The sequence below is a fragment of the Ambystoma mexicanum genome, unplaced genomic scaffold (genome assembly GCF_040938575.1).
Source record: "Ambystoma mexicanum isolate Mex_15411 unplaced genomic scaffold, UKY_AmexF1_1 Mex_scaf124, whole genome shotgun sequence".
NCBI lineage: Eukaryota > Metazoa > Chordata > Amphibia > Caudata > Ambystomatidae > Ambystoma > Ambystoma mexicanum.
In genome coordinates this window covers 127,573-415,930 of record NW_027182352.1, presented here as the reverse complement: position 1 = coordinate 415,930, position 288,358 = coordinate 127,573, and the positions used below count along the sequence as shown (strand labels likewise).

Below are 288,358 nucleotides of genomic sequence, written 5' to 3'. Positions count from 1 at the left end.
TCTAGACCCAGCACACACTATCTTACGATAGGGTACTGGAGGGGTTACTTAGTATCACCTTTGTGTAGTTTCTCATGTAACATTTTTATGGTACCCTTTCTTCAATGATGGTGGCAGTGGTTTACTTTTCACTACCGAGGTGTGTCTTTACTGTGGACTGCGTTCAAATTTTGGTCAAAATGGTCCGGTATTCTTTTTTTGCCATTTCTCTGTGGAAAGTTCCTTCTTGAGATTTACTCTGCGCGCCAAGCCAAGGTTGGTCCCTTTGTTCGGTTTGTTTTAGGCGGGATTCACGAGTGAAGCCCGCCTCTGGCTCCAGGGTTTCTGGTGGGGGCAGGAAGTGAGGCAGGTGCCCAAAACTCCCTATGCTTATGTTACCCTTTTGACATTTAATGGCTGGTGACAGTGGTTTACTTTTTACTACCGTTGTGTGTTTTTACCGTGAGCTGCAATTGCAGCCTTGGTAAAGCACCCAAGTGCCCATTACCTCAAAATGACCCAGTCTTGTTTTTTCACCATTTCTTGTTGTATAGGTCCTTCTTGAGATTTACTCTGCGTGCCAAATCTGTTTGTTTTGTCTTTGGCGGGGTTCACGAGTGAAGCCCACTTCGGGCTCCAGAGTGTCTGGTGGGGGCAGGACGTGAGGGAGGTGCCTGAAACTCCCTGTGCTTAGTCTCCTAGGAGACCCTAGGATACCCAAATGCACTCTGTGATGATTGGCTGGCTGACTGTCCGGCAAGGACAGCCACCCTGCTGGCTGACTGACAGCTGGGCTGGAATGAATGTGAGAAACCTGCATAAAAAGCAAGGGTTTTTGGCTTGGAAGGCAGAGTCGACCACTGGATGAAGGAATCCGAAGAAGAACTTGGAAGAGATGCCTGCTGCAACTCCTGGACTGTTGGTCTGCTCGGTGAAGCCCTGCTGCAGTGCTGAAGCTCTGAATTTGCCTCGACTAGAGAAGCCCTGCAAGGACGACTTCTCCCCTTGAGTTGGCGGGACCAATCAACTACAAAGTAAGCCAAGTGGACATTATCTCGGAGCTGGTTGAATTTCTACAGAGTTGCTACTGGAAACTGTAAAGCCAGGAGAGGAACACCAGTTTGTGTACGTTGCTTATAAGTTGGCTAGAGAGCTCCAGGAAAATCCTCCGTACTCCCAGGAAGCAGGACTGACCGAGCCTGTGCCACCTCAACAGAGTGCTGGACCCCAGATGCAAGGAAAGTCCACTTAGACAGCTAAGAACCGCGGTGGTGCAATGTGCAGTAGACACTAGGAGCTGAAACACTGAAGTGCCACTTGTTTGAAGATTGCTGTTTGCCTTCCCGTTGCAGTGCAGGAGTCCTCCAGACGTCCTCCCTCTTGTCCCCACAAATGAGGCCCAGGAACACGGGATCTGCAGAGCTGCACAGGAACAGAAGTCATCTGCTGCATTTTTCTTCAAACCTAAGGTACTGTACAGTCTAAGAGAACTTACCTCTTGTTGAGTAACTGCACTTTTTCTCAGTGGAGACTTGCTGTGCTTGCTCCTGTAGAGTTGATTCATCTTTTTCTACAAAAACATTGTGCAAGATTCTTTACCAAGCTGGAGCACAGAAACAATCATAAAGGAGATGCTCAACCCCTACTGTTTAGATCTAGACAATCACAGCCAACCAATCGAGTCCAAGAAGCAGCTCTGGACGTCATGCAGATTGGGGCAGTTAGAAGGCCTCTAACTTAAGGGGAGCAAGAGAAGATAGCATGAGACCGCAGCAGTCATGCCTGTACTGTGGGATTCCAGGGCATTTTATCAGAGAGTGTCCTTCATGACCCAAAGGGCCCATGAACACCCTGGGAGCCACTGAGGATGGAGCACCTTGTCACTGGCAGAAAACAAATGCAGGCAGTGGTTTCGGAAGCCAACACGCCACAAGAAGGGGCACAAGAAACTTCCACATCGATGAAGGTGGTACACACACATGTGACCTGGCAAGTGAGTCTAACCACCTCCATGGAAAAATTGGAAGCGGTAACCATTTATATAAACTGTGGGGATACAGGCAACCATATGGTTCAGACCTATGTGACAAGCCTTGCAGTGCCTGTTGTTCCAAATGACAGATCTGAGGATGTATGTGCTGTGGATAGAACCAGTTTATCATTGGGACCAGTGAGGCATTGTATGGCCTGGTTATTTTTCCAGTGCCGAGATAAACACATGCAGTGGGTGACCGTCAACATGAAAGAGGAACACCATTTGAAATCATTTCCCGCTCCTTGGTCTCTAATCAGGATAGGAGCTTGCTGGCAGGCTGTGTAGGTGAGGTTTCAATGGAGTTGACCTTCACCCTAACCCCATAGCCGCAGGAAGATAGGTGGCCACCCTAAGGTCTAGACACAGTAATCATTTGATCTGTTACCACCTCACTCTTTCCTAGGGTCCTGGTTCTCCAAACAGCTAGTCCAGTCTCTCTCAACCTCTGTCTTGCCCCATGTCTTAATCCATCACGATCCTGCCCTGGACCTCCATTTTGCTCTGAACTTGTCCTGCCACATCTGGGCATCTTGCCACAAGCTTGCTAAGCTTGTTCTTCCATCTGCTCCTAAGGTTTAAGGGTCCACCACCTTCTCTTCCCCGTTACTGTTTTTCTGTCTCTCCACTGATGTGATGTCTCCTTCCTCCTTAGCAATATAGCACTCCGTCTCAAGACTTCTATCACCTCCTCCTGCTTCACCTCATTATTGTTCCTGCCCTTTTTGCTTCACTTCCTTCTACCACCTCCACCTTCACCTCCTCAACATTTCACCACAATTCCCTGTGCCTGTTTCTCTCTATCGCCTACTCCTTCTCCTTCCTTGTTTTTCTCCAATGCTTCCTGCTTTGAACAACTCTTCCACCAGCTCCTAATCTCTTTCCTCTACCTCCTTCTCTTTTCTGGTCTACCTCTCATGGTCTGATAACTCTCCTAGTCCTCTGGGTGTTTCTCTTCTCAGCCCTCTTTGTATTTCTCCTTCCAGCCCTCTGAATCCTTTTACTCGTACTGGGTCTTTCTCCTCTCAGCCCCTGGGCACTTTCTCCTCACTGCCCTTTGATCGTTCTCCTCCCAAACTTCTAGTCCTTTCTCTCCCCATTAGGTCTTAAGTCTCCTAGTATATTGGGTCTCCCTGCAGCTATTTGTTTCCTTCTTACCCCACCCTTCTGGGCCTCTCCCCCAGCCTCCAGCCTCCTATTCTCCCAGGCTCTAGGGGCCCTCCTCCATTGTCTTCCTCTTGCTCCTTCTCCAGCCTCTTGTCTCTTCCCTCTACCTTCTTCTCTTTGATGGTCTACCTCTCGTGGTCTGATAACTCTTTAATGCTCTCTGTATCTTTCTCTTCCCAGCCCACTGGGTAGTTCTCCTCACTTCTCATTGATCATTCCTTCACACTATTCTGCTCCTTTCTCTCCCCATTAGGTCTTTCTTTTCCCAGTAATTTGGGCCTCCCTGCAGCCATTTGTTTCCTTCTTACCTCAGCCTTCTGGGCCTCTCCCCCAGCCTCCTGTCTCCTGCTCTCCCAGGCTCTAGAGGCCCTCCCCCATTGTCTTCCTATTGCTTATTTTCCATCTCCAAGTCTCTTCCCTCTACCTTCTTCTCTTTGATGGTCTACCTCTCGTGGTCTGATAACTCTTTAATGCTCTCTGCATCTTTCTCTTCCCAGCCCTCTGGGTATTTCTCCTCCCTTCACACTCTTGTGCTCCTTTCTCTCCGCATTAGGTCTTTCTTTTCCCAGTAATGTGGGCCTCCCTGCAGCCATTTGTTTCCGTCTTACCCCAGCCTTCTGGGCCTCTCCCCAGCCTCCTACTCTCCCCAGGCTCTGGGGGCTCGCCTCCATTCTCCTCTTGTCGTAGCTCCTTCTCCAGCTCCTCCTGTTCATCTCTCCACCTTGCTCTGGAAGGGAACTCTTCTTTATCTCTGGGGTGAAGCATCTTGCATGTATGTGTGTGGGGGAATCACACTTGTAGCTGATATGTGGCTTTATTTGGTGTCCCTCTGGCTTTCCATCATGCCTAACATTTAGAGAGAGAGCAAAAGTTGAACTATTCTTACACTAAATGGTTGAGAAAACTATGAAGCAAAAAACAAAGAAATTGAGCAAATCCGGGACAACCATTTTAATAATGCTTACCTTGAAACGGAGCATATGAGGTACGTCCAGCATCATGCATAAACCCTACAGACCACTTATCATATTGTGACATAATAATGCCAAACGTTCCCATTGTTATGCAGTGGTCGATCCTCATGTATGCCTGAACGTATGATACAATAATGGTGATTGTTGTTAATGTGGTAACAGAGTTTTTTGTTTTGTTTGTGCTAATGTTTTGCATGTGTGCTTGTTTGTACTTCGCATGTGAATTTTAATTATTGTCTGGAGTGAAATGCAGTATAAAGATGGATAGCAAGAGTATGTTCTGTTCTGAAATAGTCATTCTTTGAATGTGTGGGTGAATGGTTTAATGTTATTTAATTTAAGGTGCACATTTTTGCTATTTAATTTGTAATGCAGGTTTTTGGAATGCATTGCATGTATGCATGTATGATTGTTTTTGTTGAACTATGCTTCTAATGTATACATATGTGCCGATGTTATTTTTGTAACGGTGAGGTACGGTTCCCCCAGTGTTGGCTGTGTTTAATAATAGTTTAAACCTTAATGTTGGCGCTTCAATAATGTTGGGGCTCCCAAATGCTTTTAGACTTTAAAGCAGCATTTCCACTGGTAATATCGCCAAACTCATTTAGTGTTAATGCCTGCAGTCAAATTCCTGTAACCAGTTATTGACCATTTTGGAATCCCAGAGGACTCTGTGCAGACGTTTCATACAGCATGTGGTAATTACAGAGGGAGGTAATGCTTTTGTGTGGAGGTAATTAACACCACACAAAACAGGTGTAAAGAAAGACTTTTAGCAACAAAAGGTGCAGTTTGGCAGAGCAGTAGAATGTCCGGTATTAAAAGAATACTGCACATTTTAACAGTGCCACCAAATTCAAAATCATGGCCCTTTTAATAGTTGTAACCTTAGTACATTTAAAAAAAAACATATTATTTTCAATGAATTCCGAAAAATATTGGTGGGTGTAGACAGAGATCGAAGTGAGCGGGAACGGTCGGGAGCCGAGTTCCACTACTTTTATTTTTTACTGTTGACAGTTCCACTAACCATATTGACCAATCCGGAATTTGATTTTTTGTATATGCATTTATTTCAAGACGAGGGATGTCAATTTCGATCAGAAATGACTCAAATAACACATTTAAAGATAACAGAAGCATTAGCATGAAGGGTGCTTGTACAATAGCATGAAGATGAGAACATGTAGTAAGGCAGTTTATGAAGGTGTAATAAATGAGGACATGTACCAGGAACAAAGCAAACTAAACAGAACCAGAAAGTATATAAGGGCCGGGAGGATAGCTCAGGGGCAACGCATTTCTCTTGGAAGCAAAACAACGCTTAGCAACACAGGTTTGAATCCTGGTCTTGCGCTTAGAAACCTCTCCAGTATTAAGCATGTTATAAAACAACAATTATAATTATAATAATGATATAAGAAGACATGTGAACCAAAGGTAGCATTAACATAAGGAGGCAGGAGCTTCAAATTAAAGAGGAGTACTAATTAAATATCATTCAGCTTCACTGGAGGCAGTAGTGGGGTCAGGTAGGGAGGATGGCTAGCAGGCAGGGGGAACTCCCACTTTAGCAAGTAAGTGAAGATTCAGCCGAGGTTGAGCTCGCTTTGATTGTTATGAGCAGTGGGTTCCGACTCAGTGGTGAGGTGAGGTGCATAGGAGTATTGGAGAGAACAAGATGGTGAGTAAACTTAGATATAATCATGCAGGTACTGAGTAGCAAGACCTGATAGCTGTGTAGACTAGGAGAAGGAACATGAAAAGAGAGCGGTTGTGAACAGAGAGTCAACCAGCATGTTGGCGGTAGGTCGATGTGAGTGAAGAGCTGGGTAGGTTGTAGAGTGTGTGGGTTGCAAAGGTTAAGACTTCTTTGTATAGAGGCAGGAAAGAGTAGAGAGAAAGGCCAAGGAATGTGTTTTTGTGTATTATTATTATTTGTTTGTTTACTATTTATAAAGCGCGATCATACCCTGGGGTAACAGGGTGCAGCCTTTACATGAATTTGCAAAACTTAGTTACAACACCAAAATATATACAAAACACAATGAGGTACACGAGATAATACATATCTACAGGTGGCACACGTGGTTACAATGTGTGCAGGAGGCGCAGGTGGGGCATGCTTGGCATCTGATTGTGTTGGGCCTACGTATTCAGCCATAGAACTACCTTGGAACGGAAGTTATGGTGTGGCATGTCCATTCTGATCATTGGCGGCATGGAGTTCCACAATTTCGCAGCTTTCACAGGGAAGCTGTTACCCCCTATTGTAGAGCGTTTGAACTTCGGGACAGAGAGGCAGTCTTTGTAGGTTGTTCTAGTAGGTCTCAGGGAGGCCTGTCTGTGAAATCTGTCTATCAGATAGATCTGGGCTGCGTTGTTGAGGGATTTATGAGTGAGTGATACTGTTTTTAGGATGATTTTATCTTTGATGGAACACCAGTTGTTCTGTTGGCTGTGTCCTATGATATGCTCTCTTCTGGATATGCCCAGCGTCGCTCTGAGAGTGTTGTTCTGAAGAGTTTGTAATTTACTAGTGGTGGCTTTAGGAGATCCTAGGTAGAGGGTGTTGCAATAGTCCAGATGGGATAGGGCTCTAGCGAGGGTGAGACAGCTAGTGTCGGACAAAAATGGTTTGGCTGTAGGGATCAATTTGCATGTGTATGCCAAGGAGGATGCCAGGGAGCTCACCTGTCTGTTGAAGGAGAATTTGGAATCAGATAGAAGCCTAAGGTTTGGACCTCTTGTGCCACTTTGATGTTGTTACCATCAATCGAGAAGGAGCAGTAGGCAGGGCCCAGTTTCTTTAAGCTGGTAGTCGTGCCCAGGATAATGAGTTCAGTTTTCTCATCATTCAGGCATAGTCCATGTGTGGCCATCCATGCCTGGATGATGATGTACACTCTATTTAGAAAGGCCAAATCCTTTCCATAATCTTCAGAAAGCAGAAGGAGGATCTGGGTATCATCTGCATAGTTAGTGTAGGTCATACCGAGATGATCCAAATCATCGAAAAGGGGCTTGGTAAATATATTGTACAGTGTGGGGGAAACACAGGATCCCTGAGGTACGCCACAAGTGATGGATACGGTGTCTGCTGCTGCTGAGGGTGAGAAGACCTTCATGGTCCTGTCGTTTAGGAACAATCTAATCCAGGTGATGCCTCAGCCGAGAAGTGGGCCGCAGTGTGGAGGTGTGTGCATAGGACAGAGTGATCGACCAGGTCGAATGCTGCAGAGAGGTCGAGGAGGAGAAGTAGGGCAGCTTGGCCATTGTCTCTGAGCGTATCGATCTGTGCTTTTAAGTCAATAAGAGCAGTTTCGGTCCCATGTTGGGGACGAAAACCTGATTGTTTGGAACCCAGAAGGTGGTGTTCGTCAAGGAATTTCTGTATTTGGACGTAGGCAATCTTGTCCAGGATTTTGTGGAGGAATGGTACGGTCGTTATAGGTCTGTAATTTGTGGGTGTGGCTGGGTCGAGCGTGGGTTTTTTTAGTAGTGGAAGTACTCAGGATTGTTTTAAATTAGTGGGGATAGAACCAGTAGAGGAGGAGGCATTAATTAGCTTTGTGATGAACGGGGAGAGGTCGCGGGCTGCATCTTTGATAAGCAGAGCCGGGCATAGATCGCCCTAACAGTTGGAAGGTTTCAATGACAGGATAATTTTTTCTACTTCAAATCTGGTAACTTTGGAGAAATAGAAGCGGGTCATTTCTCTAACAGTGGGTTTCTCTGGTAGATTGTAGGGGGGCGGATCGTTTATGGAGGCTTTTTTCGAGAGATTTTGTTTTGTAAGATATCAATCTTATTCGCAAGGGCGTTTTGAATTTCTGTGCACCAAGTTTTATCCTTAGTACAGGTAGCTAGTGGTACTATGGGAGTTTCTACTTCTTTAAGGATAGAGAATAGTTCCTTCATGTTTGATTTTGCTCGGGAGATGTGGGCGTCAAAGGAAGTTTGTTTAGCCAGGTGGATTTCTTTTTTGTAGAGGGTGGCTAGTTTGGAGAGTTTAAGTTTATTCGCTGCTGAAGGGAATTTATTACAGGTGGCCTCACTATTTCTTTTTTGCTGTCTTTGGTTTTTGAGGAATGGTGTGTACCATTTGTTTAGATGCAGTTTGGGTTTGCTTGGTCTCAGTTTAAGGGGGGCAATTTGGTCCAACGCGGTAGCCATAGTTTTGTTGTATTCTTTGACCATGGTCTCTGGATCCAAGTTATCAGGGAGTGAGTTAAGTGTACGAAGTAGATTAGGGATGAGTCTCTCGACTGAGATACTCGTCTTGTTTCTTGTAAGTATGGGGGGTGCCCTAATGATCGGCAGGGGTGAGGTTGGATGGTGGAGAGCATGAACGATACCAGGTAGTGGTCGGTCCAAGCTAGGGGAGCGATATTGGTGATGTCAGCTAGACAGTTATGGTCGGCCACCCAGTCAAGTATTCTGCCTTTGTCATGAGTAGGTGCCATGTATCTTTGTACAAAGCCTAGTTTGGTAAGGGTATTGACTATGGTGCTAGCTGTTTGGTCTTCCAGGTCATTGTAACCCATGTTAATGTCTCCCAAGGTGAGTACTTGGGTGGTATTTTTAAGGTTGCTGGATAAAATAGTGTTGACATCCTCATCAAAGGTACCTATTGGGCCTGGTGGGCGATAGATCAAGTGGATGTTGAGCGTTTGGGCATTAGTAAGAGGGACTTTGTGAGTAATTCACAGGAGAGGACGTTGAGAGTTGTTACTGGTCTCATGGTGAGGCTGCATTTGTGGATGATACCGACACCTCCTCCTCTGAGGTCGGGCCGATCTTGTCTTATGATAGAGTAACTGTCTGGGACTGCAAACATGAGCACGGGGCCTGCTGCCGGATGAAGCCAGGTCTCAGTAATGGCTTAGAAGTCAAGGTCTTCTTTAAGGTTCAGATCGGCAATTTTCGTTGCATGGGCTACTAGCGATCTGGCGTTGATCAAGGCTCCCTTAATCTGGGGGCTAGCTGTAGTTTTGATGGTGGTGGTATGGCAGTTGTCCTGTGTTAATTCAGGAGTACTCTGATTGGAAGGACTGAGTGGGGGTATGGAGTTGACGTTCTGCGGTGAGTTAGTTTTTCTTGTGAGTAGGCTGGGTCGGGCCGGCAGCGGCTTAGGTTTCTGTCTGGTGGGCAGTGAGTGGACAAGGGGCTCATAGATTTTAGCTAATCTGGATCTAAGTCCTAAATTCCTATCTGTGGTAGAGTGAGGGAGGCTAGTAGGTAGAGGTGGCTGAAGGTCATTTATGTCTAGGTATGCATTACTGGCGGACATGGTGTTAGGGATAGTCGAATACATCGTGGTAGGTGGATTCAGAACCATTGTGATGAGCCATGTTGCAGTGATCACGAGGAGCAGGACACAGGCGAGCAGATTAACGATTAGAGGGCACATGCTGGGTGATATTAGCTAGGGTGTTATATAAACGGGGGTAAGCCTGGTGCTTGGGAGGATGCTGGAGGGCTATTGTCAGGTTGGGCACTCTTTATGCAAAGAATAGCAAGGTAGAAATAGGAAGTGGATGCCATGTTAGTGGCTTGCCACCTGACATTTTTGGCCCTGGCAATGCCTTAGCAGCTGGTTAATTCTGGAAGTGCAAGGGAAATGAATGCTTTCAATGAATTTGCCAGTATGAGCATTGGGAACCACTTGGGACCAACCAAGGAAGAGTCAGGAGTAGTAACACCCAAAGAACAGGTTTTAATTAATGGTTGAAATGGTGAATTTTACAACACAAATTATAAGCAAAGCAAGTAAAAAGCCATATAATTAACAATCAGTTCTGTGGAACACATGAAAAAAACAGTATACGGCAGAAGTGCACAGGAGCATTTTACAATCCTTTTTTATGATGCATGTCCCCACAATGTATGCCTACATTGCTACTGTAAAACTATTTCATTATCCAGGACCCATAAGACATGATGTGTCTTGGTCTGAATGCTGGTCTGAAATGCACATGGCTGGGACTTCCTATACAGATGATATAAGCTGCGAACAGAGCTTGTATCTCAGCGATGCCTGGACGGCAGGAGCTGAAACTTTAGAAACATCGGGTATCCAGGCAGCCTGTTTTAGACCAAATGCAGGCACTGTATCCATTTTAAACCAGCGCAGACTTTCTGAACTCTTCAAGCATATTATTCTTCAAGGTGAAGGGTCATTCTATAGTTCACATTTTGAAACCCGCCATCATAGAAATCTTATAGATAACTCGAGTTTTTAGAGCTTATATAACTAACACCATTTTACAGCATCATTAAAAAAAGTTGTTTTTCAGACCAGTCACTATTAGCATGTTTATAAACAACTCCTTTAGAAGCCCCTGGTGTGTATTTGCGTTGAAAAACATGTTTTCATGTTAAGAGTGCACATATAGGTCAGTGCTGCCCAGTAATAGTCAAGTTTGCTGAGCACAAGGGTGCAAATTAGAGTTTTGTTAGAGTGGCAGGTAAGAAAAGGATTATTTTTGAGGGGGTTAATACGAGCAACAGAGGCAGTGGTAGTGATTATTTTTTGCAGTCGCAGGTCACCACCATAGAGGACACCAAGATTGGGAGCCTTGGGTGAGGGAGCAAGGAGGTCAAGCGAGAAGAAGATAGGAGAGGGGAAGGTATGGTTGGCTTTGGAATCTGCAAGAAAGATGACTTCTGTTTTTGAAGAGTTCAGCATGAGGCAGCGAAGAGCCACCCATTGAGGAATTGCAGTGAGACTGTTCATGATTTCTTCTGAGATGGCTAAGAGGTGAAGGAGGGAAAAGAGAAACATATTTGTGCGTTATCAGCACAAAGGGGACAGTGAAAGGCAAAGCACGAGATAAGTCTTCTGAGGGCAGAGGGATAAAGGGTAAAGAGAAGAGGTCACCGACTGATCCTTCGGGGACGCCAAAAGAGAGACAGGTGGGGTCAGAGGTTTTTAGTTCCAAGACATTTTAAAGAATCAACCTTCCAGGTAGGAGGCGATCCCGGCAAGAGCAGATTTTAGAGAGTAGTGGTTGACAGTGTCAAAAGTGGCAGAAAGGTCAAAAAGGATGTGTACAGAGGAGAGTTTGGAGTGGTGAGCACTAGAGAGAAAGCATGAGTGCACTCTCAGTGGAGAATTTACTATGGATGCCAGATTGAAGTGGATCTCCACGACCATTGTCCTCAAGGTACTTCATGATCTGGTCTTCCCAAGGACTTCTGAATAATGGGGAAGGAGAGAAGCTGGGTTATAGTTTGCTAGGATGTTTGGGTCAGCAGAGGGTTTCTCCAATAGGGGCAAGACAGTACCAGATTTGAAGGAGGCAGAGAAGAGTCCAGTGGAGCAAGATGAGTTAAAGAGCTCAGAGAGATAAGGGCAAGTGATTGAGACTAAGTTGTTGACCATTTGGGGAAAAATGGGAAATAGGAGCACAAGATGGGCAGGCACAAACTACTAATTCAATAGGAGAGGTAGGGGAGAAGTAGTCAATAGTAGAAGAGGTCGGTTAGAGATAGTGGATAGAATGAAGGTTGGGGAGAGATAGGAGTGCTGTGAGAGTGTCGCACATTTTAGAGATTTTAGAGGAAAAAAAGTGTGCAAAGTCAATAGCAGAAAGGAAGGAGGTGATGGATATTGGATGGAGGGTGTGAGCCAAGATTGGGGGTAGATGAAAGTTTGTGGGGTCATTGAGAAAGGAGGAGATTATATTTCTGATGTAGGAAGGGTTAGTAGAGTCCAATAAAGAGGTAATGGCAGCAAGGGAATTGCTGTAGGCTAAGAGTAGGAAAGCGTTCCATAATTTGCACCAGGGTCATAGGTCACAACACATTTTTGTTTTGAGGGTCTGAATTTCAGAGGTGGTCCAAGGCTGAGAATGGGGATGGCAAGGGGTGAATGTGCAAGCAGGTTATTGTTCTTTCGGCATGCCCTGTTATGGTTTACCAGTAAATCCACATATGATTTAGGGTCTCCGTAGACAGTTCTCCCATCTTCTGGGCACCCTGCCCATCAGGACCACCCTAGCTGTCAAGGTGATTTTGAACATCTGAGATACCACAAGCGATTGGCTGGATCGAGAGACAGCATATGAGGCTAAAGGGAAGACTGCAGGATCCTGAGGGAAATGTGATATGTATGACTTAAGTGTGTGCTATCTTTAGCCCCTGTCTTCCGGCACTGGCCGAAGCAAGGGCATCCACCTCCCTTGCCCCGTACCAGGGACAGTTCCCATGGGAGCCACCAATCTCATCCCCCAAGGTCACCCTGTAGGGAGGGGCACTGCACCTCAAAATAACTTTGCTGATAACAGGAGATGGGCTTCACCCTGAGTTCTTAGATCACTAATAGACACAGACACCAGAATACATTGTACATTTTATAAGGATCCCAATGGGGACCTCTCTTTATTTATAAAAACACTTTTGTACTTTTAAACCTTTCCCTTTACCCATCCCTAGGATGCCCCTATCATGAGCACCAACTGACTTGGGCCGTGCTACCTCAGCTCATCCTTACTTTGCGGGGTCACATGGACCCTTAAGGTGAGCCTGACGCTGCAGACCCCATACCTATACTCAGGTACCACCCACATGGAGTGTGAGACCAGAGGATGGCCTCTGTGGGTGGTTCCATCTCGCTAGGCAGCCTCAAGATGGCCACCACACTATCACACTACCCCATGTCAGGGTACCTCCCCTCTACCCCATCTCACTTAATGTCCTCATATATAATGTCCATATATAATGTTCTACTCCTACTTAACTTTTACACCTACATAGCATTCCCATTAAAACTCCTATTCCCTACATAACATCCTACTTTACTATAATTAAATATGTACATGCACGACTACACATAAAACACATGAAAGCTATGCCACAAAGGGGTGACTGCTGCAGCCAGTCACCCCCTTCACAGTACCTTCAGGGGTCTATCCTTGAGCTAGCGGGTTTCAATATTGATTGTAAAGATGGCTGGTGCTAGCTGAGGGCTGGTCCTGTGGCTGGCTATGTGCTGGTGACATGGCTCAGTGCATGACTGTATGGAGGCCTTTCCCCATACTGGCAACTGTGGCCTGACACCTCTTCTTTCTTCAGGGTGGCCCCAGACACTACATGTGGCCACCCACACTCACCGTGCAGCCCATGCTCTTTTCTCTGTCCTGGGCGGCCCACTCTATGAGTGGGGGTTCGCCCATAATCAACACTGTGCCCCCAACCCCATTGTTTGGGGGCCCACCTACATTCACTGCCGCACCAGTGATATTCTATACAATCTTTGGGCTGAACTGTTAGCGTGGGGGACGCGCACGTCACCCCTCGGTCTCTTCACCCTCTTGCCTTCAGGCGGTGGCCCCATGGCATCAGGGAATGCCACCTTCGATCACTGTGGCATGCTGCGGCCTTCTCTTCTTTTGGTCCGCCAATTCAGCAATGCATCATTAGATGCAGGGGTGGGGCCGCGGTCTACACCCGGGCTGCTCCGCTTGCCAGCCTGGGGCTTTCCTTCATCTGAGCCGCTCAACTGAGCAGCGCAGGCCTTCCTCCTCCTCCTTGGCAAGCCCAGGACTTAAATTCACTGCTCCACCTCCCAGTCTGCTCCTGGCATACACAGCCCAAACAGACTTTTATAGCGGCCTTGCCTCGCTAGCGACGAGGACTGCTTTAGGGCTTCGGAAATCACGTCCTCCAACTTTTACGATGGAGTCTGCATTGCTTTGACCAGATCGTGCACTAAACATTCAGAACTGCCAACTCCATTTCCTGCTGGTGTTTCCACGGTAACACATACATGATCAACTTGAATAGGTGTTGCCTTGTTCCCCAGCTCCACACAGATGGTAACAGTACCACTATTTGGACCTAGATCTACATCATCATCAGTTTTATTGGTGGAATGAAGCGACGTGTACTGAAGTCTCCGTCTCCTCCCGGCACTTAGTGCCAAGACTTCAAACAATCCGCGTCTACTTCCGCAGGGGATTGGGGATTCAAATTGGGGATGTGGGGCGAAGGTGAGACACTGAGAGCAAGGTCTAAGGAAAACTGAGACGCTGAGAGCAAGCTCTAAGGTAAGTCAAGACGCTGAGAGCAAGGTCTAAGGTAAGTCGAGACGCTGAGAGCAACCTTTAAGGTAAGGCAAGACACTGAGAGCAAGGTCTAAGGTTAGGCGAGACGCTGAGAGCAAGGTCTAAGGTAAGGCGAGATGGTGAGAGCAAGGTCTAAGGTAAGGCGAGACGCTGAGAGCAAGGTCTAAGGTAAGACGAGACGCTGAGAGGAAGGTCTAAGGTAAGACGAGACGCTGAGAGCAACCTCTAAGGTAAGGCAAGACTCTGAGAGCAAGGTCTAAGGTTAGGTGAGATGCTGAGAGCAAGGTCTAAGGTAAGGCGAGACGCTGAGAGCAAGGTCTAAGGTAAGGCGAGACGCTGAGAGCAAGGTCTAAGGTAAGACGAGACGCTGAGAGCAAGCTCTAAGGTAAGATGGGACGCTGAGAGCAAGGTCTAAGGTAAGACGGGAGGCTGAGAGCAAGGTCTAAGGTAAGGCGAGATGCTGAGAGCAAGGTCTAAGGTAAGGCGAGACGCTGAGAGCAAGGTCTAAGGTAAGGCGAGACGCTGAGTGCAAGGTCTAAGGTAAGTCAAGACGCTGAGAGCAAGGTCTAAGGTAAGACGAGACGCTGAGAGCAACCTCTAAGGTAAGGCAAGACTCTGAGAGCAAGGTCTAAGGTTAGGCGAGATGCTGAGAGCAAGGTCTAAGGTAAGGCGAGACACTGAGAGCAAGGTCTAAGGTAAGGCGAGACGCTGAGAGCAAGGTCTAAGGTAAGACGAGACGCTGAGAGCAAGCTCTAAGGTAAGACGGGATGCTGAGAGCAAGGTATAAGGTAAGACGGGAGGCTGAGAGCAAGGTCTAAGGTAAGGCGAGATGCTGAGAGCAAGGTCTAAGGTAAGGCGAGATGCTGAGAGCAAGCTCTAAGGTAAGACGAGACTCTGAGAGCAAGCTCTAAGGTAAGGCGAGACGCTGAGAGCAAGGTCTAAGGTAAGGCGAGACGCTGAGTGCAAGGTCTAAGGTCAGGCCAATATCTGTACTCTTCTGGCAGCCGCCAACCAAAAACTGTGCCAGAAATGTAGAAAATCCTGCCTGCTGACAAACAGGTTGCATTCCATTTGGGACTCGCAGAGGTGAGACGTTTCTCTCAGAACCTCTTGCAATTGGCAGCTGCCCACGGCAATAGAAAGCCAGTGGTATGTCCACAGAAATGGATAGGAGGAGATGAGCCTGTCTATGAGCAACTGAATTTCTCTGTGACGTTCTTGATAAAATTGTTTATTTCCCGAGGGCACTGACTTTTTCAACTGATCTTCAGACACTGACCATCAGAGGAAGTCAAGCACCCAAACGCCTAACCCCATTTCCGTTTTGGCAAAGCCACTGCAGAAGCTATTTTACTTCCCCCAAAGAACCTGGGAAGGAGAGTAGATTTTGCTCTTTTGGGGGCCTTGAAGGTTTCCCAGAGAGGCAGTTCAGTGTGGAGGATCAGAAGAAGGACGCGGACACTCTGAGGATATTTTTACCAAATAGTTTATTAAAGAAAGAGAAAGCCTATCTTTCCCTATTGCTAGGGGGTCTCCCCTACCTCTTTTACTAAGTGCTCGTCAGTCGGAGTGAATGTCCAGAAGAAGTCTATTTGCTGTCCACATCTAAACTAACTGACCTTACCACTATTACAATTATGCAAGACAGAGGGGGGTCTTGGAAACTCTCTACCAGTACAAACACAGCCCATTCACTTGTTCTTGGGTGGATGGTCCCTCGGAGAGTCTCAACCAAGTTTCTAGCTCACTGTTCTTTTCACAGAGAAGAAATGTCCCTGCATATCACTCCTTGTCCTGCCCCGGGCCAGTCCACTACCAACATGCTAGGCAATTCTCATCTGAACAAGAGTACCACAGCAACCCATCCACTGTTTCAGCCAATTTGGGCATCATCAGTGAGGTGAAGCTGTGCCTCACTAAGAGCAGTGAGCAAGGGGTCCACATCTGGATTACTTTTGTAATTTAGGGTGAGACCCAAAGTTATCTGGGAAACTCTCCACCAGCAGAACACAACCCATTGACTTGTTTTTGGGTGGATGTTCCCTGGCAGAGTTTCAACCAAGTCTTTAGCTCACTGTTCTTTTCACAGAGGAGACATTTCCCTGCATATCAGTCTTTGTCCTGCCCAGGGGCAGTCCAGCATAGAAATGCTAGGCAATTCTCCTCTGAACTCCTTATTCAAGTGGCAACACTGATGAAAGATGCTTATATTATGTTCATAATAATCATCTATTGGGGAAGCTCTCAGTTAACATCTGACCACTTCTTTCAACACATAGAAACAGCTCTTGATAATCTAGCCACGGAACGGAACATTGATTTTATTCTGATTGTAGGTGATTTGCATTTACACTTAATACCAAGTTTGGCTACAAAACTCAAAGTGGAAGTGGTGAGAGGGTATTGTTTGATGGAGGAGAGGCAATATGTCATGTTAAATGGCGTAATTGAGGGTGACATCCCCGCAAATAATACATGGCAGAGAGGCCAACAAAGAGCTACCATTGATTATATTTTCACTAATTGTGAATTCTTAAATGTAGTTCAATCCTTGAGTATAAAACCTAGTGATGTGAGTGATCATTTCCAGCTGTGTTTAACTTGGAATTGGATGCTTTTGCATAACAAGGAAATGAAAGATCATAACAGAGGACGGGTCATAGAAAATAATGGCAGAAATCGTGTTCAAAGGACAGAGACTTCATGAATTCATTAATAATGCATCGAGGTAGAAGTTATGGCTCCACGATGCAAAAATATATTCAAGTTAAATCTACCAACCAAGGTCATAATTATAAACATCTTCATGTTTTTGATTGTGCAATCAAAGATCAAAGTCTATCTTAAGACGACAAATCCGTCAGGTGAATCATCTTTCATTACCAGAGAGACATGTGCCAATAAGGCATTTAAAATCAGCCTTTAAAAACTGGCAGTGTGGTAGGAAAGCCTTATGTTACCAACAGGACAGTGAACAAATGTTGGGTAAAATGGCCTCAAAGTCGTCAGCCGAAATGTGGGGGCTATTAAATTAAGTTACCTTTAAATCACAGATCTCCGTACAAACAAACCCTATCCTAGAAAAATCATGGTGTAATTACTACCACGCTGTTTATCAATCCCCCCGGCCTGATTATCACATTTTGTTTAGTAGTGCCAATTGGAATCACACAGTGATGTTTGATCATGAAGATCTACGTCATTACATCTCCAAACTGAGTGCATCCCGTGCATTGGGACCTGATGGCCTTGGCAATAGCATGCTGAAAAAACACCCTGAGATATGCACATCTATTCTTAATAAATTCTTGAACCAAGTATTAGAATCAGGAGTGATACCGTCGTCATGAAGGATGTCAGTTATAATGCCACTGTTTAATAAAGGTAATAGGATGGACCCAAGTTCATATAGGCCTATAGCTCTATTGGACTGTCCGGGCTCGCCGGATTTTAAGAGACTTTAACCATTGGCTATCAAATAAGAATCTAAGAGACCCACATCAAACAGGCTTTCTTGCTGGTCTTGGCACCAGCATTAACCTACTTACCATAAACACAAGCATAGCCAAGTACCATTAGATAAAGCAACCATCGTATGCAGCATTCCTCGACTTTAGATCTGCGCTCGACTTGGTACCAAGAGAACTACTATTCAGGAAACTAATGAGCCATGATTGTCCATGGCATATACTAAAGTGGCTAATGGAATTCCATAAAGACCCAATGATTCAAGTAAGATTGAATTATGATGGCTTGCCATCAGTCCCAATACCGACATCCAGGGGGCTGAAGCAATGGGCCTCATTACGAGTTTTTAGGTAGCCATGGAGCTATTAGCTTCATGGCTGCCTCCAAACCGGGCTCCATTACCGGGTTCCTGCAATGGGGACTTACCTGTTCATTCCGACATAGGAGGACCCAGTAAGTCCTCCTTGCAGGAACCATTCCCCATTCCCATTTGAGCCCCCATAGGGTTCAATGGGAATGGGGAGGGAGGTAACAATGGGCACATTAAAAGTGTCACGTTGTTATCTCCCTCTTCCCCTTGCTGGACCCGGAAAAGACATCTGGTTTTACCAGATGTCTGATCCGGGTCCCGCAAAGGGAACCTCATAATCAGCCCTGACGGAATGAAGGGGGCCGGTCCCGTACCTTCATTCCGTCAGCGCAAGGGTTGTAATGAGGCCCAATGATTCAAGTAAGATGGAATTATGATGGCTTGCTATCAGACCCAATACCGATATCTAGGGGGCTGAAGCAGGGTTTTATACTTGCTTCAGCCCTCTTCAAATACTTCATATCAGATATGGGTTTAGGGTTTGCAAACATTATAACAGATTACCCTAGCTGTATAGAAGTGACCTTCAAATAAGAAACCTAAGTTTGTCATTGGGGACTTCAAGTCCAAAAATTCTCTAAGTACTGGGACGAGGAAGAGGACTGAAGAGGTGCAGTAATGACTCACACCTGAGGGAGACTGAGAGGCTTAAAAGGCCCCCTCTGGGGCAGGTCAGGAGAAGGAGGAAAGGGGAGAGGAGCAGCAGGAAGCAGAAGTATAGTGGTGTGTGCAGGAAGGGCAAGCAGAAGCTGGAGGAGAGAGAAGACGCCAGAGAGTAACTGCCGATCCTGAGAGCGTATGTGCCTCTCAAATCCTGAAGTGCAGAGGTTGTGCAGTAGAAAGCATTCAAGAGGGAATCTTGCCCTCTGATGACCTAATCTGCAGAGGCTGTGAAGCGGGAAGTGAAGACGAGGGACGTTTTCCCTTCCCGGAGGCCATATCAGATGGCTGACATGCACTACAGGAAGTCTCTGGTGGCTGGCGTGCACCAGAGAACCTCAGGAGCAACAAGGGCTCCAGTTGTAGGTGGCACGGGTGGTGGCGGACTGAAAGAAGAGGTTTGCAGAGGAGCCACAAGAAGGGAAATCCTGCAAGCGGTGAGAGGAAGAGAAGAGGACATCATACCCGGTGAGTTCACAGCTTGTTTGTGACCCTGGAGAGCTCCTTCCCCATTGGAGTATACAAGGCAGGCGTTCGGCGAGTGAGGGACACTCGCGTGTGAATGCAAGTGACTCTAAAAGTACTTTTGAATCTCGTCCTACTGAAATGCAGAAAAAGCATCACTCACAAGCGAGCGAGAGATTCCGAAAGTAATCTTGAATACCAAAGTAATGAAAAGCAGCAAAACCCCTTATAAGAAAGCCAAAAGACTGTACATTTACAGGTGTGAGTCTATGGAAACACCTACAGTCCAAAGGGGCAACAGTTTTAAAAGTGAACACCTAAAAGCATTGCCCGAGCCAAGAGAGAGCCAAACCAAGGCAGTTACAATCTAGTAGGCATTGCCAACAGTGGCAAGGGGCTATTGGAAGATTTATTCGCAGTGAAACCTGTTGTCCATACTTTGCACAACCCGTGGTGTAAGTTGGTAAAAACTCACATTCCCTGGGTCAAGGGGAGAGAAGTAAAAGACCCTTTTCCTGTCCGTAACTGGTTACTGGTGTAATGGGGGAAACAAGAGTGGCCAAAAGGCTGCCCTTCTGGGAAAAGGGATCCAGAAGGAGAAGAGCATTATTCTTCAGAAGTGCGACAAAGAGCAACCATGTAAATCTTGATTTCCCTGAAGAGTTGTTGGGAGTTTTGAAGCTGTAATTTGTTGAATATTATGAAGTTGTGGTGAAGCATTTATAATAATAATAATAATATTATCAAGTGATATTAACCCCAAAAGCACTTATGGTTGTGGAATGGTGTTGGATCAGGAGAGTATACCAGGAAGGCAAACTGTTGGAGAAGTGGACCTGGCATAGGAGTAAACCAGGTGAAAGTTGACGAAGTGCTTAAAAGGGGTACATTGACAAAGACAATGTATGTTCATCCTGACCAAGACGCAATTTGTGTTGATCGTGGTACTGAAGGCATTTGTGACAAATCATCCTGACCAAGACAATGATTGTTGCTATCGATGAACTGAGAACCTGTTCAAGGAAGGGAAAGAACCTTATATTTACAGAGTAGACATTTTCTATTGACAAGTTGAAGCGACACCAAACTGAGTTGGCACTTGTATTGACGAGTTGAAGTGGAAGAGAACTGTGGTTGAGCACTGTTGCAAATCAGGATTCCCTTGTGAAACAGAATCACATTTGAAACTGGGGAAGGGGAATTCTCCCAGGTTACAAAGAGAGACTGTGGTGACATTACACATTCAATCATGATTGTTTGTTTGGAATTGCCATGTATTTCCTTGTTTATTTGTTTCATGTGCGAGGCACAGATGTCCTTTGTTAGAGTGTTTCCTTCAGTTCATTTTAAGCAGTGAAATCAGCATAAGGGTAGGGAGAGTGAGGCGTTCATCCAACCTTATATTATAATAAAATTGTATTTGTTGAGAAATCTTCACAAGGTTGTCCGCCCTAAACATTTCCGGCTCCTCACATGGCACTATAGTGCATCCTATGTGCATGCTAGGACAGCCTCGAGAAAAGTGAAGCAAGAGCAGTAGGTCCACGAGCTTCCAGCTCCTGCTGCCACTGCACTTGTCTAAGCACTTTGCTCACTGCTTGGTGCCGTAGTGCAGCCTATGTGCATTCCAGGACAGCTTCCAGAAAAGTAAAGCAAAATCAGTAGGTCCACGAGCTTCCAGCTCCTGCTGCAACTGCACTTGTCTCAGCACTTTGCTCACTGCTTGGTGCCGTAGTGCAGCCTATGTGCATTCCAGGACAGCCTCCAGAAAAGTAAAGCTAGACCAGTAGGTGCACGAGCTTCCAGCTCCTACTGCAACTGCACTTGTCTAAGCACTTTGCTCAGTGCTTGGCACCATAGTGCAGCCTATGTGCATGCCAGGATAGCCTAAAAAAATGTAAAGCAAGATCAGTAGGTGCACGAAGTTCCAGCTCCTACTGCACCTGCACTTGTCTCAGCACTTTGCTCAGTGCTTGGCACCATAGTGCAGAATATGTGCATGTCAGGATAGCCTCAAAAAATGTAAAGCAAGACCAGTAGGTGCACGAACTTCCAGCTCCTGCTGCAACTGCACTTGTCTCAGCACTTTGCTCACTGCTTGGTGCAGTAGTGCAGCCTATGTGCATGCCAGGACAGCCTCGAGAAAAGTAAAGCTAGACCAGTAGGTCCATGAGTTTCCAGCTCCTGCTGCAACTGTCTCGGCACTGCTCTCATTCACAGAAAGACTCCTCACAGGCAAAGGAGTAAATTGCAGTGCACCACAGTGAGCATCAGTAGCTACACCACATTTTAAGTAATACATGTTAATATTACACAACTAAATGGTATTTCTTTTAAGGACAGCATGAAGATAAAGGAGTTGACCCTTCCAGAATTCGAGGGAATGCAGATTTTCTCTTCTGGTGCAGACAGTAAAATGCTTGCAATGTAACTGAAACTAAGCAGTATTTCCAGCCAAAAGTAGAAATGCAGTAATAAACATAATCCATGTTTCTCACCTCGCATCTCTCCTTCATAAAAACCTACTGTTCTTAAAATATCTCAAAAGAAAGCACAGGTCATATTCTATAAGTGCTCACATTTGTGTTGCCTGCCATTTTGTATTCCTGAACATGTTATAGATGTAAGTCTACATGGACCAGAATGCAACATATAGTGAAGCAAAAAGCCAGAATAGGTTTATTATTTTGCAGCTGACCTCACACAAATCCAGATCTCTGCAAAGCACCCAACATGTGACTGTACTTTTTTAGACTGACACACAACCCAGAAGAGCCTGTTTTATAGTCACCTGTGTGTAGTTATGGTTACACACATGCAAGCAGCATGTTGATACTATGCATAGTATGCATAATGTGTAAATCTGCATTGAAAGTGTTAAATCCCTTACAGTGAGTGGGGCGGAGTATTAAAGTTGTTACTGGCCCTCACTTGTGTTTGCTTCAGCAGTAGAGCCTTTCTGCCAGGCTCAGTGTGCTTTCTTTTATTGTACAGGACTCCATGTGTAAAGAGACATTATTATGGAGCACAGCTCCTGTGCACACTTCTACACTGTAGCATGAAAACCCAACACCCTGCAGCCAGAGAAAGAACCCGCTTACCAACAAGATGTGTGTCTACTCCCGTGCACAGACTCCGTCTGCCCATCAAGATGTGTGTCTACTCCCGTGCACAGACTCCGTCTGCCCATCAAGATGTGTGTCTACTCCCGTGCACAGACTCCGTCTGCCCATCAAGATGTGTGTCTACTCCCGTGCACAGACTCTGTCTGCCCATCAAGATGTTTGCCTACTCCCGGGCACATACTCCGTCTGCCCATCAAGATGTGTGTCTACTCCCGTGCACAGACTCCGTCTGCCCATCAAGATGTGTGTCTACTCCCGTGCACAGACTCCGTCTGCCCATCAAGATGTGTGTCTACTCCCGTGCACAGACTCCGTCTGCCCATCAAGATGTGTGTCTACTCCCGTACACAGACTCCGTCTGCCCATCAAGATGTGTGTCTACTCCCGTGCACAAACTCTGTCTGCCCATCAAGATGGGTGTCTACTCCCGTGCACAGACTCCGTCTGCCCATCAAGATGTGTGTCTACTCCCGTGCACAGACTCCGTCTGCCCATCAAGATGTGTGTCTACTCCCGTGCACAGATGGGTGTCTACTCCTGTGCACAGACTCCGTCTGCCCATCAAGATGTGTGTCTACTCCTGTGCACAGACTCCGTCTGCCCATCAAGATGTGTGTCTACTCCCGTGCACAGACTTCGTCTGCCTATCAAGATGTGTGTCTACTCCCGTGCACAGACTCCGTCTGCCCATCAAGATGTGTGTCTACTCCCGTGCACAGACTGCGTCTGCCCATCAAGATGTGTGTCTACTCCCGTGCACAGACTCCGTCTGCCCATCAAGATGTGTGTCTACTCCCGTGCACAGACTCCGTCTGCATCCACGGAAGGCACAGAAACTAGTGAAATTATTTCATTGTATCCAATGGAGTAAAGAAAGCGACTGCAGACAGAGCCCGGGTGCTGGTTTATTTCTCCCCTTTCTGTCTTCTGTTCCTTGTGGCCTTGTTTCTGACCATTTTAAGTCAAGGCCATCTTAATATATTTTGGTGTCTTCACACAGTTAACTTTGGGGACCCCGAACCCAAAAAATGGAAAAGAGTTTTACAACTGTGCTTTCAAGATGCACAATACAATAAACTAGGTGATACGGGTTAAGCAAATAGATATTAAGTTTGTGATTTATTACTTACCATTCAAAAATGTGAAAGCCCTGCAGTGATGTCTAACATTGGGGCATTTGAAGAGAGATGTGAGAAGACAGCCTCATGCTTCAGAGGCAATCGCTCAGTACATGAAAGCATGGTCTGTCTTCTGTGCCTCTCACAGTTAGGGATGCAAGGGCAATGCCACCTGTACCAAAGGGAAAGCCAGGGGTAGCAAACGCTAACCTTGGATACTCCAAAATGACATCTCTGATGCTTATTCACGTGAGCTACAATACTCCCTGGCAGTACTCACACACAGATCCCTCTCCATACAACAAGGGCCATGCTTTCCCAAAATTACATTATTTCCTTTTACCATATCCCCACCCCACCTTTATACACGATCTACTCATAGACGGAGCCACCCTTGACTCAGGCTTGGCAGTCCCACCCCACCTTTACACGGGATCTACACTTAGACTGAGCCGCTCTTGACTCAGGCTTGGCAGTCCCACCCCACCTTTATACGCAATCTACTCTTAGACTGAGCCACTCTTGACTCAGGCCTGGCAGTCCCACCCCACCTTTATACGCAATCTACTCTTAGACTGAGCCACTCTTGACTCAGGCTTGGCAGTCCCACCCCACCTTTATACGCAATCTACTCTTAGACTGAGCCACTCTTGACTCAGGCTTGGTAGTCCCATCGTTAGTATTCTGGAATTTGAGCCATGGTACAATGTGATACAAATAAGCCACCAAACTTCCAGGATTGCCTGAGCACATTCTGCAGCCACTTGTGAATCCAGCATTATTCCATGTTCTAATTTATAAGCATCCAAATCTGCCTTGATAGCACAATCCAAATATGTCGTATCCTCATTCCTGTAAACCATCTATTTCCCACTGTCTCATCCGCTTATCTTCCCCTGCTTCTTCCTTCTCCTCCAGCAGACTAAGGTCTGGATTACCCAGATGGCTGCACAATACACCAGTCTACGGGCAAGGCGTGGTGCTCTGAAACCACGATGCTGGTGATTTGGCAGAGTGAGAAATCATAGTAACATCACATGTAAATAGATCAAGGGGCAGAGCAACTTGTGTTTCACACGGTGCATTCTCCAGCACTGTTAGGCCCCCAAAAAAAATATTTAAAAAACGTTTTCTAATTGAAAACCTTTAAATAGTGGTAGTGAAAATAGAAAAAGAATAACAAAAGAAACAAACAAGGACCTTTTATATCACTTTATTACTTTCATAGGTAAGAAAATATATTCTTTACTTGTAAAAATATACAAAGTTCCTCTTAGTTTCCATTCAATGTTAAATGCAATGCAGGCTTGGAATTGAAGGGTGCTTTGATCTTATCTACCAAAGGGGGTGAAAGTCCGTTCCCTGAACCTCTTCCATTAAGATCCGTCTGATGTCATTTTTACAGATGTACTCATAGCGGTGTCATCGAGCATTGCTAATTTTAATATTGATGTTTTTAAAAAGACCTCTATTTCGGACTGAATAGTGAAATTACCATTTGCATTTCCACATTAAAGATCACTAGTATTGCATTAATGTACCCAAACACAATGACTATGGAATTATCTCTTCCGTGTGTACACCATACAAGACAACGTTAACGAATAGACTATTTCTGATGAATACTAACTCTTTCCATTTCTTATCATATACAATCACATATTGTGCAAATCAAACAAGCAACACGGACATATTCCTTACATTCTCAAACTACTTCCTGTAAAAGGTGATAAAACTATACTACACTAATATACCATCTACCACCAAAGTGCATCATTTATATATTAATAGACTTCCTCACTGAGCCACACTAGTGAACAAGGAAGTATTGTTTCTATTACGATAATTGTCTAAAGAGAAAAATAAAAATCTCTCAGTTGGGCTTAAACCAATATGGCTGCTGATGGGCCGTGCAGGACTCTGGAGAACACAAATAAGAAACATTCATAAGATTCCGCCATGGACATAGAAGTTGCAGCCCAAATGCCAAAACATCCAAAATAATGCGGTAAGGATTATTAAAAGGAAGTCCAAAAAGGAGCACATAAGAGAGGATAGAAGGAATCTACACTGGTTCGCCGTTGAGGAAAGAATTGCATTTAAGGCTATGACGCTGACACACAGATAAATCCACGGGTCTGCCCCGTCTCACCGGAAAAACAAACTGGTCACGAGCGTACCAAGACGGACACTCAGGTCAGATTCAAAAGGTCAGATTTAAATTGCCCGAATCAAAAAAGGCTTGGTAAAGCCTTCCATATTAAAGGATCCACGATGTGGAACAACCATCTCTTTAAGACTAGAACAAAAATACAAAAGTTTCTGGAAAAAACTCAAGACTCATCTGTTCAAATGATAAACCGGTCCTAAGAAACTGATACCCTTAATTACTTTTTGAGCGCCTTGACACTCCAGGCTATGGATATAAAAGGATTAGTCCAGTCCAGCCCCCACGATCCTGTGCTATTAGTACATAGTACATATGTTTGCTGAAGATTGGCCCCAGTCCATTGTGTGAGGGGACCTTTGATCTCTAAATCAGCCATGTATGAAACTCTACTCACCGAAGGCTGCATAGAAGAGGAGACACAGAGAGAGCAGGGCCATTGCAGCTTCGTGTCTGCACCAGTATGTGCTGGAAAGTAGAGGCTGCAACTTTGAAGGGCACAGGAAGGATGTCAATCTGCCTAGCAGGAAAAGAATATTCTGATAGTAACATGACAGAGGATGTCACGATCTACCCATGCAATGGGCTTTGGCAGTCTATTCACACGAGCCCTAGGCTATGCCAATCTGCATGCACTGGGCTACGGCACTCTATTCACACGAGCCCTAGGCTATGCCAATCTGCATGCACTGGACTATGACACCCTATTAACACGAGCCCCAGGTTATGCCAGTCTGCATGCACTGGGCTATGGCACCCTATTCACACCAGCCCCAGGCTATGCCAGTCTGCATGCAATGGGCTTTGGCAGTCTATTCACACGAGCCCTAGGCTATGCCAATCTGCATGCACTGAACTATGACACCCTATTCACACGAGCCCCAGGTAATGCCAGTCTGCATGCACTGGGCTATGGCACCCTATTCACACCAGCCCCAGGCTATGCCAGTCTGCATGCAATGGGCTTTGGCAGTCTATTCACACGAGCCCTAGGCTATGCCAATCTGCATGCACTGGGCTACGGCACTCTATTTACACGAGCCCTAGGCTATGCCAATCTGCATGCACTGGACTATGACACCCTATTAACACGAGCCCCAGGTTATGCCAGTCTGCATGCACTGGGCTATGGCACCCTATTCACACCAGCCCCAGGCTATGCCCGTCTGCATGCAATGGGCTTTGGCAGTCTATTCACACGAGCCCTAGGCTATGCCAATCTGCATGCACTGAACTATGACACCCTATTCACACGAGCCCCAGGTTATGCCAGTCTGCATGCACTGGGCTATGGCACCCTATTCACACCAGCCCCAGGCTATGCCAGTCTGCATGCAATGGGCTTTGGCAGTCTATTCACACGAGCCCTAGGCTATGCCAATCTGCATGCACTGGACTATGACACCCTATTCACACGAGCCCCAGGTTATGCCAGTCTTCATGCATTGGGCTATTGCAGTCTTTTCCAAGCAATCCCAGGCTATGCCAGTCTGCATGCACTGGGCTATGGCACTCTATTCACACCAGCCCCAGGCTTTGCCAGTCTGCATGCACTGGGCTATTGCAGTCTTTTCAAAGCAATCCCAGGCTATGCCAGTCTGCATGCACTGGGCTATGGCTCTCTATTCACACCAGCCCCAGGCTATTCCAGTCTGCTTGCACTGGACAATGGTACTCTATTCACATGCGCCCCAGGCTGTGCCAGTCTGCATTTACTAGGCTATGGCACTCTAATCACATGAGCCCCAGGCTATGCCAGTCTGCATGCACTGGGCTATGGCAGTCTATTCACACGAGCCCCAGGTTATGCCAGTATGCATGCACTGGGCTATGGCACTCTATTCACACCAGCCCCAGGCTCTGCCAGTCTGCATGCACTGGGCTATGGCGCTCTATTCACACTAGCCCCAGGCTATGCCAGTCTGCATGCACTGTGCTATGGCACTCTATTCACGCCAGCCCCAGGCTATGCCAGTCTGCATGCACTGGGCTAGGGCACTCTATTCTCAATAGCCCCAGGCTATGCCAGTCTGCATGCACTGGGCTATGGCACTCTATTCACACACGCCCCAGGCTATGCCAGTCTGCATGCACTGGGCTATGGCACTCTATTCACACCAGCCCCAGGCTATGCCAGTCTGCATGCACTGGGCTAGGGCACTCTATTCTCAATAGCCCCAGGCTATGCCAGTCTGCATGCACTGGGCTATGGCACTCTATTCACACACGCCCCAGGCTATTCCAGTCTGCATGCACTGGGCTATGGCACTCTATTCACACCAGCCCCAGGCTATGGCAGTCTGCATGCACTCGGCTATGGAACTCTATTCACATGCGCCCCAGGCTATGCCAGTCTGCACTCACTGGGCTATGGCACTCTATTCACACCAGCCCCAGGCTATGCCAGTCTGCATCCACTGGGCTATGGCCCTCTATTCACACCAGCCCCGGGCTATGCCAGTCTGCATGCACTGGGCTATAGCACTCTATTCACAAGTGCCCAAGGCTATGCCCGTCTGCATGCACTGGGCTATGGCACTCAATTTATACCAGCCACAGGCTGTGCCAGTCTACATGCACTGGACTATGGCACTCAATTCACACCAGCCCCAGGCTATGCCAGTCTGCATACAATGGGCTATGGCTCTCTATTCACAGGCGCCCCAGGCTATGCCAGTCTGCATGCAGTGGGCTATGGCGCTCTATTCACACCAGCCCCAGGCTATGCCAGTCTGCATGCACTGGGCTTTGGCGCTCTATTCACACCAGCCCCAGGCTATGCCAGTCTGCATGTACTGGGCTATTGCAGTCTATTCACACCAGCCCCAGGCTATGCCAGTCTGCAAGCACTGGGCTTTGGCGCTCTATTCACACCAGCCCCAGGCTATGCCAGTCTGCATGCACTGGGCTTTGGCGCTCTATTCACACCAGCCCCAGGCTATGCCAGTCTGCATGTACTGGGCTATTGCAGTCTATTCACACCAGCCCCAGGCTATGCCAGTCTGCATGTACTGGGCTTTGGCGCTCTATTCACACCAGCACCAGGCTATGCCAGTCTGCATGTACTGGGCTATTGCAGTCTATTCACACCAGCCCCAGGCTATGCGAGTCTGCATGAACTGGGCTATGGCACTCTATTCACACGAGCCGCAGGCTATGCCAGTCTGCATGCACTGGGCTATGGCACTATATTCACACCTGCCCCAGGCTATGCCAGCCTGCATGCACTGGGCTATAGCACTCTATTCACGTGAGCCCCAGGCTATGCCAGTCTTCCTGCATTGGGCTATGGCACTCTATTCACACGAGCCCCAGACTAGGTCAGTCTGCATGCACTGGGCTATGGCAGTCTATTCACACAAGCCCCAGGTTATGCCAGTCTGCATGCACTGGGCTATGGCACCCTATTCACACCAGCCCCAGGCTATGCCAATCTGCATGCAATGGGCTTTGGCAGTCTATTCACACGAGCCCTAGGCTATGCCAATCTGCAAGCACTGGACTATGACACCCTATTCACACGAGCCCCAGGTTATGCCAGTCTTCATGCATTGGGCTATTGCAGTCTTTTCAAAGCAATCCCAGGCTATGCCAGTCTGCATGCACTGGGCTATGGCACTCTATTCACACCAGCCCTAGGCTATTCCAGTCTGCTTGCACTGGGCAATGGTACTCTATTCACATGCGCCCCAGGCTATGCCAGTCTTCATTTTCTAGGCTATGGCACTCTAATCACATGAGCCCCAGGCTATGCCAGTCTGCATGCACTGGGCTATAGCAGTCTATTCACACGAGCCCCAGGTTATGCCAGTCTGCATGCACTGGGCTATGGCACTCTATTCACACGAGCCCTAGGCTATGCCAATCTGCATGCACTCTATTCACACGAGCCCCAGACTAGGCCAGTCTGCATGCACTGGGCTATGGCACTCTATTCACATGAGCCCCAGGCTATGCCAGTCTGCATGCAATGGGCTATGGCACTCTATTCACACCAGCCCCAGGCTATGCTAGTCTGCATGCACCAGGCTATGGCACTCTATTCACACCAGACCCAGGCTATGCCAGTCTGCATGCACTCGGCTATGGCACTCTATTCACATGAGCCGTAGGCTGTGCCAGTCGGCCTGCATTGGGCTATGGCTCTCTATTCACACGAGCCAGGGTGCAGCAGTGCAGTACTCAGCTGCTGGCCCCACGCTCCCTTTCCCCCTGTCGCCCTTTCCTTGCCACAACCCTCTAAGACTCAGCTAGCTCATGCATTGAGGCTCGTATCAAGAGCTGTCTTGCTGCGAAGTACGTCACCAGAAAGCTCATATCACCTTTGAGCCCTCACTGCCCAATTCCCCGTAATATTATCCTGACAACCTCACCTTGTGAATTCCTCTTCACCCACAAAGTGCTCTCAGTGCACAACCCAGCCTATCCGCTGAACACCTTGCATTGTGAGCCGGGTCCCGCGACTCTTCTTCCACCCTTGTTGTTGCTCCAGTGCAAAGCATAGCCCACATTCTGAACATCCTCTTCGGCGGACTGGGCTGTGCTGGGCTGTGCTGGGCATCTCCTTCTTGCTTCTCCCTTATTGTGCAAATCATCTCAGCTCTCAAGCTGGTTGTGGTTGGATTTTTACAACTTCAGCATGCCAAGTTTCACTCTTAGAACTACCCTCTGCTCACAGTGAGCTTCTAGCAAAAACCACAGACGTCGTTCTTAGCTCTGATCTCACTGAGCTTGATCTTGCCGCCTCGTCGCCTGCCGCCAGGTTCAGCCACAAAGCCTAGTTCTGCGGTCAAATCGTTCTCAGAGAACACGGCTGCAAGAGATTTCTGCCCCGTGCCATTTATTCGCAATTCACAACACAGCCTGGGAACAAGTCTCAAGCCACTGGAAAAGTATATAACTATAAATATTACTCCTCCTTAAACTATTATTTCAAACGCCATTTTTGTGAGTCCAACATGGCAGCCTATCTCCTGACCCCTGGAATGCCGCTCCGCTCTGCGCTCCCCAAAGGAACACCTTTCACAAGTGTAACACACAACACTCCCTTGCTCGAGGTCCCAATGTGGCACGAAGTCCCCCCACAAAAACGGATATCAGATACTTTCTAATGCCCTCTGATGGCAGTGCCGTTACCACAGGTACTAACCCTGCGATCCATGAGCTCCAACCCTTGGATTCAAATGCTTGCGCTCTAACTACACCTTCACACACCACTAGTGATGCTAATCTCATCCTATTAGATAAAACAATGCAGCTATGTGCATCACCTATCGCGTTTCACAGCAATAGAGAATCCTTTCATACTCCAACCTTTATGGCTGAGCCTACAGTACCATCGCGCACTATTGCCACCGTCTACACAATGGACTCCTCAAACATCCCACATTTATATACGCAAGTTGTTCAACAGAACCTGTCTTTATTCTCACCAAAATCCCTAGCAACATGAGCAAGCACTTCATTTCAGCCGCCTGAAGTTACATTTCTAGACTCTGAGTCCCACTACACACAACTGCCTCAACCTAAACAGATGCACTCTAACATTGACAAGTGCCTCCTCAAATGAAATCTCCAACCAGACTCTCCACTTCACCGGTTCTTCAAACACACTCCCAAGTCACAAGAACTCCTCTGCTGACCTGGACTCATCCATGGTGGCTTCCTTCACTAAGCCCACACCACGTCCATCCTTTGGCTTCCCTTCAACTACAAACTCAGCTCTGGACTCCGCTCTTATGGCCATCAACGCAAGCATATTTACGTTGACAAGACTTTTTGAAGTTCTAGACCAGAAAGCTGCATCACAATCTAACTTCTTACGTGCTCTTACCAACACATTGGACTGGCTAGTTTGGAATCTACAATATCTTCTTGAATCTGCATATAGCAATTCTGAACCATACAAATCTGACTCAGTCATTGTTGCTAAGCCGCTTCGGGTGATGCCACAGCCCAGGACGGAGGGTTTGTCCAACGCCTCAGATCCTCCCTCTGACTCTATTGTTGTCATAAATGCTTTGTCTCCACCACCTCCTATACTATTAGGTGATACCATCATCCAGGGTGAAGCCAAAGAAGCCACCAGTTCTGAGAACCCTTTATATGATGTTTTCTGACCTGGTGCATAGTCGAAAAAAAACAAAGGAAAAGAAACAGGAAGTGCACCTCCCAAATTTGTGATAATTCATCTCACAAAAAGAAGAAATCCAAAAACTTGTCCATACAATAAAAAAAAATCTCTAGCTCAAACAAGGAAGAATTTATTGCAAACATTTTGAATCCCTCCAGTGGCTGATGTGTCTACACCTAAAGGTAAGACTCATGATGATGTTGACAATGTTGAATCTGTTATTCCATCTTCAATCATTAATCCCACCGCAAATGCCAATCAAACGATTGAAGATCTTATGAATCTATCTGTATACTCTAACAATGCAATCTCAATAACTGAAATTGCCCATCAAAGTCTGCATGAGCCCCCTTCAACTTCTGATAACTCTATACCATCATTTCGTGTCATGCTGAATGTTGATCCTGTTATGTTCCAAACGCTTGCTCAAAAACGCACAATTTCCATACTTGCTTCTGCTGCACCTAATGAACAACCTCGTCCCCAAGCTCCTACAATAGATCAGGAAAACTCTGGTGATCACTCATGTTCATCGCATAAAGCTGATCCCCCATCAGTCCCTGAGGAAATGCAAATAGAATCACATGCGGTTGAACCATCTCAACTAGACACCGAAATAATATCAATTACTATGCTTGGTAGATTATACTCAGACCCATTTCCAAATAGGTCCACATTACTAACAATCCTCAATACCACCCCTGCCCTTCAAAACATCAGATCCATGGATATAGATCCTGTGAGATATCCAGATTCAGCTAAACAGGATTTAGTAGAAATTAACATCCAGTCCAAAATTGTCAAAAATCTAGTATGGCAACAAAGACAAGCCCTATATCAAAGAGGTCTATTCCTGAAAGTGCAACTCCCGCCATCCCCAACCCCTCCCCCACTACCACGACAACTCCCTCCATTGCCTGGACCCCGATTGACTTCTTACCCAAACTTCAGGTCCTTCGACTCAAACCTTAGAAGCAATACTAATTATCCAGTTCAAATGTACTGCAACTGCGGAAGGGATCCCCAACTAACCTGCCAGCCCATAGCCCTGCGAGCCCCTCCGCAATCTAAATGGATATGGGTCACACGAACAAATTCTGTCTCCAGAAATATATCCTGTCACTAGCTCACTCAATTATCCACAAAGCATGCCTGCTCAATGGGATCCTGGAACACAAATGTGATTCTGAAAGCGCATCCTGAAGCATGGGCCACCACTTTTTAAGCATATTTAAAAAAGTAATACGTACTGGCAAATGTCCATCCTCCTGCAAAAGACACAATCATCATTCCTATATTCAAGAAAGGTGATAAGAATGACCCAATTAACTATAGGCCAATTGCGCTATTAGACCCCCCAAGCAAAACATTAGCTCGTTTAGTACTTCGGGACTTCCTATTATGGTTGACTACCACCAAACAACTCGACATACATTAGGCCGGTTTTGTCCCAGGCATTGGCATGGCGTTAAATTTAACCATCATTTCTGCCTAAAAAAAACAAGCATACAATCTAAGCAACCCATGTTTTTAGCTTTAATTGATTTTAAGCAGGCATTTGATGCTGTCCCACGTGAAATTTTATTGAGAAAACATTTTAAGGCAAACTGTCCAGCTTACATTATATTTTTAATTCACATGTTTTACTCTAATACTTCAATTAAAATTAAACTTACTAACAATGGACTTTTATCAAGCCCCATACAGACAAACACAGGCCTCAAATAAGGTTCTCCACTAGCACCAATCCTTTAAAAAAAAAGGTATTAATGAAATTCATGATATTTTTAAAGCAGTACGTTCATTCCTGCCGCAATTAGGTCTAAAAGAGATACCATACCTCCTCTATGCCGACAATTTAGTGATTCTGGACAGAACCGTCATTGGGCTACAACAAAAATGAATGGCCCTTTCCAATTATGCTGACCTTAATAACCTCACTATAAATACTAATAAGTCCAACATACTAATCTTTCACCACCATCTTCCTAAGACAGGCTTTAAATTTAACTGGCTTCTTTCGAGAGCTTCACTCTGGCAAATTCATCAATACAAATATTAAGGAGCAAATATCAATTCACACCCTAAATATGAACCATACAAATCCGAAATTGCAACTAGAATGAAATTCCTAGCAACACAGGGTAAAGCGTTACATCGGCAGTACGGTCAATTTTCAATATCACCAATAATATTATTCCATAAGCATAAAGTGAATCTGATAATTACCTACGGAAGCCAGACTAAAGCCACTGCTGAAGCAGTAAGATGGGATACTATAGAAGGCATCTTTTGGAAAACGATTTTACCTGCCCCTCCAGAAAACCCCAATATCAATTATTAGGTTTTAATTAGGCCTTGCTGCACTCTCAACAAAGGTCATGTGGCAAATGCTTTCAACATACAGGAAATGTCTTCTAACCTCCAATTTATACCACAATCTATTTCATGTTCTTAAATCCCTTCTGAAATCCACATAGTCCAATCCGCTTAAATCATGGGAAAAGTTTGTCTTGAATCACTACAAAAGGCCGATATTTTGCTAGATTTATTACTTGAACATCCAGTAAAAGCAAAAATTAAACTTAGACAATGGGACGGGATAAACAATTGGGAAAGATGCAACACCTATTTAGCTTTTAAAGTGGGAGCTTTTATAATAAAACCTATGGATGAAATACCACAGTATCTTATCAGATTTCCTGATCGATCCTACGCAGATACAATCCCCTGCTTCCACTTAGACCTCTGTGTGACAAAAGTTAAAATAGCAATTTTTAACAAATCAGAGGACCTTGACTTAAACTGCAGATTTTGCCAAGGCCAAGCAACTAATGAGACAATGGAACACCTAATAACAGAATGCCCTGCTCTGTTAGATATGAGGAAGCAGTACTTTCACACATTTTTCAAGCACTTGATGCTCACAATAAAAACCCAATTATGGCATGCTGTGTTCAATTCAACCAAAACTTCACTGAATATTGCCACGGTCTGATTTCTAAGAGCCATAAATTATGCCTTAATAAACACCCAGCAAGGCAAATCAAGTAATTGCAGTCTCGTGACATTGCAGAAGCGTAACCATTGTCCATTCAGACATTGTAACTTTTACTTCCATTTTTGTGTTACACTGTTTTTGATACCATCTACCAATTGTAAGCACAGTTTTTACTATGATTATTAGTTTACAACAATTGACACAATTTGTTTCTCCCTCATTCTCTGCTTGATTTTCTCGTCTAAGTCGTTTGGAGTAAATATGATCATTACCTTTTTTACATTACATTTTTATATGGTTATTTAGCTTACGAACTAACATTTTAAGCAGAATGCGATCAATGTCATCGAAACTGTGTTTTATGAAAATTCAATAATTTTTTTGAACTAACATAACTTGCACTGTTTTATCATGTTTTCGCATTTTGTTTTTAAGTAAGAAAACCTGCACGTCATCACTGATGACCAATTGATGCTAACAACTGAAACAACTTGCTACTCTTTCATTATCTGTTTGCTAGTCCAAACGTTCAGTTAAATGGTCGTAATATGATATATCGAAGTGAATGTTCCTATTGAAAAAGTTGATAAATTATCTAAACAAGAGAGACAACAGCTTGCAGTGACCCACCGATAAGGATAAAGAGAAGCTCACCAGGCACTGGCACCAGCCTGCCAAGCCCTTCTCCACCATCAGACCCTTCAGGCGCTCGCTGAGAAGATACATGGGAACTTCTGAAAAACAGAAGACTACCTGGACCATATTGGGGGTCTTCACAGGCGCAGCGTTTTACAGTTTCATTTCTCTTGTTCAACAACTTCTTTTTTTAATGTACCTTTTTTCGTAGTTATTTATTTGTGAATAAGCAGTGGGGTGCTATATTTTTTCCTTTTGCTTTTCCTTTTGTTTTAATATGACATAAGAGCCTTTATTTTTTCTTCTGTGATGAAAATGTGTTTGTACCCATTTGAGACATTTGCCATGTTATGTAATGTTGTTCGGCTCACTGGTCCCACTAGACCAGTGCCACCCTGTCTAGACGGATGGTAGCATGATGCATAGGTGAGTTAGCCATCTGGGCAACTGGGCTGTAGTAGTGGTGCGAGTTGGTCACTTCTTTTATAGCTTTTAAAGACTGCAATTTTCTATTTGTGAGGCTAGATATATTATCCAAAAAGGAAAGTATAATACGTGCGCTATGTTTCTATAAGAATAAGTAAATATCTCAAAAAATCAAACACATGGAAAAATTGTTTTTGGGAGGTATTACTTCAAAGGGTTGATTTATAGTGATAATTACATATTTCTAACATTCTTATGTAGTACATACTCTGATCATAAGAAAACATTTGTAATCACAATTATTGTCATATGTCTTTATTTGTTTCAATATATTCAAATCTCCATTCCAATTGATTATGTAACACAATCTCAAAGTTGAGTAATTGAGTTTTTTCACAAATAGCTCTGTGCCAAGTTATTATGATGTTTTCACCTTTTCCGAATGTCAAATCTAGGGGCCTCATTCCAACCTTTGCCGAATGGGTTAACGGGCTCCGCTAATGGAGGCGGACCCGTTAAACCCATTCCGCAAGATTAAGAGGTCCCCTCGCGGAACTGGTAAAACCAGGTGTCATTACCGGGTCCCGCTAACAATGGGAGCTAACAACGGGCCGGTCATAACCGGCACCCATTCCCATTGAGCCCTATGGGGCTTGAATGGGAATGGGGAAGGTCCGGGCCCAGGTTCCCTGAGGGAGGAATTACCGGGCCCTCCAAACTCAGAATGGCCCGGTAATTCCCCATTCAGGGAACCTGGACCCGGTATTGGAGGTAGCCATGCCACCAATAGCGGCATGTCTACCGCCAAAACCTTAATGAGGCCCTAGGTGTTCTTTGAATTGCACTGCAGTGTTCAACTGTTAGTTTTCCTACCCTACCTGAAAGCCAAATCTAGATGTTCTTTGAATTGCACTGCTGTGTTCAAATGTTAGTTTTCCTACCTTACCTGAAAGCCAAATCTAGGTGTTCTTTGAATTGCGCTGTTGTGTTCAAATGTTAGTTTTCCTACCCTACCTGAATGCCAAATCTGGGCTGCACAAGCTCTGTGTGTGTTGTCTCTCTCTCTCTCTCTCTCTCTCTTTCTCTTTGTTGTCACTCCACATTGTCACTCTTTCTTTTGCTGGGTTCTGTCTGTCGCTGTGCTGTCTCTCTCTCTGTGCTGTCTTTCTCTCTGTGCAGTCGCTCTCTTTCCCTGTGCGCTGTCACACTCTCTATATGTGTTGTCATACTCTCTGTCTGTGCTGTCACAGTCTCTGTGTGCGCTATCACACTCCCTCTGCTGTCATATACTCTGCACAGTCACACTCGCTCCTTGTACACTAGCTCTCTCTCTGCACTGTCTGTCTCTCGTGCGCTCCCTTTCTGTGCGCTGTTACACTTGCTGTGTGCTGTCAAACTCTCTGTGCACTGTCTCTTTCTCTGTGTGCTGTCACGCTGTCTCATTGTACACTGTCACTCTCTCACTGTGTGTTGTCACTCTCTCTCCCTGTCTTTCCCTTTGCACCCTTCCTCCTCATACCCTTACTCTCCCTCTCACCCTGGCACCCTTCCTCCTCACGCCCTTACTCTCCCTCTCCCCCTGGCACCCTTCCTCCTCATGCCCTTACTTTCTTTATCCCCCTTTGCACCCTTCTTCCTCATACCCTTACTCTCCCTCTCACCCTGGCACCCTTCTTCGACATGCCCTTACTCTCCCTCTCACCCTGGCACCCTTCTTAATCACGCCCTTACTCTCCCTCCTCACTGGCCACCTTCCTCCTCACGTGCTTACTCTCCCTCTCACCCTGGCACCCTTCTTTCTCATGCCCTTACTCTCCCTCTCCCCCTGGCACCCTTCTTCCCCACGCCCTTACTCTCCCTCTCCCCCTGGCGCCCTTCCTCCTCATGCCCTTACTCTCTCTCTCCCCCTGGCACACTTCCTCCTCACGCCCTTCCTCTCTCTCTCACCCTGGCACCCTTCTTCGCCACGCCCTTACTCTCCCTCTCACCTTGGCACCCTTCCTCCTCATGCCCTTACTCTCCCTCTCCCCCTGGCGCCCTTCTTCCTCATGCCCTTACTCTCTCTCTCCCCCTGGCACACTTCCTCCTCACGCCCTTACTCTCTCTCTCACCTTGGCACCCTTCTTCCTCACGCCCTTACTCTCCCTCTCACCTTGGCACCCTTCCTCCTCACGCCCTTACTCTCCCTCTCCCCCTGGCACCGTTGAAGATATCCCCTCTTGCACTCTTTCAATCTACTGCAATTTTCACCTTTGCCCGCAGCCCTTACTTTTTCTCTTACCCTCCCACTCTCACCATTTCCTCTGGCTCATCATTGATGGCCCCCTCTCTCAATGGCTACCTCCCTTTCTCTATTTCTCTTCTGATTCTCTTGCACACCTGCATCCCTTCTCGCATCCTCCCTTGAAACTTTGCACTCTCCTTCTTGCACCCTGGTGCCTACAAATGCAAAATGCAAAGAACAGCAGTAAACGCCAAAACTATGGGTTTCGCCAATTCCTGTCTTTTCATGTTAGACCCTATCTTGCACATCTTCGTTGGCTGCCGATTCAGCAACGTTTGTTTTGAATATCACTTTCTTCATCTAGTGTTTAAAAGTATTCACGGTCTTGCACCTTCTTATCTATTTTCTCTAATCTCTCTCTATCATCTTTTCCTCTTGACATCCGTTCCTGTTCTTCTCTTGTTCAGTTGAAAAACATCTGAAAAATCATTTACTACGGTCTGTTTTTCCTGGAACCGTTGCATCCTATGCGGGGGCATGGGACCAAATAAAACACGGACACTGAATGCACGTCTGACTGCATTTATTTCTTCACATTAACTCCCTTCCCCACATGCGTTCCCTCTCCTTCCCATCTTCTCCCTTAGTCCCTCCCCCAGTCGCTTGTTCCTTTCCCTGATCTCGGTGTCTTCTGCCAGAGTGTAGTCTTCCAGCTGCAGTAGTCGTATTCGTGGCTTGTATTTGATCATGAGTTCTGCTGTGGTTTTACCGGTTGCCTCATGAGGGCTATTCCTGTAGCTCCTCAGCATCTGGGATATCACATGCGGCATGGACGGCAGGTCTGCGGCAGCCCTCTGGAGCACTCTCTTTATGGTTGCCATGAATCGCTCCACCATGCCATTGGCCTGCGGCCACAGTGGGGGTGATTCTTTGATGTTGGAATCCCAGGTGTGCAGCGAACCTCTTGAATTCTTGTCCTTGAAATGGTGGACTGTTGTCCGTTTTGACAATGTTGGGGACACCCCACTCGCTGAACAGTTCATCCACTACTATCACTACTTGATGGAATGCTGTGGATGAGACGTGTTTCACCAGGGGAAATCGGGACTATTCATCAATGGCCACTAGGAGATGACCCCATTCTTCCAGGGGCCCATAAAAGTCCATGGCCACCCTTTGCCAGGGCCCTTCAGGTAGCTGAACTATTTGGAGCTGGCATGGCGGTGCGATTGCCGCTGTCACTTGACATGGTATGCAGTGTCTCAGCGTGTCCTCGACTATGGTGTCCATGTAGGGGAACCACACTTGATTTCGTAAGATCTTCTTGGTATTGGCTATGCTCCTGTGCCCTTCATGTGTGATGATGACGAGGTGTTTCCTGAGACTCTTAGGGACCACCAGCCGGTTTCCTCTCATGAGTGTCACTTGTTCTGTCGTGGCCATCTCTCTGTGTATCCTTGCCATTCTCTGCAGGTCTCTCCTGTCCAACTGCCCTATTTCAAAGCATTCCGTGAACACGTGGCGCCATCGGTTGGTGTTCGTGAGGTGGATAGCTGCCTGGATGGTAGGGTGTTAGGGAGAATTCTCATTCTATGGCTAATTTCCCTTACCTAGTGAGTACCTCAGCAGCGTTGCTGGATTTCTGGAGTTTATGTTTTCCACTTGGTAAGAGTGTGAGATTTTCCCCCACTCTTACCTGTGTTTTGCCACGTGTATTTCATCTGTTTCTGTGATTGTGGACTCTGGAGTACATCACTTCAGTAGCCCCACTCTTTTGTGTCTTACACAGCACCTTCAGTGCAGTGACACAGGGTTGCCTTTTAGACTTCCCACTGACTCCATTTCTGGGGCAGACTACTGTCGCCCAGAAAAGGGTAAAGATGCCATAGTCATTTAACCACAGATCCAGTACACCCCATTTTACGTGGAGTATTGGAAAGGGTTAATTCTTAGCCCTTTTTATCTGTACCTCCTCGAGCATTGTTTTGCTCCCTTAACATTAAGACTTAGCTTGTGGCAGTGGTGCCTACCCTAATTTTCCTACCGCGATTATATTACATAACGTGCTATTGTTTTAGGCTATTTTAGTAGCCTGAACTTTAAACCCGCTAGCCCAAATATTTTTTATTTCGGCTCCGGTTGGGTTTAATCACCATTTCTTTTTGTTAATATCCTTCTTTGATCTTTCTTTGTGCGGCAAACCAGGTTTGCCTCCTTTGTTCGCCGACCTTTGGCGGGCTTCTGACCAGAACCCTCCTTTGGCGTCTGGGTGTCTAGGTGGGCTGAATGTGAGGGAGGGGTGTAGTCACCCCCTGCACAGGGTCTCCTTGGAGACCCAAGTCGCACTTTGTGTTGATAGGCTGGGGTGGTTGTCCGGGCTGGACAACCCCCCTGCTGAGTGATTGACAGCCAAGCTCTGTGAATAGGGGAATTTGGCATAAAAGGCAGGACTCTTGGGCTAGAAGTTAGAGTCGCCACTGGAACTGCAAGGAACTGAAGAGAAGCGGAGAAAAAGACGGCTGCTGCAACCCCAAGTCCCAGTGAAGCCCTGCTGCAGTCCTGAGCTATCTAGCCTTCAACGACCAGAGAACATTCAGTCCGGAGTCTTCTTCCCTTGAGCCTGGTAGAATCAACCAGCACGTCTTTTCTTCAGTCAGAGAATCCTCTCCTGGGTCGAAATCACTGCTGTGCTGTGATAGCCATCAGAAGAGCCCTCTCCTGATTTAAAGGAGCGCACCTTTTATTCATCGTTGTCTTTTTCGCTGCTGCTGGCCTCATCCCTGGGTAGTGCAGATCACTCCAGATGTCCTCCTTCTTGTCCCCACGACTGAAGCCGCAGGAACCGTGAGTCTGCAGGAACTACCAGGAACAACTGCCGTGGAACCAGCTTTTCTTCAACGGAATAAGGTACTGTGTACTTGGTCGGTCTCTCCGTCTGACCAGCCGGAATCGGGGTGCACCCTTTTCCTCCACAAAGATTTGCTCTTTCTTCTCTCCTTCTTATAACTTTTCCTACCATTTGACAATCTTTGCGAACTCTTGGCATCTCGAATCTCGAAACTGTTCAACGTGTGATCCTCGGCAACTGAGCATCTGCTCCATTGACAATGGTGCAGGCCTATTGACTTTAATCTGTATCTTTGAACACGTCCTCGAGTCTCCTTGCCTTGAAAAAGTATTGCCTTTGATTTTTATCCAATTTTCCCTTGTTTGAAATTCTTAAGTACGAAGTGTGTTTTAACTTCGTGAGCATTTCTATCTGCGGGTACACGTTAGTATCGCAACACCGGTCTGTCAAATCCTAATGTACTTACCTTGAATTTACTGGAACAAGTGGAATTGATGTGTGTGGTGTATTTTACGTGTGGTTTTGAATTTATAGAAGTGAAGTGTTTTCTAACTGATGGTTTAAAAATAAATGTACTTATATTTATTACCAAAAACCTTGAGTCAGTGTTTGCTTGAGTCACAGTAATTGTGGTCATTTGTGTAATCTCTGTCAAATATGGAAAGCTACACTGAAGAGGGTCTCTCAAACTACAATGCTGAGGTTCTGAGAACCATGTGTAGGAAGAGGAGTCTCTCTGGTAAAGGAAAAAAGTCTGAACTGGTTGCTAAGTTATTGGGAAAAAAAGTCTGGAGAGTGGGTCAGAAGGGCCTACCCTCCAGCAAATGTGGATACTGATGTTTCAGATTCTGAGAGTGTTGGAGAAGAAGTAGATAACCCTTTGATAGGAGTTCCTACCAACCACTTGCCTGCTCAGCAACCACAACCTCTGTCCACAGGGACCCCAACAGGCCCTACACTTACTCCTGAGTTTATTGCACTAGATAAAATGAGAGTTGAGTTAGAAGTGAAACGTATTGATGCACAATCTGCCATGAAACATCAAGAGTTAAGGCTCAGAGAAATGGAGCTGAACCATGAACTAGAAATGAAGAAATTTTCTGTAGAAAATGCTTCTCTCTCAGAGTCTTCTAGGTCTTCCAGCCCTAAGAGACCCTGTATGCCAAAGGAAATGATTGCTATGTATGAGACTAAACTTGATGTTTTGGATTGGTTAGCAATGTTAGCAATGTTTGAGTACAATCATGGGATTCAAGGTATCTCAGGGAATCAGTTGATTCCTTGGCTTTTCTCTAGGCTTCCCCCTGTTGCAAGTGATGCTGTAATGGAGTTCGGGGAGGATGATAAACAGGTTTAAGAGTGTGTGAAGCTAGCATTAATAGCTAGATTTGGGAAGACCCCTTCCCAGTACCTTAGGAGGTTTAGGACCCTCAAAAAGCTTGATGGTACCCCTTGGGCTACCTGGGTGTGTGAATGTTTGAAAAACTTAGATGGTTGGGTTAAGGGTTACAAAGTAAACTCTTATGAAGGTTTGAGGAATCTTGCAATGTCAGAGAATATTTTTGATGTCTGCTCCCCTGAGCTTAGACAGCGCTTGGCTGATTCAAAGGAGATTGATCCTAAGAAGTTAGCTAAGGCTGCTGACTTGTGGGTTGCCAACAGGGCTACTGACAAGGATTCGGGGGCAACTCAGAAAAAGTATGAGGGAAAGCAGTCAAAGAAAGACAACAAGGAGAATTCCAATAATTCCAATCCAAAAGAGGGCAACAAACATAACCAGGGTAAGCCACAAGGGAAACCGAATCAGGCTAGTGTACTATCTGGTCCCAAACCAGATGGAGGTCAGAACAAACCTCCATTCAATAAAGCATTTGGTAAATGCTTTGTTTGTGGGTCAACTGACCATGTGAAAGGGGACCCCAGATATAAGGGTAATCCTTCAGGGGTCCACACCGTCTCCTTAGCCTTCTCCCAGGTGGATGAAGTACCTATAGCCAGTGGAAACTTTCAGTTACTAGCTGATGAGCCCATGAGAGTCTCAGCTAGTGTTTCTTTAGTGTCCTTGGGTCTTTAGGAACAACAGAACTTTGATGTCTAGAACTCAATCCCAGATAATACTAAAGAGTATTACAAATATAGTGTTCTTGTGAATGGTCAGGAGACCCCTGCCATCAGAGACACTGGAACCAGCATAATTGTGGTTGATGAATGTTTTTTCAAGGTGGAGGATGTTGCTAAGGCACCCAAACACCTAACCAAGTTAGCTGGAGGCCCTTTGCAAATGGTTCCCCAGTTACCAGCTCTCATCCAGTGTCATGACATGACTGTCAGAATACCGGTTAGTGTGCAAAATAACGTACCTGGGAGGGTCCTGCTGGGTAATGACCTTAAAACTCTTGGAGTTGTGTCTAGTACCCTGGGGCCCCCCACCAGAAGGAAGCAGGAGCTCACAAGGTCTGTAAGGGAGAGAACCTTGAGAGGCTCTCCTCGGGACATGATAGAGGAAACTATCACCCCAAGTCCACAGGACTTACCTACTGCTATTGCAGGACAGAACAAGAGAAAGGGGAAACCCAAGTCTGCAAGCAAGAAACCAGCAAGCACTCCTGTGCCCAGAAGGACATCTCCAAGACTGTCCAAAGTCACATCTGTGACTACTCCACCAGCTGAAGCTGAGTGTGAGGTTGAACCCTGTATGGTTCAACTAGATATGGAGGAATCAGATCTAGAAGAGGATCTTACTCTGGTTGGAGATTATGACCCTGTTGACCATCCTGAGCTGCAATCTTTACTGGCAGAAGGTGGACCCAACAGGGCAGATTTCAGCAGAGGACTAAGAGTGTGTCCTACTCTTGAAGGTCTTCGCCTACAGGCAGCTTCTCAGCTCAATGGGACTGAGCTTGGAAAGTATAGGTTGCACTGGGAAGATGGTCTCTTCTACAGTGAACCAACTGAGTCAACCCCTGGAGACTGCAAACACGTGTAGTACCTCTAGTGAACCAACTCCAGTTTCTGCAGTTAGCCCACGAGATACCTTTGGCTGGTCACCTAAGTTTTAAGAAGACCAAGGAAAGGCTCTCTCTTTACTTCTACTGGCCTAGGATGGGTTCAAAAGTAGATAAATTCTGCAGGAGCTGCCACACTTGCCAAACCTCTGGCAAGAGTGGAGCCAAGAATGTGGCACCACTGGTGCCTCTTCCAGTGGTGGGAGTTCCTTTTGAGGGGGTCGGGATTGACATTGTTGGTCCTCTGATCCTCCCACATCTTCAGGCAACAGGTTTATCCTGGTTGTAGTGGATCATGCCACTAGGTATCCTGAAGCAATACCTATGAGGACTTTTACGGCTCTGGCTGTGGCTAAGGCCCTACTTGGTATTTTTACCAGAGTAGGTTTTCCTAAGGAGGTGATATCTGACAGGGGATCACATTTTATGTCCCACTACATGCAAGCCATGTGGAAAACCTGTGGAGTCACATACAAGTTCTCTACTGCCTACCACCCCCAAACCAATGGACTGGTAGAGAGGTTTAACAGAACTATGAAGAGCATGATAGGTGCTTTAGAAGAACCCCTTAAAAGGAAGTGGGACCTTCTACTGCCATGCCGTCTCTTTGCATGTAGAGAAGTCCCTCAGGAGGGAGTAGGTTACAGCCCCTTTGAACATCTCTATGGCCATCCAGTCAGAGGTCCATTGGCCCTGATTAGGGAGGGGTTGGAGAGTGCTCCTTCCCCCAAGCCAGTCAGAGTGACTGACTATGTGATAGGTCTCCTGAGGAGAATGTCACACATGATGGCAGAGGCAAGTAGTAACTTGAAGGCTGGTCAAGCTCTGGTCAAGCATTGGCATGACCAGAAGGCTAACATGGTTGAGTTCACTCAAGACCAGCTTGTTCTTGTTATGGTCCCCACAAGGAAGAGGGCCTTGCAGGACACATGGATAGGACCTTTCAAAGTTGTGGGTAAACTTGGAGAGGTGAACTATCTGGTGGACTTAGGCAATCCTAAGGAGGCTCCCAGAGTCTTTCACACCAACCGTTTAAAGGCTTATGTCTCTAGACCTGAAATAGGAGCATTGCTCTTAGCTTCAGCTCAGGAGGAGGCGGAGAGTGAACCTCTGCCTGACCTCCTCAGAGGATTACCTTTAGATAAGCAAGTGGAAGGAGTTAATCTCTCTTCCAGTCTAACATCTGACCAGCAGGATGAGTGCAAGTTACTGTTAAATCAGTTTGCCTTCCTGTTCTCACTTTCACCAGGCTTGGCCCCTTGGGGCCAGCATGATATCCGCACTGGTGACTGTTTGCCTGTCAAAAGCAGGGGGTACAGAATGTCAGACAATGTAAGAACCCATATAAGGAATTAGGTCAACAAGATGCTTGATCTCGTGGTCATAGAGCCCTCTTCTAGCCCATGGTCTAGCACAGTTGTGCTTGTACCAAAGGCAGGATCCAAAGAGTTGAGATTCTGCATGGACTATAGAGCTCTGAATGCAGTCACAAAGACTGATGCCCATCCTTTGCCTAGGACAGATGAGCTGGTGGATAGACTAGGTGCAGCCAAGTACCTCAGCACATTTGACCTAACGCCAGGCTATTGGTAAATAGCCCTGACAGACCATGCCAAGGAGAAAACTGCATTTTCCACCCCAGCTGCCTCTACCAATTCAAGGTAATGCCTTTTGGATTAAAGAATGCACCTGCTACATTTCAGAGGATGGTCAATCAAGTTCTGAATGGGATGGAGGACTTCTGCATGGCATACTTGGATGACATTGCAATGTTCAGCCCTACATGGAAAGAACATATTGAGCACCTTGTATATGTATTGCAGACTCTGGAACAGGCCCATCTGACCATAAAGGCAAGTAAATGTCAAATTGGTCAGAGTACAGTGGCCTACCTTGGACATGAGGGAGGAGGAGGTGAAATAAGGCCATTGCCTAGCAAAGTACAAGCTGTACAAAACTCAGCCACCCCTTCTACTAAAACCCAAGTGACAGCCTTCCTAGGTCTCACTGGGTATTACAGGGACTTCATTGAGAACTATGGGACCATAGCTTCTCCCTTGAATGTCATCTCCTCTCCCAAATTTCCTAAAAAGGTCAGGTGGAATGAGGACTGCAATCAAGCCTTTGAAAGTCTAAAGAAAGCCCTTTGTCAAGCTCCAGTGCTAAGAGCTCCTGTCTATCACCAACCCTTCATTGTACAAACTGATGCTTCTAATGTAGGTATAGGTGCAGTCCTTAGTCAACTTGATGAGAAAGGTAGGGAACACCCCATTTGTTTCATCAGCAGGAAGTTAAAGGATCCTGAGACAAGGTGGGCAACAATAGAACGTGAATGTTTTGCTATTGTGTGGTCACTGAAGAGGTTTAGGCCATACTTATATGGTTCTACCTTCATTATTCAGATGGCCCACCAATCCTTGAGATGGCTGATGCAAATGAAAGGGGAAAACCCCAAGTTACTCAGATGGTCAATCTGCCTGCAAGGGTTTGATTTTTCCATTGAGCACAGAGCAGGAAGTCACCACCAAAATGCTGATGGTCTCTCTAGGATGTTTATAGCCGACTAGAGGTATGAGATCCACCCAGGAGTGGATTAAATCCTCCTGTCCCTTAGTCTGGGGGTGGCGAGTCTTAGGGAGAATTCTCATTCTATGGCTAATTTCCCTTACCTAGTGAGTCCCGTTGCAGCTTTGCTGGATTTCTGGAGTTAATTTTTTCCACTTGGTAAGAGTGTGAGCTTTTCCCCCACTCTTTCCTGTGTTTTGCCATGTGTATTTCATCTGTGTTTGTGATTGTGGACTCTGGAGTACACCACTTCAGTAGCCCCACTCTTTCGTGTGTTACACAGCACCTTCAGTGCAGTGACACAGGGTTGTCTTTTAGACTTTCGACGGACTCCATTTCTGGGGCTGACTGCTGTCCCCAAAGGGTAAAGTTGCCATTAACTTTACATAGTCATTTATTCACAGGTCCAGTACACCCAATCTTAAGTGGAGTATTGGGAAGGGTTAATTCTTAGCCCTTTTAATCTGTACCTCCTGGTGCATTGTTTCGCTCCGTTAACATTAAGACTTGGCTAGTGGCAGTTTTACCTACCCTAATTTTCCTACCGCGATTATATTACATAACGTGCTATTGTTTTAGGCTATTTTAGTAGCCTCGAACTTTAAACCCGCTAGCCCAAATACATTTTATTTTGGCTCTGGTTGGGTTTAATCGCCATTTCTTTGAACACGTTCTCGAGTCTCCTTGCCTTGAAAAAGTATTGCCTTTGATTTTTATCCACTTTTCCCTTGTTTGAAATTCTTAAGTACAAAGTGTGTTTTAACTTCGTGAGCATTTCTATCCACGGGTACGCGTTAGTATCCGCAACACCGGTCTGTCAAATCCTAATGTACTTACCTTGAATTTACTGGAACAAGTGGAATTGATTGTGTGTGGTGTATTTTACGTGTGGTTTCGAATTTCTAGAAGTGAAGTGTTTTCTAAATGACGGTTTAAAAATAAATGTACTTACATGTTTTACCAAAAACCCTGAGTCAGTGTTTGCTTTAGTCACAGTAATTGTGGTCATTTGTGTAATCTCTGCTACTGCTACGAATTTAACAGTGTAGTACAGGCTTGTACCAAAGGTGAACTTGTATTACCACTTGTAGTCTTAATTGTGTGTAGTGGTCCCTAAGGGCACTGCACGGGATTCTGCCTAATATAGGGTCAGCCCTGCACTTCTCTGTGTATTGCTCCTTCATAATGGCAGAAGGTAGGGCATTCAGGGACAGATAAGCGATGTATGATTCCGCCTTCAGCTGCATATCAGTGTCCGGGGCACTGACAGGGTGCCTCAATAGGTAGCCTGCCAGGCTGGCTTCACCGCCTGGCTTGTGGACAATGGTGTAGTCCTACTCCTGGAGGCGAACGCTGCACCTCTCTATGCGCAGCAGCATCTTGATTTTAGGATTCCCAAAGAGCGACAGAAGTGCTTGGTGGTCCATTATGAGGACAAATGTTCTCTCGATTATGAAGTTGTGAAACTTTTTGCATGCCCAGACCATGGCCAGGCTCTCTGGTTCAGCTTGGGAGTCGGCCTGCTCAATAGAGGAGAGCGCTTGGCTGGCATGCACCACTATGCACGTCTCTGACTTCTGGTGCATGTTGGTCTGGGCCAGGATGGCGCCCAGTCCGACTGGTCTGGTGTCAACTGTGATTTTCGTATCCCACACCGGGTTGAAATACACAAGCTGTCGGTTGTTCGCCAGTTCCCTTTTGATCGTGTAAAAGGCCTCTTGACACTGTTCATCCAACGTAAAGGGGAGATCTTTCCTGAGGCGCAGCCTGAGTGGGCTCGTCAGGGTTGCATAGTGAAGTAGGTACCGGGCACAGTAGCCTACCATCCCTACGAAGGATCGTAGTTCAGACACATCCTTCTGGGGATCTAGGTCGACAATGGTGCTGATCTTTTCTGGGTCCGCTCTGACATCTTGATCTGAGAAAATGTGCCTGAAGAAGAATAGGCTATGCTTGTTAATGGTGCACTTCGGACCATTGAGGGTGAGGCCTGCCTCATGGAGAATAGTGCACACTTGTCTTCGTGCATCGTCGTGATGTTCTTGAGTGACTCCAAATACCAAGACATCGTCACTATAATTGAAGGTGTCGGTGACTGGTGCAATCAACCTGTGTATTATCTCTTGGAATATCTTGGCTGCAGAGGATATTCCGAAATTGAGACGCTTATAGCGGAATAGGCCTTCGTGTGTTGTGAAGGTAGTTATCAGCCCTTATGCGGGATCGATGACCAGCTGGTGGTAGCCTTGGTTTAGATCCAAATTCAAGAACTGTGTGCTTTGGTTCAGTCTTACCAGCATGTCCTCGATGTTGGGTACAGGATGTCTCTCGCTTTGGATTGCCGTGTTCAGGTTCCTCATGTCAATGCTGAGGCATAGGCGCCTATCTGGTTTGGGAACTACCACCAAGGGGGACACCCACGGGGTAGGTCCTTCCACTCTTTCGATTATGTCATTTTGTAGTAATAGTTGCAGCTCGTGCGTCACTATTACTTGGTGATGGAACCCTATCCTTCGGGGGTGTTGCAGCACGGGCCGTACTGTAGGATCATTGTGAAGGCGGTTGACTGTGTCTTTCAGCATGCCTATGCCCTTAAATAGGTTGGGAAACATCACTTTCTGCTCGTCCATGTCTATTGCTTTTTGGGCTAGGGTTTGTATTGTTTGGGCCTGTGGCGGGAACCCTTGGATTGTCTCGGACTAGTCATACTGGAGGTTGATGAGTTGTAGAGTGGCGACCGTCTTGTAACTGAGGAGACATCTTCCTGTGACTGGGCTCTGAATGACATGAATCGTGATGGGTACTCGTCGCTCCCTGTGTGCTAGACCACAAAGAAAATGTCCTTTGGATTGTAGTGGTAGGGGTGCTCCACACTGTGAAATGCGGGCTTGAGACGGTTGTACTGGGTACGTGCCTGCCATAGTCTCATATGTTTTCTCATTCATCACATTGACGGTGGCTCCTGTGTCAATGAGGAACGGCATGTGGTGTCCTCCTAGGTGTACCATCACCTTCGAGGCTGCTCTATCATCGGAGGTGCAGTATATGATCCGGACGTATTCCTTACTGTACCGGTACTCATAGTATGGTTCTGCGCCTGGTGGTTCTTCTTCAGTCTGTGGGGAATTCTCGTCGTTGGTCTTCCCCTTGGTAGGGTTGTGCACGAAAAGGGTGCTCTGAGGTGTCCAAGGCTCTGTCTGGCATGTCAACTTGTAAGTTCTCGACGGCTCGTATGAATCCGGGGTGCGTTGTATACTCTGCAGTGTTTCTGTTTAAGTCGGTTCTTGCGCTGTCTCTCTCTGGGTATGGCCGCAGGTTGGTCGCCCTCGTCGGGTCGTATCTCCGGGAGGGAGTCAATTGCGGTGGCGGTCAATATGCCGCAGTAGTGGGGCCCTTTCCCGGCACATGATTTGCAAATGGTTCTCCTGGCTACACCTCATACACTTTTGGCCGATGGCGGGCCATTGGCCCTTGTGTGGGAATGCAAACCCGCATCTATAGCATAGTCTTTCGGGTTGGGCCCGGTGGGTAGCGCTCGCTCCAGGTCTCTTGGCAAGATGGTGCACCCATCTGGCGGGCTTGCCCTTGTGGGCTGTTGACTATGGCGGCAACAATGTATGTCTTCTTTGGGGGAGTTAGAAGTAGAGGAGCAAAGGGCTTGAGAGGGGAGGTATTTACGGAGGGATAGTTGAAGGAATTTTGGACCCAAGCCCCAGAAAGCCTTGTGGACAATGCAGAGGGTTTTACATGTAATCCTTGCATCCACTGGGAGCCAATGAAGGGATTTCAAGGCTGGAGAGTTACGATCCCAGGGCTTGAGGTCAAGGACAAGTCTCACAGTCCGGTTCCGAATTGGTTGTAGAGGGCGGAGAGTGGAGGCAGTTAGATTTAGAAAGAGGCTGTTACAGGAATCCAGTCTGGAAAGAACCAGAGCTTGGGAGACAGTGAGCTTTTGAGGGAAGGAGAGGAAAGGCAGAGTACCTCTAAGGAGGTGCAGTAAAAAGTTAGATTTTTTGGAGATATCAGAGATGTGTGCAGAGAAGAAAGTGTAGAGTCAAAGATAACCCCAAGGTTCTTAGCCGCGCAAGTGGGGGTGGGAGGTGGGCCAAGGGAGGCCGGCCAGAGAGTGAGAGGAAAGGGTGGAGATGGTGTACCAATAAGGAGTATCTCAGTCTTGTTGGCATTTAGACATAGATCATTGGCGGCACACCAATTTTGAATGGCGATTAGACAATCAGAAATGAGGGAAGGAGAGGAGGTGGCTGAAGGAAGACTGAAAATGAGTTGGGTGTCGTCAGCATAGCACTAGAAAGTTGAGCAGAACATTGAGATGCAGTAAGCGAGAGTTGCCAGGTATTGGTTGAAAAGCCAGGGCGAGAGGATAGAGGGAGGGTCGATCAGAAAGAAAAGAGGTCAGCCAGGCCAGAGCGTGATCAGTGATACCGAGGTTGTCACGAAGACGATTGAGCAGGTTGGTATGGTTGACCGTGTCGAACTCAGAGGAGAGGTCAAGTAGGATGAGGACATAGGGAATATTAGAATCGAGGTTGGAGAGCAGGTTTTCACAGATGTTCAGGAGAGCAGTTTCCGTACTTCTGGCAGCTCTGAGGCCAGATTGGTGGTCATGGAGGGAGCCAACAGATTCGGAATGGAGATTAATCTGAGAGATGGCCAGCTTTTACAGGAGCTTGCCCAAAAAGGGAATAATGGAAATTGGGCGGTAGTTTGCCGGACATGACAGATCAGCAGTGGATTTCTTGAGGAGAGGATGCACAAGGGAGTATTTAAGAGGGGTGGGGAAAGAGCCAGAGGCAAAGGAAAGGTTGTAGAAATCAGCAAGGGCCGGCGAAAGGGTGTCAATGTGGTCCTTAATGGTTTTAGAGGAACAGGGATGGACCTGTTTTGATGAGGTTTTCATAGATCGGTCTAGATAGCTCATCAGGGGAGAAAAGAGGAAAGGAGGAGAAAGGGAGATGAGGGGTAGCTGAGTGAGGCTCATCAGGCTGAGAAGGAGAGGGAGGAGGAGGGGGAGCGGAGGAGAGGGTGGACAGGATGCCCTGGGTTTTAGAGATAAAGTGAGAGGCAAGGGCATTGCAAAGATCCTGGGAGGATAGAGGAGGGGTGGAGACTGCAGCAGGGTTGGCCAGCTCCTTGCAGATTTTGAAAAGTTCGGCCGAGTTGTTAGATGCCGCAGAGACGCGGGCTTGTATGTGGACTCTCTTCTTAGTGTGGACAGCAAGTCGGTATTGCCTTTGGAGCAGGCGGCAGGCCAGTTTGTCAGAGGATGAGCAAGAAGCCCTCCATTTCCTTTCTGACACCATACACTTCCGTTTAAGTATAGCTAGGTCAGAGTCAAACCAAGAATTGCACTTGGCTTTGGACTTACGGATCCTCATGACAGGGGCACGAGTATCAAGAGTAGCAGAAATAGAGGAGGAAAAAAAGAGAGAGGGCTGTGTCAGGGTGTGAGTCAGCCTGGGGCAGAGGAGGGGGGAGAAGGTTGCAGCGAAGGCCTCGACTGACATATGCTTCATGGGCCGGATATCTGAGAAGGTGGATGGCAATCTAGGAGTGGACTTGGCCTGGGGGGAGGGGATGGAGAGATTAGAGGAGAAGAGGCAGTGATCACTCCAGGAGAGAGGAGTGCTAAGGGGGGTATAGAGGGGGAGACCAGATGAGATCAAGACATCAAGTGTGTGGCCAGCCAAGTGAGTCGGGCCGGAGGGAAGGATGGAGAGGGAGAGTAAATCGCAGAGGTCGCGAAAGAGTGAAGATGAGGGACAGGTAGAATCAAGATGAATGCTGAGGTCACCAAGGACGAGAAGTTGAGTGGTTGAGGCCAAGAGGGAAGAAGAGAGGTCAGCCCACTCAGAGAGAAAAGAGGTGATTTGACCAGGGGGCCAGTAGAGAGTAGCAACAGTAACAGAGTGGCTAGGAGAGAGAGAGAGCCTGCAAACTAGGCATTCAAATGAGGAGTAAGCTTGAGTGGGAATGAGAGAGGCAGGGATCCACTCAGGGAAGATAAGGGCTACACCCCCTCCAGGCCGATTGGATCTGGGAGCTGAGAGGATCTTGTAGCCGTTGGGGAGGAGAGTGTCAAAACTCGTGTCAATTCTTCAAATGTGTCCATTCACTCCTGCCATCTTTGACCTTGATCCTCCTGTGGCTCCAAGGTGAAGGGGTTCGGGCGGCGTAGGAAGGACACCGGGTTGGTGGGAGCTACTGCTGCCACAGGTTCTGCAGCTTGGTCTGCTGGAGCTACCACTGCTTGGGAAATGTTTGCCTCTTCCCGTCAGGTGTTTTGCTTCCCTTTGCGCAGCTATTGGGCGTTTTCAGCTTATTCACCCTTCATGTGTTTCCCTGTGTGCGTGTTGGCGTCGTGAGTAACGCGCAGGGGTTTGTGGTGGCACTGCTTGGGTCGTGCCCTTGTGGTGCTGTGCAGGCTGTGCAGTCCTTGGGGTCACTTGCCATATGGCGTGGCGTAGGCGTTACCTTTGGCTCCCTGTGGTAGGGCCTTGTGGCCTGCGTCTTTAGAACGCTGTGGTCCTCGCTTTCAAGTGGGATTATGCAATGCAGTCCTTGCAATGTTTTCGTTTATTAATCCTCGTGTTCTAGTGGGTTTATGCAGTTCTTGGTAGCGTTTTCGTTTGGTCATCCTCGTGTTGTAGTGGGTTGATGCAGTTTTTGACGTATTTTTCATTTACTAATCCTTGTGTTCTAGTGGGTTCATGCAGTCGTTGACAATGTTTCCATTTACTAAACTAAAAATTGTGGCAAATAGAGAGGTAGAGACCCAAGCGCTTGTACCTGAGTCAATTAGGGGGACGGCTGCAGGTGAGTGTAAGGCGTGGGTAAACTGCCAAATACTCCACAGTTATAGAAAGCTAGTACAACAAATACATTCACACTGCACACAAATCAGAAAAGTCCATGCATTAGTTGCATATAATTTAATCAATTGCGGATCAGCCTGACACGTGTTTCAAGCTGATGCTCCTCTTCTGAGGCTGAAAACATCACATTTGAGTCATTTGCAAAATACATAGAAATATTGTATGAAATAGATACACAAACCAAAGGTGCAAACATCAGGACAGTTAAACGTAAGCCAAATAACATATACCAAAACCATGTACTTGTGGTTAGTAGCACCAAAATGCATTGTGTAAAAGAACCATGGAATTTTCACATTTGTTAAGTAAATGGTGTGAAAGAATATAAAAACATAGAACAACACACATATAGAGAGAGAGAAGGGAGATAAGGAAACCACAATGATTAATATCCATATTAGGGACATCGCAAAGTGGTTCAGTGTACGTGCCAAAAACCAAATCTGGCCCAAACCGCATTCACTTGACAAATTCATAATTGTCACATTCAAAACATTGGTAATGGGTTTATATACTTGCACTTACCAAATAGCGTTTGCCATTAAGATAGCACTTGGTGGGCAGCTAACTGGAGACAGATAATATACAGATCTGATTTAGCTCAAGCACCCATTGTAGTCAAACAAAGAAACTGTTAATATCTAATAATTGCTCATTACCTATATAATAGGGATTATCGCGACAATAGGCTGTACACATATCAACCCAAATATGATGAAGCATGGAAAGAGTTGTTAAAAATGAACAAGTTATTAAGAAAGAAAAAAATGCTGTTTTGGGCCTCCTCCCATTCATTTCCCCATAGAGAAAAAGTCAATAATTCAGCGCAGCGCACAGTAAAAACCGGTGGCCGGAATTGGACCAGGTACGAAACAACTTGGGTACGAAGTGTTGACTCGATTTCCGGGAGGAGCCTGGGATTATTCCATCCAGTAGTTGTTAAGATATTTGATGGGGAAGGGGGTGCCTCCTTCTCCCAAAATGATAGCTCTGCCTCTCATGCTGTTTTGCAGCAGAGAGGCTTTTCAGATATGAAAACATTGCCTTTTTTTGGCTCAATGCGAGATATCCAGAGTTATTTTCGAAATAACCGGGGTTAGCCAAAAATGAAAAGTGAAAAAATCCCATCTGGAGGAGGAAAAAGGATGAAATGGCATCAGGCTAGAGGGGGGAGGGGGAAGAGGACACCATATGAAATTGGAGGTTTGAGGGGGGCTGGGGCTAAGTTCAGAGCTTGAACGTTTTCTCATAACCGGGGTTATAGTAGAAAACGGGAATGGAATGAAAGTGCATTACATGAATAATCCAGGTTTATTTTATAAATAACCAGGGTTATTTGTAGTACATTACTATTATCGGCTGTGTACTAATTGTGATTATGGGAAAAAGTTAAAAAAAGAGAGAGTGAATCAAATGTGATTAATGAAAAATAAAGTGGAATGTTACAGCTACAGCAAGTGGGGGTAATGGGTGTGGCTGTAGAGTATGGCTACTGGGTTACTTTAATGAACCGAATGTTGCAACATGGAAAGTGGACATGGCCCAACGAAACCTATTGGGGCAACATGCCAGTGGATGTGGTAAGTCATGACCGGTGTAACTCGGCGCGTGCCCGTTGCAAAGCCCATGAGCACATACATAATATATTATAAAAGAAGGGATTCTCGGATGCCACAGTGATTACCGCTGGGCTATGTATTCATCACCTAGAGGGATGCTTTGAGTATTGCCTCTCCCTGTGTTTGTGTTATGAAATTATTGATGTGAAGTTTAAAAAATAATAATAATTTCATGTACTTTGCACTTGTGATTACTTACCCCCACATACGTGGTTGTTGTTGCACTGATGTGTGTCGATTCGCCAGAATGTTTTTTAGGTAAATCATTCTTTTTTCTTCTTTTGTGCATTGATATTTAATGATGAATGAAGTGTTTTTATGTTTTGATTACCACTCCTTTGTTCCCATATTTGTTCAGCTTGAAAAGTATTTTTCATGGGTCATCGTGTTGAAGCACATGTACAGGAACGGGTCATCTGCTAATGTTCTTTAGATTTTGCCCCATCATGCTTCACACAGCATTTTCAAAATGTCTTCTCCACCCCTTTCTTCTTGACCACCTAATCTAGAAAAATGGTCTTTCAGTACATTTTCTCACCCTGGAATGACTTCCATGGTGAAAGCATGACTCTGCATTCTTGCTACCCAACTGGCAACCCACCTGGAAACTTTATCCAAACCTTGTGACTCAAATATTGCCTTTAATGGTCTATGATCAGTCCTCAATATGAATTCTGACCCCCACACATAGCCAGCATCTCAGACATGTTTGGTAAAGGGTGCCTTTTGACCACAACACACTTATTAAGTTCACTGAGATCTACACAGAAATGCAGATCTCCATTCTGTTTCTTGACAACAACCAAAGGCAAGATCCACTGAACACTCCTGGCCCTTTCTGTTATCCCCATTTTACACAAATTGCTTAATTCATCCTTCACACTCTCACGTAAGGGCGCAGCTTTGCCGCCACCAGCACGCTTCCCTGCTTCAAAACAATTTGATGCCTCATCCCTTTTATTTTCCCAACTCCCTGCACAAATACACCCAGATAACTCTCCCCATCTCTCGTGATGCCATTCTGTTCCACATGAAGAACTTGTTCACAAGAGTTGGATTAGAAACATATTGATATTTTCTTTTACTCACACCATCCCATTAAGGTCGCTGCCATCATGATCACACAAACCTTTCCCTCGGCTTTCCTCCCTTTAAACTCCAAATTTGCCACAAAATGACCTAATAGCTCTATTTTATCCATTTTATACCGCCTGTTCTGGTGATTGGGCAAATCATTTCTCCACTGTTCCATCCAATACATCTTCATTCACTTTTCTGTACATGAGACAAACCTTATCTCCTGAATCTGCCATCATTAATATTCTTCTCCAATTCACACAAATCTCTGCCTCTGGGCTTTCACACTCATCCTCACCCAGACCATGATCTCCTACAGCATTTACTGTAATCATGCCAATGTTCTCTTTACCATCCTCATCGAAGATTCATGTCCTTCACCAGATATATGAAACACACATTTCTTAAACATTCCCCCTTGAAAGCTTTTGCAATAATTAGCACAATATTCTTCCTGGGAAAATCGGTGCCCCTGACAAATGATTCTTGCTCCCACAGTGGAAACACAACTGCTCTTCCCCCTCAGTTCCCTTCGACCCTGTACGCTCCCCTTTGTCCCATTAGTCTCTTTTTGGCGAGTCACGCTGCCCTAACTCTTCTTTCCTCCTTCCTCATCTGGACCAATCTTTAACACTTCCAGCTCCACCTCTTTGTTTTCAGCTTTTGTCAACTTCGCCAAACAAGCCACTGAATGTTCGACCCTTTCTGCAATGTTTATATTTTCCTCCAAACCTGGGTCATTCTTTAACCACAACTCTTCACAGATCCTATTGTTATTACAATGAATCATAATTTCATCCTAATGTGCTCGTCCAAAGTACATCCAAACTTGCAAGTCAAAGTCAAATGACGCAGAGCCGTGATATACTCTCCAACACTCTCCCCATTCACCTGCAAACGATTGCCAAAATTATACCTCTCTAGGATTGTGCGAGTCTTTGGATTGAAATACACATCTAACTTCAGAATGACGATTTCTAACTCATTAATTGTGTCGTTTTTATCTGAATTTGGCAGGTCTGGCATTTTTCAAATATTTGCTGACCCTTGTACCCCAGAAACTGCATTAAAAGCGACACTTTCCTGTAATTGCCAAATGTTTTCCCACAAGCAGCTCTGACGTAGTGTAGGACATTTTTTTGCCATTGCCCCCATTTTATTCTGCCTGGGACAGGGGAGGCCATAAACATGGGAGGTCCAGGCACATTCTGCAAGGCCATTGCTGCCGTGAATGTGCTACTCCATTCACGGCACAAACCACTCCAATTTCACAAGATTACGGAGAATGCTTGCTAACTTCTCAAGCACTGCACAACTATGCCGTCTGCATCTGATCCAGCATCAATACATTCTCACAATGCTCCCTTTAAAATAAAAACTAATGCCATGGCAACAGCTCTGTGCTGTTTGCTGTTGTTGCGTTGGAGCGTCATTCACTTTCTGCGGGCCGTGATGGTGTCTTTAAAGATAATGGTGACACCGCTCCCTATTTTCTGGATCCTGTCTTAGTGCAAGATGGTGTAGCCATTGGGAATGGCTAGTGAGAGTGCAGGGCCTGAGGAGGGTGTGAGCCAGGTTTCTGTGAGGCAGAGGATGTCAAGATTGTTATTGATGATCAGGTCATGGATGCCGTGTGCATGTGCTACCAATGATCTGGTGTTGAGCAGTGCACACCATAAGGGAGTGTTGCAGAGGTGGGGGGGTCATTGGTCTGCATGAAGAACGTGGGGTGGGATGGAGTGTTATCTGGTGAAATCGTGGTTGGTGCAGTATTTGAGGTAGAGATTGCGTTCTGAATTGGAGAGGGGGTGGAGAGGTAGTTAGGGTGTGCGGTTCGGGAGGTGAGGTGCATTGTGCGGTCATACAGTGAGTGGTCAGCACATTTGATTTCTGTGAGCAGGCCATTGGGGGTTGATGGTGGATGTCTTGGCTGCGAACAGGTTTGGGAAAGGAGTGTGGAGCAGTGGAGTACTGCATAGGCTTGGCTGGTGTGTGTCATTGTGGTGCAGTGGCTGGATGCTGGTTGTGGTAATGTTGGTGGGGGAGTGGATGGATGTAGTTCGGGGGGAAGTTGAAGGTCCCAGTGTGAGGCGAGGTGTGGTGTAGCCAGCGCTGTATGGAGGTTTTGGGGGCTTTTGTTGGTAGAGTGGCTTCCATGGTGTCCGGATGGGAGGGCGAGAAGGGGGGCACCACCGCAGCAGGAGTCAAGGGCGCCTCCCTTCTCTTCCGTCCCCCCGCCGGGGAGCAGCGTGCCTCATTTGGTGTGCCGTGGTACACAGTGTCGCCCTCTCTGACAAAGTGAGTTCAGGAATACAGTCGGGCGATCTGAAGATTCAGATGAGGATGGGGTGATCACTCCCAGCACGTCGTGAGGTCTCTATACGAGTCTATGATCCGTGGGGCTCCACAAGCTCACACTCTCCCAGGGTGTCCAGTGCGAGCCGTCAGCACCATTTTGTGAGAGCAGGGAGGTCTCTGAAAACAGGCTCTGCAGTGACTCGTAGGATCCGATTCACGTCGGAAAACGCACCGTCGGAAAAACACATCCTTAAACTTTATTCCCGGCTTGTGAGTTATTAGGGCTGTCTGTAACATCTGGCAAGTTCAAGTATAGACCTGTAGGGCAGATATGGGCAGTCGTTGCCAAGAAAGAGTTACCTTTGTGTGAAAGTGTCCAAAGGAGCAGTTCTTGGAGTTCCAGTGGAGGGAAGCATACAAGAGTCCAGTGAAGATGAAGAGGCCCAGGGATGAAGCAATCTACAAAGAAAGGATTCACCAGCAGCTCCGGACAGTCAGGAGAGCAGTACCCTGGGGGCGATAAAGCAGCTCTGCAGTCCTCTGTTTACTGATGTGGTTGCTATACACATTGCTCAGTGACCAATGAGGGCTCAGTGACTGCACATCCCTGCAGGAGGGACCCCGAGACGCTTGCGCAAAGCGGTTACTCTCGATCCAGTGATTCCCAGGTCCAGGCTTCGGGCCACGGAGCCAAGAGGTGAGTTGGCTCCAGTTGGTGGTACTCATTGATGTTGGGTTCCCACGTCGTCCTCTGGCACATAATTCAGCTTCTACAGATAAGGCCAGCTCAGAAATACCCCAAGGAGGAGCGAATATTGAAGAAAGGTTGAAGAAGTTGCACCGGAGAGGAGCCCGCCACGGATGAAGGACTGAGAAAGTGACTTTGGCAGGGCAGTTGCAGGAACGGGCAGGACAGGCCACCAGAGCTTCCCAGCTGGGGTAGATGGAACCAGGGCAGGGCAGGCCCCACAGCTTCCCAACTAGGGTCGATGGAACCAGGGCAGAACAGGCCACCAGAGCTTCCCAGCTGGGGTAAATGGAAACAGGGCAGGACAGGCCCAACAGGTTCCCAGTTGGGGTAGATGGAACCGGGCAGTTGCCTAATGACCTGGGTGAATCTTCTCTAGTATTTTTGACACAGAGTCTTCGGAGTCCTTCGCAGTGAAAGGGCTTCTGCTTCTGGGTCTGGCGATACAGGCATAGTGACACAGTCAGGAGCTACAGAGAGTCATGTCCTTTGAATAGGAGATGGGATCCAGTTGTCCCCTTCGGATCAGGGAAAATGGGTGTAACGTCTGCCTCCTGATCCCACTCCCCCTGGTCTGGCTCTCTTCCCTCCAGGCTAACAAATTGCTTCAAACTGTTCAATTATAAAGCCCCATCATCCTCTATTCTCCCAGCCAGGCCAAGCAATCCCAGTGGGGGTTTGTCAGAGTGGTGGTAAATGGTAATGGAGGTCAGGGGGGCTGATGGAAGCTGACTGGGGGGCCCCATCATCCTCTATTCTCCCAGCCAGGCCAAGCAATCCCAGTGGGGGTTTGTCAGAGTGGTGGTAAATGGGAATGGAGGTCGGGGGGGGCTGATGGAAGCTCACTGGGGTGGCCCATCATCCTCTATTCTCCCAGCCAGGCCAAGAAATCCCAGTGGGGGTTTGTCAGAGTGGTGGTAAATGTTAATGGAGGTCAGGGGGGCTGATGGAAGCTGTCTGGGGAGCCCCCATCATCCTCTATTCTTCCCAGCCAGGCCAGGCAATCCCAGTGGGGGTTTGTCAGAGTGGTGGTAAATGGGAATGGAGGTCGGGGGGGGCTGATGGAAGCTCACTGGGGTGGCCCATCATCCTCTATTCTCCCAGCCAGGCCAAGCAATCCCAGTGGGGGTTTGTCAGAGTGGTGGTAAATGGTAATGGAGGTCAGGGGGGCTGATGGAAGCTGACTGGGGGGCCCCATCATCCTCTATTCTCCCCAGCCAGGCCAAGGAATCACAGTGGGGGTTGGTCGGAGTGGTGGTAAATGGGAATGGAGGTCAGGGGGGGGCTGATGGAAGCTCACTGGGGGGGCCCATCATCCTCTATTCTCCCAGCCAGGCCAAGGAATCACAGTGGGGGTTGGTCGGAGTGGTGGTAAATGTGAATGGAGGTCAGGGGGGGCTGATGCAAGCTGATTGGTGGGCCCCATCATCCTCTATTCTCCCCAGCCAGGCCAGGGAATCACAGTGGCGTTTGGTCAGAGTGGTGGTAAATGGGAATGGAGGTCAGGGGGGGCTGATGGAAGCTGACTGTGGGGAGTGGATATAATACAAATAGGATAGCAGATGGGAAGGGAAGAGGGGTAGACTGATGTTGCCACGCTATTCTTCTTGCATCTCTTTTGCCCTGTATTGTGATTTTATTCCACAATTATAGCATTTTGTTAAAAAAGGTACAACACGTTTGTTCTTTGGACATGATTAATTGGGAATCAGGATCTGCAGTATACAGTTTCTGTTATTTTTCATGCTTTGGCGAGAGTTTTCCTTATGGAGAAGGGGAATCTGGTCCTATAAATCCGCACTAAATCCGCACTAAATCAGGTGTGCAAATACTTTTTTCTGAATCTGGGAAGCCATTTTGTGTTGGATCACAGATCAGGGAAGTCCTGCTCAAAGCCAGTACTTTGTTTTGGACACTCCTGCACCCACACCTGATGGAAATTGGGCCCCCGTGATCACAAACGGGGCCCATCTAATAATATGAAAATTACTGGGGTGAGCTTGCACATTATTGAGGGGGAGCTGCACAGCATGCACCCACCACCCTGCAGCAGTGGTGGGCACCCTGTGACCCTTCAGATGTTCTGGCCTACGACTTCTATGATCCTTCACCAGTGACTATGCTGAACATAGCTGATGGTAGTTGTAGGCCAAAACGTCTATGGGACTCTATGGGAATGGGGACTCAGAAGCACCGGCACCTTTGCTAACGGTGCCGGCGCTTCAGTGAAGAGTCTGCCTACCATGGCCGCTGCGCCCGGGTGCAGCAGCACCGTGAGGAAACAAGGGTGCCGGTGAGCTTACCGGTTTTTGGACCGACAAACTTGTAATGAGGCCCAAATCTGAGACAATGGCACATCAGACTTTTGTAGAGTTTGACAAACAGAACACGGCAGAGGAACAGAGCTTCACAACCAAGTTTGTATATTGATAACTACCTTAGCAACCAGAAACAGCACCCACATATGCAATTACTGAAACAGTTCTGGAGAGCACAGCTTGCAAAAATCGTTATGGCCACAAAAAAAAAAAATGTTGCCCAATTACACTGTTTATCCAGGAGCATAAGCCTGTTCAGCTCATAAGTTCATGATACTCAGGTATGATGGCCTATCACAGAGACCTTTTGGCCCCCTTTGGCAGCGGCAGTCTGATGCTCGCAGGAAGGCAGGGCACGGCTGTGCAGGATGAGGAGATGTAGATGCTGGATGCCTGGGAGAGGAGTGGCAGAAGGTCTCCGGAACAGGAACACTGTGGCCTGGGTGCACTTCATCTTCAGACTCAGATATAAAGGAGTCTTTTGCAGACAGATTCATTCAGAAACGCGCTCAGCGCTGCCAGGTTGTGCTGCGTCCCATGCATCAGATGCGACACTGCATGAAATGGATGACATGACACAGCATCAGTCTTTTGCTTTTCTCGAGTGTATTATGCTCGCTCTTCAAGTCAAACTGCAATATTCAGCTACAGTTTTAAATATCTTCACATATGAAAGCAACAACATAATGTCAAGACTTGTGTGATTATTGTATGCATTCTAATGTAAAGGATGCTGCCATCAATAGTGCTGCTAAACCAAACACTCACCAGGGCCTTTGTGATGAAGTTACATTAACTTTCCTTTGCTTCCCTCCACAACCTTCTTGCAAGATTTAGCCGCCTTTTAATATGGAAACACTAAAAACATTCGACTATAACATAGCTTCCTTCATTCTCTTACATATAGTGTCCCTCCCTGTATTCATAAACTATATGAGTTATTTTACTGAATTCCATTCCTGCTCGGTCTGCCCCATTTGAACTCTACCCACTGCTGTTCTTGTGCTTGGGTCATATTATTGTTGGGCAGTAGATGATAGTATTAGCACCTTATCATTAAGCTGTGGCCCTTCACCCATGGGTACACCCAGGGGTACACCCAGGGGACATGAACAAAGCCAGAGATCTCACGCCTGGTCTCAGCAAGAGTCTGACATGCTCTTTATTTATTTATTTACTTCTTAAGCGCCAAAAACTTGCAGGCATTGGGGCGCTACAAAAAACATAGAACAAAACAAACAAAAATAACATAACAACATGGGTTTTCATACTAGCAAGGCCATTTTTAAATCACTTAAAAAGGCAGAAAATCTAATCCACTATAAATTTCAAATTGGAAGAGCCTTTAGGAAATATGGCAAATTACTGGCCCCACATCCTACTATTACACAATCCCTATTTTCCTGGGTGCACCAATTGTCTATATCCAGTCTACGAAGCATCTTCAAGTCAGAGTTTCTAACCACTCCTGGTCCAGTCCTTTGACGGAGCCATGCCAATACTTTATTCACTTTTACATTGTATTTTTGCTTGTTTATTTCTTAAGTTTGGAGACTGAATTAAACCTTTTTTCCTATGTTGCACATATTTTGAATTTACATGGTGGTGGACAGCCAATAGGCACCATGATGCATTTTTGTTAGATTAGCTTCTAACGAGTCTTTGGTGTGTGGAGACACACTGAGCTTTGGTGTGGAATAAGTCTTGGAAAGCACATATAAAACCCTGGCTCTCCTTGCAGTTCCTTAGCCAGGATAAGTGGACCAACATAAAAACCTCAAAACCACTGTGTTCAACAAATACGCCTAACTGTATCCTACTCACCATTACTGCTGCAACCGTATTAATTATGTAACCCAGCAACTGTTCTACTTCAACTGTGTTTTTGTAACCAATGTAACCTAGCACCTCTTCCAGGTTTGGGCGCTATCAACAAATGAAATAAATGAATGAATAAATAAATAAATAACATATGCACTTGTGGATGCAATGGAGGAAACCAACAGGTGGTTTTAAATGGCTTTATCTTTATGTTTAATTAATGGATGTAAATAGTTTTTAGGTAATTACCTTTAAAATCCATTGGCTTTAAATGGAGGTTTTTTTGCCATTTCCATAAAATAGGTTTACAGTGGTTGGGATAATGTCACTTGTCTACTGGCTTGCCAACCCTGACAGCACTACAGTGAATATATCTTTAATTTTACTGGGCTGTTTTCTAGAGGGTTGTGCACATTCTTGATTGGTTGTAGGATTTAGATTCCTCAAAGTGAATAGGAGAATAATACGATGCTAGAACCACATTGCTGCTAATATGGGGACTGCTTATTGTTTTGACCTGGCTATTTTTAACGCTCAGATATTACTTCTATAATATAATAAATATACACACCTTCTAAATAAAAGTGTGAGAGCATTCTTTATGTTTTTCTATTTAAGCAATAAACCTGAGCATGGGGTTTGAGGGGGCATTACCAGGTCATGTAATGCCCCATGTCCTAAATTACAGGCAGCAGCCAACCCTGAGCCTGTAAAATGAGCCCAGGATAATACCAGACCTGGTGATAGACCCCCATCAAGGGGTGTATTGCTATTAGCACTCTGGAATGCTTTCTCGGTTGGCAAAAATATTTTAAAGTTGAGAAATGGCCGGTTGTTCAACTTAACAAAGAAATCTACAAAATAAGATGGCTGTCGTGGACAAGGAAGGAGGGAACTACACATAGTTCTTTTTCCCTTTCTGTTAGGGAGATATATCATTTTCTTTGCTTCATCCCCTCTCCTAGAGAGACCCCCAGGACTTTTTGCTGGACTTCTGGACCTTTCTCTTTAATCCTGAGTGAGTGGGCCCTTTTCCCACTCATCCATTCTTATGGCATCAGTCTTTTTGAACTATGTTCTTTGTATTTGTGCTGTCCTATGGAGTACACCTTTCTCCGTATATCTTAGAGGCATCTATGTTTTACTGTTTGCAGCCCGCAGCTCCTTATGGGCAATGTTGCTGGGGAACCTTAGGATCATCCTTTAAGAATCGTTTACATATTTTTTAGTAACTACTGTTCTAAAACTGCATGACCTAAGAGATTGGCACACAACTTCAGTGGAGTGCCAAAGGGATACTTAGTACCCCCCTTCTCTTTATTTCTGTGACATTTTAGTCATTATCCAGTAAAATTTGCGACATGCCAATATCCCGAAACAAATATGTCAGAAAAAAAAATTCCGAATTTATAACTTTTTTATTTTATATGTTTTATGTTTGTTTCATTAGTAAAAAAAAAAGTCAATAAAAAAAACGGAGGGTTGGGGGGGCGGAACCCCCCATTAAAAAAAGAAATTAAAAAATAAACCATTCAAAAAAAAAAATTCCGGCTTTTTTGTGTCGAAAAAATGGCATTTCGAAAATGTGACGTTCGAAAATGTCACTACAAAACATTTTAGTCACATAGACCAACTCCTAGTTATGGCTGGTGGCAGTGGATGTGTTCTACCAACTATTGTGTTTAATTTCTACCGCAGGCTATGTCCATAGCCTCGGTAGTGCACAATAGGGGCACCTGATTACCAACTCAGGGGCTTCCATCTTTATTCGCCATTTCTAGCATGGTTGTTCTTTTTTAGCCCTTCTTCTACCATTCTGGGGGGAGGAGGCCTGTGTGTGTGATTTGACTTTGGCGGGAACTAGCAGGTATCCCCGTCTAGGCTCCAGAGTGCTGGAACTGAATAAAAGGTGAGGCTCCTGGAGTGGAAAGCAAGTCGACCACTGGAAGCTGAAGTAACTGAAGAAGAAGACGACCAGAGATGCCTGCAGACCCTTTGCAACACTGTGAAGCAACCACTGCTATCCTGAACCCGTTTTTCTATGCAACAGAGGAGCTTGGAAGAGGATGACGCCTTCCCTTTGACTGGTGGAAACAACCAGACCCAAGATGAACTCTGTTTTGAGCCATCTCCCGAGGTCCTAGAAGGTTCCCGAGCCAAGAAACACCAATACAAGACCACCTGCTGCGCATTCAGAGTGCAATATCGTGGAGCGGATAATCTCATCCCAATCTTTTCTGAGCCCTCAAGAACACTCCAGAGATCCGATGCAACTCACCCAGACCCCTCACCAGAGTGAGGGACTGCTAGAAGCTAAGAAGATTGACTGGGGAATCACGTCCTTTGTTGGTGCGGCTGAAAAGGCGCCAAATCCACAGACTGAACTGAGAAGTCATTGAAAGCCATGCCAGAGATCCCCTCTCAAGACTGCTGTCGAGTCCTGCACTGTCCAGTTGTGGAGAATCCAGCCACGATCTTTTCTTCTAACCTGAGGTACTGTGGGGATAAAGATATTGCTTACCTGATTATGTGATGTTGCTCCAGATCTTTGGAGTGCACCTAAAGGTATCCAGGGCACCCCCTCTTACCTCCGAGCCAAGCTGCTGCTTGTGCCACCTTTGCAAGTTCTTTAACAGGGTCTCCACCGTTGGTTCAGACTTCTAACATCTTCCTTCTTAGAGACTAGAAAGTATCCACAGGAACTTTTGATCTTCTGCTGCTTCACAAGACTTTAATCCATTCCAAACTGCCTTTTAGCTAGGGTTGCATTTCGGACTTTAAAAGACTTGCTGTGCGAAGAAACTGCCTCTAAAACCTGAAGCTCTGCTAGTATAACTCTAACCAACTGTTGTCCTTCAAAAAAGTCACTACCTTATATTTGTTTGCAGACTAAATGCTTTTAATGTATGTATGTTGGTGTTCGCGAGTTCGCATTATTACTGATAATACGATAGAACTGTCATTACTGTCAAATCTATGGAACAAATGTTACCGCAAGCAACTACCAACTAGGCAGCGGCCTTTGCAAAGTAACTTAAAGTATTCCAATGTATTTTGGTTATATTTACTAAGTGATTTAAGGTGATTCTAGTGTAAATATAATACATCTATATTTTAATATACATTTATGTGTAAGTGTTTCTTTGGAAGTGTATTGCTAACTAAGATTCAAAGTACTTACCTACAGCTCAAATCTTCCTCTTAAGCTAAGCCTGACTTCTCTGCTACTCTACCAAGGTTCCAGCAGTAGTACAGACTGATACTAAGAGTTGAGGATCTACATACCACTGGGATAGTTGGCTGAAGTGCTGCTACCATGTAGCACCTGTAGAAAACTCCCCTGACACTTTCCATGGCGACATTTGCTGTGGTGGAATACTGAGTGTCCCAGGTGCCGGCCAGGGACCACGCAACATCAGGTAAGTGGGGCATGGGTTGGGATAAGGGCAAAGGGTGCTGGCTTATTTACCTGTTGCCCGTTCTCAGTCAGGGTGCTCAGAACGTGGGAGGTTCCATGAGGTAAAGCCTGCATTCTGAGATCTGTGTTTGACTGGCATCCATCTGAATTCAGAAATTACAAACAACGCAAGCCTCAAAGGAAGAGCTTAGGCTCGAAACACGTGTCAGGCTGATTTCGGATGGAATAAAATATCTATGCAACTTTGCACAAAAACTTTGCGGCAGTGTGATTGTATATGTTCAATAACTGTTGTCTTGTACTCTAGAGTGTTGGGTCAAAGCACCTACATCATACAATCACCCGCTGCCTCCTGCTCAGTTATTGTGAGAGTGCGAGCACCTGGGTGACTTTGTCTTACCTGCCCCCTTTCTGTTTGCTAATTATAAACAGTATACATGTATATTACTATACATATACACTTGAGAATCCTTGTTTTCTTAGTGGTAAAACTATGTAGGGAAGTTAATGATGACATTTACACAAGGATAATAAGAATTGGTTCCAAGATTTTCTGGGGCAGGGTCACAACAGTATTGCTGTCCAATGCTAAACCTGTCAGGTGCTCAGCAGTAGTGACTTCTCTTACAGTAAATACAGAGAGAGAACTCTCTACAGAACCTTGTGCCAGGTACAGCACTATTCTCTGCCTCTAAACTTGCCACAGCCCCACGTGTGTTCTTGACTACCTCTGAGGTGGAGGTTAAGGTCTGGCAATCGCGGTAGGGTGATAATCATGGCAGTTCAACTCCTCCCGCTTGCCCCTTGCATTATTATTCTCATTTATCAACCACCAAGAACCATGCCCTTTTTTATCTCGATCTTCTAATTAACTTTCTTTCTTATGAGTCTTTCATTGTGTCCAGAGGTGAGATGAACCTCCCTACTGTCAAAGGTTTCCCCCCGGCTCACCTGAGTTCTCTTCTTGTGGCGTTCCGTGGAGGACTCCTTCTCCTGGCCGGACCGGGACTTGTATAAGTGCGTGCGAGTCGAGTCTGACTCCAGCGCGAGCGTTCAAAGTTCCAGGAAGTCGCGTGTTCCAGGACGTCCAGGAAGAGGATCGAAGAAAGGTAAGAGATACTGGAAAAAGGGGAAAAGGGAAGAAAAAATAAGGGAGTTGGCCAGGAACTTGGAAGGGTAACGCCGAGCAGCACACACACGTCGAGACACTACCTAGAGATAGCGTTGAGACGCGCGGAGACGCGGGGGCATGGCCCATTTATAGAACATGCCGTGTCCGACGTACAGGCTAGTACGGAACACGGCACTGGGCACGGCCATGTTGGAAGTATCAAGGAGCACACTCTCTGTCTGGACCAGGACCAGGAAGACCAGAAGGGGCTATGTCCATGGTTCATGACAGCATGCCTCCTCCGAAACCCCATCCCACCAGGCTTGCCAGGGTGTATGAGATGGAATCTTCTCAGCAATCGAGGGGTGTTTAGGTTGGATAGTGGTTCCCATGTTCTCTCGCTAGGAGGATAGCCTTTCCACTCGACCAGGTATTGAAGCCGACCCTGTTTGTACCTGGAGTCACATATTCTGGATATTCATATTCCAGCTGACTGTCCACAATCACAGGACTGGGTCTGCCGGTTTTCCGGGTGGAGTGGATGTAGGGTTTGAGTAGAGAAGTGTGAAAAACTGGATGTATTCTCTTCCAGGAGTCTGGTAGCTTGAGCCGATAAGAAACAGGATAGATGATTTCTTTTATGGAAAATGGACCACAATATCGGGGGGATAACTTGTTAGGGCGTAGATGTTGTGGTAATAGTTTCGAGGACAACCAGACCTGGTCACCAATAGAATAGGAGGGTGCTGGTCTTCTTTTGGAATCAGCATATCACTTAGTGCGAATCTGGGCCTTTCCCAATTGTTCCTTGGCTTCCTTGTGGATGTTGAGGAGAGTTTCAATCCAGGAATCAAGTGAAGGTACTGGAGTTGGATGTGGTAGAACTGAAGGTAACACGGAGGGATGAAAACCTTGACTGCAATAGAAGGGGCTAACGTTGATCGCTGAGTGATCTGAATTGTTATAGGCAAATTCGGCCAAGGGTGTAAGGAGGGACCAATCATCCTGTACCTTGGTTGCGAAACAATGAAGATATTGCTCCAGGGTTTGATTAACACGTTTTGTGGCCCCGTTGGTCTGTGGGTGATATCCAGATGAAAGAGCGCGTTGAATCCCTAGAACACGACAGAGATGTTTCCAGAATTGTGAAATATATTGCGGTCCTCGGTCCGATATGATCTTGAAAAGGAGTCCATGAAGATGGAAAATGTGTTCTAGGAAAATTCCTGCGAGCTCTGAAGAGGAAGGAGGTTTATAGAGAGGTGTGAAATGTGCCATATGAGTAAACAAGTCTGTGGTTACCATGATGGTCGTCTAACCCCGGGAAGGTGGTAATTCCACGATGAAGTCTGTAGCTATACATTCCCATGGTCTTGTTGGCAGTGTAGGTTGCAATAGAAGGCCCGCCGGTCTCTTATTGTCGTGCTTATTCTGACTGCAGACAGTACAGGTCTTGATGTACTCTTGTACCTTGCATTTCATTTCTGGCCATCAAAACTGTCTTTGTATAAGACGGAGCGTGTTGGTTACACCACGATGTCCAGAATGAAAAGTATCATGGCAGAGAGTTATTATTTTATGTTGAAGTTTCGGTGTGGGAATGACCAAGGCATTGTCCTTGAATAAGTATCCTTCCTTGATTCTTAAATTCCAGGGATTCTTCCTAGAGACGTCCTTCCAGAGGTCAGAGGACTGGGTTTTGGCTCGAATCTCTTCCAAGAGGTTGATCGCTTGAGCTATAAAGATTGTATTGGGAAACATTGTAGGATAGGTCCTATCTTCAGTGGTTAAATAGTCAGGACGTTGGGACAAGGCGTCCGCAATCACGTTTTGTGATCCAGGAACATGAGTGATTTGGAATTGGTACTGGGCGAAGAAGTAGGCCCAACGCGCCTGACGACTGTTCCTGCACTCCATAGATTGGAGAATTTGTAGATTTCGATGGTCCGTACGGACCTGGACTGGATATCTAGCACCCAGGAGTAAATGTCGCCATTCTGTGAAGGCTTGGCGGATTGCCAACAGCTCCTTTTCCAGGACGGAGTAATGGGTTTCGCTGGTTGTTAGGGTTCTAAAGAGGTAAGCCACTGGGTGGTCCATCTTGTCCTCAAGCACCTGTTTCAAGACTGCTCCTATGGCATGGTTGGAGACATCCGTTTCCACTATGAAAGGGCGATCTAAGTCCGGCTGAGCCAGGACGGGGGCTTGCGTGAATCTTGTCTTCAAGCGTTGAAAAGCCTTCTCTTGCGAGGAAGACTAGATGAAGGGAACATCCTTCTTCAGCAGAGCAACGATCGGTTGGACGAGCTTAGAAAAGGTAGGAATTAACTTTCGATAAAAGTTAGCAAGTCCCAAGAAAGACTGAACCTGTTTCACCGATGTAGGAGCAGGCTAGGCCAGTATGGCCTTTACCTTTGAAGGGTCCATTCCAACTCCTTCTGGGCTGAGGATGAATCCAAGGTAATGAACTGAAGTCACGTGAAAAAAACATTTCTCAGGTTTGACCAAGAGCTTGTTTTCACGGAGCCGTTGTAGTACCGCCATGACATGTTCTTCATGTTTCAAGGGATCCTTGGAATAAATCAAAATGTCGTCTAGATAGACAATGACAAAGAGAAAAAGCATGTCAGAAAACACCCTATCCATGAAACGTTGAAAAACTGTACGGGCATTAGCTAATCCAAAGGGCATGACTAGATATTCAAAGTGACCAAAGGGCGTTCTAAAGGCAGTCTTCCATTCATCCCCTTCCCGGATACGGATTAAGTGATAGGCGCCCCGTAGGTCCAACTTCGTGAATATTACGGCGCCTCTGACAGCTTCCAGGATATCTGAAATCAGAGGCAGAGGGTACCGATCTTTGAGGGTGCATTGATTTAGACCACGGTAGTCGAGGCAGTGTCTGAGTTCCTGGGAATCCTTCTTAGGAACGAAGAACAATGAGGCACCCGCTGGAGATTTTGAGGGTCTTATGGTGCCATTTTACAAATTGATGTCCAGGTATTCTCGGAGGGCCTTTTTACTCAGGTTCTGAAAGGATAAACATTCTGCCAAAGGGAATTACTGCAGAGGGATCTGTCTCAATGGCACAATCTTCGGGTTTGTGAGGGGGTAAAGCCTGGACTATGGCAGTCGAAAAGACATCAGTATATCCTTGGTAGACCTCTGGGACGTGTACAATGTTGGAAACCAAGAGTGCGGTTTTTTGCTCTCCTGAATGTTCAATAGCTGGTGTTAAGGAGAGATCCAGGGATAAACAGTGGGACATACAAAACTCAGAGCCCAGAAACAATGACCCTGCTGTCCAATTAATGTACGGATTATGTCTTTGAAGCCAGGGCATACCCAGAACCATTGGGTAATGGGCTGATTTGATGATGTCGAATGTAATCTGCTCTTGGTGGTGGTTTATGGAGAGACGGACCTCTTTTGTCTGTAGGGTTATGGGTCCTGAAGAGAGAGGTCTCCCATCAATTGCTTCTACTGGCTGTTTAATGTTCCGTGACTCATATGGTATTTTATGTCTGATAACCCAGTCTTGATCAATGAAAATTCCCATAGCTCCACAGTCCACCAGGGCCAGTATGGGATAGGTCTTGTGCTTGGAGGGCAATAGAAAGGCCTGTAGCACCACCAGGTTATTCTGTCCAGGAGAGTTCAAGGATGTGGTTGATGTGGAGCAGACATCTTTCCCCCGAAACCTCGCTCCATCTAGGGCCGGGAGCTGGCGTTTCCTGAACGCCGTGGAGGGGCTAAAGGACATTCTCTAACGAGATGCTTGTCTGAGGCACAATACATACACAGGCCGGTGTGAATTCTTCTCATCCTTTCTTGTGGAGTAATTGGCCCACGAAAGGCGCCTATTTGCATTGGTTCGGAGTCGTTATCAGGGGTTGAGACAGGATCGATTCCGGAGGGGTTCGTTGAAAGGCAATCTTAGCCTTTTTCCTTTCAGCCCTTCTTTCCCGGATACGAAAGTCTATTTGTAAGGCTAGATCTACCAAAGCCTGAAACGAACTGGGGCGAGCCACTCTGGCTAATTCATCCTTGATATCGTCATTTAGACCCCTGCAAAATAAGGTGAAACTCGCTTCAGGGCCCCAATCAGCCTCCTTTACCAGCTGTTTGAAAATGGTAACGAACGTTAGCATATCCTGGGATCCTTGCCGAAAATCAAGTAGGCGTTCCTGGCCGCTGAACACTTGTTTGGCGCGGTCAAACATAGGGCCTCATTACACGGTAGGCGGTGAGCCATGGCGCTATTAGCGCCATGGCTCATGCCGGTAAAATACCAGCACCGCCTTGGTGGAAAGGGGATTTACCGCCCCATTCCAAGGTTGGAGGGGCGGTAAATCCCCCTTCCACCATTGCCCTTCCCCATTCCCATTTCTGCCCCATAGGGCTCTATGGGAATGGGGAAGGCGCTAATTACGGCACCGCAATTTTGCCGTAATTAGCTCCGAGGTCCCTTTGCGGGTTGGATTTTAACGCCTGCAAAAAGCAGGCATTAAATCCCCCAACCCGCAAAGGGACCTCGTAGTAAGGCGGTAAGGATTTACCAGTACTGGTATTTTACCGGTACCGGTAAATCCTTACCGCCATCCGTGTAATGAGGCCCATAGACTTGAGCGCCTGGATAAATGCATCATAATCGTCCAGGAGGACGTCTCCAGAGTTCACTAGGGGAGTGGCCCAAGATAACGTATTCCCTGTAAGATGGGAGATTATGAAGCCCACCTTGGCCCTGGAAGTTGAAAAATAATAGGGCTTGAATGTAAAATGCACCAAGCAGGAATCCAGAAATCCACGTACGGATTTTGGCGAGCCATCGTATTTGTCTACCACTCCACCCAGTATCACGCTTTCCTTATTGGCAGAGTCACGTGACAGCATTAATTGTTTCAAGGCTGCGTTCTCTGCCTTTAAGTTCTGTACCTCGTTTGTTTGCTCCTGCATGCCGCGCATGAGGTCCTGGACCGCTTTCTCCATAGCGGTATCAGTGTTGATCGTTTGGCGTCTCAATCTGTCAAAGGTTTCCCCCCGGCTCACCTGAGTTCTCTTCTTGTGGCGTTCCGCGGAGGACTCCTTCTCCTGACCGGACCGGGGCTTGTATAAGTGCGCACGAGAAGAGTCTGAGTCCAGCGCGAGCGTTGAAAGTTCCAGGAAGTCGCGTGTTCCTGGACGTCCAGGAAGAGGATCGAAGAAAGGTAAGAGATACTGGAAACAGGGAAAAGGGAAGAAAGAATAAGGGAGTTGGCCAGGAACTTTGAAGGGTAACGCCGAGCAGCACACACACGTCGAGACACTACCTAGAGATAGCGTTGAGACGCGCAGAGGCACGGGGGCGTCGCAAATTTATAGAACATGCCGTGTCCGACGTACAGGCTAGTACGGAACACGGCACTGGGCACGGCCATGTTGGAAGTATCAAGGAACACACTCTCCGTCTGGACCAGGACCAGGAAGACCAGAAGGGGCTATGTCCATGGTTCATGACACCTACATTTTGAAACAACCATCATCACCAATTTTAATTCACCCTGTTTGATAACTCCATACTCTCTTTCCAGAGCTTTGAAAAGCATTCACATCCCAACTTCCCTGCCCTGAACTTCTTCTTTGCCTCTGTCAGCCACTATAACCCTTCCATTTTACCATTGCACATCTGATAACTTCCTCCTGTACTTTGCCATCTCTCCCAACCCCATGCAAAATCCTTCCCCTACTTTCCCCAATACCAAATGCATATTCAAATCTGTCTCTCTTGTTCTCTCTCTTGATGAAGTCAGAAATTCTTGCTGGTCCTCTCGCCAACTCGATTGAGAACGCCTTTGCAGAATGTATCTTGGCTCTTGCTATTTCGATTGAGAAGCACTATCCTGATTGATCCTTCACTCTACATCTCATCACTACCATACCAATCACTGGATCAGCAAGCTGATATGACAGCTGATAACCCATACCAATCACTGGATCAGCAAGCTGATATGACAGCTGATAACCCATACCAATCACTGGATCGGCAAGCTGATATGACAGCTGATAACCCATACCAATCACTGGATCAGCAAGCTGATATGACATCTGATAACTACCAGGTGCCTTCATCTCAGTTGCTGGAAGGAGGCAGGGTGTCCCTCTCGCATTGCTTCCTATAAGACATCTTTCCTCAATTTCATCTCTGTTATGTACTCTATTAAATCCATCTACCTCACCAAACCTTTCTCATAACTGCTACAATCCTTGTAAACTATATACTACCATCCAATTCATGGTGCCTCCTCTCTCTAAGTGATGACTTTACCCTCTCTTTCTCATGCAAAATCATCAAGATCAGGGAAACCTCCTATGCTGTCCTGTGTCTTCCCATCCCCCACCCACCATCTGCATCCTCTCACCTTCACCCTTCTTCTCTAGAACAGCCTAAGTAGAACTGCCCCCTCTGCTCCTCTGTGCCCACCAATCCTGTGCTCTTAGTGACCGTAATACTCATCAGACTACGAAGAATGCACCACCCCTTTCTCCAGCATTGGATCTTTCATATATTCACAGATCCAGCATTGGATCTTTCATATATTCGCAGAGCAACGATCGGTTGGACGAGCTTAGAAAAGGTAGGAATGAACTTTCGATAAAAGTTAGCAAGTCCCAAGAAAGACTGAACCTGTTTCACCGATGTAGGAGCAGGCCAGGCCAGTATGGCCTTTACCTTTGAAGGGTCCATTCCAACTCCTTCTGGGCTGAGGATGAATCCAAGGTAATGAACTGAAGTCACGTGAAAAAAACATTTCTCAGGTTTGACCAAGAGCTTGTTTTCACGGAGCCGTTGTAGTACCGCCATGACATGTTCTTCATGTTTCAAGGGATCCTTGGAATAAATCAAAATGTCGTCTAGATAGACAATGACAAAGAGAAAAAGCATGTCAGAAAACACCCTATCCATGAAACGTTGAAAAACTGTACGGGCATTAGCTAATCCAAAGGGCATGACTAGATATTCAAAGTGACCAAAGGGCGTTCTAAAGGCGGTCTTCCATTCATCCCCTTCCCGGATACGGATTAAGTGGTAGGCGCCCCGTAGGTCCAACTTCGTGAATATTACGGCGCCTCTGACAGCTTCCAGGATATCTGAAATCAGAGGCAGAGGGTACCGATCTTTGAGGGTGCATTGATTTAGACCACGGTAGTCGAGGCAGGGTCTGAGTTCCTGGGAATCCTTCTTAGGAACGAAGAACAATGTGGCACCCGCTGGAGATTTTGAGGGTCTTATGGTGCCATTTTACAAATTGATGTCCAGGTATTCTCGGAGGACCTTTTTACTCAGGTTCTGAAAGGATAAACATTCTGCCAAAGGGAATTACTGCAGAGGGATCTGTCTCAATGGCACAATCTTCGGGTTTGTGAGGGGGTAAAGCCTGGACTATGGCAGTCGAAAAGACATCAGTATATCCTTGGTAGACCTCTGGGACGTGTACAATGTTGGAAACCAAGAGTGCGGTTTTTTGCTCTCCTGAATGTTCAATAGCTGGTGTTAAGGAGAGATCCAGGGATAAACAGTGGGACATACAAAACTCAGAGCCCAGAAACAATGACCCTGCTGTCCAATTAATGTACGGATTATGTCTTTGAAGCCAGGGCATACCCAGAACCATTGGGTAATGGGCTGATTTGATGATGTCGAATGTAATCTGCTCTTGGTGGTGGTTTATGGAGAGACGGACCTCTTTTGTCTGTAGGGTTATGGGTCCTGAAGAGAGAGGTCTCCCATCAATTGCTTCTACTGGCTGTTTAATGTTCCGTGACTCATATGGTATTTTATGTCTGATAACCCAGTCTTGATCAATGAAAATTCCCATAGCTCCACAGTCCACCAGGGCCAGTATGGGATAGGTCTTGTGCTTGGAGGGCAATAGAAAGGCCTGTAGCACCACCAGGTTATTCTGTCCAGGAGAGTTCAAGGATGTGGTTGATGTGGAGCAGACATCTTTCTCCCGAAACCTCGCTCCATCTAGGGCCGGGAGCTGGCGTTTCCTGAACGCCGTGGAGGGGCTAAAGGACATTCTCTAACGAGATGCTTGTCTGAGGCACAATACATACACAGGCCGGTGTGAATTCTTCTCATCCTTTCTTGTGGAGTAATTGGCCCACGAAAGGCGCCTATTTGCATTGGTTCGGAGTCGTTATCAGGGGTTGAGACAGGATCGATTCCGGAGGGGTTCGTTGAAAGGCAATCTTAGCCTTTTTCCTTTCAGCCCTTCTTTCCCGGATACGAAAGTCTATTTGTAAGGCTAGATCTACCAAAGCCTGAAACGAACTGGGGCGAGCCACTCTGGCTAATTCATCCTTGATATCGTCATTTAGACCCCTGCAAAATAAGGTGAAACTCGCTTCAGGGCCCCAATCAGCCTCCTTTACCAGCTGTTTGAAAATGGTAACGAACGTTAGCATATCCTGGGATCCTTGCCGAAAATCAAGTAGGCGTTCCTGGCCGCTGAACACTTGTTTGGCGCGGTCAAACATAGGGCCTCATTACACGGTAGGCGGTGAGCCATGGCGCTATTAGCGCCATGGCTCATGCCGGTAAAATACCAGCACCGCCTTGGTGGAAAGGGGATTTACCGCCCCATTCCAAGGTTGGAGGGGCGGTAAATCCCCCTTCCACCATTGCCCTTCCCCATTCCCATTTCTGCCCCATAGGGCTCTATGGGAATGGGGAAGGCGCTAATTACGGCACCGCAATTTTGCCGTAATTAGCTCCGAGGTCCCTTTGCGGGTTGGATTTTAACGCCTGCAAAAAGCAGGCATTAAATCCCCCAACCCGCAAAGGGACCTCGTAGTAAGGCGGTAAGGATTTACCAGTACTGGTATTTTACCGGTACCGGTAAATCCTTACCGCCATCCGTGTAATGAGGCCCATAGACTTGAGCGCCTGGATAAATGCATCATAATCGTCCAGGAGGACGTCTCCAGAGTTCACTAGGGGAGTGGCCCAAGATAACGTATTCCCTGTAAGATGGGAGATTATGAAGCCCACCTTGGCCCTGGAAGTTGAAAAATAATAGGGCTTGAATGTAAAATGCACCAAGCAGGAATCCAGAAATCCACGTACGGATTTTGGCGAGCCATCGTATTTGTCTACCACTCCACCCAGTATCACGCTTTCCTTATTGGCAGAGTCACGTGACAGCACTAATTGTTTCAAGGCTGCGTTCTCTGCCTTTAAGTTATGTACCTCGGTTGTTAGCTCCTGCATGCCGCGCATGAGGTCCTGGACCGCTTTCTCCATAGCGGTATCAGTGTTGATCGTTTGGCGTCTCAATCTGTCAAAGGTTTCCCCCGGCTCACCTGAGTTCTCTTCTTGTGGCGTTCCGCGGAGGACTCCTTCTCCTGACCGGACCGGGGCTTGTATAAGTGCGCACGAGAAGAGTCTGAGTCCAGCGCGAGCGTTGAAAGTTCCAGGAAGTTGCGTGTTCCAGGACGTCCAGGAAGAGGATCGAAGAAAGGTAAGAGATACTGGAAACAGGGAAAAGGGAAGAAAGAATAAGGGAGTTGGCCAGGAACTTTGAAGGGTAACGCCGAGCAGCACACACACGTCGAGACATTACCTAGAGATAGCGTTGAGACGCGCAGAGGCACGGGGGCGTCGCAAATTTATAGAACATGCCGTGTCCGACGTACAGGCTAGTACGGAACACGGCACTGGGCACGGCCATGTTGGAAGTATCAAGGAACACACTCTCCATCTGGACCAGGACCAGGAAGACCAGAAGGGGCTATGTCCATGGTTCATGACACCTACATTTTGAAACAACCATCATCACCAATTTTAATTCACCCTGTTTGATAACTCCATACTCTCTTTCCAGAGATTTGAAAAGCATTCACATCCCAACTTCCCTGCCCTGAACTTCCTCTTTGCCTCTGTCAGCCACTATAACCCTTCCATTTTACCATTGCACATCTGATAACTTCCTCCTGTACTTTGCCATCTCTCCCAACCCCATGCAAAATCCTTCCCCTACTTTCCCCAATACCAAATGCATATTCAAATCTGTCTCTCTTGTTCTCTCTCTTGATGAAGTCAGAAATTCTTGCTGGTCCTCTCGCCAACTCGATTGAGAACGCCTTTGCAGAATGTATCTTGGCTCTTGCTATTTCGATTGAGAAGCACTATCCTGATTGATCCTTCACTCTACATCTCATCACTACCATACCAATCACTGGATCAGCAAGCTGATATGACAGCTGATAACCCATACCAATCACTGGATCAGCAAGCTGATATGACAGCTGATAACCCATACCAATCACTGGATCGGCAAGCTGATATGACAGCTGATAACCCATACCAATCACTGGATCAGCAAGCTGATATGACATCTGATAACTACCAGGTGCCTTCATCTCAGTTGCTGGAAGGAGGCAGGGTGTCCCTCTCGCATTGCTTCCTATAAGACATCTTTCCTCAATTTCATCTCTGCTATGTACTCTATTAAATCCATCTACCTCACCAAACCTTTCTCATAACTGCTACAATCCTTGTAAACTATATACTACCATCCAATTCATGGTGCCTCCTCTCTCTAAGTGATGACTTTGCCCTCTCTTTCTCATGCAAAATCATCAAGATCAGGGAAACCTCCTATGCTGTCCTGTGTGTTCCCATCCCCCACCCACCATCTGCATCCTCTCACCTTCACCCTTCTTCTCTAGAACAGCCTAAGTAGAACTGCCCCCTCTGCTCCTCTGTGCCCACCAATCCTGTGCTCTTAGTGACCGTAATACTCATCAGACTACGAAAAATGCACCACCCCTTTCTCCAGCATTGGATCTTTCATATATTCACATACTTTGAATATTCCCCCCTTATCAGACCGGGAATCCTCGGTTACACACTTTATACTTTTACCTAAAGAAAAAAAACAGGTGTGTTTTGTAGTCAATCCTCCTCTTTATGGGTTCTTTGGTCACAGCCAACGGGATGTCGAGTAGTAAGCTCCTCCCCTGGAGGTCATGTTCAGATTCTAACAGGCGAGTGCTGACCTTTGTCAATACCTGAGAATAGGCCTTTAACCCCTTGGGGAGGAAGGAGGGAGCATGTGAACCTTTAAAAGATACCAATGCTGGAGAAGTGGAGTTACAGGTAAGAAAGGTACTCCTTCTCCAGAATTGGATCTTTCATAGATTCACCTGCTTTGAATAGAATATATAGCAGCACTCTAGACATGTTGGAGGCAAAATGGATAAATGCCTACCTCACTGGAACAGGTGCTGCAGGACGGCTCACCCCATCCTTGCGTCTGCCGCGTGATGCACTTCAAGGCATTCGCTCTAGTGCCTCTAATCTAATCCGTCAGGTGGAACTCCACAACTTTCCCTTTTCCTTGTCCAAATAACGGAACAGAGTGGTAGGGATGTGTACCCTCAAGCCTTCCTGGAGGCTCTTGCACAATCCTCTCACTGCTGGGTTCTCAAAGCCAGGCCTATATGAATCAATCAGTACTTTATCTCGGGAGTGACAGTCCCATACCCTCAATCTTTCCTGGAGGCTCTTGCACAATCCTCTTACTGCTGAGTTCTCAGAGCCAGGCCTATCTGAATCAATCAATACTTTATCTCGGGAGGGACAGTCCCATACCCTCAATCTTTCCTGGAGGCTCTTGAATAATCCTCTCAGAGCCAGGCCTTTCTGAATCAATCAATACTTTATCTCAGGAGTGACAATCCCATACCCTCAATCCTTCCTGGAGGCTCTTGCACAATCCTCTTACTGCTGAGTTCTCAGAGCCAGGCCTATCTGAATCAATCAGTACTTTATCTCGGGAGTGACCATCCCATAACCTCAAGCCTTCCTGGAGGCTCTTGCACAATCCTCTTACTTCTGGGTTCTCAGAGCAAGGACTATCTGAATCAATCAATACTTTATCTCAGGAGTGACAGTCCCATACCCTCAATCCTTCCTGGAGTCTCTTGCACAATCCTCTTACTGCTGAGTTCTCAGAGCCAGGCCTATCTGAATCAATCAGTACTTTATCTCGGGAGTGACCATCCCATACCCTCAAGCCTTCCTGGAGGCTCTTGCACAATCCTCTTACTGCTGGGTTCTCAGAGCAAGGACTATCTGAATCAATCAAAACTTTATCTCGGGAGGGACAGTCCCATACCCTCAATCCTTCCTGGAGGCTCTTGCACAATCCTCTTACTGCTGGGTTCTCAGAGCAAGGACTATCTGAATCAATCAATACTTTATCTCGGGAGTGACCATCCCATACCCTCAATCCTTCCTGGAGGCTCTTGCACAATCCTCTTACTGCTGAGTACTCAGAGCCAGGCCTATCTGAATCAATCAGTACTTTATCTCGGGAGGGACAGTCCCATACCCTCAATCCTTCCTGGAGGCTCTTGCATAATCCTCTCAGAGCCAGGCCTATCTGAATCAATCAGTACTTTATCTCGGGAGGAACAGTCCCTTCAGAGTCTTATATGTAAAAGAAATTAAAGACCATTCATTAACATGGTCCACATTACAAGGCATGCACGCAAGTTAAATCAGTAAAACTGTTCCACTAACTATGACTTTTGAAACAGCAGCAGTAAAATTAGCAACACAAGAGCACAGATACATCAGGAAGGAACAATAAATATAGAAACTCAGGTCTGCATTGACTGAAGCCTCTTTCCCAAAAAGTGGAACTAAAAACGCTTTCCTAAGAAGTGCATATAAAGCCCCAAATAACGCTGCATGGAAAGGAGTTTCCATTCCATCGGTTTCACAAACACAAGACATTTCATTTTCCCTCCAGCGATACCACTTTCCATGTGTGGGTCAAAAAGAGTTTAGCCTTAGGTGACTTAACAGGACAGGGTGGTATATATCTCTGACAACAAGCAAATAGCTTGCTATCCCCGAAACTGGTGCAAGTTTACAGTATTCCTCAATGCTTGATTGAATCTAAGACATACTTTCACTTTTCCTACTAACTATTTTGCAAAAAGTAGATTTTGAACTTGACTTAACATTAACAGGAGTACCCTTCAGGTTACTAAAAGAACTGTGAAGGCCAAATGTATGTGATGAACAAAACTTGTTCCTCAACCATTAAATACGGCTTATACGGCCAGTCTGGACCAAATCGAATGTCCTGGGTTAAGGTTGTCCTTTCATGGCGCTCGTCACATGACACTTGTTGCATTTTGCATTCTAATCATGGCTTATTTATGTGGTTCCACCAGACAACCCTCTACTGCAGAAGCATTTTTACGCTGTAGGTTCTGTGACAATGTCCTGATATTGCTTTCGTGAATAGACATCACAGAATGATGCCTGGCAGCTGTACCATTTTGGGTAAGAACTCCCCGTCCTATCTATGCCACATTTCTTAGTGGACCCAAGTGTTTTGACTCGTAATATGATAGCATCAGCTTCTTTTGCAGGGTCTTCATAACAGCACTTGTGTGCATTGTTGATGACGCAGATTCACTCTAAGTATTGCTCCCAGGATCATGATGTGGCAGTACAACCTGGGCCTTTGATCAATGAACCAAAAAGCTCTATAAAGGTAAGATGTGTTTGTATGTAAGTGCTCCACAGTAACTCCATTGCGGGCTGCAGAGAGTAGAATTATATAACTCAGTTATTCTAGCAGGTGGACATTGGGATTATGAAGCCGCAGTACAACTCTGGTTCATGGTGGAAGAAGTCATACGCTTCTCTGAAGAACGTCAGTATGGCTTCTAAATGTGCTACATTTTAATGTAGGTCTGGAGAGGCACATGTCCCATTAACAATCCTATTTTGTACTGACAGGTTCATGTTGGGAACTGTTTGATCTAATATGGAGATAAATCTAACGCAAGGAGATTTTCCCAATGTCCAAGTTTTGAAGGTACTTTTTGACTCCGGCTCTCCGGCATTGATTATAGTTATAGCCTTGGTTAGGGTGTTTTTATGTGACTTTGTAATCATTATAAAAAAAAATCATTATCATTCATGCTTTTTTCACAGTACTCTACATCGATAAGAATTTGCACCGTAGAACATGGCTCGTATATATGAACAGAAGAACTTAGAAGTCGAAACTCTTCATTAATTAATATTCAGTACCATACGACTCCAGCAAATATAGCTGATAGGATATGCATCATTTTAGTTGTTTGCCTGATGAATGTCAGATTTAATGTATCACATCACAGAAACACGTTCATAAATGTGGAAAAAAGCTTTTGTAAAGCGGCAGAGTCCTAGCTATTGAACCTACATCGTCTGCATATAAAAGCGCTATATGAGATTTGAGAAATATAATATGTGACTTCCTCAAGGGATTGCGTCAGTGAATTAGTATCTAGAATAAAAATCAGGGGTGCAAGAATGCACCCCTGATATACTCCTTTTGTAATCCTAAAGTCATTTGTCAATTCACCCTTAGCCTCAAAATGTAAATCTTGCGTTAGAATTAAAAAGCAAAACCATCACAATAGCTAATAGCTTGTGTTAGCCCAAGTTTTATGAATTTAGACCACAACAATTCCCTATTTACATTGTTTAACGTTTAGCACTGGCCCAACAAACATATTCTGCACAACGCAAATATATATATGTTTAGACATTGTGAATCAGTCCCTAACCCTCTCTAAAACCTCATTATGTTTATACTAGTAAATGGTTTGCTCTGCCCAATCAACAAGGTGGGAAGGAAACAGAAAAACCTTTCCTTTTGCTAAAGTCATCTATTTATCAATTAAATAAGCCTGCAGGAGGACAGGGATCACTTTGACCCATTTTTATACAAAGGAACAATTATGCTAGTTCTACATTCAATTGGGATTGCGTGGCTGTCCAAAATACAACAGAAAATATGTTGGGCTGGGTCATCCCTTGATACAACACTGAAAAATCAAAACACCAAAGACACTGGGCCTCATTTGAAGTTTGGCGGTCTGGAAATAAGGGTGCCGATAGCAATGTGCCAAAACTACGAGTCTGCCGGCAGGGGCACGGTAATCCCAGCAGGCCTGACCTGCCAGGAGTTCAGGCCCCAACCAGCAGGCTTTCCACTGAGCACCGGCACTGTTACTAACGGTGCCGGTGCTTCAGTGTCCCCATTCCCGAATAAGGATTTACCATTCTGCCGCCGGTCATGATATCCCGGTAGCAACTGGATATAGGGCGATGGAAACGGTGATAAGGGGTTGGTGGTAGCCCGCTGCCTACTGGGGGGATTTATCACCAACCTCATAATGAGGCCGTAAGAGTCTGCCAGTAGGGGCATGGAACTCCGGGCAGGCGTGACCTGCCGGGAGTTCAGGCGCCTTCCTGCAGAGTTTCAACTGAAGCACCGGCACCGTTAGCAACGCTGCTGGTGCTTCAGTGTCCCCATTCCCATGGAGTGATTTACCGTTCCGCCGCCGCTCATGATATCCCAGTGGCACCGGGATATCGGGCGGCAGAAACGTTGTTATGGGGTCGGCGGTAGCTCGCCCCCTACCGGCAGGTTTTAACACCAACCTTGTAATGAGTCCCACTAACTACAATTAAGCAGGAATTAGGAAAATGTGATAAACAACACGCATATCCGCTCAACATCATACTGTGTACACACCCACACTTCAGCCTCAGGTTGAACACACGCTGGAACCCCATCCCTGTGCTGTCTGACACCACATCACATCCTATAATCCATTATCCCCTTTATGGAGATTATTGAGTGGTTAATTCAGAGTTTACCATTCATGTAAAATGCCAGCGAACCATGCCTATTCCAGCAACCAGGACGATGGCGGCTAGGACCAGGCGCACAATTCGAATGACCCTTTTCCAGAAGCTCTCTGGCTCTCCTAAAACACAGACAATAAACATACATCAGTCAGTATGAAACATAAGCAGGTCAAAGGCAACACATGATCCTTTGGGGAATGTCTACAAACCAAGTGATAGAAATACAGAACTCTTACACATAAAATAACAAATCATTGAGACTGGAGCATACAACTTCTTTGGCTTGATTATTAAATATATAAATGTAAACACATATTCCATCAATTATGAACATAATCAATATTCAGAGTTAAACCAGATTACATTAGAAGCCTTTTGATGTGTATGACTAGTATACAAATTATGAACCGAACATCATATTAGAAATATAACACATGCACAATTATAAACAGATTCAAATCACACACCTTATTTTATAAGTCTAAATGCATACAATTATCTGCTACATAATATTCCAAATCTACACCCATAAGAATTAGTGTTTGCTTGATGAATTCAATTCTGCAACTGTCTGTCAATTCTCATGAAGGGACAATGTAGGTTTCGGCAAACCCGCAATTAATTGAGCCTTCCTCAGGACCAGATGGCTAATTTAGTTATACCATCCAAGTTTAGGAAGTTGTTCATATAATGTCCCTGGTTATCGCCCTCCAAGTTCAAATTACCTATGAGTTCAGCCTGCAAAGCAGCAATATTTTGATTTAGCACACTCACTATGTGTCCTTGCTTTGACCTGTCAGATAGGGAGCCAACTCGTATTCAATACATTTTCAAGAACATGCCTGGGGTGTATTGACCAGGAGAAGCTACATCTGGAGCAAGATGTATGTGTAAACTGTGTTCGAGACACAGTTCAGCATGCACTAATCATGGCAAGGCCAAACCTTTCTCACATTCGAAAAGCAGGTTGTCATTTCTTAGCTACTCAAGCTGGAAGGCACTGATGAGGTCCAATAAGGCTGAAACATGTCTGTGATTGTTCTCTTTGCATTTGGATTGGGCTGCCCTCTACCAGGTGGTGCACATACTGATTTGTACATAGTTATTTTATTATGAAATGGAAAGATAAACAAATAAACAATGGGAATAAGGGGACAAGATGTTACTTTCCAGTTGTGCTATTGTTGTAAAATAGAAAGCTAGATATCACCCAATGGGGCTAGAACTGCTCGTCAGATCACCCTGTATTGTCTGGGTCCCAGTGCAGGAAAGGCAGGGTCTTTCATGTTGGAGCAGGGTGTTTCCCTTCTCTAAGCACCCACTTTGCTCTGTGCTCTGGGGTACTTTGTACACATTTATTGAAATTGAAAAGTGCTTCTCCAATGGGCATATGGATAGCTCGAGCAGTCCGATTGTGAGGCACTTTACAAACCTGTATGAATTCATGATATAGTAGTTAATGCATTGAGATTGCTTGTGGAGTCTCCAGAAGCTGCGAACCGTAAGTGTGACAAGACAACTTTGATGGTGATGGTGGTTGGGGAGCATGAGATGGTTGACAGCATTCTAAGACTCTGACGTTCCTCCTGGGAGAGAAGGGGATCCAGAATCCAGTCTATATTATAATGCCCTAGATTTCTGGGTGTAGGACATTCTGGGGCTATGACTTTGCAGTGATGGGGAGCCAGGATGGCGAATGAGCGAAGGAAAAGGCACAAATGGGTGGACAAAGGGAGATGTTTAGTTTGAGGAGAGCTCAGGAGCATAAGGTGCAAGGGAGAACCTTGGTATAGATCTGCTAGCCCAAGGATGCATTTAAACTCCAATAGAAAGAATTAAAGTAGGTAGCCATTTTGCATGGATTTTCTCCCCACATGAAGGCAGTGCAGAGAGGTGGCCGAGTCTCATGGGAGACTGTAGAGGGTATGAGTAGCAAAGTTCAAAACCTTGTTGGAAGCAGGAATGGGTGGAGCAGTAAACCAGCATGCTGAGGACCAAAGTGCTTAGATAGAATGAAAGTTGAAACAGGCATGGATTTTATGAATACACAAAAGGTGAACACTGGGCACACATTTAACTTTAGTGACTCGTGTGTAACATGCTGGTTACACACTCCACCCTTCAAAAGATCACCATCCTGGTGATAGGCTGAATTGTGAGGTTTCACGTTGATATTAGAGTTTCTCACTTTTCTGCTAGTAAGACACCTCATGTGCCCAATGCTAACGGCCCAATAAGGGGATCTCATTTTGCAATGACAGAGTTTGTACAGGAATTGACAGGCACAACCCAATTCCAGGCACTTGACTCTGTATCCCAGGGAACTTTTAGCAGGGTTTGGTGTCTGGATTCACCTCTGTGGTGGATCTACAAAGTGATGTAGGTAGATTTTATGGCCCCTTGGATAACTCTGGCACTTAGTACTCATCAGGTTTGTTGCACTTTTGTTAGGCTCTCCCAGGGCTGCATGGCAGAACAGTATCTAGAACTGTTAAGGGCCCTTAAGGTAGAGTTGTCAGATGCATTGATCCATGTAGAATCTCCCATCTCTGCTTAACGTTCAGCTTAGCTGTGCTGAGTCCAGGTTGCTCTTCTTTGTGATGGACTTGAGGAAATTACCACCTGTGTTGGTGGATGGTTTGTTTCTGTGCTGTTGCTACTTAGGGTGGCTCTCAGAGTCTCTTGTGATTTATGTTGTCTCAGAGTTGGAGGCCTTCCTGGATATGCTGCTTTGGCTTGGCCAGTTGGTGCTCTATGGACATATTTCCATTTTGGAAACAGATTATTTCAGAGTCGGGTCTTGTATTTTTTGGCCTGTCCTCTCCCTGGATTCAGTACCCCAGCATATCAAGTTACGGAGGCGGCCTCACTAGTGTTACGAGTGTCAGAGGTGTGGCTTGGCATGTCGATATACGTTGAAAGGTCCTTTGCTCTCCAGCTTCTCTGCCGATAACAGTGCAGTGAGCTGGAAGTGGAGATCAGAGAGTGGAGTTGATGAAATGCGAGTTCCTGAGTGGAGAGCAGAGCTGACGACCACTGCATACATACCTCCTGATACTCTTGGTAGTGAGAGACGCGGAGTGGCCCTGAGCCCGGAGACCGCAACACAGGGTGCTCAACCATAATCCTGTGAATTGCCTAACAAGCTGGAGGTTTTCTGTCAGCAGTGGTGTGGTGAGGATGTTGGGGCTGTGTATGGGTGTGAGGGGTGTTCAGAAAATTAGTTGACTTAGTGGTGGGCTAGTCTCTAGGCACTAGTCACTAGTTTGCAACCTGACCATCCTTGCTTTGCATTGCCTATTAATATCAGGCCCCAGGGCAACCCAAATGACAGAGATGAAAATAAATTGTTTTAATCTTGAAAGCGCGGAGCAGACACCATTAGATGAAGACATGGAAAGCAATGTATTCATTCATAAAGGGGATGAACAGGGGAAGATTAAAGCATTCGTTGCCCCGGCCAAGTGGAGAATATATAGCGAGGCTGTAAAGTTGGCCCATCATATGGCTGATTCATCTGCGGCGGGCTCTGCTACGGATTATGTAGAAGAGATTGAAATATCAGGCCCGGTTCTCCAGGATGTGGAAAGACGAGTGAGTACGTCTTTCAAAGACATATGTATTAGCCTGCAAGACGAGAGATCGGGCCTCGTCCTCCCTGACTGCCAGGTTTAGTGCCTCCAGAGAATGTTTAACTCCCCGGATAGGGAAGAGTCTGATGTAAATTATGCACTAGACGATCCTGACGTTCTCCCCACTACTAATGTGGAGGAGAATGGTTGCAATGGTACCTGCCCGGCTCCACCAGCTCATTGCATGGTGACAAGTAATAAAGAGGTCCTAAGAAGTGGAGAGAATCCATTGGTGGCTCTAAATCTGGTTCCGCGGTCTTTTATACGTTTGTCTGATACTGTAGTGCCGGAAGTAAGAGCAAACTCCACTATTCTCAAGGAGCTAAAAGATCATTTATTGAGAGGAGAGTATATGGGCACTAGCAACAAGGGTCGAACATCTCAGTTAAACGTGGCTCATACGATCCAACACAGGGAGACGTCTGTGAATGCAGAGAACAGTGAGGCCAGCATACGGGTGTTGGTGCAGGAGAACGGAGAGGAGTTGGTGCCATAAGATCGAAGGGAGGGGAGACAATGAAAAAGTCTAAGAACTGCAAAGGCCTGAGGCAAAAGCAGACCTTTTTGAGAAATATTTTTGATGCATCTGCTAAAAGAGATTCCATCAAATTGCAGACTAGGAAAGATAGAGTGGCAAATCAGAACGTAATTGTAACTGATGACACCCAGAAGACGTCGGCATAAGGGACAGGTGGAGGGATTGAGGCTAAAGGCAGGAGACACAATTTGAACTGCATCTCTACCCAGTGGACCCAGTGAATGTAGTAGCTGGGGGAAAAACTGATAATAAATAAGAAGAACGGGGAAAAGGAGGGGTCTGGTGATACCAGAAAACTCTGTAGGGTGGAATACTGGTAGGGTCGCAAATATGCTTTCTACTAATTGTGCCTGCACCTGTAAGGCTTCTGATGTGGGTAACAATAAGAGCACTGATGCTATGATACTGCCTAGAGCAGGAACTGGTAGTCCGGCTACACTGAGGAATGTGAAAGATCAATGGTGGGAGAGGCAACGGGGTAAACGTGGGACACCTAAACATGGAAGAAACGCATACACCCCAGAATCGTCTTCTTCAGCACTGATTCCTGAATCAGTATTAGAAGAGGAGAAGGATATGCCCTTGAATAGAGCCAGAGTACTGCAGCTTTTCTCTACCATCACAGAGCTGAGAGCTGTGGCTGCTTCAGACATTAGGTTTTTCCATCTATTTGATAAAAGGATGGTGGGGAAGTGCGCAGTCCATCTGTACGCAAAGCTTATTGAGAAACTGGTTTATGCCAATCACGAGGAATTGCAGGTAAGAGGGTACGAATGTTTTTATGCACGGAAGAATGATTTGATGGAGGATATTGTGGATAAATGGTGGGGTGGGGAATATAAGAAAAAGAACATAAAATGCTTAGTGACTCAAGATGGACAGAGGCAGGTCCACCCTCATAAGGTCCCAGCAAACTGGGCCTGGCTGGCTTCCACACTCACCATGTCCAAAGGGGGTAGACCTGGATTCCAAAACTCAGGAGTGCAAAGTTGTAAGTGCTAACTCTCGGGGGCATAGCTGCTTTCGGAAAGCGGGTGTGAGGGCAGTCTTTCTAAGATACGATATTGTGTTTGTTCAGGAAACATTGTTAACTACTACCCCTTATAATGGTTGGGTTTAGCATTATAACAAAAAGGCAAAGAAAGGCAGAAAAGGATGCCCATTTGGAGGAATCCTGGCGGCTATTAAAATTAAGCAGGGATGGCTTTCAATTGTATTGCCACAACATAAGAAGCAGTTCTAATCACCTTCTTTACTGAAGTACTACATGGGAAAGACCAGGCGATACTTACTATTAATATCTATTTCACTGCGGTGAGGGTGGGAATAGATTCTGTGCTAAATGACATAGAGAATGTTTTAATAATATGCTTTCACTCAGTTTTGGATGATGTAGGTCCAATCGTTTTAGGAGGGGACCTTAATTGTATTTGTCTTAATCTCGCATCTTCCTTTGATGAATTGGGGGAGCAGAGGGGGCTCGATGTGCCACTGGAATTGAATCACAGTGTATTATCGGTAAGCATGGGCTCATATGGGCAGGCTTCCTGGCGAGATGGGGCTTATTTCAACTGAAAGCATTGTCTCCCTCCGGTTCACCCCCAGTACCCACGTGGCATGGCCACGCCTCACATTCGACTCCAGACTACATCTATCTAGCAAATATCAAACCTGTAACTATTAAATCATTTGAGGTTTAACTGACGGGGGCAGTGACAATGACATGTTCGAGGGCTCCTTAACTATTTTTGCAAAGGGGGTGGGGAGTAATAGAGAAAACAAAGTGTACACACCTGGTAGTAAATGCCTCTACGAATAGGGTACTACAGCTTAGCAAAAATATGGTGAAGGTCAACAATTCTACAGAGAAATTGTAAATGGTGGCGTAATTTGAGTGAACATGAGAAGGCGTGCTGCACTGCTCTTGAGGAGTTTAGTCAAACTTTGACACTGTTGGAGAAATTTAGTTCCTCAGTTAGATGTTGGGAGCAACAGGTCTTTGTCAATAATAAAACCCATTTTGATAGGGCGATTACCCAACAGAAACGGGTCACGTGGTCAGATATTAGGAAACAGAGGAAGGTGAAGGTGATTGAATGGAAGGTGCAGAAGCAAGCTATTCAGTCTCGCAGACAGAAATACAAACAATGGGTAAAAGATTTTAAGCTGCAGATTTGTATAAAGTAGAGCCGTGACTTGTTTGGGCATCTAATAAAAAAGGATGCCAGATGGATATGGTGGCATTTGAATCAGAAGAACTAGATGCAAATGGAATGTCAGCCTCCTGTGTTTCAGAGGGAGCATGGGTAGAGCATTTCACTATGAAATATAAGGGGGAGGTTGGAAGTTCTAGCTTAATAACAAAGGTGGTCAGTTTGTCTGAGATTCCCTGGACATGTGACTTTGGCAGGTATGAAATTGAGATGATAATTGACAGACTGAATGATTCGAGAGCAGCCTGTGGTCCGGATGGTATGTCCAATAGCCTTCTAAACAATAGAAAGGAACTATGGGCAGACATACTTTATAGATTGTTCAATCAGATCATTGAAACAGGCAACGCCCAGATTCGTGGCACTTGTCAATCCTGGTTCCAATTTATTTTAAAAGGACACAGATAGACCCCTACCAGTGGCCAGCCCATCTCGTTATTAGATGTGTCTTCTAACATTCTGGAAACCTTGCTTTTAAAGAATTAACGAGGCGGGCCAAATCAACAAATCGGTTCAACCCTTTACAAACTGGGTTCAGGAAAGGTATCGGGACCACACTCAGCCATATGACGCTTGCCTCATGTATGGCACAGGCCGTTGGATGCACAGCGAGAACCGTGTACATGGCAGGACTGGACCTTTACTCCGCATTTGATCATGTGGATGTTGGTTGGTTGTGAAAGAAACTGAGGTTGTTCTACTCCAACAATGGGCTCAGGGATGATATTGCATCTGCCAGAAGTCGCCAGAGCAGGCAGTAAGCCATTGGTCTGTCGTGAAGTACAGTATTGCAGATGTCAATGCATAGGTCATGGGATTGCTGTTATTGCAGACAGTGAATTTAGCACTGTAGATATATATGTTATATTAATTTCTGAGAATCAAACTGGTCATGTCTCCTTGTCACTCTCCTGGTAGGCCACAGCTCCCAACCCAATGAGACTGGCATTGCCATGCTGGATGCATGAATTTGCATAGTATGTGACAGGTGCTTGACTGAGGCTTTTGATCAGTTTGGTTAAATCTTTGTTTGAAGGGGCAAAGTCCATTTCCTCCAAAAAACAGCCAGACCTCATCTGATTGCAGGAGTTTTCATACCCTTCTTTACGGTTCAGTAGTCTTTGGACAAGGTGGTGGGTGGCCAGCTGATATTTCTAAGGGCTGATATGAATGTCCAGTAATAGTAGAAAAAGCACAGAATGCATCAGAGTTCATGTAGTGAAACTTTGCCCACTGCAGAGTGCTTTTATAATAGCGGGATGTACAGAATGCCATCTGTAGATGCAAGGATACATGTACTTGACTCTGCTCCTGAAGAACTGGCATTTCTCAACTAATGTTTTCAGGAGCCTTTGTTCATGTTCTTTCAAAGATTGGATGAAAACGATGTTGTTATTCAAGTTCACTAGCACCTCCTACAGGCTCATGTCACCTGGCGCTCTCTCCCCATCAGAGACTGGAAAATAATTGGTGTACCTGAAATCCGTTGCGGCATGTGGGTAAACTCATAGAAGGTGGCTGGACAAATAAAGGGCATCTTCTCGTGAACCTGTGGGTATATGGGAATCTAGTATTCCCGGCTTCTCAGACCTAGGCAGGGAACCTGCCACCCCTGGTCATACTCTACCGTAACCAGTGTATTCCATCAGACAAACCAATGCTTCATTCACTCCGGGACTAGTCTGGTGCAGGTGTTCAGTTTGCGGTTGTCAATACACATGTATAGGCCGCGTTCATCCATTTTCCATTCACGATAGTGGGTGATGCGTAGGGGCTTCATTGGTTTAAGATTTATGGATATTTGACTTCTGAATCAATGCCAAAATGGTCTATTTATTTAACTAATTAATCACGCATGTGACAATAGCCTTCCCAAGAGCCAGAGACACGCTAGCTGACACTATCGTAAAAGGTTTCTTTGCCACATAAACACTGTGAAAAAGTAGTGTCACAGATATTCCGAGCACCTATGACACCTGGTTGCGCACGGGGGAATATTTCACATACGGTACAGAGCATGTTGCGAGCTTGCATTTGGACCTTGCACAGAGGATAGCTAGATATGAATATTCCTAAGGATGCTTGCGCTGGTCTTCTGGGACACTGGGGTTTATGTCAATGAGCTGAGGGTCTGTAGAGTAAAGCGATTCATTGAGCCACTTGTTCTGTAACTGAGAGTTAATGAGTGGCAATATCTAACCTGCTTCAGGATATCTCCTGCAGGCTTGTGTGGGTCCTCATCTCCTCCCTTCCACAGCGATGATAATAATTGGATGGCATGTCTTTGGGCACAGAGACGGCGGCATCTATGTTGGTAAGTGATCAGAGATCTAGTAGTATTAAGCAGCCACTTTCAATGAAAGGGCTTATTGGGTTGGGAGTAAGTCTTGCCCATTGAAGAGGTCTGCAGTCAAGGCAGAGGACAGGAGAGCGAGAGGCATGGAGGTAAGTGGTAAAAGGTTGTTACTTACTAGGGTGAAACAAGTGAGATTTGACTAAAACCAGAAGTTTTAGTATGTACCCATATGTTCTTAAGTGTGAACTTAATTTGGGTTTATGAGTTTAATTATTAAACGTATAATTATTTAACATGTTAATTTCACTAAATTACATTATGCAATCTCATTCATAGATATAGCCACATATTACAGAAATGTACTCTCATACTGACTTGCAACTAATCACAAAATAGAAACACACATTCCCACTGTTACAACCACTGCCCCTTCCCCTTCATCGCTATTGTGTCCCCCCAACTAAACTGCTGTGCCCCTGCCTAATCCTCCAATCCTTTCACCCCACCACCCAAACCTCTTCTATCTTATCCACAGACCAAGGTCTGGCAACACCCTTGCAGCGTCACAATACACACCTCGCAGACAAGGTCAGGCGTTGCTAGACCACTACGGTGGTGACGAGCGCATGTTGTCAACCACTATTTGTGATCTGTTAAAGCAGCATTCCGACATGCCATCCGGGGGATCCAGTATTGGGACACTTGACGTTTAATAGAGCATTTCATCTGAGTTCATCTAGTAAGTAGCAGCACAATAGAAATTGATGCAGGGTTATTGTGTACTTACTATTATGCTCTGCTGAAGAAAAAAGGTGTAAAGTTAGCTTTGCAATTTCTGTGGGGTGACCGGGTATGTTTATGGCTACACAGTAATGGATTCACTCCATAGTCCATATTTGCATCCCAGCATGACATTACCAGGGAATAATGTAAGGCATATGTATAATCTGGCATCCAACATGCATATGTTATAGGAGAGTATGTGTTGTTGATCCCTAGGTGCCTCCTTCTACTCTATGCTATAGGAGAATACGTGTTCTTGTTTCCCTAGGTGCCTATTCCTACTCTATGCTATAGGAGAATGTGTGTTTTTGGATCCCTAGGTGCCTCCTGCTCTGCTGACAAGGTACTAAACAGCAGCGCCAAATGTCTCTACTTAGCTGTGGCTTTCAGCCATTTATCCACCTGACTGCGCCTTTCTCTTAAGTGCCGGAACCTCTTACTTGTGATCTTCCCAGAATTACTTGCCACTTATGTCTGTTCTAGTGGCCCTGTGAAGCAGGCCTTCATTTGGCACGTGTGATATCATTGGCCAGCCTCATTGTAATTGCACCATTTTTAACGATGCGTTTCTGGGCAGAAAATAGACCTTCCTCCTATCAAACATGCAGCCCCGCTGCTCTAGCTGCGCCCCATGACCTCTGCCTCCTTACCTGGGCAGGTGACATCAGTGGAGTGACTCTGTTCCTCACTGACGTGGTTCTTCACGGTGCAGGTCACGTTCCTGAGGACAGACTCGTAGCTCATCTCTACTTCCCTGGAAGGGAGCCATGAGGGTGCCCCATTCACACTCCAGGAATAGGATGGGTCTGTGCCGTTCTCCATGAGGCAGGACAGCTGAACAGTGGCGTTCAGAAGGCATGTGTAATTCACCTCAGGTGTGGACACAGGGTCTGAAAGAAAAATGTTTTAAAGTTTGGTCCTGAGACATTTTGACACAGGATTAATAGTCAAACCTCTATCAGGTACAGGGCTGAAAGGTCCACGTGTGGCATCTCATAACATTGTGACCTTTGACATACTATGAGTAGAGCTCAGCACCCTCTTCTATTTCCACCTATTTATATTGTTTTACTTTTAATATCCCCTCTCGTTCCCTTCATGACTATTTTCTTGTTCTTTATTTTCTCTTGTTATATCCTAGTCCTACGATTCTCTATTTCATTCTTAATTTCTGATTGGCTGAAACGTTCCTCTTACCTGCTTATCAAATGTAATCTTTCTTCCCCCTGCCTCGGGTGCAAGCATATCAAATGCCACCCCTAGACTTATGTTAATGGTCATCAAGCGACTTGGAATGACCCAGTAGAGGGTTGGAATTACCTATCTGAGGGCCAGAGGTAGTTGCACCTCACCTGGATCTTCCAGGCACCCCAGCTTTAGCACAGCTGTCTGCATGCCTGGCTACTTCTTCCAGCCTTGATGACTTTGAGTTGAAAGAAGGCCGGCAGGAAATTACAAGACAGGTATGAAGGGCATACGAGAAACCAGGTTCTAGGTTTTATCAAGCATTTCCCTCCAATGTCACTGGGTCCCACCACCACCATCCATGTTATTTTAAGAAGAACGTACAAAGCATGACTAACGCCACAAGTGCCTTCTTGCACTTCAGATCCCTGCCCAGAACCTTGTGCCACTGCGGGTGACGTCCCAGAAACCACTGCTGGAAAAGGCAGGTCTTCATATGTTTTTGGAAGACCTGATTCCGTTCTACAACTTAGAGCATCAAGAGTAGTTGGCTTCAAATGGTGGGAGCATGGCAGGGGAAGGTTTGCCCACCTGCTCTACATCAATTGAACTGCAGTACTTCCAGCTGCAAGGCTGCAGGTGGGAATATGCATCTGTAAGGCAAGTACTTTGTGACCTGTTTATTACTAAAGGTAAACCCAAATTATAATAGGAGTCCACTGCCACTGCTCCATTCTCCTCTACTCCTCTCTTCCTAACATCACGTGCCTTCATACCTTCCTCCTCCACTCTCTCTACCCTGTCTATGGAGCTACTCATATGTGTAACCTTTATTTATTTATTTATCACACACTCCTTCACCAATGGGTGCATCATGGCGCTGCTGGGAGGTTGGAAGGGAAGGAAAGAGAAAAAGAGGGGATCGAAATACAAGGTGAGCTAAAACAAAAAGGTCTACAAGGTGCGGCGAAACAGCAGGTGATCCTGTGTGGCACGCACGGTCACCGGAAGGGAGTTCCACAGCCTGGAGGCTGCAACAGAGAAGGCCCGGCCACCTGATCTAGAGTGGTGAAAGCGGGGAACTTGAACAAGATGAAGAGATGCAGAGCATAGACAACGAGAGGGGACATAAGGGGGAATTTGACCTGCAAGTACTCAGGACCTGAGCCATAAAAGTCCCGGTGCACCATGCAGAGTGCTTGGATCTCCACCCGTTTCCCCACAGGAAGCCACTGCAGTGAGGCCAAAATAGGAGCGATAAAGGCCCGAAAAGGTGCCCCGGTCGGCAGCCTGTAAGAGGTGTTCTGCGGGATCTGCAAACAATGAAACAGATAGAGAGGCTGGGCTTGATAGAGGGTATTATTTATTTAATTTATGTATATACTTATATTGCGCCGGAGCCCGCAGGCAACAGGGCGCAGAAAGAAACCGACTTAAGAAACCAGGATGGTGGCGGTCTAACAACCTTATTGGAACAGGACGCTTTTCAGTTGCTTTCTGAGCAATAATGGGTTACTTTGCATTGTGCCATATATAAGGGTGATTCTCTCTGCATCTTTTTCACAATCTCCACTCAATGCTAAAATAAGCTGTGTATCATCAGCGTAATTACTGAATTGAGCTCCCAAATTATCTAGGAGGTCATAGAAAGGCCTACAGAAGATGTTAAATAACGTTCAGGGGATGAACACGCGCGGGGGCCCCACACTCTAATGATTCCAATCCAGAGTAAGCCTTTTCCCAGACGATTCTTGGCTGCCTGCCACTCAGGAATGAACTGATCCAATGCACTACATCTTCAGAGCAGGTCCCTAGGTATTTTAACCTTTGGAGAAGCTTGCCATGATCCACAAGATCGAAGGCTGCTGATAGATCGAACAACATCAGCAGCCCGGATTGACTTGCATCTATGAATATAAGCATTTCAGTCTGTGGATCCAGCAAAGCACACTCTGTACCATGCAATGATCTGAAGCCTGATTGCTTTGGATGTAGTAAATCGTCACGTTCCAAATGCTGCTGTAATTGCATAGTCACCGCTTTATCAATAATGTTCAGCAGAAAAGGCACATTCGTTATCGGTCTATAGTTAGTATGAAGTGTGTGATCCAATCCTGCATTTTTAATCAATGGAGTTACCGTCACCCTTTATTTCAGTATATCGGGTACTTCATTACTCAGGAATGCAGCATTAACACACAAACCAAGAATGGAGTAAAGGGCTCTCTATTGTCCAGTCTGATTTTAGAAGGGAGATTTTCCCCAAAACATGTGGTAGGTCCCGTTTTCTTCAAAATGTTCTCCATAATTTCATTGGACACTGGTTTAAATGAAAATGCCCCATTAGCCTGCAGGACCATTTCCTCCCTCCGCTGAGCACCACCACTATAATGTGGGTGTTCCATATTCTTCCTGATGTTATCATGCGCTGTTTTGATCTTCACAGTCTGTTGTTTGGGGAATAAATTGATTTAATTGGGCCCTGGGTTTCTCTAAATCTCTAAAAAATGTCAAAGAGCTTTTTTGAATCATTGTTAGAATTTCAATCTGGTTGTCGTCAAAGTTCTTTTTAGCAAGTATAATTTCATTACGGTATAGTTTATCAAGTGACTTCCAGATGGTTTTATTCTCTTGTGTCTGTTCTTTTTCCCACACTCTCTCTGCCCTTCTTTTTTCTTGTTGACGAGCAGCAAGGGCTGGGGTGAACCATTTCTGGTTATTGGTCTTTTCCCTGATAATTTTAGATTTAAGTGGAGCGACCCGATCCAGCAGATTAGTAAAGGTTTCCTCATATGCTGCTGCCAACAATCTTGCCTCAATCTTAGACCCAACCTCATCATTTTACTATTTACTTGCAGAGATTTGCAAACTTTAAGTTTATAGCCTCTAAGTATAACCTAAAATGTATACAAACTGCAGGAACTGTCTACCACTATAAGAAGCTCACAGGATTCTTTCCCTCAAAAGGATACATTTAAGAATTATAATGCAAGCCAAGTGAACTAATTCAATTCAAGACACATATGACAATATCACTACTTCCATAACAAGAGGACAATCACTAAAAGAGTAAGCACTTCTTACTAAAATATGACATTAAGCTGTGTACCACACATATATATATATATTTATATTTTTTGCCAAACTCAAATCATGAAGTTTTCAATGTTTTTTTTCTAAACAGAATGTCTCAATGCTTTTCTTCTCTTAAGAAACATATTTTTTGGTATAAAATGCATTGAAACTTTAAATGCAGCACTCACATATATGCTAAAGAAATCTTGTCTATTAGATATATATTTTGAAAATACTAAACCACAAATATTGGAAATAAGTTTTATTTCTTGTTCACCATTTTTACTTTTCAGCGACTGTACAAATTCACTTTCCGTCCTGATGAACCACTAATGTAAAGTGGGGAAACACGTGTTGAGGGCATTGATGTTAACCTTAAGAAGTTGAGAAAGAAATACAACTAAGCTGTGAAGATAACAGTTACTACTAAATAAATGTATGTTAGGAGCACCTGGCAACAGTGTTTGTATCCTTCATTTGAGTACTTCTATTAGCTCTGTGCAGCCCTTAGAGCAGCAAACCACAAATGTAGGCAGCACCAACAAGTTTAAGAAGAACTAATAACCACTAAAATCCAATCACTCGCCGCAGTTTGCCACACAAAGGCTGCTATATTCTTGCTATTCGTTGTATGGTTTTGTGTTCGCCTCACTGACTGCCCTGTCTTACATTGTAATGCTGGGTGTTTCCGCTGCATTCTTCCTTCCTCCAGGTTCTCATTTTCCAACTACTTTGTCCATCTAGCCAGGGCCGGTCTTACAACAGATTGCACCCAAGGCGGGATGCATTGTTGGCGCCCCCCTCCCCCGACCTGTGATCTCATGCATGTGGCATGGGCTGAGCAGTGGGAGTGGGGACTAAGAGTTAACAAAATTGTCAATGCTGGCATCTGCTGAATTTCATGAACCTCAGAAAACAACAATAAGAGGGTCAAACCCGAACAGGCCTGGTTATGTTAGTCTACTTTTGCTCTTTCATTTTTAGTAACAGTGACCAGTTTGCTGCTGTGACTCAGGTCAGAGAATCGACAATTTCAGATCTAAACTAATGTCATTCGTATGCCCTCAAACATTTAGCCAGTCTTAGCACTTACTTGTATCATTGTCCTTCACATCTGATAATAGCTTGTCTTTCTGCCCCTGTTCCCCTTTGTCTTCTCCATCCTCACCCTCCCCAGCACTACCTTGGTCAGTCGCTGACCCTTACGATAGTCATTTGTTCTGTTACCTCTCCCTTCCCCTCTCCTCCCACCCTCCCCAGCCCTCCTCCCCCTCCTCTTGTCACTCTTGCACTGTAACAATTGTCGCCAGGCATAGTAATACTACTGCTAGTTTTGTCTCCTTTTTTCCTTCCCCGCCTCTCCCTTATTGTTCCATGCACTTGTACTATCTGGTATGACATGATAGCTTTCTCACATTCTGATTTGTTTCAAGGACCTGTAAGAATGTGAATGTTTTTCTTCCTTGTTCCCTTCCTTACTTGAAGCGCTTTGAAACACATTGTGTATAGGCGCTATACAAATAAACAATCATTCATTCATTCAAAAGGTGATGGACTGGTCTTGAACAGTGTTACTCAAACCTCCAAGAACAAGCACCAGCAACATACCCACCGATAGCTGAACAAGCCCGTCTATCTCAGCATTAAAATACATGCATTTATGCAATATGTATTGAATCAAATATTTCAAGGGAAGTTAAACATATTTAGGAGGGACACACGTAAACAATATCACTACTCCATGTGAGTGGTAAAGTCTACTTTAAACATATGCAGAGAGTTAACATGCATGTACAATTCAACATAGCTCCCAATGTTAATGTTGGAGAGGTGGCGTTCTAAAATTAGGACATTACAATGTGGACTTGACATTGAAACACACTGCAGTGCATTACCGCGGCAGAGAAATGGCAGTACGAGTACTGGGCTTTGTTTCGCTCATGCTTGTGAACTCTCAAAATTCTTAAATGCTTCCTTCGTGATCTCTCATTTTAGCTCCCGACAGCACCATGAAACTGTAAAATCGCAAAGAAAAACGATGTCTACAATCCCAACATAAAAACAAAAACAATCAAATTCTTAAAGGGTGGAAGATACCTTTTCTTGGGGCTCGTTAAGTTTACTTTTTGCAAATTACTAGTCGCGTGCTGCTTGAATAACAGCGGCCCTTGCACATTGTGCAGTGTATAGACAAATTTCATTTCAAGGGTCTTGGAGTACTGTGGGTATCAGGGGAAGCATCTCCAGTGTACCCCAAGCATAGTGCGCTTTGCCCTCCACCCTCACCCCCCAGCCATGCAGCCCTGCGCTTTCTCACATTCTCCATTATGGTAAAGAATATTGTCCCGAGCTTGGGAGAGACATGGACTATGCAGAAGGAGCTGCCTCCCAAGGGTGTGTTTAGCTGCTGGTGTATCAAATGCAGAAATGGGTGGCATCAAGAGCCCCACGCTCTGAAACATCTTTTGCGCACTGGTTGGTCGCATGACAGAAAGTGTGAGCAGGTGATTCCCTAACACTTGAACCATTCTTTGGAGACGTGGCTTTGATTAATGTGGCGTTAACTAGTCATGGCCATTTCCCAGCGTTTGTGTTAAAGGAGATTGGAAGCCGTACCGTGCAGGGTATTTTAAAGGCCATGAATTGATGCTACAGCATGTCGCCCCCAATGGAACAAAGAAAGTGAAGCATGCATCCTGCAAGTCTGGGTATTTGCATTATACGGAAGACGGGCCAACCGTCCACAGAGACGTTTCTACTGTAGTTGCTGAGTTGCTTTCCCAAGCCAGCTGCTGTGCAGACTTCGCTCAGCTTTTGGTCCAGCGCCTGCATCCATCCTTCACACCATCATTCACAAGGCGCGTTCGTGTAGGTGTTTGTTTATCTCGTTAGACTAGCGTGATTGCTATTCCAAACAAAAGAAGCACAACAACAAAGTAGAGTATAAGACAAGTCTGAGCGAACAGTGAAATGTATGAAACTCTTGCACTAAAATAAAGTCAGCAGTGCATGCCCAGGGAAGAGGGAACGACGAACAATATGCTCGGGAGAGGGAACTAGGGGGGCGTAGTAACCCCCAAACCGGCCCAAGCGTGGTACGGGCCCACAGGGCCTCGCCCTCAAAGTGATTTTGGCCCGGCCAACGGAACGACCAATCCAACCCTGCAGGAACGTGCAACTGTCTAAGATCTGCTGACGGTGACACTCTGCCCAGGTCTTTCGAGAACCAGCCTTTTGATCTCCTGAGGAGTGTCCACCACCAGTGCTCGCTTCCTTTTTCATGACTACTTGAGCCTTGACAAAAGTGTCTAGCTTTCTGGCCTCCAGAGGCTGTTCTTGGATGGCCCAGTAATCTCTGCAATACCATTTTAAAATAAATAAAATGCCTATGCAGCAATGGGCCTCACCTGCGAGGACGGGAGCAGGAGCAAAGAAGTGTGCTTGCCACGGCAGGCTGTAGTTACTGACGGGTTTCCTGAAACAAGGCCAATCAGCAAGTGCAGGATCCAGCAACTGTTTGTAATTGCTGATTCTGCTGCTGCTTGGCAGTGTGTGCTTGTGATGGGAACAACTTCAGGATTTAGTGACCCACTCACTCCTCTTTGCTGTAATGTCCGGGTCCGACAACACCAGCCAGCCCCAATCGATCGACACTTCAGTGTCAGTGCGCGCCCATAGCCTGGAGGAGGGCACACTGCACGTGCGCCCATGGGCCTGGCTGGCGCCAGCAGCGCCGGCGCAACCTGGGGCCGGGGGAAGGTAATAAAGCAACAAATGTTGCTAATTTATATGCCAATTGCCCTGCCCTGCCTGAGGGCCGAGGCCAAGCCCGATTCTTGGCCCGGACAAGGCGGGCAACTGCCCGGGTCACAATAGCCCCGGATGGCGCAATTGCCCCGGTCCCTGGAGCCTCTGGAGGGGATGGATTTTCCCAGTTTGTCGGGCGGCGCATTGACGTGGGGAAAGTTCCGCAGGTCAGGTGCTGGCGCTGCCCCTTCCAACTGTAATATCACGTAGTACAAAAGTACTACGTGACATTACAGAAGTTAGAGGCTCCCTCTGACCACTTTCGCGCCACTTTGGGTGGGGGGCATAAGCACACCAATAAAAACACTTTAGGTCCCCCTGCAGCTAAGACCAGCCCATTCCATCACAATGCCAGCAGGAAACTGCTAATGGTGGCCCGTTAGTCACTAAATGGTTTCGTGCTGGCATTGAGATGGGAGGAGAGGTGCGGTGGGAGGTGGGCGTGCTTTGCAGGAACGCACCGTGGGCCCTGACACGGTACAAACGGAGACCCGTTTGGGCCCATGGTACGTCCCTGCAAGCCCAGAAAATTGCCAAAATAATAGTTTAAAGCAGTGCTATTTCTTTCATGCCGCTTCTTTTCCAAACTATATATCAATTACACTTTAAACCACTTCCATGGCACTAGTGAGGAGTTATCTGCACTATGCAGATAATAGTTTTGACCAGTGTTGCTGAGTAAATATTCTTTAAGCTGCGAACCGGTTTATTTATTTATTTATGCAATGTTTGTCGGGTACATGGAGATGGATAATTTATTTATTTATGCAATGTTTGTCGGATACCTGTATCCGACACACATTGCATAAATAAATAAATATGCAGGTACCCGGCAAACATTGCATGAATAAATAAATAATCATGGTCCATGTATCCTTACAACAGTCAAGACTTTACTGCATCAAAACATAACCCTTGATTCCCATTCAAAGAATGTTAAAGTGATTGTTTATTGGGTTCAGGTGTCTCCTTGTCATTGCCCTTTTGGCTTATGTTGCCTCCAGACCCCCTTAAGCATCTTGTGTTCTTCGTTGGCTGTATGTACTGCATCCTGTGCCATATTCATGGTCTCCTGGTTGGTGTGCCCAGTCCTCATTATCTGCAGCCTAAGTGGGACTGGGGCATAAAATTGTCTTGGGCTCCAGTGAAAAAGTGGCCCACCGTTGCAAATGGCAATTCATTCCTTGTGTGACAGACTGTTTGACTTTGGGTAGGAGTTCCTTAACGGTGTAATTTGGAAATGGCGTGCAGGGTGCAGTTGGAGAGGTGCGCGGTGTGCGGTGGGAGTGGTGCGCGTGGTGCGGTGGGAGTGGTGCATGGGATGGGATGCGGGGGCGGGTGCATTCCTAGTGTTTCGCCCGGGGCACCAAATGAACTAGAAACTGCCCTAGCCCAGGCCTCAGCCTACAGCAGTGCCAGTGGTAGAATACACGTGCAACACGTTAGTTTCCTAACATTATAAAAATGAACAGGCACATTCATTTTTATAATGTTAGGAAATGTGTTACAAGTGTAATCTAGCACTGTGGACTGCTGGTGCAGCGCCCCCTAGAGGCTGACTGACGTCAGGCAGCCGCCTGGGCTGCCTGACGCAAAGACCGGCCCTGCATCTAGCAAACTGTTCTACTATTGTGTGAGCTTTTGTTGTATTGGTCAGTTGACCACTATTGTCTCATCCCTCTCTGTCTCATCTGCTTGTACCCCTATGTGTGTCCTGCCCTAGTGTTTCCCCCCTTACCTCCACCCTCCCACCCCCCTCTTCATCTCTCCTCTCCCCCACCTACTCTATGGTGCTCTGTGTTTTTCCTATCTTTTCTAACTGCTTCTCTATCGACTATCCTGCTCTCCTTAATAAGTCTGGTAAGAAGAAGTTTAAAAAGGACATCCTGGTCTCAAACCCAAGCCTCCCTATCAATAACAACTATACCAGTGCTTCCTACAGACAGACCCTCACTGACATCCTCTTTGTCATTCCCTCGCCAGACCTATGGACTCTTCATATTGTCTCTGTACTTTCTCATTTCTTTTCTTCTCCCTTTAATGGTGGCACACAGTAGGTCATCATTAATGTTTACCTGAATGTTACCATCTTGGTCCAAGGCCCTCAGGCCAACCTTCTCCTCTTTGATAGATATTTCCCGCACCTCATCAATTTTCTTTCTTCTCCTGCTGTCCCTTATCTCCCTTCCACGGCTACCTTGCCTCCCACCTCTGTCTCCTCTTTAGCTATCTTGTCCTCTCCTTCTTCCTCTTCTACTCCCCCTTGGGCTCCTTCTACACCTCTGCAGGGCATACCTCTGATTTGAACCCCTCCACGGAAGTCTTTCAAGGATGGCAACCTTCTCCTTATTGCCACTCTCAACTCTCGCTCAGCTGTCAAACACTCCTCTGACATCTGCCGCCTCTTCCTCGGTCTCAATGTCCTCGGTCTCACTGAGACATGGTTCACAGCCAGCTCTGTCACAAGCTTTGACATTCTCCTCCCTGATGGCTACAAGATCCTCTCTGTGCCCAGATCCAACCATTCCAGAGGGGGTGTAGCCCTGATCTTCCCAGAGTGGATTCCTGCCTCTGTAATTCCTACGCAGGCCTACTCCTCTTTCGAATTCCTTGTCTGTAGGCTTTCTCTCTCTCCTGGCCACTCTCTTAATCTGGCTACCATCTATCAGCCACCTGGTTAGATCTCCTCCTTCCTCTCTGAGTGGGTGAACCTCTCCTCCTCCCTCCTGGCTTCGACCACTCAACTCCTTCTTCTTGGAGACTTCAACATCCACCTGGATGCTTCCTGTCCTTCCTCTGGACTCTTTCGCAACCTCTGAGACTCTCTGTTTCTATTCTCCCCTCCGGCCTGACTCACTCTGCAGGGCACACTCTGGATGTTCTGATCCCTTCAGACCTTCCCCTATCTATCCCTCTCACCACTCCTTTATCCTGGCATGATCACTTTCTCCTTTCCTCCCATCTCACCCTATCTACCCCTCAGGCCAAGCCAACTCCAGCCACCTACCTTCTTGGTTATCTGACCTATGAAGCGTGTGTATGTGTAACGCTCACCTGGCTCCCACGGAGGTGCTGACCTGGTCTGGATTGCTGTGACCTCTTCAAGCGTGATGCGCAGGATTCGAAACACCGACTGAACTGGACCCCCATATCTGGCTTGTCTGGCCCGTAGAAAAATCTTTCTGTAGGTGGAGAAAGGGGATTTACTGACTGCAGAGTATTGTGATTGCTTCCCACCTCCCCTTTGCTCTTCTCTGACCACCTCCGAAATCCCCAATCAAGGCTCACCTTAATGTTTGAATAGATGAGCTCTCCATCCTGCTTCTGGTGCAGGGGCGCGTATTTGACCAGTTACTTCACTGGTTTCGGAAGGCGAAATGCCGTAAGTATGCAGTTTAAAAAGTTCCAGAGTAGAGTCTTCTCTTTGTTTGCTTTTCTTAACCTGCGATCTGTCCTTATTTTCAGGTGCAGAGTGGAAGTGATGCTTCAAGGGATATTGCCGGAGATAAACTCAGGTGAGTTCGTGATAAAATAATCCCTTTAAATGTCTTTGAATCCCTCTAGTAATGTCTTTCTTTTTTCCCCTTAGGGGCTGGGGTGCGGTACCAGGCCAAGGAGTGGCGCCGACCCGAAATGAGGAGTGGTTCCGTCAAATATGGCCAGGTAAGTCTTGTGACGGAAAAATCAGGCTTTCCTCATTTGTTCCTCCTGCTCACCTTTTGTCTCTTCTTCTCCCCTGCAGGTGCAGAGATGTGGCGGAATGCCCAGAGGGTCGCGGTGGATAGTGAAGAGCCCACGAGGCAGGTGAGTGATGCGCGGCGCTGCTACAAGTAGCGCAATGCTTTTAAAGAATGTCTATCTTCAGGATCGCTGGCGTGATGATTCCGGAGACAGATAGGAAATTAGATGAAGTTCTTGGTTTTCACCTTTTCTCTTCCCTTCCTTCCTTTCAGGTATCCCAAGATCGAGGCGGGCATGGCTGGAGGCAAGATGCAGGAGCAGGCACAGTGAGCATTCAGCTGCTAGATGCAGAGCAACGCGAAGCACGTGTGGCAGTCCGGGCATGGTTTAAATAGCCTTGGAAGAAGTTCCAGGTAAGTATTCTTCCACGGTCCCCATCCAAGTAAAATAGTTCCTTTGATAAAATAGTCCCTCCTAAGCCTCATTTGGCTTGAGGCTTCATGCAGCATGGTCTGCGTCAGGTAAGTGCACCAAACACCCTCTTTTATGAGCCTGGCGCCTATGGCGCCAGGACTGATGTCCAACATGAGCCTGGCGCCAAAGGCGCCAGGACAAAGTCCAAAGAGCCCCTATTAGGGGCCGCTGGGCTTTTACCCCAGGGCATGATGCCTGCTCCCGGGGGTGCTGGGCCTGTCCTGGTGCTCCGGGGGTAGGCATCATGACAGCACTCCCCCCCAAGGCCCCTCCCAAGGTCCTTCCCTCGGGAGGTTTCGGTTTGTTTGGGAAATCCCGATGGAACATTTTTACCAGCCGAGGTGCATGTACGTGGTCGCTGGGTTCCCAAGATCTTTCCTGAGGTCCGTACCCTTTCCAATCAATTAGATAGAAAAGTTTTGATTTTGAAATTTTAGAATCCAAAATGTTCTTCACCTCGAATTCAGGCTCCCCATCTATCTGAATTGGTTCTGGTGGCTTTATTAATCTGGTTCCTGGTTGCACTGGTTTCAAAAGTGACACATGAAAAACGGGATGAATCCGCATGTTAGCTGGCAGATGGTGCTTGACTGCCACTGGATTAATGATAGCTTTGATCGAATAAGGGCCCAAATACCTTGGATTAAAAGTCCGAGGTCCCTTGAGTAATAAATGTTTGGTAGCCAACCATACTTGGTCTCCTATTTGGTATGAAGGCGCCTCCTTCCCATGCAGATCTGCATTTTTCTTGTATTTTTCTTTCGCTTGTTGCAAATGGGCAGTTGCATTCTTGAATGCTTGAGTTATAGTGGAATGCAAATGATCTACTGCGGGCATTTCAAAGCTCAGAGGAGAGTCCAGATCTGAAGTACGAGGGTAATGTCCATATAGGGTGTAAAAGGGGCTTTGTCCAGTTCCAGCGTGCACCGAGTTATTGTATGCATATTCGGCCACCCATAACAAATCCTTCCAATTACCCTCCGATTGGTGCAACATACACCGTAGGTATTGTTCAAGGGTCTGGTTCGTTCTCTCCGTCTGACCATCGGTCTGTGGGTGATGGCTGGTTGAGAGTCTTACGTCGATTTGTGCCAGTTGACAACACCTTTTCCAAAAATGTGAAATAAACTGGCTTCCCCGGTCGGAGACTAATATGGACGGGAATCCATGCAAGCGGATGATATTTTTCGAGGAATTCCTTAGCAAGGACTGAAGCTGAAGGTAATCCTTTCAACGGAATAAAATGAGCCATTTTAGAAAATAGATCCACCACAACCAGAATAGTATTGTATCCATTACAAGGGGGCAGGTCCGTGATAAAATCTAGTGACAAGGTGTGCCAAGGCGCTGGTGGAATGTCTAAAGGATGAAGAAGACCGGCGGGTTTTGTCTTTTGGCCTTTGTTTTGGGCGCAAACTCCACAGGACATCACGAAAGATGTAATATCCTTTCGCCAGGAAGGCCACCAGAATTGTCGTTTAAGTTTTTCCTCTGTTTTGGCAATGCCAGGATGTCCTTCCATCAGGGTATCATGATGACTGGAAATAACCAGTTCTTGTAATTCCTTTTCTGGCAGAAATAAGTGTCCTTGGAAGTAAGGTAGGCCATCGTTGACCGAAAAGTAAGACCCCCTTTGGATCCAATCCTGCAAGGCGGTAGAGTCTAGGAGTTGTTTTACTCGTGCTTGAATGTCTTCAAAGGTTTATAAGGATGTTAATCCCAAAATTCTTTGTTCGGGAATGATCGGCACAGGTTCTGAATTAGTGTCTATTTCTCCCATTCCTATTCTAGATAGTGCGTCTGCTTTGCCATTCTTACAGCCGGGACGGTAAGTGATTACGAAATCAAACTCAGCAAACAACAAAGCCCATCAGAGCTGACGTGATGATTGAGCCTTGGCAGTCTTTAAATATTGTAAATTTCGGTGATCAGTGATCACGGTGATGGTGTGCCTGGCGCCAAGAAGATAATGCCGCCAGGCCTTAAAGGCGGACTTAATGGCTAATAATTCCTTATCGGTAATTGTATAATTTACCTCAGGCTGTGAGAACTTTCTGGACCAAAATGCTACAGGATGCAGTTGGTTGGTTTCAGGGTCTCTCTGAGACAGGACAGCTCCCATGGCTAAACTGGACGCGTCAGTTTCCACTATGTATGGGAGATTGGGACGCGGGTGCTTCAAAATAGGTGCAGATGTGAATTTAGCTTTCAATTCCTGAAAGGCCTGTTCGGCTTCCTTGGTCCATTCGAAACGTTTATTTTTCCGCAAAAGTGCAGTGATGGGTTGTACCTCACGTGAAAATTCCGGAATAAATCTGCGATAAAAATTGGCAAAACCAAGCATGCTTTGGATCCCTTTTACCGAGCTAGAAGATGGCCATTTGAGGATGGCCTCCACTTTCCGTGAGTCCATTCGGACCCCATTAGGTGTCAGGATGAATCCAAGAAACTCCACCTCGGTGGTATGGAAAACACACTTTTCCAGCTTAGCAAACAGTTTGTGCTGGCGCAATTTCTCAAGGACGGCCCGGACATGCTTTCTGTGATCAGATTCCGAAGAGGAGTACACAAGAATGTCATCGATATATACGACAACACAAACATCGATAAATTCCCGAAGGACATCGTTCATGAAGAATTGGAAGGCAGCAGGCGCGTTGCACAACCCAAAAGGCATCACCTGGTATTCGAATAAACCATATTTTGTACGGAAGGCTGTTTTCCATTCGTCGCCTTCTTTTACTCGCACCAGATGATAAGCCCCCCGGAGGTCTAACTTGGTGTATACGCAAGCGTCCTTCACCTGGTCAAGGAGTTCAGGGATCAAAGGCAGAGGGTAACGGTTTTTAACCGTTATCTGGTTCAATGCGCGGTAGTCGATACAAGTTCTAAGGTTGCCTTCTTTTTTGGGCACGAAGAACAAAGCCGAGGATGCCGGGGACTTTGACGGGCGAATGAAACCATTGGCTAGGTATTGATCTAAATATTGTCTGAAATGCCGGTTCTCAGGTTCAGTAAGGGCATAAATCCTGCTACAAGGGGGTTGTGCACCGGGCACCAGATCGATTTGGCAATCGTACGATCTGTGGGGGGGTAACGTGTTGGCCTGTTCCTTTTGGAAGACGTCCTGAAAGTCTTGGTATTCCGGAGGTAGTTGCATGAAGACAGAGGTTACAGATGCTAGACTAATCTTCAGATTTTCTGGGTAACAGGTTTGTGCACAATCCGGGAAGGTTATTCTCTTTGCTCGCCAATCAATTCTAGGATTATGTGTCTCTAACCAAGGAATTCCAAGAATAACCTGAAACTGTGGGGCCTTGATTACGTCAAACACAACTGCCTCCCGATGGCCGTCCGGACCAGTAAGAGTCACCTCAGTAGTGGAATGTGTTACCGGTCCTGAGGCAATTTCAGTTCCATCGACTGTGGTGATGACATCTTTGATGGTTTTTGGACGCAGAGGGAGGTTAATTCTAGAGACCAATTCACGATCCACATAGTTTCCTATAGCCCCACTATCGATGTATGCCTTTATTGCATGCAACCGCTTAGGCTGTTCCGGATCTACGAGAACCATTGGCACAATGAAATGCGAGGTCTGAGAGTTAGTTTTCAAGCTCGGCAAGCGGACCCCTACGCTTGTCGGGCGGAGTCGTTTCCCGAAACAGAGTCTTCATGGTTTTTATCAGCGGCTCCTACCAGCTTCTTGGGCGGTTTTGCCGGGCAATCTCGTAGAAAGTGTCCAGAGTTCCCACAATAAAGACATAATTTTAACTGCCGCCTCCTTTCACGTTCCTTTTGGGTTAAAGGTCCTCTAACCCCTCCAATTTGCATAGGCTCTGAGACATCGGCACCTTTGGGAGTGACGTGGGTCTTGACCAACACCCGGGTTTCAAACTTGGACCGATCCGCTTTTCGGTTTTGGAGCCTGTGATCCAATTGGACCACTAAGTCTATATATTCTGTGCATTCTTGGGGCGGATTTACAACTTGGGCCAAGACATCTTTAAGTTCTGCGCGTACACCCCGATAGAATAATGTGATTCTTTTATCCTCTGGCCACCCAGTTTCCACGATTAGTCTGTTAAAGGTTGCTATGTAGGAGAGGAGGTCTTGGTTGCCCTGTCGCAGGGATAGAAGTTCATCATCCAGAGCTTGTCCCTGAGAATGTATAGCAAATAATCTCTCCATGCTTGCTTGAAATCCTTGGAAATCCCGGAGGATTGGGTCATCTTCAGTAACCAGTGGTACTGACCAATCGGCAGCACAGCCGCTAAGGTATGACAACACAAAAGCTACCTTGGTCTGGTCATTAGGGAAGGCCCTAGGTCTGCATAGGAAATGCAAACGACATTGAATCATGAATACGCGAACCGTTTGGGGTCCCCAGCAAAGCGTTCAGGTGGGGCCAGCGGCATATTTCCAGGTAGATTGATTTGCACAGGGTTACTTGGAGCCACAGGAACAGAATTCCCCCCGGAACCAGGTAGAGGGGTTTGCCCAGCTTGACCTTGCAATACCTGCCTAGCCAGGTCATCAGTTTGCTCCTTAGATACGATTAGTTCCCTCCTGAGGGCATTAGTCTTTTGACAAGCGGCATGTACTTCGGCCCGTAATTCCCCCAGTAATTGGGCCAACATATCAGTCTCAGAAGTTTCCATAGCGCCTGGGTGGGAATTTGTAGGAAGGCTTCGCGTTCTGTAACGCTCACCTGGCTCCCACGGAGGTGCTGACCTGGTCTGGATTGCTGTGACCTCTTCAAGAGTGATGCGCAGGATTCGAAACACCGACTGAACTGGACCCCCAAATCTGGCTTGTCTGGCCCGTAGAAAAATCTTTCTGTAGGTGGAGAAAGGGGATTTACTGACTGCAGAGTATTGTGATTGCTTCCCACCTCCCCTTTGCTCTTCTCTGACCACCTCCGAAATCCCCAATCAAGGCTCACCTTAATGTTTGAATAGATGAGCTCTCCATCCTGCTTCTGGTGCAGGGGCGCGTATTTGACAGGTTACTTCACTGGTTTCGGAAGGCGAAATGCCGTAAGTATGCAGTTTAAAAAGTTCCAGAGTAGAGTCTTCTCTTTGTTTGCTTTTCTTAACCTGCGATCTGTCCTTATTTTCAGGTGCAGAGTGGAAGTGATGCTTCAAGGGATATTGCCGGAGATAAACTCAGGTGAGTTTGTGATAAAATAATCCCTTTAAATGTCTTTGAATCCCTCTAGTAATGTCTTTCTTTTTTCCCCTTAGGGGCTGGGGTGCAGTACCAGGCCAAGGAGTGGCGCCGACCCGAAATGAGGAGTGGTTCCATCAAATATGGCCAGGTAAGACTTGTGACGGAAAAATCAGGCTTTCCTCATTTGTTCCTCCTGCTCACCTTTTGTCTCTTCTTCTCCCCTGCAGGTGCAGAGATGTGGCGGAATGCCCAGAGGGCCGCGGTGGATAGTGAAGAGCCCACGAGGCAGGTGAGTGATGCGCGGCGCTGCTACAAGTAGCGCAATGCTTTTAAAGAATGTCTATCTTCAGGATCGCTGGTGTGATGATTCCGGAGACAGGTAGGAAATTAGATTAAGTTCTTGGTTTTCACCTTTTCTCTTCCCTTCCTTCCTTTCAGGTATCCCAAGATCGAGGCGGGCGTGGCTGGAGGCAAGATGCAGGAGCAGGCACGGTGAGCATTCAGCTGCTAGATGCAGAGCAACGCGAAGCACGTGTGGCAGTCCGGGCATGGTTTAAATAGCCTTGGAAGAAGTTCCAGTTAAGTATTCTTCCACGGTCCCCACCCAAGTAAAATAGTTCCTTTGATAAAATAGTCCCTCCTAAGCCTCATTTGGCTTGAGGCTTCATGCAGCATGGTCTGCGTCAGGTAAGTGCACCAAACACCCTCTATTATGAGCCTGGCGCCTATGGCGCCAGGACAAAGTCCAAAAAGCCCCTATTAAGGGCCGCTGGGCTTTTACCCGAGGGCATGATGCCTGCTCCCGGGGGTGCTGGGTCTGTCCTGGTGCTCCGGGGGTAGGCATCATGACAGCATGTTGATGCTTTCGTCGCCACTTTCTTACCCCTCCTCCTCCTATGGCTGACTCACATCCTGACACAGCCCTTCCCAAGCTCCAATCTGCTATCTCTGATACTATTGATGTTCTTGCCCCTGTCATGAGGATCTGCTTGAAGCCCAAAGCAAAGTGAAACTCCTGGTACGCCTCAGACCTCGTCACCCTTAAACGCAAGTGCAGTGTGGCTGAGAGGAAATGGCTAGCTTCCTGTGCATCCTCTGACAAACTGGCCTGCCGCCTGCTCCAAATGCAATACCGGCTCTCTGTCCGCACCAAGAAGAGAGCCCACATCCAAGCCTGCGTCTCTGCGGCATCCAACAACTCAGCCGAACCCTTTAAAATCTGCAAGGAGCTGGCCAATCCTGCAGCAGTCTCTATCTCTCCTCTCCCCTCCCAAGCCCTCTGCACGGCCCTGGCTTCTCATTTCATCTCTAAAACTCAGGACATCCTGTTCTTTCTATTGTCCTCTCCCCCTCCTCCCTCTACTCTCTGCTCTACCTCTGCCCCCCCTGTGGCCACCTCTCTTCCCTCCTTCGCTGCCTGTCCTCTGTTGTCATCCATCAAGGTTTCTAGACAAGTCCAATCTATGAAAGTCTCATCAAAACAGGTTGTCCCATGTTCTTCTAAAACCATCAAGGACCAGATTGAAACCCTTGCTCCTTCCCTGCCTGACTTCTGCAACTACTCCTTCGCCACAGGAGCCTTCCCTTCCCCCCTGAAGCTCTCTCTTGTGCACCCTCTTCTCAAGAAACTCTCAGCCGACCCCTCCTGCCCGGCTAACTATTGCCCGATCTCCATCACTCTTTTCCTGGGCAAACTCCTGGAAAAGCTGGCCATCTCCCATCTTAATCTTCATACTGAATCTGTTGGTTGTTTCCATGATCATCAGTCTGGCTTCAGAGCAGCCAGAAGCACAGAAACTGCTCTCCTGAACATCCGCAATGACCTGCTCTCCAACCTCGACTCTAATACCCCCTCTGTCCGCATCTTACTCAATCTCTCTTCTGCTTTTGACACGGTCAACCATGCCATCGAGCACAACCAGCTCCATAATAACCTGCGTATCACCAATCAGGCCCTGGCCTGGCTGACCTCTTTCTTCTCCAATCGACCCTCCCGGGTCCAACTAGGGTCCTTTATCTCCTCTATCTCTCTCTCTACCTGTGGTGTTCCACAGGGATCTAACCTCTCTCCATGGCTGTTCAACCAATACCTGGCACCTCTTGCCCACTGCATTGCCGCTCTCTGCCCCAACTTTCAGTGCTATGCAGATGACACTCAGCTCGTTTTCAGGCACCCTTCTGCCACCTCTTCTCTCATCTCTGACTGTCTGTCTTCTATCCCGGAGTGGTGTGCCCCCAACGATCTCTGCCTGAATGCCAGTGAGACAGAGATTCTCCTCATCGGCACACCGTCTCTCTCCTTTCCTGTCAATCTCTGGCCGGCCTCCCTTGGCCAGGGTTGGACTGGGAAAAGAAAAGGGCCGGGACACCTAAAAAAGTGTCCCTCACCTTAAAAAGTGGCCATCAAACCCTAATCCGTGAATCATGTCAATACACAACTTTACAGAAAATGCTACTTATGGAGGGTTAATGGTGTTTGTTGCATGTAATGTTTTATGCAAACACTTGCGAAAACAAGTGATAACATTCCTCTTCTATGGCCTTGCCAGGATTTGAAACTGCTACCTGCAGATCATGAATAGATCGCAGCAGCGCCAGCGAGCGCTCAACCTGCTGGTCTATATTACTGGAGTAAGCTAGGAGGAGCAAGCAGTTCCTTCCTTCTCACCTCCCATCACCCATCACTCCCTTATCATTCCCTCCTTTCCTTACTCTTGATTGTCTTCTTCCTTTTTTCTTTTGTTCCTTCCTTTTATTCTTGCTTCCCGTTCCATTTTCTCCCCTTTCTTTCATGGGCATCTTTCCTCTCCTCCTTTCCTTCCTCTCTCACATTGTTTCCTACCTGTCTCCCTACCACCTTTCCTCTTAACTTTCCCCCCATCCTTCTACCCTCCTTGTTTGTGTCTCTTCTACCATTCCTCCTTATTTCTTTCCCTCCTCACTCTCTGTAATTCCTACCCCATTGTTATATTGGAAAATATCAGTTAAACATAAATTATTGTGCATGGGTCAAAAGGCTAGGGTGCACTTGAGTCGAGTGCAATGATGGCTTCTGCGGCATTCTGAAATCACAGCTGATACCAAAGGGCAGCTGCATCAACAAGCCCTTAGGCGAGACAGCACGAGAGTGTGATAAATCCATGTTCAGACAGGAGCATTTAATCTAAGCATGCATGAACCCCAAATCTGGGTCTGAATAGGTATAGATCTCTCACGGGATTAGCGACCAGGATTTACAATGCTTGTTTGTGTTGTCTAGTCCTGCGGGTAAGGTGCCAGGAAAGGGTGATGTCCTAAAGCATGCAGTTTCAGCTACGACTTAACAATTTCACAATTCACCACCACCATGGTGCCACCACACACCTCATGCCGCTCAGACAATCCCCAATCTAAAGCATTCACACAATATGATTACCACCTCCCCAATTCTACCCAATTCTACAGTGTGAGAACCATCCCTTGTTAAATCAGGGTAATGCATCGAAACTACCGAGGTACGATTGCTGGCAGGAAAATTAGGAAAACCTGTTCTCAGGGCACCATGTGATGCTCATACTAGTATGACACAGCGTGCTGCATAACTGGCACTAGCGATAATCTGGCTTAAAATCACTGTATTTAGACTTTAGTGAAGTGAGAAGCTCTCACTTTCCACAACTTCCTGTTTCCTGTTCAAAACCCTGAGCAAACATGCCCTGCACCAGAAAATACGTACTCAAAGGACACATTGTGCAATAAACCTTATGTCCCTCGTACTCCGTCCCAGGCACACAAATGGCCCAAGAAACAGGACTTGATGCAACTTCAGAAGGGGTCCTCAACACAGCCACTGACTCTGAACCATCCACAGCCTCTGAGACGTCCCTTACTGGGGGGCCTGTAAGAAAACTCCCAATGCACAGGGGAGCAGGAGAACACATGGTTTGATATCATTCTGTGTATTGGGGTTCAGCTGTGCAAGCGCACAGGCAAAATAAAAGGTATGATCTGTACATTCAACCATACACCCAATATATATTAAAGCAGGCTGTTTGGAATAAGGGCCAGCTTTTAGTTGCCAGAGACTGTGACTAATTTCGGAATAAACAACACTGAGCTTTTAAGACAGAATAATGATTGTACGCCTCAGCAAATGCAACCGTCTGCCAGCACAAATAATCTTTTTATTTCACCACCCTTGACCTGCAAAGGTAAGGTGGAAGCAGTGTGCAAGGCATTCTGGGAAATATTTCTTTTTAAGTTAAATTAGTTTTGCTGATTGCCTTAATCCCCATATTCTGGATATATAGTACATTCTGAAATACAATCCTATGTCTTACAGACTGCGACGGCCGTATGCTGCAAAGTTTGTAAGCAAGGTCAAACACTAGGCTCCAAAGACCACATTATGACAAATGATAGTGCACGCTTGTGCCTGCCACACTTTATACCTAATGCAGAAGTACAATTGACTGTCTGTGTCCTATAATTGTACACTGGAAATGAGGAAACAGCTCTTACAAGAAGAACTGTGCATTGGACACTCCTAGTCAATGGGCTTGCACAAAATACAAATACATGCAGCAATATTTACTACAGTTTAAGGGAAATTTATATTTCTGTAAACTTAAAATTATGAAGCTTTGTCGTGGCCTGTAGCAGTTTGTCCATATCAGACATTTTTAGAAGATAAGAGCTTTCGCTCATGGGTTAAAAAGAGACACGTGGCTTGGATGCAGTTTGTTTTCAGTATTAGAAAGCTTTCAGAGAAGCTTGATCATGACCTGATAAGTGTGACATACATACATACAATCTCACTGCATGGAGGATCCAGCAGGTACGATAACATAGACCCAGGGCGGCCCAGGTCGGAACATAGAGCTTCCTGCACATATTTACTGTGACACTGGAGCCACCTAAATACTGTATGGTCACCACTCCCTCCCAGGACCACCCAATTTAAACCTTTACAATTAACCACCTTCACTGTGCTTTATAACACTGACACACTGAGTAGCATCAAATGCCTTTACCACTGGGCAGCACTCAGTGTTTTCACCACAGAACACCATCACATTCACATGCCTTTAACACAAAGCAGCACTGACAGGAGCGTAGCACCTTTGACAGCAGCGTAAACATCTCTTTCGCTGAATAGAATCACAGAGCAGCATTAATGTTTTAAACATTAGGCTACACATCTGGTAACTCTGTCCGGACTTTGCTGCAGCAGATAACAAATTCAGAACCAGTCCCACCTGATTTGCCTAAACTGTACTCGGACCTCCTCCATTTGTGGAGCTCTCCCACTGAGTAGCACCGCAAAGAAGTGAGGGCCCGGCCCGGCCTGGGCAATCTTAAAATGGATAGACAAGCGCAGACTGTCTCGGACCTGCGAGCATCAGTGGGGCTGCCCCCAACAAACCAACTGAGCTGCACCATAAATGCCTTATGCACAGACAGCAACATGAACAGCCAGGTCCCTAACACCCCCTGGGCCCACATTATGAGAAATTGTATTCAATTGAATACTTGGGGCCAGGCTTGACAGAATATGGAGGGTGGAGACAGGAAGATAAAGGTAAAAGGGGAATGGGAATTTGGAGCAGGACAACGCTTCAATTAGTAGAATGAAAGAATGCGCAATGATACTATTTCTGAAAACTTCACATCAACCAGGATACCTACGCCCTGCATGTGCCACCAGGACAGGACCTTTCACCTTGCCCTGCACCGGGTATGTCCAGGGAAGCTCTTCCATGTGGGTCGAGTTCACACTACTTTAAGCGTGTGGTTCTGGAATTCATTAAAATTGGCAATCCTGCATGCGCACCTTTATGTACACACAAACGGGTCGTTTTAGGATTCAGTGTGCCCCTCTCCCATTGTGCACTTTTGTAAGGAGAACTACAAAGGCCGGCCCTCCCCCTCTGTCTAGCCCACACTGAGCCAAGTGTTGCAAGCAATGACCCACGCAGACCACGCCACAGCTGCCTTCCTCACCAGCTCCGGAAACAGTGGCAGGAACAGCATTGAGTTTAAGTCATCTCATGCTCCCACCACCATATGCCATGGATGGGAGAGATGATGCTGCCTGTAACAGGTGTTTGAGAAAACCTGATCTTCATTTAAAAGACACTCATTTAGTCTAATTGGAAATGTGATTTTTTTCATATTTGTTTTTGTCTTTGCCTAAACATCTCCTTGTGGCTTGAGTTGCATGTGTTGTTAGTCATTCTGACACGATAATTGCGCGGCCGTGACACACACTGACTGAGTGGCAGTGCTCTGGCCCTTTCTCGACTAACAGAGATAGTAACAATTAATTACAAACACTTCACTTGTCTGTTCTCGTTCAGAGTGACTGCCTCTTCTCTGACTACCGGCCCCCGCTGGCCCATTCAATTTTATGTTTTTGTCACTGTGTGTTACCCACGTGCACAAATTCTGTCTCCAGAGACTCTCTACGCAGTTTACAGCTGGGTCAGGCAGATCGAATAGGACCCTCATCATTGTCGGGTGTGCTTTGCTTGAGGCCTGCTCCCTCCTGTCATCAACACTTCCTTTCGAACATCTGTGCATTGTGCTGGGTGTGGCACCCAGCAACACACCAATACACATGATGGTCCACGCGTCTTGAGCATGATTGGCTGCCACTGCCAGCCTGCTACATATCAACAAACCCCCTGCCCTGAGAGTGTGAGGCTCAAGAGTCATCACCGGGTCAGCCCCGCCCGGCCCTCCACCCAAGGCAGGCAAAAGCAAACTTGATGTAGAGCTCACCCCACACGACAGGAATTGTTGGTGTTCTCGAAAAGAATGTAAATCTGCCTGCCTGGTGCCAAGCCAGTGGATGGCTGGCCACTGGCAGCCCATGGCACATGCTATTGGTGGACCATCAAAGCAAAGTTTCACTTTTCTTTGATGATGTTCTCCGAGTGACACTGTGTGCATTCTAATCATAAATACATCCACTTGCCGCTGTGTGGAAAGATGGCGGCAGGCTCTGTGTAGCAACATACCAAGTACAACTTCAGTTACAAAAATCCAACCCAGCTCCATTGATATTAATGTGGCTCATAAAATCGTCCCGAGGGTGGCTTATAAAATCAGCCCCGGGGCCATCCAAAGTCCATTTTGATTTGGCCAGTGGCAGAATAGCAGATATACCAGTCCGGACCTGCCCTGGGCCCTCTTCCTGCTCCCACCTTTGAGGCTAAGAACCTTGGGGTCATCTTCGACTACACACTCACCTTTTCTGCTCACATCTCTGATTACTCTAAAAAATCACACTACCAACTGTACCTCCTCAAAGGTATTCTTCCTTTCCTCTCCTTCCCCCAGAAGCTCACTGTCCCCAGAGCTCTGGTTCGCTCTAGGCTGGACTACCACAACAGCCTCTTTCTAAATCTGCCTGCTTCTACTCTCCACCCTCTGCAACACATCCATAACAGGACTGTGAGACTTGTCCTTGGCCTCAAGCCCAGGGATCGTATCCCTCCAGCACTGAAATCTCTGCACTGGCTCCTAGTGGCTGCAAGGATTAAGTTCAAGACCCCCTGCATTGTCCACAAGGCCTTCAGGGGCCTGGGACCTCAATACCTCCAACTCCCTCTTTGTAAATATCTTCCTACTCGAGCTCTTCGCTCCACTGCCTCCAACTCCCTCAGGGTCAGTCACTTCTTCAAGCAACAAGTTGGTGCTAGATCTCTTCCTTCGGCTGGGGCCTCCCTCTGGAACAGCCTCCCTGCCTCTCTGAAACTTGAGGAGAACCATCTCCGGTTTCGGAAGCACCTTAAGACTTTCCTCTTGCACAATCTCAATGTCACCAGGCCTAGTAAGAGTGTTGGCTCTGTCTTCCCTTTGTTCCCCCTCCCTTGTCTCGTCGTGCCTTGAAACACTTGTGTATAGGCTCGTTATAAATGCCATATCATATCATATCAAGTACAAGCAGACGTGCTTAGCCCTGACGCGCCTGCGCTGGCGTGATTGACCAAAGTAATTATCTACATGCAGAATACAATCGCGAAGGGACTTGTAGTTCGAAATATGCATGTAAGGTTACAAACATTACCAAGCTCCAAAAACGGTTTTAGAGATTCGAAATCTGGCAAAAGTGTAATTTATAACAACACACAACTACTAAAATGCTAAAAATCGAATTTAGAAGATAATTTAAAAAATGTATCTAATTTGCCTAAAAACAGACCTTAATAACAATTGTTCACAGGAATGAAGCCTGGATGGATTATGGTGGTGAGGTGCAAATAACAATACAATTATTAGCTATACATTAATCTGTCGAGCCTGCAACCATAGAAGGCATCACTACAGAGTAAAGGTGAGTCAGTAAATAAGGCAAAACTTTACGAAGGACTTTGAGCTGGAAATTTACCGACTGGAAGACTGTGCTGACCTTAGGCTCAAAGGCAAAATATCATGAGGAGGACAATTTTACACCTAGATTCTTCACAAACTGCACAGGCTGCGACAGAGGGCCAACGGAAGAGGGCTAGCGACTGAGCCCACCACCAGCACCTCAGATTTATCGCCAGTCAGGAGGAGCCAATTATTGATCATCCAGATGCTGATCGCTGACAGACAAGCCTGACAGTGAAGCCCTGCGTGTGCTGCTGTAACATATCCAGACGGACCAGTATTTGGGTGTCATCCGCATATAACGAGCACCCAAAACTGAAAGAGTGAATAAGCGAGATCAGAGGCTGCATATAGATATTAAAAAGCAGGGGAGAGAGAGACGACCCCTGTGGAACCCCACAGGAGATATGCGAGGGGGGCAAGCAGAAAGGGGGAAGAAGGCAGGATTTCCAACAGTTAGTTAGAAAGGAGTGAAACCAAGCAAGCACCAGGCCTGAGATGCCCCCGCGAGGCCAGCCTGTCCATCAGTAGAGCATGATCGATGGGGTCGAAGGCAGCTGACAGGTCTAACAGAATCAGTGCCCTGACACCACCATGATCCACCATCCGGGCCAGGTCGTCCAGAACGCACTCCAACACAGACCTGGTGCCTCTGCTGGGATGGAAACCCGGATTGGACCAGATCCAGAAAATCAGAGTTTTCCAAGAAGGAGCGAAGTAAAGGCATCACCAAAGATTCAAGAAGTTTCATGATAAAAGGAAGAGGAGAAATGGGATGGAATTTGGACAGAACCGTGGAATCCAGAGAGGGCTTTTTCAGCAGTTGGATCACTGAAGCGGCTTAAAAGGAGAAGGAATACGACTGCCAGACAAAGAACTATTGACAGCGGATGGCACCCAAGAACTGATCGAGGGAATCCAGAGAGGGCTTTTCCAGCAGATGGATCACCATAGCGGCTTAAAAGGAGAAGGAATAAGACTGTCAGACAAAGAACTATTGACAGTGGATGACACCCAAGAACTGATCCAGGGAATTACCCTCTTCAAGAGGGAAAGGGGAATAGGATCAGCAGGAGAGGCGGACTTGAGGGCATTACGGGCCCTCAAGATGTCCTCCACAATAAGAACTGGGAAATGTACGCAGGAGTGAGAGGGACCCGGGAAGCTGCCGGTGGCTACCTCTACCAATGATCGTGAACTTGAATACTCTATTTATTGGTGGATAACTGCAATTTTGTCCACAAGGAACGCTGCAGAGGAGTCACACAAAACCGAGTTAACAGGGGTAGAAGACGGCAACGATTGCACCAGCCTAAAAGGCTACCCGGGCTTGTTCACAGCAGACATCACCCACCCGTGAGGAACCCTTATATATTCTAGGTGTGCTGCTGTGTAATGTGCATGTGTTATAATGAAGGATGCTGGGAGATCAGGTAAACTGATATGAAGTTATTGAGTTACATTGGTAAGATCTCATGTAAGCTCTGTAAAGACTCATAGCAGACTCACCGGCTCCCACCGCCCAGGCTCTCTCCCTTCAACTGCCTGGCTAAGGAAGCCTCTTCATCCACAAACATTCTAACATTCACCCAACGTTCTCTCATGAGGTCACACATACACACCATGCATCCAGCAACCAGGGGAATGAGATGTGCTACACAATGCACGCCATGCATCCAGAAACCAGGGTAATGAGATGCGATACACAATCCACGCTCTGCATCCAGCAACCAGGGGAGTGAGATGTAATACACAATGCATGCCATGCATCCAGAAACCAGTGGAGTGAGATGTGATACACAATGCACGCCATGCATCCAGCAACCAGGGGAGTGAGATGTAATACACAATATGACACATCTTCCCTTCTTTGTTAAAGAAAATAGGATGTACTTTCACTCACACCAGAAACAACCCACACAAATATAAATCTTCCACACTCAACATCACCCACCCTTCCCTATATGAAAAAGATTATTGTCAAGTCGGGGTTGCTCTACATAGAAAAAAACGGGCAGATGGAAAACACACCACACCAATAAAACCAACTACTCCCACATGGAAAGCAAAACAGAACAACCAGTCCTAAAATGATGGCCAGTCATAATAGGGCATCCAGAAATAAAGCAAAGTCCCAGTAAAAGATGGGTGCAGACACTGTGTTCCATGACTGCATTGCAACTAAACTCCAGAAGGAAATACAGCAGGTGCTCTCTAATAGGAGCATCCTCTACACCAGAAGATACTCTGACATAAACCTAACCATGGAGAGGTAAGAAGGAAATCTCCCTACTTGCAGATGTTCCCATGTATACGGGCATAACCAACATCTTCTATCCTGCTGTTAGGAGTAAACATCACTAAAAAGAAGAAAAAAAAATGCTCTCTGGGCGTGGCTAATGATACTGATGCACGTGCACAAGATCTGAAATAACTTGTTGTCAAACAAGGTGTTCGACCCAGAACCAATAGGTAATTCCTGGTCTCATTTATGGTCTCACTGATGAGGCTCAACAAGGCTGAAACATGTCTGGGGATGCTCGAGGTTTCGTGCAGAAGGGGTGTGACCTAGCAGTTCAGGCTAGACTGCCCCTTTTGGGGTGGGACCAAGCCTGATTTGCATATGGTCTTCTGTAATGGTTTGGAAGGCAAAGAACGATGGTCTGGAGGGTTGCCCAGAGCAATTCCAGAGGTTAAGATTCATTCTAAACCTTCCGGCCATCACCTCTTTCTTTTTGTTCATTTTCCAACACCACCAGTTGGCAAGTCCAAAACAATTCTATGTCACACGTGTGTGACAAAACCTCAACTTGTGCACAACAAATAGACCGACAGGGACCGGTGGGTGTTTCCCTGTCTCATTTTCCTCCACCACTAGCTGGAAAGTCTCAACATAACTTCAGCATTTTGAAGTGAGATGGAGGCCATCCTCAAAATGACAAGCTCAGATGTACCAAAATAGTTAAAGGGGCAAATTGCCAAAAACTACAAATACAGACACACAGATGGTACATCAAACACAATCATTTTTTTATGTTTTCGTTATTCAATTAGACATATAAAAATATAAAGTTAGTTGAAGCAGCAACCGTTAAAGAAACTTCTTCTTCACAGAACATTTGCACAGGATGTCTATTTCGGTAGTTTGCTCATCTATTTCCAGTGATCAAGTATCCATTGTCTCTGTTTCAGTTGGCGCAGTAATATTGTTCCAATACTGAATGACTACGATGGTTAGGCTTCTATTTTTTCCCGATAGTATTTCACTCCATCTGTCTTTAGGGTTTAGATCAGGACTGCATTTCCGTATCATTTCTCTGAATAACAGTCTTTTCTCTGTCAGTGCCGGGCATTCCATGAAAACATGGAATAGAGACTCAGGTATCTGTTGTTGTTCACAGAATAGGCAATAGGCTATGGTCTTTGGGATCTGTCTAGTGATTGCTAATAATGTGCGCGTGGGGAGTTGATTGAGCCGCAATAGCATGAATTGATCTCTGATAGAGAGGTCGGGAAATTGGATCAAGTAGGCTGGGGGCTCGTTAAGAGCATGAATATCTATTTCACATGTGAGGTTCATTTGATAGAAATTTTTCTCAGCATTCGTTTGTATCCAGTCATTCCACTGGATTCTTTTCTTGGTGCATTGAGGGTGACTGATCAGCATCTCCCGAGTTATCTCATTTGTTGTCATGTGATTTGGATTCCAGTTTTCCATGCTGTAAGCGCGGTGTTAGCGACAGGACTTTCTTTTTCGCTAAATATTTTAAAGACAGGGATCACATCATTGCTTATCATTTTTCTAAAGAAGTCGAGTTACTTCCATATAAAGATAGATCGCAAGGATTGGGTAGTGACCTTGTGATGTATTCTCGTCACTGGAAATGATCTCGGAAGTCATAATATTTTCCACCAAAAGAGTACTTCAATCGCAGCCCAGGTAGTTTGATCTAAATGTATCATGGTTTTGCTTCCATCGGTGATAATTGCAATTACTTTCTGTCAATAGAAGGTCAGGATCGGTTTCATAGAGAATTTCCCGAATTGTTGATGTATGCAAACACTCTGTCGTGCCAAGGAGGACATCTTAGATTTTAGTTGTGTGACCCAGTTTGTCTCTACTTCCGATTGGTTAACTAGGATGACTAGGTATTTGATTGATTTTCCTTGGTCAAGTTTTATCATTCATGTACAAGTTGAAGGTCTTAGCTTTTGGTTTTCACACGGTTATCAAGGCCATGATTTTTTACTTGGTCGTGTTTATTTCCAAATCATTTAGTTGCATATATTTTTGTAGGTCTTTTAGACTTCTTTGTAGGCCAATAGGGGTTTTGTCAAGGATGACAATATCGTCTGCATACATAAGATGTTGTACCTGTGTGGAGTTAAGTTTAGGCGGATTTGCCAATAAAAACTGAGGGGCTTTGGGAATATCTGATGTGTATAGGTTGGAAAGAGTTGCAGGAATGGGGCAGCCATGTTTTAAACCATTATCTGACTTTATGGGTGCTGGCAATGCTCCATCTTGCGATAGTTTAATCCAAAATGTTGTATTGCTATAATGTTGTTTAATAGGTTCCAATATCTGTGATGGACAATTCCAGTATTGTAGTCTTGTCCAAAGTCTCTGTATGTTGACCAAGTCGAACGCCATGTGGAGATCAATGAAGGCTGCATATGGTAAAATTGTTGATCAATGCTTTGTGTTTCAATAAATTCAATATCATAAGGTTTACATTGGTGCCTGTGTTTTTAGGAAACCCAGTTTGTCTTATGTTGAATCTCCCGGTCTTTTTTATCCACATGGTCAGACTATTTAGTAGAAGTGTAGCAAAAAAATTCCCGATGGGATCGAGCAACGCGATCGGTTGGTAGTTGGTTGGCATTTTTCGGTCTCCATTCTTGAATATAGAAATCAAGATGGCTGTTCTCCAAGTAGTGGGAATTAGTTTGCACTCCTCAATGTTAGTAAATAGGTGAGTGCATAGAGTGGCCCATTCCGTCTGATTTTTCTTGATGATCGCATTGCACAGACCGTCGGGCCCGGGGGCTTACGATATATTCAATTTCTTTATAGTTGCCAAGATGTTTTCGTAGTCCCATGTGGTCATCGATGGTGTGGGGTCTTGTTGTTCACTAATTCCTGTCTGATCCATGGGATTTTGCTTGTAAATTGCCTCATAGTGGCGTGTCCATATAATTTCTGAGATCACCTGGATCCTTTTGTGTTGAATCTCGCCTTGGGAATTTAGGAGATTCCATAATCCTCTCGTATTGTTTGATTTCATGAGTTTTAGAATAGTTTCTGCATCATTTTGTAACATTTGGGCTTTTGCATTTCTTGAACAGTTTCTGTATTTTTGCTTTGCTTTATCGATCATCCGTTTTTCATATACCAGCTTAATTTTGTCAATTTCTGCCAGTTTTCTCTTTAGATTTCTTCTCTTTTTCACCAGGAGGGGGTTGAATGAATGATTGTGCCTTTTATTGTCTATCCCCTGTGTCTTCAAGGTTTGTAGGAAGGGTGTTAGCATCCATTCGTAATTGATTTTCTTTATGCCAGCCCGATGTGATCCAGTATAGGAGTTTATTAGTTGGTTAATTTTGTTGCCATTAATGCAGATTCTGGACACTGAGTTGTTGGTTTCCATTAAGGGTAGAAGAAGTGTTTCTGTCGGTCTGTTTGAAGCTTCCCATGTTATAATAATTATATGATGGTCACTGTTCTTAGAACTACTATTTTCTGTTGTCAGTATTTTAGAGCTGAGTAGCTGTGACATAGAAATATAGTCAAGGATGGCTGTAGATGTCCCAGATGTCCAGGTTGGTTGAGACCTGCTCAAATTCTGCATTTTTATGAGCTTCAAATTTCTAATGACGAGTTCCTTGTTCCATATTTTCGCTCGTGTTGACAGCTTGTTTTTTGGTAGGAGATCTCAATTTTCATCATATAGGAGGATGTTTAAGTCTCTACATATTATTATTTCAATATTCTCATGTTAGTGAATTAGATTGTCAGTAGCGGAGAAAACCGGTCAATGAAGTCTTCCGTCTGTGTGGCCAAAGGATTCCAATAGAGATTGAGAAGTCCTACCTTTTGGGTATGGGATGTAGGTTGAGAGGCAGATGTTCTTGCGTCAAAACAAGGGTATTCACATGTCGTCAATTGTGCCCAGGGATTCTGGTTGATGGTTTCAATTATGCATATATTTGTTCGATTTTGATAAGTGTAAGGAGGCCTGACGATGGTCTTCCTTTTTTGTGCTGTATTGCAGGATTCATTGCAATCAGGTATCAGTTGCATCCAGGCATAGAGGCCAACCAAGTTTCTTGTAGGCAAATAAAATTGTATTTCCATAGGTTATCTGTATATGTTTGAAAAAGATACACAAAGCCTCTGGTGTTCCATGAGCAGATAGAGAAGGTCTGATTTGGATATGTCATTGGCGGTTATGTTTCTTGATATCTAGTTGAGTTCATGGAAGATCTTGTGCTTTCAAGGTCTCGCCAAAAAGGATTTTCCATACGATTCACCCGTGCGTAATGTCTGTTTTTTTTCATATAGTCTATGGTAGCTGGCGTTACCTCATTTATCACTTGATGGGTGTTGTCCTCCCCATTGTTATTCTTGCTAACTTGTTTTAGTTCAGTTGAAGCATAGGATTTTTCCCCTTTGTTTGATGTCACAAATGAGCACTTGAAGCTAAGTTTTTAGAAGTTATGCTGTTTCCTCTAGAATTCTTTCTAGGGTTTCTGTGGCATTAAATTGTACAAGAACTTTGTCTATTATGTAATAGTTGATGAACTCAACTAACTTGATGTGTCCTGTATTGATCCATTTTAGCGAGGGAATCGCTTGTATCAAACGCAAGATGTCTGTACGATTTAATGTCAGAGACGGTGTATCGCCTTCTATTTGTTAAATTTTAAGTTTCTTCTTTACAAATTGTTCCAACGGATTTGTGAAGTTAGGAAGTCACAATTTGTGTTTATATTTAGTGCGTGTGTGGGATGACCTTGTAGTTGTAACACCAGCATAGGTTTGGTCTGAATGGTAAGTAGAGTGACCTTCATTGTTTGAATTAGCCTCAACTCGAGATGTATTTTCCTGAGTCGAGGTCTCCATGTAAATGTCGGAAATATCTTCACATGTCAGGTCCAGATATGCTGACTGCACGGTGTGTCCTTCTTCATAACTGTCAATAATGATGAGAGAATGATCGATGTTTGGTAAGCTCGGGTTGCTGTTCAATTCCTGATCCTCAATTGGGTAGGTCGACAGATTTAGTAGAATGTCTTTTTGTAGCTGTTATTCCAAAGTGTTTTGTTTTTCATTATCACCTGTGGATTGGTCTCTTTGGTCCGTCAATGGGCTGGAGGTTGAAGCAACGTCAACTTTGTTCTTAGTGTTTAAAGTTGATCTTGCCTCTCAATGAACTTGTTTTGTGGCTTTCGGAGTTGTAAGGTTCCTTAGGAATGCTCTGGACCCATTTGGTTTCTGTTTTTTGTTTTTTTCTTGGAGTTATTTGTGATCTGGGTTGGTTGTGGCGTCTTTATATTTGTCTTGGTGTTGTCGAATATAGCAACATTTCCCATTTCTTTGGAGGTGTACTCCTTTTGGTTTTCATTGTTGCTTTGCCCAGAGGCCCGGGGTTGTGTGTCCACTTCTTCGTGACTATTCAGCGATGTAGCTGTAGCATCCGTAGACAGAATAGGCACATTTAGGCCCATAATGTCTTTAGTCATTTGGATTTTGCATTTGGTATTTGGATTGTGCTTTGCAAGTATTCCCATCATCCTGGCTGTCAAAGTGGCTTTTTTCTCGTGGTTTTTCCTTGTGATCTCAAAAAGTCTAGCTTGCCACTGAGCACTTGTTTCAGCTTCCTGATTTAGCCGGTTATGTAGGGAGTTTATAAAAGCCTCAATATATATCTGTTTTGAGTGAATAAGCGCAAGCAGTGTCGCTTGGTCCTTTTGTGCTTCCCCATTAGTTTCTAATAATTTCATGAAAGGTATCATTGCTTGGGAAGTAACCGCTAGGAGTAGATTTTGTAGATCTATCATCGTGGTTGGAACCATTTCATGTGGTTTATGTGGGGTGATGTTATGTTGACAATTGCATTTGGAGTCAGAGGACTGATCTTTAGATTGTGGTTTGGCACTCCGTGTCTCGTTGGGATGAAACGGAGAAAAGGTTAGATGGGTGTCTGTACAGATATCTGGAGTAGGCGCTCGTGGGGTTGATGTGCCCCGCGCAGACGGTCTGTTGGTTTTATTGGACAACTGGAAGACCTTGTTCCTTTTTTCTTGAGTGTTCATAATGTCTTCTATCTCTGTGATATCCGGTGAGAGTAGGCTATGACGTGTCTCCGTTATGGCCCATTTAAACAGGTGGGCTTCCTCTGGCTTTTTAGCCTGAGAATATTATGTTTACAGGACATCTTAGCAGTGATTGCTTTCTCCTTTTGTGATAGGGACGTATGTGGGGGATTGGGAGTATTCTGTTGTATGTGAGCCGAGGCTAACAATGGCTGTAAAGATTGATGTTCGTGAGGTGGCATTCCGCCTGTTGGGTCGTTCAGTTGAATAGCCTCTTTTTTGCCCGGCATAAGTTAGTCAATGGTATGGAGGGGGGTTGCCCTTCTGCATGTAGTGACCCGTGCTTTCTGTGGATTATGACAGCCTCTATCGCACTTTCTGTTGATAAGTCATGGAGTTTTTCCATTTCGGCGCTGCTATGTCATTAACTACCTGGAATTGTCTGGATGTTGCTCAGTCAGTGTTTTGGGAAGCTGCTTGGCAGGAACACAAAGGTCTTATATCTTGATCTTTTGGCGGATCTAGAGACAGGCGACATATTGTAATTGAGCTGCAGCACTAGCAAAAAACAGTCAGAACACTGGGACCGCACACCTACGATAGATTATGTGTTTAATTAAGGGAGTTTGGAAGTGTTGGAAGTGTGTGCTGCCAGCTCAAAACTGTAGGCCTCCCAGTGGGAGTCAAGGGAGCCGTACAAAAGAGTGGTGAAGAGGTCGGGAAAAGAAAGTTAGATGTGCAGCACGCAGGGGTGAAATATTAATCACCGGAGGACTCGAGGGGCAGAGCCCCGCAGTCTGTCACTATTCGTAGTTGATTGAATATTCACAACAGATGAGTCGGAGTGATTCTGTGTGTAGCAAAGGCGTGTTGGGAACGGGCTCAAGGGGAGAATCCCCACAGTCACCTGCTCGCTCAGTTAGGTCGATGGTGCGCACAGGAGGCACACTGCAGAGATCGATGAACAGAGTGTGTGTACCACAGGCGGGATCAAAGGGACAAGCCCTGCAGTCTCCTGCTCACGTATGTCGCACAAAGGTCATTCTTTCCACACTGAGGAAGGTAGTAGGAGTCTAGAATGGGGCAATCAGCTTACCCGTGTCACACTAAGCAGTGCTTGCGGTCCAAAGTTATGTGCACCATTTTCCATTCCCCCCAGGGTACTGGGGTCTTTGGCGCTCATAGAGCTCCTTGGCAGCAGATCCGGCGAAGGGATGTATACCTTGAGTTGAATCTTGAGTTAAAGCGAGTTAACACACCGGAACGACACATCGCCACAGAGCCAGAGACAAGAGACTCTGCACCCGACTCTGCTGCCTGCTCCGCGGCCATGTCAGGGTTATATTGCAATAGGCAGCAAAAGGGGACTGCAGCTCAACATCAATCCAGGAAGCAGGCAGGCAGATAAGAGATTCTGCACCCGACTCCATCAAACACTAAAGGGACATGCAATGTGCTAACTAAACTGACAAAAGGCTACCCAAAAACTTTTTGGCAAAAAATAAAAACACTTTGAAGTAAAATTCAATGGTGTAATGTCGTAGTGCCATGGCCAAAAACCATGATAAGGCGCGATAAAGCAATACCACTCATTAAATTATCATTCCCCACACAACCATTCTTGCAATATCTTCATTTCTATCCATGTACAGGGATTCATTGAGCATTTAATGCACTGTATGAGTTTTAGTCCCTAAAAGTCCTTGCTGCATTAAGCAGAGCCAGAATCTCAAAATCCTCAAAATGTTATGACTGCATAGAAACATTCCCATGCTAACATGGTACTTGCACTGCAGCCAAACATGCATATAACTATAACATTTAGGGCCTCACCACGAGTTGGCGGTAGCCCTGAAACCCGGCGGTTACAGAATTAGCGCCACCAATACTGTTCCACCAGATTACAAGACAGCGCAAATACTGCCGTACACCAAAATGTACCAGCGCTATTACGGCCGGCGCTATTTCAGCCGGCACTAATAGTGCTGACAACACAAAGCACAATTACAGCAATTATGCAATTAGCTTCCAGCTAGAGACCCAGGTGCCAGAAATGAAGCCACAGATGCACACAGTTCACACCATGGAGCTACATAAGACACACAGAGGCCCCAAAAACAGCATGATGCAATTATTTGCTGCAAACTGGGACAGGCAGCTGCTCATGCTGCGCCTGGGCCTTGTGATGCAGGCCAACCAGGCCAGGGCACAGGGAGTAAAGGGGAGGAAATGAGGAGGAATAGAACGGTCAAAGGTGGCAGCCCTTCTGTGGCCATGAGGCATGGCATGGCACAGCCCACGTTCTGTGCAGTCCTGGCCCGGTTGTTGGATGCCCTCATGCGCCATGTCAACCAACACATTGCAATGCCCACCCAGGTAAACAACATGAAGGCAAGGTTCTATGCCACAGCACAACTGCCTAATGTCATAGCAGCCGTTGACTGAACCCATGTTGTGTTGGTGGCACCCCAGGCCCATGAGACCAGATACTTGAACCGGAAATTCTACCACTACCTCAACCAGCAGGTGACTTGCAGCGCTGACTTATCATCACTCACTGCTGAGTGGGGTACATTTACCAGCCCATCTGAAGTTCCCTGCACCACCAAACTGCATTTTCAGCAGTTACAAGAAGAATGGCTGCGCTGGCTCTGCTGAGTACTTATTCCCTTGCATCAAAACTGCATTTTTAGCATTTACCAAAAATAATGGCTGTGCTGGCTCTGTTGAGCACATATGGGGCGAGATAAAACACAGAACAACCCGAGAACTGCTGCTGTTATTTTCTTTATGTGCACCAAAAAGAAGAATTCAAAAGCAGCCTGGTGCAGCGCTGCTATGCTGAAAGCTCAAGATTTCTAACTGAAAGAGAAAATGTTATGTGTTTAAAATGACTGCTCACTGATGCTATTTCCATCTTTTCAACATTACACAGTTTGGTTGCTGATAAGACACATTCATGCCCATCTATCTTCAGGTTTTACACCAGCAAAGGACAGCATTCCTCAATGAATGGCAAGTGTGTCAAATGAAATAGCAGAGGAATTCACCCAGGCCGAACAAGAGTTTGACTTTTGCAACAAAATAACACTGGCAAACACTTCACAAGAAGCTCTCTCTCTCCCTTTGCTTATGTCAGTTTCAAAGGACCCTTGTTTTTGAACGGATTCCTGTCTATTAGAAATTGACCTGAGCTATGGAAAGGTTCAGAATAAAGAGGCATGGAAAACCGCATTTGTAAAGTGACATCCAAGAAAAATGAACCCGTGTGTAAAGCTGTGCTTTTGTCAAGCAGGAACATGCCTTTTGAAAGTGAAATGTTAAAATGATGGCCTGTGCTTGCACAGAAATGTGATGGAAGATGTGGGGTTTGCTCTAAAATCTACATGATATTTATTCCCAAAAAGATTTGGTTTCTGTTTAAAGGAAAAAAAAAATTACTTTGAGACCAGCAGAACAGGTTTGGCAGGCACTGACTTCAAAAGTGCCCTGCCTCCCAGGGGATCAGAATTACCTTCCCCAAGTGGACCAGCCCCCTGGCCACATGAAAGGGGCCAAGGTGTGGGATGTGGCGACTTCGTCAGACAGAGCAACATTGTTGCAGCATGAGACAATGGACTTCCGTGGCATAGAGGTGTGAAATCCTCTGACACCTCTCCTCAGCTTCAAACTGCCTAGGATCAAAGGGGAGTCATAGCAACCCCATGTGAAAGTTGATAAGGGAAGGACATTTGCCTGGGGGGTTGGAAAGACTGGACATATTTGGAAACAAAGCCAGCTCATTTGACTTCAAAGACTGTTCATATAATGACATTCATTTCAGTAATCTGTCACAACCCTCGCCAAAAACCATCTCTGGCAAATCCATTGGCAAGGTGGAGTCAGGACTCGGGCCTCTAGAGCCAGACATCCTTTTCCAAAGACCTCTTGGGGCCACTCCTGGCGCCTATGGCGCCAGACTCATACACCATGAGAAACATGTGCTTGGGAACTACCTATTGAGTTGCCAGCCAACATGGAGGCATCCACACAGCTTGGTTCCCAGGAACCACGCTATGCGGGCTAGTGTTTTGGGTGTGGTAACCTAGGGACTACTTTACCTGGACTATTTTGTTGGGGCTATTTAAACCACACCCGAGCAAGACAACACGCTTCGCATTACTTTTCAGCTTGCAGCGTGACGCTCACCACGTCCAGCTATTCCCTCGAACCTCGGAGAAGCAGAACCTGCGAGGAGACAAAAGGAACATCATTAGCAGCAGCATCTTACCTGCAGTCTTCATCTGTAACCACTCGCGGCTTCTGAGAACAGCTTCCTTGAATCAGCACACCTCCCGGACAGCATGACCTGAAAGAGGAAGATAGAGGCAACATTAAAGAAAGCACTAGAAACATTTGTAAATCACAAACTGCTCAAAAGACTTACCTGGCTGGTCGGCTCACGGCTGGCACCATTCCGGACATTCTACTCATGCTGAAGAACACAGCGACCTACAAGGATGGAAAACACAGGTTAGCAAAGGCAAAACTTTGCAGCGCTGATCATAGCGCTTGCTTACCGTATCATAGCGCTCTTAATGCGCCATCATTTATCAGCAGTGCTCAACCAAGCCAATTTGCCAAGCTGAAGCTCTGCATACCTAAGGGAGGAAAAAGAGACATTCTAAATAAAGAAAAGCATGCAGGATAGCAACAAAACTAAAGAACAGCAACTAACCTACCTGAACAATATCAAATGGGCCGGCCTCAGTGAAGTAACTGTACCGCACATGCCCAAGAAAGACAACGCGCCCCTGCAAAGAAGTCAGGACGGAGAGCACGCCTAATTCTACTACCAGGTGAGAAGAGGGCCCAGAGGGGCTGAAATCATACAGGGGTTGAGGGAGGTTACTTACCCCAGTCGGTCAGTCTTGAACACAGTCTTCCTGTATTTTCAGGCAGAACCTTCCCCGCAGACCACATCTGGGCAGAGCTGAGAAGCATACCAGCGAGTAACCCGGCTGGGTGGCGTCCCTGTGGATACCAGGTGAGAGTAACATATCTAAAGAAACAGTAATCTGAAATTATGACCGTTTTAAATGTCATTTTTGTGCCATTAAAATAAGACATTGTAGGTTTTTCTGACATGTGGTAGATGCAAACGCCAGTAAAATGTAATTTCTGGGTAAAGCGTACATGGTACAGTTTTCCAACTTAATAAAAATATGCCCAGTGATAATATGTATATATGTTGACAATTGTAGAATTTTAGGTGAAATGTTTTCCATTGAAATTGCGAAAGATTGCCAGAATGACTAAACAGCATCGCACCAACTTGGGATTTGGAACAGCATATTCCTTGTAAAATATGGAGTGTGCCTATCTAATTTTCAGGAGGATAACAATTGTAAATATAGGGGTTTTGTGTCATAACTGATTTTGGTAAAAGTAACTATGGCATAAGAGTGCACCTCATAAAAACACACACACTAGAACTGAGTCACTTCCTTCAGTACAATCTGCTTACCAGGAGGCAGCAACAGTTGCAGGCTGACCAATCCGATTTAGAGGTATTTCTAGCTTAGTTGTGCCCACATAGTAAAAATCCTCTGATGTCATCCGGTCTATATAAGGATGGAGACATACAGACAGACAGGGCATTCAAAAATCCAAGATTCCAAAATCCAACTCAACATCCAGAGATCCAGACATTCAACATTTACCCTGCAAGATTCCAGACTCCAGAGCAAGGCCGGAACCTCTTACCCGGGCTGAACCTCTAATCCAGAATTAAACCCTACAAAAATCCCAATAATTCAGGGGAAAAGTGTGGAAGGCTGCTGAACCGTTTTTGGGATTATCCAGCTACCTGCTTTGCCCAGTTAATGCACCCGCTGTCCATTGAGACCAGACCCCGGTTGCCCTGCTGTGTCCCTAGAGGAGAGCCGCTGCTGCGCTGTGACCAGACCCCTGTTCCACTGTCCAAAGACCCGGCTGGCTGTCCAAACTATTTCATTCAATTGCTTGCTGTAAGTATAACCGTTCGCCAGTAACCAAAAAGCATCCCTTGCTTTGTTACCCGGTATTATGTCCAAACCCATAGGAATCCTATAAATGCCCTAGTAAAATCCTTAAAATTTAGAATCCTCTGTGTACCCTGTCCTTAGAAAAATCAGAGTTAGTCTCTGTGTGTTAGCGCAATTCTTTCCAACTAATTTAAGTCTGTTGTATAAGTCCTTAGTACAATTTGAAATAAATGAATTCCCATATAAAGAGACACATGGCGTAAAGGGGTTAAAATTGCAAATTAACCTTTTTCACGAGCAACGTTACTGTAACGCTCACCTGGCTCCCACGGAGGCGCTGGTCTGGTCTGGGTTGCTGTGGCCTCTTCAATCGTGATGCGCAGAATTCGGACCACCGATTGAACAGGACCCCCAAATCTTGCTTGTCTGGCCCGTAGGAATATCCTTCTGCAGATGAGAAAGGGGATTAACTGTCTGCTGAATAGTGTGCTTGCTCCCCACTCTCCCCCTTCGTTCTTCTCTGACTTCCTCCAAAACCCCCGGTTTAAGCTCACCTTATGGTTTGGAAGGATGAACTCTCCATCCTGCTTCTGGTGCAGGGGCGCGCGTTCGTCCAGTTACTTCACTGGTTTTCAGAATGGCGCTGGCACATCCACTTGACTTTTCTGAGCGATACGCCGTAAGTATGAAGATGCAAAAGTTCAAGTGTGAGCCTCCTTTTATGTTGTTTTTTCTGTCCTTTATTTCAGGTGCAGAACAAAGGCGATGCGTTGAGGGGGTAAATTGCCGGTGGTAAAATCAGGTGAGTTAGTGATGAGGGTGACCCCTCTAAATGTCTTTATAATTCCCCAGTAATGTCTTTTGTCCTTTCCCCATAGGGGCCGGGTGCGGTGCCTGCCAAAGATGCGGTGCCGACCCGAGATGTGGAATGGTTCACCAAGAAAAGCCGGTAAGTAATATGGCTGAAAATTCGGCTTTCCTCTTGTGTTCCCTTGCTCACCTTTTGTCTCTTCTTCTCTCCCCTAGGTGCAGAGATGTGGCGACCGGTGCTGAGAGCTGCGATGGAGCCGGGCGGCGTCTCGGGAACAGGTGAGTGAAGCGTGGCGCTGCAGCGAGCAACGCGGTGCTTTTAAAGGGAAGTCTTCCTTCAGGAATGCTGGCGTGACGATTCCGGATGCAGGTAAGAAGGTTGAATAAGTTCTTGGTTTTCACCTTTCTCTTCTCTTATTCCCTTACAGGTGTTCCAGGTTCGAGACGGGCGTGGCTGGAGTCCAGGTGCAGGAGCAGACACGGTGAGCGTTCAGCTGCTGGGATGCAGAACAACGCGAAGCACGTGTGGCTGTCCGGGCATGGCTTAAATAGCTTTGGAAGAAGTTCCAGGTGAGTATTCTTCCACAGCCCCACCCAAGTAACAAAATAGTTCCTTCAGAAAAATAGTCTCTCCTAAGCATCATTTGGCTTGGTTCTTCATGCAGCATGGTCTGCATCAGGTGAGTGTGCAGCATGGTCTGCTTCAGGTAAGTGCACCAACTACTTCCCCTTATGAGCCTGGCGCCTATGGCGCCAGGACTGATGTCCAACATGAGCATGGCGCCAACGGCGCCAGGACAGAGTCCAAAGAGCCCCTATAAAGGGCCGCTGGGCTTTTACCCGGGGGCGTGATGCCTGCTCCCGGGGGTGCTGGGCCTGGCCTGGTGCTCCGGGGGTAGGCATCATGACAGTTACTCTTTTCTAGTCACTAAAATATAGTCTCAGTAAAACATGTCATTTTCCTTTTTAAACCGAATTTCCCTGTGCAACTGCTTTCATTTTAAAAAGCCTGTTTTTCCTTTCCCTTTACGAATCCCATACTTTCATCCATCCAAAGTCACCCTTGCACTTTCAAATCATACCTGTGATGTGCATTTGTATCTTAGCATTAAAACCGGTTTCCGATTATGTCTGTTTAGCTCAATTTCAAAGCCGTTTTGCTCTTTTAAACCAGTGAAACAAAACAATTTCTATTTTGCCACGTGTGATTCTTGCTGCACTGCTTTTCCTTCTAAAGTCTAGTTCCTTTTTTTATTTACTGTATGCCCGTTATTTAGTACCTTGCCTTGGAGTTTGCAAGTTTTCTTGCTTCTTTGATACAGCCATTTACATTCTTACCTTATCCGTTCAACCACACATGTAAAATCACCATTCAGTAATTCCGAGTGCCATTTTGCAAATTTTTCAAGGGAGCTCAATCTGATTTTTGCCTCCCATTCAGGGGTGGTAGGTCGGATTTGCAATCCGAATTTTGCATAGTATACCTGACTCATTGCTACTCCTCTCCACCCACACAAAATTTGGTTAACAGGGGTTTTAGGGAATGTTGCAGGGGGAATGCTTACCTGTCGTGCCATTTCAAAGCACTACCCAAAAGTAGTCTTGCTTTCTTTCAATTGTGCATTGTGTATCTTATCCTAGAAGGTTAAACTAAGTGTATTATATCATTTCATTTTACTGTGTGATTATCACCATCCTGGTGATTGCTGCCCTATATTGAATGTGTTTGATTTTTATTCATAATTCAAAATAAATAAAAAATCTATTATTACACACCGCCCTGTTTCATGGTCCATTGCGACACGGGGTGTACATTAAGGGGGGTGTAAGATGGGTTGGCTGCCTTCTAAAAAATTGAATCTTAATATAGTAAACTTAAGCGCGTTGTACTTGTACGCCGCATACACGGCCATTATAAAAAGTCCCATGCTTCTTTAAAATCCTGAACACAGTGGGGGCTAGTTGCCGGGATTGAGATAAGTGTTTCCACCCATGACAGCTTAACACAGCAGGCTAACCATAGAGGTAGTGATACTTTTTGTGGCAAGAAAGCTGTGTTACACTGTAAAAGCACCTTCCCAAAACTTAAACCCTAAGTATCAGGCCTGTGTGTAAAAATAAAATAAAATCAACCCTGAACTAGACAAAAAGCTACAGAATACAGGTTTACCCCTATATAGATAATTTAATAAAGAAATAACACTCTTCATAATGACCACAGTAGAGATAAACCGGGCTAGGCAGCACCGTCTGCACAAATTATTTGTCAGAGGGGAAGGGGCACAGCAAGATGAGGAGGCCTGCCTAGGAGAAATGATGCAACAGGTCACCGCCATGAAAATGGATGTGTGGCAGGATGGTGGCCTATTACATCAAGCCTTGAGTGAGTTGTATATGATTCTGAAAAATAAAGAGGAGCAGATTAAAATGGTCAGAATCACAGCCTACAGATGGAATTCATGGAGGAAAAATATGACGAAAATAGAACCCTTGTGAAAAACCAGTATGCAATTCGATCATGTTGTTCTATTTCCATGCAGTCATACTAGGAAAGCTTACATATGGTATAGAATGAATTTATATCATACTAGGCAAGGAACTGCTAACTGAAGTAGTAATGGTGAGCTCAAACAAATTAAATGTTGTTTTCCTGAATGTAACGAGCCCTTGGAAACCATGAAACATCTTATCCTTGAATATCCTAATTTTGAGGCAATGCGAACCAATCGTTTGATGACATTTGTTAACATGAATTTTGAGGACTGTTTGCAATTTTTAGGGGCCCGTATGATGCAAGGTACGCATAAACCCCTGGTTTTTGAATTCGTCAGCCTGTGCAAGTACATTGAAAAAGAGCTTCTTAATTCTACGACTTAGAAGAGTATCATAGCTAGCAATGCTACATTCTCTTTTAATTGTAACATGAATGTAAATGTAAATGTAAACATTTTAATTGTTCTTTTAAGATTTTATACTTTTTGTAAAGGTTCTACATTTTGTAAATGAACCATAAACAAATAAAAAAAATGTTTTTTAAAAAAAGAAAAACCAGTGTGAGCTCTTAACCCAAATCCAGACTAAACTAAAACTAGTAGAGAGAAATTGCAAAAGAGCCAAGATTCTGAGGTAGGATTGGAAAATTACATCAAACTGCTAAAATAGTACTTGGCTCTACAACAACAAAATAATTCAGAGCAAAAGGCCCAATTAGATGCATTAACTGAATCAACAACTAAAATATAACAGAACCTGCTCAGAGCAAATAACCATATTACAAAATCAGATCAAAAAGTTGGAAGAGGAGAATAATCAATTAACCCCTAAGGAACTCCACTTCCAAACAGAATTTAAACAAGAACTCCAGACATGATGTACCATCAAACAACAGCGGGATGACCTGGCTAAAGAGAGGGGCGCCCTGTATCAAGAAAAAGATAAAAGATGCCCTTATGTCAGGAAGTGTGCAACCTAAAAACCAACCTACAGAAAAGAGAGTTAGACCTCCAGAAACTGAACTAACTAAAAGTAGAATATGAAAATGTATTGGGGCACACCAGATGAGTGGAAGGTGCTCTAGAAGAGAACACCCAAGCTAAAAATGTGCAAAATCAGGAAATTCATCTCCAGCAACAGAAATTGTCTCAGTGTTGCCAGGCCATACAATGAGGCCCTTTTTGAGGAGAACAATGGGCTCCACAAGCAGGTGGCAGCTCAAGAGCAGGTAATGGAGGCCAGTCAAGCCTTGATAGCAGAGCAAAAGGTGCAGACCTTTGCCTACTATCTAGAGGTAGGGGCTGAGAAGGAGAAAATAGGGAGGTTAGAAAAAGAGTGTGCTAGATTAAATCAAAACTTGAGGGACCCTGAACAAGTAGAGAGGGACAGGGCCACTCCTGATCACAGTGTGATACCTTCTGTACTATGGGTCTCAAACCCAGTGGCCCCCTTATATACTCAAGACACTGCTCACTTCACGTTTAAAGGTTCACATGAGCCAGGCACCGTGAGGCAGTCAGAATTAAATAGGCCTAGCATGATTGAACAGGCAGGCTACCGCCCATCAGAGATTGATGGACAGGCATCCCTGTACGGATTCAAAAATATTATGGCTGATGCCTCTGACTAGGAAGCCTACTATGAGGAGAAACTCAGGGATTTAGACCTGCAGAAGCATCATCTCCAAAGGGACCATTTGGTTCACTTTGCAGAACAAAAGGAGCGTGAATTGAGGCCCCACAAGAGCATTTTAAGAACCTCCACCCAATTAGGGCAGTGGGGGGGATCCTCCACTAATCCTGGAAGCAGCGAGGAGTCAGATGACTACTCTCCTGTGCACCACAGGGGAGAAGAAACTAGGCCTCACCATTCTGAGAGCTACTTACCAGCTCAAAGAATCAGGGAGCACCTAGAAGATAGTGAGGGGACCTCAGCCAGTAGCAACTGTGAGTCTGAGGGCGAGTGTACTCAGGTGAAGTGGCAAAAGAAGGCCCATGAACAAAAGAGGGCTCTAGTGAAAGACCCTATTAGGCAGATTAAGGATATTAGGAGATTCATGACCCAATATCATAAAAATGCAAAATATTCTGTCTGGGAGCATCTGGAGCTATATGAACAGATGATGGACTCTTAACATCAAAAATAGCCAGAATTGCATAGACTATGCCAAATGGACGTGCTCTCCAGAGTACTCCAGCTTCTTTGCTGGACTGGAAGACCAAAACCATTCAAGATGGTCCACCTATAAGGTGGACATCCTGAAGCACTTTTCCCCCACAGAAACCCCCAAGAGGCTCGCAAAGCGGCCTACAATCTGCAGTGCAGAGAGGATCAGGCCTTAAGAGAATTTGTGCAGGAGCTCAAACACACCTTTGCACAAGTGGGTGCTCACGAATATTAGAGAATTTATAACCACCTATATTCATGCGCTCCCAAAATATATAATAACCCTGCTGGTAAGGGATTTTCAAGACAACAGGACCCTGGACTGGGTAATAGAGCAGGCTACCTGGATCTGATATCCAAAAACCTGCAGAAAGCAAACATCAAACAAAAAACCCAAACCAACCAACATTCCCGCTGCTGCTAAGGTGGCGGAGGTGAAGGTTGCCCCCATTTTGGACCTATAAATAGGGGGCTAAAAACACACCTTCCCAAAACCAGCCAAATCAGAGGCAAAGAAGGCCATCTGATCAATAAGCAGCAGGTGGTAGTCATGGAGGTAACCCCACCAATGTGCCCTCTAACTCTGCAAATTATATTAGTCCTAGATATAAGGGCAATAGACCTATCTTGGGGTACGTGTGGGCTCCCCTGGCCCAAGGGCAGTACTCACCTGGTTGGATCCCCCACCAGGTGAGTATTGCCCCAGGAAACGTCCCTCCCAACTTCCCTCAGGAGGGCAGTAATCCTGCAAATCCTGGGTTAAGTTTCTTCCCTCGGTACCTTCCAAACCCCAACCTGCAGGACAACCTTCCTTTCTCTCCCCGCTTTCAGGAGTCCAGACTACCCTTCCGGGAGAGGGGAGGCCAAGGGTGGAGGCTTACCAAGGAAATCCCCAGTACCCAGGGTACTGCGGGAGAAGGGATAGTTACCCTTCTCGAGAACAACCTAGGTTTGAGCAAAGACCCGTGTACCAGCCGAAACGGTGTCCCAACTGCAGCGCCAGCTCCAGAACCTCACTCAGGATCTGAGTCGCATGTTGAGGGCTCAGCAGAAGCCTCAGATAAACATGACAGTTCAGAACCCCTCAAACCAAGTGTCTGGCACCCTGTAACAATAACGGGGAGAGAACCCGGACAGCCCACCGGTTCCAGAGGAGCAGGCACAAGAGGAAGGGAGGTGCAAAGCCCTAGAGGAAGTTTCCTTCGCCACCCGTGAAAACCCCTGGACACCCTGGAACCGGAACTCAAATCTCTTGCCCCTGAAAATCTGCAACCAGGGAACAGAGGGTGGGTAGGAGAAAACAAGAAATCAATAAGTGTCACGATGCCTGTTCCCAGACATCAGGAGCAGACCAGTTTGCCCAGAGTACTGGCACCCATGGGGTCCTGTAAGGCCCCAAAGGATTGCCTAAGGGCTTCCTGGACTCAGTCCTGGCGCCATTAGAGCCAGGCTCATATTGCCTTTTCAGGCAAGTCAAGTTATCAAGTGGTGAAACCATGTACAGCCCATCTTGAGACTGTTTGAAGGGACTACTTTATTTAAGGGACTATTTCATTGGGTATGGTACAGGGACTACTTTACCTGGGAACTACTTCTGGGAGGCTATTTAAACCACGCCTGGAGAACAGAACAGGCTTCGCGTTATTCTGCACTCCTGCAGCGTAACACTCACCGTACCTGCAGCTCCAGTCCAGTCTTCAGCCACGCCCGTCCTGTTCTTCATGATTCGAACCTGCAAAGGAAGAAGAGGGAACAGATTAGAACAAGAGCCTTATCAGATTCTCCATCGCAATCATCCGGGAGTCTCTGCACCTGCTGGGAAAGGAACACCAGTTACCCGCGCTATACAAGAAAGCATCTTAAGAACAATAGCATAGCGCGGCGTGATACTCACCGATGCTCTGTTCGTCCATACAATCCAGCGAGGCTCTCTAACGTGATCGCCACCCTGAGTAACCGCATCTGCAAAAACAGAGAAAAGACAACAGGTGAGCTGTGCCTCGCTAAAAAACATTCAACCGTGTGCCATAAGATACTTACCCGAAGCAGTATTAATTTGCGGTTTAGCTAATCACCATCACACGATCTTGCTCTGGGAAAGTGCCGCACCTGCAGAATAAAGAGAGGACAACTGATTAATCGCACAAATGAACAATATCGCATGCTAAGACATTTTTTCTTCGCTTCGTGCAAATACGGAAACTTACCTTGGCATTTACTTTGTTCCCTCAGAGAAGAAATATCTGTCTTCGGCAATTCTGCAAGGGAAAAAAACTATAAAGAAATGGTACAGGAGTTGACTGTAAGACAACCAGAACTCTAAAGCAATGCATGCTACTTAGAATTGGCATAAGACTTACCTCTGAGTCATTGTTGTCTGGAACTCTGCCATAAGATTACGGGATTAGTGAAGTTAACTGGATACCCAAGTCTCAACGCACCCCTGCATACAGACGCAGGATGGAGAGGCCATCCTTCTTAACAATAAGGTGAGACACAGTAAAGAGAACACAAGGAGGTCACAGAAGTAGAAAGCAGAAGTTAACCTCCTCTTATCGGTTAGCTAACCTGCCATTTTTACCACTCTAGGAAAATCTTCCTACGTGCCAAACAGACGAAACTAAGTGGGCAAGGGCAGTCGCTGATCACTTCACTACGAGTCACGCTGGTGGAGACCGTTGCAGACCAGCTTTGTTCGGCGCCCCTATGGGATCCAGATGAGCGTAACAGAATGCGAAGCCTCGACACAAACTTCTACCCGGGTGTCATGGAAACCTCAGAGACTGACCAATTAGCCCAGCTCCTGGGGGAGCTTAGAGCTGAAGTACATTCCGCCCGACAAGAAAACAATGCTCTAAGAAGAGAACTGATTGTGGCAAAAGAGCGTACAGATGACCTCACCAGACAACTACTCCAAACTCAAGCTGGCCATACACCATTACCTGGATTGGGGGGAGCATCAGTCCCAACTCAGTCAAGCAGCCCAGTACAAGTGGTACTACCGGGGGCTATAACTTTAGCTCCACCAGAACGCTTTGAGGGTGTAGACCCTAAAGGGTTTGCAGTTTTTATGAACCAGTGCCGCCTACACTTTCTATGTAGGCCTGGAGCGTTTCCAAATGATCAATCGAAAGTGGCCTTCGTATTGTCATACCTCAGCGGCAGTGCAGCAGATTGGTCTATTCCACTAGTTAACCAAGATGACCCTCTTCTCCGGGATTTCCAAGGATTTCAACAAAACATGGAGAAATTGTTCACCCGACATTCTCAAGGTCAAGCGTTAGACAATTAACTTTTGTCCCTACGTCAAGGGAACCAGGACCTATTAACTAACATCGCAACTTTCAATAGGTTCGTGGTAGAAACCGGTTGGCCCAAAGACAAAAGAACTACGCTATACCATTGTGGGTTGAGAGGCGAACTAAAAGACGTTTTAGGGCAGTTGGTAAACCCACCTCAAGACTGTGCTGAATATATAGACCTGGTGGTTCAGTTGGACCACAGACTTCAGAACCGGAAAGCTGATTGAGCTAGATTCGAGAATCGGGTACTGGTGAGACCAAGGGAAAACACCTCCAAAAGTACGGATGTATCTGAACCCTTGCAAATTGGAGGAGTTAGAGGGCCGTTGTCCAAAACAGAAAGAGACAAAAGAAGGCAGCAGCAATTGTGCTTGTATTGCGTAACCGCAGGGCAATTTTTGCAAGTCTGTCTGGTGAAACCAACTAAGAAGGTAGTAGGAGTCGCCGACAAGATCAGTACTGAACCAGAGCTGGAAAACGACCCCACCCGACAAGCGTAGAGGTCCGCTTGTCGAGCGAGAAGAACGACTCCCAGACCTCACACCTAACTTTACCATTGATCCTCATTAGTCACCAGCAACCATCTTGCATGCATGCGGTCAGAGCATACATCGATAGTGGAGCCATAGGTAACCATATGGATCGAGAATTCGCTACACGGATGAATCTTTCTCTTTGCGAAAAGACCACAACTGATTTAGTCACCACCGTCGATGGAACAGAAATTGCTTCTGGCCCAGTAACTCACTCAATGATGGAGATGACACTGTTGGGCCAAGATGGGCATCGAGAAAACATTGTGTTTGATTTAATCAAGGCTCCACAATTCCAAATAATTCTGTGAATGCCATGGTTAGACACGCATAATCCTTGCATAAACTGGCATGAAAAGAGAGTGACCTTCGCGGAATGTGTGCCAACTTGTTATCCGGAAGAACCCCCGACCAAGAAGATTGCCACAGTCATGAGTCCAACAAATCTGCTACCCCAGGCTTACCAGGATTTTCAGGATGTATTCCAGAAAGACCAAGCCAACACCTTACCACATCATAGACCCTATGATTGCAAGATCGATCTCATACCTGGCGTGCAAATATACAATAAATATAATAAAAATATAAATATAATAAAAAATACGTATTTACTGAACCCGAGAATCTTCATTTAAGGCAATACTTAGATCAGTACCTGGCTAACGGCTTCATTCGCCCGTCCAAGTCCTTGGTGGCCTCACCTTTGTTATTTGTCCCTAAAAAGGAAGGAGACCTAAGAACTTGTATCGGCTATCGTGCGTTATACCAAGTAACTGTAAAAATCCGGTACCCCCAGCCCCTAATACCGGAATTATTGGACCAAGTAAAAGATGCTCATATTTACACTAAGTTGGATCTCTGAGGGGCGTGAAAAAGGACGACGAGTGGAAGACCGCCTTCCGTACCAAGTACGGATTATTTGAATACCAGGTGTTGCCCTTTGGGCTTTGTAACGCCCTGGCAGCATTTCAGTATTTTGTGAACGATGTCCTTCGTGAACTAATTGATGTCTGTGTCATTGTGTATTTTGACAATATCTTGGTATACTCATCTTCTGAACAAGACCATGTGAAACATGTTCGTGCTGTACTCGAAAAATTACGTCAACATAAATTATACGCAAAATTGGAAAAATGTTTCTTTCACACTACCGAGGTCGAGTTTCTTGGGTTTGTCCTGACCCCAAATGGAGTTCGAATGGATTCACAGAAAGTAGATGTCATCCTCAAGTGGCCCTCACCCACTTCGATAAAAAGGGTACAGAGCATGCTTGGATTTCCAAACTTCTACCGCAGGTTCATTCCTGACTTTTCACATTTGGTGAACCCCATCACATCACTATTACGGAAGAATAAATGCTTTCAGTGGTCAGAGGAAGCAGAAAAGGCCTTCCAAGACCTAAAACAAAAATTCACTTCAGCTCCAGTTTTGAAGCATCCATGCCCAGAGCTCCCATACGTGGTAGAAACTGATGCATCCAGTCTGGCTATGGGGGCGGTCCTTTCTCAAAAAGAACCTGAGACGGCTCAACTCCATCAAGTGGCCTTTTGGTCACAAAGGTTTTCAGCATCTGAACTAAACGATGCCGTCACCGACAAAGAACTTCTAGCCATCAAGTCAGCATTCAAAGCTTGGTGGCACTACCTCCTCGGAGCCCGACACACCATCACGGTAATTATGAATCATAGAAACGTACAATTCCTAAAGACGGCCAAGGCCCAATCATCTCATCAACTTAGATGGGCTTTATTTTTTGCGGAATACGATTTCTTAATTACTTACCGACCAGGTTGTCGAAACGGCAAGGCAGATGCTCTATCCCGCATAGGAATGGAAGAAGCATATTGAAATCCAGAACCAGTGCCCATAATCCCGGCAGGAGGAATGACATCAATGACAAAATTCAGCATCTTCTCGACTCCACAGCTTTACAAGATTGGTCAAACAAAAGCAAAAATCATTCAGTCACTGATCATTTACCTTACTTCAAAGGACGTCTTTATCTACCTAGTTAAGAACTGCAAAAACAGGTTATTTCCAATTATCATGAGTCCTTGGTAGAAGGCCACCCTGGAATTGCAAAAACCGAAGCTAAAGTCAAGAGACATTTTTGGTGGCCTACTTTGCGGAAAGACATTAAGCAATTTGTGCTATCTTGTGGCATTTTTGCTCAAAACAAGGCCCAGAAGAAGAAACCAGCGGGTTTATTACAACCCTTAGACATTCCACCTACACCCTGGCATACATTATCTCTTGATTTTATCACAGATCTTCCCCCCTGTAATGGATTCAACACTATTTTAGTAATAGTGGACCTATTTTCCAAAATGGCGCACTTCATTCCGTTAAAAGGCTTACTCTCAGCCTCGACCCTGGCCAAAGAATTCCTCGAACACGTCGTCCGAATACACGGATTCCCTTCAGTCCTAGTTTCCGATCGGGGCAGTGAGTTTATCTAACAAACTTTGAGAAAATGTTGCCAATTGGCCTAAATTGATGTAAGACTTCCAACCAGCCACCATCCTCGAACCGATGGTCAAACTGAGAGGACCAACCAAACGTTAGAGCAGGTAAACATTTAGAAATATCAGTGAGAATGGCTGCAGAAAACAAAGCGTACATTTCTAATTTCTTGGCCTCATGAGGGAACCTATGAAAAGAAATGTTGGAAAACCTGTATACCTTCTTAGTCACTAGGCACACAGGATTGAAATTAGCATATCATTTAAATATCTTAACGTTATGGAGGATGTATGAGAAGTCCAGGAGCGCCCACAATGTTAAAGTTGCAGAGGAAGGGCCAAAAAAGGAGGGTGCAGGAATTCCTTCTGCACCGCCCCCAATTGGGTACTATCCTTTAGCACCTGCAGAAGGGTATACCAGCCCAGAGTTCAAACCTCCATTTTCTCCAACGGCCAATCCAGTGGTTGTGTGACAAACATGGGTAGTGCCTCCATCAGCTGTGATTTATGAAAGATGGGATACAGGGGGAAGTGGAAGGGTAACTCCTTCAATGGTCAGGACCATGGAAAGTCTAAGAATACAGAGTGGAAATGGAATAACTCCCCCGAATGCTAGGTTAGCAGAGAGATTAAGGGTGGAGGAGCGAGATGGACAAACGAAAGACTAGATGAAGGGCTGAGAATGGGCTCAAAAGGGAAGACGGTGCCTTTTACCACTAGGATAGAGGATAGGCTGGGAATGGCAGTGGAAAAGCAGGAGTGGAAGAAGTTGGAAGAAGATTGAGGCTAGCAGAGGAAGAGGTAGTGCTGTTATGACAGCAATGAAGTGACGAGCTGATAGAAGTGAAAGGGCTTGTAATGGACTTAGAAGAAGGATGGTGGAGACATGGACAAATTCTTGCTAAACTGGAAAGGTCAGATATCAAGGAGATCAACGTGGACCTTAAGGATGAAAAATGTTGCTACAGGTACAGGACTTGAGCAAGGAGAACGATACTGGGCACACTATGATAGTGTTGAGGATGTTTCCGTGCCCATAGAAATGCCAGGTGATATGGCAACAGGGGCAGGAGACGAGGATGAATGGGAATCGGATGTTGAACAGGGAGAACTGGGTGTAGCAGCCTCAGCTCTTGCTCCAGCACTGGTGGCTACAGAAAACACACCATGGGGTCATAGGACACAAAGAGGTTCTCATATGTCTGTAAAGAGTAGCAAGGGGATGACAGGGAAAGCCCCAGTAAAGGCAAATGAGACTTAATTTTCATTGCTCCAGAACTGTCAGAGAAAGGTGAAGTCTGTCCCATGGTCACAGTTGGACCAGTATAACTTGATAAAGACACTCCCTTCACTCAGTGTAGCAGCGGGTAAGTGTATTTATGCATTAGAGAAGCAAACTGCCAGTGTCATGTTGGTCATAGGGGACATGAAAAGTGTATTCTTTTCTCTAATGAGGAAAGGGTCAGACGAGCTTTGGAGGTGGTAGTGTTACGAATGATTTCCCTTAGGTGCAATTTTCCCTCCATTTGTAAACCCCCCAGTTTGGCTTACCTAACTAGACTTTTTCCAATGGAGCACAACCTTCCGCTGCACTCCTCTGGGCTTTCGCTCATTTGTTATGGGGAAACTGACATGTCCTTCAGCCTCTCAGTACTGGTAAACTATGTTTCCCTTAGTCTTCGACTTTGTTGCCATTTCTTGGTAACTTTTTATCTATGTGCCAAGAACCTTGCAGTACCAGCAATAGGGGTCCTTTTGTTTTATGATCCTAGCCACCCTCTAATGATTTTTTGGTGTTTGTACGAGTGTGCCTAGGACAAACTGGTGGCAGCAGTTTACTTTTAAGCTATTTATACTTCATTTTTATGGACCATACCGCGTTTACCGCGTTTGGCCCAAGACTGAGGCCAGTGCCGAAGAAAGCTATGCCGCAAAGTCTTTTGTTCTGTCTTTTAGCCATGTTGTCTCTTTGCCTTCCCCCAGGTCAAAAGACCTGGGCATTCCTTATTTGGGCATGCAGCCTCCCCTGAAAACGGCATCTTTCACGGGCACCTGCATGTCACGTGTGCTAGTGCCCAGGAAGAGGGTTGGGATTGCTGGTCCCAATCCACACTACTGGTGCCATTATGTCTGGTAGCCATGAATGAATGGAACCACCGTGGGCCGCAATTGCCCCACATCTGGAGTACATGCAAGTGTCATGGTCATGAAGTCAGGGGCAGAGGCATGCAGGGGTCACATGCAGAGGAGACCTGGGTGGACACTGTCCTGGTGCCTTTGGCGCCAGGCTCATGAACAAAAGTAAACAAGAACATCCATTTAACACCAAAAAGCTTTTATTATGGACATAGCACTTCAGATGCATTAACCTTGAACATTCCATCCATTAAGCAGGATGCAATAACCTTGAACATTCCATCCATTAAGCAGCCCCAAGTGTATTCTTGGGTGTGGCTGCTAATGGATTGCCTTTGCACGTGCTCACTCTCTAGGAGTGGCAGGGTGTGGCTGGTAAGCTGGCCCTAATGGGCGTGCCCACGATCTCAGTTATATAAGCTGCCCCGATCCTCAAGACAGACGATTCGCGTTATTCTGCACTTGCAAGCAGCGTAACCCTCACCGTCGCCTGAGGTCAGACTTACCTTTGAAGATCCTGCTTCCTGGACATCTTGCTTCCTGCCAGCATACTTACCAAGTGGGGGAAGCTGTTCTTACCTGTACATCTCTTCGGCAAACCAAGTATTCATCTTTACACTTTCCAGAACGCCGAAATCTTCATCTTGGCACCGCAGCACGACATGCTCCATCGTCGACAGCAGTGCCTCCAAGGAAAAACAGAAGACAAGGTTAGACATCGAAAAAACAGTCAGTTTAAGGTTGCGCTTCACCATACTTCACGCTTTTCCTTAAACCATCACTTACCTGCTGTCGAACATTGCGGTAGCATCCATCTTCCATCCGGCTGCATCTCGCGTCTCACAGCTGCATTGAGGCTAATTTTTTATCTAAGGAAAGAAAACAGAAGAGAGACATTATTGTGGGGATAAATAGGAGCAACATGTAAAGACATTAAACAGAACGAACAGCATCACAAGAGCTCAACAAAGTCTTACCAATCATAAGGAAAAGCATAGTCGCAGAATGGCTGGACTAATTCTTATCAGGGATCAGTGAAGGAACTAGATCCCAATTAAGGCAGCCCTGCCAGAAGTAGCAGGACGGAGAGCTTATCTTCCATAATTCACAGGTGAGCTTTATGGGCTGGTGTTTGCTCACAGAAACCGTACTTTGAGGTGAAGGGTTCAAGAGGTACAACAATCACAGATTGCCGCCCTCACACACTCTTATCTCCACATAGGTGCAGTATCACCACGTACCACCACTCACAGCTTTTCTACTGAGGGAGAGGCCTGAAGGGGGTAACTCAAGTTCAGGTAGGGCTGCAACCATGCCCCAACACCTCCGCAAAGACCAGGTGAGCGTACAGCAAGAGAGCAGATCTTGGCTATCTGAAATTTGAGCGTGAACCGAATCTTGGATTAGAGAAGGGGCTCTGCATTCATTCCAGGTCGATCTATTGAGGTTCACACTGACCCTCATAAGGAGACAAGTATTCTTAACAAGAAAGAATACTTGAGGAACCACTGCTGATGTGATATGACGGTTTGGTACCCTGACCCTGCTGTTCTCCCGTCAGACCTCTGTTTCTTCATCGAACCAAGAAGACCTGCAAGGGCACTCCGCCCCTTTGGAGTATTGGGAACAACTACTCTCGACATCTCCTACTTACCCTTGCAAAGAGCCTCTTCAGAAGTGTTCCTGGGCCATCCAGTGAACTGGCCAACTCAATCCCAGGGTATCACATAGGAACGCTGCCATCCAGAGTTGAGACTCGAGACTGAGAATTGCTAGCTTGTGATCCTGGGCCCTCTCCCGCCAAAACTCATTGTCCTAGCTCCCCTGGCTCGCGATTTATAAGAGTGCCCCATGGTGTGAGCATTTTTGGTGCTTGCATTGTGGGATATATTTACCCACTCAGCAGTACTCCCATCCATAACCAAGCTGCACTTCAGCAGAAGCAGTAAAATGGCTGCACTGGCTACTTGGAGCACCATTGCCCCGCATAAATAACTGCATTTTGCAGCTACAAAAAGATGGCTGCACCATCTTGCCAAGCACATATTGGGCTAGTTGGGGCAGGGAGTACACTGAGAAAGGCCACCAGTATGTATTCTTGTGTGCACCAAAAGAAGCAAATGAAAAAACAGCTCTGCTCTGCTGTTTGCTAAACAAGTTCCCATTGAAAGGGAATGTTTTACATGAAAAAGGTTCTTTCCCTGATGTTATTTTCCTCTGTTCCTCATCACACTACTTTTATCAATGAGGCCCGGTCATGCCCATCTATATTCACATTGTGCTCCAGCAGAAAAGAGCAGTATCCCTGAATGACAAGCTGTCATTCAGATCTGAGGAATCAAAAGAAGCTTTACTTCAGCTACACGGGAAACGCTTTACTTTTGGGCTACAAAATGTCAAAGATCAATGCTTCAAAGAGGCCCTGGCTCCCTGGACCTATTTCAATTTCAGAGCATCAGTGTTTTAAACAAATTGCTGTATAAAAGAAACTGAATATGATTGCAGAACAATGTGGGAAATTCAGGTGGAACCTTTGAAAGGCACATGCCAGCAGGCCTCACACCGTGTTTAAATGTACTCTTGCAAATAAGAAAAATACCTGTTTTAAAAGTGTATGTTGTATAAGGCCCTGTCCTTGTTTAACCATTTAAAGGGGGTTTGTAGCTGGGAACAGAACTGGGATGTTTTTTGCAACAGGCTTGTTTTTGATTCAGGACAAAATAAAAGAAAATAAAGGAATTCAAATGCATTAGCTGAATAGTGCATACTCCAGAACAGGTTTTTCCTGCTGGCTAAGCTAAGGCCTTCCCCCAAAAGGGGCCACCATAAACTTCTTGGACACAAAAGATATAATTGCTAGCTTGAAAATTTTTGAATGGGCCAAGACAAAGAAAGTTCATATGCTCGTCAGACATTCGTCTATGCTCCAGGCTGGGACAATACATTCTGGGACGCATAACTGTGAAGTGAGGAAGTGGCAATAAACATTCAATTAAATTGGGACAATCCATGGCCACACTGGGCTGAACTGACAGTTGGTGGTAGCTGAAGGGAAAATAATGGTCCAAGTGAAGGACAAAGGCTGCCCATTTGTCTCAAAATACTGTTTGTTGAATATACTTTTAAGACTGTTAATTTTGTAACCGGATAGTGCAGCAATGTAAAACTTGGACAGTTTAAATTTGATTTTCATGGCTTCTAGACAAGATGTCGCAGACGTTCATAGCACACTTGGTGGAACATTAAAAATGAACAGAAATATGCCCTGTGATAATATGTACGCACACCTAAAGTTGTGGGATTTTTGGTGAAACAGTTCACACTAAAATGACTAAAATGTATAAGAAAGGTGCAACAATGTCTTACAAACTGGAGAGTTGGACTGTCATGCTCTGCGTAAAATATGTACCCTGCTTATGTATTTTGTTAAGATGCCCCAACTGTAAACATGTGCCAGTTATGTCAAAACTGTGTTGTGGCAAAATTAACTGTGGGAGGTTCTGGACATTGTAAAGCACACATCATAAATCTGACATCATGCCCCTGAATACCAACCAGCTGACAGCAAGGCGGCAACCATTACCCCAGACCAATTCAGTTGTTATGGGTGTGCCTAGATTAAGCCTGCCCCACCACATCATCCTATGATGCCACCAAGCCTTATAAATAAGGGTGGCTGACAGAACTCTAGACAGACGCTTTCTTGAATTTCCTGTGCCTGCGGTCCTGATCTTCTACATTCATCTTGCCAGATTCCAGATTCCACTGAGAGACCAAAGCATTGGTGATCCTATGCCAGCTAGGCCTTAATCCAGAAATCCCACTAAAAATCCCAAAAACCAACGGGAAAAGCTGTGGTACCCTTCTGTGAAGCCTCCTGAGACCAGACCGGCTTTTTGCCCACTAACTGCCCACTAACTGCATTACCGCTGCAGGCCAACTGCACCCCTGCCATCCAGCTGTACTTGTTATCCAGTGACCAGACAGGCCCAGCTGTTGTTCTACTAGGAGTGTCTGCCGCTACCTCGTGGCCCGAGCCCTGGAGTCCAAAACCTGGTTGACTATTCCTAAACCCAAATTTAAGAGCGGACTCTGAGTATTTCCCCATCCCGTAGAAACACATAGCCTACCCCATCTTGACTTTTGTCTTTGTTCCACTCTCTAAGCAACCCTATACATTCCTTGATAGCTTGCCTAGACTGTTTTAATTCTCTGTGCACCCTGTTCTTGTTTTTCTAGTGTTAGGCAATTCTTTAATTTACCTCATTGTGTAACTCCTTAGCAATATTTGGAATAATTTAAATTAATTCCCACATAGATCTGAACGCGGCATGAAAAGGTTGACGTTGCAAATCAATTTTGAATGCACCGTGGCTTTCTTTAACAATATAGTCTAGATAATTTAGTTTAAGTAAAATTTGGCTTTCAATTTAAAACCGATTTTCTCTTTTTAACTGCTCTTTTTTCCTAAAACTGAACTACATTCTACCTTGAAAATCTCATCAAATTCTTCAGCTATTGCTCTCCTTTCACTTCTATATTGTCTCTGTGATGTGCATCTGCCCCCTGCCCAAAACCACACCCCGAATCAGTGTTTTTCATTTAAAAAAAAACATTTTTGACATTTAAAACCGAAAATTAGAAAAATGCAACTTTTCCATGTGTAATTTGGCTGCACTGTGTTTTCAATTTCAACCTGCTTTGTGAACTGTATGCCTTTGTGATACCTTATCTTATAGTTGCTAGTGATATACAATCCCTGAGACTGTGATTAAACATATGTACATCATTATTTAATTACACATATAATTAATTATTTGTTACAATCCGAGTGTCATTTTAGGCCATTGCAAAGGGTTATTTTGTGAGGGAAGGTCGGATTTTGATTCTGTTTGCTGCCTGTTATCCCTGACTGCCTGCTGCTTCTTTCTATCCACTCAGAATTTGATTAATTGTGGGTTGAGGGAACATTGCAGGGGGAAACCTTAACTTGGGTGCTATCTATCCTAATTTAAAAAGTGCTCAATTCAGTTGTGCTTTGGATATGTCCTTGTAGAAGGTTAACCAAGTGTAGTTCAGTGGGTTTCTTTGTACTTATCACCCCATTGGTGATTGCTGCCCAATATAAAAAATGTGTGTGATTTTTAAAATAAATAAATATTGTTTTACCACCCACCGGCCTGGTTCATGGTCCATTGTGACCTGGGGTATTTGTAAAAGTGGGTGTGAGATGGGTTGGGTATCATCTCAATCTGAATTCGTGGAAATTAAAGAAAAAGCATTCCTACTGAGCGCCTCATCCCAGGCTAAAACCAAGTGTCCCGGTCCGGTGTGTGATGCCCGATTGGAATTCTTCACAAATTGGGGGCACGTAGTCTGGTATTGAGTTTGTTTATTCACCTGTGACCGCCTAACACAGCATACTAACCTTCAAGGTAGGGATACCTTGGTTGGCTGGAACACTCTGTTACGCTGTAGATGCATCTCCCCAAAACAAAATTCCTTAGTATCAGGCTTGTGTATAAAATTAAAGTTAAAGCAACCCCAAAAAATAGACAAAAAGCAATAGAATACAGATTACCCTTACATAAACTAATTAATAAACAAAGAAAACTTTCCAAAATGGCCACAGTAGAGATCAATATAGCTACGGAGCTCCTTCTGCACAAATTATTTGTAAGGGGGGAATGGCCAGAACAAGATGAAAAAGTCTGGCGAGAAGAAATGATGCAACAGGTCACCGCCATAGACATGGATACATGGCAGGACCGTGGACTATTACATCAAGCACTGAGCGAGTTATACATGACTCCGAAAATTAAAGAGGAGCAGATTAAAATTGTCAGAATCGCGGCCTACCTTTATCTCCATATGGGAGTGACGTGGGAAAAGCATAAGGAAAATATAACTCTTGCGCAAGATCAATCTGAACTTTTAGCTCAAATCCAGACTGAACTAAAATTAGCAGAACAATTGCAAAAGAGCCATGATTCTGAGGCAGAATCTGGAAATTACATTCAAAGCTAAAAGAGGACTTGGTTCTAAAAAAGCAAAATAATGTAGACCAAGAGGCCCAATTAAATGCCTTAAGAATGGAGTGTCAAGAAAATGTTGACTCTTTGGAAGGGGTCAACAGAAATTAAATCAACAACTAAAATATAATAAAGTTTGTTCAGAACAAATAAGCGTGTTACAGAAGCAGATTGAGAAAGTGGAAGAGGAAAATAATAAATTAATTATGAGAGACCTCCACTCTCAATCAACATTTGATGAAGAGCGCCAAAAACTTAATGCCATTAAGCAACAAAGGGATGACCTGGCTCAACAGAGGGGCACCCTAAATCAGGAGAAAGATGCCCTATGTCAGGAAGTAAGCAATTTAAAAATAGAGTTACAGGAAAGAGAGTTGGGCCTCCAGATACTAAATGAAGTCAAAACAGAATATGGAAATTTACTGGAGCACACCAGATGGGTAGAAGGTGCTCTGGAAGAGAACACCCAAAATAAAAATGCACAAACTCAGGAGGTGAGTCTCCTGACACAAAAACTGGCTCAGTGTTCCCAAACTATACAGGCAGCACAAAGAGATAATGAGGCCCACTGTGAGGAAAAATATGGGCTCCACAAGCGAGTGGCAGCTCAAGAGCGGGTCCGAGAGGCAAGTAAAGCCCTGATAGCTGAGCAAAAGGCCCAGATCTTTGCCTATTATCAAGAGATACGGGCTAAGAACTCAAACCCATGTCATACTTTGCGCACTGCTGACTTCATGGCTACTGGTTCACAAGAGCCAGAAACCATGAGACCATCAGAGTTAAATAGGCCTAGCATGATGGAGCTGACAGGTCAGCGCCTCCCCGAAATTGATAGGTTGGCATCACTGGGTAGATACAAAAATATGATGGCTGATGTCTCTGACCAGGAAACCTCCTATGAGGAGAAAGTCAGGGAATTAGATTTACAGAATCACTACCTCCAAAGGGACCAGTTGGTTCAATTTGCACAGGAACAACAGGAAAAGAGGCCCCAAAAGAGCATCCTGAAGACATCCATCAAATCAGGGCACTCGGGGTCTATTCTGCCAAACCTGGAAGCAGGGAGGAGTCAGAAGACTACTCTACTGAGCGCCACAGGGGAGAAGAAGCTAGGCCCCACCATTCTGCAATCCCCTCTCAAGCTCACAGAATCAGGGAGCGCCTAGATGATCCTGAGGGGACCTCAAACAGCAGCGCCTCTGAGTATGGAGGTAAATGGACTCGTGTGACGCGGCGAAAGAAGGGAGATAAATCAAAAAGAGTTCTGGTGAAAGACCCCATGAGACAGATCAAGGCCATCAGGAATTACATGACATTGTACAATAAAAACGCAAAATATTCTGTGTGGGAGCATTTAGAGCTCTACGAACAAATGATGGACACATTTCACATTAAAGATAGCCAGAACTGTATGGATTATGCCAAATGGACATTCTCTCCAGAATACTCCAGCTTCTTTATTGGACTGGAGTACCAAAAACATTCAAGATGATCCACCTGCAAGGTGGCCATCTTGAAGCACTTTTCCACCTATAGAAACATCCAAGAGGCTCGCAAAGTGGCCTACAATCTACAGTATGGGGAAGACCAGGCCCCACGAGAGTTTGTGCAGGAATGAAAACGCGCCTTTGCCCAAACTACCAGGAGGGTGCACACGGATAGCAGGGAGTTTATTACTACCTACTTTCATGCGCTCCCAAAATACTTTATGACCCAGCTGGTGAGGGATTTCCATGATAAAAGATCTCTGGACTGGGTAATAGAGCAGGCTACCCGGATATATGAAGTCCAAAAAAGCTGCAGAAAATAAAAACTCCAAGCCACCCAACACCCTTGCTGCTGCTAAGGTGGCGGAGGTGAGGGTTGTCCTCATTTTATTTATTTATTTATTTTTTTTTTAACTTTTATTTTTGGCGGCAAAGGTTACGTGGTACATACATCAAGGCAACAAGCACAAGTAAGAAACATTAGGTGGAGCAGTGCATAAGCTGTTGTACATAATCACAATAATGTCAGACAATAGTTATACAAGATACATATGAATACGAGTTTATGTTGTAGTATTGGACACTGAAGGGGTGGGGGACGATCCAGAACCGGGTGTGTCTTCACTACGACTGTTAAGGTACGAATTGAATTCCACCCAGATATTCTTGGGTCGAGAAGTGACGGGGAGCATGGATATAAATTCCTCCTCACAGTTCCGTGCCCAAGTAAGCATATGGAGCCATTTCTGGTGGGCCGGGGGGATGGGACTTTTCCAGTTCTGAAGTATGCATTTTTTGGCTATCATGCACCCAATATTAAGAAACTTAGCCAAACGTCTGGTGTCATCCGTTTTCCAGGCTCCAAAGAGGACGCTAAAGGATCAGGGTCAATCACTGTGTCAGTGATAGCCGTGAGCGTTTCTAGGATGCTTTCCCAGAACCTCAGCAATTTATCACAAGACCAGAACATGTGTAAGTGGTCAGCTGCCGTCGCTCTGCAGCGGGGGCAGGGGTGCGCCGTATCACAGGCGAACCTCGAAGTCCTGTGTGGAGTGTAGTAAAGTCTATTTAAAAGTTTGTACTGCATGGCGCGAAAACGGAAATTGAGGGAGACTTTCCGAGTGTGTAGGCACATATCCCCCCAAACCCTATCGGATATTTTAGATCTAGTTCGCCAGCCCATTCATCACGTGCCCTGAGAGTGGGAGTAGGGGTAGCCTCCTGTAGGACCTTGTAAAGTGATGAGACTACTCCATGGGCACCTCCAGAATTGGCAATATATGCAATGGCTGAGTTGTCTGGGGGCTCATCGGGGAATGTGGGCCATTTGGTGCGAAACGCAGCTCGCAGTCTGTAGTATTGGAGGGTCTCCAAGGCGGACCCGGTGTGCCCCGGTTTCCAAGTTTGGGGGTCGATGAACCTGCCCTCGGGGTAGAAGTCCGTCAGTGCTTGGTATCCCAGCATCCCCCAGTGTCGGGCCAGTGCCGCATCATGAGTGGGTTCCAAGCCGGGAAAGGCCCCTACAGGAAGCCACTTGTAGTATGGAGAGGCTTCAGGTGTCTGAAATAGCAAGCGAGCCCAGGCTTGAAGGGTCGTGCTGATTGGGTCAATGGGAGAGTCTGGTGTGTAGTGCCGATGTAGTATGAGGGACATTAGGTTGATACTAGCAGCTGCCAGTCGTTCCAGTTTGATATGGGGACGCACCGGAGTGGCAGGGTACCAGTGAGTGGCATGTTGGGCCTGGGCCGGGGACCAATAAAGTGACAGATCTGGAGCCGTGAATCCCCCTTGTCTATATGGGAGTGCCATGTCCGTCCACTTTTTGCGTACTGCGCCAGAGTGCCAGAGAAACTGTGCACATAGTGTGTGTAGTCTAGTAAAATATCGCCTCCCGGGCCATACGGGTACGTTGCTAAACGTGTATAACATTTTGGGGAGTCGGATCATTTTAATGAGGGAGAGCTGTCCAGCAATGGATAGTGGGAGGGCACGCCACCGTAGGAGTTTAGTCTCAGGTATTTGTGATATCGCGGAATAGTTGTCGGCGATGAGGGTGGATTTGTCTAGTGATATTTGCACACCCAGATATCTAACACCATTCGGTGACCAGCGGAGGGGGTATTCAGTGGTGGGTTGTCGGGTGGACTTAGTGAGCGGGAAGATCTCTGATTTGGAATAGTTAATAGTGAAACCGGAGTGGGTGCCAATGCGGGTGATGTCCCTTAGTATGGGGTCAAGGTGTGTTGCGGGGTCTCTGATGTATAGTAAAACATCATCCGCATATAAAGATATAATTTCAGGACTGTCTTTCAGTCTTATTCCCTTGCGGGCGTGCTGAGCACGGACAAAGTCTGCCATCGGTTCTATTGCTAGGGCAAACAGAATAGGAGAGAAGGGGCATCCCTGTCGGGTGCCCCTGAAGAGTGTGAAAAGGTCAGATGTCAGTGCATTAGTCCTAACCCGCGCCACAGGAGAAGTGTACAGTAATTTGATGAACCTAATCATGTTTGGGCCTATGCCCAGGGTCTCCAGCACTAGCCATGTGTATTTCCAGGAGACAAATATCGAAGGCCTTCTGGGCATCAAGCATAACCGCCACAGCCTGTACATCTTGATCAATGCGGGACATCACGTTAAACAGTCTCCTGATATTGTGGGAGGTAGACCTACCGGGTACAAAGCCGGCCTGGTCTTCATGGACTAAATACGTCATAATGGGCAGGAATCAGTTGGCTATAATTTTTGCAAAAATCTTTGTGTCGAGATTCATAAGGGAGAGGGGTCTATAGGACCCACATTCATTGTCAGGTTTGCCAGGCTTGAGCATCACTGTAATGGCTGCTTCGCGCATGGAGAGGGGGAGGATAGAGGCACGGAGCGATTCGTCCCAGACCTCAAGCAGCCTGGGGGCGATTATGGCGACGTGCTCTTGGTAGAAATCGGCAGTTAGGCCGTCATGTCCCAGGGCCTTGCCTTTGGGCAGGTCAGAAATGGCTGTTACAATTTCATCTAGTGGGATTGGGGAGTCCAATTCGTCACGAATAGCGGAGGAGATCTCTGTGGTGGGGATCTGGTCGAGGAGTTCACGCATATGTTGTTCTGTGTGTTCAGCGGGTTGAGAGTAGAGGGACCTGTAGAACTCAGCGAACGTGTCTAGGATTTGTTGGTCAGCCCATTGTGCGTTGCCATGTTTATCTTTAATAGAGGTGATCTGCATCCGGCCAGATTCCCATTTTAAAAGCGTTGCTAATGTTCTCCCAGGCCTGTCTCCCTCTCCATATTTCCTGGCTGCTTGCGGGCGGGTAAAGTATTGTGTTTCACTGACGACGAGCTTGTTGTATGCCTGGAGTTCATCGGAGACCTGAGCAAGTATGGCGGGATCAGCCCTAGTGGCACATTGTAGTTCCAATTGCTTCAATTTGGTTTCAGATCGACCCAATGCGGCTCTGATTGATTTCAACACCCCAGCTTCCCGGGAGATAGACATACCCCTAATATACACTTTGAAGGCGTCCCACCTGACAGCAGCCGAGGTGTCCGAAAGAGTGTTGTGGTCAAAGAAAGACAGAATGTCAGCAAGTATTTCAGCCCTAAATACAACATCCCTAAGGGCCTCGGATTTGAAATGCCAGGTGGTGAACGTCGGGACAGGTATCCCCAGCCTCGCCGAGAGTGTAATCGGGGCATGATCAGAGAGTGTGCGAGGTAGAATCTGGGCTTCCACCACCCCACCCATGACTCCTTTTGATACAAGAAATAGGTCTATCCTAGAGGAGCTATCGTGCACTGATGAGTAGTAGGTGTAGTTTCTCCGTTGGGGGTGTAACTTTCTCCAAGCGTCACAGATGTCAAGTGTCATAATGTGGGCTTGCAGTCTGCGTGCAGCACCGGACAAGGAACGAGGAGCAGTTCCAGTTCTGTCCAGGACCATGTCGAGGATAAGATTGAAATCCCCACCCCACAGGATCGGTACGCCCACATATCCCAGCAGTATGGTGGTGATATTGTCGAAAAATTCGGGGGAATCCACATTGGGGCAGTAGGTATTAACAAGTAGATATTCTTTGTTAGCCAGAGTGCAGTGCAGTATTACATAACGTCCTTCGGGGTCAGTGTAGTTTTTGTGCAGTGTAAACTTAATGGATTTGTGGATCATCGTTAGAACACCCCTGGATTGAGTGGAATAGGAGGTGAAGAATCTCGCCGGTCCCCATGCAGGGGCCATAGTTCTTGGTATGGGGCCATTGGAGTGCGTCTCCTGTAGGAGCAGTAACTTGCAGTTGTGTCTGTTAGCATAAGCTATGATTTTACGGGCCTTCGTATGGTTGCTTAGCCCACGGACATTCCAGGACATTATGACGGTAGACATTGCAGTAGTAAATATCCTATCATACTGCACACATTTTTAGTGGACATCCCAGACCCAGCAGTGGTGTGTGCCCCAACGTTTGAAGTCGAACATGCATTCATGGACCTTTAATGCTCGCACCACGCAACCTAGTATGCCTTTTTTAGATAACACCCCGTTCCCACCCACCTCCCTCACCACTAACCCAAATTTAGTAGTGTAAGCGCCAACCCACCCTCCCTGTGCACCGCCGGATCGACCCCAACCTGAGCCAGCTGGTGCAGGAGCCCAACAGGGGCTAACCCATAACAAAAGTATAAAGAACAGTGCAATCGCAATGGGGTGCGCTATTGCCATGCGCTAGCACGCTTGGAGCCCGGTGGGATCCTTGAGAAAACAAGCAGTGTTTGCGGTATAAAAATGCATGTCGCTGCATCTATCCGTGGCCGTGCCGGGCCTGCGTGTGGAACAGAGGAACGTTACACTCAACAACAATAGGAAGTCAACATGGACAAGATGAGTGGTTCAGTATTATGGTAATCTGACAGTGTGTTTTCGAGAGATTAGGTGCTGTGAGTACAGCCAGGGCTACTTAGGAAATGTAAATAGAACAACCAGATACTTGTATAGCCATAAGGACGCCCGGCCATAGGACGATCAGAGGGAGCAAGCCTCGGATGGAGTTCAGTCATTCTGCATCATATCCTCAGCGGGTGGATGAGGGGGAATGTGTGCCTCTATGAATTTCACCGCCTCCGAAGGCACCGTAAAGAAGTAAAGTTTGTTGTTGAATGTGAACCTCAAACGTGCAGGGAATAGGATGGCATAAGGAATGTTTCTCTCCCTGAGCAGTTTCTTAACTCCAAGGAACTGGCGACGTTCCTGTTGGACTCCAGTCGAGAAGTCAGGGAAAATTCGGATCACCTGCGAGTCCATTCTGAGCTCACCTTTCTCACGTGCGAGGCGGAGGATCTGGTCGCGATCTTTAAAACTCAGGATTTTCTCAATGATGGGTCTTGGAAAGTCCCCAGGCCTGGGACGTGGGGCCAGTGCCCTGTGAGCCCTTTCGATCGTGAAGAAGGGGGACAAAACCGGGTTGCCCAATAAATCCTTCAAGAGGTTCTCGACAGCCAGTTCGAGTCGGCCTTTCAGCGCGTTTTCCGGGACCCCAATAATGCGTATATTATTCCTCCTTGATCTGGATTCGAGGTCATCACACTTAGCCTTCACTGACTTCATGTCCGTGACAAGGGTGGCCACTGTGCTCTGCAGTGTGGATACAGTGTCTTCGCTGGCACCTATTCTATTTTCAGCCTCAGTGAGTCTCGTCCCCTGTTGATCCAACTTGGCCCTAAGAGATGCCACATTTGCATTGATGTCGTCCAGCTTTTCATGAAATGCAGCAAAGTTTCTGGCCATAGTTTCCATCATGACCGTCAGGTCCACCTGAGGCCCCTCCGCAGGGAGCGGTGTGTCGGTCTGATCGCATGAAGAATGGGCCGATTCAGATCTCGAGGTGGCTTTTGCAAATTTATCCATAGCCCCAGTCTTGCTGGTATTCCTGGATCTATTGGACATTATGTGGTATGAGTACTTAGGCACTATATATGACCTGGGGCTATGTAGAGTAAAGGCCAAATGGAGGAAACTACTCTCTTCTAGATGGTGTCGCAGTAACTCACAGAGTCATCCGGAGCTATCAGGGGAGGCAGTGTCAGGGGAGATGCCTCAATAGGTCACAGGAGAGCGGGCCGGCATCGCGAGGCCCCAGGGGTGTATAACACAGGTGAGGGCGCGAGGGCCGCAAGTGGAGCCGCGGGATTACAGGGACGCCCGCGCACGGCAGCCACCCCGGCTCCTCACCTCAAGCCAGCGATCAATCCAGATGACAGGGTCCCCAGCGATTCCACTCGTCACCCGCGGGTGTCACACGTGTCTGGTGGCACAGCAGTGCACCGTAGAGTTCCCCGGCCGTAGGCCCAGCGGGGGAGATGTCCTCGGGGGTCTCCGTGGGAGGGAGGGAGCCAGGCAGCAGCGCCACGAGAGCGCAGAGCGGCAGTCGGCCACGGGAGATCCCAGGTGGTGAAGTTCGACGTGGGATCCGCCCACGCGTAGCAGGGCGGTGAAGGCGGCCCTCGCGCTCCAGATCAGCCCCAGCCCCCAGGCGACGGTAGGCCAGCGTCCGAGCGAGGGAGGCGGGTAGTAGGATCACGTGAGCCGCAGGCAGCGGCAAGCCCGGACCGGCGCCACCTCGTACCCCTCTCGGCAGCAGCGCGGCGGCCCAGTCGGCCCAGTACGGGGGGCAGCGTCCAACCCAGGCTCAGAAGGTCCGGTTCGGGTCAAAATTTCACAGGTAGGTAGCTCCAAGTGTCTGGAAGGCAGGAGCCGGGTTTGAAGATGGGGCAAGATGTTAAACCGCAGATGGAAGCAGATATAAAGCGGCAGCACACGGAGCTGGAAAGCTAGGCAGCCATTTTGTCGGCTGCTCAACAGCGCCCCGTTGTCCCCATTTTGGACCTACAAATGGGGGAGCCTAAAAATGCACCAATCCCAAACCAGCAAAACTAGAGGCCAAGAAGGCCTTCAGGCCAATCACAGACAGGTGGTCAGGGAGGCAATCCCCCAAATGCGACCCTTAACTCAACTTATTATGTAAGTCCCAGATAAAAAGGCAACCGGCCTATCATGGGGTATGTATGGACTCCCCCAGCCCAAGGGGAGGGGCGTTCCACCAGGTAAGTACTCCACAAGGAACCTTCCCTCCTAATTTCCCCCAGGAGGGCAGTAATCCCCCAAATCCTGGGTTACGTGTCTTTCCCCAATACCCAAAAAAACTCAACCTGCAGGACAACCCTCCATTCTTTCGCCGGTTTCAGGAACTCAAACAACCCAATCCGGGAGAGGGGAGGCCAAGGGTGGAGGGTTAAAAAAATCCACAATTCCCAGGGCATTCCGGGAGAAGGTATAGTTACCCTTCCCGGGATCCCCCACGATATGAACAGACACCCCCGTACCAGCCTGAACGGGAGTCCCAACTGGAGCGCCAGGTCCAGAACCTCACCCAGGATCTGGGTCGCACGTTGAGGGCTCAACAAAACCCTCAGATGAACATGGCGGCTCAGAACCCCAGAAACCAAGGGTCTGGCTCCCCAGAATAATGACGGAGAGAGAACCCTGACAATTCACCTGTTCCTTCATCAACCGTGAAAAGCCCCCGTACACCCAGGAACCGGAACAAAAATCTTTTGCCCCCAAAAATCTGCCACCCAGGTAATAGAGCGTGAGTAGGAGAAATAAATATGTCAAAAAGGCCCATTTTGGGGAGCAAGTTTGTGTCCTCCAATTTGAAGGGGAAGAATCCTTAGAGGATTCTGGGAAAGAAATCTTCTCCTTCAGGGACGGGGGAATTTCTCTCAATGAAAAATGGGTCCCAAGAGATCTAAATGAAGACTGAATGGGTGTGGGGACTGTTTCAGGGTCATCCATCCCGGAACCCCAGAATTGTCATCCTGAGAAAAAAATAGTAATGGAGGGATACTCCCCACAAATTTTTTGTAGTGACTGCCACCCAATTAGCTGGGGCAGCACAGAGCTAAGGGAAACAGGGGATTCCAAAATCTCCACTATTTCAGGATGTCAAATTATTATTACAGATCCCCAGACGCTGACACAGAAATTATTCTAAAATGACACAGTGTGTAACGCTCACCTGTTATCCACGGGGACGTCACTCAGCCTGTTCTGACCTCTTACAACCTCGAACCCTTCCCTGGAGGCTATTTGCCTGGAGACTGGGCCTGAAACACAGGATGGGCAGAGGTTAACCCCCTATTGATTCAGTGTGCTTGAACCCCTTCTTCCACGGGGTCCAACCCTTCTCTTTGATCCACAGCTCACCTTGTTTTCTTTGATAGTGTGCTCTCAGTCCAGCTTTCAGCGCATGGGCACGTTGATTGATGCGGGCTCGTTGCTGCCTAGTTACTTCACTGGCAAGAGTCCGACAGGTAAGTATAATGAGTTCTCTAACTTTGTTCCTTTCCTTCCTTAGATGATGGCCGGCGTCCGGGGATGGCGGCGTGCTGCTGAGATGAGTAGCGCTGAAGGTGAGTGAGAGCGCGATGCACGGTGCACTCCTTTCGTATTTTCATAGAGCTAAGTTCTTTTTCTGTTTCTTTTAGGTACCGCAACGTTTTCAGCGTAGATGCCCGTTATGAAGAACAAATGCGGTGGTTAAGCACGGTATGCAGTGCCTCTAGATGTTTCCACGCTAACCTGGAGTGTCTTTTCCCTCTTGCAAATGGATGGGAAGACAGAGTTCCCCCAGAGCGGCTGGGATTCAGGTAAGCGTTTGAAGCTCGTACAGTTTAAAATGAAGCGAATAGTTGCAGAATGCTTACTAATGCCTTTTTTCTGTTCTTTTCCCTTTTCCTTATGAAGTGGCATGCCGGGATGGAATGACACCACCGAAGATGCCCGAAGAACAGAAGGAGCGATGAATGATGAGCAGAAGCGCTGAAAGGTAAGGCTGTTCCTAACGGTGTTCTTGTTTTTGCAGGAGCTGAGCGCAGAAGAAAGATGCGGGCCTACCGATCTGAACATGGTGAGTGTCACGCTGCAGGTGCAGAAAACGCAAAGCATGCTTCTGAGCTTGGGTGTGGCTTGAATAGTTTCTGGGTATTCCAGGTGTCTCTGGGCTGAACCACACCCAAAAGACTAGACCGCACATGCAGTTATGGGAACCAAAATATGTGGGGGCATCCATCTTGTCCCCATCAATGCACTACAAGTCCAATCCCCAATGTTATCCTATGGGAGTGAGTCTGGTGCTACAAGCGCCAAGTCTGACTCCAAGTGGGTCTTTGGAGGGATGGAGAGGCCCTTGAGGGCCATGTAGGTGATCGTGGCCTGGCTCCAGCCTTCCAGCCTGACATCTTGGAGGGCTGGGGACATGAGGGGCAGGAATCATGACAGCACTCCCCCCCAAGGCCCCTCCCAAGGTGGCTCTTCTGTCTGGTCCTGGTTTGGTTGGATGGTTTTGATGAAATCGTCTAAGCAAGCGAGGTGCATGGATGTACTCACAAGGCTCCCATGTCCTGTCTTGTGGACCATACCCCTTCCAGTCTACTAAGTAGTATAATTTGGATCTGACATACTTTGAATCTAGGATGTCCTTGACTCGAATTCTGGCTCCCCGGCGACTACTACTGGCTGCGATGGCATTGCTACCCGGGTCCCAGGTTGAACAGGTTTAGGGAGAGACACGTGGAACACAGGATGAATTTGCATGGTTGACTGCAAAGCTAATCTGACCGCCACAGGATTTATCACGGAGGTGACAGTGAATGGACCCAGGTATCTTGGACGGAAAGTTTGGGCTCCTTTAATGGGCATGTGTTTAGACGCCAGCCAGACTGGTAGTTGGGGGCCTTTGCTCTGTGTTGATCAGCAAACTTCTTTTGGCGATTCTTAGCTTGAAGTAGGTGTTCGGCTGCCCTTTTAAAAGTTTGAGAAATGGTTGCGTGCAAGGTTTTGACTGCTGGCATTTCCAGGGTTGTAGGGACGTCCAACTCAGAAGTACGTGAGTGCCTGCCATACATGGTATAAAAGGGTTTCTGCCCAGTGCTGTTGTGTAGGGAATTATTATAAGCGTATTCAGCAATCCATAATAGGTCGAACCAGCTTCCTTCAGCTTGGTGTAACATGCAACGCAGATACTGCTTGCGCGTCTGATTTGTCTTCTCAGTTTGACCATCCGTTTGGGGATGGTGACTGGTGGATAGCCGGATGTCGATCTGGGCCATAGAGCAGCATTTTCTCCAGAAGTTAGATACGAATTGAGTACCTCGGTCTGAGACCAAAACGGAAGGAAACCCATGGAGCCATACGATGCCTTCAAGAAATACCTTTGCCAGAGTGGAAGCATTTGGGAGCCCCTTAAGAGGAATGAAATGTGCCATTTTTTAAAATAGGTCCACGACCACAAGAATAGTGTTAAACCCTTGACTGGGTGGTAAGTCAGTAATAAAATCAAGGGACAACGTGTGCCAGGGTGCTGGTGGGATTTCCCAATGGTTGTAAGAGCCCAGCCGGTTTCTGCTTGCATGACTTGTTTTGAGCACACACTCCACAAGATAGGATGAATTGGATAATGTCTTCACGCCACGTGGGCCACCAATAATTTTGTTTTACCTTGGCTAGGGTTTTAGCAATTCCGGGGTGGCCCTCGATCAAGGAATCATGATAACCAGACATGACTTGTTCTCGTAGTTCTTGGTTTGGTAAGAATAAACGATTCCTGAAGTAGGGCAACGGATCTTTTATCATGTAATGTTCTTCTTGTGCACTCCACGCTTGTAATTGCTCCGGACTCAACAGGTTTTGGATTTCTTCATGTAATTCTTTCTGAGTTATGGTTGCTGTGATTCCTAGGAGCTTGTCACTCGGGATGATTGCTATTGGGTTAGGGGTCCGATACCCTTGCTCTTCCACCCCCATACGGGAAAGGGCATCGGCCTTCCCGTTTTTCACCCCTGGTCGAAATGTAATCACGTAGTCATAGTCAGCAAAAAAAAGAACCTGACGTAGTTGTCGTGAGGATTGGGCCTTTGCCGTTTTTAGGTACTGGAGATTCCCGTGGTCCGTTATTACAGTGATTGTATGTCTGGCGCCCAAGAGGTAGTGCTGCCATGCCTTAAAGGCTGACTTAATGGCCAGGAGTTCTTTGTCTGTGATAGCGTAATTGAGTTCAGGGGGTGTGAATTTACGCAACCAGAAGGCAACCGGGTGTAACTGGCCTGTTTCAGGGTCCTTTTGTGAGAGGACGGCTCCCATAGCCATGCTTGAGCCGTCCGTTTCCACCAGGTATGGGAAATCAGGGCGAGGGTGGCATAAGATTGGGGCAGATGTGAATCTTGCTTTGAGTTCCTGGAAACCCTCCTCAGCTTCTGTTGTCCACTGGAACTTTTTCTTGCTTTCCCTCAGTGATGACGTGATGGTATGCACGATTTGTGAAAATCCTGGGATGAACCGGCGGTAGAAGTTTGCAAAATCCAGCATACTTTGAACCCCTTTGAATGAATTTGGGGATGGCAGTTCAGGATAGCATCTACCTTGTGTACATCCATTCGGATTCATTTCGGGCTGAGAATAAAGCCCAGGAATTCCACCTCGGAGACATGGAATGAACACTTTTCGAGTTTGGCGTAGAGCTGGTGTTGACGGAGTTTCTCCAATATAGATCAGACGTGTTTAACGTGGTCCTGCTTTGATGCTGAATATACTAGAATATCGTCAATGTACACTAGAGCACAGACATCAATCAATTCCCGTAGGACATCGTTCATGAAGTATTGAAATGCAGCAGGCTGCAAAGGCCAAAGGGCATTACTTGATATTCGTACAAGCCGTATTTGGTGCGAAAAGCGGTTTTCCATTCGTCCCCCTGTTTAACGCGAACAAGATGATATGCCCCCCTCAGGTCTAGTTTGGTGTAGATTTGGGCATCTTTGACTTGATCAAGCAATTCAGGGATCAGGAGCAGGGGATAGCGATTTTTTTACGGTAATCTGGTTCAGTGGGCCATAGTCGATGCACGTTCTCAAGTCCCCATCCTTTTTCAGTACGAAGAATAGAGGACTGGCTGCTGGAGACTTCGAGGGACGGATGAACCCGTTGGCCAGGAATTGGTCTTCAGGTGCTGGTTCTCTGGTTGCGTGAGTGCGTCACAAGGGATTTGTGCGCCGGGTATCAGGTCAATTTGGCAATCGTATGGTCTCTGTGGTGGCAGGGTATTAGCCTGTTCTTTCTGAAAGACATCTTCAAAGTCCTGATATTCCCTTGGTAGGGTGCCGATTGCCACAGTTGCAAGCGTGGAGGTTCTGGTGTCTATTGGTTGTTTTTCTTGGCGATAACATGTGTGGGCGCAAGTCTCGGGAAAGGCCAATTCTTTTGCTCGCCAATCGATTCGAGGATTGTGAGCTACCAACCATGGCATTCCCAAAATCAACCAGAACTGTGGTGCCTTAATGAGGTCAAAAACGATTGATTCTTGGTGTCCATCCTGGCACAGAAGGGTTAAAGCTGCAGTGCATTGGGATACTGGACCAGAAGCTATTTCAGTGCCGTCGACATTGGTAACAGTGTCGGTGGTTGGTTTAGGGCGTAACGGAAGCCCCATCTTTGCCGCAAGATCCTGGTCGACGTAATTCCCAATGGCTCCACTGTCTATGTACGCTCTTACTGCGTGCATCCGAGATGGTTGTTGGTGATTGATCAAGACCACAGATAGTGCAAAATGGGAGGTCTGTAGTTCGCTTTCTTCGCTTGACAAGTGGACCCCTACACTTGACGGGCTGGGGAGTTTTCCGATTCCTTGATGGTATCTTCCTTGTCCGTGGCACCAACTGTCCTCCTCGGTGGCTTCACAGGGCACTCTTTAAGGAAATGACCTTACCTTCCACAGTACAGACATAACTGCTGCTGTCTCCTTTCATCCCTTTCCACTTTAGTCAAGGGGGATCTGACCCCCGGATTTGCATTGGTTCTCCCTAACCTTCCATTGTTTGGGCAGTATTGTCCTTTGAACGCACATACATAGGGCGAGGGTCCGGTCTGGTTCGATCTGCTCTTCGGTCCTGCAACCTATATTCTAGTTGAACAACAAGGCCAATGAATTCTGAGCAGTCTTTCGGGGGGTTCACTACTTGTGCGAGAACATCCTTGAGCTCCCCCCGCAAACCCCGATGAAATAACATGGTTCTCTTCTCCATTGGCCATTCTGCTTCAACTACGAGTCTATTGAACGAGGTTATGTATGTTAATAGGTCTTGATTCCCTTGGTGTAGGGACAGAAGCTTGTTGTCTAATGCCTGCCCATGAGTACGACGGGCGAGCAGCTTTTCCATTTCCTGCTGAAAGCCCCTGAAGTCATGCAGCAAAGGATTGTCTTGGGCCACAAAGGGTACAGACCAGTCTGCAGCGCTACCACTCAGGTAGGATAGCACAAAAACGACCCGTGATTGGTCATTCGGAAAAGCCCCTGGCCTACAAAGGAAGTGCAGACGGCACTGGTTCATGAACATTGCAAACCTCTTGGGATCCCCCGTAAATCGTTCGGGCAGGGCCAAGAGAACTGCCCCAGGAAGGGTTATCTGAAGGGGATTGGCTGATGGCGCTGGCATCGTGGGCACGATTCCCGGCAATGGTGCATGCCCTGCTTGTGACTGGAGAAGTTGCCGGCTTAAATCATCAGTGTGTTCTTTGGCTACTATCAGCTCTCTCCTCAGGGTGTTGGTCTCCTGCCTGGCTGCATGTACTTCAGAACGTAGCTGCCCCAACATGTGGGCTAACTGGTCGGTTTCTGATGTTTCCATGACGCCCAGGTGGATTTTGATGTGAGGCTTTGCATTCTGTAACGCTCACCTGGTATCCACGGGGACGTCACTCAGCCTGTTCTGACCTCTTAAAACCTCGAACCCTTCCCTGGAGGCTATTCGACTGGAGACTGGGCCTGAAACACAGGATTGGCAGAGGTTAACCCCCTATTGACTCTGTGTGCTTGAACCCCTTCTTCCCCGGGGTCCAACCCTTCGCTTTGATCCACAGCTCACCTTGTTTTCTTGGATAGTGTTCTCTCTGTCCTGCTTTCAGCGCAGGGGTGCGTTGATTGATGCGGGCTCGTTGCTGCCTAGTTACTTCACTGGCAAGAGTCCTACAGGTAAGTATAATGAGTCATTTGAACAGTTCTCTAGCTTCGTTCCTTTCCTTCCTTAGATGATGGCCGGCGTCCGGGGATAGCGGCTTGCTGCTGAGATGAGTAGCGCTGAAGGTGAGTGAGAGCGCGATGCGCGATGCACCCCCTTTCGTATTTTCATAGAGCTAAGTTATTTTTCTGTGTCTTTTAGGTGTTGCAACGTTTTCAGCGTGGATGCGGGTTATGAAGAACAAATGCGTTGGGTAAGCGCGGTATGCAGCGCCCCTAGATGGTTCCACGCTAACCTGGAGTGTCTTTTCCCTCTTGTAGATGGATGAGAAGTTCTGGAGACAGAGTTCCCCCAGAGCGGCTGGGATTCAGGTAAGCGTTTGAAGCTCGTACAGTTTAAAATGAAGCGAAGAGTTGCAGACTGCTTACGAATGCCTTTCTTCTGTTCTTTTCCCTTTTCCTTAGGAAGCGGCGTGCCAGGATGGAATGACACCACTGAAGATGCCCAAAGAACAGAATGAGCGATGAATGATGGGCAGAAATGCTACAAGGGAAGGCTGTTCCTAACTGTGTTCTTGTTCTTGCAGGAGCTGAGCGCAGAAGAAAGATGCAGGCGTACTGGAGACCGATCCGAACACGGTGAGTGTCACGCTGCAGGTGCAGAAAACGCAAAGCATTCTTCTCAGACTGGGTGTGGCTTAAATAGTCTCTGGGTATTCCAGGTGTCTCTGGGCTGAACCACACCCAAAAGACTAAACCGCACATGGAGTTCTTGAACCGAAATATGTGGGGGCATACATCTTGTCCCCATCAATGCACTACAAGTCCAATCCCCAATGTTATCCTATGGGAGTGAGTGAGTCTGGTACCACAAGTGCCAAGTCTGACTCCAAGTGGGTCTTTGGAGGGATGGAGAGGCCCTTGAGGGCCATGTAGGTGATCGTGGCCTGGTTCCAGCCTGACATCTTGGAGGGCTGGGGACATGAGGGGCAGGAATCATGACACAGTGTCAGAGTCCAAAATAAAGAAATGTACCACCCAGCTTGCCCAAAATACCTTTGCCCACTTGAGGAGAAAGAAGGGAGATTGTATACCCCCGTTCAGGTGCAAGGGCAATATCCAATTTCAGCAATGGTGGACACTGGATCCCAAGCCACTCTTCTGTCAAAAAGGGCCTTTGATCAGATAAATTTGGAAAGGGGGGAGAGACACCAGATCTCTCTCACCCCTCAGCCTGGACAATTCCAGTACTTCGATGTGAATGAAATTCCTGTCGAGGGGACTGTGGATTTGGAAATAAAAATTGGGCGACATGAAATGAAACACCCAGTCATAGCCGTGACTCCAGAGGGGACACCCTGTCTACTAGGGAATGAGATCCTGTGCAGGTTGTCCCACCTAATAAACTGTGTGAACAAGGTCCTCTGGACTCAGACTAAAAGGCCAATAAAATTGAAACAGAGTGTCAGCCATGTTAATTTAAATGGCACATGCCACATGGTTGAACAAAAATCTGATCCAATTAAATTTCATCTTCATAATAATCAAACCCCTGACATTACAGTCATCGCTGTAGGAGAACAAGCTGGTGAAGCAAACTCCTCTCCATTCCTGAAAATCAACCTTCCTTCCAGTTTTAAGTGGCATTCCCCAATAAAAGCAAATACTTAAAAATGTTATCCCAATTCACAATCTGAAAAAAACAATTCTATAGTCGAAATTGATGACAAACCAGCACAAAATGTGGCTGGCATTCAGAAGAAGGGCGAACAGCTCTTCTTTCCAATTCAGATAAATGAGGGAAATGAGTCTATCCTCACCCAAGTTGACTTGAATAGTGAAGAAGGCTTCATCAGCGAAGTATTATTCAGGAAACTCCCAAAAGACCAGACCCTGCCCGCTGTTGACTCAGTTTATCAGTGGGTATGGGGGCCTGGAAATTCCCCATTCCAAACACATTCTGCTTAGCAGTTGTATGCTAAAAATGTCTATAGGTGACAAAAGCATAGAACATAACTGTTGGGTCGTGCAAGGTGTTCCTTCCGCCTTTTACATGGACAGCCATATCCTCAACCGACTGAACATTAATTCTGATCCCAGTTATTCCTAAACCCGGTCCCAACTGGAGGGTAAATCCCAGGGCCCTGCCAGTCCTAAAGAAAGTCTTCTGGTCAGCCCCATTGCTACCATAGACAGTTGAAGTTCAAAAATTGGAAAGGAAGTCACCATCCCAGGCCTAGCCTATAGAATCCGCATCCCCAACGGAGAGCTGACAGAAGAGAAATGGGTCCATATTAATCAGTGAAAGGTTGTCACCCTAGGCACACTTTTTAGCAAATTGAGGATCCCAGAGAAAATCAAATAGAACAGACATCTGGAGAGTAAGAGCAAGAAAAAGAAGAACCAAAAGGGAACAGGCAGGTTTAGAGGTATAATTAGTTAACAAGGAGCATTTTTCTTCATTGTTAGGATGAAAGGAATTCCCCAAAATTCTAGCCAAATCCATAGTTATCTGTGTCTTGCGAGTGATCAATTACATTTATTGTCTAAATATTGAATGTATGTGTGTCCCACTGCTGTCAACATTCCTGGAAAGCAGTCAGTTGGAAAATGTAGTTCTTATTTATTTAATAGATTTGTACTGGTTCTTCCCATTCATCACCAATGAGGACCTCCCCGGGACCATGAAAGGAAAGAGCAAAGGAAAATCTGGGGTGTCCCTCCACGCCACAAAGAAATACCTGTGAGAAAACTGTGGGTGTCACTCCACAATCCAACGTGAAACAAAGGGAGGATCATGCCATAAAACTCCATGATGGAAGAAGGACTCCACCTGATGAACCCTACTTTGCCCCATTGATGAATCCCACTTTGCCCTACTCTCCCTCGACAAGGAATCTCAGAAGAGTCAGGGGGGAGTTTGTGGGATACATTTACCCACTGAGCAGTAAGCCCATCCATAACCAATCTGCACTTCAGCAGAAACAGCGAAATGGCTGCGCTGGCTCCTTGAAGCACCATTGCCACGCATCAAAAACTGTGCTAGTTAGGGCAGGGAGCACACTGAGAAAGGCCGCCAGTATGTGTTCTTGTGTGCACCAAAAGAAGCTAATGGAAAAACTGCTCTGCTCTGCTGTTTGCTAAACAAGTTCCCATTGAAAAGGGAATATGTTACATGAAAAAGGTTGCTGCCCTGATGCTATTTTCCTCTGTTCCTCATCACACTACTTTTATCAATGAGGCCCTGCCATGCCCATCCATATTCACATTGTGCTCAGCAGAAAAGAGCAGTATCCCTGAATGACAGGCTGTTATTCAGATCTGAGGAATCAAAAGAAGCTTTCCTTCAGCTACGCAGGAAACGCTTTACTTTTGGGCTACACAATGTAAAAGATCAATGCTTCAAAGAGGCCCTGGCTCTCTGGGCCTATGTCAATTTCAGTGCATCAGTGTTTTAAACAAATTGCTGTATAAAAGAAACTGAATTTGATTGCAGAACTATGTGGGAAATTCAGATGGAACCTTTGAAAGGCACATGCCAGCAGGCCTCACACCGTGTTTAAATGTACTTTTGCAAATATGAAATACCTGTTTTAAAAGTGTATGTTGGATAAGGCCCTGCCCTTGTTTAACAATGTAAAGGGGGTTTGTTGCTGGGACCATATATGGGATGTTATATTCAACAGGCTTGTTTTTGATTCAGGACAAAATTAAAGAAAACCAAGGAATTAAAATGCATTTGCTGGATTTTGAAAGCCCCAGAACAGGTTTTTCCTGCTGGCTAAGAGAAGGCCTTCCCACAAAAGGGGACACCATAACCTTCTGGGACACAGAAGTGATAATTACTAGTTTGAAAAACTTTGAATGAACCAAGACAAAGAAAGTTCACACGCTCGTCAGAAATTCGTCTTTGCTGCAGGATGGGACAATACATGCTGCAATACCTACCTGTGAAGTGAGAAAGTGGCAATAATTCAATTACATTGGGAAAGGCCCTGGCCACACTGGGCTGAACTGACAGTTGGTGGTAGCGGAAGAGAAAAAAATGGTCCAAGTGAAGGACAAAGGCTGCCCATTTGTTTCAAAATACTATTTGTTGAATAAACTTTTAAGACTGTTAATTTTGTAACCACAGAAATGTAAAAGTTTGACAGTTTAAATGTGATTTTCGTGGCTTCTAAACAAGATGTCACAGACGTTCATAGCATGCCAGGAAAATTTGAATCATGGTAAAAGTACACTTGGTGGAACATTAAAAATTAACAGAAATGCGCCCTATGATAATATGTACACACACCTAAATTTGTGGGATTTTGGGTTAAGCGGTTCTCACTAAAATGCACCTTTTCCATGTGTAATTTGGCTGCACTGTGTTTTCAATTTCAACCTGCTTTGTGAACTGTCTGTCTTTGTGATACCTTACCTTATAGTTGCTAGTGATATACAAACCCTGCAACTGTGATAACACATCTGTACATCATTATTTAATTACACATGTAATTAATTATTTGTTAAAATCCGAGTGTCATTTTAGGCCATTGCAAAGGGTTTTGGCCTCCTATTTTGTATGGGAAGGTCGGATTTTGATTATGTTTGCTGCCTATTCATTTGTGCTTTGGATATGTCCTTGTAGATGGTTAAACAAGTGTAGTTCAGTGGTTTGCATTGTAATTATCACCCCATTGGTGATTTCTGCCCAATATTAAAATGTGTGTGCTTTTTGTGAATTTTAAAATAAATAAATATTATGTTACCACCCACCGGCCTGGATCATGGTCCATTGTGTCCCAGGGTATTTGTAAAAGGTGCTGTGAGGGGGTGTGAGACGGGTCGGGTATAGATTTCAATTCGTTGAAATTAAAGAAAAAACATTCCTATTGAGTTCTACATCCCAGGCTAAGACCAAGTGTCCCGGTCCGGTGTGTGATGCTCGATTGGAATCCTTCACAGCATGGCCCCAGTATGGTGACTGCTGTTCTTGCGTACCGTATCCTGAGATGTGCTGCACCAGAATTATCCTTCTTTCATCGAGAGCGAGTAAAGGCTACTGTCACGCCACAAACGTTCGTCCCATCCCACTGAGATCCGGAGCGTCCTGAAACTGCAGAGTTAACACCTACGAGCGAAGTGGGCTAGACTGCCAAAGTTTGGTCCATACTGTGTCGAGGGTTGGTGAGTACTTTCCTAACTTACCGGTGGACTCCTGGCACATATATCCCTTTTTGCACACAAGTATCCCTCAAAAGATCCTCACATTGGCGGGGATAGCCTGATTTCCCCACCTATTCCCAAACTCCAAAAGTAGATGCTCTTCTAGGAATAGGAACTTATTCTTCATTGTCTCAAGCCCCTTCCTAAGCAGCTACAGCCCCTCGAAGAGAGCCTCCTTGTTCGTTTACGCACAAACGCACGTTGTTAATGCACAACTGTACTTTGAGCGCTAGGTTCCTCACTTCGTAGGGCTGGATTAAACAAGTTAGGGAGTGTTGATGAAGGACTGCCTAAACTGATATATGTGCCGAGCTACCCCCTTCTGTTGCAGGTTGTGGTTATCCCCCCCTATCATCAGCTTTACACTAATCGCAGTATTGTATATATGTTACATAGTGAATACACGTGTGTGGTAATTGTTTTCTGCATAACTGTAGCATAATTATGTTTTTGTTATAAAGGCCTATAATACATTTATTTTTGATATACATCTGTCTGAGGGTAATCTGTGGAGATTTATTGTATGTGCTCATTGTGGGCTTACGATCAATCTCACCCCTCCTGAGACTTGGGGCCTCATTAGGAGTTTGGAGGTAGCCATGCCATTTTTAGCGGCATGGCTACCCCCAAACCGGGTACCGGGTCGGGTCCCAAAAATAGGGAATTACCGGGCCATGCCGACTTTAGCAGGCACAGTAATTCCCATTCTCGGGACCCGCACCTGGTACATCCCCATTCCCATTTGATCCCCCATAGGACTCAATGGGAATGGGGAGGATGCTAACAACGGGCCCGTTAATGACAAGCCCGCTGTTAGCATCCTGGACTACTAGTGGGTCCCGCTCTGCACGTCTGGTCTGGCGTCCAGAGCGGGACCTGCTGCAGACTCGTAATGGGGTGGCCCGGTATGAATGGTGCCGGTCCCTTACCGGAACCGTTCATACCGCGGCTGCCCTCGTTGTAATGAGGCTCTTAGTCTTCACCACCTGCCAAGCTACCATAAATTGGTCTGGTTTGTCCAGAAGGTTCCCCATTTCCACTAAACTAGGGTGGCCTCCTAAACCTCTGCCCACCAGGTCAGAGTTTAGAAATCCATCTTAACAAATTGGTGTACAGCGGTGGGATAAGATCGAGGTACCCAGTGTTGCGCACTGGTGAAATACCCAGCTTGTACTTACACAGAAAACACAGTGGCCTCATTATGGGTCTGGCAGCAACCGTGCCGGTAAAAAGCCTCCGGACCCATAAGCAGTTACCAGTGCCTGACTTGCCGGTAACACCAGGGTATTACAACCCCGGTGGCTGGAAAGGCGAAATAGTGAAAATGTTGTTCCCCATTCCTATAGAGTTCCTTAGGACTCCATGGGAATGGGGACCACGGAAACACTGGCACCAGTAATAACGATGCCGGGGCTTCCGTGAAACTCTGTGGGCGGGTGCCGTTCTGCCCGGCAGGCCACCCTATGTTCCAATACCTAATGGGTCTTCTGTGGCTTGTGGAGTAAGTGATGACATGAAAGGGGACCCCAGATGTGAGGAAGAAACTATCACAGGGGCATCCTTCTCTTCAGATTCCTTCCCCAGTGGGATAGAATCTGAAGTAGTTTTAGTATCCTTGGGTTCCTGGGAGCCTAGAGTCTCAGAGGCTCATGCTAGCATTCCAGACAACACCAAGCACTACTTTAAGGACAGTGTGCTAGTCAATGGAGTTGACACTCCTGCCCTTAGGGATAGTGGGGCCAGCAGAACTGTGGTAGATTCCACATTGGTAAACCAACAAGAGCTTGCCAGAGCGTCCTAGATGCCCACCAGGTTAGCTGATGGCCCCCCTCTCAAGTTCCTAGTAATGCCTGTAAATCTAACCATAAATGGTACAGTAGTAAGGATGCCTGTGAGTGTTCAGAGGCAAGTCTCTTGAAAGGTTCTGCTGGGAAATTACCTCAGAGTTTTAGTTCTTGTGAGGGACACAGCAGAAGGACGATGCACAAAATCACCAACAAAGGCTGCCCTGGCCAAGTCCAAGACTGAGCCAAAGCCAACGTGGAAACCCAAGGCTGAGGGAGTCAAGGAACTCAGAAGAGGGAAAGAGAATATTCCCCCTAACTCACAAACCACTGAGATGGAGGTAGTTGGCCAAGCACCTACACCTGCCTGAAATTCCTATCCAAATGACCATCATTCACTCCAAAGTGTATTGGTTGAAGGTGGTCCTGATAGGGAATAGTTTAGTAAGGGCCAACATCAGTGGCCATCCTTGGAAGGCCTACGGAGACAGGCCTGTTCCCAGCTTGAGGGTGAACCTCCTGGGAAACATAGGATTTATTGGGAAGGCGGGCTCATGTACAGTGAGCCCACAGAGTCTACTGAAGGTGACCATAGCAGGTTGGTGGTCCCCTTCAAGTAAGACCCTTCCTCCTACAACTGGCGCATGAGGTTCGTCTAGCTGGTCACCTTGGGATCAAGAGAACTAAGCAGAGGCTATCCGTGCATATCTATTGGCTCAAGATGGGGGTCCAGGTAGAAGGCCATTGTAGGAGTTGTGCCACTTGTCAGATTTCTGTTAAGAGTGGCTCAACAATCCAGGCTCAATTGGTGCCACTCCCTGTGGTGGGGGTGCCATTAGAAAGGGTAGGGATTGACATTGTTCATCCCCTCAACCCTCAGACATTCTCTGGCAATAGGTTTATCTTAGTGCCGGTCAGCCATGCCACCAGATATCCTGAAACCATCCCATTGAAGACTGTGACAGCCAAGTCAGTTGCAAAACCATTGCTAGGCATCTTTACTCGGGTTGGCTTCCCTAAAGAAGTTGTGTCAAACAGAGGCAGCAACTCTATGTCTAAGTACATGCAAGCCATGTGGAGAGAGTGTCGGGTCACTTATTAGTTATCATCAGCTTATTTACTTATTTTTTATTTTTTATACCGCGCCGTGAGCTCGCAAGCATCAGGGCGACAACAAGAAGACAATTTAGACAAAGGACAATCTGTGGGTCATGGGAAAACATTACTCATATATAAAGTGTCATAGGATCATTCAACTGATTTCAGGAGTATTATTTAAAGAGGTGGGTTTTGAGTTTTTTTGAAAGCTTGTATATTTCTGTTCTAGTCTGATTTATAAGGGGAGATTGTTCCTGAAACGCTCTACTGATCTCCCTTCGTGAACGCGCTGAAGCCTGCCTACCTCCCTGCTCCGGTCCGTGTTCTACTTCAGTGAACTTTCTCCTCAGCCTTCATCTACACCGCTCATGGGCGGAGCGCTGCGCGGTATGCTCGCAGTGTGTCTGGTGTCCAGAGTCCGCGAGGAGCGGAAAGCGGCAACTCCTATTTTTCTTCCATCAAGATTCTCCCACCAGCCAAAAGCCAATCTTGCCGATCTGAACAAGGAAGGAGTACGGAGTAAGGCCCATGTAACCATTCTATTAACGCCCCTTGCTACCCCTGCGGCACAGATTTAGATAACAATGGCCCCACTTTCTCCCACTGAAGCAGAATCTGGGAAATGCCGCCTGAGGAGCTGAAAATCTGCTGCCGAAGCCGGGATGGGGAGGGGCACGATGCCCGCGCATCTTACTGCCACCCCCCCGCCGCCACCGTCTCAGGCTGACACGGCCACTGAAACACCTCCGGCCACGACATCCACACATCACTCACCAGCTCCTCCAGTATCTAACTCAACACGGTCCCTGGCCACACGTGCTCCGTACCCTTCTGTCAAGGGAGCACTGAGCCAAGACGGGGCCCTTCCAGCATCGGTTCCAGAATCAACAAACTCTTCAATTGGACCAGATTCGTCCTCTCTGGCTCAAACTCTGACCCCTGGCCCGCCTGAGTCTGTCGGAGGACGGTCTCTGCGGGAGCCTGACTGGCCGGGGGCTTTTGAGCCATCGGAGGAGACGGTCGAAATAGTGGCTTGCAAGAAAAACCTACAGTCTACTTCCAGCGCTGGTGACCCAGTCAGGCACCCGCAAAATGCCATCACCCCTGCAATACATCTGATCACAGCTCAGATCCCTAGTGGCATGAAGCCATGCACCTGTTTTACGCCACCAAAAACCATCCCATAGCCTCCAATAAGAATTAGCTCCAATGACTCTTCAGACTCAGGTCCAGAAGACGAACCTGCATCACAAGACTCACCAAATCCAGATGACGCCGTCTTTAAGACACATGATGGAAATCAGGACGACCACCGTGATACCACAGTATGCCCGGATAGCGAGGGAGATCCCGCAAAGACTCCCTCAAAGACCACGTCCACTTCCAAACCCAACGAAAAAAGAAAAACAGGCAGCAGCAAAGACAAGGGCACCCCAACCCTAAAGGGAACCAATACGAAAGTAAATTTGAAAGTAATAAAGACTGCAGCTAACAAAATATACACAAACAAACATTGCAAGGGCGGCCTCAAATCACTGGGAGGGACTAAATGCCTCTCAACACCGCTGATCTCATCATCCTTAAAAGTATACTTCTTTAAACAACACAAAAGGAAATTCGATGGAGATACAGAATTATCGGATGCAGAGATCTTGGAGGCAATTCAGGAAACTCTGCCTGTGAATAAAGCACGTAAAACAGATCGAACTGGAATCACATCCTGCCCAAACCAAGTAGTACCACCACCGACTGTACAAGACCAAACAAAGACATTTGAAAAAGTACCCTTAAACGATCAACCTCCAACAGCCTCTGGGAAACCTACACTCGAGCAATCATCCCCAAAGCATAACCAAGATCCCAATACTAAAATGGCAGAAAAAAGAGCACCGCCCCGATTGGGCCCTGGAGCACACACTCAAAGAGGTACCACGGTACAATCAATCCCCCAGTCTGGGACATCCACAGGCCGCGATCCAACTGAAAAGCGACTTGCGTGGAACAGACCACATCTATAGGGGGGCAACTGAGGAAACCCAGTGACACAACCCCCGGCGCCACGGAACCCATGGATAGCTCAGTCCCCGGCGGGATCATTACAAGAAAAAATGACCTGACCGGAAAAGTCACTCCCAGACAGGCACATTCAACACCCGGCTCAAACGGACACACATACTCTGGCTAAAAATAGACGACTCAGTGAAATCCCATCATCTGTTCAAAAGGACTCCCCCACTAAAAAACCAGACCTACTGTCATTAATGTCAGCCGTAACCATTGCACTAGCCCCTTTCGGAAAACTTTATGAGGCAATCAACGACTCTCTAAAAGACAACACCTCAATGATAGCCACGATGACCACCAAATTGACATTTGTTGAAGGATATCTAACAGCCCTCGAAACCAACTCCATCAAGAACTTAACTGTCCTCGAAGCCAAAATGACTAAATTGGAAGAAAAGCTCAAGGAAAAAAATCAAATATCACGAAGCCTGACAACTTTGTCCCCAAAGGCTACAAAAACCTCTGAAGACCTCAGGCAGTGCGACCTGGTACCTATTTTCATCAAAACAACTACACGACTAACAGCGCCAATGCCCGACGCCCCAACAAAGAGGCCGCCAGCTACTGAGCCACAACATAAACAATCATTGAACAGAAAAGAATACCAGAGGAAGGAATTAGAAGTAACTAAAGAAGTGAAACAAATTAGAGAAAATGTGGCCCAAGTATTGCTGGTGCTTAGCAACTGTGTTTCCTCAGATAAAGCAGTACCGATGGACGCAGCCCCTAATGGGACAAGCGCCCCAATGAGAGTTCCTTCAAAACATGGGCAATCGCCAAAAACATAGAAGAATTCCAGTCCAGCAGCAAACTGATGAACCTCTCACAACATTTGGATACATCGGAGGCCAACCTAGATTCACCAAAAAAAACAAGTGCACAATGACAATGTATTTGACTCTCCTTCCCCCATGCAATCCCCTGCTAGGCAAGACTCAAACCCAAACCAAACCGAGGAACCCGAAAAACGTGTACTGAAAAGGCCTGTGTCGAGCACGACTAGAGATTACAACCTTGGGAAAAAAAGGAACAACAAGCCGGCCTCTCCAATCCGAAGGGGGGTTTGGGCTGCAACAATCCACTATGGTAAGGATTATCCAATCTCAACACATCGACCCATGATCACAACTACTGGCAACAATGGAAAGTCACGTGACAATAAGATTGACGAAAAACTGAAAGGGACTTCCACCTTCAAGCTTGAACAAATCTCAAGCAAAGAAGGCTACATAGTACTGAACAGGAAAACAGTCTTAAAAACTCTGAGCAAAGTCAGTACTCTTCGACACCTGACCACAGAAGACTTCCAGCTGATCGAACCATACCATCGGGAACATAGAGCCAAGGCATACTTACAGATAGGAAATTAAGTCATTCGCGAAATTCCAAAAGAAGTCACCAAAGACCTGCATCGCCTGGATTTCAATCTCCTGGCAATACAGAAGTCCTATCCTAATCAAATTGAAACAGAAAAATCCAAGAAGAAAACGCCAACAAAGCAACACTATACATTGAGAACTGAAGTACGCTACAAACGAAACCTATGGCAGCACAGCTCAAGTCACCCTGAAAATTATCATTACAAAATGACTACACAGTTGGAAGATCATGAAAGGTGTAACAGCACCCACACGGATTCAAAGTCCGACCGCAGAAGGGACGATCGCAAGGAACATGACCAAAGCCCAATGCACCTAAGTATGCGAACATCTAGGGTAAATTGACCAGTCCACTCACAGACTTACAGACCAAAAGAGAAGAGCACGATCCAACCAAACAACTCTCTGCTGAGCGAAAAACTGAAAGCATGCCACTCTGAAAACTCAGTAAAAGGACCATGGAAGTGGCTAACCAACACTTTTGGCCAAAACCAGAAGAGATAGCAGCAAACATTAAAATCCCATAGTCACACTCTTCATCTTAAACCATCCACAACAAAGACCGTCAAGAAACCAATGACGATGGGATCTTGGAACACTAGAGGGCATAGACACCTAATCCGCCCGAGTGATGTAACCCTGGGGTCTTTAGACATTATATGCCTACAGGAAACCTGGCTAACCGACAAACCCTTGCTGGATGGGTTATGTGTTGAACTGTCTCCAGCAATGGGCAGACCATCCTCGGGCCTCTTGACAGCAATCTGTTCAGGTTCAGGCATAACTCTGAGAAGTTAAATAATGGAATCCTATGGCATGCTTGCCACTTTAACATCATGGCATCATCTAGACCCAGGGCATGATGCATGGACCACTTCAAAGTTAGTAATAATGAATCTATACTGGAATCCCGAAAGAACTATTACCAAAGCATTTTGTAAGTCCGACGCCAACGCCATCGACACCATCTACGTGGACCACAATGCCGTCAACATCATTATCCATGGGGACTTGAATGCCAAATGTGAGATCTTAAACACAGTCACGAGTACTTCCTCACTCCGTTCATCAGCTGACGAAAGAGGTCAGGCGTGGACCAAATTAATGAATTCCAGAAATTTCGACAACACGGCAGCCCTCCAAGCAAACGAGCTGCAGATCCCAACGTGGGAACGGCGGGAAGCTTCAGCAACCGTGGATTACATATTTATCACACAGGCTCTGATCACCCATATAACCTCGTTCAAGGTCCAGAGAACCATCGAAAGTGACCATAACCTTCTAATGATGTCTTGGGGTGACCCTGATCTAGAAAAAAATATCTACACGTCGGCAGTTGAACCAAATAAACAGCAAACCCGCCTGCTTCTAACATCAGGGAACTTACGAACAATAAAAGAAAAAATAACTGCAGCACCAGTTACCATAGCACTCCCGGCGCACATTCAGAGACCCAAGTATCTACCTATATTGATGGCCCATAGGGTCAGTTTTGCGGGAAGCAAACTGAAACAACAGTCAAACAACCACACCTTCGACCTCAAGGTCATTCTTCAACGCTGTGAAATGAGAAACCTGAAAAAAACTGCTCTGCTCCAACAAACAGAAGAGGCATGGGCCGCATACTACAAGGGGTCCACGATCTACAAATCTTGGATTAAACATCACAGATTGACGTTATACAAGAACGGTGTCGAATCTATGTTGAAAATCTTGCCCACCAAAAAAACAAGTGACTTCTGGAACCTGCTCAAAAGTGTCAAGGGCCAGAAAGTAGCTCCTCTTTCGAACGCTGTTCCAGAACTAAAATGGGTCAGCTACTTCACAGACTTGTTTCGGCCTCCATCATCCCTGGAAAAAAATGAAACACAACTGAGCCAGGAAGCCTGGATAGTTTGACAGACGAAGAAGACATCATAAGAGTAATAACCACACTCAAGTCCTCGAGAGCCCCAGGCCCCGATGGCCTCACAAATATTGATCTGAAAATATATCCAGAAGAGTGAGCGGCAGTCAGTACATTTTCAAACAATGTGAAAAAACAAAGCTAATCCCGGAATCATGGACAGAAGCTGTTCTCGTCCCAATTTACAAAAAAGGCTGCAGAGAAAGCCCAGCCAACTATAGGCCCATCAGTCTCTTAGATATCATTGGCAAGATCTTTGCGACTCTGCTGCTCTCACATTTTCAGAAATGGGCAAGAAGATCCCCGAGCTCAGACTTGTTCCAGACAGGATTTCTAAAGGGTGCTAGTACGGCAGTCAACCTATTGCTGCTGAACATAATAAAATCAAAAGTAAAGACGGGCGCACCTAAGGTACATCTCGCACTAGTAGACCTCTCGCAGGCCTTTGACAAGGTTGACCGCAGCAAACTGTGGTCCAAACTAAAAACCTGGAAATGCCCTCCGCCAATACTCGAACCGATAAGGGCTTTGCATACAAAAACATCTATGCGCATCCGTTTAAGCCAACAAGGACAGCTCTCGGACATTATTTACTCGGAACGAGAGGTCAAACAAGGCTGCACGATTGCCCCGGCGCTTTTCATCGCCTTCCTTGGAGACTTCCAAGTGTCCGAGAACAAAATCAGATCCTTCCCTCCTAAGGTAGGTCAGGTCAAAGTGTCAAGATTGTTGTACACAGACGACCTGATCCTACTGGACCAGACCAAAATCGGGCTGCAACGCCAACTAGCGAACTTGGCGTGCTACATGAAAAGCAACAACCTTGAAATTAACAAATCAAAGACAAAAGTCCTGCTGTTCACCAAATCTACCAAAGAAGGAAAAACCAAAGATCAATCAGCATGGTACTACTTAGACAATACCAAGATCGAAGTGATATGATATTATATGATATGGCATTTGTAATGCGCCTATACACACGTGTTTCAAGGCGCAACGAGGCAGGGGGGGACAAGGGGAGAACAGACCACGATCCTACTAGGCCAGGTGTCATTTAGATCGCGCAAGTGCAAGGGTAGGGGGACTGGGAAAAGTGCGAGGGGAAGGGGAGAGAGGAAGTGCAGTACATGGTTAGTAGAATACAAGATAAGTAATAGGGCCATCTGGTGGCAGGTGCAAGGAGAGTGCAGTACATGGTTAGTAGAATACAAGATAAATAATAGGGCCAGCTGGTGGCAAGTGCAAGGTAAGTGCCGGGAGAACGGGCTGTAGGATACAGAGACAGTGCCGTAGTGCAGGTAGGCAGTGCAGGGAAGAGTGGCCGGGCCAAGGACCGAGATCGGTGAGTGGCCAGTTGCAGATTCAGTGCAGGTTCAGTGATTTTAGCAGGGGAGAGAGGGAGAGAAAGCGGAGGCAAAGACGAAGGTTTTGAGGTGCTTCCGGAACCGGAGATGGTCCTCCTCAAGTTTCAGGGAGGCAGGAAGGCTGTTCCAGAGGGAGGCCCCTGCTGCGGAGAGAGATCTACCCCCAGCTCGTTGCTTGGAGAAGCGGCTGACCCTGAGGTAGTTGGAGGTGGATGAGCGAAGAGCTCGAGAAGGAAGATATTTAGGAAGAGAGAGTTGAAGGTGTTTTGGCCCAAGGCCCCAGAAGGCCTTGTGGACAATGCAGAAGGTTTTGAACTTAATCCTCGTGGCCACTGGGAGCCAGTGTAGCGATTTCAGTCCTGGAGAGATACGGTCCCTGGGCTTGAGGCCAAGGACAAGTCTCACAGTCCTGTTCTGGATGAGTTGCAAAGGGCGGTGAGTAGAGGCAGGAAGATTTAGATAGAGGCTGTTACAGTAGTCCAGCTTTGAGAGAACCAGGGCTCTGGAGACAGTGAGCTTCTGGGGGAAGGAGAAGAAAGGAAGGATACCTCTGAGGAGGTGTAGCTGGTAGTGTGACTTCTTAGAGACGTCAGATATGTGAGGAGAGAAAGAGAGTGTGGAGTCGAAAATGACCCCGAGGTTCATTGCCTTGCAGGTAGGAACAGGAAGAGGGCCAAGGGAGGCCGGCCAGAGAGCTGCAGGTAAGGAGGGAGTGGGTGTGCCGATAAGTAGAATCTCAGTCTTACTTGCATTAAGGTAGAGGTTGTTGGCGGCACACCATTCCTGGATAGCAGAAAGACAGTCGGAGATGAGGGAAGGGGAAGAGGAGGCCGAGGGTAGCCTGAAAATGATCTGGGTATCATCCGCATAGCACTGAAAGTTGGGACAGAGAGCAGTGATGCAGTGAGCAAGAAGTGCCGCGTACTGGTTAAACAGCCAGGGGGAGAGGTTAGATCCCTGGGCGACACCAAAGGTAGAAAAAAAGATTTAAGAGAGGAAGGAACCCAGTTGGACCTGGGAGGGTCGATTGGAGAGGAAGGAGGTCAGCCATGCCAGAGCCTGACCAGTGATACCCAGGTTATCACGGAGACGGTTGAGCAGGATGGTGTGATTGACAGTGTCAAAGGCAGAAGAGAGGTCGAGCACAATGAGAACACAATGGGTGTTAGAGTGAAGGTTTGAGAGCAGGTCCTCACCGATGTTCAGGAGAGCAGTGTCCGTGCTTCTGGCAGCTCTGAAGCCAGACTGATGGTCATGAAGACTACCAACAGATTCAGCATGGAGATTAAGCTGGGAGATGGCCAGTTTCTCCAGGAGCTTGCCCAGGAAAGGAGTGATAGAGATTGGGCGATAGTTAGCTGGGCAGGAGGGGTCGGAAGAGGGTTTCTTAAGAAGGGGGTGCACAAGGGAGTGCTTGAGGGGGGATGGGAAGACTCCAGAGGCGAAGGAGTGATTGCAGAAGTCAGCCAGGGCAGGTGCCAGGGAGTCGATGTGGTCCTTGATAGTTTTGGAGGAACAGGGGTGGACCTGTTTTGACGAAACCTTCATAGATCGGACTTGTCTCGAAACCTCGTCAGCAGAAAAAAGGGGAAAGGCAGAGAAGGAGGGAGGAGGGGTGGCTGCAGAAGGGCCAAAGGGAGAGCAGGGAATAGAGGAGGGGAGGTGATAGGAGGAGAGTGAGGACAGGATGTCCTGAGTTTTTGAAATGAAGTGAGAGGCCAGTGCCGTGCAGAGGGCCTGGGAGGGGACAGCATAGGTGGAGACTGCAGCAGGGTTGGCCAGCTCCTTGCAGATTTTAAAGAGTTTGGCTGAATTGTTAGATGCCGCAGAGATGCGGGCTTGGATAAGGGCTCTCTTCTTAGTGAGAACGGAGAGCCGGTATTGCCTTTGGAGCAGGTGGCAGGCCAGTTTGTCAGAGGATGAACATGAAGCATGCCATTTCCTCTCTGCCACCCTGCACTTGCGTTTAAGGGTTATGAGATCCGAGTCGTACCAGGAGTTACATTTGGCTTTGGGCTTCAGGTGGATTCTCATGACCGGGGCAAGGATATCAAGGGTATCAGATATAGCAGAGTGGAGAGTGGAGAGGGCTGTGTCAGGGTGGGTGTCAGCCGAAGGGAGAGGGGGGGCGAGAAGGTGAAAGCGAAAGCCTCAACTGACACACGCTTCATGGGTCGGATGACCGCGAAGGTGGGTGGCAGTGATGAGGGTGACTTTGCCAGTAGGGTAGGGAAGGTGAGGTGGGAGGATAGGAGAAAGTGATCACTCCAGGAGAGAGGAGTGGAGAGAGGGACAGAGAGGGGAAGGTCAGAAGAGATCAGAGCATCAAGAGTGTGCCCTGCAGAATGGGTCGGCCCCGACGGGAGAATAGAGGGTGAGAGAGAGTCGCAGAGGTCGCGAAAGAGTCCAGAGGGAGGACAGGAGGCATCAAGGTGGATATTGAAGTCTCCAAGAATGAGGAGTTGAGTGGTTGAGGACAGGAGTGAGGAGGAGAAGTAAGCCCACTCAGAGAGGAAGGAGGACATTTGACGAGGTGGCCGATAGATAGTAGCCACGGTAAGGGAATGGCTAGGAGAGAGACTGAGGATGTCAAGGTCCAGTTCCTCAAGAAGGCGACAGATATCAGAGGAATGTTTGACGGCAGAGCAAGAGTTGAGAGTGGCAATGAGGAGAAGGTTGCCATCCTTAAAGGACTTCCGGGGAGGGGTACAGATCAGAGGTACGCCCTGAGGAGGTGAAGAGGAGGAAGCAAGATAGAGGGCAGGGTGAGAGGGTGGATGCAAGGTAGCCGAGGACAGAGAAGAGGGGACAGCAGGGGAGGAAAGGAAGTTGATGAGGTGCGGGAAGCGTCTATCAAAGAGGTGGAGGTTGGCCTGAGGGCCTTGGACCAAGACGGTCCCATTAGCGTAGACATTAATGATGGCCTTGGAGGAGCGGAAGGGGGCCAAGAGGGCATCCCAACGGGTGCCACCATTAATGGGAGAAGAGGAGAAGGGAGAGAGCACAGAGACCATATGAAGGGTCCATTGGTCAGGGGAAGGCACGAAAAAGAGGATGTCAGTAAGAGTTTCCTTGGAGGAGGCACTGGTATAGGTGTCAGCGATTGGGAGGCCTGGGTTGGAGACCAGAAGTGGTGTGCAAGTGGAAGCAGTCATTGCAGTCTCCAATCTTTTTGGGCTGAATCCTGTGCAAAAATCTGTTGGGGAGTCCTACCTCGCTCTCTACCACTACTGGAGGTGAAGGAGTTAAAAACTCCCAGGACCGCGAAGCGGAGCGAAGTGGTGTGCGAGTGGAAGCAGTCATTGCAGTCTCCAATCTTTTCGGGCTGAATCCTGTGCAAAAATCTGTTGGGGAGTCCTACCTCGCTGTCTACCACTACTGGAGTTGAAGGAGTTAAAAACTCCCAGGAACGCGAAGCGGAGCGAAGTGTTGTGCAAGTGGAAGCAGTCATTGCAGTCTGTGCAGTCGGCTAAGGCTAAGCGGGGAACCGTGATCCACCTTTCATGCTACCAGGTAAATCGGCATTGAACTGAATTGTAGCCACTACGTTGACATTTGCTAGGGACTATTTGAACTGAGAGAAACTGAACTCCTTGACAACGCTGCTGTAATCGCGGCGAAAACTTTAGAACGCTAAGAGCAAGTTTAACAATAATTTAATACAACTCCTGCGATCCGTACGATCACTACGGTCATTAGAAGCAGCGTGTGTGGGGAGTAACAGGAGCTCCGTGCAGTGACTGTGGGTTCCTACCCTTTGAACTGCTCGGCTCCAATGTGCACTGCACCTACGCGTGGTAAGCAGGAGGAGCGCTGGGCGGCGACTGCGGGCTATTAGCCTTCGAGCCGCTCAGATTAGCTCCAACGTGCACTGCACCCTCGCGTGGGAAGCAGGAAGAGCGCTGGGCAGCAACTGCGGGCTATTAGCCTTTGAGCCGCTCGACTTCCACGTGTTCTAATCTCACGTGGGAAACAAGAAGAGCTGGACCCATTACCTTTGTCTACATTAACACGTGTTGGAAAAGACAGAAATTTCCCCCTCCCATACCATTCCTTACCCACAGCCTTCTACCTCCCCCCATTTCTTTTCTGGTATATATATAAGAATTAACGGTCCAATGAAATTAAGGAGTAGCTCACTACATGATGATCCTAGAGCCCCGGAATGGGAGGAGTCGAAAGTGACAAAATGCCTGCCAAATAATGATGCTAGAGACTCCATAGAAGATCATAATGGGGGTCAAACCATGGAGGTGGGGGTGCCAGGGTTGCAAACTCAAGCACTAGTGCATGCTGACTCTTGTCCTCCAAGTGTTTCTACGCCGGTGAGATGTATGGGGGCCTTGGGCTCTGAATCCACCCTAGTTGACAACTGGAAAAAGGGACTTGAATATACTACAACAACAACTAAAATTCAGAAAAAAATAGAGGAACATTTTGGGGTAAATAAAGTGATACATGAAAAAGTAATCCATAGAGATACTAACACATCCTCAAGTCCCTTAAAAGTCGATAGACAGCCTGATGAAACTATGAGTCCCCCACTTACTCTGGACACATGTATCCCCATTTTGAGCCATCTGAATCTGTCAGGCATAGAAAACAATCCAGAATCTATCAGTTTGGGGCAGGACGATCCACCGATGGAAACATCAATTGTCATCGATCCAAGTGAAGCTCGGGAAGCAATCTTGGCTGAGGGGACTGAGGCGAATGTTAATACATTAACTCTGCTTAGTTATGTGTTGAATTCGCTGGTCACTGTTTTCGAGCTTCTGAAATTCGAAGTACAAATCCAATCTGGATCCATGATGGAATTGACAAAAGAGGTGGCTGTAATGGACGGTTCGATAGTGGGCTGTTGTAATGCTGTAAATTCAAGTATGTTGCCAAAATTACAGTCGATGCAGTTGGAGTCTATCAAACAAGGGCTGGACATTTCAGCAATCCAGAGGTCCATTGCAGACATCCAGAAATCAGAAGAGGATGACAGAGCTGTAAACAAAGCCCTACTAGCTCAATTGCAAATACATAATAGGAATTTGCAAGTACAGGCGACACTAGAGCATAAAGAGGCAGTCCCTCTATATGAGAATGATACATCTCTTTCAGCGTCAACCCTAGAAGAATTTATGAGACTGGCGAATGTGAAAGACAATCTTTTTGACGTGGTCTCAGTGGAGAAACCTCTGGTGGCAAACATAGAGATTCAGTTGGATTCCCAAGAGGGAGTAATGGAAGAAACCAGTCCCATAAGTACACACCAAGGTGGGAAAAAAAATCCAAAAGAGGGAAGCAAGACGGGCAAAAAGAATCTAAGAAAAAAGATCTCAAATGAAAAAAAATCTGGAGAAAAAGCCAAAGAACCAACAGCGAGGAAAAAAAAATAACTCTGCAACCAACTTATTCTTGAAGAAAATTGGAACCTCACAACCATCAGTCCATCAGTGGCAGAGGATGATCAGGAAATTACTGAACTGCCATCTCCGGATAGACCACAGGTAAAGGAAGGGGGTGCTAAGAAGAAATATAATCAAGAAAGACATCCACAAGTCATTCACGAAGCCAAAAAGAAATCTTGCGCTATTAGAAATGAGGTGAATCAAAGTATGTTTTCAAAGGGATCACAAACAGAAAAGTGTCTAGACAAACTAGATGGGGTCCAAGTACTGCCAAATCTAAAGAAGGGAATTCCTTTGGCTCCCATTTTTCTGAAAGCTAGATCAAAGACGATCACTAAATCGACATTGAATGAAGGTGGGTCTGCGGTCATAGCAAAATCGAACATGAAGATTGCCCCAATTTATTTTTTTAAAACGCTCTGCACAAAAAAAACTTATAGCAACGAACGATTCTGAGCCAAATGAGATCCCTAATACATCTAAGAAAGTTAGAACTCAACCATACGCACCATTAGATGCCTTGGTAAAAGAAATTTCGCAGACTGAGCCGCGGAGGTTACAACAGCAAGACACAGTACCTGTAATTAGAACAAGTAACCTCAGAGAAAGTGTGGAGACAACCCCGGACAGAAGGGATGATGTAAGGGCCCACAGATCTGAAATACGGAAGGCAGTAGATGCCTATATGCAAGGACATTTTATCTCTCCACTCGTAGGATCAGTTTCAACCACTTTGCATTGTAGATCTATTGTTAGTGATGAAAAATCTGTGGGGATTGTGAAAGAAGTCCCGAAGGAAATTGAGACTGGGGGGGTCTGTCTCTATGAATCCAGGAGTTATAACATCTGTTACTGCCCCGGTAAGTGTGGAAATTGAACCTCCAATGGTGATTACACCTGTAGCTACTTCTAAATTGACTTCTTGTTCAAAATCGAGTTTACCCAATGATTTCTCTAAAGAAGTAATATCACTCATCAAAGATGCTCTAGGGGAATTGGCTCAGAATATGAAAAACAGGAGCAATGTGGCATCTGGCAAGCGAGTAAAAACACAGGACACTACGGGAATTGAAAAAGCTATCCCTCGATCGGCCTTATGTTCCATGATTTTAAAATGTAGGCCAGGTCCATGTACTCAATATGATTTGAACCGTAGAGCAATCTTAGCAATTTTTTCTGATATTCCATCATTAGAAGATATTACATCTGCACATTTGACTCTGGTCGAATTCACATCCAATCAAAATTTAAACGCAGTGCGGGTGTGGATGCAATCTAAAGCAATTTGCAATCTGGTATGGCAGGCCAAAAACTCTCTGTTCGATCTGGGCTTCCTGCTCAGTATAGAAATGGATAGTGCAAAAGAACCAGATGTGCCAAGTACCATGGAATCTACGGCAAATGTGAAAACGACAACGTTGAATGATCAAGACACAAGGCAACGATCACAAGAGAGGAATTCTTGTGTTTGTAACTATAATACACACTCGAACTAGCTATCTAGCTCGCCAAACTATATTCCTCTTGTTTTGGTCAGATGGAACTCACGGGGATTTAAACACCTGTTGAATAATGATGAGAGTGGATTCGGTAAATATGATGTGATTCTACTCCAAGAGACCTGGTAATTAAGTCCTATAGTCTGGTCAGGATACCAGATACATCTGAACCCAGCTCAGAAGCCTGTAGTAGGTAGACCCTCAGCGGGTCTCTTGGTGGCCTTGAAAGATGAACCAGGATCTTCGTCAAATCTGTGGGCAATGCCAAATGCGCATATGTTACTTGTAAGGGCCGTCATCAATGGTGATGTATACGTGATTTTGAATATATATTGGAACCCAGTAGCCATCTCATCTGAGTGTTTCTTTAGGGATCTTAACAAATTATTTGATCTAGTCTCTGCTGAGGAAAGCATTGTGTATTTCATTTTAGTGGGAGACTTGAATATGAACTGCTTGGCAACAAATGGTGTGCAAAAGAGTGAAAGGCTACTGCGGTGGAATTCCATGGTTGGCCTTAGAAACTTGCAAGTTTTGAATGGAGCGTTTAAGACAGATATTCCACCCACATCGACCTGGAAGACAGGAAATTCCGTCTCTACAATTGATTTTATTTATGTAAACCCTGCACTATGGACAGTGATGTGCTCTTTTTGTGTGTCACCAACTGTGGCAAGTAACCATAATATGTTGTGCGCTAGGTGGCAAGTAATGGCAGAAGCTATTGATGACAAACCAAAGACAGTGAAAGGTGGATGTTTTGTGGTAAATGGTGGGAAGAACCGCCTATGATGGACGGAGAATGCCCTGTTGCACTTTAACCAAATTCTATATGATTCAAACAACTTAAACAATTGGCAAACATCTGACATAGGTTTAACATATAGTAATGTCATTCAAATGTATAGTCAACAAAAAACTTCGAACACACAAGGAGAAAGGCACATTCATATTTTTGATAGATCAATATTCATCAGGAAGAGAGCATATTGTGCCGAATTGAGAAGTCTAACAAGGCATCCTCTCCCTGTCAGAATGGTTCTTATAATAAATGTGCGCTTGAATTATAACAACTGGCTAAAAGGACATCGAGCCTCACTTAACCAGAAAGATGGAGCTATTATGCTGTCAACTTTAGCTGGTAAAAATATATCAAAAATGTGGGCATATTAAACCAAGCAAACAATGTCCGCCAATTAGATCTACAAACAACAGCAGTTGAGGTACATCAGTGGATAGAACTTTTCCAACTATTATATGCATTAACTTTAAGCACGGTCCCTAAACTAATTTCTCGAGATGAGCTGAGGTTCTGGCTCCGTTTTGATCAAAACTAATTATGACCGCAAGCAATTCACGCGCCGTGGGCCCTGATGGGATCTCAAATTTCGTGATGAAAAAAACATCCCGAAGTTTGGAGTTCCATTCTCTACAAAATATTCTCTGCTACAAATAAACATCAGAAATTACTCAAAACGTGGACGGAAGCAATCACAGTTCCGATTTACAAAAAAGGTGACTGTCAACTACCGATGAGCTATCGCCCAATTTTTTTATTGGATGCTCCTGCCAAGATATTTAGTAGAATTATATTAAAAGAGCTTAATGAGTGGGTGGATAAAAACTGCCTAAGAGACCCTTTCCAGTCTGGTTTTGTAAAAGGCATGGGCACGATACCAAACATCCTGGCCCTAACAATGATACAATCTGAGCAAGCTGATAGCCGACTCCCACTATATTTGGGGTTCATTGATTTCAAATCTGCCTTTGACTATATAGATAGAGCTATGCTCCTAGCTAAACTCAGACAACATCAGTGTCCAACATCGCTAGTAAATCTAGTGATGTTACTACATACGACCACATCTATGCGAGTCAAGCTAAACATGGAAGGGAAATTATCACCAGCCATCTCTACACATAGAGGGGTTAAACAGGGATGTGCTCTCGCATCGTTCCTGTTTAACTTCTTTATTCTCGATTTAGGTCCTGTCCTAATGAACTGTGTAGTAGATGCGCCCCGTATAGGATCCAAAAAGGTGGCCTATTTATTATATGCAGACGATTTGGTATTACTGTCTCGTACACCCATTGGCCTGCAAAATATGCTAAACCAATTAGGTTCATACGCAATGGTAAACAATCTTGTGATCAACACAGCTAAATCCCAAATATTAGTTTGTAATACCAATATATCGAAAAAATATCACCCAAAATGGTCCCTTCAAAACTGTGTATTGACTGAAGTTCTGAAATATAAATATCTTGGAGTGTATATTGAGCACAAGAAAACTCTAAGCACTATGACCATCGAAATTAGAGTTAAATTCAGTGCCTTGATATCTCAATCGAAAGTTCTCCTAAGAAAATATGGGAAGTTCACATTGAAACATATAGTGTCCTTTTATAAGTCCAAGGTAATACCCATTGTGTTATACGGAGTTGAGGCCCTGGTGCCGCAAAACCGTAAATTTTGGGACAGTGTAGAAGCTAGATATTGGAAAGGAGTATTATCACTTTTGCCTGGAACACCACTGGCTATATTAAGATTTGAACTGGGATTGGTGTCTCTGTATGCTCATGCATTATGGAAGCAGTGTGCCCTTCTACGGAAAATGCTGGAGGGGTTAGAGAAACCTACCTTTCTAAATGTATTGGCCCAAAATTTATTAACAGCAAAAAATGGCATATCAACAAAGTGGAGAAATCACACATTAAATGAAGCATCCAATGCCTCGGTATCGATTGAGCTTCTTCTGACAAATCCTGATCGTGTAAAAAATAAAATTCATCAATCTGACTGCATCAGGAATATGGAACTTTGTACAAAACTCAAAGACTTCAACTCTGATGCATTTGGAACCAAAAGATATGGAGTTATATCTGAATATCTGCTGAAATTCCCATCACATGCATGCCGACAGAAATATCTAAGATTTAGATTAAATCAGTACGAAACAAATGAGATCTTGTTTAGAAGAAAAGTTATATCAAAGGAACAGAATTTCTGTCGACACTCAAATTAAGGAGCAAAAAGAAACGCTACAACATCTTATGGTTGAGGGCACTGCATTATATAATATAAGAGTGAAATGTTTTGGGGAAAAATTGCTTGTTAAGAGCACCACAGACTGCACACAAGTATGGAATCTTCTATTCTCTAATCCGAGAATAACTTTACAGATTGAAATTGTACAATTTTTAAATTTAATTTTTCCTGAAACCAAATCCGAATAAATTGGATAAAAGTGAAAAGTGACCGACATATGAAATACAAGTTGCGAGAAACTATGTATATATACTCTGTTGTTGTAATTCTGTACAAATAGGTTTAAGCAACTCCCGAGTATAAATGTATTCATCATGTTTTATGAAAATGTATGAAAATGTATGAAAATGAAAAGTTGGTTTACCAGCTATAACAAATAAAAACAAATAAAAAAAAGATATCCTTTTTTAAACTTTTTCCTACCAGATTTAGTGAGGAGAGCAGGATAGTGAATGGAGAAGCAGTTAGAGAAGATAGGAGAGATAGAGAGCACCATGGAATAAGGAGGGAGTGGGGGGGAAGACAGACGAGAGCAAGCAGAACAGGAGTGAAAGCGGCAAGGTCTAGTTTACCACAATTACAGAGAAACAGTAGCACAGTAAATACAAATTAGGTACCCAGTGGAGAGGCCACCTGAGTTTGAGAGTCCTACGAGGGGAGAAAAAGCCGTAGTTTACCACAATTACAGAGCAACAGTAGCACAGTAAATACGAATTAGGTACCCAGTGGAGAGGCCACCTAAGTTTGAGAGTCCTGCGAGGGGAGAAAAGGCCCTAGTTTACCACAATTACAGAGCAACAGTAGCACAGTAAATACGAATTAGGTACCCAGTGGAGAGGCCACCTAAGTTTGAGAGTCCTGCGAGGGGAGAAAAAGCCCTAGTTTACCACAATTACAGAGCAACAGTAGCACAGTAAATACGAATTAGGTACCCAGTGGAGAGGTCACCTAAATTTGAGAGTCCTGCGAGGGGAGAAAAAGAAAAAAAAGAGTATAAATACCTCGGTATATGGATTGACAGTTCGCTAAAAGAAAACACCATGCAAAAGTCGCTATGGGACAAAATAAGAAACCTTACGGCCCAAACTAGAGCAGTGGACCAAACATTTTGAAAATTGTCATGGACCCCGGCCTTACAATTCTACAAGTCTAAAGTTGTGCCAGCGCTGACATATGAAATGAGCGGCAACCTAAACTTGCCTACATCAATCTGGGTGCAATTAGAAGGTTTCCCGTGGAAATCGGTCCTGGGCCTACCAAAGTCAGCACCAATGACAGCGATTCAGCGACAACTAGGCCTATTGTCCCTAGCAGCAGTGGTGGAACATAGCGCCATGCAGTTGTATAGAAAAACTCTGATGACCGACTCTTTCCCAGTCTACTAGTTGGTAGCAGCAGAAATCAAGAGTGGCACCTGCAAACCGCTCAACAACTGGGTAAGAAAACTCCAAGGAAAACTGGAAGAGTTAGCCTGCACGGAATTTCAGCTTATCAGTAACACTGTAAGAGTGAAAACCAAAATGGAGCTGGTAGACTGGATCACCACGAACGACAAGATCCTGACCAATAAGGTACTAAACCACCTTCCGCCCACTCATAACAAACTAAAAGCTCAGTTGAAGTATTGCGAAAAATTCCCAGATAAAAGACTGAGGAAACTGATCATGAGAGCCCGACTTAATGTGTTACACACTAGGGAAATCTTAGCCATCAGATCCCTGTCCTCCAAAAATGCGTGTCGGCTGAGCGAACATCAGGTTCATCCAGAAACTAAAAGGCACCTGCTCACGACTTGTCCCCAAATGAGCAAGGAAAGAGAGGCGTACTTATCAACACTCATACTCTATCCGTCTGTGATAGACCAAGAAATCGGCTGGAGTCGACTAATAGCAGGGGACTCGGCTAGATGGTCTATGGCAGCTGCAAAACTCTTAGACCTAGCTCTTAAAAAAAAGAAAAACTCCCAATGGAAATCGCAGACCCAACACCCAACATAATCTGCAACTGACAAATCGCCATTAGACCTAGACCTCATCTTCACAGCCGGCTTACACTTCTTTTAGGCCACGGCTGACAAAGTCTGCGCTCTTCTCTTCCTCCTCCTAAATAAGTGGTGACGAAAGTATAAAACATGAACTGTGACTTCACAAGGAGTCTTGTAAAAATCTTAAATGGTTAAAACACAAGATAATAAAATAAAAAAGAAATAAAAGATTGTTCTACATAGTGGCAGCTTTGATGTGGAAGGCTTTGCCCAATCCGTTTGCTTTCTTGAACCCGGCTATCTCTATTTGGCCTTTTTAGTCTAATCTAAGTGTGTGTCTTGGCAGATATGCAACCAGTTTACTTTTAAGGTAGGCTGGGGCTTTCCCATGAATGCATCTGTGTGTCAAAGCCAATGCCTTACAAAGGATTCTATCCTCCATGGCTAACCAGTGCAAGTTCCTTCCATTTTCGCTAATATGTTCCTTTTTTGTTTTCCTTTTTATGATCCTGACCGCGCTATTTTGAATTATTTGGCCCTTGGTGATAAGTCCCTGGATAAAAGGGTTGCTCTGGCAATTGTGGAGCAGTTATCTTCGCTTAACTAGGGACGGATTGTCCTGAGGAGCCGAAGATAATGGGAGCAGTTGTTTAACTGGAGGACTTGAGCTTCTGCACTCAAGGACGCTTCCATATACATTCCTAATGTTTTCACCTTATTGACCACCTTTATTTGGGAGTCATTTATGAGAAAGGATTTATATTGGCAATTACGTTTGGCCCTAGCTTGATTAGTTCCAAAGACCATCAACTCTGTCTTTTTTGCATTTAAGCACAGCCAGTTGTTCATCCAGTTCTCAATTGATTATTTGTAGAGTGCCTCCACCTTTGCGGTGTCCTGTGCATAGTCCCCACTCATTTCCACCACCAGCCGGGTGTTGTCAGCGTAGTTTGTGAAAAAGGCTCTGATTTTGTCTAGGACCAGGCATAAGAATCTGGTATACAGGTTAAACAGCAGGGGGACAAGCTAGCCCCTTGAGGCACACCACAGCTAATGGTCTCTGTTAGGGAGAATTCTCCTAAATGTGCTAATGTCCCTAGATTTCTAGAACTTTCATTTTTTACCTGGAAAGAGTGAGCCTTTTTTCCCACTCTTTCATGTATTTTGATGTGTGTTTTACTTTTGTGTTCTTTGGATATGGAGTTTTAGACAACTCCATACGCATCATCTTTTTCTTGTGTGTCACACAGCACCCTCAGTGCAGTGGCACAGGGATGACTTACAGACTTCCCAATGTTTAAATACCTTCACTACTACTGACTACTGTCTCCCAGTGAATGTAAAGTTAAATTGACTTTACTAGTCTTTTTAAATTCATAGACCCAGGACACACTATCTTCCTACAGAGTGTTGGAGGGGTTGCCTAACATCCCCTTTGTTTAAATACTCATGTAGCAGTCAAATGCTACCCTTTCTTCTTGTAATGGCTGGTGGCAGTGGTTTTAGAATGAACTACAATGATTTTTCCCGACCGCGAACACCGGTAGCTAAAGATCGGGTCAGCCATGTTTTTCAATATGGCGCCCAAGACCCCCCTGTAAAAACAGACTCTGGTCAACTTTTCTTGCTGTTTCTTTTAGGAAAGGCCTTTCTAGTGTTTGCCTTTACTAGTCTTTTTAAATTCATAGACCCAGCATACACTATCTTCCTATAGAGTGCTGGAGGGGTTGCCTAGCATCCCCTGTGTCTAAATACTCATGTAGCAGTCAAATGCTACCCTTTCCTCTTGTAATGGCTGATGGCAGTGGTTTTAGAATTAACTACAAGGATTTTTCCCGACTGTGAACACGGTAGCTAAAAATCGGGTCAGCCATGTTTTTCAATATGGTGCCCAAGACCCCTCTGTAAAAACAGACTGCGGTCATCTTTTTTCACTGTTTCTTTTCGGAAAGCTCCCTCTAGTGTTTGTCTCTGTGTGCCAAACCAGGTTTGGTCACTTTGTTCGTTGGCCTTTGGCGGGTTTCAGTGCTGAAGCCCTCCTCTGGCGCCTGAGTGTCTGGGGTGGACAGGATGAGGGAGGTGACCAAAACTCCTTGTGCTTAGTCCCCTAGGAGACCCAAATGCATTCTGTGGTGATTGGCTGGCTGACTGTCGTCCAAGGACAGCCACCCTGATGGGTGAGTGATAGCTAAGCTGGAATGAATGGGAGAAAACTGTTTAAAAGCAGGTCTCTGGGACGTGTAAGGCAGAGTCGACCACTGGAACGAAAGAACCGAAGATGAGCTGAAGGAAGATGACTGCTGCAACTCTTGGACCGTCGGTTTGCCCGGTGAAGCCCTGCTGCAGGTCCAAATTGCCTGAAACTCCCACAACAGAGAAGCCCTTAAAGGACAACTTCTTCCCTTGAGCTGGTGGGAACAACCAGCTCGCAAGCCACCTGGACACTGTCTCTATACTGGTCGAATTTTCTTCAGAGTGCTGTTGAAAACCAGATAGTCAGTGAGAAGGAAACCAGCTCGTGGACTTAAACACACTCACACCTTAAACTGACGTTTTGCCAAGCTTGTGGCGTCTTCCCTGGGCAGTGCTGGAACCTCCAGACGTCCTCCTTCTTGTCCCCAGGACTGAAGCTCAGGAACAGGGAGATCTGCAGGAACCGCCAGGAACCACTGCCTCAACTACAGCTTTTCTTCACCCATAAGGTACTGTGCAAATGCGGTGGAGAAATCCCTTCTGCCGCGGTGAAAGTTTGTGAAACATTCCCAACTTTGGAGCCTTGTTTGCTCCTAATCCGACATATAACTCTTTTTCTTGCAAGCTACTTCCAAGAACAGTAGCAAAGACTTAACCGTTGAACAGTAGCAAAGACTTAACCGTTTACTACCAAAACTGTGCTATCCTATCCAAGACACTGAACCATTGACTTTGGCCCACGCCTATTGAATTGAACTGCCTCTTGTAGTGAACTGAAACTATTTGCCCTGCCTATGAAAGTAACTGTGTGTTGATTCTTATAACTTTTGTCTTTCAACCCCTTTTGAAAGTTACTGAAGTGCCATTTTGCTCCCTCTTCATGGGAACCTAACTTGTTCAGAAACATATTGAATTAGTACTGTAGTATATTATAGTGTGATATTGAGCTGCTTCTTGCTAGTGGAATGTTTTCTAACTAAATGTGTAAATAAATGTATATCCTTTTTTTACCAAGAAACCTTGAGGAAGTGTTTGTTTGAACTATTTTGATTGCAAGTCCTTTGTGTAATATTTGTACTGCTCACAAATTCCTGAGATAAGTCTGGCTCCTCAGACACTGCTACCACATAACTTTGTAGTACTGGCTTGTACCAAAGGTGAAATTGTACTTACACCTGTTGTCTTAATTTTGTGTAGTGTTCCCAAAGGGTACTGCATGTGATTCTGCCTAACAGTCTCTTCAAAGGAGAAGTTGTCACCCCAATGGACACTGGATTTTCTGTCAGAGAGAAATGATGTAAGCCAACTGATTGCTTCAGTTGCGACCTTCTCCAGTGCAAGTTTAAGTTGGTTACTGTCATGATCCCTACACAAACACCTGCTGGCATAATTTTCCCAGCTCAGCCACGCACAGTGGGCAGGATTTGGACCCAATGTATGGCTGGTTGGCGAAGGCAACACTGGTTGAGCACTGCAGCCCACATCAAGGTGGCCCCCAGGGCAGGATGCCATACGGGATCCAAGATGGCCCCCAGAAATTCTGCTTCAAGATACATGGAGGTCCAGTGGTGCTGGGTGGAGCCCAGGGTTATTTAAACACTGTCCGGGGCCACACCCAGCACTTTGTGTTCACTCTGGCTGCTGTGAAGGCAGCGTAATGCTTATCAGCTCCACGAGATCCAGACTCCAAGTGCGGCCCATGCGCTACCCGGTTGGGGCTCTCAGCTTACCTGCTTCAGACCTCCGCTTCCTGCCTCAGCTGTCCGGAGTCCTCCAGAGCCACAGCTGACATCTGTGTGCTGCCGGAGGGCCTTACTTACCAGATCCTGCGTCTCAAGGTGTTGGTTGTTGGTACCACTTCCCCCCTTCTTTACTGGACCATAGACTGCTGGGCTTCATCGCTTGACCCCCTTCATATACTGGTTTTATCGGTTAGGAATCTGGGAGTCAAAATGTCTTCCTCCCTTGCCATGGATGAGCAGGTTACGGCAGTATGTAAGACTGGCTACTTCAAGCTCTGCATTCTTACAAACATTCTCCCTTTCGTTCCCATAAAGTGTCAGGCACCGGTGGTAGCCACGCTTGTTATGAGTGGTCTAGATTACTGCAACTCGCTTTATCTAGCTCAGCCACGCTATTAGATAAATCGGCTCCAGCTATTGCAGAATGCTGCCGCTAGGGCTGTTAGGAAGAATTCTCTTAAAAGGCTAATTTCCCTTACATATAGAGTCCCCCAGCAGCTTTGCTGGATTTTAGGTTTTTTTTTTTTCCTGCTAAGAGTGAGACTCTGTCAGTCCAGGAAAACTGGGCACCCTTTAGGTGGAAGGGAATCCAGGATAATTGATTGGCCGAAGACCAATCCCCTCATTAGACTGTCACTGGCCCAGTTAGAGTGCGGCCATTTTGAAATGACTAGAATCGCCATTTTGTTTTCTCTCTGTTCTCTTTAACCTTGCCTTTTTTGCCTCATGTAAAACTGCTTCGCTGTACATATTATTTCGCTCCGAATGGTCTAAGGCTACAAAAACATGTTGAAACATTGCACCGAAGAGCCAGACAGAAAGGCCAGATTCCCTCCCTCATATATCCATGAAACAGAGAGCGAGGCATTTTTAATCAGTACATGAATGCCAGTGAGTCTCCTGAAAGAATAGCAAACACACAAAACTAGCATTTAAAGAGTTTAATTCTGTTCTTCTTTACGGCCCCCCTTGTTAAACCCAGTGAGACCCCGGGAGAGCGGGCTGACCTCTAGAGCAGGAATCGACATTTAGAGATAGTGGAGTCTGGTATGTGCCAGTCTCCTACGCACAGCTCGCTTATGTAAAACAGAAACGCTGTGTTCCCGCAAACAAAGGACGGTGTCTGTAGAAATGAAGATTGCAATTTGTTACTAAATATGGTAGTGCAAGGTGTCATATTTATCATGATGGTCAATCATCGCCTCTAATTCAAAGGGAAATTAATTGGGGGCAGCATCAAATGTGTCACATTTTGTCATTGCTGATTGTAAGATGCTCCTTTTGTATATATGTAACTGAGGTACAACTCATCTTGGCTTGCGTCCCCGAGGTCTGGTTAGACACACATAGAGGAGCGTGAGACCACTTGGCCAATTGGAACTATTTTGTATTGCAATAAACCCTAGAACCTTGTGTCTGGTGTATCCATTTGTGTGTGGTAACTGTGCCTTGTTTCCACATTCGAGGGTCCCTCAGGGGCCCCATCAACTCCTTTTCCCACTCTTAGGCTGGAAGGGGCCCTTAGGGGTCCCTCGCGATATGGAAACAAGTCAATAACCATACACGAAAGGATGCGCCAGACACAAGGTTCAAATTCCCAATGCTAAGGTTTATTGCAAAATAGTCCCAATTGGCCAACTGTGGTCTCACGCCCCGCGATGTGTATTCTCTAGACCTCGAGGGACGCAAGAGAGCGAATTACGTACATCAGTTACATATATACAAAATGCATATCATACAATCAGCTATGTCATGTTTAACACCCCCCTTTTATTGAGTTTCTTTGAACTCGGGATGATGATGGACATTTCCGACGAGTATGACAATTATGACACTTTCGATGTCTATTCTAGTAACAATGTGCAATTTAGAAAGTGCGGAGGCATCTTCTAGTTGTTGAACAGAACATTGTGCGTCTGTTCTTGGAAGCAAGCTGCACACGGGGGAAGAGTCACATTCCAAGCTTTGCTATCTATGAGGTGCTATTCGTGTCCTGGGAGCCGACACGCTCTAAAGGGTTTTGTGAAGGGGGGCCGTAAGAAGAGCATAATTCAAGCCTTTAGCTGCTTTATTCTAACATATTCTACCACAGTACGAGACTGGCTGGCAGCTGTGAAATGATTAAATGCCCTGCAGCTCTCCCACAAGGCTACAGAGAGGGAGCGTGGGCATTCCTTTCTGGGCTGCTCATGAGGAGTTTCAACGAACTCCTCAGTCCCGCGGCCTTGCCCTTTCATATTCAGACAACAATGTTAACACTTGAGCAGAGTAAGCAGAATTCGCAAGAATTGCAAGCTGCAAAGCAGTTTAGACAGAAAGCAATGAGCAATGGTTAACAAGCCAAATGGCGATTCTTGCTACGTTTAAAATGGCCGCTTGTTAGTCAAGCATAGCAGTCTGTATTTCTATAATTCTGTGCATAAGACGGTTGGCCTTCAGCCATCAAGATACGTCTATCATCCAAATGAAGGGTATTCATTTTTCCAGATTGACAAGGCATATGTATGATGTGTGTTTCAGGCTATTTTTGTGCCTATGGGCTATGGAGTATTTCTCACTCCATAGGTATCATCTTTTTACATTTGTGTCACATAGCACCCACAGTGCAGTAAGACAGGGGCGTCATAGTGACCCCCAAACATATACTCCATACCCTGGGACTGACTACTGTCTCCCAGGGCATGCAAAGTTACCATTGACTTTGCTAGTCAATAGTTATGAACAAAACCAGTACAAACCATCTTATTATGAAAGTACTGGGAAGAGTTAATAGTTTTTCCCTGGTGTTCATTTTCGAGAGGGTACTGTCCAGTCCTTCTCTCCAAAGTTTCTGGCTGGTGGCAGTGGTTACTACCATAAATATTCGACCGCAAATATTTTCCTATGGAATTTTCTCATTGTTCGAGGCTACCACTTTTACTGACAGCCTCTAACATACCACCGGTTTATTTTAATATTAACTTTACTCCGGTGTTTTTTTTTTTGCCAGATCTTTAATAATATTTAACCGAGGTCGGGGCCCTTTGTTCATCGTTTTGGCAGTCTTCTGGACAGAAGCCCTCCCTTAGATGCCAGTGAGTCTGGGGTAGACAGGATGTGTGGGATGTGGAATAGGCACCCTGGACAGGGTTGCCTAAGCAACCCAAGTCGCACTCTGCCTGATAGGCTGGGGGTTAGCCCTCCAGGATAGCCACCCCAATGTGTGAGTGATAGTTAGGCTGTATGAATGTGGGTTTTTCTTCATAAATGCAGGTACCTGTGCCCTAGAAGATAGATGTCGCCACAGGACCTGAGAAATCCGAAGAGGAGAGAAGCCAAAGACATCTGCAACGACTGAACCACCGGTGAAGCCCTGCTGCAGATCCTCACCACTTTTCTCAACAAAGATCTTCCCTGCAAGAGCCTTCTTCTCTTGAACTGGTGGGACCAACCAGTTCGCCAATCGCCTTCCAGGTCCTGCCTTGGTCGAATCGAAAGTGCCAAGCAAAAGGAGACCGGATAGCCAGGCACCCGTCCATCACAACCGCGATTTAAAGGAGCATACATTTTACTCCATTTTGGCTTCCCCCATGGCTGGCTTCATCCCTGGGCAGTGCAGTAACTGGAACCTTTTTCCACAACGAGAGCCTCTCTTCCTCTGCTGGATCGCTCGAACTGCAGGAACTGCCAGGAACTACCACCACCGCCAGAGCCTCTTCCACTTTTAAGGTACATTGTTCCGCCAGGCCTCCCGTTTTGTTGGGTACTGCTAAAGGTGTTTTAAATCCTTTACTCACCTTCTGGGCTAGCCATCCCTATCGTCTAACATTATCTTTTTACCTTCTGCACCCTCCTTTTCAACCGTTAAACAAAGACTTGACTGCAGCTACTAGAACCGTTTGAACCTGGGCACTTTGCCTTGTACTACTGACTCTGGCACTGGCCTATTGACTCTTGCTAATTCTGTTACAACTGCCTTCTCTAGTTTGCTTTTCATCAAGAAATGTGTTGGTGCACCTCAACTCTTATAACCACCTTTCCTTCCCTTTTAAATATTGTTGAAGTGCCATTTTGCTCGGTTTTCACCTAGTATTGCTAATTCTAAAGTACTACCTTGCATAACTTGTTCACAATCCGATTGGGAAGGGTTGCTGGTGTGTTTGGGAGTCTAACCCTATATAATTTGACATTTTCTTCCCTCTGAAGAAATTGTTAGAGTGCCATTTTGGCTTGTTTTACACTGTGCGTTTTGCTCCGTTTTCACTCTGCTCATACTTGTCTACAATTTAAATAGGGAGTTGTGTATACTTTTCTTGACTGTTTTAACTTGCTTTAATGATAGTTATTTGTGTGTTGAACTAAGAGTGTATACAATAAATATATATCTTCTTTTTGATACAAAGCTTTGGTCAGTGTTTCCTTGTTCCATAGTATTATAGTCCTATTGTGTAAACCCTGAATACTGCTCATCTCCCTCTTGAGATAAGTCTGACTGCTCAGCCACAGCTACCAACTAAATCTGTGTGGTACAGACTGATACCAAAGGAGATCTATTGCATATACCTGTAGTTCTAATCTTCTGTAGTGTTCCCTGAGGGAACCTCATAGGATTCTTCCTAACACGGGCCATTCTTCATCCTCCTTTTGGAGCCATATGACCCCGCTGCTGAGACAGCTCCACTGGCATCTGGTGGAAAATCGGATTCTGTTAAAATCCATGTGTGTTGTACACTGCACCTTTTATGGCATGGGTGCACAATACTTTCAGGCTACATTTTCACACCACACTCCTACTCGTCGTCTTTGTTTAGATTCTGCCTCTCTTGTTGCGGTTCTTCGGTTCAGACTGTCTCAAACAGGCGGGCGTGCCTTCTCGGTGGTTGCTGCCAAGGCATGGAACGCTCTTTCCCTCACTCTGCGTGAGACCGTGGACCACCTCTCCTGTTGATCACTGAAAATATTTGTGTTCTAGACTCTGGTAAAATTAACTCCTGCTCACGCTTCAGCACCATGGTGCCCTCAGGCATACGCGCGGTTAATATATTTAATTAACATAACATAACAAAATGTTAGATCTTGGGGTGATTGAACCATCTAGTAGTCCATGGTCCAGTCCTGTGGTTCTGGTGCCAAAGGCAGGTACCTCTGAACTGAGGTTCTGTGTGGATTACAGGGCTATGAATGCTCTCACCAAGACAGATGCTCACCACTTGACTAGAACTGATGAGCTGGTGGATACCTTGAGTGCATCCAAGTACCTCAGCACATTTGACCTCACTGCAGGGTATTAGCAGATAGCCATAGCAGAACATACCAAGGAGAAGACAGCATTATCAACCCCATAGGTTTTTTTTTTTACCATTTATGGGTAATGCCCTTTGGCCTAAGAATGCACCTGCTACTTTTCAAAGGCTTGTGAATCATGTCCTAAATGGGTTGGATGAATTCTGCTTAGCATATCTGGATGACATAGCAGTCTTCAGTGCCACCTGGGAAGAACATGTGAAACACCTGGGAATAGTATTGCAGGCTCTCCAGAAGGCTCCCTTGAGCATAAAGGCCAGTAAGTGCCAGATTGCACAAGGATCTGTGGTCTATCTTGGACATGAAGTAGGTGGAGGGAGGATTCAGCCTCTATCCAGTAAAGTACAAGCAGTACAAGACTGGCCTACCCCCACTACACAAATTCAGGTGTGAGCCTTCTTAGGTCTCACTGGGTACTATCAAAACTTCATGTCACGACCCTCGCCCAAAACCCCCTCTGGCAAACCCATTGGCCAGGTGGAGTCAGGACTCAGGCCTCTAGAGCCTGGCATCCTCTTCAAAAGCCCTCATGGTGCCAGTCTTGGCGCCTATGGCGCCAGCCTCATACACAATGAAAAACAATGTCCTTGGGAACTACTTTATTGTATTGTCAGCCAACAGGGAGGCATCCACATAGCTTGTTTCCTAAGAACCAAGCTATGCGGTCTAGTGTTTTGGGTGTGGCAGGCCTGCAACTACTTTCCCTGGTACTACTTTACCTGGGCTATATAAACCACACCCTGACTGCAGAACATGCTTCGTGTTACTTTGCATCTTACAACGTGACGCTCACCGTGTCCAGCTATTTCCTCGAACCTCGGAGAAGCAGAACCTGCAAAGAGACAAAAGGAACATCATTAGCAGCAGCGTCTTACCTGCAGTCTTCATCTTTAAACACTTGCAGCTACTGAGAACAGCTTCCTTGAATCTGCACGCCTCCCGGACAGAACGACCTGAAAGAGGAAGATAGAGGCAACATTAAAGAAAGCAGTCAGTAGAGACATTTACAAATTACGAACTGCTCAAAAGGCTTACCTGGCTGGTCGCCTCTCGGCGGGCACCACTCCGGACATTCCACTCGCGCTGAACAACACCGCGACCTACAAGGAAGGAAAACACAGGATAGCAAAGGCAAGACTTCGGAGCGCTGCGCATAGCGCTTACTTACCGCATCATAGCGCTCTTAATGCGCCATCATTTATCAGCGGGGCTCAACCAAGCCAGTTCGCCGCGCTGATCCTCCGCATACCTAAGGGAGAAAAAAGAGACATTTTAAACAAAGAAAGGCATGCAGGATAACAACAAAACTAAAGAACAGCAATAAGACCTACCTGAACAATATCAAACGGGCCAGTGTCATTGAAGTAACTGGACCGCGCTCGCCCATGAAAGACAACGCGCCCCCGCAAAGAAGGCAGGACGGAGAGCACGCCTAATTCTACCACAAGGTGAGGAGAGGGAGCCAGAGGGACTGAAATCATACGGGGGTGGAGGGAGGATACTTCCCCCAGTCGGTCAGTCTTGAACACAGTCCTCCTGTATTTTCAGGCAGAACCTTCCCTGCAGATCACATCAGGGCAAAGCTGAGAAGCATACCAGCGAGTAACCCGGCTGGATGGTGTCCCTGTGGATACCAGGTGAGCGTAACACTTCATGGCAGACTATGGTACCATAGCTGCCCCCCTGACTGCTCTCACAACTCCTAAGAAACCCAAGAAGATCTCTTGGCCTGAGGAGTGTGAGAAGACCTTTAATGGCTTAAAAGACTCCATGTGCCAGGCCCCTGTCCTCAGGGCCCCTCACTACAAACATGCTTTTTTGTGCAGACAGATGCCTCTGACACTTGGATAGGTGCTGTACTATCACAGGTATATGAGAGGCGGGGAGGAATGATTGCCATGGTACTGTCCTTGGCTCCTACAACAAAGCAGCGCCAGTAAAGACAGCACAACCTGTGAGTCAGACAGACTGATACCAAACCAGCTTTTGTTTGAACCAAGGTTGCAAACAGCAACATTGTATGAAGAAATCCAAAGAGGACAGTGTGTGAAACTTATGTGATGAGCGACCCGAATATAATTGAAAATAAAAGGAGTAAATGAACTTTGGGAGGCCAAGTGAGATATGGTATACAGAGTGGTCCGGCGCCACATGGGTGCTCATTTGAAGGTCTGTATTAGGTATGCCACTGAATGACAACTGTAATGTAAAATGGAAGTTTGTATCAAAATGGTCCTGCAACTGGTCAGCTAAACCCATGCACATTCGAAAGTCTTCGATAAACCAAGGTGAACTACAATTGGTCTGAGCCCGGCTGAGGGCTACTAATTGAAAAGAGGAAGGATCTGAGCTGAAGGCATCCGGGGTGAACCGTGAATCACCCGAGAACACAAATATTCTCTGAACTTTGTAAAAAGTAGGATCTGAGCCCGGAAGAGGGGGAGCCACAGTATAATTCATAAAATAACAGGGATCTGAGCTCGGCTGAGGGGGATCCAGGGTGAAGCCCCCGTGCTGTATACTTGTAAGAAGGAAATCACTGTATCCTCATGTCAAAGAAGACAGACTTGGTGATTATCTCGATCAAACCGCTTTGCCCCGGCTGAAAACGTGGGGAAGGGGGGTCAAGGGCCCGATCATCCTGACATGTTATTTTAAGAACACTTATTTCTATTTCATGAACATTACGCACAATATTTGTAAATTAGCAGTAAGGATTGGCAATAGTTTTTTTTAGTATAGGCCCTTTTATTTTGGCAAGACTCCACTAGGACTGCATTATTATTATTTTATGGACGTAGCTTGCTCCCATCTGTAGATTTAGGTTTAGATAGGTATTTTCTACACCCTTACGAAAAGTTCAATAAAAACCCTTGAACTGTGGTCACTTGTGTCTGTTTTACTGTTGTTACCATGCCTTCCTTACAGTTGTCCAGAATGTTTAGTCGACCTGAACATGAACTCATCCAAGGGTGGATTATGTCCCCCTGTCCTGGGAAGGGTGAGTGTAAGATTTACCTTAGGTGCAATTTTCCCTCCATTTGTGAACCCCCCAAACTTTTTTTTGGCTTACCTAACTTGGCTTTTTCCAGTGGAGCACAGCCTTCAGCTGCACTCTTATGGGCTTTCGCTCATTTGTTATGGGGAAACTGACATTTCCGTCAGGCTGTCATTACTGGGAAACTATGTTTCAGATAGTCTTAGACTTTGTTGCCATTTCTTGGTAACTCTTTATCTATGTGCCAAGTACCTTAAAGTACCGCACATAGGGGTCCTTTTATTTATTTTCAGTCCTAGCCACACTCTTAGAATATTTTGGTGTTTGTACAAGTGGGCCTAGGATGAAATGGAGGCAGCAGTTTACTTTTAAAGTATTTTTACTTTGTTTTTATGGACCATACCGCATTTACTGTGTTTGGTGCAAGACTGTGGCCAGTGCCAAAAATGGCCATGCCACAAAGTCTTTTGTTCTGTCCTTTGGCCATTTGTCCCTTTGTCTTCCCCCAGGTTGATAGACCCTGGTATTCCTTATTTGGGCATGCAGCCTCCCGCGATTACCGCATCTTTCGCTGTCTCCTGCATGTCACATGTGCTAATGCCCAGGAAGAGGGTTGGCACTGTCTGGTTCCAATCCACACTACAGGTGCCATTATTTCTGGTAGCCATGAATGACTAGAACCACCCTGGGCAATGATTGGCCAACGTATAGCATGCATGCAAGTGAGCAGATCTTCAATTGGCTATCTGAGATTTGAGCTCAAACCGAATCTTGGATAAGAGAAGGGGCTCTGCATCCATTCCAGGTCGATCTACTGAGGCTTACGCTGAACCTCATAAGGAGCCAAGTATCCTTAACAAGAAAACAGACTTGAGGAACCACCGGTGATGTGCTAGGAAGGTTTGGCACCGTGAACCCGCAGTTGTTCCATCAGACCCCTGTTTCTTCATTGAACCAAGAAGGCCTGCAAGGGCAATTCATCCCTTTGAAGTGGTGGGAACAACTATTCTCGCATCTCCTACTTACGCTCGCAAAGAGCCTCTTCGGAAGTGTTCCTGGGCCATCCAGTGAACTGACCAGCTTGGACCCAGGGTATCGCACAGGATTACCGCCATCCTAATTTCAGACTCCAGACTCTGGGAATCGCTAGCTTGTGGTCCTGGAACCCTCCCGTCAGATTTTGTTGTCCTAGCTCCTGTGGGTCGCGATTTATGAGAATGCGCCATGCCATGAGCATTTGCAGTCCTTGCGTCGCCCCACTGTGGTGACCATCGCTGAATGTTCCTGCCGTTCTTGCCTACCATGTTTTGAGATCTGCTACACCAGAACAATCCTTCTCCTTTCATCTAGAGCTGAGTAAGGGCTACTGTCCTGCCACGGACGATCATCCCGTCCCGTAGCCGCTGAGAGCCAGAGCATCCTGAAAATGCATGATTAACAACTACGAGCAAAGTGGGCTAGACTTCCAAAGTTTGGTCTGGACTGTGTCGAAGGTCTGTGAGTAATTTCCCAATTTACCGGTGGCCCCCTGGCACATCCATCCCTTTTTACGCATGAGTTTAGATACAGCCGGATATAAACTCTATTTTGGAAAATACAATGAAATTGGATGATGATCATACCACACATACCAAGTTAATTCAGGATATGTGGAGGGCAGAGATGGGAGAAGCATGGGAGCAGAATGTGGCTATTTTTTATCACATGTTGAAAAAGGGCCTCCCTAAAGAAGCCCGTCATGATCTGGATAAGGTAAGTGGCAATGGAGGCCAAGGGTTGGCCAGAAATTCAGGCACACATTGTGCATTTTTCTAAGAGGAGGCAAGAAAGGGAAAAAGAGAGCACAGAGCAGGCACAAAAGGCAGAGGCCAAGCTTGTTCAGAAAAATCTAGCGAAGATCTGTTTGGAAGGAGCAGTGATTACCATCTCCACAGAGGGACAACGCGGACAATCGGGACAACAGGGACACATTGAATCAGATATGGCACAAGGTTGGAAGGCCGGGTATGCTTCCGCTTACAGGCAAATGAGAGGTAATTTGGCAGGTTCAGAGGAATGGGGCATTGGTTTAATGGGACTATGGGAGGTAAATATGGAGGACTGTATGGGATCCAGTGTTGGTTGTTTTGGGAGAATGTGACACGTGAAACCAGATATTCAAAACAGGTAACAGTATTTCAAAGTAGGAGTCAAGCAAATGCAGCCCCCGACCATGCCATATGCCCCAGGTTCAAAGCAATCACAGCAAGTACGGGTTGAAAAGAACCCGGTGCCTGGGGCTGCATAGATCTATAAGTTTCAACCAACTATGCAAGCACAGGCATTGGTACAGGCATGAAAGAAAAATCCTTTACCACAAGGAACGTTCACTTACTATACTGGACTAAGTGTATTTGGAGGAAATCACTTCCTGCTCCCCGGTGCTCACATGTATCCGGATAAGGACAGCCCACAGAGATCTCAGATGTGTCCAATCCTGTCTGTTCCTGCTGATCTGGAAGAGGAACCTGTTACGCTCACCTGTTATCCACAAGGACGCCACCCAGCCGGGTTACTCGCTGGTATGCTTCTCAGCTTTGCCCTGATGTGGTCTGCGGGGAAGGTTCTGCCTGAAAATACAGGAGGACTGGGTTCAAGACTGGCCGACTGGGGTAAGTATCCTCCCTCCACCCCTGTATGATTTCAGTCCCTCTGGTGCCCTCTCCTCACCTTGTGGTAGAATTAGGCGTGCTCTTCGTCCTGCCTTTTTGCAGAGGCGCATTGTCTTTCATGGGCGAGTGCGGTCCAGTTACTTCAATGACACTGGCCCGTTTGATATTGTTCAGGTAGGTCTTATTGCTGTTCTTTAGTTTTGTTGCTATCCTGCATGCCTTTCTTTGTTTAAAATGTCTCTTTTTTCTCCCTTAGGTATGCGGAGCTTCAGCGCAGTGAACTGGCTTGGCGGAGTCCCGCTGGTAAATTATGGTGCATTAAGAGCGCTATGATGCGGTAAGTAGGCGCTATGCGCAGCACTGCAAAGTCTTGCCTTTGCTAACCTGTGTTTTCCTTCCTTGTAGGTCGCGGTGTTCTTCAGCGCAAGTGGAATGTACGGAGTGGTGCCTGCCGAGAGGCGCCCAGCCAGGTAAGCCTTTTGAGCAGTTCGTAATTTGTAAATGTCTCTACTGCTTTCTTTAATGTTGCCTCTATCTTCCTCTTTCAGGTTGTTCTGTCCGGGAGGCGTTCAGATTCGAGGAAGCTGTTCTCAGAAGCTGCGAGTGTTTAAAGATGAAGACTGCAGGTAAGATGCTGCTGCTAATGATGTTCCTTTTGTCTCTTTGCAGGTTCTGCTTCTCTGAGGTTCGAGGAAATAGCTGGACACGGTGAGCGTCACGTTGCAAGCTGCAAAGTAACACGAAGCATGTTCTGCAGTCAGGGTGTGGTTTATATAGCCCAGCTAAAGTAGTACCAGGGAAAGTAGTTCCAGGCCTGCCACACCCAAAACACTAGACCGCATAGCTTGGTTCTTAGGAACCAAGCTATGTGGATGCCTCCATGTTGGCTGACAATACAATAAAGTAGTTCCCAAGCACATTGTTTTTCATGGTGTATGAGCCTGGCGCCATAGGCGCCAGGAATGGCCCCATGAGGGCTTTTGAAGAGGATTCCAGGCTCTAGAGGCCCGAGTCCTGACTCCACCTGGCCAATGGGTTTGCTAGAGGGGGTTTTGTGCGAGGGTCGTGACAGCACTCCCCCCTAAGGCCCCTCCCATGGTGTTCCTTCTGTCTGGCCCAGGTTTGGTTGGGAAGTTCCGATGGAATTTCCTGATTAGACGTGGTGCATGGATATTCTCACTGCGGTCCAAATCCTTTCCAATCGACGAGATAATATAGCTTGGTCCTAGAGTATTTAGAGTCCAAGTTATCTTTGACTTCGAATTCTGGTTCTCCGTCAACAAGTATGGGCTTAGGTGGTGTCGGAATCCGTGTGCCGGGTTGCATTGGTTTCAGGAGGGACACATGGAATACCGGATGGATGTCTAGATTAGGTGGTAAATCCAGTTTCATGGCTGGGTTGATAATTGCCTTAATGGTATAGGGTCCTAAGAATCTGGGATGAAAGGTCCGGGTTCCCTTGGTAGTGGTTCCCTTGGTAGTGGTTCTTCACGGTGATCTGGTTCAATGTGCGGTAGTCAATACAGGTTCTCAAGTCTCCTTCCTTTTTCAGTATGAAGAACAAAGGACTGGCTGCGGGGGACTTCGAAGGACAGATAAATCTGTTACAAGGTACTGGTCTAAATAGGATTTCAAATGAAGGTTTTCTGGTTCTGTGAGAGCGTAGATCCTGCCGCAAGGGATTTGTGCACCAGGAACTAGGTCGATCTGACAGTCATAGGGCCTGTGCGGTGGCAATGTATTGGCTTGGTCCTTTCGGAAAACATCACGGAAATCATGGTATTCACTTGGCATGGTATTAGTTGCTCCCAGGGTTGATACTGTCGCTCCGGGAGTCATGGGGATACAGACGTCGGGTTTCTCCTCTTGGTAATAGCAGGCAGGGGAGCAGTCACCGGGGAAGGTTACTGTTCGTGCCTGCCAGTCTATCAAAGGGTTAGGAGCAAGCAACCATGGCATCCTAGTATTAGCCTAAACTGAGGTGCCTTGATGAGATCGAATGAAATAGACTCCCGATGTCCGTCCTGGCACAGCAAGGTTACCCCGGCTGTGCACTGGGTTACTGGTCCGGAAGCGATTTCTGTCCCATCCACGGTGGTTACCTTGTCCATAGTTGGCTTAGAACACAAAGGAAACCCCATCTCTGCTTCCAGATCTTGATCAATATAATTTCCAACTGCTCCGCTATCGATCTATGCTTCAACGGCATGCATTCTTGATGACTGTTGGTGGTTAATTAAGATCACTGGTATTGCAAAGTGCGAGGTCAGAAACTCTTTCGTCTCACTCGACAAACTGAACTCTACATTTGTCGAGCTTGGTAGTTTTCTGATTCCTTAGCTTCATCCTTCTCTGTGGCCCCAACTGTTCTTCTTGGGGGTTTTACTGGACAGTCCTTCAGGAAATGTCCTTATTTCCCACAATACAAACAAAGCTGCTGTTGTCTTCTTTTGTCCTGCTCTTGTTTTGTTAATGGAGGCCGTATCCCTCCAATCTGCATGGGTTCTACAGCATGTTCAGGTACACGGGGTGTGTTTTCCCTTGGTCGAACACACACGGTCCGAGGGTCCGTCTTAGACCGGTCTGCCTTTCGGTCCTGCAACTGGTGGTCTAGCTGCACGACCAGATTTATGAATTCTGCACAGTCTCTGGGTGGATCAACCACCTGGGCTACGACGTCCTTTAATTCGCCTCGCAAGCCTCGATGGAATAACGTGGTTCTTTTGTTTTCTGGCCACCTAGCTTCGGCAAACAGTCTGTTGAAGGTAGCAATGTACGTTAACAAGTCCTGATTCCCCTGTCGGGGAGACAAGAGTTCATTGTCTACTGCTTGTTCCTGGGTATGGCGAGGAAAACGTTTTTCCATTTCTCTCTGGAACCCCCAAAGTCATGTAATAGAGGATCGTCATGGGTTACCAACGGCACCAACCAGTCTGCTGCACTACCACTCAGGTATGATAAGACAAAAGCTACCCGAGCTTGGTTGTTTGGAAATGCTCCAGGCCTACGAAGAAAATGAAGGCGGCACTGATTGATGAATGCCGCATACTTCCGTGGGTTGCCTGAGAACCTTTCTGGTGCTGCTAGGGGCACTGTTCCAGGTAACGTGATCTGTACCGGAGTGGGTGGTATGGCGGGGTTTTGCATCGTTGGATTTCTTCCAGGTAGAGGCGTCTGTCCTGCCTGTGATTGCAAGTATTGCCTGCTAATCTCTTCAGTGCGTTTTTTGGTCACTATTAGGTCTCTACGGAGGGCATTAGTCTCTTGTCGAGCAGAATGAACCTCAGCACAAAGCTCTCCTAGTAATTGGGCCAATTGTTCCATTTCTGATGTCTCCATGGCACCCAGGTGGATTTGTTATGGTAGGTTTAGCGTTCTGTTACGCACACCTCGTATCCACAGGGACGCCACCCAGCCGGATTACTCGCTGGTATGCTTCTCAGCTTTGCCCTGATGTGGTCTGCGGGGAAGGTTCTGCCTGAAAATACAAGAGGACTGTGTTCAAGACTGGCTGACTGGGGTAAGTATCCTCCCTCCACCCCCATATGATTTAAGTCCCCCTCCCCACCTTGTGGTAGAATTAGGCGTGCTCTCCGTCCTGCCTTATTTGCAGGGGCGCGTTGTCTTTCATGGGCGAGCGCGGTCCACTTACTTCACTGACGCTGGCCCGTTTGATATTGTTCAGGTAGGTCTTATTGCTGTTCTTTAGTTTTGTTGCTATCCTGCATGCCTTCCTTTGTTTAAAATGTCTCTTTTTTCTCCTTTAGGTATGGGGAGCATCAGCGCGGCGAACTGGCTTGGTTGAGCCCCGCTGGTAAATGATGGCGCATTAAGAGCACTATGATGCGGTAAGTAAGCGATATGCGCAGCGCTGCGAAGTCTTGCCTTTGCTAACCTGTGTTTTCCTTCCTTGTAGGTCGCAGTGTTCTTCAGCGCGAGTGGAATGTCCAAAGTGGTGCCAGCCGAGAGGCGACCAGCCAGGTAAGCCTTTTGAGCAGTTCATAATTTGTAAATGTCTCTACTGATTTCTTTAATGTTGCCTCTATCTTCCTCTTTCAGGTCGTTCTGTCCGGGAGGCGTGCAGATTCGAGGAAGCTGTTCTCAGTAGCTGTGAGTGTTTAAAGATGAAGACTGCAGGCAAGATGCTGCTGCTAATGATGTTCCTTTTGTCTCCTTGCAGGTTCTGCTTCTCTGAGGTTCGAGGGAATAGTTGGACACGGTGAGCGTCACGTTGCAAGCTGCAAAGTAACGCAAAGCATGTTGTCTTGCTCGGGTGTGGTTTAAATAGCCCCAACTAAATAGTCCAGGTGAAGTAGTCCCTAGGCTACCACACCCAAAACACTAGACCGCATAGCTTGGTTCTTAGGAACCAAGCTATGTGGATGCCTCCATGTTGGCTGACAATACAATAAAGTAGTTCCCAAGCCATGAGGGCTTTTGAAGAGGATGCCAGGCTCTAGAGGCCTGAGTCCTGACTCCACCTGGCCAATGGGTTTGCCAGAGGGGGTTTTGGCCAAGGGTCATGACAGCACTCCCCCTAAGGCCCCTCCCATGTTGTTCCTTCTGTCTGGCCCAGGTTTGGTTGGGAAGTTCCGATGGAATTTCCTGATTAGACGTGGTGCATGGACATTCTCACTGGGCTCCCAGGATCTATCTTGTGGTCCAAATCCTTTCCGATTGACGAGATAATATAGCTTGGTACTAGAGTATTTAGAGTCCAAGATATCTTTGACTTCGAATTCTGGTTCTCCGTCAACAAGTATGGGCTTAGGTGGTGTCCCAATCCGTGTGCTGGGTTGCATTGTTTTCAGGAGGGACACATGGAATACCGGGTGGATGTGTAGATTAGGTGGTAAATCCAGTTTCACGGCTCCTGGGTTAATAATTGCCTTAATAGTATAGGGTCCTAAGAACCTGGGATGAAAGGTCAGGGTTTCCTTGATGGGTACGAATTTAGCGGCTAACCAAACTTTGTCTCCTACTTGATAATCAGGGGCCTTTTTCCGGTGTTGGTCGGCAAATCTCTTTTGTTTTTCTTTGGCATTAATAAGGTGTTCCTTTCCCCTTTTGAAAGCCTGAGTAATGGTTGTGTGTAGAGTCTTTACCGCTGGCATTTCCAAGCTGGCTGCAAGGTCTAGTTCAGAGGTATGTGGATGTCTGCCATAAAGGGTATAGAAGGGCATTTGTCCCATGCTTGAATGCAAAGAATTGTTATATGCATATTCGGCTATCCATAGTAGGTCTTTCCAATTCCTTTGTTCGTGGTGCAGCGTGCACCGTAAATATTGCTCGAGTATCTCATTGGTTCTCTCGGTTTGGCCGTCCGTTTGGGGATGGTGACTGGTAGACAGCCGAACGTCGGTCTGTGCCATTGCACAACATTTTTTCCAGAAGTTTGAAACAAACTGGCTGCCTCGATCAGAGACCAGAACTGAATGTTATGTTATGTTATGTTATTTTGCATTTATATAGCTCCTTATATACCATTGGTATGGTCTTTAGGCGCTGGTAGGTTGAACGCCCTTGGGAACCGAAGTTCAGATCAGTAGAGAGAGTAGAGGGAGTCAAAAAATGCGTGTGGGCACCAGGTATGTGTGCAGCTTGTGCGGTATTTGTGTAATAGCTGCTTCTTTGCAGTAGGTGTGGTGGTTGAGAGAGCAGGAGTATGTGTTCATTCTGGCAGGATTTATCCAGACCGGATGTGGCTGCGTTAGGCCTGAGGAGAACGCCTGGCTGGGAGGTGTGTAACAGCAGTGTTTACTTAGAATGATGTGGAGTGAGCGGCGGATGTTGATATGAGAACAGTTATACCGAATGGTGTAATAGTATCTCTGTGTTCTAGTTGAGTGGTGATGTAATGAGAGAGTAAGGGTGGTGGTGTGATATGATGGGTTCTATGCTCTTTCAAACGATCTGTGCATTCCAAACCATACTATATATGTCACTCAATTCTATGCGCTCCAGTCTGTTGCATGCACTCCTATCCACTCCATACACTCCGGACTGCTCCACGCACTCATGCATTCCAGCCCGCCCTGCGCACTCCTGTCATCTCCACACACTCATGCATTCCAGCCCGCCCTGCGCACTCCTGTCTGCTCCATGCACTCATGCATTCCAGCCCGCCCTGCGCACTCCTGTCTGCTTCATGCACTCATGCATTCCAGCCCGCCCTGCGCACTCCTGTCTGCCCCACGCACTCATGCATTCCAGCCCCACGCATGCACTGCTGTCTGCCCCACGCACTCATGCATTCCAGCCCCACACATGCACTCCTGTCTGCCCCACGCGCGCACTCCTGTCTGCCCCACGCACGCACTCCTGTCTGCCCCAGGCACGCACTCCTGTCTGCCCCACGCATGCACTCCTGTCTGCCCCACGCATGCACTCCTGCCTGCCCCACGCATGCACTCCTGTCTGCCCCACGCATGCACTCCTGTCTGCCCCATTTTTGTCCAACTTTCACCTGGAAGCTATTGGTCGCACTTCTAAATTCAACTTCTGCCCCCAGAGTTAGATTTGGGTCTCCCAAACAAACAACCATGTAGCTTAACCACGCCCTTCAGGAACACATTTGCTAAAGTGGCTGCGTCTGGTAGGCCTTTGAGAGGAATAAAATGGGTCATCTTCGAGAATAAGTCCACAACTACGAGGATGGTGTTGAACCCTTGGTTTGGAGGTAGATCAGTGATGAAGTCAAGGGAAAGAGTGTGCCATGGAACTGGAGGAATGTCCAATGGTTGTCGGAGACCAGATGGTTTTTGTTTCTGTGATTTATTTTGTGCGCAGACAACGCAGGACTGAATATACTGAATGATGTTTTTACATGAGGGCTTTTGAAGAGGATGCCAGGGTCTAGAGGCCCGAGTCCTGACTCCACCTAGCTAATGGGTTTGCCAGAGGGGGTTTTGGTTGAGGGTCGTGACAGAACCCCAGAAGGGGTAAAGGTAGGTGACTGAACGTTTTCATTTATGGTCGATATAGGGGCTACTAAATCTTGCATCAAGAAACATGAGTTCCACTTGTCAGGCAAAATGATGGACACACATGATTTCTTTGGGGCTACCCTGTCAGTTCCTTACACAGAGGAGCTACGTATTAAAGTAGGTACACAACATATATCTGCTGCCTTGTTGTATTGTACAGATACCACGGCAAATCTCTTGGGCAGATATCTCTTCAGTACTCCTCAACATGTCGATCGACTTCATGGAGGAATGTATACTATGTTTGAACTCAGGTTTGCATCCGGTGAGAGAGGCAGCGCTTTCACAGGCATGGTATGATGACAGCGTGACAGGGGTAGCCCTGGTACCTTCAGCTTTGTTTCTTTATGGAGTAAAGTTTGTTTTGATGTGGGTCCCGGGAATCAGAGATCATACGTGGTGGATACCGATTACATTTTTGTTTTGGCCCACTGAGTCGCAGGAGGTAACACCAGGCTCCATTGTCACGATTCTCCTGGAAGCAGAGGCCATCAAGAAGGCAGTGTGGTTCTCTCAGGCACTTATGAGGAAAGCAGAGAGTGGTGCACAGTTTTGTGCATCAAACTGACGTTATCACTAAGGGACGTGTCTGACTAACAATTGTAAGAGGATGCCGAAGACACAGATGGGATGGATTTCGAGATTGGGTTGCCTTGCCAGATAGTGAAAGAACAAAGGGAGGTACCACAGACATTGATCTTTGTTAGAAATGCATCTCCATATTGGAAGGAGGATTTAGAGAATGTGCCGGACCACTTGTGGACCAACAATCCTCTTGATGTGGGGCTGTTAAAGAGTTTTGGAGCAGTATGGATAAAATTGAAACCTGGTGCGATATTGCCATGTGTCAGGCAATACAGCATGTCTAGAGAGGCTGACAAAGGGATTTATGAGGCCATTCTGGTGTTTTTGAAGCAAGGCACAATACAACCTTCTGCATCCCCATGCAACACAGCCATCTATCCTGTGAAGAAAGCAAAGGGGTCCAGTTGGAGGATAGTTCAGGATTTACGTCCTATAAATAACATTCTTGAGTCAGAGTTCTCGGTGGTACCAAATCCTGCCACCATTCTCTGTAATGTCCCTACTGGGTCAAACTATTTTACTGTGATCGATTTAAAAATGCATTTTTCTCTATCTCCTTCCACCTGATTCTCAGCACCTCACAGTATTTAAATATCGTGGTTAGAGATTTCAGCACACAAGGTTGACCCAGGGGTACTGGGAATCACTGAGTTTTTTTAATAGGGTGGTTCAGATGGATTTGGGGAATTTACATGTGTCCAGTACAATAATCCAGTACGTGGATGATGTACTAGTCCGTAGCACTTCAGAAGAGCAGTGTCGAGAGGATTCAATGACCCTCTTCACCCTGCTTATGGAGAAGGGGTACAAGGTGGACAAACAAAAATTTCAATACTGCCAGACAGAGGTAGTATATTTGGGACAAGTGATATAACCTGCAGGAATAAAAGTAATACCCGAGAGAGACACTGCAGTTCAGAATACGCCCCAGCCAGTCAAAGTGAAACAAATGCAGCAGCTCTTGGGACTCTGTACATCATGGATTTTTGACTACTATAGTTACACAAGGCCCTTACTGCAAGGATTTAAGGGAGCACAGAATGTTAAGGGTCTGATGGAATGGTCCACAGAGATGGTGACCTGCTTTCAGGAACTCAAGGCAGCGATCAGCAATGCTCCAGTCTTGGCAACCCATCATCTATTCTGGCATTCAGAAGGGCAGGTGATATACAGCGGTCCTGGCACAGAAACCATCACTAGGCCATAAACCCTTGGCTTATTACAGCGGACTACAAGACCCAGACCAGTTATGCAAGGTTAGTTCCTGTGTGAACAAGCTCTAGCGCCACCGCAGCAAGTACCCTCAAGTACCGCTTGGCTGCTCACTCTCTGCGTTGCAAGATCCAAAAGGACTGCTTTTTCTCTTCCGCGCTTACCAGGACTTGCATTTCACTGTTTTGTACTGCGTGGACTTCAACACCCAGCAGGCTTTGTGACACACCCCCTAGAAGGCATGTATAAATCAGGGAGGCTGCGCACATCACACGCGCGCACCGCAGCAAGTACCCTCAAGTACCGCTTGTCCGCTCACTCTCTGCATTGCAAGATCCAAAAGGACTGCTTTTTCTCTTCTGCGCTTACCAGGACTTGCATTTCACTGTTTTGTACTACGTGGACTTCAACACCCAGCAGGTGAATACTGCAGTGCTGATACAAGGACTATTATTTCAATTTCTCTAAAGTGTATGGTCTCGAACTGATGAAGCAGCAAGTAGGAGTTCAGTTACCTAACAAACACCTATTCTTGCTTTGACTCAGCATGGTGCATGACAAAAATACAAAAAAAATACTGAGTGGCTTTTAGCCAAACCACAAATGCAAGTATACACTCTCAAAACAAATATGCCAGGGCAAACAGCATTAGCACTGACCCCTGTAGCCAACCAGTCTAAAAAACTAACAAAAACAAAACGGGCGCCATCCCGCAAATCAATAACATTAACACCTATTCCTCGACTGCTGACCACTACTAAGGACATCAGGTTGTTTTGTGCTAAGCCGAACGAAAATGAGACTCCAAACAAAGAAGTTCTAAACACGGTAGCACCTGCTGCCAATTCAATCAATGGCAATGTTAAAACAAGCTCCCAAAATACAGAACCAATGCTGAATCCTGTGGGAAGCATAACAGACATAGAAAAGTGTGTTGGTGATTCACAACTGGTGCCACAATCAAAAGAGGAAACAACTCTGCAAAATCCAAACCAAGCCATATCGGATATCACTTTAAAACAAGCTGCAAAATTGCTGATAAAAACCCAGAGGTACAACCATCGAGTTTGGAAGAAATTACAGAAAGCGACAAAGTATTTACAAATGTATCAATTCACGCTAGCGCAAGAAACATTACGACCTCCTCTAACATCTCTCCGGACTACATGGCACGATGTTCTATGGACTCCAGCATTTCCAGTGCTGCCTCATACTTACAACCTACTCCAAGACGAGGACGAGCTCCCATAGAGAATACACCAACACAATCCACTACTGGATTAATGGAGGTAACCTTAAATATGTTAAGCACAACAATTAAAAGCTTATACAAGCTCTTTGAATCGCTAGAGACAAAGTTAAATGCTCAATCAATCCAAATTCAAAGATTAGTTGAATGGATGGACAAAAACTCTGGAACCTTTACTTCTACAAACCCAGCTATTCAATCAAGCGCCAAATCTTCGTCGAATGTTCAGTTTTCACAAGACAGAGTACAGGAGTCAACCCAATCTGCTTTACCAATATTTACGCACATAATCTGTCTGGTAGAGGGCAGTGAGGATGCAGTAACCGTACTAGACTCTTCATGGATCAGTCTAGATAAAGAACCAATTGTCATATCACTACCATCGAATAAAGAAAATTATGATGTGTTCCAGCAACATCTGCCTGCTAAGAGTCGTCCAAGACACTTAATGTCAAAGCCATACCAGAACATTCCAAAGGCAAAGACAAATGTGAAAGGTAAAGCTAGTATATTGGTAGTAGAATCTACACAACCAGCACTAGTACTTAATCAATCCGATGCAATTTGAAAACTGACCACATCAGAGAATGATATCTTGCTAAATTCCAAGAACAGACCTGAGCCTAAAGAGCCATCAACGGCAAACATTTTGTCCCCAGCACATCCGCCATTGGACCAGCTAGTAGAAATGGTTGACAATGTAGCCAACGAATTACCGAATGATCCAAAAACAAATGTACCACCACCTCAAACAAGGAGCACACAACGAGTAATATCTACCACTAATATTTTGACATCATCTCAAAGTCCAAGCATACAGGTAATACCTCCTCAGGCACTGAGTCTGCAAGTAATAACTCCTGCGATTAATACACTGGCAGGTTCACAAGCACAACTAACAGTAGATGATCCAGTTCAACAAATTAAAATAGCTGTTGATGCCTACTTGCGACAACGATTAATGGAGGTTCCACTATCAATTTACTCTCAATGCACATCTGTGGGAAAATTGCAAGCAAGTAGTGAAGGGGATCAGAGACATTTTCCGACACAAACGACATATGAACTACTGCACAAGTCATCAGCAATTACAGCAACAACCCAACTTGAAGAGGACCACCAATTACACAAATACAGCTGGAGATCCTAACAAATTGAATATGATGGGGAAAAGAAACACAGGAGAATTCAAGACGAGATGACACTTTGAAAATTCTCAAGAATGAACAAAAAATAAGAAACTTTGAAAACCATCACACTCTGATACTTAAATGTCAAGAATTTCCACACGCAAAGGATGACCTGTGCAGAAGCAGTATTTTAAATATTTTCAATGAAGTACATCAATTAGAAGATGTTTCATCTGCTGATTTTGATCAGGTCGAATTTCTCTGCGATAACAATCTATCAGTGGTACGTTTATGGATCAAATCAGGCTTAGTGATGAACAAAATTTGGAAGGCTAAGATGATCCTGTTTGAAATGGGCTTCCTATTAGCCCAGGAGCTGGAACGTTTAGGACAGCAGCCCAATGAACACAGATTTGAGGAAAATCAGATCCAACCAAAACAAAAGATTCAACAAAACTACAATTGCGCGTTCTGTGATCACTCCCAACAATTATAACCATTACTAGATGTACACAAATCCACTGCCACTCTACTAAGCTGGAACACTAGAGGGAATAGTCACCTGCAATCAATCCCAAACAAAGATCTCAATTAATTTGACATTATAGCACTCCAGGAAACATGGATGATAAATCCACCAATATGGGATGACCATGAAATCTCCTTGATACCAGCAATACCTGCAACTAATGATAGACCTATGGCGGGACTACTAGTAGCAGTTAAAATAAGTGCAGGATGTGTGCTACAACCTTGGATGTCACCAAACAAGTTCTTACAGCTGGCTAAAATCTCAAATGGAAAGCAAGATCTGGCATTGATCAATCTGTATAAAAACCCAGCAGCAATTGCTGATAATGTTTTCTACAAAGAACTGTCCACCTTAATGGAAACAATAGCCAAAACAGATAACATCATGTCAACGATAATAGTGTGTGATTTCAACCTTAAAAGCATGAATACTGCTAAAAAGACTGACTTTCAAGGTATCAAATGTTTGAAAAACTTTATGGAAGACAGATGTTACTGAATGACTAATGGTTCATTGCCCGAAGATATTCCGCCCCAACCAACATGGGAGAGAGGAAAATCGAAAAGCATCATCGACTACATATTCCTCTCAGATAATCTTTTTATGCGAGCGGCACAATTTGAAATTCTAAAAGAGGTTACTAGTGATCACCATGTGCTAACTTTAACTTGGCCTTGGAGTGATCCTCTTATCAATCGACACAAACGGATGCCAAGAAACTTAGTCATCAATAATGCAAAAACTTGTTTCTGGTGGCCACCTGACAAACTACAATTGCTGATAGCGGCCATACAAAATCATCAAGCTAACATAGGCTGCAAGTCCTATGTAGGCACACTAGATCCATTTAGAACCAAGAAACAAATTAATCTGCAAAATGCCCAAACAAAGACCAATTGCCACACCTATGATCCCCAACTTCAACAAATGAAAATAAACAAGAGGAAGGCACTGAGAGCTGTCAATAGATCAACCACATCAACATATCTATCGCCCCGAAAAAACGGAGGCGGAAGCCGGCCCTAGCAGCCTAAGGCCCGTGAGCCAAAGGCCCCTTCTGTCTGCCCCTCAGCCCACTCTTTATCCGGGCAGGAGCCCTGCAGGAGCCCTGCACCTTCATCTCGCCATCTCGCGCCGAGGCCCGACGTCGCTCCCACGCTGCCGGAGCAGCTGGGACACAAACTCCCATCTCCCCGACTTGCCTGAATTGCAACTGGCACTACTGAGTGCCTGCACCTGCCTGCATTGTGCACCTCTGCACCTTTTTGCACGAAATATCTGCCGTAGCAGCCCGAGGATATCGGCCACAAGATGGCCGCCATGAGGATCATCATCACGATGCTCATCTCGGTTGCCTAGCAACCACATCAACATATCTATCGCCCCAAAAAACCAGAGGCGGAAGCCGGCACTAGCAGCCTAAGGCCCGTGAGCCAAAGGCCCCTCCTGTCTGCCCCTGTCCGCTACGGCGCTGGACACTGCTCTGCAGCAGCACCCTATCGTCACGCCTTTCGTACCATTGTTGTACAGAACACGTATGGAACTTGATCGCATAACAAGAAAGGCGGTAAGACACTTTGCTACACTAACCTACTTGTACCTAATATGGTAGAAGTCACCTTGTTGTCGCTCCTCTTGCCCAGACTGTTTACTAAGGTCACTCACCTCTCTTCGCTTGGAGCGTACTCACCAATTTAGTATCACTTGTTTATTGTCTATTAACATTACGATTCAATGCCTCTTCTAAAGGCTCTTATTTACGCTCAACAGTCTCCCTGTGCAGTATTCGCATAGCGTATGTCGCTATCCCAATCACTCACCACTTGCTGTACTCACCCAGTTAGACTAGCTGAACCTCTGCCCTTGAGTCATTGAGTCATTGATTGCATTTTGCACATGTACTTCCTTGCCAGACTAGCTGAACCTCTGCCTTTGAGTCACTGAGTCATTGATTGCATTTTGCAAATGTACTTCCTTGCCAGACTAGCTGAACCTCTGCCTTTGAGTCATTGGGCCTCATTCCGAGGCTGGAGGTAAGGGTTAACGGTCACCGTTAATGGCAACGGTGACCGTTAACACTTACCTCCGTATTCCGAGTTCCCTTTGCGGGTCCCTCTTTACCTCCTGCTTTTAGCAGGAGTAAATAACGGGACCCGCAAAGTGACCTTGGAGTAAATTACGGCACTGTAATTTACGGTGCCGTAATTTACTCCTTCCCCATTCCCATTGAGCCCTATGGGGGCAGGAATGGGGATGGGGAACCGGTATGGTGAATGGGGACTTACCGGTCCCTCCAACCTTGGAATGGACCGGTAATTACTCCATTCACCATGCCGGATTTCCATGGAGTAAATAGCTCCATGGTTGCTTACCATGGAGCTATTTACTCCATGGTTACCTCCAACCTCGGAATGAGGCCCATTGAGTCATTGATTGCATTTTGCACATGTACTTCCTTGCCAGACTAGCTGAACCTCTGCCTTTGAGTCATTGAGTCATTGATTGCATGTTGCACATGTACTTCCTTGCCAGACTAGCTGAACCTCTGCCTTTGAGTCACTGAGTCATTGATTGCATTTTGCACATGTACTTCCTTGCCAGACTAGCTGAACCTCTGCCTTTGAGTCATTGAGTAATTGATTGCATTTTGCACATGTACTTCCTTGCCAGACTAGCTGAACCTCTGCCTTTGAGTCACAGACGGTCAGGACACGGATCACGACATGCAGCCACTGCCATCCGCTAGCCACCCTACTCTCGCCACCTTCATAGGGTTCCTCATTGCCACATTGCTTTGTCCCCCCACTCCTAGCACTGCTAAGACCAGCCCGCGTCACTCCACCCCCTTATCTCCCACAATGCCATTAGTAATCCATACCTCAATGACCCTGCCCTATGGCTCCAACACTTCGCCACCAAACCTACACCCAATCAACCGTGCACGCTCCAAGTCAGGAATCTCAGACTGGGATCCAGATTGCCTTGCGCCCCTGGTGCCTCCGGCACTCAGCACACACATAACACCACTACCACACAGAAGCCACCATCATCCCACAGCACCCTCTCCGCCAAAGAACTCAAGGGTGCCCTCATCAACGCTAGATCTATTACCGCCCACGCGTTGGACATCTCTGACCTTATCACCACTCAAAACCTCGATTTTATAGCCATTACCGAAACCTGGCTACACGCAGCCTCCGGCCCACTCCTTGCACTTGCTATCCTCAATGGGTACTCTATCATTAGAGCTGACCGTCAAACAACATCCAAAGGAGGCGGTGTCGCATTTATACACAGAAATAACATTAGACTCAGAATTATCCCCAACACTGAGCTTAGTTCCGCAGAATCCCTTTCTGTGAAACTCACTCTATCTTCAACTAACACTGCCACCCTCAACCTTATCTATAGACCTCCAGGACCACTTGGCCCCTTCATAGATGAGATCACGGCCATCCTTACCGTCAATACCAAACCAAACTCTCAGGTATTGCTTCTAGGTGACCTTAACCTGGGCCTTCTCGACACCAAGGATCACTTAGCCTCCGAAGTAGCCACTACACTAGCTAATTTAGGCTTCCATCAACGCATTGACGAACCTACCCATATTAAGGGAAGGACTTTTGATTGGATTACTGACCTTAACTGCAACACATCCATAAGCTTCAACCACGCTTGTGCCTGGTCTGACCACCACATCATCATCTTCCACTTACCAGCGACCATCCCTCACACCACTCCTATGATAGCTCCAGCCATTCCCACAAAGAATAAAAAAGACATCAACAAGGATAAACTCCTCCCCCTCATCCTTCCCATCCTGAATAAATGCGTGTCCCAACATAACGACCCCACAGTCCTAGTAGACACCTTCAATCAAACACTGCTCAAAGCCATTGACAATATAGCACCGCTCAAATTACGGAAAGCCAAACAACAAGCCCACTTGAACTCCTGGTTCACCCCGCAGCTAAGAACTTTACGCAAAGAAAAGCGCAAGGCTGAATCATTTTGGAAGAGCCACCCATGTGACTCTAACAAAGATCGCCTCATCATCACCAACCACAACTACAAGGAAGCAATCCTACAAGCCAAAAGGGACACCTATAACCAACGCATCGTACAAGCGGAATCCAATATTAAGGAGCTATTAGCTTTAAATCCTTAAAAAATTGGAATCCCCATCCCCTGCACCTGACACCTGCACTAAAGAGAGTAACTGGTGCAACAACATCCAAAACGCTCTCCTTAACAAAATCACCACCTTGCAATCTAAAATTAATGCCAAACAAACCACCCTACTCACCAACCCCCCGACTAAACCGTCCCACACTCCGATGGCCTCATTTACTCACTCCCCTTTTTGCTTCACCCCACTCACCATCCTTGAGGTCGAAAACATCATTCGCAATTTAAAACCCTCTAACTGCCAAGGTGACTCCTGCCCACCATCTATCATCAAGGAAGCAGCACATGACCTTGCTCCTTTCATAACCACCTTCATTAACTCCTCATTCCGAACGGGTACGGTACCCAACAACTTAAAGGACGTGTGGGTTATCCCTCTCCTAAAAAAAACGACCCTAGACCCTGAAACACCAACTAACTACAGACCAATCACCACCGTACCATTCCTTCTCAAAATACTGGACAGAGCAGCTTACCTGCAGATTCAGAACTACTTAGAAACCAATAACCTCCTCGGATCAAGACAATCTGGCTTCAGACCTATGCACGGGACCAAAACAGCTTTACTTGATCTCAAAACTCAAATTGAGGACCTTAAAGATAACGGTAAACTGGCCCTTCTACTATTACTGGACTTATCAGCTGCCTTTGATTTGGTCAATCACCAAATACTATGTCGGCACCTGAAGTCAGCAGCCCATTTCTCTGACAATGCATCCAACTGGATCAGGTCATTCCTTGACAACAGACACATGAGAGTTTTCTCCCCTCCTGCATCGGCCGTTCCCACACCAGTCCCTTGTGGGGTCCCGCAAGGGTTCCGTGTTTCCCCAACTCTCTACAATGTTTTCACCAAACCTCTATATGATGTGCTTGACTATCTGGGTGTCACCTACACGAATTACGCTGATGACACCCAGATACTCATACCCATCACTGGTGACTACATTTCTGATTCTAAAGCCCTTAATGGCTTCTACCTTGTCATACAAGCCTGGATGGCCCAGCATGAAGTATGCCTCAACAATGACAAGACTGAGCTTCTCATCTTAGGCACGCAACAGAGACTCAACAAATTGAGTCACCTGTTCGGCTCCTTTAACATTGATGGCAATCTGATTAAAGTATCTAAAGACACCAAAACTTTGGGTATACACCTGGACGCCTCCTTGACGCTCACCAGACAAACCAATGCAGTGGCCGCTGCATCGGCATACACCTGCAAATTGATCTCAGCCTGTCGCCCTTTCCTTACTGCCCAGAATTGCATTACCCTGGCCAGGACCCTGGTCATGTCCAAATTGGACTACTGCAATGCACTGTACCAGGGCACTAACCAGGGAAATCTTAACAAACTTCAGACGATCCAAAACAATGCCATTAGAGCAGCCCTCAACATCCCCCGATCTGCCCACATTTCAGAAACCAGGAAGAACCTCAACTGGCTCTTAGTCGCCCAAAGAATCTCCTTGAAAGCACTGGCCCTCACATACAAATGTGTTAACCACCAGGCCCCCTCATACTTAGCCTTGCGATTCACCCAATATACTCCAGCACGAACACTCAGATCTGCACAAACCCTAGGTCTTGCGGTCCCTAGATTCAAGCTTCATTCTGCTGGTGGCACTAGATTCCCAGTCCTGGCAGCCAAGCTATGGAACACTGTACCACTCACGATCAGAACGCTACCCACTTTTAACCAATTCCAACACAAGCCAAGCTTTGGTTAGCTACATCCCATTAACAACCACTCTTCTGTCTGAACGGGCCATCTGGGACCTAGCTTTGTTCGCTGCCATGATTTGTAATGTCAATTGTACATCTATGTTGTGTAACATCAATTGTACATCTATGATGTGTAACGTCAACTGTATACTCTGTTTGCAATCTGCTGGGACCACTGTCTACGACAGGCCCCACCCGTAATGTAATGTACTACTACCTGTAATGTAATATTCCACTAAGATATGTGCCTGGTTGCCCCTGGGCCTGGTCCGCGCTATACAAATAAAACAAATACAAATACAAGATTGCTGATTGTGGAAAGAAAAAAAAACTAGACAATCCATCAAATGTAAATATAAGAATTGGACTTGTTCGTATAAGGCAAACAGGTTCCAAAAGGACAGTGGAACATTCATGTCTTCCATTGCGGGGAAGAACAGCTCACAAATCTGGTTGCTTTTGAATGAAAGATCAGGTCAAAAGCAAGAAGACTCGCAACCGAATGGTGTTTCTGAAATTAACTGGATAACACATTTTTCCACACTATACATGGATGAAAAATTCAAAACTTACAACTATATTATACAACCAGATTAAGCATGGAAGTTACTCTGCTCAGAAGAGATCATTGAAGAATTCATTACCAAATCCTCAAGTTCCAGGGCAGTAGGCCCTGATGGCCTGACAAACTTTTTGTTAAAAGAACATCCTAAGCAATGGGCCATCATATTGAATGCTATTTTCCAACATATTCTACAAATTCAAAAGATCCCAGACTCATTGCAAACATCCTTGATAATTCCCATCTTCAAAAAGGGTGACCGAGGATTGCCTTCTAATTACTGCCCCATCGCTCTCCTCGACACGCCAGGTAAAATCTTTGCACGCTGGGAGTTGCTTGACTTTAATCAATGGATGGATGAGTTCAAACAACGGGACCCGAATCAAACGGGTTTTGTTGCAGGTATCGGAATGGCAGTAAACCTTCTCACTCTGAATGCACTGAAAAAACAAGCACACAATACAAAAGTTCCAATCTATTTTGCCTTTATCGACTTGAAGGCTGCCTTTGACTGAGTGTCGAGGGTTAAATTAATAGACAAACTTATTGAAGCACATTGTCCATCAAGCTTGGTAGATATTATTTATCAGCTACATTCTTGTACATCAGTTCAAATTAGACTTTCTATGCTGGCCTTCTATCATCAGCAATATGCACTGCAAGAGGGCTGAAGCAAGGCTGCACACTTGCTGCAGCCCTCTTTAACTTCGTCATCCATTAATGTAAGATTCTCTTTTATGAACATTGTCTCCGATTCACCTAAAATGAACAATGTCATGGTACATGCTCTCTGGTACGCTGACGATCTAGTCTTAATTTCTAAAACTCCATCCGGGCTTCAGCAATTAATCTCTGCACTGTCCCAGTACTTTGATGAAAATGAACTTGTTATCAACATAGAGAAATCTCAGGTAGTTATGTATGCACCTAAATGTACAGCAAGGAACAAAATGGAGCGGAAAGTTAAAAATGTTAATCTTGCAATTGTGTCGAACTATATCTACTTGGGTCTGGCTTTCGATGGCCATCCTGTTGCATAATCACAGTGTGGTTGCCCTGAGTTACCTGGGGGCAACCAGACGTGGACTCCCTGCTCACTGTGCTCAGAGAGGCACATCTTCAACTCACTGATGAGGCCCAAATAGGCTGAACCACATGTATGGCATTGGTGTTGGTACTCTTGTTCAGAGAGGAATTGCCGTAGCATTTTGGTGCTGGACTGCCCACGTGGGCGGGACAAAGACTGATATACAAATGGATATTTCCCATCTGTGAAAGGTACAGTGAGCAAAATGCATGTGCTGCAAACTCTCATCTCAGAACAGGTTATCATGCTATGTTCTTTCTGGAGAGGAGCGCCTGCATTATTTACATATTAGAACACTATGACATATCCTCTGAAAAGCAACAGGGGCCAAGAGACACAAAAAATTACTTTAGGCAATTTGTGTAAGCTCCAAGATATTGTCCAGGAATTGTACAACTGTGTATAACAGCTTATTGTTTTTGCCTTGGAGGAGTTTTAGCCATCTTGAATCACCTTGTTCTTGTTGTTCTGAGATCTTGAATAGTTCTCCAAAGAGGGTTCTCTTGTCCGCTAGTGCAGGGCATATCATGATTAAATGCATGAGAGACTCTGTTATTTCTTTATTCTTACAAAAGCGGCAAAGGTTTTCCTCCTTTGTTATATTTCGAATTTGAGATAGTCTTTGTCTAGTAGGGAGGATGTTTAGTCGTAGTTTCATGAAGATGGTTCGAATGACTGGATCTGGAAAAAGTTCCAAATAATGTGGGAGTTCATTCAGTGCTCGTATGTCAATTGGGCATTGTAAGTTCATTGAGTATACTGCCTTTTCTGCTATTGTTCTAGACCAATCATTGCGCTGAAGTTTGATCTTTGCAACCTGTGGTCGGTTTATCAACATTTCCTTCGTAATTTCTTCTTTTGTCAGTTGGTTAAGCAGCGCATTCTTCCGTGCTTTCAAGCTGGTATTATGCTTTGCTTGTGGGGTTATTTTAAGTATCTGCAGCGCTGGAACTGTGTCTTCATTTATGATCTTACGAAGGAGATCAAACTGCTTCCAGTGTACTATTGAGGCAAGTGAATGTAGGGCTACCTCAAAACGTATTTTGGGCATCGGGTAGTTCCTTGGAAGCTGGAACATTTTGCGCCAGAACAATGCCTCTAGCTTTTGCCAGTTTATTTTATTGGCAATAATCATGGCATCGCTACCATAAGTGATGATCGGAATTACCTTTTGGCGGTAAAACACTATGATCGGTTTTGCAGAGAACATCCCATAGCGTCTATGCAGCATCACGCCTTGCCGTGCCAGCAGTTGGATTTTTCCTTCAAGACTGGTCAACCAGGCTGTTTCTTCCTTTTGTTGGTTTAATAATACACCAAGATATTTGAACGAGGTAACCGTGTTCAGCACTTTGGTGTCCAGTGTGAAATTTGGTCTGTTTTGGCAAGACGATTTATGATAATTGGTTAATCCCATGATTTTGTTTTTTTTAATATTTATCTGAAGTTCGTTATTGGTCATGTATGATTCTGTCATATGTAAATTCTCCTGTAGTTCAGATGGAGTTTTATCAAGGAGTACGATGTCGTCAGCATACATCAAGTATGGAATCGGAATTGAATTTATCTTTGGTGGATTGAGATTTGCAGTGTCGATCTTCAGGGAGTAATCAGCAGTATACAGATTATACAGGGTCGCTGCTAAAGGGCATCCCTGTTTTAGGCAGTTCCAGGTTCTTATCGCCTCCGTAGTTGTACCTTATTTTGTTAATCTAATCGAAACTGTCGTGTTGGAATATAATAGTTTGATAGATTCGCTAATTTCCAGTGGGCAATTCCATTTAGCAAGTTGTTCCACAGGATGGACCTGTTTATGGCATCGAAGGCCATATGTAAGTCTATAAACGCTGCCTAAAAGGGCATGTTGTTTCTTATGGCTTCGTGTTTTAACAAGTTTAAAATTAGAAGGTTTACATTAGTTCCTATGTTCAGGGTAAAGCCGGTTTGTCGACTGTCCAAACGGTTAGAAGCTTTCGCCCATATGGTCAATTTTCATGGCAGATATGATGCAAACAATTTTTCCAATGGATTTAGCAAGGCAATAGGTCTGAAGTTGGCCGGATTGTCTCTGTCGCCCTGTTTATAAATTGGAATCAGTACTGCTTTGGTCCAAGTAGTTGGTAGTAACTTGACTATATTTATTAGTGTTAATATGAGATCCATTAGGTTCGCCCAGGTCTCCGGATCACGCTTCAGGACAGCATTAGATAACCCATCAGGTCTGGGTGCTCTGGAAGAATTTAGTTTGCCAATCATTTCTGCAAATATATGCTTTTCCCAGGAGATGGTCCATTGATTTGAGATTGTCGCTATCTTAATAAGTTCGTCACTATTCCGCGATTTATAGAGATTAGAAAAATGTGCGATCCAATTCTTTTGAGTGACATTAGATACCATCGCTTGTTCCTGCTGGGGATTGTTATTTAGCAGATCCCATAGAGAGCTCAAGTTCTTATTTCTGAGTGTTTGCAACATAGCTTCGCCATCTGTTTTCTGCATGGCCATCGCGTTCGATTTGTTGCAATTTCTGTATGCTTGTTTTGCTTTCCGGATATTTTCCAGGTTTCTCGGGTTTGGATCTTTTCTCCATTTAAGCAGGTTTTGCCGCAACAATTTTCTTTTTTTACTATTTCTTGGTTGTAGTAATGTTGGTAGATCGAATTCCCTTTGGGAGGTTTGTTTTTTTGGAAAGGGAGAAGGACCCAATCATAATTTATTTTCTGATCATCTGGGAGTGGCGTTTGTTGGAAAACCTGCGGAATGGTGGCTAACAGATCTTTGCTGATTCTTAATCTGGTGTTCCCGCCCACAATAACTATCCGGGGAGCTGGAGGCCAGGGCGCGGGGTCTTCCTCTCCCGCAACTGCTATCGAGAGGATCGAGTGATCACTCTGATTAGTAGATATTATTTGGAATTCCAATAATATGCTGGTTATGGCTGGTGATAAATATATGTAGTCGATGATGGTTGTAGAATGTCGACCAGTCCAAGTCGGACAATCAGTAAAACAAGCTTCTGCTATATCTCAGACTAAACTAATCTTGTATAAATGTGTTACATTTTCTATCTGGCCAGCAAACATCTTCTGGTACCAAAAAATTACTCCTACACTGTAATATGGGTTAGAAGCAACTACCATTATGAAATGCAACTTTTTGAACAAACTTGAGGCCAAATATTGGCGTGCAATTCTAAATGTCCCACAGTGCATTCCGGGATCTTGGTTGAGATACGAGTTAGGACTCACCTCTCTGCAAGCCAAATATCAATGGTAACTTTGTGCCCTATTTTGCAAATGTCTGACCTATTCCAAGTTTGACTCCCTACTAACAATACTTGCCAACTATATGTTCACTTCTAAACATCACTTTGTGCAAGGGTGGTATAACTATGTTGTGGAAATAATGGCAACTGCTGACATTAACCTGGAAACTTTGATCAATGACCCAAACAAAGCTAAAAATAAAAGATATTCCACAAGATTGGATTAACACACGACCGACTTGCTTAACCTATGAACATTTTGACCAGCGTCTTTTTGGTGAAAAGAAAATGAGGTCCATTGAACCATACTTGTGTAAGGCCCCAAATCCCCAAATACTGTCTGCTATATTGAGGTTATGATTGAGTTTATGGCCAACCCGTGACCTAATGGCCCAAAGGAAACTGATCAGTCACAATGAGTTTTTTTGCGGATTCTGTGTTAATGTACCACACAAAGAAACATTAGAACATCTGATCACGGATTGCATAGAACTATCTGTGGAGAGAAACAAATTCTTTGCCAAAAACATGGTCACAATTGCAAGCATCCCACCAGAACTCAGGTGGGCTACAATAGTCGCAACACCCACCATGAGCATGCGCATAGCAACAACTTACTGTCTCAATGCTTTGCAACTACCAGATGGACATAAATGGTGCTGATCTGTTATTAATTTAGAATTTGAAAAATCGTATTAGACTTGAAATTCTAGCCATACAACTAAGCTTCTAAAAGTCTTTGCTTGATTTGCCATGTTGTATATTTTTATGTTCCTTTGCTGATATGTTGTTGCTTCTTCATCTTCATGTCTTTAATTACGTTTTCTAACCATTATTTTTCAATTATGTTCACAAATATGCTTGCAAATTTTATTTGTCTGAAATCATGTTTTGGTTGTTGGAAACCTTATTCTAAATTTAGATCTAACTCATCTTTGTAAACAATGAATTAATCATTAAATAGATTTTATGAATTTGATATAAAAAATATTGTAAAGTTGAGAAATCAGCTAAATCAATAAAATAAATCTCTAGCGCCAGTGACTTTTGCAATACATCAAAGTCTATTGATTCAGAGGGCCTGATTTATCAAAAACAAATCACAAAGTTATGTTCCTCTTATAAGTACTCAATTCAGGTGATTCCACCTGGATCCCCCTCAGCCGAGCTCAGGTCCCTTTTTATACCACAATTGTTACTTTAAATCCTCCTCTTCTGGGCTCAGATCCCCTTATCCAAAATTCAGAGAAATGTATTTCTCGGGTGACTCACAGTTCACCTGGATCCCCTGGTTCACCTCAGATCCTTCTTCCTCTCCCTTCTTCCTCTTACACAATTAGTCTCCCTCTTAAACAATTAGCCTCCCTCTGCTGGACTCAGACCAATTGCAGTTCGTAGTAGCTATTGAATACTGTTGAATGTGCACAGGGTTTAGCTTGACCCATTGCAGGACCACTTTTATTTCAAATTCACAATTTACATTTGCCACCTCACAGTTGGATACCTAACAGAGACCTTCCAATAAGCGACAATGTGGTGCCAGACCACTCTGTCTATGGAATCTATCTTGGCTTCAAAAGTTTAGTCACTCCTTCGATGTTAAAATACATTTGCGTCGCTCATTACATACGCTTCACACATTGCTCTCTTCAGATTTCTTCATACAATGTTGATGCTTGCAACCTTGTTTCTAACACAGACTGGCCTGCTATCCTTCTCCCAGACTCACTGGATCTGCTGACTTTACTGGCGCTGCTCTGTTGTAGGAGCCAAGGACAGTACCACAGTGGGAAACAGTCCTCCCTGCCTTGGTACCTCCGACACACAATGCACATTTCTTCAGATTTAATTCCAGTTCTTATGTTTTGTATTCTCAAAAGCTCATGAAAGTAGCATTTTTTCTCCAAAAAGGTCAAAGACACTTGTTTCCTTGCAACCCTCCCTGGTATTGCCATCTTTCTCCTCGCATTAATCTGGCATCTTGGAACTGCTGCTTCCTCATGTGTTTTGCATTTCTCAGAACGTGCTTTTGTGCTCTGCCTTTTATCCATGTGTGGGGAAGTGTGATGAAGGAAGTCATGTTTGTGTAATTATCAGTAATTGCCTGACTCTGCCTGACCATTGTGTTGGGACATGTCAGGTATACGGCTCGGGTGTTAGTCCATTTTCTCTCACAGTGATCTGCCCATGAGAAAGTGTTTGTGTCATAAATGGGGGGGGGTGAGTTAAAAGTATCCTACCTGGTAGGATAGAGAAAAGGTGTTACAGGGAAGGGGATGCCACGTCTCACCATCCAGTGTCCCACTCCATTTCCTCGAAGACCCCTCACCCAGGTGATCCTCCCGGACTGGTCCACCCCCAGGAACTAGATCAAAAAGCGATGGCCGCATCCTGGCCACTTGGATGACAGATCCCTGGGGACTGCGGTCCCTTTGCTTCAGATTGTGGATATGCAGCGGAGAGCACTTAAAGATGAAAAGGAGCTATGGGCAAAGAGGTGATGTGCCTATTGCCCATAGATTTGCTGTGGAGACAGGAGTTTTTGGGGAGGGCAGTGATGCCTGTTGAGCTGCTTTATGCTGCTCTATATTAACTACATTACCCGTCGCACACTTTTCTGTGACAAATCGCAGAAGAGCTCTAGGAGGAATGGATTATACCAAATCTCCGGGAACATATGAGCACATTTGTAGGGACTTGTATAGTTTGCAGTGAATTAAATCCTGGAAACACCATGAAGACGGTAAGAGAAGTGTTGCCCCGGCCTTCAGGCCATTTCGGGAGCTCCATATTGATTTTGTAGATATGGTACAAAGGTGTAATCATTTTCGATACCTTATTGTAGTAGTCTGCCCATTTTCCCAATGGTTTGTAGTTTGTTCTGTGTACACCCTGATGCTACCTCGGCAGCAAAATTCTTGGTGAGGGAGGTATTTCGAAGGTGGGGAATTTGTGAGGTCCTAAATTCTGATAATGAGACCCACTTCTTTAATGTCTTGTTTTCAGAAATCACTTCGCTATTGGGGATCAATCACACATTGTGGTCTGTGTACCACCATCAGGCCAAAGGCATTGTGGAACATGTGAATGTAGTTCTTAAAATTGGTTTGTCAAAATTGTGTAGTGATTTAAGGAAGAACTGGTTGTACTGCTTGCCGTTGGCCTTGTTTTATTTGAGAAATCGGCCAGGAAAGGAGCACCATCTCAGTACACATGAGATTGTGACTTGGTATAGGTTACACACATCACTCTCACATGCATGCACAACATCAGATCCACACAAGTCAGCAGAGATTCTTGGTGAGGAGTTTAGAGAATACCTTAGGGCTTTAACCAAGAGTATCAGACTTGTATCTTCAAAGGTTGTGTTCTTTCATCAACAGTCAATGGGAGAAAACGTCAAGGAACTGAAGATCTACACCAGCCACAGTTGCTCCTTGAGGACCTGATTTACATCTGTTTCTTCATCAGATGCTGAAATGAGCAGCATTTCCATGGGCCACACTGAGTGATTTTCATGACTCCGACTGCTGTGAAGGTGGAGGGCAACAAGAGCTGGATTCACATCAGTGACTTACAAAGAGATTCTGGTGCCTTCCACTGGCACAGGAGCAAGAGCAGGCACACAGTTAAGTATGCCCCAAGGATTCACACTTTGTTCCAGTAGAAAAGAGGGGGAGCGAACGTAAAATAGTGACTGTTATTGTAAATAAAAAGAAGAAAGCTTGGATTTAAAATGTATACTTGGATTTTGGATTTTATGTTTTCATTGCTTTTTTTGTTATTTGTTTAGGCGTGACAGACAATGGGCCTCATTACAACCTTGCCGGTCCAGTAACAATGGTAACAACAGTGCCGGTAAGCCACTGTTGTTACCGGACTGGCAAAGTACATGTTTGCGGGAAGAACAGCATCCACTCCCAGATTTTCATGGTAGCACCGGCACTGTTATTGACAGTGCTGGTGCTACCGTCATCCCCATTCCCATTGAGTCCTATGGGACTCAAATGGGACTGGGGATTAACGATTTTCCCACGCCTAACTTCTAGGAACACCAGGGTTGTAATCCCCCAGTGTTTCTGTGAAGCCAGGTGCCAGAAAAAATCACAACTCCGGCAGCAGCCTGCTGGTTTTACCGGCACTGCTACCACCAGAGTTGTAATGAGGCCCAATATTAATGTGAATACTTTTAACTTGTCTAGTAATCCTTCAAATCCTTCATGATTGATGGGAACACTATGAATGTCTCCAAAGAAGTAAAAACCCTGGGTGTCTGCCTGGACTCAGCACTAACCTTAACCAGGCAGGTTAATGCCACTGCATCTGTAGCAGCATAAATCTCCAAACTCATCAACACTTGCAGACCTTTCCTGACAACAGACAGTTGCATTACACTTGCCAGAGCTCTTATCCTATCCAGGATAGACTATTGCAATGCCCTCTAGGCAGGTTCAAACAATCGCAACATCAAAAAACTTCAGGTGATTCAAAATAATGCTCAAAGAGCAGTTCTTAACGCCCCCCCCAAAAAAAAAACACATCTTTGCAGCCAGAACCTGATAGTGGGCCGGACTGTGTTAGACTCAAAGTTGCAGTGGCAACATTAAGATGATTAAGAGCCAGAGGTCTTTTGTGAACAAACTTGTTACCAGCTATAGAGTGGTCCAGCGCCACGTGGGTGCCTATTCAAAGGTCTCTGTCTGGTACCCCTCTCCTGAACGAGGACAGTATTAAACTGAAACTACAAGTACCAAGAGGCCATAGAGAAGGCCGGCGTCAGGTGTCAAGGTGGTCATACAAGGGTCAAGACAAACCCCTTGTACAAATAGAAAGGAAATTGTGAAACTGGCATTTGCATTGGGCTAAGGGGAACGCCGTACAAACTGTGATATTGGGAAGCATGCACTTGCCATAGAATTACAGAGTGACCCAGCGAGACGTTATATCCCTTTGGAAGCCTCTGTTTGAATTGGCAAGTACTTTGAAAGACTAAAAGGATCAGAGCCCTGCTGTGGGGATCCTGGGATTGATAATAATCACCCAACGTGAAGGTTATCAGAAGAAACTGTTTGTTGTTTTGGCATATCAGGCCCTCTAAAGAAAGAGACTTGCATGAGAAGATACTTGAACGCAGAAGGCCCTGATACAGAGAAAAGGAATGGTAAACTCATGCCGGAGAAATCCAGGAATGTGCTGTGCTCAAGATTCTCACCTTGTCCTGTGCTAAAAACGTGGGGAAGGGAGACACCAGCCAAAACATCCTGACTATCATTTGGTGAACACTTCTTTCTTTTTTTGTGAAACATTATCTTACTACAGAGTGCCTTAGGGATTACATAGTATCCCCTGTGTCTAAATACTCATGTGGCAGTCAAATGCCACCCTTTCCTATTGAAATGGCTGGTGGCAGCGGTTTTATAATGAACTACCATGATTTTCCCCGACCACAAACACAGCGGGAGCCATGTTTTTCAATACGGCGCCTGAGACGCCTCTGTAAAAACAGATCCCAGTCTTCTTTTTTCGCTGAACCCCCTTTACCTTGCAGCTGCAGCAGGAAGCACTTGCGTCTCGTTTTCCACTCTTCAGGCCTGAGCTCCGGGTCTTCTGCCCTCATGCACAGAGTGTAATCTCCCGCCTCCTCCGGGGTGATGCGGGACAGCTCCAGGCTCCCGCCGGGGAGGAGTCGGCAGTGGGGCATTTGCCAGCACGGAGGGATCAACGCTGCGGCCACAGTCCATGTGTCATTCCTCCTCCTCCAGTGAAAGCGACACCTCCCACGGCAGAAGGCCCGGTCCGAGGCTGTGACCTGCAGCAGGGCGGAGCCCCCGGGGGCCGCATATACAGCTGCGGTTCCATTACACTCCTCTCCTGCAGAGGAGGGACCTACAGGAGACACAGAGAGGGAAAGAGAAGGAGAAACACATCAGACGTCACATGATTACAATCCCTATCCCTGAAATGTGTCTGTGCTTGAGCAGCAGCAGAGGAAGACTTCAGGGCGGAACAGAGAATGTTATCATGAATAGCCCCAGGACTGCAGCCGCACACACATGTGCACACATGGCACTATTTACATGTCACTCATAGGGCATGGCGGATAATGAGGGCGCGGGGAGGCTGAGGTACCCCCATTGCCTGGGCAGCCACAGCATCCCTCCCTGGCTTCCATCCATGCTTCTGTGCACTGAAGGCCAGCGTCTGAAAGATGCAATTATTAACTTAATGCCTTGGGTGGCACAGCGCCCCCTGAAGCATGAAGGTGTAGCCCCCAGTAGGGGAGAGCAAACAAGAGCGACTCTAGCACAACAATATCCCAAAATCACAAGCATCCATAGCATCCTCATTCCTACATCAGTGCTACTTGGCATATACCTGTAATGCCCCCCCTTGAGGCCAGTGGTGGAAGTGCAGAAAAGGAGCTAGTGGTACTCTGCAGCCAAGAAGCAGGGATTGGAATGGCAGGAGCAGTGGGAGTGAGGTGGGGAGGGGCAGGCCAGGCTTAACCTATGGTTTTCCATCTTCATTCACACATCAGTGCTACTTGGCATCTACCTGTAATGCCCCCCTTGAGGCCAGTGCTGGAAGTGCAGAAAGGGAACTACGGGTACTCTGCGGCCAAGAAGCAGGGAGTGGGATGGCTGGAGTGATGGGGGAGGCGGGGGAGCATGAGGGCAGGACGGGGCTTAACCTATCATTTGTCATCTTCATTCATACATCAGTGTTTCTTGGCATCTACCTGTAATACTCCCCCTTGAGGCCAGTGGTGGAAGTGCAGTAAGGGAACTAGTGGTACTCTGCAGCCAAGAAGCAGAGATTGGGATGGCAGGAGCAGTGGGAGTGAGGTGGGCAGGGGATTAACCTATGACTTGCCATCCTCATTCATACATCAGTGCTAATTGGCATCCACCTGTAATGCCCCCCCTTAAGGCCAGTGGTGGAAGTGCAGAAAGGGAACTAGTGGTACTCTGCAGCCAAGAAGCAAGGAGTGGCATAGCGAGAGCAGTGGGAGTGAGGTGGAGGAGGAGCTTAACCTATGGTTTGCCATCCTCATTCATACATCAGTGCTACTTGGCATCTACCTGTAATGCCCCCCCTTGAGGCAAGTGCTGGAAGTGCAGAAAGGGAACTACGGGTACTCTGCAGCCAAGAAGCAGGGAGTGGGATGGCTGGAGTGATGGGGGAGGCGGGGAAGCGTGAGGGCAAGACGGGGCTTAACCTATCATTTCTCATCTTCATTCATACATCAGTGCTTCTTGACATCTACCTGTAATACTCCCCCTTGAGGCCGGTGATGGAAGTGCAAAAAGAGATCTAGTTGTACTATACAGCCAAGAAGCAGGGAGTTGGATGGCTGGAGTGATGGGGGAGAGGTGGTGGAGCGTGAGGACAGGACGGGGCTTAACCTATGGTTTGACATCTTCATCTGACTCTTCTTGCATTGTGCATAGTAGACATTACCTGGAATAACACAAGCATTGACAAGCCAATAGTTTTGACATTTGTAGTTGTTTATTGCATTTTATATTTAGCATGGAGGGGCAGAGTGAAGAATAACAGCACAGGGAGGAAAAAGGTACAACATGGTTGAATGAAGGGCAGCACTGAGGTGTGAGGGAAGCAATGTGGGGGGAGGAATAAAAAATACATGGCAACAGAAGGCAGAATAAAAAAAAAAAACAATACATGAAAGGTAGGCCAGCAACAGTGGTGAGTGTTTTAAATAGGATGCGTTCATGGATGGGCAGCCAGTGAGTGTTCCTTCTGGTCGCTGAGATGTGGGACTTTTTAGGTATATTCAGTGCTGCTCTCAGTGCGTTGTTTTGGATCACCTATAGTTTATTGATATTCTGGAGCTTGGTGCTCGCATACATAGCATTGCTATAGTCTAGTCTAGTCAATATGAGGGCTCTAGCTAGGGTAATGCAGCTGTCAGGTGATAAGAATGGTCTACAGGCATTAATGAGCTTAGATGTGTAAACTGCGGCTGATGCAGTGGCGTTAACTTGTCGAGTTAAGGTTAAGGTGGAGTCCAAGTAAAAACCGAGGGTTTTCACTTCTTTTGACAGCTTGATAGTGTTGCCATCTATGTTAAATGATTCGAAGGAGTTAGATAGTTTATTGAGACGGTGTTGGGATCCTATGAGGACGAGTTCCGTCTTATCATCGTTGAGGCACAACTCATGTATGGCCATCTAGGCCTGGATGGTTTGATAGATTTTGTTCAGGGATTCAGAGCCAATGTCGTGGGAGGCGGTGATGAGTAAGAGGATTTGGGTGTCATCTGCATAATTAGTGTAGGTGACACCCAGTTTGTCAATTCGGTCAGATAATTGCTTTGTGAATATGTTGTGTAGAGTCGGGAAGACACACAAACCTTGAAGTACTCCATACGTGACCGGTACAGGTACAGCCACAGAGAGCGGTGAGAAAACTCTCATAGTGCTATTCGTTAGGAAGGATTGTATCCATTGGATAGCTTTGGGTGAGAAGTGGGCTGATGAACACTGCAGAGAGGTCTAACAAGAGGAGGAGAGCTAGGTTCCCATTATTTTTCAGCTCATCCATTTGTATTTTAAGGTCAAGTAGTGCTGTTCCCGTCCCGTGTCTTGGGATAAAGCCAGATTGTGGAGTGTCGAGGAGATTATTAGTTTCCAGATGGTTTTGAATCTGGAGACAAGCAGCTCTATCCTCAATATTTAAGAGAAATGGTACTGTGGTAATGAGTCAGTAGTTGGTCAGTGTATTGGAGTCTAGTGTAGGTTTTTTTAAAAGCAGAAGGACCCAAGCATCTTTGAGATTCGATGGGACAGAGCCACTTTCGGATGTGTTGATTAATCTAGTGATGTAGTCGGACAGTTCAGATGCACAGTCTTTAATCAGTGAGGCTGGACAGATGTCACCCTGACATCTTGAGGGTTTGAGGCTGGCAATGATTTTTTCAGTTTCAATGTTAGAGATGGGTGAGAATTCAAATAGCACATCTAATTTGCAAGCGATGGGGCTAGGTATCGTTTGGGCAGGTTTGAGGCTGATGTTATTGGTTTCTATTTTAGTTTGGAGAAGGACCATTTTGTCAATTAGGGCTTTTTTGAATACCACCCAGTGGAGATATACGTTATAGACCCGACTATTTGATGCCCATGTATACATTTTCATCTTCCCCTCTGCTCGGGACATACGCCCTACTAGAGCCTGTACATATGTTGTCCCCTGTGTAATTTGTATAATTTGTATATATTTTACCTGTATGTAATCCGTAACTGACTGTCTATGCCCTGTATATAATTTTCTCTGCATGTAATCTGCAACCTGTAACTTAAACCTTGCATATCCTGTACTGCTGCGCCCGGCTACCTTCGGATTGGTGCGCATTATAAGTGAATTAAACAAACAAACAAACAAAAACAAACAAACCGGAGCACCAGCTCTCGTCTTTGATGCAGATTTCTCGTGGTGTGACTGAGGACTCAAGTTCTCTCAGGATGGCGAAGAGTTCCTTGGACTCTGGTTTAGCGTTTGCGATTCTCTCGTTGTACGTGGCACATTAAGTGTGAAGGATTGCCTGATTGTAGTTTTTTAGGCTTTGGAAAAGCTCTTTTGTCACGTAACGTCGGGAATTCTTTCCGCTTGGATTCCGCTGCTCTTTTCATATTTCGCAGGGCTTTCAGGTTAGGTGTGTACCAAGTGTTGAGGTGGGATAGTGGTTTAGCTTTACGTAGAGCAAGAGGCACTACTTTGTCAATAGCTGTTTGAAGAGTTTGATTGTAAAGGCCCACCAAGTCTGAAGAGTCTTCAGTTTGCAGGTTATGGATTGCTGTGATGGGGTGAAGCAGAGGGAGGATATTGATTACTGTAATACTACGTGAGTTTCTGAATGGTGCAGCGGGAGCCTGCGATGGAGTGGAATCAACTCCTGAGTTCTTGGCTATGTTAAAAGTGATTATTGATTTTTAAATGTTTTATTGGCATATTGGTAAAAGACATTCACGTTACAAGAGGTCCATTATGCAGCAGTACCAATTTTAAATAATAACCATCAAACAAACAAAAAACAAACAAACAAAACAAGCGATTCTCGTTACAGTCTTGGCATGTGAAACATGAGAGCTAGTGGATGTTGCCTCATCCGGGGTGCCGTTCTTGCCCTTCTTGTGGGCAACCCCTCCAGTTCACGCATGGTGGGGGTGGGCACTTTGCCACCCAGGCGTGGGGGTAGTGCTCATCATGGTGTGCAGTTCGTTCATGGAAGCTTGTCGTCGGAAGGGTGAAACATTTCCCATACTAGTGCTTTCAAAATGCCATAGCCAAAGCAAAAGAAGCCACATACAATACTAGAATCGACAATGCCCAATCGCACTCAAAAGAGCTATTCGCCATCTTCAACGAGCTGGTCGTACCTCCCACATCCAAACATCAAACAGTCAAAGACGAGAAATGGTGTAATGACATCCAGAAAGCCATGCTTGACAAACTAGATTTACTCCAAAAGAAAATCAAAGCCAACCTTAACAATCCACCCAAGCCCCCTCACAAATCGCTAGCCACCCCGAACTATAAACCTCCTACACAACATAATAGCAACCTTCCACCGCCATTCACCTTTAGAAAGGTAACCGCAACTGAGGTCTTAAACATTATGAAACAAATAAAACCATCACTCTGCAAAGGAGACACCTGTCCAGCAAACATAATCAAAGACTGCGCTGAGTCCCTAGCGCCGTTCATCGCAACCTTCATCAATGCATCATTTGCCACTGGCTCAGTTCCCTCCTCACTTAAAGAAGCCTGGGTTCGCCCACTGGTGAAAAAGCCCACACTAGATCCAGACTCCCCAAACAACTACAGGCCCATCACAACAGTGCCATTTCTGCTGAAAATCCTGGATAAGGCTGCCTATCTACAGATACAAGCCTACCTCGAATCCCATAACATCCTAGGCAAGAGACAGTCCGGTTTTCGCCCACACCACGGCACAGAGTCTGCGCTACTCGACCTGAAAAACCAACTCCTAAAAAATATGGATAAAGGCAAATGTGCCATCCTCTTACTCCTTGACCTGTCGGCTGCGTTTGACCTAGTCAACCACAAAACTCTAAAGACACACCACACCAATACAGCTCACTTCTCTACCGAAGCCACAACATGGATCTCATCCTTCCTGGAAGGCAGAGCTATGCGAGTCTACTCAGACCAAGCATCAGCCACCCCCTCCCCCATCAACTGCGGAGTACCAGAAGGCTCCTGCACCTCCCCCACACTATATAACCTATTTAAACTCCCTCTATTCAACGACTTAGAAGAATTCGGCATAACGTTCACCAATTATGCCGACGACACTCAAATTCTTCTCCCTCTAACTGGCGATTACAACCAAGATCTAAAAGCCCTACAACACACATATGCCATCATCCAGGCCTGGATGGCAGCCAATGGCCTCTGTCTCATTGGAGACAAGACAGAGATCCTACTGGTGGGCCCCAAAAAATCCCTTAGCAAACTTGACGGCAAATATAGCACCTTCCTAATTGAGAACCTGGTCATCCCGGTCTCTTCTGCTGTAAAAACTCTGGGAGTCTATCTAGATTCCACCCTCTCCATGGATAGACATGCCAGCTACATCTCATCCTCAGCAGCCTTAACAACCAAAATAATTAATGCAGTAAAACCTCACCTATCCACTACAAACTGCCTCAACATAGCCAGGGCCACCATAGATGCCAAATTGGACTATTGCAACGTCCTCCTATTAGGCACCTCTGCTAAAAAAACATTAATAGACTCCAAATCACACAGAACAACGCCTTGAGAGCTGCCCTCAATATTCCGAAGAGGGAACATATCTCCCTAGCAAGACAAAATGCCCACTGGCTCCCAGTCAAAGAGCGCATCCAGTTCAAGACCCTAACCATTACCCACAGATGCATATCCCATTCTGCCCCTAGCTACCTCACTGATCGGATACAATCAGTCCAAACAACCAGGCCCAAAAGGGACCTGTACGCGGACCAACTCTTAGTCCCTAACTTCAACAGAGTTAAAGCTGGCGGCTCGAGCTTCGAAGTCCTAGCACCAAAAGCATGGAACTCCCTACCACCCAAACTGAGAGCGGAAACAGAAAAGCTCTGAAAACCACGTTGTTTAAGTGAACTCTACTGCAATGCAAATAATTTCTGTATACTGCTATACCAAACTGCACTGTCCCATGTAACATCGTACCTTCAACCATGTCTGTAACCATGTCCACTGCCTTTCATGTTATTCGCCTTTGTTAAGTAAACCTTCTTGTAACAGCGCCACGATGCCCGTGGGCAGCTCTGCACTCTAAAAATGCAAATAAATTAAAAAAAATAATAATAACTCCACACAAACACTCACCTATGCATATCACTATTATTACTCTCTGCTCTACACCACCACACAATTTGAGTGCAACTACACCCCTCGATCAATTCGGCCTAGCTGCTCACACGAACACTTCCTCACGGACACCTCATAATTCTAAAAAAATACAGCTATATCCCATGACAAACCGGCCTAGCTGCTCACATAAGTGTCCTACAGGCCAAACGCAGCCAGAACCCACTCTAGATGTCCACCCACCAGACTGCACACATTCAACTGATAACAAAACCACCACACCTAATGCCAGAATGCAGCTACCATCAGGCAATCACATCAGCTGCACACATAACTGGTGCACCCATGCACCCTATGACACCTTACTCTTTCAACTGACCTGGACTACGGTCACCAAGGGCGTTCAACCTACCAGCGCTTCGAGGTCATACCAATGATATATAGAGCACTATATAAATGCTGAATAACATAACATAACCAACAGAGTAATATACAGAGCGACGTTTATTTAATTGGAAAGGTGCAGTACCACTGACAACATACAGATGTCCTCATAAGAAATTACATTGACATTTTTTATGAGGACATCTGTTTATTGTCAGTGGTACTACAATGCCCCAAAAAATAAAATAAACAAGAACCAGGGAAACAGGAAATAGAAATTGAAACAGGTGGTGAACAGAAGAAGACATTTGTCAGTGGTAATGCACCTTGTTAGGCAGAATCCTGTGCAGTTCCCTTAGGGAGCACTACAGAAGATTAAGACTACATGTATGAGCAATAAATCCCCTTTGGTATTAGTCTGTGCCACAAAGATTTAGTTGGTAGCTGTGGCTAAGCAGTCAGACTTATCTCAAGAGGGAGATGAGCAGTATTCAGGGTTTACACAATAGGGCTACAGTACTATGGTACAAGGAAACACTGGCCAAAGCTTTGTATTAAAAAGAATATATATTTATTTTTCACACTTCTAGTTCAACACCTTAATCACAATTAATAAAGCAAGTTAAAATCAGTCAAGAAAAGTATACACAACTCCCTAGTTAAATTGTAGACAAGTTTGAGCAAGAGTGAAAACTGAGCAAAATGGCACAGTGAAAACCAAACACAAATGGCACTCTAGCAATTTCTCACAAGGGAGGGAAAGCACAAGTGATACAGGAATATCTTCTTACACACCCTAGCAACACTTCCCAGAAGTTTGTGAACAAGTTTAGGCAAGGCAGTAGTTTAGCATAGAGAATACTTAAATGAAAACCGAGCAAAATGGCACTTCACAAGTTAAAAAGTGGGAAGGAAGAAAGGGGCTTAGAAGAATTAGGTGCATCAACACAGTTCTAGTTGAGAAGCAATCTAGAGAAGGCAGTTCTAACAAATTCAGCCAGAGACAATAGGCCTGTGCCAGAGTCAGTGGTACAGGACAAAGAGCCTAGGAGCAAAATGTTCTTGTAGCTGCAGTCAAGTCTTTGGTTAACGATTAGGAACGGTGGATGCAGGAGGTGAAAGACAATGTTAGACGATAGGGGCGGCCAACCCAACAGGTAGGTAAAGGATTTAAAACACCTTTAGTGCTACCACACGAAAAGGGAGGCCTGGCGGAACAAAGTACCTTAAAATGAAGAAGTGGCTCCTGCGGTGGCAGTTGTTCCTGCAGTTCTGGGGATCCAGCAGAGGAAGAGAGGCACTTGTCGTGGAAGAAGGTTCGAATTACTGCACTACCCAGGGAGGAAACCAGCCGCGGTGCTGTCCAACGAATAAAAAGGTATGCTCCTTTAAATCGCAGTCTGGGTTGATGGATGCCTGGCTCTCCGGCCTCCAAGCCTCCGGCCCCCAAGCTGGCTATCTGGGCACTGGCGATTCGACCAAGGCAGGTCCGAGAAGGCGATTGGCAAACTGGTTGGCCCCACCAGCTCAAGGGAAGAAGGCTCTTTCAGATGAAGATCTCCTCTCGTCGTGTGGAGAAAAGTGGTGAGATGCTGAAGCAGGGCTTCACCGGTGGTCCAGTCGTTGCAGATGTCTTTGGCTTCTCTCCTCTTCAGTTCCATAGTTCCAGTGGTGCCGTCTTGCTCTTCCAGTCCTCAGGACCCTGCTTTTATGCAAAAATATCCCCATTCATACAGCCTAGCTGTCACTCACACAGTGGAGTGATCGCCTTGGCGGGAGACCCTCCAGCCTATCAGGTTAGAGTGTGACATGAGTTGCTGTGGCAACCCTGTCCAGGGGTCCTACCCCCCCTCCCACACAATGGACCCACCCCAGACTCAGTGGCGCCAAAAGGAGGGCTTCTTGGCAGAAGCCCACCAAAAGGACGAACAAAGGATCCCCGACCTGGGTTAAGAGTTTCGAGAAAGACACGAGAAAGAATTAATATCAAAGTTCTGGCAAATAAAACCTACCGGAGTGAAGTTAATATAAGAATAAACCGGCGGTATGTTAGGGCTGTCAGTAAATGTGGTAGCCTCAAACAATGGGAAAATTCCATAGGGAAATATTTACGGTCGAATATTTTTGGTAGTAACCACTGCCACCAGCCAGAAACTTTTGAGAGAGGGACTGTACTCAAAAATGAACACCAGGGAAAAACTATTAACCCTTCCCAGTACCTCCATAGTAAAATGGGTTGTAGTGGTTTAGTTCATAACATTTGACTAGTAAAGTCAATGGGGATTTACATGCCCTGGGAGACTGTAGTCAGTCCCAGGGTATGGAGTCTATGTTTAGGGTTCGATGCGACACCCCTGTGTTACTGCACGGAGGGTGCTGTGTAACACATGTGTAAAAGATGGTTCCTATGAGGGTGAGATAACCTCATAGACATTAAACACAAAAAATAGCCTAGGACACACATAGTAAAAAATGCCTTCGAGTGGGAAAAAGAGTCAAACTCTTAGCAGGAGAAAAAAAACAAACCCTTCAAATCCAGGTAAGGGAAATTAGCTATAGAATGAGAATTCTCCCTAACACTGGCCCCCCCCCTCACCCAGACAAATGGACGGGAGGATCTAATCCACTCCTGGATGAGTCTCTTACCTCTAGTTGGTTATAAACATCCTAGAGAGACCATCAGCATTTTGATGGTTACATCCTGACCTGTGCTCAATGGTAAAATCAAACCCTTGGAGGCAGATTGACCATGTTAGCAGTTTTGGGGTTTCCCCTTTCATTTGCATCAACCATCTCAAGGGTTGGTGGTCGGCTTGAATAATGAAAGTAGATCCATACAAGTATGGTCTAAACTTCTTCAAAGACCACACAATGACAAAACTTTCTCTCTCAATAGTTGCCCACCTTTCAGGTTCCTTCAGTTTCCTACCGATGAAGCAAACGGGGTGCTCCCTACCTTTCTCATCCAGTTGACTGAGGACTGCAACTATGCCTGTGGTGTGTCAGCAACCAGCTGACACTGAATGGTTCGTGGGGTGTGCGCTGTTGCCCAGTCAGAGGCCCCCGCTTGCCCCTGCCTCATAAAATACTGTGGCGGTCATCTTAATGTTCTTGTGCACCTGAGCAGGCTTCACTTGATGAGTTCCTCCCCCCCGTGGCTGTCTGAACGTTCCTCATGTAACAGCTTCACGGCCATCATCCAGGTTGTTGTGCTCCAGCCACATGTTGGCCGCTGCAGGTGCTTCAAGAAACACGGCACACCCTTTGTAAAGGACCTTGAGGCGGGACGGGTACATGAGCATATATTTGAGGTTCAGTTTCCTGAGTTTCAGCTTAACTGGCACAAAGGAGTTCCGGGCTCTCTGCACCGCTGGGGTGTAGTCCGGGTATATGGCTAGTTTGGCGTTATCCCAGCGGATCTCTCATCCCTCTCTGGAGAACCTCAGAATGATTTCCCTATCGCGGAAGTTCAGTATCCTAGCTATCATGGGTCACAGATGCGAACCCGGAGGGGGCCTTTTTGTAGTGATCTGTGGGCACGTTCCACCGTGAACCCCTGCAGCAATTTCTCTGCTCCAATCTCCTGGAGTATCATGTTTTCAATGAAGTCTGTTGCGTTGGGCCCTTCCACTCCCTTCGGAATCCCCAGAACCCGTATGTTATTATGCCGGGCTCACCCTTCGGCATCTTCTGCTCGGGCTTCCAGCGCTGCGTTCTTCCTTTCAAGCTCCATCAGTCGCCTCTCCAGGTCGCTGGTGGTTCCAGCTGTCTCCTTCAGGGTCATTTCGGCCGTGGTGACTCTTTCCGTGAGGTTTCTCACATCTTGTCTCATCAGTTGCATGTCCGACTTGATCTCCCCAATTCTGGTGTCAATGAAAGTACGCAGGACTGCAATTGCTTCGAACACCTGATTGTCACTGTTAGCGGGGCTCTCTGCGGGTTGTGCTTGTGCTTCTGGGGTTTCTGGTGCCGTCCTGTGGTTACCCTTTCTGTTTGGCATTGAAGGAGACCATGATCGTTGTTTCCTTTTTTTGTTTTGTGGATGGCATGGCCCCAGTGATGGCCCCGTTGATGGTCGAGAGTGGAGAGGGATGTAGTGGTCTTGCATGGGTAGTATTGCTCCTGGTGATTCACGTGTTATGTCTAGGGACCAGCCGTTCACGGTTTATAGAGGTTATAGGGCCCAGGATCTGTGTAGTACAGCATGCAGTGTGCCTCAGTACGCTGCCCCCAGTGCCTTGTTTCGATGTTTGACCCATTCAGTACCTTCAGCAAATAATGTCTCTGGGTCGTTCGTTGTTGCATGGGTGACAACGACAAATTATGTCCAGGAATCACCAGGACCTGGCCCCTCTGCACGTAGTGTGGCTCTGTCAGTGGGCCTCAGACGTGTGGGCGTGCCACATACCTTTTATCCCCTACGGCGTCTTCCCGTGTGTGCCAGGTCCCTCCAGCTGGCGGGCCGGTCTCTGTATCCCTCGATGTGCTCTGTCGTGCCTTCTCGGTGTGTCGGGCGGGCTCACTCAGAGGCGAACTTCCAGCCGCTCCTCCCCCTCACTGCCGAGCTGAGGCTGCGTCGGCCATCTTGAAGCCCGGGGGTCTCGGGTTTGCTGTCGTCTCTTCTCCCACCCACACTCTGATTTTAGGATTTGTGCAGTCCTAGGGCTGAGGAAAAGCTTGTCGGAGCCTCCGGTGCGGGTCAAGTCGCTCGGTCTTGCCTTTTATTTAAAGAACGCAGGGTCTTTCCAGGGTCAGGGCAGGAGCCACGGTTGAAAGCGTCCTCACGGCATGAGCTCAAGCCACGCCCCCTATGTTAAAAAGGATTATATGATAGTCAGACAAAGGGCAGTGGAAGTTGGAAGTTATGTTGGTGTTACAGTTGAGGTCCGCAAGCCAGTCGAGGATGCAGCCTTTAGTTTGGGTGTAGTTGTGTATCCGTTGAGAGTAGCCTAGTGCTGAGATGGTGTTGGCTGAGGCCAGGGCGTGGTTGTCATTAGGGTCATTAAAACACAAATTGAAATCTCTGAGCAGTGGGGTATGGGTGCTGGTCTTGGTATTGGTGGAGAGGAGTTGTGCTATGTTGTCATCAAATGACGAGGTAGGGCCAGGAGGTCTTTAGATGAGATGAATGTTCAACGTAGTTGTTGGGGAGATGGTCATTTTGACCGATAGTAATTTGCCTGCGTGGAAGGTGAGATTAGGTGTTTCCCTGATGTTAATATTGTTTTTAGCGATGATTGTTTCTCCACCACCTTTGCTAGTGGGTCTGTCGGTCCTGTATACTGAATAGTTTTTGGGGACAACAAGCGTGAGAGCCTTGCAGGGACATCTGCTGCTGCATGCAGCCATGTTTTGGTGATGGCTAAGAAGTCAAGATCATTGGATGTGATCAAGTCTGCGATATCTAGGGCTTGAGCTAGAAGTGATCTGGCCTTGATAAGGGCACCCTGGATGGTGGAATCTTTCAGCTTAATGGTTGGTGTTAAGGAGTGAGTACAGTCTGTATTCTGTGGTTGAGGCGAGGTTTGTGGTTTGCCAGAGTTCACTTTAGTGGTAGAGCTGCTAGAGGTTGAGAGGATAGTGATAGGTGAATTTAAGGCTTTGGATCTGCTGGTTTTGGAGTTCCTGGCTTTGGATCCACTAGGGTGTCTATTGGAAGAAGCAAACAATTGTGAGGATATTCTGGAGTTCAAGTGTGTGTTCCTCCAGGGGATCGAGGGATTGGTGGTAGAGGCGAAGAAACTAGGGTGCTTGTCAGTTCGGGGAGTCCGTCTGTTGTTTCTGCAGTGTGGTGGGTAAGGAATAGACTGGCTCGGAATAGATTGGACGTTAGCACATTGATTTGTTTCAGTAATCTCGTTAGGGTGAGCATCTGAGTCGGCTTGCTGTGGATGTGGTTTAGGGTGATGTGTGATGATGGGAGGTAAGAAGCGTGTCGGTGGAATAGTAGAGGAGTCAGGGAGTATAGGGGGCACAGTCAGTATGTTAGTGCCAGGGTAATAAGCGAAGGTGAGCACTGGTCTGAGGTTCAGGTGAGGCATGGTGGAGGCAGGTGCTGCCTTGTAGTAGGAGCACACAGGGTCACATGTAGGTAGGCTGCAAGAGTTGGTGTCATTAAGTTAGTGTATATGTAGGCGGGGGGGCTAGTCCTAGGTGTTGGTGTGCAGTGAGGTTAACAGCACTAGGTCAGGTACGAGAGGGGGTGCGACCATAAGTGGGCATACCTGTGTGGGCAAAGGTACAATCTAGTAGGGTGGCATAGTGAGACATGTCAGCATATTGTGGCAAAGTGGGAAGCCAAGCTTTCTGTGCAGCAATATAAAACATATGTAATTAATAACTGTGTCAATACTTTGAACAATGAGCAGTAGGTATGTGAGCCAAAGGGCTGGCGCAAGGTAACACACGTAATGGGTACAAGGTGCTTCATTAAACAATCACAGCAGACAGTTACACAAGCCCAGGTAAGGGTGAATAGAACCAAACTTACAAAGCCCAGCAAGCGTGGTCGAATGTATGTGACAGAGTTGAGACGTCTGCGGGTTTACCATTAAACCATTGGTGTTTTGTGCATCTTAGCCTCACTGCCATCCTTTGATTTCAGACAGTGCTCTATGCTTTTAGCCTCATTGCCTTATTGAATCTAGCTGGTGTCCTATGACCAAGGTCCTTAACACAAATGCATACTGGCCCAATTAGCGTTCCCAAGCCTATCCTTAGCCTACCATTATCCTCACCACTACTCAGTATGCGTCCATTTACTACCAGTCAGTTCGCCTGCGTCTTCATCCTCATCATAAACAGTGTAACTCAACTTAAGATGGCCCCATACTTACCCAACATGCCTTTTCCAACTACTCTCACCAACCAGGCACCACACCTAGACATAAATAACCTTCAGTTATTACCCACAAATCTCCCTCATACTATCATAGATAGGAACCTAGGACTCAGAGCTAGACTAGCCAAAATCTATGAGCCTCTCGCCCGTTCACTGCCCACTCTACAGAAGTCCAAAAAACAGCCTCCTCGTTCCAGTTCCTCAACTAATACTTCCAATCCACCTTACAACCCCACCACGAGACCCCCTCATAACCTTCCCAGTCAGGGCATTCTCGAATCTACACAAGACAAACGTCATACAACTGCTACTAAAAATACAGGCAGCCCTAAAATCAAGGGAGCTTTGATCAGCGCCCGATCATTAGTAGCTCATGCCACAGAAATCGCAGATCTGATCCTCAAAGAAGATCTTGATTTCCTCGCTCTCACTGAGACTTGGCTACACCCTGCAGCAGGCCCTATCCTCATGCAAGCAGTCCCAGACAACTATTCCATCCTGAGGCAAGATCGCCCTAACTCCAGAGGAGGGGGTGTCGCCATCATACACAAATGCAGTCTGTCCATGAGACTAGCAACCTCCTCCTTCAATGTCCTCTCCTGCGAAACATTATCAGTCAAAGCCCCACTTACTAATACCCAGACCCTTAATATCCACTTGATCTACCGCCCACCAGGCCCTATTGGCACCTTTGATGAAGACCTTAATGTCATTCTATCTAGCAATCTCAAAAGCTCCTCTCAAGTTCTCACCCTGGGTGACTTTAACATGGGCTTTAACGACCCAGCAGACCAAACAGCCAGCACCATAGCTAACACTCTTGCTGAACTAGGCTTTGCGCAAAGAAGTATGGCACCCACTCACTCGAAAGGTAGAATACTTGACTGGGTGGCTTACCACAACTGCTTAGCGAAAATCCCAAATACCTCTCCACTAGTCTGGACTGATCACCACCTGCTATCGTTCCTGCTGTCCACGGACAGACCCCCACCTCTGCCTAACACCACGGCTCCTCCAACTCTCACTAGAAATAAAAATAATATTACTCCAGAAAGACTCATCCCGAATCTACTCCCTACACTTAACACACTCCCCGATAACCTGGATCCAGAGATCCTGGTTGAAGAATATAACAAGGTTATGGCTTCCTCGCTAGACCTTATTGCCCCACTCAAACTCAGACCCAGTAAATTGAAAACGCACCTCAACAAATGGTACACCCCATTCCTCAAAAACCTAAGGTAGCAAAAGAGAAAATGCGAGGCCACCTGGAAAAAATCCCCCTCGGCTGCAAACAAACTCAAACTCTCCAAACTAACCACACTCTATAAAAAAGAAATCAACCTGGCCAAACGAACCTCCCTTGACTCTCGCATTTCCCAAGCTAAATCTAATATGAAAGAACTCTTCTCTATACTTAAAGAAGTATAAACCCCCATACACCCCCCTGATACCTGCACCAAAGATAAAAACTGGTGCTCTGAAATTCAAAATGCCTCGGCAAATAAAATCGTGACCCTTCAAAGTAAAATCTCTAGTAAAAAAGCTGCCCTAAAAGACACTCTCCCCTCCAAAACTCAGGATAAGCACACGCCCACAGATCCTATCCGCTTCAAGTTCTCCAAAGTCAATACTCTTGAAGTAGAAAAAATTCTCCTGTCTTTGAAACCATCTAACTGCCAGGGAGATCTGTGCCCAGCACAGCTTATCAAAGATGCCGCCCTTGACTTCTCCCCCTTTATCACCAAACTGATCAACGCTTCCTTCAACACTGGCTCCATCCCTTCCAACCTAAAACAATCATGGATACTTCCATTATTAAAAAAACCTACTCTGGACCCAACCACACCCGCAAATTACCGTCCTATAACTACTGTTCCTTTTTTACTAAAAATCCTTGACAAGGTTGCCTATGTACAAATACAGAAGCACCTGGAGGAACACCACCTCTTAGGATCTAGACAATCAGGGTTCCGTCCTCAACACAGGACTGAAACTGCACTTATCGACCTAAAAGCTCAGATCGATACTCTCAGGGGTAAAGGGCAAGTTGCCTTGCTCCTCCTCCTTGACTTATCTGCAGCTTTTGATTTGGTCGACCATTCTGTCCTATGCTCACACCTCCATACAGCAGCCCACTTCTCGCCAGACGCCATCAAATGGATCACCTCATTCCTCAACGGAAGAACTATGAGAGTCTTCTCCCCCACTGCTGCATCAGACCCCATTCCTATCATGTGTGGTGTCCCACAGGGCTCCTGCGTCTCCCCCACACTGTACAACATATTTACCAAGCCCCTTTTCGATGATTTGGATCATCTCGGTATCACCTACACTAACTATGCAGATGATACCCAGATCCTCCGTCCGCTTTCTGGAGATTATGAAAAAGATTTGGCCTTGCTAAATAGGGTGTACACCATCATTCAGGCATGGATGGCCACTCACGGACTATGCCTGAAAGATGGGAAAACGGAGCTTATCATCATGGGTACTACGCCTAGTTTAAAGAAACTTAGCCCTGCCTACAACTCCTTTATGATAGATGGGAATAATATAAAAGTCGGTCAGGAGGTCAAAACACTGGGTCTCTACTTGGACTCTAACCTTTCCTTCAAAAGACAATTGTGCTCCCTGGCATCCTTAACTGCATACAGGTGCAAATTAATCCGCTCAGCCAAACTATTTCTGTCAGACACGAGCTGCCTCACACTCGCTAGAGCCCTCATACTGTCCCGCCTCGACTATTGCAACACCCTTTACCTGGGAACCTCCAAGGCTACCACCAACAAGTTACAAACCCTCCAGCATAACGCCCTGAGAGCAGCCCTAGGCATCCCTAGAAGAGAGCACATTTCAGGACTTAGCCAACAGAATAACTGGCCCTCCACTCGAGACAAAATCCTCCTAAAAACGGCATCTCTAACGCACAAATCTCTCAACAATGCCGCACCGATCTATTTGATCAACAGGTTCCACAGACAAGCTTCCGCTAGACCCCTTAGAACTGCATACAAAGACTGTCTCGCTGTCCCAAACTTCAAACTTGCCACCATAGGAGGTAACAGTTTTCCGATAAAAGCAGCCAAATTGTGGAACTTTTTGCCTCCCAACTTGAGAGCAGATATGCCCGACTTGAAATTCCGATCTATGGCAGTTTCAAGGCTGAAAACGAGGAACCACCAAGATAGCTAGATGCCAAGGCTATCAATTCCTGCTACCCGCACACTGTGTAACCTCGTGCGCCCACCCGTACTTGCACTTATACTGTATATATTGTTTGTTCTCCTTACTATGCTCTGTATATACTTTCATTGCCACATGTATATTCTATATTTGTAACTAAGCTTTGCATATTCTTGTAAATGCTGCACCTTGATACCCCTGGGCATATCTGCACATTATAACTAATAAAACAAACAAACAAACAAACAAACATTAAGCAGAGCCTGGTAAGTATGCGGGCCAGAAGGGCTAGCTCGTGTTAAGGCAGGCGGCTATAGCAGGGGATGGCACGTGGCATTTGAAAGTAAATCTATAGTAGGGACAGGTGCGTACCTTGACAACAAAAGCATGTTAACAACAAAAACACAGTGATATGATAGGTTATTTATAACACGCTTAATACCCAGAGGTTTCTAATCGCAGATCCGGGGATCAAACCTGTGTTGCTCTGTGTCGTCTTGCTTCCAAGGCGAGCAAGTTGCCCCTGAGCTATCCTCCCATGGGAGCAGGGAGAGCCAGAGTTGTTTGTAGGTGGTGCTATGAGGTGTCAGCTAAGCACTAGAGATAGTTATAGTGTACTTTCAGGTGTGGAGAAAGGGGGTCTGGACATGGTAATGTTTAACAAGCAATCATAAGGTTCTGACTGGGTAGATGATCCGGTAGACTCAGTCTGGCAGTCAGGCTTTATTGCAGATATCTTAGTGCACAAGTGCAGGCTTTCCCTTGTCAGCAGGTGGGAGCCTGAAGAGAAGGAGCTTGATTGAAGAAGTAGGGTAGCGTTAGGCGCAATGTGGCGAAGTGGAAGGCAGCAGGGTATATTGGCATAGAACGTTGCTGCGATAGTTACTCGCGTGGGTAGGCCACGACTTTGTCAAACCCACTTGCACTTCTACCCAATCCACACCATCTCAATTACTCTGCGACTCCCTCTCCCTACACTTCTACACCACTGCTCTTGACAGGACGACATCCCTTAACAGCAAACTGTCCTTCCTCTCCCCCCTCCCACCAACAAAACCCCCTGATCCCATTTCCCTGATGTCAAATTCCCCTACCTTCAACTCCTTCAAACCCATCTCCAGAAAAGAGTTCCTTGACCTTCTATCTGCCAGCAAACCATCCGGGTCGCCTCTCGACCCCTTAGACCCGCGTCTTTCCTGAAAGAAATGTTCTAAACGACTCCCTCACCTCTGGAATCTTCCCTGATGACTTCAAAATAGCGCATGTCAAGCCTCTTCACAAAAAGGCATCCATTGGCGTGCTTGACCCCAAAAACTACAGACCGATCTCCAACACCAGATTTCTTGCAAAACTCATCCACCGAACAGCACACTCCCAGCTCAACGCCTTTGTAGAATCCAACGGTCTCTTCGATCCCGCACAATCAGGCTTCAGACCGCGACATGGAACAGAAACCACTCTGACCTCGATCTGGGATGACCTCAAGTTCACTGCAGACTCTGAAGGAAGCGCTGCACTAATTCTCCTTGATCTCTCTGCAGTCTTTGACACGCTTAACCACTCAATCCTTCTTGACTGCCTATACTCCCTAGGAATCAGTGGCACTGCTCTTGAGTGGATCACCTCCTTCGTCAGCAACAGGAAACATATACCCTTCTCTCCCCTTTTGTCTCAGCTGCTCGCTCGGTGAACACTGGAGTACTGCTCGCTCTCCTGTTCAACCTCTATGTGACCACACTTCCTGGAATCATCACAACTACGCTGACGATACCCAAATCATCCCGGGATTTCCCAAATCAGGCACCAGCCCCCACCCCGACCTTGAAGCCTATATTTGCGATATTGATCGAAGGATAATAATAAACCACTTCCTCTTGAACCCTGCTAAAACTGAAATCATGGTGTGTGGCAATACAGCCCTTCTACATCATCCGCTCCCCTGGCCCCCATCCCTCTGCCACCCCCCGACACAGTAAAAAACCTAGGCTGCACTATGGACTCAGACCTAACCCTCTCCTGTCAGATCAACAATGTGTCAAAATGCTAACACAACCACCTCAAACTGCTTAGACGCATCTTTCCCTACCTCTCCTTCCCGAACAGACTTGCCGCAGTTATGTCTATTGTGATGTCGAGACTGGACTATGCTAACTCCCTATACCTAGGAGCCCCGGCATACCAACTCAACAAACTCCAAAGAGCCCAAAACGCTGCTGCAAAACTGCTCTTTGCCCTAGTTCCTAGAGACCACATCTCACCAGCTCTCCAAACCCTCCACTGGCTCACTGTCGAACAAAGGGCCTCCTTCAAGACCCTATGCATCACTCACGGAGCAGTGCACAAGACCGGCCCATTATACCTACAAGAAAAGATAAAACCATACCTCCCATCTCGCACCCTAAAATCAAGCACTGCCCTCCTTCTAGTAATGCCAACCTCTAACTCTGTCCAGATCGGAGGGTCCTCCTTCTCAACCTTGTCCCCAACTCTGTGAAACTCGCTTCCCCCACATATTCGACACACCCAATACTATATGATGTTCCGCAAAGCAGTGAAGACGAGGCTCTGTCCCTAATACCAACCACGACCATCTTAAGCGACTGAACCCTAGCAACCGATGATAAACTGCCCAACAAGATCCCGAGCAATGTCGCCACCAAATATGCCTATTGCTTCGCTACAAGCGACTCATGCCCGAAATCCAGAATATCGATCTCCTTAGATCATGGCCGCCATGATCGCACCTCAGCCCGGATGGTGATCGCCGACCTGATTGGTCCACCCCGCCCAGCCCATCCACTTCACCGATCTTGGGAGACCGGCAGGCGTGAGCCGGCCCACAACAAGGCGCACACTAAGGTGCCTGTCCTGTGCCTGTCCTGCCGATCCCTGCCAACCACCAGAAACGATGCCCCTGACCACCAAGGTGCACCGTGCTCCTGACCGTCTCCCCTAAAGGTACCGTAACTCTTAGCTGTACCTCAATGCTTACTGCCACGTAATAAGCTTGTCACCCGCACAGACTCGACTAGCGCACCCGCAGTGTATGGCAAGCACAGCATTCCACCCAGACTTCCATCAGACGCTTCCTAGAATCTTCCACCACGTGACAATAGCTCCCACTTCTCTGCAATACTGCATCTACAACTAGCCAGTATAGATATGTGTACAGTATGTGTCACTGCAGTTACTCATTGCATATAGCTTCGCATCCTAGTCGTTGCCTGTACCGTCGCTGTGTGTCAAATTTAGGCATTGCCTGTACCATCGCACTGCCTCTAATTGCCTCCAGGCACTGCTGATTTTTGCACAATTGTCATAATTCGAATTTAGATGTTGCCACTACTGCCTCTAATTGCCTCCTGATACTGCTGATTTTTGCACAATTGTGATCATTCGAATTTAGATGTTGCCACTACTGCCTCTAATTGCGTCCTGGTACTGCTGATTTTCGCGAAATTGTGATAATTTGAATTTAGATGTTGCCACTACTGCCTCTAATTGCCTCATGGTACTGCTGATTTTCGCACAATTGTGATAATTCGATTTTAGATGTTACCACCACTGAGTCTAATCTGCCTTTCTGCATTGTGGTTTTCTGCCTAACTGTGACATTTCCAATTCTTTTTACCTCCACTACACTGATCTGCCCCCGGAACCACTGATTATGTCCTAACTGTGCCAGTCTGAATCTAGTTGCTACCTCCAGCTCATTAAGTTAACTAAGTCTAACAGTCAAGTCGCATCTGCCTGCTTTATGCATCTAGTCCAAGTCGAATTTGTCCACCTGCCCCAGGCCACATCCACTACACTCAACATGGACACCAACCACTCCAACAGGCTCCCACACTTGAATTCCATTCCTCCTACCCCATTCCTACCAGCCTTACTCAGCCACAAGCTCCTTAATCACCAATCCTCAGCCACCCCCTCACTAACTCTGCACCCAAGTCCAAATCCACTGCCAGAAACACACCCCATACACTACCAGTGCACAGAAGAAACTCTAGATTAGGAGCCCGCACAGCCCACATCAAAACTCGCAAACCCACACTGCAGCCACCCCAGCCACCCACCACTCCTCCCAAAGCCCAACATCCTGCCACTAAACAATACACCAACACCACCAAACCAAGCACACACGATCCCCCCAATCCAATTTGCTCTCATTAATGCCAGATCTTTACAAGCCCACGCCACAGAAATACATGACCTAATCTCTGACCTCGAGCTAGACGCTCTAGCCATCACAGAAACCTGGCTCCATGAAGCTTCTGGACCAGCCATATGCCAGTCCCTCCCCACTGGGTACATCATCCTCCGCCAAGATAGACCAACACACAAAGGCGGTGGTGTGGCTCTCATAGTCAAAGAGACACTAAAGGCTAGACAAATATAACCCATCATCTCCGAAAACTTTGATGCCTTATCAGTTAAAATCTCTTTCTCACCTAACGACACCATAACAATGCACCTCATCTACAGGCCCCCTGGCCCACTCCTGAACTTCCAAGCCGACATCCTACACGTCATAGGTAACAACATCAAACCAAACACCAAAGCCATTCTCCTAGGAGATATGAATCTCGGACTCAACAACATAAAAGACAAACAGAGCAAAACATTTGCCAAAGCTCTCCTAGACCTTCAATTTGTCCAGAGAATTGATTCTGCCACTCACACTAAAGGCCGCATACTAGATTGATTAGTCAACCACAACTGCAAGGTATCAGCTCAAACACGCCTCAACCTTGGACTGGTCACCACCTCATCTACTTCTTCATCTCTACAAATGCAGCCACCAATCAAGACCCTCCCATGCCAGCCACCCTAGCTAGATCTAAAAACTACTCACCAAAGAGAGTACCTGCCCCCTCCTAGAAGTCTCAGCACTAACATCACCCATCTCTAATAACCCCGAACAACTAGTCAATCTCTATAACACCACCATCAAAGAAGTCATAGACACAGTTGCCCCACTAGAGACTAAAAAAGCGAAAAAACTCTTTCACGCCAACTCTTGGTTTGATCAAGACCTACAAGACCTAAAATCACTTAAAAGACAAGCGCTCAAAAAATGGCAATCAAGCCCCTCTGCCCCTTCACGCGATTCCTACCTAACGATTGTCAAACAATACAAAAATGCCATAGCCAAAGCAAAAGCAGCCACATACAATACTAGAATCGACAATGCCCAATCGCACTCAAAAGAGCTATTTGCCATCTTCAACAAGCTGGCCGTACCTCCCACGTCCAAACATCAAACAGTCAAACACGAGAAATGGTGTAATGACATCCAGAAAGCCATGCTTGACAAACTAGATTTACTCCAAAAGAAAATCAATACCAACCTTGACAATCTACCCAAGCCCCCACACAAAACGCTAGCCACCCCGAACTCTAAACCTCCTACACAACACAATAGCAACCTTCCACCGCCATTCACCTTTAGAAAGGTAACCGCACCTGAGGTCTTAAACATTATGAAACAAATAAAACCATGGGCCTCATTACGACCCAGGCGGTAAGTTACCGCCTGGGCCGTGACTTTACCACCATGGCGTAAACTACGTTTACGCCATGGTGGTTGGCGGACTTACCGCCCCATTCCGACCTTGGCGGGGCGGTAAGTCCCCAATCCCCATTTACCCTTCCCCATTCCCATTTTTGCCCCATAGGGCATAATGGGAGTGGGGAAGGCGTTAATTACGCCACCGTAAATTACGGTGGCGTAATTAACTCCATGGTCCCTTAGCGCCATGGATTTTAACACCTGCTAAAAGCAGGTGTTAAAAGCACCATGGCGCTAGGGGACCTCGTAATTGGCGGTAAGGGGTCGGCGCAGCTAACGCTGGCGTAAACCCCTTACCGCCAGGGTCGTAATGAGGCCCCATGACTCTGCAAAGGAGACATCTGTCCAGCAAACATAATCAAAGACTGCGCTGAGTCCCTAGCGCCGTTCATCGCAACCTTCATCAATGAATCATTTGCCACTGGCTCAGTTCCCACCTCACTTAAAGAAGCCTGGGTTCGCCCACTGTTGAAAAAGCCCACACTAGTTGCAGACTCCCCTAACAACCACAGGCCCATTACAACAGTGCCATTTCTGCTGAAAATCCTGGATAAGGCTGCCTATCTACAGATACAAGCCTACCTCGAATCCCATAACATCCTAGGCAAGAGACAGTCCGGTTTTCGTCCACGCCACGGCACAGAGTCTGCACTACTCGACCTGAAAAACCAACTCCTAAAAAATATGGATAAAGGCAAATGTGCCATCCTCTTACTCCTTGACCTGTCGGCTGCGTTTGACCTAGTCGACCACAAAACTCTAAAGACACACCTCACCAATACAGCTCACTTCTCTACCGAAGCCACAACATTGATCTCATCCTTCCTGGAAGGCAGAGCTATGCGAGTCTACTCAGACCAAGCATCAGCCACCCCCTCCCCCATCAACTGCGGAGTACCACAAGGCTCCTGAACATCCCCCACACTATATAACCTATTCACACTCCCTCTATTCAACGCCTTAGACGAATTCGGCATAATGTTCACCAATTATGCCGACGACACTCAAATTCTTCTCCCTCTAACTGGCGATTACAACCAAGATCTAAAAGCCCTACAACACACATAGGCCATCATCCAGGCCTAGATGGCAAACCAATGGCCTCTGTCTCAATGGAGACAAGACAGAGATCCTACTGGTGGGCCCCAAAGAATCCCTTAGCAAACTTGACGGCAAATATAACACCTTCCTAATTGAGAACTAGGTCATCCCGGTCTCTTCTGCAGTAAAAACTCTGCGAGTCTATCTAGATTCCACCCTCTCCATGGATAGATATGTCAGCTACATCTCATCCTCAGCAGCCTTAACAACCAAAATTATTAATGCAGTAAAACCTCACCTATCCACTACAAACTGCCTCAACATAGCCAGGGCCACCATAGGTGCCAAATTGGACTATTGCAACGTCCTCCTATTAGGCACCTCTGCTAAAAACATTAATGGACTCCAAATCACACAGAACAACGCCTTGAGAGCTGCCCTCAATATTCCGAAGAGGGAACATATCTCCCTAGCAAGACAAAATGCTCACTGGCTCCCAGTCAAAGAGCGCATCCAGTTCAAGACCCTAAACATTACCCACAGATGCATATCCCATTCTGCCCCTAGCTACCTCACCGATCGGATACAACCAGTCCAAACAATCAGGCCCAAAAGGGACCTGTACGCGAACCAACTCTTAGTCCCTAACTTCAACAGAGTTAAAGCTGGCGGCTCGAGTTTCGAAGTCCTAGCACCAAAAGCATGGAACTCCCTACCACCCAAACTGAGAGCGGAAACATCCCTCAGTGCCTTTAGAAAAGCTCTGAAAACCACCTTGTTTAAGTGAACTCTACTGCAATGCAAATAATTTCTGTATACTGCTATACCAAACTGCACTGTCCCATGTAACCTCGTATCTTCAACCATGTCTGCAACCATGTCCACTGCCTTTCATGTTATTCGCCTGTGTTAAGTAAACCTTCTTGTAACAGCGCCACGATGCCCGTGGGCAGCTGTGCACTCTAAAAATGCAAATAAATTTAAAAAAAAAATAACTCCACACAAACACTCACCTATGCATTTCACTATTCTTACTCTCTGCTCTACACCATCACACAATTTGAGTGCAACTACACCCCTCGATCAATTCGGCCTAGCTGCTCACATACGAACACTTCCTCACCGACACCTCATAATTCTAATAAAATGCAGCTATATCCCATGACAAACTGGCCTAGCTGCTCACATAAGTGTCCTACAGGCCAAACGCAGCCAGAACCCACTCTAAATGTCCTCCCACCAGACTGCACACATTCAACTGATAACAAAACCATCACACCTAATGCCAGAAGGCAGCTACCATCAGGCAATCACATCAGCTGCACACATAACTGGTGCACCCATGCACCCTATGACACCTTACTCTTTCAACTGACCTGGACTACGGTGACCAACGGCGTTCAACCTACCAGCGCTTTGAGGTCATACCAATGATATATAGAGCACTAAATAAATGCCAAATAACATAACGTAACCAACAGAGTAATATACAGAGCGACGTTTATTTAATTGGAAAGGTGGAGTGCCACTGTCCTCACAACTTATTTTTTTGGAGAGGTGTAGTGCCACTGACTGCATACAGATGTCCTCACAACTTATTTTATTGGAGAGGTTCAGTGCCACTGACAGCATACAGATGTCCTCACAACGGGCCTCATTACGACCCAGGCGGAAAGTTACCACCTGGGCCGTGACTTTACCACCATGGCGTAAACTACGTTTACGCCATGGTGGTTGGCGGACTTACCGCCCCATTCCGACCTTGGCGGGGCGGTAAGTCCCCAATACCCATTTACCCTTCCCCATTCCCATTTTTCCCCCATAGGGCATAATGGGAGCGGGGAAGGCGTTAATTACGCCACCGTAAATTACGGTGGCGTAATTAACTCCATGGTCCCTTAGCGCCATGGATTTTAACACCTGCTAAAAGCAGGTGTTAAATCCGCCATGGCGCTAAGGGACCTCGTACTCAGGCAGCAGTATTCAGGGTTTACACAATAGGGCTACAGTACTATGGTACAAGGAAACACTGACCAAAGCTTTGTATTAAAAAGAATATATATTTATTTTTCACACTTCTAGTTCAACACCTTAATCACAATCAATAAAGCAAGTTAAAATCAGTCAAGAAAAGTATACACAACTCCCTAGTTAAATTGTAGACAAGTTTGAGCAAGAATGAAAACTGAGAAAAATGGCACAGTGAAAACCAAACACAAATGGCACTCTAGCAATTTCTCACAAGGGAGGGAAAGCACAAGTTATACAATAATATCTTCTTAAACACCCTAGCAACACTTCCCAGAAGTTTGTGAACAAGTTTAGACAAGGCAGTAATTTAGCATAGAGAATACTTAAATGAAAACCGAGCAAAATGGCACTTCACAAGTTATAAAGTGGGAAGGAAGAAAGGGGCTTAGAAGAATTAGGTGCATCAACACAGTTCTAGTTGAGAAGCAATCTAGAGAAGGCAGTTCTAACAAATTCAGCCAGAGTCAATAGGCCTATGCCAGAGTCAGTGGTACAGGACAAAGAGCCTAGGAGCAAAATGTTCTTGTAGCTGCAGTCAAGTCTTTGGTTAACGATTCGGAACAGTGGATGCAGGAGGTGAAAGACAATTTTAGACGATAGGGGCGGCCAACCCAACAGGTAGGTAAAGGATTTAAAACACCTTTAGCGCTACCACACGAAAAAGGGAGGCATGGCGGAACAAAGTACCTCAAAATGAAGAAAAGGCTCCTGCGGTGGCGGTTGTTCCTGCAGTTCTGGGGATCCAGCAGAGGAAGAGAGGCACTTGTCGTGGAAAAAGGTTCGAATTACTGCACTACCCAGGGATGAAACCAGCCACGGTGCTGTCCAACGAATAAAAAGGTACGCTCCTTTAAATCGCAGTCTGGGTTGATGGATGCCTGGCTATCCGGCCTCCCAGCCTCCGACCTCCAAGCTGGCTATCTGGGAACTGGCGATTCGACCAAGGCAGGTCCGAGAAGGCGATTGGCAAACTGGTTGGCCCCACCAGCTCAAGGGAAGAAGGCTCATTCAGATGAAGATCTCCTCTCGTCATGTGGAGAAAAGTGGTGAGACGCTGAAGCAGGGCTTCACTGGTCGTTCAGTCATTGCAGATGTCTTTGGCTTCTCTCCTCTTCGCTTCCATAGTTCCAGTGGTGACGTCTTGCTCTTCCAGTCCTCAGGACCCTGCTTTTATGCAAAAATATCCCCATTCATACAGCCTAGCTGTCACTCACACAATGGAGTAAACACCTTGGCGGGAGACCCTCCAGCCTATCAGGTTAGAGTGCGACATGAGTTGCTGTGGCAACCCTGTCCAGGGGTCTTACTCCCCCTCCCACACAATGGACCCACCCCAGACTCAGTGGCGCCAAAAGGCAGAAGCCCACCAAAAGGACGAACAAAGGATCCCCGACCTGGGTTAAGAGTTTCGAAAAAGACACGAGAAAGAATTAATATCAAAGTTCTGGCAAATAAAACCTACCGGAGTGAAGTTAATATAAGAATAAACCGGCGGTATGTTAGGGCTGTCAGTAAATGTGGTAGCCTCAAACAATGGGAAAATTCCATAGGGAAGTATTTTCGGTAGTAACCACTGCCACCAGCCATAAACTTTTGAGAGAGGGACTGTATGGTACCCTCTCAAAAATGAACACCAGGGAAAACTATTAACCCTTCCCAGTACCTCCATAGTAAGATGGGTTGTAGTGGTTTAGTTCATAACATTTGACAGGTAAAGTCAATGGGGATTTATATGCCCTGGGAGACAGTAGTCAGTCCCAGGGAATGGAGTCTGTGTTTAGGGTTTGCTGCGACACCCCTGTGTTACTGCACGGACGGTGCTGTGTAACACATGTGTAAAAGATGGTTCCTATGAGGGTGAGATAACCTCATAGCCATTAAACACAAAAAATAGCCTAGAACACACATAGTAAAAAATGCCTATGAGTGGGAAAAAGAGTCAAACTCTTAGCAGGAGAAAAAAACAAACCCTTCAAATCCAGGTAAGGGAAATTAGCTATAGAATGAGAATTCTCCCTAACACTCGCCCCCCCCCCCTTCGCCCAGACAAATGGATGGGAGGATCTAATCCACTCCTGGATGAGTCTCTTACCTCTAGTCGGTTATAAACATCCTAGAGAGACCATCAGCATGTTGATGGTTACATCCTGACCTGTGCTCAATGGTAAAATCAAACCCTTGGAGGCAGATTGACCATGTTAGCAGTTTTGGGTTTTCCCCTTTCATTTGCATCAACCATTCCAAGGGTTGGTGGTCGGCTTGAATAATGAAAGTAGATCCCTACAAGTATGGTCTAAAGTTCTTCAAAGACCACACAATGACAAAACATTCTCTCTCAATAGTTGCCCACCTTGTTTCAGGTTCCTTCAGTTTCCGACCGATGAAGCAACCGGGGTGCTCCCTACCTTTCTCATCCGGTTGACTGAGGACTGCAACTATGCCTATATTAGAAGCATCTGTCTGCACAATGAAGGATTGGTGGTAGTCAGGCGCTCTGAGAACTGGAGCTTGACAAAGGGCTTTCTTCAGGCTTTCAAAGGCCTGATTGCACTCTTCATTCCATTTGAACTTTTTAGGGAATTTTGGAGAGGAGATTCCATTCAGAGGAGAAGCTATAGATCCATAGTTCTCAATTAAATTCCTGTAGTACCCAGTGAGGCCTAGGAAGGAACTCACTTGGGTTTCAGTAGAAGGGGTTGTTCAATCTTGCACTGCTTCAATCTTGCTTAGCAAAGGCCCTATTTCAACTCCTCCTACCTCATGCCCAAGGTAGACCACTTTACTCTGACCAATTTGACATTTGCTTGCCTTTATGGTCAGATGGGCCTGTTCCAGAGCCTGCAAAACATATCCTAGGTGGTCAACATGATCTTTCCAAGTAGGGCTGAACACTGCAATGTCATCCAGGTATGCCATGCAGAAGTCCTCCATCCCATTCAGAACCTGATTAACCATCCTTTGGAATGTAGCAGGTGCATTATTTAGTCCAAAAGGCATAACCTTAAACTGGTATGAGCCCACTGGGGTGGAGAATGCAGTTTTCTCCTTGGCATGGTCAGTCAGGGATATTTGCCAATAGCCTGACGTGAGATCAAATGTGCTGAGGAACTTGGCTGAGCCAAGTCTATCCACCAGCTCATCTGTCCTTGCTAAAGGATGGGCATCAGTATTAGTGACTGCATTTAGGGCTCTATAGTCCACACAGAATCTCAACTCCTTGGATCCTGCCTTTGGTACTAACACAACTGGGATAGACCATGGACTAGTAGAGGGCTCTATTACCCCGAGATCAAGCATCTTGTTGACCTCTCCTTTGATGTGGGTTCTTACATTTTCTGACATCCTGTAACCTCTGCTTTTGACAGGCAAACAGTCACTAGTATTGATATCATGCTGGCCCCAAGGGGTCAAGCCTGGTCCTAGGGAAAACAGAGGGGCAAATTGATTTAAGAAAGCTTTGCACTCCTCCTGTTGTTCAGGTGTCAGATTAGAAGAGAGATTAACTCCTTCTACTTTCTCATCTAAAGGTTTGCCTCTCAGGAGGTCAGGTAGAGGTTCACTCCCTCCTCCTCCTCTTGCGCTGAAGCTAGAAGCAAAGCTCCCAGTTCTGGTCTTGAGACATAAGCTTTTAGACGGCTGGTGTGAAAGACTCTAGGAGCCTCCTTAGGATTGCCTAAGTCCACCAGATAGTTCACCTCTCCAAGTTTTCCCACAATCTTGAAGTGTCCCATCCATTTGTCCTGCAAGGCCCCCTGCCTTGTTGGTACCATAACAAGAACTAGCTGGTCTTGAGCGAACTCAACCATGTTGACCTTCTGGTCATGCCAATGCTTCACCAGAGCCTGACCTGCTTTCAAGTTATCACTTGCTTCAGCCATCATGTGTGACATCCTCCTCCGGAGTCCTATCACATAGTCAGTGACTCTGACTGGGTTGGGGGAAGGAGCACTCTCCAACCCCTCCTTGATCAGGGCCAATGGACCTCTGACCGGATGGCCATAGAGAAGTTTGAAGGGACTGTAACCCACCCTTCCTGAGGGACATCTCTATATGCAAAGAGAATGCATGGCAGTAGGAGATCCCACTTTTTCTTAAGGGGATCCTCTAAAGCTCCTATCATGCTCTTCATGGTTCTGTTGAACCTTTCTACCAATCCATTTGTCTGAGGGTGGTATGCTGTTGAGAACTTGTAGGTAACTCCACAGTTTTCCCGAATGGCCTTCATGTAGTGGGACATAAAAGTTGACCCCCTGTCGGATATTACCTCCTTAGGAAACCCAACCCTGGTAAAAAATGCCAAGGAGGGCCTTAGCTACAGCCTAAGTTGTAACCGTTCTCACAGGAATTGCTTCAGGGTATCTAGTAGCATGGTCTACTACAACAAGTATAAACCTGTTGCCTGAAGATGTTGGAAGATCAAGGGGACCAACAATGTCGATTCTGACCCTCTCAAATGGTACTCCCACCACAGGGAGAGGCACTAAAGGTGCCACGTTCTTGGAGCCACTTTTACCAGAAGTTTGGCAAGTGTGGCAACTCTTGCAAACTTACCTACCTCAGCCGCCATTTTAGGCCAATAAAAATAGAGAGATAGCCTTTACTTGGTCTTCATGAAACTCAAGTGACCAGCCAAAGGTATCTCATGTGCTAGTTGCAAGAATTGGAGTCTGTTTTCTTGGGGAACTACAAGTCTTTTGTAGTCTCCAGGGATTGACTAATTGGTTCACTATAGAAGAGACCATCTTCCCAGTGTAACCTGTACTTCCCAGGCTCTTGCCCTTTAAGCTGAGGAGCTTCCAGAGTTGGACATTCTCTTTGTCCCCTACTGAAGTCTGCCCTGTTGTGGCCACCTTCTGCCAGTAAAGACTGCAGCTCAGGATGGTCCACAGGGTCAAGATCTCCAATGAGTTCCTGGCCTTCCACTAGATCTGAGTCCTCAGGCTCTAGTTCAACCACACAGGGTGGTATCTCACTCTCAGCCTCAGCTGGAGGAGGAATCACAGGCTTGATTTTTGACAACCTAGGAGATTTCCTGGTTAGAAGCTCTGGAGTGCTTTCTGCTGGTTTATTCTTGAAGTCTTTGGTTTCCCCTCTGCTTCTGGGTGCTTTGAAATAGCAGTTAGTAACTCCAGTGGAGTAGGAGTGATTTCTTTGTCTATCATCTCCTCAGGAGAGCCCCTCAAGGTCCTCGCCCTGGCAGGTCTGGTGAGCTCCCGCAATCTTTTACTGGGAGGTCTCGGAGTACTGAACACTACCCCAGTTCCTTAAGGTCATTCCGTAAAAGAATCCTTCCAGGCACTTCAGATTGCACACTAACAGGTATCCTCACAGTCATTTCATTGCACTGGATGAGAGCTGGTAATTGGGAAAGCATCTGCACAGGCCCTCCAGCTAACTTGGTGAGGTGTTTGGGAGCCTTAGCAACATCCTCCACCTTGAAATAAGATTCATCCACCACAGTTATGCTGGCCCCAGTGTCTCTAATGGCAGGGGTCTCCTGACCATTTACTGGGACACTGTCTTTATAATACTCTTTAGTATTAGGAGGGATAGAATTATATACATCTAAATTCTGTTGTTCCCACAACCATAGGGATACTAAAGATACACTAGCTGAGACTCTGATGGGGTCTTCAGCTAGTAGTTGAAAGTTTCCACTGACCATGTGTACTTCATCCTCTGGAGTGAAGGCTAAGGAGACAGTGTGGACCCCTGAAGGTTTACCCTTACATCTGGGATCCCCTTTCACATGATCAGTAGAGCCACAAACATAACATTTCCCAAATGTCTTTATGAATGGTGGCTTGTTCTGACCCCCTCCTGGTGTGGGACCAGAAGGTACACTAGTCTGATTAGGTTTCCCTTGGGGTTTACCCTTAGAATTTTGTTTGGGGGCCTCTTTGGAATTGGAATTAGTTGAATTCCCTTTGTTGTCTTTCTTAGGCTGCTTTCCCTCATCCTTTTTCTGAGTGACCCCTGAATCCTTGTGAGTAGCCCTGTTGGCAACCCACAAGTCAACAGCCTTAGCCAGTTTCTTAGAATCTAGTTCTTTTGAATCAGCTAAGTGTTGTCTGAGCTCAGGAGAGCAGGCATCATAGATAGACTCCAACATTACAAGATTTCTCATTCCTTCATAAGTGTTAACTCTGTAACCCTTAATCCATCCCTCTAAGTTCTTCAAACACTCATTCACCCAAGTAGCCCAAGGGGAACTATCATGCTTTTTGAGGGTCCTAAACCTCTTAAGGTACTGGGAAGGAGTCTTCCCAAATCTAGCTACTAAAGCTAGTTTTACACATTCATAATCCATCCTATCCACCTCCCCCAACTCCATTACCACATCAGATGCAACAGGGGGGAGTCTAGAGAATAACCAGGGGATCAACTGATTCCCTGTGATATCCTGGAGCCCATGATTATATTCAAACATTGCTAACCAATCTAATACATCCAACTTAGGTTCATACATACCCACAATCTATTTAGGCATCCGGGGTCTTTTTGGACTGGAAGATCTAGAGGATTCGGGGAGAGAAGCATTTTCCAAAGACGATTTCTTCATCTCAAGCTCATGATTGAACTCCAATTCTTTGAGCCTTAGTTCTTGATGTCTCTGTTCAGTTAGGGTACTAATTCTTTTGAATTCTAGCTCAAGTGTATTTTTTTCTAGAGTGATACATTTAGGACTTAATGTGGGACCTGACAAGAATCCAGTAGCCACAGACTGAGGCCTTTGAGCAGGCAGAGGGCCAGAGGGGGTGACATTGTTATCCTCCTCTTCCTCATCTGCTTCAATAATAACATTTTCAACATTATCATCCTCATTGTTTGCTGCATTTGCTGGAGTAGTAGGCCCTACAGCACCACTATCCAGACTTTGTTTTTCCAACAGTCTATGAATCATTTCTGATTTCTTGCCTTTGACAGGAAGACCTTTCTGTCTGCACAGATCTTTTAGATAATCAGCAGTTTTAGTAAGGAGGGTCTCCTGGCTGTAACTTTCCATACTTTGACTTTGTTTAAAATAAACGTTTTGTGATTGTTAGCCTTGTGGTTAATTGAACCAAGGTACTAGCAGCACACTAAAATGTAAATCCAATACTTTTATCCCACCTCTGTACACCAGTGTTAGGCAGAATCCTGTGCAGTTCCCTTAGGGAGCACTAGAGAAGATTAAGACTACAGGTATGAGCAATAAATCCCCTTTGGTATCAGTCTGTACCACAAAGATTTAGTTGGTAGCTGTGGCTGAGCAGTCAGACTTATCTCAAGAGGGAGATGAGCAGTATTCAGGGTTTACACAATATGACTACAGCACTATGGTACAAGGAAACACTGACCAAAGCTTTGTATTAAAAAGAATATATATTTATTTTTCACACTTCTAGTTCAACACCTTAATCACAATTAATAAAGCATGTTAAAATCAGTCAAGAAAAGTATACACAACTCCCTAGTTAAATTGTAGACAAGTTTGAGCAAGAGTGAAAATTGAGCAAAACGGCAAAGTGAAAACCAAACACAAATGGCACTCTAGCAATTTCTCACAAGGGAGGGAAAGCACGGGTTATACAGGAATATCTTCTTACATGCCCTAGCAACACTTCCCAGAAGTTTGTGAACAAGTTTAGGCAAGGCAGTAGTTTAGCATAGAGAATACTTAAATGAAAACCGAGCAAAATGGCACTTCACAAGTTAAAAAGTGGGAAGGAAGAAAGGGGCTTAGAAGAATTAGGTGCATCAACACAGTTCTAGTTGAGAAGCAATCTAGAGAAGGCAGTTCTAACAAATTCAGCCAGTGTCAATAGGCCTGTGCCAGAGTCAGTGGTACAGGACAAGGAGCCTAGGAGCAAAAGGTTCTTATAGTTGCAGTCAAGTCTTTGGTTAACAATTCGAAAAGGTGGATGCAGGAGGTGAAAGAGAATGTTAGACGATAGGGGCAGCCAACCCAACAGGTAGGTAAAGGATTTAAAACACCTTTAGCGCTCCCACACGAAAAGGGAGGCCTGGCGGACCAAAGTACCTTAAAATGAAGAAGAGGCTCCTGCGGTGGCGGTTGTTCCCGGTAGTTCCTGCAGTTTGAGGGATCCAGCAGAGGAAGAGAGGCTCTCGTCGTGGAGGAAGGTTCGAGTTACTGCACTACCCAGGGAAGAAACCAGCCCGTTGCTGACCAAAGAATAAAAAAGTAAGCTCCTTTAAATCGCGGTTCGGGTGGATGGCTACCTGGCTATCCGACCTCCAAGTGCTGGGCACTGGCGATTCGACCCAGGCAGGTCCGAGAAGGTGATTGGCAAACTGGTTGGCCCCACCAGCTCAAGGGAAGAAGGCTCTTTGAGATGGAGATCTCCTCTCGTCGTGTGGAGAAAAGTGGTGAAACGCTGCAGCAGGGCTTCACCGGTGGTTCAGTCATTGCAGATGTCTTTGGCTTCTCTCCTCTTCGGTTCCGTAGTTCCAGTGCCAACGTCTTGTTCTTCCAGTCCTCAGGACCCTGCTTTTATGCAAAAAGATCCCCATTCATACAGCCTAGCTGTCACTCACACAGCCTAGCTGTCACTCACACAGTGGAGTGGTCACCTTGGCGGGAGACCCTCCAGCCTATCAGGTTAAAGTGCGACATGAGTTGCTGCGGCAACCCTGTCCAGGGGTCCTACTCCCCCTCCCACACAATGGACCCACCCCACACTCAATGGCGCCGAAAGGAGGGCTTCTTGGCAGAAGCACGCCAAAAGGACGAACAAAGGATCCCCGACCTGGGTTAGGAGTTTCCAGAAAGACACGAGAAAGAATTTATATCAAAGTTCTGGCAAACAAATCCTACCGGAGTAAAGATAATATAAGAATAAACCGGCGGTATGTTAGAGGCTGTCAGTAAATGTGGTAGCCTCGCACAATGGGAAAATCCCATAGGAAAATGTTGACGGTCGAATATTTTCGGTAGTAACCACTGCCACCAGCCAGAAACTTTTGAGAGAGGGACTGTACGGTACCCTCTCGAAAATGAACACCAGGGAAAACTATTAACCCTTCCCAGTACCTCCATAGTAAGATGGGTTGTAGTGGTCTAGTTCATAACATTTGACTAGTAAAGACAATGGGGACTTTACATGCCCTGGGAGACAGTGGTCAGTCCCAGGGTATGGAGTCTATGTTTGGACGTCACAACGACACCCCTGTGTTACTGCACGGGGGGTGCTGTGTAACACATGTGTAAAAAGATGGTTCCTATGAGGGTAAGATAACCCCATAGACATTAAACACAAAAAATAGCCTAGAACACACATAGCAAAAAATGCCTAAGAGTGGGGAAAAGAGTCACACTCTTAGCAGGAGAAAAAAACAAACCCTTCAAATCCAGCAAAGCTGCTGGGGGACTCTATAGGTAAGGGAAATTAGCCATAGAATGAGAATTCTCCCTAACACATCTCCCATATGAACTGCAGCTTACAGATGTCCTCACAACATAGTTTATTGGGAAGGGTGAGTACCACTGACAACATACAGATGTCCTTGTAAGAAATCACCTTGAGATTGCAGAAGTGCATTACCACTGGCAACATACAGATGTCCTCATACGAAATCTAATATTACTCTTGAGGACATCTGTATGTTCTCAGTGGTACTGCACCTTCTCAAAAAATAATAGCTTGTATGGTAACAGTATCCAGAAAAGGAAACCTACATGCAGCCAAAAGGGACAAGGAAAGTGGCCTAAATGTAGCCCAACTCCCCCTGGCTGAGAATAGAATGATCCCTATGGAGGTGTGTCCCGCTCTGTGTTTCATGCTACGTGATAGCTGCTAGAGCTGCTTACCTACTGGAGACTTTTCAGTCTAGCTGCTAGAGCTGCTAACCTACTGGAGACTCTTGAGTCTAGCAGCTAGAGCTGTTAACCTATGGGAGACTCTTGAGTCTAGCTGCTAAAGCTGCTAACCTACTGGAGACTCTTCAGTCTAGCAGCTAGAGCTGCCAACCTACTGGAGACGCTTGAGTCTAACAGCTAGAGCTGCTAACCGACTGGAGTCTCTTGAGTCTAGCTGCTATAGCTGCTAGAGCTGCTAACCTACTGGACACCCTTGAGTCTAGCTGCTAGAGCCACTAACCTACTGAAGACTCTTGAGTGTAGCTGCTAGAGCTGCTAACCTACTGGAGACTCTTGAGTCTAGCTGCTTGAGTCTGTCCACCATGGCTGTTGTGGAGGAGGGTCAATTCTACTCATAAGCTCTCCCAAAGCATGAAACACGTGCAGTGTGTTGCACTCTCTGTTTCATGTGTTCCGTGTGTTCCTGGTTCAAGAGCGGCATACCATGGAGTATATTGATAGCAGTAAGTAAGAAAAGAGTCATGGGTTTAAGGACCCTCGTCCCCTGCACACCACTGTATTGGAAACAATCGAAATTTATTTATTTTTTTTTTTTTTATTTTTTTATATGGTTTATTTTTAAACCTTTAAAAAAAAAAAGAAGAAAAAAGCAAAAACACATTTAGGATTTTTACAACCAGCATGAGGCCACATCTCATTATTTCATTTGCGTAGCCTCGGGTCTGTGTACAAGATTGTCAAGTTGTGTGTCGAATGACTCCTCCAACTAAGATACCGCGAGACTGTCCAATCGATTTTTCACAGCTCGAAGAAAGATGACTAATGCGTATAGCAGTGGTCTTTTAGTTTCTACAAACATGGCTTTCCACCAGTCGTCCCTGGACAGGCACTGATAGTTCTTTGTCACAGGCCCGAAAAGAATGTTCCTTTCTTTCACTAGACCAGGACAATTGATCGTCAGATGCTTGAGTGTTTCATGTTCAGTTTTACACAGACGACACATGGGGTCCGGAGCCAATGCCAGGTTCCAAAAACAAAGATACTCTTTGGTCGGAAGAACATTCAACCTAAACTGTAGGTATAGCTTTCTCGACCATGCGTCCGGGAAACAAGACAAGTAGGTCGGAATGGTGCCATACGCTCTTGCCTCAGGAGGAACTTCCCGGGTTGTGCGCGAAGTCGATCTTTGTTTACAAGTGTGTATCCAATCATTTCTCCATAATTTCACTTTCGCAGCATCAGGGTTTTCTATTAGCATTTGGATTGAGATGTCATAGTTAATCAAGACATCATAGCACAGCTCATTCCATTGAGACAAAATAGTGGATGTTTTCTTGAGGTCTGAATTATGAAGAATTTCAATTTGTGGCTTTGGATTGGACAATTTAGTTTTTCTGAACAGACTTAGGAGGTTCCAAGCAACCCTGGCTTGCATCGAAATATATCCAAGCTCGTACCTTACACATGATGTTGAGGTCCCTTTAGGTAGGTGTAGAACTTTGGACCAAAAGATGTTTTCCAATGAGTTCCATATTTCGTTCCCACATCCAAACGCGTTTTCACCACCATAGATCAGGGACGGAACTACTTTCTGCTGAAAGAAGTTTATCGTGGGCTTTAAAGAGAATTTGCCAAATCTTTTGTTAATTACTGACGCTTGGCAAGCCAGCGTCCGACATTTGCTTTTTACAGATTCCAGCCAGGGCGCATCATTTCTGCTTGCGCTTAGTCTCATGCCTAGATATGTTGTATTTGGCACGAGCGTGATTGGATCTTTACTCAAGTACCAAGTGAATTTTTTCTTGTTATTTTTTACTCCACGCAGGTTCTCGAATATCATGATTTCACATTTGCTTTTGTTGATATTTAGGCAGTTCTCTGTCAGGTATTTTTCCACAGCGATGAGTTTACGTTGGAGACCTATCGGTGTGGAATCCAGGAGAATGATGTCATCCGCGTAGACTAAGTAGTCAACATGCGAGCCGTGGATTTTGGGTGGGAACGTAGCTAAGCCAATCATGGAGTCTTTGAGATCAGAGATGAACAAGTTAAAGATTGTTGCCGCCAGAGGACAACCTTGTTTGACACCTCTTGATGTCTCAATAGGAGCTGTTAACGTTCCCTTTGGGTCTAATCTAATTTTAATAGAGGTGTCTGTATGGAGTTCCACAATGGCAGCTAACAGGCTTGGTGGACAATTCCACTTGCTCATCTTTTCCCAAAGTAATTCTCTGTTGATGCTGTCGAATGCCTGCGATAGGTCAACTAGTGCAAGGTAGACCTTGGAGTTTACTCGAAGGGCTTCCATTTTCAATAGATTTAATAGGAGTAAGTTGACACCGCACCCCACGCCCTTGACGAAGCCAGTCTGTCTTGGGTCAAACCGATTAGACTTGGTGCACCATTCGAGAAGTTGTTGCTGGAGGAGAGAGGCATACACTTTTCCTAGGACGTCAAGTAGGGCAATAGGTCTATAATTTTTGGGGTTTCTGCGGTCACCTTTTTTGAAGATGGGTATAATCACAGCCGATTTCCATGAGGCCGGGGTCTTACGACTCTTGAGGATCCTGTTAAATAACATCTCACAGAACGCTGCCCATTCTTCTGGATGCTGTTTGAGCGTGAAGTTCGTGAGCCCATCCGGGCCAGGGGCCCTAGAGGCATGCAAGTTCTTTATGACTCTCACGATGTCGTCGAAATCAAAGACGATGTCCCATTGTGTTAAGTTTGGCGAAACCCAGACGGTGGAGTGTTTCGTCTTCTGAAAGAGGTCGGAGTAGAAATCTACCCATTCGGCCTCTAAGACTAGGTTTGCCTGGAGGGCATGTTGTGGAGTCAGGTTATCATTAATGAGTCGCCAGTAATCGGCTGAGTTTACACTCTTCATCCTGGACAACATGAGCTCAGCGTCATTCTGGAGCATGATCGATTTATGTGACTTCAACCAGTTCTTGTATCCCTGTTTGATCTTACGTATTTGGGTGGTGGAGTCACTGGATTTTGAGTTCCCTATATGTCTCAGTTCACGACGAAAGAGCCTTTTGCGTTTGAGAACCGCAAGATCAAATTTGTGTTTTCCTGTAAATTGAGTATGTCTTGTTTTGTTCTTCACTTCCTGGTATTGAGTCAGGGTATGTGCATACTCTACCATTCCCGATGCTTTAAAGGACGACACAATCTGATTCATGTCATTAGAGTCCAGGTTTAGCCGAATGCGGCCAGATCCAATCCTGACAGCGTGAGGCCAAAGGGCTTGGCATGTATAGGCTTCAACAGAGAACGTCAGGGTTACCATATCGTGGTCACTGTGGGTCATATACTCTACCACGAGGCTGCTGATTTTCTTATGAAGGTTGCTAGATACTAAAATGTAATCCAATGTTGATTTTGACTCTCCTCTTCTCCAGGTAGGGGCCGCTGGTATGTCTCCGGTCGTTTGCCCGTTAAGAGACGTCATCTCTCGAAGATCCATTTCCATCCGCCATTGCGTTGTTACTTCTTGTTCACGCTTATTTACGATCTTTTTATGACCGGAAGTGTTTAAATGGCTAATGCAGTCAATATTGAGGTCACCACAGATGATTATGTCTTGTGTGGGCTCTTTCACTATAAGGTCGTCAATGACTGATGTTATCTCATCAATGAAGTGTTTAGCCTCAATGGCCTTGTGGTTCCAATAGGTATTAATAATACAAAGATTAGAAGCCATTACATGTTCGGCGTCCGCCAAGCTGACCATGACCACCTGAATGAAGGGAGAGATGTTTACACAACTCGTGATTCTGTAGCCTGAGGCGATCCTGACGGCAACCACAAGCCCAGCCATAGGTCTTCCTTTTTTCTGCTTAATGGCAGGATTACATGCAATTTCGAAGTCTTCCATAATAGGACTTTCACATATCCATGTCTCCTGTAGACAGATAATATCCAGCCCGTCTGACCACGAGACATTGAACAAGTGGCTAAAGCCCCTAGTGTTCCAGGAGCCTAGAGTGTGTGTCAAACAGTCCTTAGGGTCCTGGCGTTAACATGATTTCTTTGAGCTTATCGAGGCAGCGACCCACGACCAATCATTATCGTCCAACGCCTCAGTCGAGCATTGGGTAGTTAGTACCCCATTGGTCTTCACTTGAGCCGCTCCTTGTATTGTAATCTTGAGGCAATCTCTGCTTCTTGCTGCAAGTGAATTTTCTGGATCGGTGGTAAGCGGTGCGGAAGGTGTTAATGTTGCAGCAGTCCTTGTCAGAGATTTAGGCACTTGGTTTTTTGCGTCCATTTTGTGTAGAGTGAAGTCGTCTTGCATCGGGTTTTCTTTGACGTGCGTTGGTGCTAGGGATATGTCGAAGCCCAAAGACATGAGAACCGGACCTGCTTGAAGAAAAGTGTCAGCTATCAGCTTCGATTGTAAGTGTAGTACCACGGCATCATTTTTGTTGTCATTTATGAATTCCACAATTTTGAGATCCTCAGATTCAATGTTTCTGAGGGTCGGTACCAGGTGGCATAGCCACAGAACGTTGTGCCGATTTAGAATTAAATCGTCAGTTGAATCTATGCGTTCTAGGAGCACTTGATGAAGCGACGCGGCATTACCTGACAGGCAGCCTTGTTTGCGATGGTTAGACGGGTTTTTATTGGCTGCGGAGGCTATTTGCAATCTTCTGTTGTTTTTTGGCTGCAGTGGCAAGTGAGCTTTGGTGCTTTGAGAGGGCTCAGGTGTATGCGCCCGTCCTACAGGCCTGGTTGTAAGGATTTTGTTGACACAGGCCGGTTCTTCCGAAGCACCATACACAGTGTGTTGGCAAACACAGTCTTTTGCTGAAGCCATAGTGTTGCAGCGTTTTTCTTCCAAAGTCAGGAACACCTTTGGTTGATTGACTAATCCGTGGGACGGAGGAGTCACCGCCTGCGTTACTTCAAGTAGTGTGACCACCCTGTCGGATCGGGGGCTTAACACATTTTGACATACGGTGGCGTACTGGGTAGAGGTCTTGATAGGTGCGACACTGTCATCCGAAATAGGCCTGTCTGTACCAGATGACATCTGCAACAGATCTTTGGAATTGTTTTGGACCGTTGGGGGTCCAGTGCTGACGGGCTTAAACACTGTGGGGATGGCACCAACCATAGAAGTCGCTTCAACATGCGCACCCTGGGCTTCCACGTCAGCGTCTCCGTATACTGACATGTTGAGCAGAGTCTCATCAATGTCGCACAAATTTGCGATGCTGCTACTGGGTTGATCAAGCTCGATTACTACTGTGTTGTTCTCGGAGCCAACGGCTTCATTGTATTCTTTCGTGATTGTTCGATTTACAGTAACATTCACAGTTTTGATGTTTCTCAGAAATTTTCTAGAATCATTGCCACGTCTTGATTTTTTTGATGGCAGATTCTTCGATTTCTTTTGAGGCCCCTTTCCCTTGCGGGTCTTTGCTGTTGTGTCGATTGGGGCGGAGGCCTTATTGGCTTTGAATATGTCGAAAACTTGGGGGGACTCATCAGTTGTCTCTTTGTGTGAGACTGCAATCGGTTCGTCTATAAAGTTTGGACCTTGATTTTGATTTGGACCATGAATTTGATCAGACGAAGTAGCCGTTTGCGGGTCCAGAGGGGCCAAGTTCTCCACAGATTGGCTTACCAACAAAATGTCTTTGAAGTTTGGCGGGTTATTTGTGTTGGTTAAGTCCATAAGGGGAGTTTTCACTGATAATTGAACTCCAAGAGTGTTGCTATTGTTGTCAGGCACTAAAGTGGGAGACACACGGGTACAACTCGCATGAGCGGTTTCAATGTCATTGTTGTCATGAGAAGGGGAGCACAGCTGGTCTATCGGATCAGGGAGGGCTTTAGGTTCCACAGCCACGCCTCAGTTCACGGCCAACCTGTTGTTTATGTGGCCAAGCTCTGTAGAATTACAGCACAAAGGAGCTACAATTCCTGTCACATCTACGGACTCAGGTCTGGATCTATTCTCGCGTTTTTGTTGGAAGATGTTTAGAGCTTGTTTTGCGACTTCAGCCAATAATTTTTTATCCAAGTTTGCGTTTTTATTAACGTCCATCAAAGATCCCATCGCCATCTCTGCCTTATTGTTGGTGTTTAACACCGCGGCCATATGCAGCGTATGCGTGTTTTCAAAGGTTTCCAATTTGGACTGCAAGCCTGCTACAATCACTGACAGGTCCTTTATGTTCTCGTTTAGGTGTTCGTACATTTTAAGGAATGGTGCGAGGGATAAAGTCATGGATGATAGAATAGTGGATTGAATGCCAGGCATGTATGGTGTTTGACTCGTAGTGTTGTTACATTCTTTCTCGTGTTCCACCTTGCGCTTTCTGCTCAAAGGGAGTCGCCTAATTTTCGGGTATGGGCGATCCATGATAGATGAGTCCGAGGATGATGAGTCACTTGAGGATACATAGCAGTCATGGGCTTTCGGTAAGCCTACGACTTCGTGACCTATTTTGGTATTCAGCCTGGCCGAGGGTTGGGCCAGAGCGGCAGTCCCTTGTTTCGGAATCTTCCTCTGTGAGCATTGGAAGCTCGGGGAAATGCTCGAGTCGGTTCTTCTTCTTTTTGACGGCCCAATTTGGTGGACGTGTTGGCGATTAGCGAGGTTACTCAACGCCCTACCATGTGCGCTAGCTGACGAGTCATATGCCTCTGTCCTATGCACCTGTCCTCCGTTAGCTATTTCTTTTGAGGTCGAAGTATTATTTCTCGCTTGGTTAATTTGTTTAAGGTCTGTTAGCAATTTGTTGACCATATCCAGTGAGTTTCTACGTTGTGAGTCAATTTTGATGTCCAAGCACTTTGATTTGGACCACACCCCTTCGCCATTTAAAGGCGTATTGCAGGCTTCTGGGCACGCACCATAGTCAGGTTCCGCCCAGCCCATGGTCATAGGTGGGGGGCCGTGAAATTCGCCTTCAGAGAGCCCGTTATACAGATTTATTGGAGAGGGTACCAATTTATCAAGGGCGCTGTAGAACCTCGGCCGAGGCGAAGCACAGCTCGTGGCTTCAATTTTGCTCGGACTTGCGCTGTCAAGGACTACATTGCCTGGCTGGACTGCTAGTTCGTTTGAGGGCAGGTGAAGGGGCACTGGCCACGCAGCGCTGCAAAGGCTCCGGCCATTGGGGTTACTTCCAGCGTGTCGAGGTGGGAGCTCCTTGAGACCAGGGGTAGCCTCTGTCAACGACGGGGTCGTAATCGTGGGCAGAGCAGTTTGCGTTGCACTTTCACTCTCGGCATTAGCACCCATATCTAACCCTGCCGTCATCGCTGAGGTCGTGGCCTTGCAGGATTCGATCGAAGCCTCAGGAACAGGACAAGGAGCGGCTGTCATGTCGACTCTATGTACGCTTTCTGTGTGACAGCCAGACGTCGTTGTCTGAGTAGAACAGACAGACGTTGCAGATGTGATTGTATGAGAGGGGGGAGGGAGGATCACTACTCTTTCCTGACTTAGGACCCCCATTCTCATGGTATGATTAAAGTCATACGAATAGGACACGGACCCGTCTTCACTTACTTGGTGGCTTGGTCTTTGCGTAGCTGTGTCCGTGATTTCACTTGGGAGGCACCTTAGTGACTGTTGCAGCTCAGCTGGAGTCTGTAAGCAATTTTCAGGCGACTCCAGCCTCTGCTTTCTTTGGGCACGAGTTTTCATGCAGATACTGCCATTTTTCCCTTTATCGGCAGTGGAAGACATGGGTACCGGTAGTAGCGGGCCACGCACACTTGGACCGGTTAGTAGGGCACGAGGAGCTCGGATTTCCTCAGGCTCCGGCCGTACGCCAATACTCAGAGTCCGCGGCCGCAGCAAGCAGCCAAACAGCAAAACAGCAGTTGCTTTCCAGTCACACGCCCTTCGCTCACATGGGCTTAGCCCAATCGAAATTTAAAAAAGATTTGTGAAGTATATTCAATATAAAATCTCAGAGAAAAGGTTTTGAAAAACACAGAAATATTTTATTTATACAAACTGGTGTCAATATTAGAGCTCTACGCGCTTCGGGATTTCCCCTTCCTCCGGAGCAAACATTATGTCATCATTATAGAACCTTTTTATCTTCTTGATCTACAAAGTAAACAGAACATTTAAAAGAAACTAGTGATCTTGTAAATCTCTCAAACTGCAAATGTAATAAATCATAAAATACATGACCTCAGCATCCTCAGGAGTCCTTATTCTCCGGGATTAAGTTGCGAGCAAAAGCTCACTGTCTACTAGGTTCTTTGCATTGAAGCAAGTCTTTTCTCAATTAGTTGTATACAGCAGAGTGTTAACTTCACACTGTAGAGACAGAGATGTACAGGTTGGGCAGAATTAGGATAGGAACTACACTCCACAGCCAAAAAGACATATGTCTAAAGTCTATTCAGACAAAATTCAGAGATAACCTATGGACGGCCTGACCTCCTATGTTGACAGTGAATGGTGAATAGTGGAGTGGTCGGCTAGAGGCAAGCACAACAAGGTAATGCTTCTGGTCTATGGACGGCCTGACCTCCTATGCAGACAGTGAATGGTGGATAGTGGATTGATCGACTAGAGGCAAGCACAAGGTAATGCTTCTCGTCTATGGACGGCCTGACTTCCTATGCAGACAGTGAATGGTGAATAGTGGATTGATCGGTTAGAGGCAATGTGGGATGTCTTAACCCACTAATCCGAGCCCTGCAACAGTACTGTGCATTGCTGGCAGCAGAAACATCAGAATGGCCACTGGAAAGCCTGCTGCTCGCTCAAAATCATCCAAAAATGCGCAGTAAAAATCTGAAAGATAGGCTGCCATCCATATTTGCCTATCTTAGTGAGCACAGGAGATCACTGGCCAAAACAACCATTGAGCTATCCACCAAGTAGCCTGAAACCACTTGGAAATAGCAATGCTGATTGCCAAAAGAAACACAGAGCTGTTGGGAATCCGTTTTCTTGATTGTCAAAAATGTGCTAAAATCATGGCTCATAAAGCACCTAAAAGATCCAACCTCTTTGTTGGGTGTTCCACATTACTCTACTGCAAGAATCCAAATCAATACAATATCAGCATGAATCCTATGGTATCAGAGCAAAATCCTATTTTAAAGATACTGATGGAAAGACAGCGGTCAAAATGGGTGTAGTACCGTTACTCGCCTCTGTCAGGTGCTGGCGATTTATAATTCTAACAGGAGAACTGGTGTTTCAGAAGTTCAATATACCAAAGAAGGGAATTCCATCAAAATGCCATATAGAGTGCCACACATTGATTTAATGTGTAAAAAGACTTGATTTAAGATATGTTGCTTATTGTAAGTTTATACACATTTTTTTTTACAAGGAACTATGTTGCATTTGACCAGAAGGTAATCTGATTTAGTTAAAACTTCAAGAGGCCTTCTGTCCCTGAGAACCCTTCACACCTTTTCCCTGGACAAAGGAAGCCTCCCTTGCCCTTGGATAAGAGATTGACAAGCTGGTGTGAACAGGAACTGGGGATTGGCAGCCTGGCCTGTTGCTCTCAGTCAAGACAATAGAGTCTTTCAATTGAATAGAATACGCTAAATTCAGGTGTAACTGTCAACAACTGCTCTGGGAGAGACAGGACATGTGACCTCTGAGTCAGAGAGCTTTAGGGGCAGAGACAAACCATTGTGGATTCAGGTAGCCCAGCAAATATATGTTTTATAAAATTGCGTATAACAAATTTTACCAAGCTGACAAAAATATGAAACTTTGGGATTCTTAAAATGAAAAATTCACCCACAATTTAAGATTAAGCTGGATGCTGTGTGATGTTCTGAGACCAAACCCCGGAATTATTAATATCACAGCTGCAGTGTTGTTACTATGAACATAAGAACTTACAGTAATATGCCCAGAGAGTATTTGCATGCATGTATCAAATTTGGAGCAGAATGAATATTGGGAAACCCACCAAAAGTACAAAATGTTGTCATTTCTGAACCCAAGCTCGTAGGAACATGGGACTTGAGTGGAGACATGCCTTAATTAATCTGTGATGTGTATATGTATTATGAACAATTTCTGTATCTGGGAAATATGTTTTTGGGGTAAAATTGATTTTCTATGAAAAAGCAAAGGGGGTGTTTTCACCTAAGCCATAAACATGACACCGGGTGACACGCTGCTCCTGTCTCAAATCAGGGGACAGGAAATTCTCTGACCTATCAGGATCCTTAGAGGGTTGGGCATTGTAGAATCAGCCTCCCCACCCCCTTTGGAAACACATAAATAGGAACTGCTGAGACCCAGATAGAACACTCTCTTTTTCCCACTACTCACCGATTCCTGTGAAGCACTGTGCCAGACTAGATCCAGACAATATCCAGACTGAGACTCCAGACTCCAGATCTAGATCCAGAGACCAGAATTCTAGAACCCAAACTCTAGAACCTTGAAGCAGAGAGGCCTAAACCAAAAGCTGAATCCTTTTCAGCAGGCTTCAGAATCTTTTGCAAACCTGATTCTCACATTCAACAGCCGGGCTGAGCTGTATGCTTCTAGTTAAGAACCCTGCACTAGAACCGAGGTCCAGACCCAGAAAGCAGTGCTGTAATCCAAGACCCATCAGATCCAGTTCAAGAGGCCGCAGACCGCGTGCGTGCTGAACGCAGAACCCAGAGGGCCTGAGACCGTCCTGTGGCGAGAGTGAAGACAAAACCCTTGACCAGATCTTTGACAAGGCGCATTCCATTCCAAAGCCTAGGAGTGAGTATCTAGTCTAGAACTGTCCATAACCAATCTCTTAGTTTAAAGTAATCCTCTTCCATCCATCTCAACCTGTCCAGAACTGCATTATAGAATCTTGTGTCCATCCTGTTGATTTCAAATCTGTAAAGTGCATCTGTCATTTTGAAATCTTGACTTTCTTTCTGCAAAATCTACCTTCACAAGAACCTCCGTAACTTTTGGACCTCACGTCCTAGAACCGAAATGTAACTGTCATTTTAAAGCTAAGATCCTAAGCTTTCCAAAAGACACCACAGGACACTCCAATTCATTACAGTTTTTCCGTAATCACGATTTACGCACGCAGAAAAATTGCAGCGAATTGCAATTTGGCTCAATTTCATTCTCTGTCAAAATAGCTGTTTCTTGTTCTCAATTGCTGAAATTCGTTTTCAGTTTGATAATCATTCATGAATCATTGCTAGTGTTGACCTGAACCAATCTAAAGTAATTCTCACTAGTGCTGAATCTCCTTTAGTGAATTAAAATCAATTTAGTATATTTTCCCATCCATTGCAATCACATTCAAAAGCGTTTTGACCTGTGTTTTAAAATCATTCCTATGTCTCTCCAGCTTGCTGGGGGGACTGGATTGAACTGCATTATTGATTGTATTTCTGATAACTGTGTGCCCTCATTTCCATCTCTCCATATTGCATACTGGGGGGATTGAGTAGTCACAGGGGAAAAAGTGATTATCTTGTCTTTTGATTGAAACCATATCAAGTTATTTCTGGGTTGCATTCTTTCCCATAATTGCATTTCCTTGAATCATATAAGGTATTCTCTGCTACAGTATCCTTCATATTCATACTACTAAGTGATTAAAGAGATTGTCAATTTTGTAATATTACCGCTTGTTGATTACCGTCCATATACATAAGTGTGCTATTCCGATATTCTTTTGTTCATAAAAGTGTGATATATATATATTGTTTAATACTTCAAATAAAACTTTTAATTTGCAAAACAAATCTACTTCTTGGCTCAGTGAGGTCAGGGGGATTCAAAGAGAGGGGCGTATATATGGGTTCATCAACCAGATTTAAAGAACTTTGACATAAAAGTATATAAATAAGGGCTTCCATTGGGCATCCCATCCTAAGCATTGATTTAGTTGGATTGCTGGAATGAAGTCACTTACAGATTGGGGGCTCGGTAGCGAGGGATTCTGGATTAGTTCTACCACTTGTGCAGCTTAATACAGTGTGCTAACTGACAGGATACATAAATCCTGTTGGGCTACTACGCTGTTTTACGCTGTAAAAGCACCCCTCAAAAGGGAACGCTCTAAGGAAATGGTCTGTTTTGCAAAATAAAATAGCAAACTTCTGTAAGTCAGGAAGGAAATCAATTTCCAGAATGGCGACATTGGTAGATATCAAGATAGCTAGAGAGCACATTTTACATAAGCTATTTGTGAGAGGTGAATGGACTGAGCAGGACCAAAATATGTGGTTGCAGGCAATCACACGACAGGTCACTGCAACTGGGTTAGATATCTGGAAAGATCAGGGTCCCTTACACGTGGCCCTGAGTGAACTATACATGGCCCCTAAGGCCAAGGATGAGCACGACAAGATTGGCAGGATAGTGGCATATTTATATTTATATATGGGAGCCATACAGGATAAATGTGCTGAAGGCCAAGATCTAGCAGGTAGGCAAGTGATGGCATTAGAGAAGGCCCAATGTGATCTGGACTCTTCTGGGCAGAGGCTGCAGAGGAGCCAGGAGTCAGAAAATGATAGTAGGCAGTATCTAGTTAATATCAAAGGGGAGATGGGTGTCCTGCAACAGGAAAGGGCAGACCAGGATACCAGAATTCTGGCCTTTCAGAAGGAGTATCAAGAAGGTTTGGACTCCCTACTGCAGAACCAGAAAAGGCTGGAGCAACAACTGGATTTCAATAGGGCATGCACAGAGCAGGTAGCCATCTTGCAAAGCCATCTAGATAGAGTGACGGCAGAGAGCAATAAGCTGATTTTGAAAGACCTGGACACCCAGGCAGAGTTTGACGAAGAGCGCCAGAAATCTGGTGCCCTTCAAAGGCAGAGGGATGACCTGGTGGCACAGAGGCAGGCTCTTGCTCAGGAAAGGGACACCTTAGGCCAAGAAGTCTGCCACTTAAAAGGTAAGCTGGAAGAAAATCACCTGGCCCTCCAGGGACTGGGTGACCTCCAAAAAGAGCATCACATATTGTTAGAGCACACCAGGAGGGTGGAAGATGCTCTGGCAAGAAAGGAGCAGGCCAGTAGGGATGGGACTCAGGAGGTATCCCTCCTGCAGCAATGATTGGCCCAGTACTCCAGGACCAACCAGGAAGCACAGAGAGAAAATGCGGCTCTTTGTCAGCACAATGATAGGCTCCAGCAACAGGTAGCCATGCAGGAGAGACTGATAGTAAGGCCTTGATTGAGGAACTGAAAGCACAGACTCTTGCAGTGCAACAGGGAGCAGGGGCTGATAGAGATGAGGTTCGCTGGGAAAGGGAAACATCTGAGCATAACCTCAGGAGCCCTAGTACCAGAGGCCTCCATCTCTCCCAGTCCCTGGACTCTGCCACCCCCATGTCCCCTGGCGCACATGAGCCCAGGGCCACGGGGATGGCAGATTACTATCCAGTCAGAAGTATGGAGCGCATAGGCCAGTACCTCCCAGGAATGGATGGGCAGGCATCCGGGTATGGGCACCCAAGTACAGTGCAATTTAGTGGGGAACCCCGGGAGAGTAGGCCCACTAAGGGCATCCTGAAAACCTCTGCCCAGTTAGGTCAGTGGGGGGTACCCATCAAATCCTGGGAGCAAGGAGGAATAAGAAGACTCCTCTGAGCTTCCCAGGACACAGGAGACTAGGTCCCCACATTCTGCCAGCCATTCCCAGGCTCGCAGGATCTGGGAAAACCTGGAAGATCAGACGGGCACCTCTGGGAGCAGTGCTTCTGAGTCAGAAGATGAATGGACCAGGGTTACCCGAACTAAGAAGGCCAATAAGGCAAAAAGGGCCTTGCTTAAGGACCCCTTAAAACAGATCAAAGCAATAAGGAGCGTCATCACTCCTTATTATAAGAACTCCAAGTATTCTGTTTGGGAACACTTGGAGATCTTTGAGCAAATGATGGAGACTTTCCATTTGAAAGACAGCAGTAGCTGCAAGCAGTATATAAAATGGACATTCTCCCCAGAATACTCCAGTTTCTTTGCGGGGCTGGAGGATCAAAATCATTCAAGTTGGTCCACCTACAGGGCGGCCATCTTAAAGCATTTCTCTGTTCATAGAAATCCCCAAGAGGTTCGCAAGGCAGCCGACAATTTACAATGTGGGGAGGATCAGGCCCCACAAGAATTTGTGCAGGAGTTGAAGCGTGCCTTTGCGCAGACTACCAAAAGGGTGCGCACGGATAGCAAAGAATTTGTAAATATGTTTTTCCATGCCTTACCCAAATATTTCATGACCCAGCTAGTGAGAGATTTTCATGGGAAAAGGTCACTAGACTGGGTCATTGAACAGGACACCAGAATATATGAGGGGCAAAAGCCCATAGAAAATAAAAATAATGCCCAGAAAAGCCCCAAACCGACCAGCACCCCTGCTGCTGCCAAGGCGGCAGAGGTAAAGGTTGCCCCAATTTTAGATTTGGAGATGGGGGGCCTAAAAAAAACCTGCCTACGCAGAATAATTCTAAGCACAGAAGGCCCTTGGGCCAGTCACAGACTGTGAGCCAATGGGGTAGTCCCACAAATGGGGTCCCTCACTCCCCTATGTAAGTCCCCTCTACAAGGGAAACCGA

General features: G+C 46.1%; 1 protein-coding gene across 1 annotated transcript; it reads right to left on the bottom strand.

Annotated features, from left to right (window-relative positions):
* Positions 1-61,477: 61,477 nt before the first annotated feature.
* Positions 61,478-238,456, bottom strand: LOC138553633 (T-cell surface antigen CD2-like). Its single transcript, XM_069642571.1, has 4 exons — positions 238,131-238,456; positions 93,567-93,806; positions 83,464-83,573; positions 61,478-61,943 (listed from the first exon to the last, which is right to left on the bottom strand). Exons 1-3 carry the CDS (start codon positions 238,288-238,290, stop codon positions 83,467-83,469), a joined length of 507 nt encoding a protein of 168 aa, XP_069498672.1. The 5' UTR covers positions 238,291-238,456; the 3' UTR covers positions 61,478-61,943; positions 83,464-83,466.
* Between the last annotated feature and the right edge of the window lie 49,902 nt (positions 238,457-288,358).

Coding starts and splice junctions, on each gene's coding strand:
- LOC138553633 (XM_069642571.1), bottom strand. CDS start 238,290: ATGCCCCACTGCCGACTCCTCCCCGGCGGGAGCCTGGAGCTGTCCCGC. Junction 93,807..238,130: donor CTTCCTGCTGCAGCTGCAAG/GTAAAGGGGGTT, acceptor TTTTTCTTTCAG/ACCCTGTGTCCACACCTGAG. Junction 83,574..93,566: donor CACTGATGTCACCTGCCCAG/GTAAGGAGGCAG, acceptor TCTGTGTTTTAG/GAGAGCCAGAGAGCTTCTGG.